The sequence below is a fragment of the Aptenodytes patagonicus genome, chromosome 13 (assembly GCF_965638725.1).
Source record: "Aptenodytes patagonicus chromosome 13, bAptPat1.pri.cur, whole genome shotgun sequence".
In the NCBI taxonomy this organism is placed as follows: domain Eukaryota; kingdom Metazoa; phylum Chordata; class Aves; order Sphenisciformes; family Spheniscidae; genus Aptenodytes; species Aptenodytes patagonicus.
The window spans coordinates 1-205,163 of NC_134961.1; the positions used below are offsets into that span (position 1 = coordinate 1).

General features: G+C 43.9%; 6 protein-coding genes across 11 annotated transcripts; 3 read left to right on the forward strand and 3 right to left on the reverse strand.

Moving 5' to 3' along the window:
• The first annotated feature begins 3,536 nt into the window (after nucleotides 1–3,536).
• Nucleotides 3,537–13,990, forward strand: LOC143166480 (uncharacterized). The gene is made up of 3 exons (XM_076350854.1): nucleotides 3,537–3,600; nucleotides 12,042–12,647; nucleotides 13,162–13,990. Exons 2-3 carry the CDS (start codon nucleotides 12,196–12,198, stop codon nucleotides 13,586–13,588), a joined length of 879 nt encoding a protein of 292 aa, XP_076206969.1. The 5' UTR covers nucleotides 3,537–3,600; nucleotides 12,042–12,195; the 3' UTR covers nucleotides 13,589–13,990.
• Nucleotides 13,991–25,062: 11,072 nt separating this feature from the next.
• On the reverse strand, nucleotides 25,063–92,794 carry KATNIP (katanin interacting protein). 2 transcript variants are annotated; one of them, XM_076350955.1, is made up of 26 exons: nucleotides 92,726–92,794; nucleotides 92,032–92,108; nucleotides 89,923–90,092; nucleotides 85,394–85,476; nucleotides 81,419–81,553; nucleotides 78,960–79,218; nucleotides 77,420–77,569; nucleotides 75,152–75,315; nucleotides 72,933–73,045; nucleotides 72,359–72,473; nucleotides 71,663–71,869; nucleotides 67,417–67,557; nucleotides 61,708–62,605; nucleotides 56,618–57,352; nucleotides 55,835–56,043; nucleotides 51,929–51,992; nucleotides 47,414–47,591; nucleotides 45,112–45,277; nucleotides 37,538–37,695; nucleotides 37,152–37,216; nucleotides 35,864–35,974; nucleotides 33,908–34,047; nucleotides 31,202–31,303; nucleotides 30,388–30,548; nucleotides 27,954–28,051; nucleotides 25,063–26,580 (listed from the first exon to the last, which is right to left on the reverse strand). In XM_076350955.1, exons 2-26 carry the CDS (start codon nucleotides 92,091–92,093, stop codon nucleotides 26,525–26,527), a joined length of 4,740 nt encoding a protein of 1,579 aa, XP_076207070.1. In that variant the 5' UTR covers nucleotides 92,094–92,108; nucleotides 92,726–92,794; the 3' UTR covers nucleotides 25,063–26,524. The 2 variants fall into 2 exon arrangements, with proteins under 2 accessions (XP_076207070.1, XP_076207069.1); XM_076350954.1 differs by having other exon boundaries at nucleotides 27,954–28,042; nucleotides 92,726–92,787.
• Nucleotides 92,795–93,079: 285 nt separating this feature from the next.
• On the forward strand, nucleotides 93,080–136,350 carry GTF3C1 (general transcription factor IIIC subunit 1). Of its 2 annotated transcripts, none has more exons than XM_076350626.1 (37): nucleotides 93,080–93,300; nucleotides 93,967–94,176; nucleotides 94,354–94,530; nucleotides 95,672–95,815; nucleotides 96,408–96,504; nucleotides 96,992–97,115; nucleotides 101,113–101,271; nucleotides 101,927–102,042; nucleotides 103,588–103,912; nucleotides 105,690–105,901; nucleotides 106,652–106,791; nucleotides 108,513–108,666; nucleotides 109,634–109,737; nucleotides 109,957–110,141; nucleotides 110,513–110,788; nucleotides 111,034–111,179; nucleotides 111,595–111,692; nucleotides 113,299–113,395; nucleotides 114,159–114,336; nucleotides 115,766–115,901; nucleotides 117,502–117,637; nucleotides 119,483–119,564; nucleotides 120,254–120,439; nucleotides 121,020–121,177; nucleotides 121,318–121,460; nucleotides 121,659–121,740; nucleotides 122,974–123,086; nucleotides 124,044–124,106; nucleotides 124,630–124,723; nucleotides 125,592–125,764; nucleotides 126,426–126,710; nucleotides 128,666–128,919; nucleotides 130,371–130,657; nucleotides 131,175–131,832; nucleotides 133,371–133,410; nucleotides 134,205–134,397; nucleotides 135,953–136,350. In XM_076350626.1, exons 1-37 carry the CDS (start codon nucleotides 93,080–93,082, stop codon nucleotides 136,172–136,174), a joined length of 6,468 nt encoding a protein of 2,155 aa, XP_076206741.1. In that variant the 3' UTR covers nucleotides 136,175–136,350. The 2 variants fall into 2 exon arrangements, with proteins under 2 accessions (XP_076206741.1, XP_076206742.1); XM_076350627.1 differs by having other exon boundaries at nucleotides 106,655–106,791.
• A 933-nt stretch (nucleotides 136,351–137,283) lies between these two features.
• On the reverse strand, nucleotides 137,284–137,938 carry POLR3K (RNA polymerase III subunit K). The gene is made up of 3 exons (XM_076350634.1): nucleotides 137,828–137,938; nucleotides 137,654–137,741; nucleotides 137,284–137,571 (listed from the first exon to the last, which is right to left on the reverse strand). Exons 1-3 carry the CDS (start codon nucleotides 137,936–137,938, stop codon nucleotides 137,444–137,446), a joined length of 327 nt encoding a protein of 108 aa, XP_076206749.1. The 3' UTR covers nucleotides 137,284–137,443.
• A 37-nt stretch (nucleotides 137,939–137,975) lies between these two features.
• On the forward strand, nucleotides 137,976–141,813 carry SNRNP25 (small nuclear ribonucleoprotein U11/U12 subunit 25). The gene is made up of 6 exons (XM_076350633.1): nucleotides 137,976–138,086; nucleotides 138,198–138,288; nucleotides 138,436–138,541; nucleotides 138,651–138,725; nucleotides 140,172–140,238; nucleotides 141,632–141,813. The coding sequence occupies exons 1-5, from the start codon at nucleotides 137,979–137,981 to the stop codon at nucleotides 140,224–140,226; spliced, it is 435 nt and encodes a 144-aa protein (XP_076206748.1). The 5' UTR covers nucleotides 137,976–137,978; the 3' UTR covers nucleotides 140,227–140,238; nucleotides 141,632–141,813.
• Nucleotides 141,814–141,950: 137 nt separating this feature from the next.
• RHBDF1 (rhomboid 5 homolog 1) lies at nucleotides 141,951–182,119 on the reverse strand. 4 transcript variants are annotated; one of them, XM_076350628.1, is made up of 18 exons: nucleotides 181,981–182,119; nucleotides 164,696–164,837; nucleotides 162,387–162,517; nucleotides 156,422–156,635; nucleotides 153,362–153,568; nucleotides 152,537–152,659; nucleotides 152,214–152,374; nucleotides 149,695–149,946; nucleotides 148,953–149,064; nucleotides 147,963–148,037; nucleotides 147,195–147,356; nucleotides 146,987–147,087; nucleotides 146,174–146,237; nucleotides 145,596–145,690; nucleotides 144,582–144,657; nucleotides 143,967–144,067; nucleotides 143,532–143,685; nucleotides 141,951–142,709 (listed from the first exon to the last, which is right to left on the reverse strand). In XM_076350628.1, the coding sequence occupies exons 1-18, from the start codon at nucleotides 182,064–182,066 to the stop codon at nucleotides 142,290–142,292; spliced, it is 2,676 nt and encodes an 891-aa protein (XP_076206743.1). In that variant the 5' UTR covers nucleotides 182,067–182,119; the 3' UTR covers nucleotides 141,951–142,289. The 4 variants fall into 4 exon arrangements, with proteins under 4 accessions (XP_076206743.1, XP_076206745.1, XP_076206746.1 ...); XM_076350630.1 differs by lacking the exon at nucleotides 181,981–182,119 and adding an exon at nucleotides 181,022–181,129; XM_076350631.1 differs by lacking the exon at nucleotides 181,981–182,119 and adding an exon at nucleotides 180,445–180,659.
• Between the last annotated feature and the right edge of the window lie 23,044 nt (nucleotides 182,120–205,163).

Consider the following 205,163-nt stretch of genomic DNA (forward strand, 5'->3'; position numbering starts at 1 on the left):
AACAACAGAAGATTTACTAGAGACCTATCAGATGAAAGAGCTGAAATGTTCCCTTGAGAGCTCCCAATTCAAAAAGTGTGCACCACGTTCACCACCCAGTGCAGGAGATACAGGGGATGAGCCAAATCAGTGCATGGCTTGTTGCCCTGACCCTCTCCCTCCCCATCAGTTCACCCCATCCCCTCCCCTAGCATGTCAGCTTCGCACAGTCTGCATTACTGATGCTTGTTAACTTCAGTCTCCGCATCCTAAGAACTGCCTCAGCTGTGAAGAACATAGGAGAGACCTTTAAAAATCGCATGAATATGTGTGTACACCCCAAATGCTGCTCCACAGCCTGTTTGCACTCTACCTTAGCGCATATAGTTATCCAACCCTAAGTCCACACGTAAGCACAACCAAGTTGCAAACCGCATGCTTACACAGAGACAGCCAAATCCTCTGGCTCCCTGCAACCACGAAGACACAGACTTTGTCTCTCAACAGCTAACCATCTCACTGTTTCTATCACTGGGAAAACATTTAAACAGCTGCTGAAAAATCAAAGATTCAACAATTATTTCCTTCCCAGGCCTGGGGTACTTCGAAAATTCCAGACAAAAAAGACTCTGTAGTTCACACTATAGAATCAAAAGATATTATAGCTCTTCAGATATAAAAGATATGATAGTCCTCAGAGTAATGCTAAGCAGAACAAGTAAATGATACAGGCTTGGAGGTATTATTCATGTATTGTGTTCTATAAAATTATCAGTAGAATTATCTGCAACATGTCAGCTTTCAGTCTTTGTCCTATTATTGTTTGTCCTCCCTTTTTCTCTGGTTTTCCTTTTAACTGAATATTTGTCTATAACTTTCGCTCATCTTTTTCAATTTTTTAGTTTATTAGGTGTCAGTTCATAATAGGTATCTCTCTTCCTTCACTCTCAATTTCTCTTTCTGCTCTGTTTCATATGAATACTCTTGCCCCATGTTATCTTGAGCATGGCCTGTTGTCTGCAGTTCACCCCAGCTAGCAGAGGAGGTATCCCTCCACATGCCTTCCTGCTTCCTTTGCTCTGAGGATCCTTCCAGACAAGTCAAAGCGACGGGGATTCTTTGTTCTCTCCTATGTAGTCTGATGAGCCGTATGTGACAGTCAGCTGAAGGAATGTCAACGTGCCAGGTCCTTCTCCTCTTCCTCTGCCCAGCTGCTTGGCTTCTGTAATGCCCTGCAGCACACAGTGGTTCCAGGACTGCTGTCCCTTTGCCGCTGCCCGCTGCCACAGAGATGTAGCTGCTCCGCAGTGGGGTCATGCCGTGACAGCCCACACTTTCCTCCCTGCCCTGCACAAGTGTACCTGTGAGGCCATGAGAAAATAACGCCCACAAGCAGGGGACTGGGGTAACCCTTCCAGTGCAGCACTAACTTCAGTGCACCCAGACTGTTAAATCTTCAGCTTTCTTAGTATAACATCTAATAAATGTGCAGCTGTCTAGTTTGGGGGTGCTAAAAAGGCAGTGAGAGGAAGGCAAGATGGAAACCAGTAGATGTAGCAGCTTTAGCAGCTTTGCCCGTATGGCTGTGTAATAATTAGGACACATTCACAAGAATTGCACTCATTTAGACCGACTGGCTACAGCGACACTATCATCACATCCAGTCAGGCAAGGGACAGTGCAGCTGGGTTATTCACATTGAATGTCTTTCCCATGTTTGTCCCCAGTTTCTTGCCTTCCTTTTTTTTCTGTATTAAAAAAAAAATCCCCTTTCAGCCACGCCCCACCACCTTCCCCTGCTCCCAGAACTCTGGTGGACTTTGCTTTCAGATGAAGAACGAAAACCTTCCCCTCTGCTTCTTCGGTATGCTGGGGGAAAGGCAGAAGGTGTTAGTGGGGCAGATGGAGACCCTGGGGCAATAGTCACAGCTGCTGGAACAAGGAGGATTGTAGCCATGGGGAGGAAGATCTGGGGCAAGGGAACGTAGAGGTTTGGGCTGAGATTACGTGAGGATTGAAGCCTGGAGTCAGGGATAGGGGGCCTGAAAGGGTGGAAATCAAATATCAGGTGAGCTCTTCATGGAGAGGTAGTCACTGCCTTGAACAAGGAATAAAAAGTTATTAAAGTGGTATGAGAAAATTTGAATTAGCCACTGCCCTCTTTTACCGTTGACACCAGGAGAAAGATTAGCAGCTTTTGGAAATGCATCCATGCCTGGTCAGGCTGTGTGAGGCCAGGGGTGTTGAGTCCCATGGGAACTGAAGCCACTGCAGGCAGGGGTAAGGAGGTCAGCCCACCCTGGCACCGGTGAGAGAGGGGACCCTAGAGATCAGCACAGCCCTGTCTTCAGTCTGACAGCCAGCCTTTTGCTCCCTGTGAAGCAAATCTCACTTACTAGGCGCTGTTAAACCAACATACAAATTTAGCAAGTAAATCTGGAAGATTCAGCCTTCCACAGTTCACTCATCCATAGCACAGCGTTTGCCAACTTGCAGCTGTCCATCAACACCCATTGTGGTATTGCAGCTGATTTCACAACATTTTTCTTGCTGACTGAGCCCTTACTCTGATCTGCAAAACCAGCCCAACATCAGGCAGACGCTGCAGGTGAAATTCTAGGGTGAACTGAGTTCAAACTGGCATCGATATCAGCGCAGACAAAATACCTCCTCAGGGATAGAAAATGTAGTTTTGAAGTGCTAGGAGAAGTTTGAAACAGACGGCAGGACCAAAGCTATTGCAGAGATAATAAATCAGGACTATTCCTGACACTATGAGAATCAGACCTTTCAAATCATCATTCACATATGCTATTTTTTTCCTTTTTTGTACATTTCTGTAATGTATCTTAATCACAGTTTTCTTTCTTTAACTCCATTGTACTCATACAAGATGTTGTGCAGATCATATCAATGCTTTCCAAAGACATGCCGACCTTTTGCTCTGATTTCCTCCTTGGTCACCTAGATATCTGAACAGGTTTTAAGCTGTTGACCTACAGTACCTCCCATTTACAGAGTCAGTATCTTTTCATACGGACATCGGTAAGAATTTCAAACCTGACTACTCAGCTTTCATCAGCACACAAGGATGAGTGTAATGTTCTGCCTTGGATTTATTCTGTACTTTATTCTGCAACACAGGAAGTTTTATCCACAGAGCTGTTCCTTCTGGAAAATTACACGGACTGGCACTTAAATGGTGTAGCCCTAGCAACATACCCGCTTCCAACACACACGTACTGTACAATGCTGTTAGCCCCCGATGCTTAGATTCATCCTGAAGAGTGAAAGAGTGGGAGAGACGCAGCCCTGAGCCCCTCATTTCTATTCCCCATGGCCTCTTTACATGAGCTTTCCCCCGAGAGGGGCAAAGCCAATGGAATCGAGTCCTTCCTGAGACCATTACGATCTCCATAATGGGCCTGGCTGGCTATAGATGGAGGAGCCCAGGTACGTTGTACTCTTACTGATTTTGACCCTTCCATTTCTGTACATTTGGGAGCAGCCTTTGTTTCTGTTAAAGGTGCTACTTCTATATTCTCTTTTCCAGGACTGAGGAGGAGAGGGCTGAGGCTGGGGACCTGAGGTTACAGTGCCTCCATAGCTGCTCCCCAAATAGTAAGTGACCATGGCTCGAATATGTCCAATACACAATGCCTTGTATCGTCCCCACGCTGGCTCCTTGGGGTTAAGAATAAGGTTTGGAGTAGGAAGCTATGGAAATAGAGGTTTGTAACTTCCTCAGACAGCGTTACCCAAACGATAATCAAGTAGCATACGAACAGTACAAGACTCCCCAGGATTCAATTTAGGATGTGCACATATCCTATAATTTTATGTTATCTCAAGAAGCTGTGACTTCATAGTAGTTTAAAAATATGCTCTAATTTACACCCGTATAACTTTTATTATCGCTACCTTTTTTCGGCTATATTTATCCCTAATGCATGATGATGCATGCTATTGAATATAAAAATGATTGAAAGCAGGTTCGGTAGACTGTAACATTAGTATAATTAATGCCATTTCTTGCACGTCTATTAATCCTTACTCAGAAAATTGCTATGCTTTTATTCAGCGTTTGCAAAAATTTTTACTTTAAGCAACGGGAATCAGTGGTTCAATGTTCAGAACAATATTGGAGCATGGCTCCTGCCCTGCTCTGAATACTATACTTTTCCTTCACTCTCCAGGAAAGATTCGTGCAGTTTCATGCAACTATTTTCTTGCAAAGAAAGCAAGTGATTCTTCATTCAGCAGGAGGGAGACTTAGGGAAGTGACTTGCTGACTCTCTGCTATTAAAATTTTGAAAACTCATAGCATTTTGCTGCCTCTGTCTTGCTGAGATGCACATCTCAGCCACATACTCATGGAAGCTTGGTGTCCATAACCCTAATAACTGAGGATCCTGATCCCTCATCAGACCTGCTGGAACAGCTCTCCAGTCCCATGTCACTGCAGGTGGTCTCCCCACAGGCATGATAGCGCTAGCACTGCTCTCAAGCTTGGTTTGTCATCAGCTCACTTGGTAGCTCCTGCTCCTTGAAAATGTCACGTCAGTTATGGACCTTTCCACAGGCATATGCACATCCTTCATTTTCACAGGCCTGAAAATGTCTATTAGTACAAAATTGATCTGGGTCATCTTTCCCAAGAAAATTCCCTACCTGCCAAGCTACTGGCTAGTGCTCAAATGTGCTTATTTCATTATGAAGACTGTCCAAAGGTCTTTGTTTCAAAGAACAAATAACAATTCTTGGCATTAGGTGTTGCAAGGAATAGAAACAAGGCTCTATGGGTCCTACGCCCAGCCCTACCCCAGTACTTCAATGTAAGGGACGCATAGCTTACCTCCATAGGTGTGCTGACAGCGCTGTAAAAGCAAACGGCAAATGAGAAGTCAGGTATCAGGTTAAAGAACAGTGGCCATTCTTCAATAGTACATCAGCTGCAGCTTCACATCAGTTACCTACTGTAACGAAATCGGATCAATTATAGTAAGTGATATGAGTGAAGTTCTGCTCTCAGTTCACAGTCTACTTATGCATGCAACTTAAGCTTCAGAATCTTCATTATTCATGCTTATTAGGGAGAAAAAAACACTAGTTACTGCTGCTCAGGATGGCACAAACCCTCACAACCTTCAGAGGAAAGTCTCCTTCCTGGAACAAGCCCTGTACCACATCAAGTCATAACTGGCCTGTACCTGATCAGAGGATTCTCCTTAACGTTGTTTCTAGCTTCACACACTCCTGCTGTTCTTTGTCACATTGCCCATTTCTAGACATAGTTATTTCTTCGTTTGCACTGGACAATGAACACCATACTTTGGAGCTGTATTATGAGGCCCTGTTAGGGATAGGGCACAACAGAAACATTAGAAAGTCACAAAACAGCCTGGACTCAGCCTTGTTATCACTGCAACTCTGTGCAGTGCCACTAAGCAAGAGAGGACTGCGCAGAACAGTTATCCCGATCTTCTTTCAAAACTGCCTGATGACCATCGCTTTCTGTATCACTATAAATTGTCTGCAGTGGGGCCAAAGCCTCAAAAGATATTCACAGGGGCTGATGCCGTAAGACCGATGAATAGATTCAAGCTTTTCAGCCACCACCACCATTCAAAGCCAGTTCTCACCAGGACACATAGAGGAACCACAACCCCAAAAGAGTTAGGGAAGTCTCAGATGCAATTCCAGAGCTGCAGACTCACCTCAGCATTCGCGGGCAGGCAGACTTAGCAAAAAAGCCAGGATCTGCCCATTGCAGGCAGATTGAACAACGGCACTGGGACCACTGGAATGTGCCTCCTTGCCTGGTCCAGGTACCTAGCTGATGGCATCGTACTGGGGATAGGTGCCAGCCTTCTACCAAACCAAACCTGCTTTTCTGTCCCCAGCACCAGGTCTGCTTTTTTTTCCTAAGTGCATCTTTGTGGTTGCCAGTTAGTTGCAGATATCCAAACAAGCCCATTATGTTATCTGCATAAGAAGTACCATGCAGTGTTGCAGCAAAAGCCTCAGTGATGAGGCTTGCAACCCCCCGTGAGATAGGTAAGCATCGTAATTTGTACTGATAGAGAGACAAGCAGGCAGCAATAAGAAATGACATATCCAAGGTCACAAACGGTAGGTGCCCTAGTATTACCTTTCTACACGCTTTTCTTGAGGCTTGGGAAGTGGAGTGTCATGGAGTTTGGGTCTCTGAACCACAGTTTTCGGTCAGGTTCTGCACTTGAAAAAAAAAATCTACCTCTATATGTGGTATGTAAACAAGGAGATACTAAATCCAAAAGCAGACATTCAAGCCACAAAATATGTAGAGAAAACAGTAGTATGAACGTTTATTACTAACTTTACTTATTAATATTAGTACTAATTATTATGCATTTGTCTTGTGGCAGTGGCAAGTGCTTCAGGGACAGGGGCTGAGGCCTCTTGGTTTGGAGAGAGGACAGTGTCGCAGTGGGCTCACGGCCAGCAGAGAATTGTTAATGGCAAGAGAACGACACAAGAAGTGCTTTGCTAAAGTCAGATCAGCCACAAAGGTTACACTGGCCCTTTGGTTATCCAGGGGCCTGCCTGTATGAAAGAAGAGGGCACATCACCTAGAGCAGACCAAGTCCTTGCCATTGCTTGGTAAACTCACCACCTGCATTCCGCTAGCAGAGTAAATGCCGGCAGAGCATTCTGAACTCTTTCTGAACTCTTCACACAGAGGTGGTCCTGTACCAGTAGGACACAAGGAGGTATCATCAGAAGCTATTCCTGCTGCTCACTTCAACCAGCATTTCATTCCCTGGAGCACTTGTCAGCTGCCCTCACTTAGAAATGCTCCGAGGCTGTTCTAATTTGAACCAAACAGCATATAAAAAAATATTGATTCATCCTCAGACATCATGCTTTTTTCTGTCCTTCCACAAAGACAAAACAGGGCATCTGGTCCTTGTTGAGAGGCAAGGATTTTTAGGGAGTGCTGCTGTATAGTGAAACGGTAAAAACCTTTAAATAAAAGAACAAGGCTGAGCAATCGTAGAAGACAAACACCAACCGGCCAGGTGGCTTTAGAAGAGAGGAATTAAAGGTTTGAGAACAGCCCAGGAGCAGTGTGAGAGCGCAGGTAGCACAAAGGGCCTTATGCCAGGCCAGGACCAGGGCAGGATCTCAGGTTCCTCTGTCAGCGAGACTAAGCTATCCGTTCTGAAAACTGATAAATTATAAATTCATACATTTCATCAGAAGCTTGATTCCAGAGGAGTCTTGATCGGGGCAATGCAATATTGAGTCTTGATAATTCTACATTAAACCATTTAATGTCCATCACTAAATGGTAATTTTCCTTTAACAGGGTTTAAACCTGCCTAAGCTGGGCTGAGAACAGCACCAGGGAGCTCTAGCTGTAAATTGGCATCCTCTGCTCTCACTGAGCTGCCTTCCTGCGCAAACATATGGCACCGGCCCCTGTACACCTACTGTCCCCAATCATATTTTGTTCATACCAAACTTAGCATTTCCATTGCAAAGCTCTAAACACTCTCAATAGTCTATTTGCTGTCTTTTTTGACCTTGCAGATCTCAATTTTTTTTTTCAGGTGTGCAGGGCTGGGAGATCTCAATGCACCGGTTGTGCAGAGTCGCTACGTAAAAACGATAGAAGGAGAAGTTTCACGTCAGGATTTTTTTCTGTAGTTGTGCAGTTCTTTATTACCAAGAAATGCTCACTGTTATTAGGCTCCAGACAGCAATTGTACCTGATTTCAGACATCTGTATGTCCGTGCCACTTCCACCTTCTCCTCCGGTCTTCTCCCACCGCTAGGCATTAATATGATGAGCCCGCTGCTTAGATCAATGTGCCTGGGACCCACAGGGCGGGTGGGAGAGGTACGGATGATAGATGTAGAACAAGGGGTAAGAGAGAGGCGGGAGAAATGTCACAAAGGACAAGGAGGGACAGGTATGGTGGCAAAGACAAAGAGGAGACGGGTAGCTCACAAGAGCCAAGAGCTGAGCAGGAAACAGCATATTCTTACTGTCTGTGGCTAAAAGCCTTGGTTGTTATTTGAGGCAGATAAACCCAGGGTCCAGGATACCAGCTTTTCTCACAAAAAGACTATTCAAAATGAATTCAGCATTAAAAAAATAATATAGTCACTGTTTTGGCAGCGTGGACATTTTAGGAGGGTCACCTGACAAAGAGGAGGCCTTGAAAAAAATAATTTTATTCTCATATCATCACCCTGCAGGCATTTCCCCTGGGTCCATCCCACAGCTCCTCTACCATCCTCCCACCCCTGGCTGTCTATAGTAAGATTTATGCAACCAGCCCCTCAGTGCTTCACTGCAAAGCATATTGTCATTTTTTTCTATTCAAATAAGATTATCAGCAGAACTCTAGATTTAACACATGGTGGAAATGATTCATAAAAAAAAGAATATCCACTGTGTTTTCTTGGTTGCAAGTGCCACAGAAGGAAAGTGGTGCTGGATTTGCAGGCAACTTTCAAATGTCTCCAAATTGAGTGCTACAAAAAGTCTATTGCACAAGCTCAGCTGGAGAGGGCAAGGCACAGACGGCAGACAAGGTCACTCTGACAACGGGGAACATGCTTTATATGCTGAGCAGCACAGGGCTGGAAGAAGGCAGACAACAAGGGCTTGACGCATTTGAAGTGTCGCTCAAAGTTGAGTCAAGGTTTCTCCTTGTGGAGATACCTGACAGCTGCAATCACCTTCCTATTTCATGTCAGCACTGATTTCAACTCCAGGTCTTGCAATTCTTCCTGTAATTTATTCAGTTCATAGTGATTCACTACATAAAAACAGTGGAAAAAAATCCCCTCAGATAAAGCACCATGGCTACAGATCTAAGATCCAGCCTCGCTATATTGAAAGCAATGGGAATTTCATTCCTTTCTTTAGGCAAACCCTTGCCCACTAGGAAACTCCAGAGTTACAGGTCTCAGTTCTGTCCTCATTTACCTCTGCTAAAATCCAGACTGACAGTTTGCTTTAACAAGCTTCAGACTGCTTCTTAAGCAACCAGCTCCTCTGCTTCTGAGATAAGCATGATGATAAAAGTAAATTCAGTCCCATGTTTAGCACTGCAGCCAGTGAAAATTAAAGGGTGGGGAAAAAAAGCAAAAGAAAGTGATAGTTTATAATACTTTTTTGTTTCCTCCAGTGCACAGGTGAATTGGAAACGTTCCTTGTATAAATTTCGGTGAGATTAGATATGAAACGTGTTTTCTGTCACTCTTTTAAATAGCATCTTTCAATAAACCATCTCCTACAGCTAATCCTGGATTTATGCAAAAAAAAACCCCAACACCACAGAAACCCCAACCCCGTCCAACACTGCTAAAGATGTGAAATGAAGTATTTCAGATTGTATATGCACCCAAATAGGCTTTCAGGTACTGTGCATATTATATTTCCCCCAGAATGTAGGTAGGGATTCTTGCTTACTTAATGTTCAGATAGTTTTACACTGTAAGATATTTGAGGACAAATAGTATAGTTTTAACAAAACAGTTACAACATGCATTTTTATTTTAGTTGCCTTAAAATGGGGTTTGCTCTTGTCAGAATAAGGGGGTTTTTTATTTGCTACAGCAAAACGTATTCACTGAATGTGGGGTTTTGTAGTGAAGATTAAGGAAAGCCTGAGATTCGTCTCTGATTTAAATAACCAGTAATTTTGATTTGTGTTCCTTGTACCAGAAGATCACCCTTTTCCACTCCTCCTCTCGGTCCCAGAGCAGCCCATGAACCAACAGACAGCTCTCTCCCCATCTGCTTCGTCCCTGGGGCGGGGGGATGCACTCCTTCGGCCAGAAGCTCTGGCTCTAGATCCTCACAGGTTTACCAGCTTTCTGAGTCTCTCTGGCGAGAAATGAACAATCAGCTTCACCCGTGCCAAACCCCAACTTTCTGAACACCTCCACAGCATGACCAAACACGCTACAAACCATCATTCCTTGCTTTCAGGAGAGACTGAGAAACAGCAACTCAATTTACAAAGGCAACACAACAACGATGCCCAGCTCCAGACTACCTTCGCTCCCACAGCCCACTTTCCAAAGACTCTGACTTATGCAAAGAAAGAGAAGCCATCCATCTGAGCCAGAGGGCTGCAAGTAACACTGTTTTTCCTTTGAAAAGCTTTTTATTTATGAGGGACTCTCCTGCAGCAGGCACTATAAAGTCAGTATGGAAGGGGACAGCCCAGAGCCTCCAATGGAAGAGCAGGATGGTGAGATGGGACACAGAGGGGGGAAAAGTGAAAGGAGAAGGGGAAACTGTGGGGGAAGTAAGTTATTTTCATAGTTAGGCAGAATCACTGAATCACAAAATAACACAGGGTGGACAGGGCCTCTGGAGGTCTCTAGTCCAGTCCCTTGCTCACAGCACGTCCATTAGACCAGGCTGGATCAGGCTGCTTAGTTCCTTGTCCAGTTGCGTTCTGAATACCTCCAAGGATGGAGATCCCAATACCTCCCTTGGCTTCTGTCCCAGTGCTTGAACACCCTCAGGGTGAAAAAGCTTTTCCTTATATCTAGTTGGCAATTCTTGTGTTCCAGCCCTGTTCAGCCAGCTTATGAAAGCAAGGCACTTCTGGGGAAGGGTGCTCCCTCTGACATGTGTGTTCTTGTTTTCTCTCCTGCCTTTTATATAACTCACTTTGTGCTTCTTTTTTGGCTCTGTTTTCATGCAGTAGCTCTGTTATTGTCTGCTTTTCCAATTATAAAAACTCTAAATTTGATTTAAACCTGATAATTATGCTGTGATCTAGCAAAGGCCTTAATTAACCCTATTGAAGCCAATGGGTGTGAGGCATGCTCTTTAGGACCTTAAAAATTTGGCGTTTAATTGCCTCCAACACTGAGAAAGGTGCAGGGAGGTGGAGAAGTGAATATGTAGCTGATTCAAGCCACTGGTACTAACAGGACAGGACTTCGTGCACTAGATCTCGTATAACCCATCCAGACCAGGATTTCCTTCTGTCTTCCACCACAAGAGGAATATGAATATACCAGATGCACAAGAAGACTCAGCTGGTCACTGGTATTGCTACAAAAGTTTGTCATGTCCTTTGGCTGTTAGAAATCCTGAATCATGATCTGCACAGTGGGTGCGTTTGTGTTCCCCTGCAAGGTCAAGGCATTTCTAGCTGCATTCGCTACCCATCAGGACAATTCCAGTCTACAGGGGGTACATCTTCCTCTCTTGCCATCAGTCCTGCCAAACTAAGTAAGATTTAGCCATAGAAAAAAAAGCATTGGGATCTCTCCTGCCTGGCAGCAGCCAGGAGAAAAGTACAGGAAAGAATATTTGGGAGGGGTAGTCTGGCATCCCATGCAGTTGGCACTTCCAGCCACCTAAAAGAGCTGGTCAGCCCTGTACACAGTCTACAGCTTGGGGGGGGGGGGGGGGGGGGGGGAGAAAAGTCCTTAACACACCGCGCTGTATAAAAGAAATGTCCTATAATGTCACCACAGGAACAATGATGTCATTCTGTGCTGCCCTTCTGTTTTTATCTTGCCTGTTTATTCATCCCCTACTTCACTGAGTAACCGCGCAGAGCTACCAGGAGACTAAAGCGTGTGGGTCCAAGGTGAAGGCAGGTCTTCACACTTTGCAGGGATGGTCAAGGGCAGGTGCTGCGGCAACCTGCAAGCCAGGTTTTATCCTTTTGCGTTCTTACTGGAATTTGCCACAGTCAATATGCCAGTAGCTTTCTTCCCTTCCCGTCCTTCCCCAGTACCAAATCCTTGGTTCTCGCAGAACGGTATGACTCTTGGAAAGGAGAACACTGATGTGCCAGTGATTATCACACTGATGATAGCTGACGAATGCTTAGTTGGCACCAGGGAGGAACCGGTCCTGAATTTATGTGCCTTATTCTCAAACACTTTGTTCTTGGTCATGAGAAGCAAATCAGACTATGGGGAAATGCAATTATGGGAAACAGGCTTAAAATTGTCCCAAAATAGGCCTAAAATTGTCTTATAAGCTTTTAGCCCAGTCCAGAGGAAAAAGTGTGTTTGTCTTTCTTTAGGGCTTCACAACACCCAGCTCTAAATGTCACTAGCACGCAGAGGAACAGGAGTGACCATAATGCTCAGAAAATACCCCCATTCGCTACGTCAAGCTCTTCCAGTGACACATCAAGCAGCTCTTCACTTTCATCAGAACCGACCAGCCAGATCTCCATGGTTCAGGATCAAACCCTGCTGGACATTGCTTCCATCACTAGATTGGCCCCAGGAGAATCACCGAGCCCTCAGCCATTTGAGCAAAGAGATAAAAATTTAGCAATATCATGTTCCAGCCCATTCGGAGCAAGGACTATTCCAGCATCTTGCCCAGCCAGCCCCAGGCTCAGTCTAACACCCAGCTCAGCCAAGCCACAGCAATACTCTGACTCCTCTCCAGTCAGTCCAGGGATCAATGCAACTTCCTTCTATACCTTTCGTCCTCACACAGCACAAAACATACGAGCTTCAGCATCAGATCACACACTGACCCCAACCAGGAAAAGCACAAGGCCTCCAGCAACAATGACTCCTGAAGATAGTTCCCAGTCTCCTGGCTATTCTAAAACTGGATTAAAGAATGCAGGAAAGGGTTTTGAATCAGATCTGGAAGATCCTGATCATGAAAGGTATGTATCCAGACCACACACGTTTAAATACCCGAATGACTCAGCTTGGTATAGGGTCATTAAAAGCCCCTCATAAAAAAAATTTAAACATATTTTATGATTTAGATGTTCCCAGTATTTGTTTTCCGGTAACTACCTTATGCTCCCACTAAACTCTGTTATCCAAGAAGGAAAATACTATGTTTTCCATACATTCATTTAGCTCTCCAGACCTCATTATAGGACCATCCCTGGGCCAGGTTGTCAACCTCAGCTCCTCCAACAGGGCACAGTTTCAAGGTGCCTCATTTCCTTTCTAATGAGAAAGCACATCTCTCCCTTTACTAGCAGAGGGAAACTCTGCTGTTACTACGAAGCCTGACAGATAAGAGCTGGGGATGATATTCAGTGACATGGCCGGTATCTCCCTTCCCAAACCTCAGGCTCCGTGGTCCGACCCCACGCAAGCTGGGCTGATTTCACCCCTCTGAGCCTCTGAACTCCACGCTGTGTCTGCCACTTCTTTCCTTGGCAGGAGATTTGTAACCGCGAAGGAATTCCAAGCCATGGAGAAAGAACTAGAGGATGTAAAAGAAGAACTGAAATGCCTGAAGTGGAAAGTGAGACACATTGGTGAGACTGTGCAGCCCCTGGCCGAAGACAGCAAGCGTTACAACGGCTATACCCTGACGGAGCTCAAGGCAATGGTGCAGTTCGAAGATGACCCTTACAAGGCTGCACACAAGATCCTAACTGCGCTCTTCAGCGATGTCTACTTGCTACAGCACTCAGTCACTGAACAGGCCTGCAACTCCCGATCTCTGCCCAAGCCCAAAATAGATCCAGAGCTGTACACAGTGTACTGTGACATTCTGAAAAGCATATTCCCTGGAATTAGCAGCCAGACCTTGAGGGAAGAGACACAACACGTGCAGAAAAGCACCCAGAAAGAAGTGCAATAACACCAGAGCCCACAAGATGTTCTGCGAAGTCAGAAGTCTCCGGTGATTTTAGAGGACTGAACTGTGGGTACGTACCGTTGGTTGAGTCTATCCCTTTTAGGTATCAATCATCTGTAAAGATACTGGTGAGCTCTGAGCCCTTCATGCCACTTGCCCAATGAGACAGGCTGGGAAGGCGTTCTGCATACTTCCCACATTTTAGAAAAAAATTGCCCTCTTCGTGTCTCTTTCAATATATGGATGTTTCCTTGTTTCCAGCAACTACAAATGCTGAGAAAAGAATCCAGAGAAGGCATTGTGTGTCCAAGCAAGGGCCTTCCCCCGCCCCAAACAGACCAACCAACCAACCAGCATCTGGGTAGTTTCTATTTTCTAGAGTATATCATTCATTAAATGACATTACTTGTTAGAAAATTGTGCCTGTTCTTTTTTTTTATTTTATTTTTTGTCTAAAAATGCTTTGCACATCAAATCAATCAACGATCATAACTTGACTACACACTGGAATGAGACCTGGGCATGCAGCAAACCACCCTCCCCTCCCTGCCCATCTGCATCCTGGGTTACATGGGAAGAAAACCAGGGCACAGAGGTCAGCAGCTGCAGTGCACCCAAGCAGGTCTCCACTGTAGATAACTGGGGGCCAGGGCATAAAAGTGTGCAATATGCCCCTAAATCATCAACCCAACAGTGAAACAGGTAAAGGTCTGTGACCTCCATCTCTCCTAACTTGTGATAACTGAGCGGACAGAACAGCTCACATGTCAACAGCTGTGCTTTGCCTTCCCATGACAAAGATGCTGGCTTTAAACTAAAGGGGGGTAGATTTAGACTAGATCTAAGGAAGAAATGTTTTACGCTGAGGGTGGTGAAGCACTGGCACAGGTTGCCCAGAGAGGTGGTGGATGCCCCATCCCTGGAAACATTCAAGGTCAGGTGGGATGGGGCTCTGAGCAACCTGATCTAGTGGAAGATGTCCCTGCCCACGGCGGGGGGGTTGGACGAGATGACCTTTAGAGGTCCCTTCCAACCCAAACTATTCTATGATTGTATGATTCTATGCAAGACTGGCCCCTTGCAAAGGCCCTACAAGGAGATCGCTGCTAGGAAGCCTGCCCCGAGGAAAGGAGGCTGCTGTCATGGAGGACACAGAGGAAAATGGCCCTGGAGCTCCTTCCTCCCCGTCTGGGACCCAGCAAAGTGCAATGGATGAACAGCAGTTTGTCCATCAGGTTCTGCTCACAGGGCTGGCCTTGTAGCCAGTTTTGTAAAGATCTGGTGAGGGTGGCGGGATGTCCTTGTGCCATTTTGCTCAGGACCGATGGGCAATACTGTTTCCCTACCCTACTGGTTCACCCACCCACCCCCTTGCAAAGAGTCATTGACACGTCCCTGGTCTCAATGTGACAAATACATCAAAAACCCAGAACACGTCTGTCCTGCACACTGCTGCTGCTCCCTGCCAGGCCACTGAGGATGGCAAGATGAGCAAAAGGTAACCTGTGAGTTCAGCCTACCTTTCCCTGTGCTGGGATATTATTCACTTCTTAAGGTTATTTCAAAAACAACAGGGAGGAAGAGGGGGGGGGGAGGAAATTAAAAAAGAATAAATAAAAGCAGACCATTCCTCGTGTCACCACAGTTCCAGACATCTTTGAAGGATGGGAGGGGGCAGTACACTCCAAGGACACGCTCTGTACCTTCTGGGATCTTCTGCATAAGGATTTTGGGGATGTTCTGACATTTGTATGAGAGATCCTACTTGTCTTTCAGCATGATGTATCTATACTGTTCTCTGCCGGGCTTACGAATACATTTTTTAAAGCTCCTTGTTATTAGCAATTTATTTTATTTACAAGCTGATGTGCAGACACAGGCACAGCACTTTGCCCATGTAGCCGCCTCTCTGTACCACACTACAGCCAAGATCTACAGCCACACCTGACAAGTTGCCAGGTAGCTACTGAGGGCTGTGCACAGTGCATGGCCTCGGGGCAGTCACAGCACCGAAGCAAGGGACCGGGAAAAGGATGCCTCCCCAGACACAGCCAACTCCCTTCGCAGGTGGGCACGGAGGTGAGTGTAGGATGGATGGAGCCGCTGGAGATGCAGTGTTCCCTCAGAGCAAATCACACCCCCCGGTGAGCACCGCGGCGGATTATGACAAATCATCTGGACGGCTCTGTGCACCGTGAGGAGGATGTTTGTGTCACGCACAAGCATGCTCTCCTGCAAGCATTTATGTTCTGCTTTCATGGCTCTTTTTTGTCAGAAAATGTGTCCCTTTGGTTCAGATGGGTGGGAATAGGCTGGCCCTCCTCTCACAGAACTCATGCACTGCTCCAGACTTGCTTTTCTATGACAGCCCAGACCCCCGACTCTCTCAGAGGTCTCTCTTCAGAGCTTTCCATAATCTCCAGTGGACACAGAACTGAGGAAAATGTAATGTAGACATCAGCCATATCAGTCTTCATACGCTGTATTGCCTGCCCTCTCTGCCGGTAAAATCTTAACACAGTCGATCCTGTAAGAACAGGCTCTGCGGCCTCTCATGTTCATGGGGCCAGACAATATGCTCAGATTATATTTTAGCCTTGTTCTCCACATGCCTACTAGTAACAAGGTCCAGCACAGACCTATGAATTATTTTTATTAGCTTTGCATCATCAAGGCCGGTTCTGCCAGATTTTGTCAGTTCTAGGTCCCTTTCAGGTTTCAGTGTCCTCCTTCTTCTGGATCTGCTGTGGTATAGAATCACTACTGCCCATTTTAGATACGTGCAATAGGTCTTTTACCCTGATATTCAATGGCTTTTAGCTATTCCAGTGGAGCTATGAGGTTAATTGCATCCAACTAGAGTTGGCCACTCTTGCCACATCTCCCATACATTATTATTAGGTATCTGCAACTTCTGAGTCCTAGAGTCTGTCCCCAGTGCCTTACCTGCCGTACCTGCCCAAGTGATCAGCTGCAGGGAACCTGTGAAAAGAGCAACAGGGCAAGCCCACTACATTTGTCCTTCACAGGCTCCTTGCTTCCTTCTTTTCCTCTGTTGCATTTGTGCCTTGAAGGCAGCTCTGCCTCTGTGAGGATGGTTTGTTCTCCAGTTGCTACGTTATCTGCACCTTTGTGACCATCTCCGGTACTTGAGCCACCTTCCCTGATTTTTCTACAGGGAGAAAAATCTACTCATTTTCCTGAGCGCTTCCTGTTGTTTGTATTCCCGTGCATTACCAAGTCCTTTCGTCCTTTATAAGCCTTAGCTTTCCTTACCTAGGTTTGCTGGGGAGAGAAACACAGCTGTCTTCTCACAATTCTGAAGAGCTTTTCTGTGTCCAGTCTGTTTTTTTCTATAATCACCCACTCTTAACACAACAGGAGGGTGAGGGCTGAACGTCTACACCTGCAGAAAGAGCCCTTCTCCTTGGAGGGTAACAAAACGGAGTCAGTACAGTGGAAGTAAGACAGCAGGATCTTAAATACCTGGGCTTGAAAGCAATTTTTTGCTTTCACTTCTAGCATCCTGCGCTTGCCAAAAATGTGTCCTGTGACAAGCATGCTCTGTCTTAAGACTTGAGGTCTTGCTGCCTGGTATTCAGACAGAAAGGCAATTACACAGTCCCACTATTCTGACAGTTAAAAAGATTCAGCCGTTGTTCTTCTTGGACAATTCATACTGATTTGCACTGTGCCGACATTGCTCCTTAGCCTAAATAAGCCTTCTCTCCAAAATGTTATCACCTTCACTTGTATAGAGACAGACAGAGAAGGCAATCAGACACATAGTGAAAAATTAGTCTATAAATCCATGTTGCATTCCATCTATTCTCCATTAAACTATATAACTCTCTTTCTTTCCTTGAACATGTACTTTCAAGTCTGAAGACCCAATACGGGACCAAATTATTTTGTCTTTCCTTTCTTAACTATAGGCATTACATTTGCTATTCTCCAGTCACACCCAGATCCGGAGATTCATTAGTATTACACTTATTCAAGTAACACGCACTGTCTGTTATGTATTCATCCCTGCATGTAACCTGAGGACCTAAGAGCCGCGGCACAGGTTGTCTTCCCCTGTGTCATCTCTAGGAGCAGATGTCTAGTCAGAAGTGTGAGGACATGAATACTTTTTCCAGCCTCAGGCAATCTGTAGTTCGTACTGATTGATTGCATTAAATAAGCAACCTATTAATATTCACCATGCTGTGGCTCGGTAGGCTTCAGTTGGCAGAACAGATTCTACAGCAGATTAAGTTATGTTAAACAGAGGGTCCTGATCCATACTGGTCAATCTAGGCTGGAAAGAGGCTCTGGAGGTCACTGTCCAACCCCTCTGCGCAGACACTATTCTAGTAAAAGAAACCAAATAATAAAATCTGTGCTGCAAAAACTAAACCATTGCAATACAAAAAACATCTGACAACAACCAAAAAAAAAGAAAAAAAAAAAAAAAAGAGAGAAGCCGTACAGCCAACCTGTATTGGAATCACTTGCACATCAGACCCACCACAGGAAAACCTGAGGAGTTTTCTTCTCCCAGAAGCACTGTGCTGGGAGATCATCTGGACAGGAGCTCTCCACAGGCTAATCAGCCTGTAGAAACTTTATTTACATCTGCATCAGTGGATAAAGACGATAAATGGCAAAGTTTCTGTGGCACTGTTTTGGAGGGCCCTTTACTATAGTTAGATCTACATACGTTACCAATTCATTTTTCAGACTTCTCATTAATATCTTTAATGCACAATTGCAGTCAAAATCAGTCACTGAATCACACATTTTATGACCTCATGCTTACCCCTTCGTACTGTTAATAATAATATCCCTGCATAATGTGAACACTTTCTGCAAAACAAGACCACCAGCCCTTCTGGTTTATGACTAAAAGTACAGCAGAACTAGTTTGAGGCAACTGCCAACATCTTTATATTAATTATCGGCATCATCTGTACTGAAATCTGAGTCACAAGGGTTTGGGCGGTACCATTAATTACCATTAATTCCTTCTCCATTCTTCCTGCATGAATGCCTGCTTCTCATGATGTGTTCTCTATACATTTATATACCTAGTCCCTCTCGCACGCTCCAATGCAACTTGACTTCAGCAATTTTCACATTAAATCTACAGTCTTTGTTTCACAAGGTGAAACTGCCTCCGGAGACCCTTTTCCATTTCTTATATCCATATGCTTCTACAGGTGGTTACTTTTTCACTATGAGCTGGGGCCCTCCCCCATGGTCCTCTCCTCCCCTTGGAGTGTAAGAGGCAAACAAGCGTCCAACAGGTCGTCCCCCGACCCTTATTCTCAAACCACGAGCAGATGACCAAGGTGCAGATCTCCCTAGGGCCTTAATGCTACTCAGGAAAAAGAGTGACGCTGGGGGATCCCAAAGGACTTCAGACAGAAGGAGAGAACATGCACTGATCTACCCAAGTGCCGCACTGAGAAGTGCAGATCTTAGCTTCTTGCAAATTTATTGTGGAGAGTACATTTTCTCAATGCCCCAAAGAGAGTGATTAAAATACATATCAATGTCTTGCTGGGTCAGTAGGTTTTGATCAGATCTTCCATTTTGTGTTAATATTCAGATACGTTACCATCCCAGAGAGATGAATAATAGGAGCTATTTCATTTCTCTGACAATATTAAACATAATGAAAAGTCTTAATACGATCCCACATCCTTCTCCATGAATTCTGGCCACAGACAGATCTCCTGTTGGTAATGGAAATGTCACTTTGATTCATCTGTTCACCAACTAATCCTCACCAAACAATTTCCAGTTTATATCAAGCCATCCAAAAACATTCCTTTGGAAACAAGCCAGAACCGACATTCATTGTAGATTAGTTTTTACCACTGTTTAGGCTTATACCATTTCAGGTAGCTTTGCTGCTTACTCTATTTATAGCAGTGCCTCCAGCAGACCAGGAAAGAGGCAGATCATAAGACTTCTGCTAATCTGCAAATCTGAAATTATAGTTGGGAGACCGCATTTATTATTATACAGCTAGATGACGACAGCAGAGATGACCTTTCTGCAATGCCAGAAGTCTTATCCACACTGATCTAGGCCTTTAATCAGTGGGGGAAAGCATAGATTATTATGTGTCAAAGGAAAAACTTCTTCCCTAGTAGGACAGTCAAGTATTAAAACAGATTGCCCAGAGAGGTTGTGCAGCCACCGTCCCCAGAAGTTTTCCAGGCCAAACTGGATGAAGGCCTCTGTAACCTGGTCTGACTTTTTTGTAGCATTAAAAAAAAAAAAAGGCGTGTAATTGCAGAAAGCAGCCAGGAAAATCTTCGATGAATGGGAGCACAGAGCCATGAATAACAGGCAGGAACAGCACCATCAGTGTTTTACACTTGCTAAGCCACACTTGCAAGCAAAGCGGAGCTGACAGTCGTCCGTGCCTCAGCTCAGTTCGCTGTGCTGGCTGACTCATTTTCCTGCCAACCACTCTGTACACTCGGTAAAGCTGCTGTGCCGGTGCTGCCTCAGTCCTCGACCTTTTTGGTGGAAGATGAAAGCTCTGTCTTGCTCAAGATGAAAGTTCTTTCCCCAGCTTGTTACAGACAGGAATGTTTATTCTGGCAGCCACCTTATGCTGCCATCGGGCAGAAGAGAAATCTTGGTGAAAAAGACAAAAGGGCTGAACTGCTCCCAGTTCATTACCTTTACCGCAGGGACCATCTCTTCTCCCAAGTACAAGGCTCCCCTTGGGTGAAGAGTCATTTCCCTGAGAAAACTTCACAGCCATAGCAGCTGCTTCTGTATGCCCCTACCCTTATGCCTACCACACTTGCTTTCCACCTGAGTCTTTGACCAACATTGTTTCAGCTCCACCTGTACTGACTGGGATGCAGTTTGGAGATCAATTCAGTCCATGATACTCAGCTGGGCTCACACTCTTAGGAGGCAGCAGGCTCCTCCTGGCCCTTACAATGGCTCTGAAATGCCGTGTCCAGATCTAGAAGTTCTCTTTAGCACGGCACCCACCCCCTGCCTCCTCTAGGGCCAGAAGACTTTCAGGTAGCAACCGGCTTCTTTCCTGAGAAGATGGAGATGTGGCTATTTCTGAGTTCCTTTCGCATTCTCTGATATTCACCTCCACATGCTTAGTCCAGCACGCTGAACTTTCAAAACCCACCGTGAAACTCCTTTTCCAGTTAGATCTGGATAAGCTAAGGAACACAAGCAACATAACATAGGAACATAAGCTAAGGAACTGAGCTTTGAAACAACAGATCACATATGAGTAAGAGGAAGAAGTTGAGCACAAGTTAACTGTATCTGTCTGAGATCTCTCCTTAGGTTTATGGTTCCCCAGAATGCCCTCCTCTTGGGAAAACTGCACAAAATCTCTGCATGCTGACATTTTTGGAAGTCCCATGAGCAATAGAGCAGAGACGCACACTAAGAATTTGTGAATCAAGTTGATTTTAGTCACACCAAAGAGATCTTGAGTGAGTTGAAAGCTAAGGGCAGGATTTCACTGTGGTCTCAACTGTATAATTGGGACCTTCCAGAAACAAACAGCATACCTGGGGAAGGCTTCTAGCAGATCATGAGGTGGTGGTTTTCCTCTCCTAATTAGAGCCAAAGCAGAGAGCTGTGGGTGGAGGACTGTGCAGTGTTGGAAGCAATAGTCCAGGCTGGGAGACTCCTACCCTGCTGATCATTAGGGTGGTCAGTCCTCTCCTTCAATCAGAGGCTAATAAAGGGAACACTAGAGAGCCATCAGGCAGAAGGTCTGTAGCCTTGTTTTCACCTTTTCCAGTAATTTCGAGGTCAGTAAGAAAGAAGTCACAAATTGCAAATGTTTCCTTTTATGCCTAGATCTCAGCACTGCAGCACTTCACAGGGTCCTGAGCCAGGGGGACTGGAGCTGATGCTATTAGACAAGGGTGGAAAATTGATCTCTTCCCAGCAAGATTTAGAGGCCAGTCGGACAGGAAATTACTCCAGCTGGGCACTCTGTCCCCATGTCCCAGCTCTTCCTGCAGCTAGGAGATTCACTCTATAATTGCTTTCTTAGTCCACATTTTATCCTCAGCTGACAGAATTCCATTAGGGTGATACAAGCTGCGTGATAAAGGGATGTTTGTGTCTCACATGGGCTGTAAGTCATTTCTCAGCAAACAAGCAAATAGTCACAGAAATGGGCAAAGAGACCACTGAGCCAGGAACCCTCCTTCTTGTGCTCTGAATACCAGGACCTCAGCTCTCAAACGGAAGCAAACATTCTTCCGGTATGTTATACTCCTCTCTGCTTCCCTCTCTGCTCTTTAGAGGAGACACGTCAGTGCACATCTCCAAAATGAACATTTATCTCTGCGGCATTTTTGAATGGACAATAAGCAGGCAGACGTGCGGCACCGGCACCCCTAGAAATGAGGGCCCCATGCAAAGAGGAGCCACTGTGCTGTGGTCATAGGGGATGGTGACACCACAGATCACAGACAGCAATATGGGAGACGAGATGAAATGAAACTAATGTTGTAATACATCTGAGCACATACTTGCACCTGAAGAGCAAAACAGGTTGGTCACATCTGCAAGACAATGATTCTGAACACGACCTTGTTTTGGAAGACAAAAGGAGTGACCTTCTAAGCATAATGATGCAGCTAAAAGATAGACATGTTGAAAAAAGCTAGAAGGGAATAGAGGAAGGTGCATCAAATGCTGTAGTGAGCATAGTTACAGTATCTATAGTACTGGTGAAGCCATTACTAGGCAGTGTGTTCTGGAGTCCACATTTTTCAAAGAATATTGGAAGAGATTTGGCTACTTCAGTGACTCTTACCAGCACAGCGGCTCCTGTTAGAGCTCAGCCTCCTGGATCAGCAGCCCCAGAACATAGAGGCCAGCCTAAGGCATCCCTATACAACGTGTCTGCTCACACCAGTGCTGGTTTGGACTCTAATATATAGAGAGAGACTCTAATATATATACAGTGATTCCCCAGGCCGGTATAGAGGTGCACCCGACAGTGAGGATTACTCAAGCAGACAGCAGGAGGGAATGGGAAATGCTTCTGTCTCACAGAGTAAAAGCCATTGACTGAATCAAAAGGAAAGCAGACTTCATCTCCTGCACGAGCCAGAATTCAGATGTCAATACAGCGCTTTACGTTTCCTCTCACCTGACTTAGGCTGAGCAGTGAGCTTTCCCTGGTAACATAGAGGGGTTAAAGACTCAACATTCAACCTCCCTCACCCATTGCTCTCATTCTCACATCATCACTGTCAGTGAGTCCTACCTCTGGTCATTCCGGTGTGTTACCTGGCATACAAGATCTCTGTCCAATCTCACCACACCCAGTCACTCATTGGCACTGTCAGGCTCCTGCAGATGTTACCAGCCTGGCGTACATCCCTGAACTGACAGGACTGAACATCACCACGGGGAATGACCTACACACCAGGAACATGGTAAAAGGCCAGGAGGACCAAGAAACCTTACAGAAAACAGCATCACCTAAGCAGGATGCTTTGGTGAAATGTTATGTCCAGGTCCAGCCTAAGCCATCAGAAGGGCTCAGTTTAATTTAGCTGCCGTATGTAGCTCCTCATGTAGCTCTTATGGGTTCATCCTCCAAAATGAGGATGACTCTCCTGACTCAGTAATACATGAGCTTCGATGTCTTCTATGCTGCCTTTTACACTGTCTGCATTACTGCTTGCTCCCTTGTCCACGTATGGGTACTTCTCACTGCTGTTTACATTCTACTGGATTAAACCACAAAAAGGCAAAAATTGAAAACAGAAGTTGCAGGCCTTCCTGCCTTCCTAGGCATCCCGGTTTTCACATTACACTGTGAAGACTGACAAAAATATCTTTTTAAAGATCGAAAAGTAGGCAGTATGACATGTACTTCCTCACAGATTATTTCTTTATCCTCTGCCCTTCTCAGTGTCATTGTTGGACAAACTCATTTCTGTTATCTTGATCCAACCCCTTTAAAGCAAGTCATTACAGGTATAGGTGAGCAACTATGACGCTAAGGTGAAATTGGAACTGGGCTAAAGTGTAATAATTTACATCAAAGGCTTCAGCAAGAATTCATATTAATCCTTCCTTTTCCTTTGTCATGCTTTTGACAATGTCAAATGATGTGTTACTGTGCACATTCTTGCTGGATTACTCTTGCTAAAACTGTGCCTGACATTGACTGAAGTGGTCCATGGAGATTTTCTTGATTACATATTTACTCTTCCTCTTTTCCCTCCTGTAAATGCTAGTCTGACAGGAATGTACTTGTGACTAGTTAAGTTAAGAAAAGGTGAAAAATTGAGTGAAACTTTTTTTTCCTCCCTGATTCATTGTGGAAATGAGGCAAGTATCTATGTTAGAGTATATAGGGCTGACTAGGACACTTAATTATCTTTGGTTATATAAAGAGTCATTACATCTCAGCTCCAATTAGGAGGGCAGATGCTGACATCTCCTCTCCCACAGACATTAATGAAGTATTTTCTAAACATTATGCTACTTTCTATATATGACTGACTAGAATCAAGGACTTCCTTAGGCCTTGCCTTGGTGGCGTATGTCATCCCAGAGCAGACAGCAGGCTGGCAAACCCTTCTTTCCCACAGAGACACTGCAGGGGAGGATGTTCTACAACTTAACAATTTTTTTGAAATACTTTAAAGACTTTCATGGTCTTTCCACAGTGTGGCAATTGTGGGGAATCTCTTGAATGGGTAAAAGGAGTTGCTAGGAGAGGTTGGCAGAAGGTGCAAGCCAATACTCTCTGTGCCAGACCAGCTGCACTGCATACAGGTTTCCAGAGGCAAAAGGTGTGACAACTGGCTGCAGTTACCAACTGACCGGTGAGGAAGAGTTGGTGGCAGAGAAACAGACGATGGAGAGAATTGCGACCCATTTGAGCTTGACCAAGAATTTTGCAATAATTTCCAAAACCTGGAGTTACCTCAAAGGATTAGGGTTGAAAAATCATTAGTCCATCACATAGGACTTGAGATGCTCCAGACAGATGTAGAGAAGACAGATGAGCATAGAAAGCCCTCTCCCCCTCATACCTTTTCTGATCAATAAGAAGGATGGTATTCTGTGCCAGGAAACATGATGGGTTTCATTTCTCTTCACATTCAATGCAATTTTCTCAGAAGAACAGACAATGTGACAAGCCTCATCTCATCTAGAGATTGCCTATATGACCAATCTGTGATTGTGCCTTAAGTCTTAAAAACCTTGCTATGTCCTCTCCTCTTCCAAACGCATAGATTTATATCTGTTCTTAGCCCTACCAATAATCCTCCTTTCAGCTCCTCCTCTTTTTCATTTTGAGTTGCATGTAATGGTTATCTGATTTGGAGCAAAAATTAAAACTTGGTTCTTGGTAGAGCTACACTGGTAAACACATGAGGAGGGACAGTTCTCAGAACAACAGAAGGGTTCTTTTGTCAGTGTAGTTTGGGAAAAGCCTTTAAACAAAGTACAAGATACATACACTATTTTACATTTAGAAGTGTTTTGTATTTAGTACAAAATACATTTTGTTGCTCCATCAATACACAGAAATCTGGGAAATGCATTGCTACCTTGAGTCTTTTCAGTTTAGCCAACAACAGCTAAGAAGTATGCTTTTTATAAGCAAATATACAAGATTTTGCACTCCTGACAGTACAGAAAGGGAAGCAGCACATTTTGATTCTGTATCAGGAGCTGCAATAGTATATCTCTGTTTCTTGTCTAAAAGCATATACTGACTTCAGAGCGTTCAGTTCGCTCTGGAAACAATGAGCGAGTTCTAAATGAGAAAGGAAGAATCTTCTATGGAAGAGATTTACCAGTTGTCACCACTGACAATTTTTCAGTGAAAAGTACATTTGCATAGCTACAAATCCTGCAGCATAATTATTTGGGTAGAGTTTTTGTTTCAACGACTACATATGCAGGGTATTTTGTGTTTAAAAATGCAGTTCACTCCTTGCCTTCTTCTAGTTAAAATGCATTTACCATTTCTCAACAGTGATGGTATGTTGCTGGCAACAGATCTGGTTGGTGCAGCGCAGAGGCATGGCCTCCTTGTTCACATAACCAAATGCAGGCAAAACAGGAGAAAAGAGCATTGCTCTGTAGCAGGGGGACTCTGAAGAATGTGTAGAGCACCTGCCAATGGCGCTTCAGACAAAACACCTATTTTGCTTTTTTCATGGTAGTGAAATAATGAAAGAAATCATTATTTCACTGCAAAAGATGAGAGAAGTGACAGCTGAAACTTACTTATTAAACCTTCATAAACCCACCTCCTGATCTCCATTTTCTAAAAGCATTCATCACACTTCTCCATACCCAGTGGAACTTCTCCGGATGTCAGAAACAGTGTCAGCCCCTAGAGAGAGCCATGGCATCAAAACATACAGTGGCAGCCCAGAAACAGAGAGGTAAAGAATATTTCCTCTAATAAGTTGCATTTCCCAAAGAACTATTTACAGGCATCAGAAACAAAGCAGACACTTCCATCTAGTGAGGAGCTTCGTGATCATCCAGCTAGGATTTAGGAATTAAAGCTGGAGAAATATTCTGGAAGCCTCTTGTTATGACCATCCTGCTTCACCCAAGTTCTTGGTACTTGGCAGGAACAGTTGTCAGTTAGCAATAAGATTCTCACTCACTCCTTTATGTTCCTTCCTCCCTGGATTTTCAATTAAGGGGGGGGGGGGGGGGATCAGACAGATAATGACAATTAAAAAAACCCAGAAAACTGAATTTGTGCTTTAAATTTCATTACTGAAGAAAATTTCCTGTAGTGAATAAAACTTCCTCTCATAAGACAGGAGGTGGTTCAGCAGCAGCAGACACGGAAAATCTTCCATTTGGATGATACATATCTTGAAGAGCTAGATTGCAGGTATTTTGGGCTGGGTATATTCAGGACTTTCCAATCACAATCCCTTATCTTTTCCTCCTCTGCAGTCCTTTTTCACATATGCAGGTTTTTGGACGCAAAGCTGTTAAGGAAAATTGAGTGCTGTTTTAAGACTGTATCTGTATTAACAGTGAAGCCACAGACTAAAATGAGGAAGAAACATGCCCATTTCTCTTTCCATCCCAGAATGAAAGCTAAGCTACTCTTCTCAGTAATGTTTCTTACATTGACAATTTTTTTCACAGTCCCATGGAATTGCTTTCCTGTGGAATCTGGTCTGAATTCAACATTGACCCTGTTCCGAGTAGGAGGTTGGACCCTCCCTCAGGAGGGGACCCCTTGAAGTCTCCTCCAAGCCAAATCATTCTACGAATCTATGTTATCAACCACTATGGCTGATACCAGTAAGTACTACAGAGGAGACGAGACATGGGGTAGATGGCAACAGGCACTCCTCAACTGATGACTTCAGAGGCATTCTGTGTCCTTAATGCTTGGACAATAGATGTGATGGCCATGGCAATGACAGCTGTTCTGTACTGGACACAGGGTATGTCTGCACTGGAAAGCAGGCTGTCACTACAACAGGCACAGAGACGTTCAAAACACTTGACACAGCTGGTGCTAATATACTAATAACTTTGAAGCTGTATTTGTGCAGGCAATGGCATTTCAAATCCTTCTACAGAACTGTTATCAAAAGCCATCAAATAATTTCTGTAACACTTTCTAGAGAAACTAATTGGAGAAAGCATCATGCTCAGGAGAAAAAAACAATCATGAATATACCAGCTTGGCTGAGAATTTGTAATGTATTTAGGGAGCTATTCTGAGTAATTTACAATGAATGACTGGGACTCTTCAGACTATAAATACAATCTACTCTTTCTCCTTGGGAAAAAAAGAGGTTGTCTTTTTAATTATCACTTTGTAAGAGAAAAGACCAACCAGAAAGACAGTGGGAGGAATAACGTCAACATGTTTTCCCCCTTGTTACACTTACCATGATTTTGGATTTGCCTGAGGAGCAACAAGCAGCTAATTCTGAGACACATATGCATCATCTCTAAAGCTGCTTAAAAGGCCAGTGGGGATGCAATGAGCCTATTATTCCAAAAGCTATCTATGAACCTGTACAATTAACACCAGTGTTCAGTTTATCTTCAGTCAGTTTCTTTCCTGAGGACTTCTGTGTATGTGTTGGTATAAGCTATCACTACATGCCACATATGTCTTTGATTTACAGCATCCACTTTCAGATTTAGATACAGAATAAAAATCCACCGGAGTATGATATTCCTGTTTTGCCTTCCTATGGTGGAAAAAGTAGAACTAAATATATAAAAGAGGTGTGAGTCTCCCCACTTTTCCCATTTTAGGTCTATAACAATGTTCATTATCCATACTGTCTCTGTAGAAAGTGAGCAGAAGAAAACTGTAGAAGAGAGAACTAACCTGGATCAGCCACAGCCTGCTTCTTTTTGCTGTTTGTGACAATCTCATTTTCATTCATCATTCGTACATCCTGATCTCCCACATGATTGCTGAAAAGACTAAAATCAGTACAATAGCCAAAATAATCAATGTTGTAAAAAGCTATGAGAGTCATGGAGAAGGATACCAAGTAAGTTATTTAGGTCCTGGAGGCTAAACAAAGCTATGAAGCACAGCCACTTTATATGAGACTATCTAGAAAGGAAAGGCATTCTGTCTGCATCTACCTGAAGGACTGCTTGACAGTTTTAATTAGTGGCATTCATTCAGGCACACATTCAAATATAAATATCATATTCACTCTACAATTTTCTTGCCTGCCTACACAGCTTGAACCACATTAACCAAAGTGAGACTTTAAATCAGTGCTGTACAAAGAGGGTATAAAAATCCTTACATGGAACTTAACACTGTTTTGTAATGTTGATATAGCATGATTTGAAAATTTTCTGAACTAAACAAAATTCATTTACTGTGATAAGTTTTGTTTGCAGGCTGCTGCAAAATTTTAACAATTTCTTTTTGGGAAAGAAGTAGTAACTTCAAAGTTAAATTAAATTAAACAAATTGCCGAAAAAAATATGAGCTGAATTGAACGTGAAAGAAAACATCACTAATAACATCTCCCTTTCATCCGTGCCTTTGGAAAAAAAGAAGTGTATTTTTCTTTTCTCTACAAATACTGCGCAAAATAGGTTTCTATTTTGGGAGAAAAATGTCACGTCTCTCAAACTGTCAGAGTGAAACAGGGGAACCGATACTGAGGTAAATCAGAACTTAAGGTATTGATGATAATATCAGACTCAAGTTCAGGGTTCATAAAATACTGAACAGTGACATGTGAAAGAGAATAGGCCAAAATCAGAAGTAACAATATATAAAAGCTCAAGAGCATATTTTTTAAATGGAGGGATATTATCCAGCATGTAGTAAGGGATTTATCTTCTATTGCTGAAGTACCCTATATTTCGGTTGGGTAGTAGGTAGAGAAAGGGAATAGAAGATTGCAAATCAGGCTAAGAAGAAAGCTCCTGCACAGGAAGTCTAGAAGAGAAGAAACTCAGCACGTTCTTGACTGGAAAATAGATCATGCAGTTTGCATGGCCCAAAAAGTATACCCCTCTTAAAACTAAATCAAAGGGTATATGTCTTATAAATATGTGCAAAGGAAGTTGTATGAAAAAGATCTATGATTACAGCTGGTGCTTCTCTGCTTCCCGTAAAACAGAAATAAAATCTCATAGAAAGATGTTAAGCTGAAGAAAGTAAAGGTTCGTTTCCCCTCCTCCTTTCTACATCCCACTGAAAATTTTCTCAATACTTTTATTTCCTCCAGACATTTTCATTTCAGTAACTTTTGCACTTGAAAAATTGTTTACCTCCAAATTTTACCATGACAACACAGCCACTTGTACAAGAGCATGAGTCTAACACAATACATCCAAACGATAATAATTTATTTCAACATCTGACAGTACCACTGGCCAACAGCAAATGCTTTAGAGAACCACAGGAAAACAAACACCGTAGGCAAACGTGAACTTCTGTTCTTAATCAGGAGAGCTTACGTTCCTTCCACTTGTTTCTAAATATTTGAATATTCTTCTGAACGAATCATGTGCCATTTTTGAATGCAAAACTGTCGCCTTTTTTTCCAAGTGATGTATGTGCAAGACATTCTATTTGTTAGCTGTGCAATGTATAAGAAAGTGTTTATTTCTGTAAGCTTTCGATTTTTCACTTCTCAATCTCATTTAAAATAAATTATTCTTTCAATCTTTATTTTCCTTGCTAGAGACTGCTTTTTAGACCCTATCAATCCTGACCTTCTAAATATAAGTGCATTTTTCACTGCATTTCATCGTATTTTCTGTGAGATTGCCAACTTCGTGGTTTCAAAGTGTCATTCCTCTGAATGCAAGTCATTTCTCATTTAAGAAGTTCATTATTTTAGAACGTTTATAAAATAGTAGAATTCTGGTTTCTTAATTAGCAATTGTGCCAAATAAGAGGACTTTCTTTTCTTTACTTTTGATGTTTGGTTCTTTTTCATTAACTTTCTGGGTTTTTTCCCTCCATGTAATATCATTGCATTCTATTATTTCTTCTCTAAGGAAGCCTAGCTTCTTTCTTTTGTGTTTATTACTGTAGGCTTCCATGAAGACATATGTAAATATGAATCATGAACCCCAGTAAGCGCTAAAAAATGCTAAGAAATAAAGCTGGTAATTTGGTCCTAGTATCTAAAAAACTATTGGTTATTTCCCATTAAGTGAGGCTGAGCATGCTTTGGAAGGGAATTTTCTATAGCAATATACATATTGCTGACACTAGTCACATAAAAACATTTTTTGAAAACGAGATTCTTTCTTCCAATCAAGATCCACTCACATACCTAATAACGGTTCTCTTCTCCTGATGGCAAATCTTCTCATCATCTGTAAAGAGAATGGTATGATACGGGACCACTGGATCACAGGTTGGCAGGATGCCTGATACTACATGGGTCACCATATCCAGAATCCCATTGTACACAAGCAAGTCATCCACCAGAAGCTAAAGATATTTAAGAAACAAACAAACAAAACATCTAGAAATCAGGCATTGCTTTCAGCAGTCGGCTCTATCAATTAACTAGAAATCATTTTGCCCTATTTGTTTCACAAGTCTGGTCATTAGTTTAACTTTTGTTCCTTAAAACTTCCATTTCTCTCTAGTCACTGCTGGATTTGGATTTTTTTTTCAAGTTTTTATCTTCTCACTGATATTTCTAATGCAGCTTTCATGTAGGTAATTAAAAATGTATTTCATGTTTTACGTAATTGCCATTCTATTAACTGGAGTGAATCACTCTTAAATCTAGGAATTAACGAATCTCACCTCACTTCAGCTGTCTAAAACTTGGGTTTGTAGTTTAAACTAGTCTTCCAGGCCTGCTCTATAGTCAGTGGAAAAAGGAAAGCATTATCCTATCTTAAGACAATTATCGAAGAAAAAAATCAGATAAAGTGTTCTTTCCCTGGACAAGAAAGGGAGGACAGATGACTGGCATAGATTAGTCATTTTAATACTAAATGCAGAGTTAAATAAGATTAATCCCATCCTTTGAGATTCTATGGAATCACACTTCAGTAAACTGTGAAAATAAGTACAGAAATCAAGCAAGCTGACTCACCAGAACATACAAAATGCATACAAAAATTACTTACACCGAATTCTTTCACACCTCTCTGAGGTGTTTTGGCATAATTCCATAACTTGATCATTGACACAGTAGTAGGTACATCAAAAATGACATATACCCTATTCACCTGTAAAAGAGAATTAATTTATATTCAACAGCACAAATTCCCCAAAGAAATGAAATTCTCATGCATGTTCCATCAAAAGAGGTCCGTATTTAAAGAGATATAGCTAGAGGACAGATAACGGATGCTAAGGATTGATTTAAGTTCAGTTATCATCTCTGTTGATAATTCACAGACGTTGTCTCTACCCCAGAGCTGCCCTCTCAAATGTACCTGTAACTCATCAGAAGATAACATCTACACCTGAGCTTGTCATCCTGGAGTGCTAGTCAACTGGAGGAGGGGTAGAGAGACACTTTTAATGAGTATTTAATCAACCAAATACAGACACGTGCTTCAGGATAAGACAAGCTGGTGTCTATTCTGTTCTGTTCTGTTCTATTCTATTCTATTCTATTCCATTCCATTCCATTCCATTTCTTTCTACCAAATATGAATGGAATCCACCTTTCTCTTTGCAAGACTAAAATTTCTCCTATATCCCCTGACTTTGAAAGCTCTTGCAGAAATTTTGCAATTTTTGTGTGAGGGACACTAATAAGAATGTAGAGACAATTCTCCAGATGCTTGCTAAACAATTATTGCTTGAGGTATTGTTCATTTTACTTTCAGTGACATTAATGTCAAGATGTTAAGACCAAAGATTAGGCTGTAGGAAACCAATCTTGCCTGTTACAGTTAATTCTATGCTATTCCTTTTATGAGCTACTATACCAACTTTGGGCCAACGTATCTTAAGCTTCATCTCTCCCATCCTCTGAAGTTTTAATCCTTTGATGCACTGGAGAAGATAGTTAGTTGTATTAAACCATTATGCATTTTTTTTACTGAAGAAAGAAAGGTAGAGGTGATCAATAGAAATTTTTGTATCTGTGATTTTCCAGAAGACAATTTGGGCGTAGCCTCCAATAGCAATTGTTAGTCTCACAGCAAATGAGAAATTTGATGGAAAATACATTCAAACAAATAAACAAAATGACAATCAGTAACAGGGGAACAAAGAATTCAAATTGTACTTACATTAGTAATAAATTTGCAAAAGATAAAAACACTTTTAGAACTAGAAAGGAGAAGATATTTAGAAAGGAAAAGAAAGGCTATAATATAAAATTTCCTTAAAGCTTTTGAACCTTCCAATATAGCAAAGAGTTAATTCAGCTTTCTAGGCAACCGGCACGTTTCAAAGCAGCCTAGCAATGAGGATGTAAGTATATACAGGCTTTGGTTCAGCATCCCAGCTACAGAGGAGGATCATGAATAGCCTGATTGCTTAATCCATTTGCACTTCCTGGCTGTACAACCACACCGTGGAAGATGGAAGAGAAAAAAGTACTATGTGGGTCTGAAAATGTATAATTTGCTACAGTTTAAGGACAGAAAGCGCCATTAAATTGCTTACTCTTCCCTCCTGTATATCACACTTTATCAACTTACCCTTTTAATACTGATATCTTATGTTCTTCTACAGTACTTTGGTGTCAGACATAACAACGCAAAACAGTGTATGCATCTGTGCTAGAACTCCAGGTACTGTTATCTTCCTTTTGCCAAAACGAAATAGTCTCTGCAAGCATGTCTTTTATAGGACATGAGCAAACTCAGATGGTGTCAAATCAATCATTCATGATGTTATAATGGATATCTGAGCATCCCATCAAATTAATTACCAGGATTCAAGATGTGGGATCTACCCAGTAGGAGCCTTAAGCATTACACAGACCTTCCATTTTCCTAAGAAATGCAAGTGGTCAGTATTCCCAAGTATACTTAAAAGCTTTATCTTAATTATACCCACTGCATTACAACATATAATGATATATGAAGTATTTTCAAAATTGACTTAATTCTTTGCTTTTAATTATCTAATTAATAACTGTAACATATGGAGTAAGGATTTTTCCAACACAGTAAGCTACAACATATCACATCGGGTTTACATTTTGTTACTTTTGAAATCCATCCTCTTCTAAGAAATAAGTACATCTTAACAATGTCCGTAACAGGCCCATAAAAAATGTCCTCTCTCAAAACAAAGTCAGAACTCATCTAAGTTTATCTACTTTTCCTGTTTAGATATTTGATACCCCATATTTTAAACACGGGGCTTCTAAAAGGGCTGAATCACTTGCGGCCTTAGGACATGAAATACGAAGTCTGTCATCTCTGATTTCTGAATTTGAATTCAACACAGATAATGAGATTAAAAAAATTCTCACTGCTGGAACAACATTCATTGCTTTTTGTAAAAATGAATTTAGGATCCCAGTCCGCTCCCATTTGAAAGGTGTTTATTACACAAAACACACATATTAAACTCCTTTGTCAGTATCTTTCTCAAAATAAGTGAAAAAACCATCTACGCTAGCCTTGGAAATTCTTCTGCTATTGCACCATGGAGACAGAAGGAGATTACAAACCTGAAATCTATACTGCTGCTATCTCTGCAGTGAAGGGAAACTGGAAAAAGAACTTCTTCTAAAAGGCAGTGATTTAGCATCATTTACTAATATCAAATTTACCTAAAAATTATGTCTGCTTCCCCTTTCCTTTATGCTTCTAGCTATATCTATGCCCATCACTAAAATGGAATGAAAAGGGAAAATGTACCAAACCAGGAAGAACTGGTGCAAGCCACATATGTCTGCCATCAGTTGTGTCATTTACTCTGTCAACTAGTTTGTCTGGAGTTCGGATGTCTCCAGATACATCTTCTAAAATGTTGACACTATCTGGAAAAGCAGCAATATCTGAAAAAAAAACTTTAAGCGGAAATAACTGAAAAGTACATTTCAGAAACACCATATTTAAAAGTTCACACTTGCTCTTCCAGATTCCATGAGCGAGTATTCGCCACTACAGCAGCAAAACTTAAAAATACCCCGAGCACTTCACATAGGTAGATGAGGAACTTGGGGGCACATTTTTAAAAGCAGGACAACCCTTACAGATTCTGGCATTCAACATTATTTTTAAAATAGCAATAAATGAACTAGCTGCATTTAATTTGTTTTCAAGTATGTATTTATGACTTCATCAATAAAGTTCCCTTATCAGGAATAGGCACTTCCCAGCTTTTTTTGTGACAAAGCCCCATTTTTTAGCATGAACTTGTGAAAACTCCTCATATGAAACATATCTCAAGAAAAGTATCCTTGCAGGAGGTAGTCACCAGTCAGACTAGGTTTTGCGGGAGTTCCTCAAGCTTTGCGATAAAAATCAGTAACTGTCTAATAAGGCCTTCTTTCAGTTCTTTAAATGTAACCAGATTTTCTCTGTAAGAGAACATTTATGTTAAAAACATATGTATGTTAAAGACATGCAAAGAAATGTGGATGGATGGCACTGTCTTCAGAATTATAAATCCCTAGCAATCCGGTTTGAGGGATATTAATTTCCCCTTGTCCTGCTTTATAAAAGGCCTGAGTCTGTAAGTATTTATAAAGAATTTAAGGAATAACACAGCAACGCCTCAACTGTTTAAGAAGAGCTTGCTCTGGACTCAGTACTGAATTATCGCATTTAGACACTGCACTAAGACAAATACGGTCTTTTGGGGATCCTAATATATCCAAGCAACACTACTGTACAGGCAGAAACAGGCGATCATTCAAAATGAGCTGAGGTATCTTTACCTGGCATTGTATTGTACTGTAAAGACATACCGTTTAAAAGCTAAGTTAAAGATCCCCTGTTCTTAAAAACAATTTGTTACCACTTTTCAATTTCAAAATGCTTCTTCTCCATTACAGATGTTTCAAGTTCATCATGTATCATACAAGATACAAATAAAAACAGCACTCAGGAAAAAGCCTTTATTACCTTTTTCATTGTATCCTCTATTTATTAGGCAATGAGGATCCTTAGAGACATACAATTCATGCAGCATCCACGCTTTTTATCCATTCTAGTTGGCTATGAAACTGTTTTTTCCATGTAACTGAACTACATGAATTATATGTTGGGGTATGAAGCTTTCAGCTCTTAAGAGACTTTAGCTGATACAGAGCACTGAAGTGTAACCTTGATGACTATGAATCTTTCAAACATGTCCTTCATTCCCTCTGTTGGTTACCCAGGGAACACTGAATCAAACTGAAAGTCTCAGCCCTTATCTTCACGACTGGATCGGGCGTCTAGAATAGCCTAAGGCTCCAGAACAAGAGTTATGAAAAATTTCTTTCTTGTGGCACAATGAAAGATTCCATAACAAAGAACTGAGCTCAACCTTTTCTTATGAATTTATAGCTCATCAAACTTTCTGGTCCTTCCACACCATAGAAGAAATAAATGTTGATAGCAAAAACCACCATATCCTTCTTAAGCCTTCCCTCCTGCTTTGTTGGTGTATCCCATTCAGAGAAGAAATGTTCTGAAAGTATATAAAATACATTAAAACATATGGAAACAAGATCATCACGCAAATATAGAGAAATACAAGGAGAGCAATCACATGGGATAAACTGACAATTTGGAAGAAGTAGCAAGTGATGCCATATGATAATTTGCCAGAGAGCAAACTATGTATCTGAAAGGGATAGAGGCGCTTGGTCTGTAGAAGGATACTGTTTTCAGTTAGCAAGATTTGGTCTCCATGTTCATTGAACAACTCAAGTCCATTCAAACCAATGTAGTAGGGATCACCCCAACTTGTCAGAAGCTGAAACTGGAAAACAACTAAAAAGCAAAAAGCTATTAAGGAAAATTTTGATACTGATACTTTGTCCTAACAGACTATTTAATTTGCAGTTTCAAAAACTATTGTGCAGCCCACATCTCGATATCAGACACTTTTATTTGCACTTTAGGAAAGTGAAAAAAAAATCTGTTTTTCACTTCTGACTTCCCTATGTCTTAAACCTCTCTGTCTTTTATTAAGACAAGAAGTCTGCCTTTTCTGTCACTGATAATACACACACAAATTAACTTCTGCAGGTGGCACAACTAGGCAAAAGTCTATCTATATATATTTACATGTATACATTTTCACATATATATATGTTCATATATGTTCTTTGATCACATGAAGAACTACTGAATGTTTTTAGTGTGTGTCTTACCTTCTCGTACACTGCGACTTATTAACACCACAGCTCCTGTTTGGAGCCTTTACTGCCTTCCTATGTTTTCTGAATATGCCTTTGCCTGGTTTTGAATTACACGGGTGATAACTGGCCAGCAAATATGCCCCTAAACTGAATGGCAGAAAAATGTAATGATGGAGTCTGTGCTGTCCATTTCTCTAATGGAGCACTCATTTGTATCTCTTTGCTCTACCCAGACACTGATTTTCATGAAACCGGAAGGAACTTAGTATTGCTGAGACCTCATTGTCCCCAAACTTGGTTAGAATAGCCTAATGGATTTAAAAGGCCCATCAAATAGATGGATGGCATGACGGTAAAGGCTGCGCTAATCTAGGAAAACTTAAGCTTTAAAAGCCACAAACATTAAGAAAAATGGCAAGGATATTACACAGTTCTGGTCAACCTTAATAAAGATATAAAATGAGACAAACATTCAAAGATATGCAAAAATGCGAAGACTACTTCTAGCTTTGATAGGCTGGCTGGATACTGTGCTAATGGACCTCTAGCTCCAGCTTGGGTAGATTATAAAATGCAGGAGAAAAAGCTACCAGAGTATCTGAAAACAGGTCATACATTCACATATTACATTCCATTTATTTATTCTTAATTCATACTTAATGGAAGCCTTTCTCATATTCTTGGTATCTTGTTAATTTCTTAAAGCACCAGAAATTGTTGGATTCAAAAAGGTCAGGACTCATAACCATAGTATATAACTCTAGAATATTCTATATGACAAGTAAGAAAATGACAGAGAAGGATACAACCACATGGCATTAATGGTGCTTCGTAGTCCATACTAGCTTGTTCCATTCTCTTTGAACCAGTCCTGCCAAAAAAATCAAGACAAAATAGTTTCTTTATGTATCCTTGGCTCATTCAGAAAAGAAGAGAACAAAACCAAAGAACTAAGCCTCCACAAACACCACCCCCTGACCCCTCTGCCTGCAATTATGGACTAGATGGTCCTCTGATCTCAATAAAATCTGGTTAACAGTATATAGTTAAAACCCAATGAAACATTTTGCTCTAAATACTTCATATTTTCACCCAGGTGCCTAATATAATTGGCTTCAACAGAGAATATGAAAAAATACTGAACAGTTAAGAGAAGTTGCGTGGTTCAGATAGCAAAAACATCCTACTTTACCTCCTTTGTACTTTATTAATCAGCTGGGGCTGCAGATAGTCAAGAAAGAGAATTTCTTGGGCAAAGTCAAAATGGCAGTTGCCTGGTCCCTTGCGGATAAGAAAGCCCTCTGGAGGGGAGATGCTGTGACCATCCAGCAACACATGGACTATCTTAGCCTTGATTAAAATAACATAACATAACATCACATGACATGACATGACATAAAATAAAATAGATCCAAAACAATTGCATTCACTTCAGAGGCTGAAACAATTTCAATAATTTTGTTATATTTATTTCATTCCTCTATAGCATGACATCCTTTGGCGAAAGAAAGCCTAAACCAGCAGATACCAGTTGCAACCCATAGTGTGCAATTCAGAGCATCGTAGCTGACATTGATGGGGATGGGAGAGGTGAGGATTTGAGGGAAAAAAAGAAAGAAGAAATGTATTGAAGAGATCCTTCAATTACTGCATCTCACTATATCTCAGCAAACTGAAGCTTCCTTTCTTCACTGAAAGGGTAGTCAAGCACTGGAACAGGCTGCCCAGGAAAGTGGCTGAGTCACCATCCCTGGAGGTAGCAGTGGACTTGGCAGTGTTAGGTTTACGGTTGGACTCAATGATCTTAAAGGTCTTTTCCAACCTAAATGATTCTATGATTCCTGAGCCTGCAGCAATACATACACACGTCAACAGACTGGAGAGACTCGGCTTTCAAGTCAGCCAGGGGTTCGGCTACTTAGACCATGGGACTCGCTTTGAGAAACCTGGTCTACTGGGGGCTGACAGGGTCCATCTGTCAGAGAAGGGGAAGAGCATCTTTGGTCATAGGCTTGCCAAGCTGGTGAAGAGGGCTTTAAACTAGAGATGCTGGGGGAGGGGAACCTCAATCCATCCCACTCCTACCGGTTTGATGCCAGGGCCAGCAATAGATGCCCAGAGCCTGGAGAAGGATCACAGGTCAGCAGGAGAGCGCCTCAAGAGCAGCACAAAGGAACTCCAGCCACTCCAGCCAGTAAGTCAGCTTCATCGGGGGCCCAACTTAAATGCCTCTCTGCAAACGCACGTAGCATGGGGAATAAACAAGAGGAGTTAGAGACGTGCACACGCCTGCAAGGGCTACGACCTTATTGGCATCACGGAGACGTGGTGGGATGGCTCCTATGACTGGAGTGTTGGGATGGAGGGATACAGGCTCTTTAGGAGGGACAGGCAGGAGAGACGAGGAGGGGGTGTCACCCTCCATGTCAATGACCAGCTGGAATGCATGGAGCTCTGCCTGGGGATGGATGAGGAGCTGACCGAGAGCTTGTGGGTCAGGATTAAAGGGAAGGCAGGGACAGGTGACATTATGGTGGGGGTCTGCTACAGGCCACCTGATCAGGAAGACAGAGCGGATGAGGCCCTCTATAAACAGATAGGAGCAGCCTCACGCTCACAAGCCCTGGTCCTCATGGGGAATTTCAACCACCCCGATATCTGTTGGAGGGACAACACAGCAGGGCATAAGCAATCTGGGAGGTTCCTGGAATGTGTTGATGATAGCTTCCTTCTCCAAGTGGTAGAGGAGCCAACAAGGAGAGGTACTACGCTGGACCTTGTTCTCACCAACAAGGAGGGGCTGGTGGGGAATGTGAAGCTTGAGGGCAACCTTAGCTGCAGTGACCATGAAATGGTGGAGTTCAAGATCCTTAGGGCACCAAGAAGGGCGCACAGCTAGCTCAGTACCCTGGACTTCAGGAGAGCAGACTTTGGCCTCTTCAGGGATCTGCTTGGCAGAGTGCCATGGGACAAAGCCCTGGAGGGAAGAGGACCCCAAGAAAGCTGGGTAATATTCAAGGATCACCTCCTCCAAGCTCAGGAGCGATGCATCCCAACAAAGAGGAAGTCAGGCAAAAAGGCCAGTAGGCCTGCATGGATGAACAAGGAGCTCCCGGACAAACTCAGACACAAAAAGGAAGCCTAGAGAGGGTGGAAGCAGGGACAGGTAGCCTGGGAGGAATACAGAGAAATTGTCCGAGCAGCCAGGGATCAGGTTAGGAAAGCTAAAGCCCCGATAGAATTAAATCTGGCCAGGGACATCAAGGCAACAAGAAAAGCTTCTATAGGTATGTTGGGGATAAAAGGAAAACTAGGGAAAATGTGGGCCCTCTCTGGAAGGAAACGGAAGATCTGGTTACCCGGGATATGGAGAAGGCGGAGGTACTCAATGACTTTTTTGCCTTGGTCTTCACCGGCAAGTGCTCGAGCCTCACCGCCCAAGTCACAGAAGGCAAAGGCAGGGACTGGGAGAATGAAGAACTGCCCACTGTAGAAGAAGATCAGGTTCGAAACCATCTAAGGAACCTGAAGGTGCACAAGTCCATGGGAACTGATGAGATGCATCCATGGGTCCTAAGAGAACCGGCAGAGGAAGTTGCTAAACCACTATCTATCATATTTGAGAAGTCGTGGCAGTCCGGTAAAGTTCCCACTGACTGGAAAAGGGGAAACATAACCCCCATTTTTAAAAAGGGAAAAAAGGAAGACCCGGGGAACTACAGGCCAGTCAGTCTCACCTCGGTGCATGGCAAGATCACGGAGCAGATCCTCCTGGAAACTATGCTAAAGCACATGGAAAATAAGGAGGTGATAGGGTGACAGCCAACATGGCTTCACTAAGGGCAAATCGTGCCTGACAAATTTGGTGGCCTTCTACAACAGGGTTACAGCATTGGTGGATAAGGGAAGAGCAACTGACATCATCTACCTGGACTTGTGCAAAGCATTTGACATCGTCCCATGCGACATCCTTGTCTCTAAATTGGAGAGACAGGGATTTGATAGATGGACCACTCGGTGGATAAGGACTTGGCTGGATGGTCACACTCAAAGAGTTGTAGTCAACGGCTTGATGTCCAAGTGGAGACCAGTGATGAGTGGCGTTCCTCAGGGGTCAGTATTGGGACTGGCGCTGTTTAACACCTTTGTTGGCAACATGGACAGTGGGATTGAGTGCACCCTCAGCAAGTTTGCCAATGACACCAAGCTGTGTGGTGTGGCCGACATGCTGGAGGGAAGGGATGCCATCCAGAGGGACCTTGACAGGCTTGAGAGGTGGTCCTGTGCAAACCTCATGAAGTTCAACAAGGCCAAGTGCAAGGTCCTGCACCTGGGTCGGGGCAATCCCAAGCACAAATACAGTCTGGGCGGAGAATGGATTGAGAGCAGCCCTGAGGAGAAGGACTTGGGGGTGTTGATTGATGAGAAGCTCAACATGACCCAGCAATGTGCGCTTGCAGCCTAGAAGGCCAACCGTATCCTGGGCTGCATCAAAAGAAGTGTGACCAGCAGGTTGAGGGAGGTGATTCTCCCCCTCTACTCCACTCTCATGAGACCTCACCTGGAGTACTGCATCCAGCTCTGGGGCCCCCAACATAAGAAGGACATGGACCTGTTGGAGCAAGTCCAGAGGAGGGCCACGAAGATTATCAGAGGGCTGGACAGACTGAGAGATTTGGCATTGTCTTTATCTGAGCATAACGTCATGCTCAGTTGAGAAGAGAAGGCTTTGGGGAGACCTTATAGCAGCCTTCCAGCACCTGAAGGGGCCCTAAAGGAAAGCTAGAGAGGGACTTTTTACAAGGACGTGTAGTGATAACAGCTTTAAACTGAAAGAGGGTAGATTTACATTAGATATAAGGAAGAAATTCTTCACTATGAGGGTGGTGAGGCACTGGAACAGGTTGCCCAGAGAAATTGTGGATGCCCCATCCCTGGAAGTGTTCAAGCCAGGCTTTGAGCAACCTGGTCTAGTGGAAGGTGTCCCTGCCCATGGCAGGGGGGTTGGAACTGAACTAGATGATCTTTAAGGTCCCTTCCAACCCAAACCATTCTATGATTCTATGATACGTCACAAAGGTGATTTGAGGAGACAGAGCTATCATGCACCTGAATGCACTGCTAGATCAGGCCTGATTGCTCAGCAATGGCTGAAGCTAGCCTTTAAGAAATCACATAACCTGGTGCTCTCTCAAGAGCGGACTCTTTTGTGTCTCTTGCATTTATAGAAAGCCCGTATTTTACCAATTCTATTTATCTTTGTGGCAGCTGGCACTTGGACTTTTCCAGGATCATGCAAACTCATCTACCAAGCAGTGCTGTATGTAACCTAAGGGCATATGAATAAAGAAGAGGTATCCCACCACGCAGAAAGAATTGAGCCTTGTACACATCATAGATGCATGCACGCCTTATACAATCTCTGGAGATTAAACTAAAAATTCAGGCAAACTTCTTCAGATGATGCAGGAGTCCTGGCCCCTTCACCCTCCCCATTAGCACTATCTGGTATCATATGCATGATCCCAGTCACACAACAATTCAATCATGCAGCAACAATTATCACTGCATCTTGCCCTGAAATATGTTAAATGTCACTTAACGTTAATCACAAGCAGCATTTATTGCACTGAGTCTTTCACTAACTACTGGTTAAGGAAGGAGTAATACCTGTAAAATGTAACAAGATGGCTTGTAACTGGCACTATGATTAAAGCTTGCTGATTAATGGACTGAACCAAAATAGATTCATTTAGTTAATAAAAGAATTTAGTCTAAAGGTAATGTGAGTCAGTTTTCTAATCTTTGGATTTTATACTGACTGATGTATATATGATAATTTGAGATTAACTTAGTTTTGTATGCAAATATTTAATTTTCATTCTTAGGATTTCTTTTAAAAATATATATGCAATATTTATAGTTAAAATTCCCATTTCAGGTGTCTATCTGAGAAGAACTTAAAACATTCAGAGTTTTCTGCAAAGCCCACATATTATCAATGACCTGATATTCATAACAGTTTTCATATTTTCCCATTTGTAAATGATTTTTTATTCAATTACAATATCAGTAAGTTACATATGCAACACCCCAAAAGCAAGTAATTTTCACGAAGATTTTTTTTTTTTTACACAAACATTTCTTGATTTGAAAACCTTGGGTATTGTACTAGACTACAGGAGGTGCTCAGTTCATTTCCAAACAGCATGAAGATTAATTAGGAGGGAATGTTTGTGTGAGTACCAAGTATGGAGAAATAACTATTTCCGGTTTCATCTTTAATAAGCTTGGGAGCAAAGAAAGGAAACATCCTTTTCATATCAGAAACTCTTCTGCATACTACTTTCCAGTTGAATCAGTCTGCCAGGATAAGGAGAGGAAGTGAAAAATCCACTGAAATACACTTTAGTTTAGGAAACACGTATTGAATGGGCAGTCTAGAGACTTAGAGATGAAATCTTACCTATTATACCACAGCTGCTTATATTTATGTGCCCTTTATGTGCCTCATTTCTAAGTAATTTTCATCATCTGAGAAGGCATTCAACCATCACACATAACATTTTACAAATCACATAACAAAGCTTTCACAAGGTAATTTTTCAGAGAGCTGGAAATAGCACACAAGCCTTCATTTTGACAGTTCACTGCCATTACCCTCTCGTACTAAAGCTGTGAATAGAATCCACCACTCTCCAGCTGCCTAGCAAATCATTGTATCTCATATCCGGGGACTGTTTCTTAGAAGGAACAGCAATACTTCAAGAGACAGATGTCACGATGCCCTAGGTTTACAGTCTAAAGCCTCTTTACTGTGGCCCAGCAGATACCTTGCATCTTCAGTTTTCCAAATCATTTATTTCATCCTTTTAGAGGACTGCAGGTATGAACTCGTTTTAATTGTACCCACTAACTGTTACGGGACTTAGAGGTGTGCCACCTGCATGCATACTTTATCAGACTCACCTCTGTTTTTCTACCTAGCACAGTAAACTGTGAAAATAGCCCTTTCTTTCTTTCTTTCTTTCCTGGTTTGGCCTCCAAAGACCAAATTCCATGTTAGATTTTAGGGATTTGGCTATTTCTTTCCCTCCTTTAATAACTGAGACACACATACAGGGAGTTGATTTGGTATGAAAATTCACGTTCAAACTTTTCTCTCCTGCTCTGCCTTGGAGAAGCTTGGGCTTACAATGGTAGTGAAAAACATTCCACGTCACCGCTTAAAGACAGTTCTTCATATTGCATTTTGAACACAGAATCACAGAAAGATTTAGGCTGGAAGGGACTTCTGCATGTCTCCAGTCACAGCTCCTGCTCTGAGCGGAGAAGCCTGCAAAGCTAAATCAGGTTGCTCTGGGCCTTGACAAATACAGTTTTGAAAGTCTCCCATCACTGCATACTGTCCCAGAGCTGTACCACTCTCATAGGGAAGAGTCCTTTCTATATGCCGAATCCTATCAATTAAGTAACAGATTTTACTAAAAAACCCTGGTTGTTATAGAGGGGATATGTTTAGAAGGTAAGCTCAACATGCTCCTGAACCCTCCCATGTGTCAAACATGTTGGGTTAATGCAATGTATTACAAAATCATGTGCCATATGTTAAAATCTCTAGATAACTGTGGCTTAAATGAAAGATCTTACTCTCTGGCCCTCTGGGAGTCTTTGGCCAGTCTTTGGCACTCAACAACACCCCATGCTGATATTAAAAGATGCCAGGGCTCTGTTGTGGAGCGGGAACATCTCCTATTTATGTAGTGTTCATATTGAAGCAATTCCTGGAAGGTAAATTTACACAAAGAAGCAGTTCTGCAACTTCTGCCACTATCTTGCCCAATCCTATGAAGGATCCATGCCTCCAACTTCAATGCTAGAATTTTTTCCAGAACTTTGCTGATTCTTTTTGTCCTGCCTCTCTCTAGTTTAATACATACCAACATTCTTCTTCTTACCTATTGACTGAGTTTGGACATCAAGAATGCAACAGTTGTACGTGAAGGGGAAACAAATGGATTCATAAACTTTCTGTGCAGTGAACAGCAACTACTTCTTCATTATCACTACAAGTGGATGTATAGCTTCTGAGAAAAACCAGGGAAATGAGGGACAGCCAAAGTCAGAGTGCCAGCAAGATGCAACATGATCTCCAACAGGTGTCAATTGCCAGTCAATTCCAAGAATTCAATATGAAAAAGAATATAAAACAACCAATTTGGAAAAAGAAGAGAGGAGGTATGTTATACAATTTTAGCTAAACTACTTTAGCCAAACCGTTTGAAGATGTCAACCTTCCCTAATAAACGTTAGAGTTCTAGAGACTCTTCTGGCTTCTTGGAAAAGGTAGTATTGATTGACTGGCTTTCTGTAACTTACCTAAACAGAATATCTGTTGGAGAAGTGTCCCCTGCTCTACCATTCCCTGTGTTCCAGGAAATAAAGAACCATATGGTAGGCCTAAATACTAGATACTGAGAGAATACCACTTCAGAATCATATATCTTGAAAATAATATGTGCTATTGTATGTGTCTCTCCGAAAAATCAGCTGTGAAGTTTTCTTTAAACTCTCTCTGGCTTTTTTTCAATATTTGCTGTTTGTGGAGACAGAAATGCATTATACCTGCCACAAAATCCAGACTCAGACAATCTAGAAAGATTTATGGTGTTCCATTTAAGGCAGCTATATTCATTTATCACAGTACCAATTTTCCAATGCACTGCTGTATATTTCTGCTGGCAGTGCTCCTTTTCTTTTACTTACCCCTCTAAAGGTATCCTCTGGAGATTTATTATAGTTCCAAAAGCGAAGCCCTGCAATACTTTCAATTTTATCAAAATAGATTGTGAGCAGATGATCTTCTCCAAAAGAGAAGGGAATGAGCCACATATGGTCATCCTCTACTGTGATATTAGTCCCATCTATTAACCTACAAAGAGAAAAATCCATTAGCTGCAAAAAAGGAAAAGCTTGCTTTTCTCATGAAAATCAAGTACTTTACCAGGTGTTAATTTTTTTCTAGATGCCACTTCCAGGTTCCAGGGCTTATTGTGCCCTTGTGCATGCAATTAAAAAGCACAGTAAACATCAAAAATAATATGCAATTGTTGAATTAAAGACAGTGGGGGGAGAAAAAAAACTGTATTTCCTTTAGTTGGGTCCGTTTGAGGAAAAACAGAAAAATCCTTAGTTTTTCTCTGTGTGAACAGGGGCAGGCAGAGGAAAGCTCAACTGCCTTTGTGCCAAAATGGCCAAGGCAAAACTCTAAGGCCCAGATACAATATAACTTATTAATATAGTTCCATGCCTAAACTAGTGTATCTGGCACTCTGAAGTGTGTTACTATGCCAATGAGACTATACTGAATCTGACAAGGAGCTGGATAACCCAGAGAAGAGGCAGAGTTTGTTCACAACCTTCTTCATGTGCACAGTTGGGCACATTCCTACTTTTTTAAAAAGCTTTCTACCTGCATGACAATGTCTTTTCATAAGAGCACAGACTTCAGGCTGACTAGATAAAGTTAATTCCATTATTAAGCAAAAAAAAAAGCCCAAATTTATTGTGGCCAAAAAGGTTCTTAAGCAAAAATGAAGTACGTTAAAAAAAAAAAAAAGGAGCAACAAAACAAAATAAAATCATTACACAGAGCAGAGAGAATATTAAGGGATATCATACTGGAAGCACAGAACAAATGTATCCCACTTACTAAGAAAGACATTAGAAAGAGGGAGGACTTGAAAAATCAAAGCCAGCCTGGCTCAGTGGCAGGATAAAGAAAGTTATCACAAGCCATCTTTCAACAAAAGTCATGATCAAAAAACCCTAAATTGATAGGATCATAAACCCTGGAAGGCTAAAGGTGTTTGCACAGGCCAAAAAAGGATATGAAGGCTAGCAAGCAAAAGGTACCATAAATAAAGTTCCTCAAATACATCAGGAGCAGAAAGCCTGCCAGAAATTCTGTAGGATCAACAGATGACTAAGCTGTAAAAGGAGCATTCAGAGAAGATAAGACACCAACAGAAAAGCTAAATGACTTCTCTGCATCTGGGTCCATCACGGTGGAGTCTGGAGAGACTCCACCACTAGAACCTCTTCATCACAGGGGATCTCATGGGAAGATTTCTTAGCTCTTGATGCCTACAGAAGAGATTTTCATACAAATAGGCAGAAGAACTGAGGAACTATATACAAATAAGCTTGACATCCATATTAGTCAGATTAGCAGAAATTACAAAGAACAGAGTTAGTGTACATGTAGATAAATACAAGATTCTAAGGAAGACTCAACAAAGACTTTGAAAAGAGAAGTCCTAATTCATAAACTTATTCACAAGACCATAAACATGCCAGAGGACAGGATTACAACTGAAAATACCCTTTAAAATTGAGATATGACTCGGAAACTACAGGATGCAGTTTCAATAACAACAAATGGCAAATCCTCTCCAGACCTATAGCCTATGATTTCTGTACTGCTACCATTTAGGAAGGACAAGTTAATTTGAGGAAGTATTCTTGTCAATAAATAAAACTTCATTGGAATAACAAAAAAAAATAAGCTGCAGAATTGCCAAAAGAATGGCACCCATTTGTGCAATACCCTAATACATCCTCACTCTTTGCTAACTTGAAAATTTTCCTTGAAATTATCCAGAAATCCTGCACAAATATCACTGCATATGGATAGACAGATGCTACAGAACACCCACATTTCTGCCTGGGAAGTCCTTAGCAGAGATACCAACCAGGCATGTTATCATCTCCTAACTCAAATACCATCTTTTGGAAACATCTCATTCATGTTTCTACAACAAGCTGTTCCTGGGTAGCTTGTGAAATCCAAGAATGACCTGTGATGGTATGAAAATCGTGTTCGCGTTAACATGTGTTAACATAATAAAAGTTTATATAATTCTGTCACTTCATAAAGCTTGATGTAAAATGCACCTAAAATTGATAAACTCCAAAATTGTTGGTGGAAACAACAGGTGTGAAGAAAAAAAAAAAAAAAAGAGCCCTGCAGAAAATACTTGCACAAGCCAACTCTTTTGCTACTTACTTTTCTAATGTTCTGGAATCTCCTGTATACTCTGGAAGATCATTTAAGTCTTGGGGTGAAGCAGAAATCTGTTCTGTACTTATTTTTAATGCGTGACCATTCTTCCCTATCACTTCAAGTCCTGTCAGTCCAAGGTAATGAGAGTCTCCCCAGGTCATGGTAAAATTCAGTTGCAGGCCTATATAAAAGAATATACTTATAATATACCTATATACATACTTACTAGTTTGAAGTAAGGAGCCAATATAAGCATGCATGCAAGCCCCAACGATTAGCACTATGTGAATTTTGTTTAGATTAAATAACTTTATACGCTGTATTTGGATACTTCCTAGTCTGCATGCCTACCTCCATGGAATAGCATAGTATCTTCTGTAAATCTGTGTTAGACCCCTTTAGTGGGCTACCAACATCTTGTTCACTTGTAACTATACAACCCCTGATCAAGCATGTTATCAAGTGTCTCATTACATAGATTGTAGACTGACAGTAATTCAACAATACATTTAAGCAGTTACTTGACAGATTTTGTGATTATGCAGGGACAGAGAAGACCTATTAGTCTGAAGTCTATAATCTTTTGCCAGCTAAATGACTATATAGACTTGTATAAATCCAGTCTCTCATAAATCCATAAATTGTTAGAGAACACCACCTCATAGTTAAACCAAAAAACAAATTTGGTTTACTAATGTGTTGTGCTGGTTTTGGCTGGGGTAGAGTTAATTTTCTTCCTAGTAGCTAGTATGGGGCTGTGTTTTGGATTTAGCATGAGAATAATGTGATAACACACTGACGTTTTAGTTGTTGCCCAAAAAGGACTGTCGTGGTTTAACCCCAGCCGGCAACTAAGCCCCACACAGCCACTCACTCATTCTCCCCCAGTGGGATGGGGGAGAGAATCGGTAGAGAAAAAGTGAGAAAACTCGTGGGTTGAGATAAAGACAGTTTAATAGGGAAAGCAAAAGCCGCGCAGGCAAGCAAAGCAAACCAAGGCATTCATTCACTCCTTCCCATCGGCAGGCAGGTGTTTTGCCATCCCCAGGAAAGCAGGGCTCCATCACGCGTAACGGTGACTTGGGAAGACAAACGCCATCACTCCAAACGTCCCCCCCTTCCTTCTTCTTCCCCCAGCTTTATATGCTGAGCACGACGCCATACGGTGTGGGATATCCCTGTGGTCAGTTGGGGTCAGCTGTCCCGGCTGTGTCCCCTCCCAGCTTCTTGTGCCCCGCCAGCCTGCTGGCTGGTGGGGTGGGGTGAGGAGCAGAAAAGGCCTTGACTGTGTGTCAGCACTGCTCAGCAGTAATGAAAACATCCCTGTGTTATCAACACTGTTTCCAGCACAAATCCAAAACATAGCCCCGTACTAGCTACTGTGAAGAAAATTAACTCTATCCCAGCCAAAACCAGAAGACATGTTTAAGTTACTATCTTCACATCAGAACTGGACACATGGAAGTATTTTAATGGGACAGCATTAGTGAAAAGCAGCAATGTTGATTAGCTTGCATGTCCAGAAAATAAATAGGAAAGAAAAATTGGGCAGACAAAAGATTGTACATGTATCTTCAGATGCACCTGTTTCATGCCTTACTGAAAAAATATAAATAGCATATACAGATATAACAAGTAATATTCCAATCTGATCAGGTTCCATAAAAATCCATCACTGTAAATTAAAAATATCTTTCATTTCACACATTACAGAAGCCCAGAAATAATCAGGTTGGATACTGTCTAAAAAGCACCAGTAGTCATGATGCCCTGTAAAACAAACAAGCATTAAAGCTATTAAGCCATCCAGCCCAATTACCTATAAATAGCCATAGCAATTTACACGAGACTAAGTCTTGATATACACATAAATTCACTTGGGCGTAAGATCACTTTAGCATTTGCAAGGACACTAAGAAATAAATAGTTCTATTAGCTGACAAGTTTGGAGCTATGGCTACATTGATATTAGATGCTATTCCCAAGGCCATTGCTAAGACTAAACTTGCTTGGTGTACAACCATGCAAGAGTTCTCAGGCAAAACCAGAGTATATTTTCAAACAAAAGGGAAAAGATAGGGTGAAGCAGCTATCCACACAAGGTTTAATATTCACATCACCATGCCAATGTCTTCATAGAATTCCAGAGTGATGCAGCGTGGAAAGGACCTCGGGAGGTCTCTAGTCTGACTCCAAGCTGAGAGCATGTCCGTTAGATCAGGTCTATCAGGAGCTTATCCTGTGGAATTGCAAATGTCCCCAAGGCTGGCAGATTTCAAAACCTCTCTCAACCTCTGTTCCAGTGTTTGACTGCTCTCAGGGTGAAAAAGATTTCCTAATATCCAGTTGGAAATTCTTGTCTTCTACCTTGCTGTTTCTGCTGCCTCTCAACCCAGGCCTATGTGAATCCCTGAGAACGGCCTGGATCTGTCCTCTCTATGCCCTCCCAACAGCTATAGACAGCAAGAAGATCTCCCCTTCACCTTCTCTTCTCCAGGATGAACTAACCAACCCAGCTCTCTCATGCTTTTCTCACATGTCAGGTACTCCAGCTGCCTAACCATCTTGGTCACCCTCCTCCACTGGACTCGCACTGGGATGTCAATTTTCTTCTTGTCCTAGAGAGCTCCTTACTTAACACCATACTCCAAATACAGTCTCACAAGTGTCGACTACAGGGAAAGAATCCCCTTCCTTGCCTTGCTGGCTGCACTCTTATTTTTATATCCCAGGAGGCAGTGGGCCACCTTTACCGCAAGGCTGCACTGCTGACTCTTGTTCAACTTGTGGTCTTACAAGGACTTCAGGCCCTTCAGTGCAAAGCAGCTTTCTTAGCCAGCTGGCCCCCAGCCTGTCCTGTGGCATGGGTTATTACATCCCATACGCAGGCCTTTGCATTTGCCCTGAACTTCATGAGGTTACATTAGGTAACCTCATGAAGTTATAATTTCTTCAGCCTGTTGAGGTCCCTCTGAAGAACAGCCTTGCCCTCCAGCATACCCGCAACTCCCCTCTGTTTGGTATCATCCACAACGTTGCTGAGATTGCATTTTAACCCATCATCCAAGTTCTTTAAAAAAAAAACATTAAACAGTGTAGACTATAGTATTGATCCCTGAGGATCCCTCTAGTAACTAGCCGCTAGCTGGACTTTGTACCAGTGATAATCACACTTTGAGGCACTATTTCTCCTTGACATCATGACTGGCAGCAGGATGAAAGAGATGAAAACTATCTACAACAGGTCAAGGATACAAATCCTCAGTGACTCCATGCACAATTTATTACCAGGAGTCCCAGATGAAAAAAGCAGTACTGATCCTAAGTTTTGCACAAATCCCAGTAATTTCCCAAAACAAGAAGAAGCAAGAGGACTCTCACTCCACCCCACAGGGACCACCCCACAGCATGAGGAGAACAAGGAACAATATACACAGGCAGGACAGGGTACGTAGAAATCATTGGCAAAAGTCAGGTTGTAGCTTCTAGCTGGTTTTTTGCTTTTGTGCAAGGTCATTTACAAAGATAGTTCCTTGTAGCAATTAATGGCAATTTTTTCCTGTGTAAGACACTAAATTGGAGTTTCTTTTGCGTTTCATAAGACATGGAAAGCCTCCCTTAAATGCAACTAGCTTTCTCCAGTGCTTTCACTGCAAGAACTCATGGGAATCAGGACCTCTTTGTCTGGTAGAGAAAAGTTAGCCCATCAGCTGATTAACAATATCTTGTCAGTATGACAGACTGCATCGGCTGAGCTCTGAACCACACCCTCAGTATCTTTTTCACCCACTTTGAGAAATGGGAGGAGGGAAAGGCATCTTAAGTTCACAGATATGAATTGATTGTAGACACGCTCATAGATAAATTTCACAGATCTAGATATAGTTCATAGGTCATAGATCACAGATCATAGGTATAGTTCACAGATATGTGGCTGAATAAGCCACAGCATTGTGTGTATTTTCAGAGAGCACATCACAGGTTGCTAAAGACTTTATGCCAAAGAACCCAATTTCTCTTGTGCTGGTCAAAGGACCAGGAACTGATACTGAAACTTCTGGGCCATCCAGAAGCTCTCTGGAAAATAATTTAAAGGCCCACAGAAAGATGTTTTGGTACAGGATAAAGAAATCAGGTACTTTAAGTATGGTTGTAACATTCTGGTCTAGCTTTACTGTAGGGTTTTATTTGTCAATCTGATCTGAGAAATGCAGTCAGTCTACATAAATTCATGGGATTGGTAGAGAATTACTGGATAATGGACACAGGTATTACAAATCCCATTCAGGGACTAGGCAAATGGCTAGTGTTATTTTTCTGAGATTGAAAGCCAACTGTTACAATACAATGTTCTAAATGCCATAGTAAACAAAGCTTCTGCCTTAAATATTCAATTACTCTTCTTTATTCCAGACCTGACATCCGTCACAAAGTTCTGTACAGCTCCGACAAATCACATCCTCCTTGATAACATTAGGGGGGAGGGTGGTTATGCAAGAAGTAAATGTAAGAACTTACATTTTCCAGTAAATACTCCTGATTCCTTGGGTATACATTCAGAGAGAGGGTCTGGCTCTTGAACCTAAAAAGTAAACCAACAGGTGCAATGAACATGCATATGATATATACATTACCGACATACTGTTTATAAAGCGGGGGTTTTTTGGTGGTTTTTTTTGTCTATTTCCTTTTTTTTTCTTTTTTTTTTTTTTATGTCCAGCCTTTTGTATATCAACCTCCCCTTTGCCTCACCACCCAGGCTGTCCTGCAAATAATGGCAAACATAAACATGCCCCAAACTGTAGATCATATGGGTCCTTAGAAAGTCAAGACTATTAGGTTGGGGTTTTTTTGTTAGTGCACGTAGGAGTATTAAATGGGAGACTCCCTAGTGTGGGCTACCTTTCTTGAAGAGGCTGAAATTCTTAAGTCACTCTTATTTACCTGCAGACTGCTATTAGCTAATGATAATATGCTGTATTTGCAACACGTTGCAAATATGTTGCAGAGACAAGAAGTCTGGAAGGAAGTTAAGACCACAGAGAGTGCCACCACAATTTCTTCTCAAGAATCAAGGGGCAGAACAAACAAGCAAACTTATCCAAAAGCTTGCATTTGTTCTTTGACAATACTAATAAATAATAGCCTATGCTGTTCAACATAGCAAACTAGAAAGTGAATGAACAGATGATAAAATTACTAGGGTAGTAAAGACAAAGGACAACTGCAAAGGGTTGAAGATAAACTTCATTTCATTGAGTGAGTGTGATAAAATGGCTAATTACGTTCACTGTAGGTAAATGTAAAAATGCTTCACGTGAGGAGAACAATCCTAACTTTACACATACAGTATTGGGCTCCAAATAAAATAACAGCAGATTGGAATGACATCGTGGCATTATTATAAGTAGTTCTACAAAAACATCAGCTCAATCCTCATTAGTAGTCAAAAAGCTAAATAGGAAATTAGAAGTCCAGACTCATTCTCTATAGTTTCATTCATCATTAGAAGTAGACTTCCTGTCATCCAGAATATATCAAATGGACCTATATTGTGCCTAAAAAAATAAAAGGCTTGTCAACACTTTTCTCCTACTGTTATATTAGATCTCTGCAGTATAACCACTGACATCCTGGATCTTATATGTGTATGCTCCCAGACTGCAACAGTAGTAGCAAATGCCCTTGTGGTAATTAAGTAGGTGAAACTGAACAAGAGCTGTGCACTGAAATAAACACACACAGACAACCTACAGAAGGTGGGAAAAACCCTCCTACTGGGGGTACCTTTCTCGCAAAAGAGTGACTCTATCTTTGATGTCTGATGCCTTTTTCTCAGAACAACTTTAAAAGACCAGCCTGGGAATTAGAATTTACAACTCTACTGAGTATGAAAACCCATGGACGCAATACTGGTTTTATAGAATACTGAATAATACCCTCCTTTGCAGGCCATAAACCATCTGTGCCAAGCCACCTTATCACCTCTTTTCTCCCTCTTCCTCCTTTCTTGGTTACTCAGATCTCTTCATTCCACTGGTGCCCACGATCTTTTCTTTCAGTTATGGTCTGATTTTCTACTATTTCAACTACTTCTGCTTGTGAACATTGTCCTACCTGTGTTCTTAGATCCTTATGGCTAGAACAAAATACCACCATAGTACAGAAGTTATTGGAAAAGCAATAAAAAGTAGAGAGTATTACCATACTCCTACTCCTGACCATACTGTATAGCACCTTCCATATGAGGAATAACTAAAGTAGGACTAACCATTCTGGAAAAGAGAGATTTAGAAGAGATTGTAACAGAGTGGCATAAATCTTTTGAGTGGCTTGAAGAAGGGAATAGGGAATAATTGTTTAGTTTCTTCCAACACAAAAACTAGGGGACAGTAAATGAACCTAGAGACAAACAGAAATAGGTTCTTCGTGCTATGCAAGTTAAGCTGGGAAACTTACCACTGAGCATTGTAAGTTGTAAAAGTGCACATGGGTTCAAAAAGCTAGTGGATCAATTAACACAACAAAAATCCATGGCACGATACTAAACACGAAGGTTAAGTCAAAAAGTCCTTGTAAGACAAATTTCTAAGGGCTGGATGAGTGTTTCAGAGAAACACCACTGCATGTTTGCTCTATTCTTACATTCTCCCTAGGCATCCACTATTGGCCACGGTCAGAGTTGGGTCAAGTGCACTAGTTACAGGTCTGACCTGCTATAAAAGTTGACATGTTAAGGATTACTGAATTCATGGGAAAGACAGATGACCATGGATAATATTGACAAGAAAGTAAGACGCTTCCGTAAGAGCTTTTGAAAAGTTCTGTCGTCAGTGCAGTAAAACACTGTTTCATCCACTGAACATGCTAACAGGAAAAAAGGGTGAATGATCAACAGGTAGGGACTGTTCAAACCCAATACTAGTCTGAATGACAACGTTATGCTGGGGAAGACAAATCATCTAGTAGAACTGTATCATTCTGAAAGCATAAGCATCCATCTACAAAATCTTGATGGTACCAGCAAATACAGAATGACAGGGAGATCAATGGCTCAGTCACAATAGCTTTTGTTGTTCCATTGCTGATACAGCATGTTTCAGAGTTAGAGAAGAAGTATGAAGAGCATCACAGATGAAAATAAAAGGCAGAGACTCTGAGTAAGGACTAGACAGCCTAGGTCTAGGCTTCTGTAATGGAAGAGGTCCTGGTGAACACTCACAATAAACAAGTGATCAAGAAAAGAAGGGTGAACTTCAATTTGTGTTCATGAAATCCTGCACTGCATAAGGTGTCTGAACAGTTTAAGACACCGCAAGCAAAGATGGGACCAAAATTACTGTTGCCAGTGTTAACTAGCACTGGAGAAGTCAAAGAGTTAGAGTCACTGACTCATGATCTTAATAGCGAGATCAAATTCCAATGTCATGACGTTTCCCTTTGTCTTATAAGCCACCAGGAGAAGAGGACAAGACAGAATAGGAAGGCTTGACAACAGCACAAGGCTCATTAGGAACCATATACCACTGGGAGCACTTTAGCTGAACCAGCTGGAATTTGGACCGATTCAGCTTTGGATCTCCTCACAGACTTACAACTAAGAGTGTGTCCCTTAGAAAAAGATATCCTCATTGAAGCAACAGTAGGTGCTCATGAAAATTCTAAGAAGGTAGAAGATTTAATGGAAATCAGGTCAAAGACTGCCCCACACCATCTTGAGCAGAAAATCTTGCAGGATTTTTGCTCAGACACTGGACTGTTGGGCTGGAGTGGTATGAGGCAAGACTCCAGTGCTTGAAAATATGGCCTTCCTCCAAGTAGTAAAATACCTACTGTATGGAATAGTAAAGGGGGATTTTTACGCTGCAAAATGCACACAGACCTGTGGAGATGCTAGTCAAAAAAGGAAAGAGGAAAAAACAAGGGGACAGTTGAGAGGGGGAGATTCTTCTCACATAAGATACTTAATTTGTGGAGGAAGAAACAAGCAAAAGTAGACTCTGTGTGGAAAATATGGAAATATCTTTGGTTTGGAGTGACAGGGAGCACAGCTACTCATTACAAGAATAACCGTATGGTAAAAATCATTCACAGTGGCATAAACCTTCAGGAGTATCTAAATCAAAAAGAACTCCCTCTAATCTCCGTCCAAGTAAGTAAAGAAAAATAAATATATACAATCCAGTATAGCCTTCCTTGTAGTCTTATTAATTAATCAGGGAAACCAAAATTTGGAGGACCTTTTGGGCTTAAAAAAAATCACATAAATTATTGAGCTGGTGAAAAAAAAATCTTCAAAATAGACAGATAGCTGTATTAATTCTTCTGCAGAGCTTTACTCCATCATGGAAATCAGTGTGTCCTACTTCCATGTCATGTTTCAGAAAGACATTTATAGAGAGTTCTGAACATAGAGGCCCCTACCTGTTGATCCTCTGTTCTTAATCCCGCTTGTGTAAAAGGTCTTTCATCTCCCTCCCTATCAGCAGTTGTTGGCCTCTTCAGCTCTTCCTCGTATCTCAAAGAGCTGGCATTTTCCATTTCTCCATCATATGTCTCATCATAGCAGTATATAGCTTCAAGAATATCATCATCGGTAGTGAACAATATAGTATCCCCAAAGTGCTCTGGAGCTGAAGGCAACATACAGAATTAAATGGAGAAACCATACAAAAGAATATATAGAGTGATAAAAACTATTTTCGGTCCTTCTTTACATTTAATTTGCAGTAGTGTTAAAAGATAATATATGGTAAATTGATACTGAATACTAATATAATTAGTATGTTCATTCTCACACTTACACTGCACAGCAGAAAAACCTAGAGAACTCAGTCAAATTTCAAATACATACAAAAGAAAATGGAAAAAAAGCTTCTCCATCACTTTTTCCAAAAGACCGTATCTGTGAAAACAAGTAAAAATCTGCAACTTTTAAATGTCTAGTGACTATCTGATGTTATTGAAATATGGTCTTGTTGCTAAGACATCATTAAGAATAGAGATTAGCTCTATATGCTACTAAAATTCACAATATCATTGAAGAATGCATTAGTGGGTTTTGCATTACGTTTTGAAATTAAAAGAACTAAATACTATACAAAGTGCCAGCTTGCTTTGAAGTGGAATGTGATAACAAACAAGCTAAATGTATTTGTTTGTATTGTACTGCTGTTTCCACAAAGAAAATAAGAAATGATAGCATACCTCCAGTCAAGGTTCCTGAAGCTTTCGCAATTTCTCCTTTAAAGATGCATTGTTCATCTAACACCATTATAATGTCTTTCACACCTCTGAAAGAGTGTATGCGAGATTTATTGTAATTCCAAATCCTAATCATAGCTACTTGACAGGAATTCACAAAGTCAATAAAGATAAAGTGAGGTTTTCCAGGGGTAAAGGGTGCTAGCCAGAGATGCATATCATCCTGGGTCCGATTTACCCCATCAATTAGGTTGGTTATTATTCTGGGATCGTTGCCATAAGCTGGTAGAATATTTATATCAGGTGGTTCAGCTGTTATTTTTGAAATCTGAACAGGCTCTCCTTTAGAACTGAAAACTTCAATTCCATTAAGACCAACATAATGTCTGTCTCCCCATGTTGTTTGAATGTCTATCACTAAGTGCTGCCCATAAGGTAAAACAGGAATTTTAAAATCATTTCCATCATGTGCCTCCACAGAATTTTCTTTTTCTTGCTTTTTTGGTAGTGTTTGTAGTCCCTCTTTTCTCATTTGCTGATACTCTCCAGGACGGTTGATTTTCTGTTGATGGAGAAACTCATCAAAGATGTCCCCTTGAAAATCCATGTTAGAGATTCGGCCACGATGGGAATAATTAAACTTAACCAAAGAGTTCCACGACTCCTGCAGAGTGTGTTCTTGTTCATTGTGCCACTTTGCTCTAGAGGTTGTTATGTCCTTGCTAGAGAAGTCTTCATCTGAAAACAACATTACACAGGCATTTAATGCATAAACAGGACTGGAAGCAAACCACTACAACACGGACTTTCCAGAATTATGCTGGTCATATCCGTGTGCCCTTACTGTGAAATTCTGTTATACTAGCACTTTTACATTGCCTGTCTATTATGAAGGCTACATGTCCCAATTTCCCTTCCCCGTTCAGACATAACAAAAACAATCACTTTTAAATATTGAAGAGCAGAGCACATGCCAAGATACAAAAATGCAACTAAGTTTGAGACCGTGAATTCTTGCCTCAATACTTACAGAAATTGGGATTTGGCCCAGCGATACTTATCGTGTGGCTGTCACAATAGTTGAAATAATCTGTCTGCATTTCTGCAGATCTTTCATACAGTTGGAAATGGCTGAACTGGCTAAGTTTCTAGACCATTATAGAGAAAAGCTGGTGCTTCCTGTCAAAATCAGCCACGTGTATGTAAAGAAAAGCGGTGAGAAAAGAAGTAGGTTCAGCATACAAGGAGCGTTGCATTCTATGCAGGTAATGTACAAACATTTTTCTCACTTTTCAGCAAGTGTGAGATGTAGAAGGGGATGACATGAGAAAGTATCTAATGGGAACGCAGCGGGGGCGACAAATTAGAGGGGCACAGTGGGAGCAAAGCATGCTCTCCTTGTGACTGCACTGAGGAGCTGCTTAATTTCCATCTCTAAACAATTAAGAGCAGAAAATAACAAAGATTTTCAATAAAGCTGTCACATATGTATTTTCTTCAAATAAATGAAGAAAAGCAAGTGGAGTACTAAAAAATTACAGGCCCATGGGCTAGATTTTACTTCTGTACAATGTCCTTGAGTGTATACTAAAACAAATGGTTATCAAGAATAAATGCCAATTGCGACAAAATGCAAAGTAATGTTTTCCCAAAAGACTGCTCAAGACTAACTTTGAACTTTGTTTTTGGAAACACTGGGAAAGAAGCAATGTTCCTAATCTATCTATGGCCAATAACCATTTACTCTGGGGACAAGCGAGATAAAAATAAGAATTTTAAAGCAGATGGGAAACTACCTGAAAGAGGGTTGTCTTCCAGAATGAAAGGCTGGAGACCAACCTGGCCACTCCTCCCCACTCCACAAGGGAAATACAGATAGGAAGCAAAAGGTACGTATTTCAGAGAACATCAGTCATTTGTAAGTCACTTTCTTGTTCAAACCATTGTCCATATGGATACACATGGGGTGGGTGATCCCAAACAGTACTTCCCAGAGCCTCACAATTTACGTGAAGAAGATACTGTATATATATTTACCACTTTAAAATGTCAAAGCTTGAAAATTTCAGGATGAGCATGTACAGAAGAGTATTTGACATCCATTGGCTTTCCTTGTTTTGGAGGTTTTTTCCCTTTTTTTCTTTTAACTTTTTTTTTAATGTGAAGTACTTCAAGCAGTACAGAGATTACAACTCTGAAGCACTTCTACAGCAGTTCAACAGGAGTGATTTTCAATGGGAGGTTAAAAGGTTTGTTAGCTACATTAAGGAATGACAACAGGAGAAGCAGAGCTCTGAAAGGAAAGCCGAGAATAGCCCGAAAGCAGAGGTCAATGGCTGAAAGCTTACAGGGTTTGGCATTTTTTTTAGAATCTATAATTTATTATTTTTATTAGAGCCATGTGAACAATAAACTCTGCATGTAGATAAGAGTATCCCACTTGCAGATGTTACAGATGCTTTCCCAGCCTTCTGCATGCCTGAGAAGATTGTATGATGGATGCTGTCCTAGAGTCCACGAATAATGACACTTCAAACGTGCATCTCCCCTGTGGGTTTTGGAGGGGTGTCTTGAATCACCAAGTCCCTTGTCCTGCTTCTGCTGGCAACGCACACCACACAATTCCTCTCAAAACTTTAGTAAACTATATTTTGGGGCAACACTAGCTTGAAAAAAACCACCTTTCTTCTCCCTCTGTTGTGCTATCTCATTTTTACTCCCTGCAGTTATAAATAGCAATCATATTTCCATGCTGCAATCACACGCTTCATTTCCCAAATCATTCTAAAAGCTCTCTTCTGTATCTGTTCCACTTCATAATCAGCTTTCCTGAAAATGGATGATCAGAACTGCAGTTTTCCAACTGATGTCTCACGAGTGCCTGTGTTGAGATATTAACATCTCCCTAACTAACAGAAATGCCTCTGCTGATACATCCTCAGAGTGCACTGCTATAATCACGCCTGCGTCACACAAGCATTTCATAGTCAATCTGTTATCAACTACTCAACCAAGATCCTTCTCTTCCTCGGTCATTTGCAATTGGTGATTACTCGGCTTACAACTTAATTTTTTGTTATTAGTCCCCAAATGACCTTGCAAGCAGTACTATTGAATTGCATTCCATTGCTATTACTCCAGTCCTCAAGTTCATCTTTCTGCGCAGTTCTTCAATCTTCTTAACTCATAATACCCCAAATTATATGTTACTTGCAAATTTTACCAGCATACTTCCAACATTTCCTTTGCACGTTAAACCAGTTATCAAAGACAAATTCTATGTTTTTAAAGCAACATTAACTCGAGCCAAGTATGCATGTACGTGCTATTTCTAATTTCTGCTGTTCTCGTTATTCTTCATTTAATGACCGAAGACGTGCTGTGACATTGCATATGAGCTTGGGCAGCCTCCCCTTTGTCACATACTGCTATTGGGAAACTGCAGTTCCCCTAGCCCCGTACCAATTAAAATTCACCACTCTTAGGGAAACACTTAAAACTGTTTCCCTGTTGTTAATGCTCACTCAGCTCCACTTTGAAGATGGCTTTACCCTGCACAGTGCAGTACAGAGAGAACAAAAGCTGGTAGACGGCATACAATTTTCCCAGGGACAAACACATATTGGGAGTTTTAAGCACCAGATGACAAAACCTGCTCTGAGCAAAATTAGAGGACATTATAATTATCATATCATGATAACCCTCATCTTATAGTTTACATTAAAACTCCTAAATTGTTACAATTTTTACAACTGAACATAAATTACTAAGGTGGGATTTATTTACAGTTTCCATAACGTTGACAAGTTTTTAATCTAACAGAGACACTGTAAAATGTGTGAAACAGCAAACAGGCTGTGGTGAGTGGGTGAGTGAAGGGATGATGGCAGTTATTCCAACTACTTCCGTACTTTTTTCTTCTTTGAGGTATAATTTCAGAGATACTTACAAAATTGCTGTTTTCTCCACAGAGGGGCAGAGAAGGAAAAAGTCAGACATTCTAAGTTTAGAAAGAACCACTTTCTTCAGCTTTGTCTGAAAACTTCATGCAATACCTGCTGTAGATTTGAACTGGCATTCCTGCATTTAGGCATGCTTCCTGTCCCTCATGACCATAACTTTAATGTAAACACCCAAATACAATTCACAGCAAGCTACACTTTCATGCAAATTGTTCTGATGGTTAATTTTACTAAATCACACCCAAAATTTCAATTCGTATTTTTGTAACCTCTTCTTCCCATTCTCTGGGCCTTGTTGTCCTTGTTCTGCCAGACTCTGTTTATTTGAGACAAGTTACTGAATGCTGAAGAATTACAGAATGCCAAAGAAGAACTTCAGAACTTGCCCCATTCTCACATTCTTCCCTGGGGACTGTTGGTTACTGCCAGAGGCAGAACACAACTACACAAATCTGGATCCCCCACCTCCAACAGGATCCAGGCGAACTAAAAAACATTTGGAGAAAGATGACAAGGATAATCAAAAGCATGGACCAGGTAACAGCTAAATTTACTAGAAAACTCTTCATAAATGAGCAGAGATGTCTGAGGGAGAGGTTTGAAAGAGGTATGTAATGTCATGAGCAGAGAAGGGAAAATAAGGGCAGTTTTCCATTCACTCTGAATAAATGTATTCAGCATATATTCTCATTGAGAAAGACACAAACCTGCTACACAAATAAACTCTGCAAATTTACTCACTACCTTAAGGTCACACACGCCTTAATCTTTTTGCAGATTTTCACTGATATTAGCAAGCATTTGCTGTCTGCAGAACTGTCAATTTTTAGAGTACAATTTACCGAAATTTAGTCTTCAGTCTCCTCCAAATAAATTTAAAAACACCAACTCAGAAGGTAAATTTTTCAGAAAAAGAGCATTTCACGTCAGGTGTAGGACAAGGAGAGAGACTCTGAGCATTGTCATAATATGAATGAGAAAAACTGAATACTGCAAGCACCACAAACAAAACCCCACTGTCTATACCTCTGTGAAGCTCAAGAAGTCCCTTCCAACCTAAATGATTCTGTGCTTCTGCAAAATGGAGAACATGCAAGCGCTTGCACTAAGGTTGCTGTTGTGAGCTCTTACCTTTGAGTGCGGAATCATCTTCTCTGAGATTTATAGTGTTTAAACCCTCCTTTTTTACATATCTGACACTCCTCCTTCCACTTGTAGGGTACTGTAAGCTGCAGCAATTTTTGTTAGAAAGTTGGTCCGAAATGTCCAAGCCCACACCACCATCCTTTCTGGTTAGCATTTGTGGTCTCTCATCTCCATTTGCATTTCTACTACTGGATCTTCCCAGCTCATTTCTCTGACATTTGACATCCTCATTAGTCAGATCTGAAAAGATTTTCATGATTCCATCTGACTGTGTTTGAAATTTCAAGCCTACACAATGTTCCGTAGCAAGCCAGGAAGGCTTCTGCTTACTGGAAGTAACTTGATTATTCTCTGTTTCTTGGAAAGATGACTGTAACCAAGAAGGAATTGCACCTGTAGAATCAGACAATTTTCTTCCTGTTAGCTTTTCCATTTGCTCACTCAAAGTAAGTTCATCATCAGATTGAACATGCTCTGTAACTGCTTGTACTGTTGCATTCTCTTTGGCATCTTTTAAACAAACTTGAGATGGTAACAATTTTAGATCATCCTCTAACTCAGGCAAATTTTTCTTTGTAAAGCTGACTGAGTTCATCTTATGCTCAAGAAGATTTTCTTCTGGCAGAGAGTTCCAGTTTAGTGAAGTACTGTTTGACTGTAAGCATTTAAAATGTAGGTCTGCTTTCTTCTCTGTGACTGCAGGTGCATTTACTTCTTTCCTTTCATTTGAAAAATATGCAGAGATACCTTGCTTGTGATCTGTAAGGTCAATTGTAGTGCTATGGTCAGCAAGGAGATCTCCAGAGGCTCTCTCTAATTCACCATCAAATACAAGGTTCTCATCAACATATAACTTCACCTTCTTTGCTCCAACACCAAGGTCCTACAAAAATAAAAGTAGGAAGATTTCAATTAAGCTGTTTAAGCATTAGATATCACTGTTCTGGAACTCTGACATTTGAACACTTAATCAATAAACAGATGAAAACAATTAAAACCCTGTATCAGTAACATGCTTTTGACTACTTTTTAAGCAAAAGCTCAAACAACTGAAAAATACTGTGGAATATTTAAGATTTTATTTAAAAGGACTAAAAACACTGCTAGACACTACTATGAACCATTTTGGCTGACAAGGCTTTAGAAAAGCTTGAGCGAAGAAGCCTAGATTAAGTATAATTGTATTTGATCAGAACATAAATTCCAGAGGCACATTTTGCTTCAGCACCCTTAAGATTCACCACTTTCATGACATGTTCCACAGCGAACAACCACCCAGATCAAAGCCACTAGAGTTAAAAAGAGTTATAAAGAGTTATAGAAATACAGGGCTGGAAAGGACATTAAAAAAAATCATCCAGTCCATCTCCTTCCACTGAAGAACGTAAAATAACCTATACCGTTGTGAAGAAAACTGTTTTTAACAATTTTCAAATAATCTGCCTTGATGGCTTATTCCAACACTTAACTAGCCTTTTAAATAGAAGGCCTTTATCTCAGACACAACTCTGCCACTCACAACTTTATCTCTATGTTCTCCTTTTCTGTGGCACCCACTAAAACATGATTTTTTTCATTCCATTGAAGTTGGAACTAATGTTCTTTCCATTCTCTCTATCATTTCCATCTAACCGTTTCTCCCTCTTAACAAAAATACTGATATCTTCAAAGAAAATACAGAAGATGAGACAAAATCCATCTCCTTTCTGCCCTCTAAATTTCAGTCACATGTCCATCACGTGGAGTCTTTAAAGACTCTCTGTTCTTTCCTTATTTTCACAGAAACTGAGAAGATTTTCATGAAAGTAAGAAGCTTCAGTTTCACCCCTCTTGCTCATCTCCTGGATGTCATTTTTCTTTGAATACGGATTTAAATTTTCCTGCTCCCAGCCTAAACCAGTTACTTGTACCAGGAGTACAAGTGTCTCCAGTTCTTCACTCCTGCATGCACTCTTTACAGCTTACAAGTCTTTATAGCTTCCATTCTACTGCTTTCCAAATAATTATACGTATGAGGCGAAAAATGTAACATGGACCTACATAGGGGGAAAAACAGAAGATGCAGCCATAGCAGGAAAGCTACGGTTGAGGGAGGGGAGTAGCTGTAGGAATGCGAGACACAGACCTGATACATTCCTGATAGAAAAAGATAACCTTCACTAGCTTCTCAGAGAACAGCTGTAAACCCAGTTTAATTGGCCATTATGTCATGGCTGCCTGTGTTACTCCTAGAGTATCATAAAGCGCTGTATGTCTGTACTGATGCATTTGGCCATAAAAGGTGATATTTTTTCCCCTTGAACAAGGATACTGCTAGATTAATCTAACTGGGGATCAAAACACTTTAATAATTATATATGTTAAAAACTTTAAAATATATATATTAAAAACATGGCTTTGCCTGAAATTATGATGGGGAAGAGCAAGACTATCAGGATGCCCCCATAATGTTATTTTTTTAATCTTTGTATGTCTGGACTGCTAATGTCTCCCTTAAATGCTACAGATACTGAATATTCACAGTTGAATTTGGGATAACTGCAACATTTCTACATAATATCCTAGCCTTTACTGCTGTTACGAATACTCAAACCTTAGTTCTGTGTTTTTACCTGGGAACAGATACAAACTGCATGAAACCACAGAAATATACACATGTGTATTTTGAAAAGTATTTGTCAATTTCATCTTTCTAAATTAAAATCACCAACCTCTTAAGAACAAAATGTTTTTAAATGAATCCCACTCCACCCACCAGTACTGGAGGAGGACAGGTAGACAGAGAAGACATTACAAAATGAGATGGTGGAGCTTATTCTCCCTGAAAGAGGGACAGTCAAACACAGAAAAGGGACAGTCAGTTCAAAATTACTATTCCAGTCAGTGAGAAATGACTTCCTTTCTCTGAAGTTTTGGAGTGTCTGGGATAGATATCATAGGAAGCCTCCCCAAAAGTGGTGTCTGGAATGTATCAAGATGAACCAACCAAAGGTACAGATATTTCTAAGACAACAGACTGAACTGGGGCAGGCTTAATAACAGCTGATAGCTCAAAAAAATCATCTATTCATGAAGAACCAGTAAAAGAGCTAATGAAAATCTCTTGCATCAAAATTCTAAGCAGACTGAGGCTCAGGCAGGAAAAATATGAACAGATCTGAGGGACTCCAAGAACAAACGTGCAGGCACAAGACTAAGAACTGCTCTTTTTCATTCCCTCCCACCCCCCTTCTAAGCTTCCAGTTGCTTAGTGATCAGATGTGGTGGGAAAGGTTGACAGAATGGTTAGCTTCTCCTAGTACCACTGCTTAACCCTCCTCGAGCACGAGGAGGTTGGAGAAACGCCTTCCTCATGAGTAATTCCATCAAGAAGCCATCCTGTAAACAAACACTCAGTACTTCATCCAAGGCAAGTTTTTTTCCTCCAAGAAGAGTAATTAGAATAGCACAATGTCTCAGAACAAGCAAGTAGGTATGATCAGCGTCAGAGAGAAAAAAATGAAAGATTCTGGGAAAATAGTTCTATGGTTTCTCTTGATGTTCCTTCCCAGCTTGCCCCTTCAGCCCTCATAGAGCGCCTGCTGGGATAGTGCTTTTCAGTGAAGCAACAGGGATGGTATTTCTGGCCATTTCAGTGAAATTTGTGCACGAAGGACAAAGCTTAAAACCAGAGGCATTTTTCTGCGAATTACACCTGGACAGAGGACTTGGAGTTGTATCTGCCCGTCTTCTCACAGAAGAGTGAAAAAGAAGGAGCAACAGAAAAGAAGAACTAAAAGAACGAAGTTTTTCTACAAACCTAACTCTGCTGGAACAAAGCTGCTGCATCCTTACAGACAATGCACCCCAGTGGGAGTCCCAACACTGAAAAAAATCTCCAACTCAAGAGAACAGACATGAACATACACACAGGAGGAACACGCATATGGGCAATCGCTTGAAGGAGAAAATGATCCAATTGGAGAGCAACTAAGACATTCATGCTTTTAAGTATTAATTCCATTCACAGATTTGTGAAGACATACAACAGACATCATATTGGATCTTATGAAAAGTGTTTTAATAACATCAAGTAACGATGCAATTTCAAGGCTGTAGCAAGTATTTACAAAATGCCTGAATATTTCTTGAAATAGAACTGCCTGTTCTTGAAAAGAACTGCCTGCCCTCACTTACACTTTATCTGTTCTTGCAGACTAAAAATGACCTCCTTTTTTGCAGACCTCATCTGAAGTAAATAAAGGCAAGATGAAGTATTCTCTGAGACCTTCCTTGTAATACAATGAATCAAGGAATCTATGACAATGATGTAATCTGACTTTTACAGCTTCCTTCAGACATATTTTTTCTAGTTCCAGACTCAAGTTCTAAAACTCAAACATTTTCAACAATCCAAAAGTACTGGCCTGAATTAATTTTTTGTCTGTTTTTTGAAGAAGTACTTGGGTACCTCCCACTTACGTGGTTTTTGAGGGAAAGAAGGAGGTTAGAATGATTACCAAAAAAATGACACGGAAATCTGGCTCTAGATTTACATTACCACGAAGAAAATGGTTAGCTAATTGTATTTTGGGGTTTTATACTTCTCAGACAAAACTTCCTCATGACAAATTACAGAATTAGGCAGAACTACTTTGTATTATTCTTTTATCTTAAGGATAATGAGACATTTCTTTAGACAGCGTAGACGGCTGCACTGCCACCAAAATCCATGGGATTATACTCCTAATGGATTTTACAGCTTGCCTCATAGCAGTTTATTAAAAAAACAGTGCCTTGAAACACAGAAATATATTTATGTGTATTTCCTGCATTATATTCAATAGGTTTGGTAACAAATTACCTCCAAAACCAGCAGTCCCTTTCACACTCTCTAATGATGATGGAACATTCTGTAGCCCACATTTTAATAGAAAAAGCTATTAAAATTCCAGAAAATAAATATAAATCCTGTGATAGTAAATTCGTTTAAGCTGTCCCTTCCATGGCCATTTCCACAGTATAAATTACCATATGTGCTTATATAAGAACATGGATGAGAGCAAAACCAGAGGGATAAAGCCTCTTATTTATAATCCAGGACAGCAAATCCTCTGATCCAGTACCTGGGATTTTTTTCTTAACATTGCAGCGTACAAACAAGAATAATTTCCATGGTGACATTCAAACACACAAACAAGAGACCATCTGCCATGAGATGTCTCTCTTGTAACACTAGATTACTTGTTTTATTATGAACACACAGTTACTATACTTCTTAATTAAAGTGAAAAAAACAAAATCGAGCAACAGTCAGCCTATTTATACCTATATAAATGAGAAAACACATATTTAAACACATATTTATTTATATTGTGATAAAACAACTAAAAGTCCGGAATATTAAGATGCACTTACCTTTGTATAGGATTAACTGACAGAATATGCAAGCCTTTTATTAGGTCTTTAGAGATCTTTAATAGCTTTGAAAGAAAATGCTAATTGTGCCTATGAAAATGTTAACACTTACATTGCTACCACTTACAATTAAGACAAAAGCAAATTTCACAGTAGACACGGACCCCTCCTAGCTCCCTATTTTATTAGAGAAAATGGCATCTACTTTTATTTCATACTTTTGGAAAGAAGATCAAACTGAGTTTCCCTAGGCAAGGTAGAGCATGCATACAGAGGAGTTGAGAAAAGACTACTTACACAGGGAGTTGTTGTGTTGTAATTCCAAATCTTGATCTTGGATATACCAAAGTCATGTGACCGGGTGGGATTGCGGATAACAAAGTAAAGTTGGATGGGCGGATGGAAAGGGCACATCCAAAGGAAGCTTTCCTTCGCGGTCTAAAAACATGTACAAGCAGACTGTCACTAATACTCTTTCTCCTAAAGCAGCGTATTTTAATTAACTCACCACCCCACAGAGAAATATACATTGGTTAGAAAAGTAACCATTTAATAAAATCTACGATGTTAAGAGCAAAACCTTAACCTCATTTCCAAACAGTAAATCTGACTCTCCTGCCTCTAAGACAGCTCACAACAACCTGACAATTAGATAAAGGTCAGCTGCTTGCTGTCCCGGTAAGACATCTGCGTGCTCACAAATGACAGGCAGTCTGCCATACTTTGTAACTGCAGGGTCAAAGCAAGCCCAGTTTATTTTAATCAAATTAATCAGCTTTGCAGGCACTAGAGGGGATCACTGAGCACAATAGACACCATATAATCATTTTACAATTTCTTAAAGTGCTTACACTTCTGGTTTGCCCTCTAAAGAGGGCAATCTTACAGAATTTTATTTCACTGCCTCTATTTTAATCAGGCTTTGCAGACAACTAATTTCACTTACAGATCTATTCCTTAGAGCTATATATAGGACTCTACACTTGAAATTTTATAAGAAACTCCCAACATGAAATCTACAGACAACTGACAATCAAGACATTTTAAAATACCAAAGAACGCCTAATTCTGGACATTGTTCAGAACTGCTACCTCTACATGTTCAGAAATGGAGGAAAAGGATGTGTGGCAGCTCAGGAAGAAGCCAGGAGCAAAGAGTTTCAAAATCAAAATGTTGAATATTAATATACTTAATGTCAAATGTTACCCCAAAACAGAGATGAATGAGGGCACAAAGTAAATATACATGCAGACAACATTTCACTGATCTGAGATTAGCAGATAAATTAGCTCCCTTTCTATTTTCAAGGATACACAGTATATGTAGTCACACAGCAGGTACACAAAGTCAGTATTTTTCCACATCCTTTCACTTTGAACTGAGTCTTTCAGTTTTTTCTGAAGACAGTAACTACAAAACTTTCCTATCAAGTACTTTAAATGTGTGCCTAACGATGATAGATCATTAATAGATCCATTTCTCAGGGTGGTCATCTACATATACCAAGCTCTGATGGTTCACGATGTCTCTGCCCCAACGGCCTCTCAAAAAGCTTTGAGAGACTGTTGTTGCTTTGAGTGTCAGTTTTGGGCATAAACAGCCATAAGAGTGCCAGACAGGTTTAATCCTTTCTATATAAAAAAAGAAAGAAGCCTTTTAACATCAAAGAAATGAAGGATAGTCCTCAAACCAGTGTGAACCCAATTCCAGGATCAACTTCAAAGCTAGATCATGTTACTCAAGTCATACTATGAACGAGAATGATTAAAAAATCATTTCCTAACAGCAGACAACATCTGATGAGCGATCCACCTCCAGACCTCTCAAGTCAGGACCTGATGCCCTAGAAATCAATAGGTTCTGGTGTGTACTGAGATAGCACCAGAGGTGCCTTCACAGGACAGCACAGATTCAGCACCAGAATGGACTCTGGAGAGACCTGTTCATGCTTCTCACTAGTTTCTCTGTAAAGTTGCACATGACCTTCCAAACAATAGAAGGCATATCAGGGCCAGGCTGAGTATTGTGTCTTGAGTGAGAGGCAGCTGTAAAGATCATTTTATCAGTGGAAGTAACTGTTTAGGACTGAGGATACACAAACTCACAGGTGTTACAGTCTCTGTCAGCGTGTCAGAGATCTGACACCAGAAATTGAAGGCACCTTGATGAATCCATGCCAAAACTCACAAGACTGTGGAGGACTCTCATGTTTTATCACTAAGAGTGATGGTGATGCCTTTGCCTTCACATGAGGTACTTGAGTCTGGAGTACAGTCTTTGCAACTAGCACTGAAAAATCTAGCCCAGAAGTTCTTTGCACCACCAGGGTGAACCTGATATGTCAGGAGTAGGAATTACATTTGAACTGGATCAAGGAAAAAAAGTGAGAGTGGGAACCTTTGGTCTTAGATTTTGTGGGAGACTGGCCCAAGACACTGCTTTGTGTGGGCACTGAAGGAATACCTGATGGAGAGTAAAGGAAGGCTTGAGCACTGTGGAGAGGAATGACATGGGTCTGAGGGTTCACCATTGTGAAGAAATACCTTTGTTAGATATTTCTAGAATTACAGTTACCTGTCCTTGTTATTCTGAGGTTTAAAAGACCTATATATGCACATAAGAATCAAAAAGGTTTACAAAAAACAACTTCAATGAAATGCCTAATCTATGTCTTATTAAGCATTATATCCCATCAGGCACTACTTCCTTAGTTAAGAGCACCTGATGTTCTGCCAGGCATTTTTTTCTTTTACAGCATATCGTGAAGTACAAGGGAGGAAGCAATTTAAGTGTTCTTCTTAAAAGTCTGCAAGGGTAATAAATAAACTAATAAATAAATAAAATCCCTGATCTTCAATAACAGTATGTCTATTCTCAAAGGCAAATGTACACCTAAGTGGCCAAAGATGGAAGTGTTTTAACTGTGGCTAAGTGAGTTTTCCATGAAGTAAGTTTTTAAGTTAATTTTCATTCTGTTGAAAATATTAGTTGCTTGGAGATTCATTAATTTGTTGTTTTTTCTAATGCACCTGAAAGCTCTCCTGTATGATCTGAAATGTACACAAACTGGAAATGCTGCTTTGACTTCTGAAGGAATCTGCAGTTCAGTTATCACATATCCACATTCTAAGACCATATTCCCTGTCCAGATTGCATCTTCTCTGATGCAATACCTTTCCAGCTTCAAGAGAGGAGATTACAGTGTCACAAATCAAAGGAATATATTAATCAATGAAATAGAAAACCTCATTACTTCAGAATGATGGGATATATAAATATATGAGAAATGCTGAGAGTAACAGGTTTATAATGGATTAATGAATATATTACTACATAATTTATAATTATCTAGAAAGTCTGAGAGTCGCTACTACTACTACTGAGTGTCATCTGCCAGAGAGCACGGCCTGTAAAGGAGAATGGGTATTTATGACACCCAAACTACAATTTTCAGGAGACAGTAAGAAAGATGTTTCAAGTAAAAATATTTGTCTGGAAATAATACTCCATACTGAGTTTCAACTAAATTTCAAAGTACTGCATATTTGCCCTCTTTTTATTCTCATTCATCCTGCAAGCAGAAAAGTATCATTAGCATTAAATGAGTTAGAATTTATATTTTTTAATAGACTAAGTCATTTAGTATCCTTATCCACTAAAATCATACTAATTTTGACTAGACTCCTAGCTCTGAAGGCCCATGGAGACAAAGGACACACAGTGAATGTGCAGCACAAATGAAATTATGGCTGTATGAAGGGCTATGGACATTTGCTAATCTCTTCAGTAGCATCAGAATTTCACACCAGTTATTGTTTTTTGTCCATTATCTTTAGTATGTAAGCACTTCATGTCTCCTCATCTTACTATCTCACAGAAGTGCCATGAAATACTTTTACCATGCCACACATTTTTCTTCATCTCTTGTTCAAAGCTACCTACCTACGCATTCTTATTCTTCTGTGATTCTTCCCTCAGTAAAAGGATAACAAGGGGACAGGAGAAAATAAGCATGTTTCCTTCTTAAGTTTACTTAAATTCATATTAAACATCTGGAAGAAGTTAGCAGTGAAGCTCCTATACCTTCAGATCACAAGAATTACTTAAGTTTATCAGCAGACATACTGTAAAAATGTGAAATTCCCTGTCCTTAAAAGTTCTGTGATCTCGTTCTACAGATACTATGATTACATTACAATACTTCAAAAACTGAATGTGTTCTTTCATCCAAGACAATACCACAGAGTTAATGTATAAGAAGGCAGAGTTAAAGCTGTCTCCTTCCAGTTGCTCAGTTAAGTAAGTCACGCAAATTAATCAAATTCTGTTCTAAAACAAAATTATAACTGAATACCAACATCTTGGACAGGAAAGCTGATTTGTTAATAATAAGCAATATTTGTATTTTTTTAAATTATCAGATAGTTGTTATGCAAGTCAGGTTCAAAATGCAATCATGTTTCTAAACAGAAAGCCTAGTGATAGATTATTAAAGAAATATTATAACGAGAAATTTTCACATCCAGGACGAAGCTGTCTTACATTTAAGTTCTTATTGACCAAGCAGCACAAATCCCCTGGGTTGTCAGCATTTCGAATGTCCACATCATGAGGAGACACAAATATCTTTTCATTGTATAAATCAAAGAATTCCACCTCACTCAGGCCCACGTTTACTGGATTTCCCCAGTTAGAAAGAAGTTCCATAGTCACATAAATGGCATCACGTACTTCCATACTGGTTGTCATCTGGACCAAAATGAAATACGGTATAAATGTAAGTGACAAAACAATAAAACGTGGAACAAAATAAAGACTGTTAAGACTACAATACTGACAAGTCAGAAGCAAAAAGCTTGCAAACTCAAGGCTATCTGGATGACATTTAATCATTCTGGGTTCCACCAATTCTGCTCCACATCAACTAATAAATCTATGGCAGGGTAAGAGAATAGAACTTACCACCCTCTTACAAAGCCTAAGGAGAAAACAGCTCTCTGTTCTTTGTCTGATTCCTTTGTCATTCTGATGAACAAAGGAACAGTGATAAATGCTCTTCTCTTACCCTGCCATAGGTTTATTAGTTGATGTGGGGCAGAATCGGTGGAATACAGACCATTCAATGTACTTTTATTTCTATATAATATAGAATATACAGAATATAGAAATATATAGAATAATATAATATACAGTATTTTATACTGGGAAGCATCAGTTATGGTGCATATATACACAAACCTTCTCTCTCAACATGGAATCTACTTCAGATTTGTCTTCAGATAGGAATATGTCATTATCACAGGCAGAGTGGCTCTCAGGCTCTGGAAGGACTTTCAGAAGTTTCTTCTGTTGTCTGAAACATACATATTCTTTTATGTGTTACTTCTTCATAATTCTTGTATTTTTAAGAAATAGTTTTGTTGGTGCGAAGGTGAAGAGATGATAGGACGAACCCATACACCCCACGGAAGAATCCCATGTACCCCCACGTGGAATGACAACTGTTGCAGTATCCCACCTTAGATACACAGAGTTTGGTTAAAAGACTGGGCTCCAGTTCTCAGCTGCTTCTGAGGCAGTCTGAGAAAGTAATACATAGGTAATATAAAGACAAACAGAGGGAGATGTTGGCAGTTCCCTGATCCACAGAGACTGGCCCAAGGCTGGAACCTTCTCCCTGATTTGCTACTACTTGCATGATGTCTCAGGTATCTAAAGGTAATTAGGTGTAGTGGTACTACACTACACCTGGTGGTATACTGAAAAATCTCTCTTCAAAAAAGGAAGCTAGCCTTAAAGGAAATCTATATACCTGCTTCCAAAAGGACAAATTCTCTCAACAGCTTTTGTGATTGCAGTCCTTGTTTGGCTTTTTTCTGGAGGTTCAGCCATTGCAGAAACAACAGATGAAACAGAAAATGTCTTCTAAGTAAGAAAAAGATGAACATGTTTCATTCACATTGTTCTCTACGTACCAGTGAGTATCAGTCTGCATCTCTGGAACAAATAAGAGTTTGGGCCCAGCTCTGGTCTCAGCTGACCTTAGCTAATCTGTAACTCTATACTGAGTTAAAGCACATTTAACAGAATTGGTCTTGATTTGCAATGAAAGAGCTGAGCTTGGAGCTTGATCTTCTATGTGGAAGAAAAGTAACGTAAAAGCATTCTCTGATGACTATTAAAAAAAAAAAATATATATATATGTCTGAAATCTCCTAGTATACATTTGGTAGGACTCAGAGTTGGCCAAAGCTAGTAGGCACAGGTCTGCCTAGACTTTCTCCTTCTCCAAAAAAGGATCATAAAGACTTTTAAACCCAAAAAAGCTCATTTTTATTAGAATAAAATCTTGATTTATTTTTTTAACTATAGAACTATCAGTAGTGACTATCTAAGAGAAAACAGAGGAAACATCCTGCAGTTCTTGCAACGCTATGGGCTCTTTCTCTGCCTGTAACCCACTTTGTAAATATACCCTGCTCCCTTTCTTATTTTTCCTAAAAATTTGTTGGTAGGTTCTGTCAGAGACAGAATACTCAGCACAGTGAGCAACTAGCCAGATGAGGAATGGCAGTCCTTCTCTTCTTAGGTCACTTCCATTTCTATAATTTTTGAAGAGTAAGAGAACTTTAAAATGCTTAGAAGTTAATTACTTTTTTAGTATTAAAAATTCTGCATTATTATACATTTAAATATCAAAGGCCAAGTTCCACAATCCCTTAATTGTGTAAGCCAAATTGAATTACTTCTGGAAGATCATTTAGGTCAGCTTTAAGACTGAGAACTCACAATGGGTTTTTGAAACTCCATCTCAAGTGTCAGGGTAAAATTACGTCTATTTTAAGTATTATTTGATTATTTTTCATTTAAGCATAACAATATTAAAATTAGTTCTAATGTTAGCAGGAAGATACATTATGTGAGAATATTCAATGGAATTTGTTCTCTCAATCACAAAGCTATAAATATCTCAAAAACAAGAGGAATAAGATTGAAAAGTTGACCTAGATGGAGAAATCGTACGTAAAGTACTTACCTATAGTAAAAGAACATTTTAACCTTTACTCCTAACCAAAACTCCCCAGAAACCTAACGTCGGCTCAGTGATGACAGTGGATACATATTCATCATAGCATCATCTCACAACTTCAGGGAGCATCAGCTTAAGCTAAAGTAGTCAGCTGTCTTGGAAACTCTCAGAATTCAAATGAGTAACTCCAAGAGTGTCTAGGCATATCGCCCTTCCTTCCTATAAAAATGAGTCTCCTAAACCCCAGCCTGGAAGCAGACTTTGAATCCATGAACGCTGTCCATAAGAGATAGTTTTGTAAATTGCAGTTTATGCTCAAATTTCTTCAGGTACTTACTTTCTGTTAGGAGAACTGAATTACTGGTTATGCTCAAAGTTTAGCTAGGATTGTCAACACAAACTTCCTTATTCTTTAACTCAGTGAGGAATAATGGTCTGACCTGAATCAGAAGGAAATGGATTTTTGTTGATTTCCTTGTTTATGAGTTTTTAATTGCTTTTAAACGTGGTTGTTGGAGATAAGAGATGTACACACATTGATGCAGAAAACCCATACTAGCTCCTCCTCACTAAGAGCCAGCAGTGTACATGACAGCTCTGCTCCAAAAGCAGAGCATGTATTAACAGGGAACAGAGCCCATATTAATGAGTCCAGGAGAAAGGTAGGATTTATTGGTATGGAAATCACACATTATCTTGTTTAAGAAGCTTCCAGAATGAAAATGGCTCAACCAGGCCTGCAGCTGTGCATTTGACTGTATAGACATATCATGTGACTGATCTATCAGTTGTTCAGTGATCCCTGAAATCAAGAGAGAACTGTGGGATGCCATCCTGACGAAGCAGATTAAAGAAAACCACCCTATGGAAGAATAATACAAATTCAATTACACTTAAGAGGCATCACCATTCATTCATACATAATCTTAATGTGTAACAGATTGTAATTCATGGGGGTTTTGCTACTTGATCAAACAGCCCTTTTCTGTATTTTGCCATACCTTTTGAGGGCTTGTGGAAACTGTCTGCCTTTGCAGATCTCTCTGCAAGACTTCATTTTCAATTTGCATTGCTTTAACCACAGCTGAAACCGAGAGATCAGGATCCTTCTCACACACATTCTTTCGAGTTGCTGAAAGCGGTCTTTCTGGTCGACTTAATGGTCCTGTCACCAAAAGAAGGAAGGAATATTCATTTGTCCGGACATATAAGTATGGAACATTACAACAGTGTACGTTTGAAACACACGATTCAGTTACTGACACAGGGCTTTGCTAGCAGTCTGTAACCATCCCAAGCGAGGCTGAATTGCTCCAATTTGTTTTTACATTAAGATTCCAGGTCACATCTACTTTAGACAACAGCTGAAACAGTATCATAAGAGGAGGAAAACTGACAAATGAGAAACACAATTTTTATGCTTTAAGATTTTTTGTACTTGCTTTGTTCAGGTATTTAATGGAAATGCCTTGTAAACAGTTCATTGAAAAAAGAATTATATATAATTTCAGCACACCAGAATTTTTCAGTGTAACTGGGGTGTTCAGCTATTTTGGAGGAATCCCCAGAGTCTTCTAGCAAAACAAGGGGAGTCAGGAGTTGCTATTTGCAAGGCAAAATAAATGACCTTATCACTTCAGTAGTCATCAAAATGCCCATACGCATCCCAATCTTCCCAAACATCACAGAGAAATAGAAACGTCACAGCCTATAAACAGGTTTAAAAGAAAGGAAATAAAATTTAACAATAGAGGATCTGAGATTAGCCTAAAAGAGAAGCACAGTGGTTATATTCAAAAGAAAGCACAGTGGTTATATTCAAGGACTTCAAAAGTCAAAGGAAGAAAAGAGACTGAAGTTGTACAGACATTAAGATCAAGTGAAAACATTGAAGAACAGGCTGATATACAAGCATGTTCATAATGCTGCAGTGAGGTTTACTAAGCAGGGGAGTAAAATGGCAGTGGATGCTAGTAACGTGAAGTCTCCCTTGAAAAGACAGGAAGTTAAAACTGCATTGAGATTTGCATGCATTCACACTCTAAGCCCTATGCCGTCTTCACTCACAAAAACTTTCAACAAGCATTAGTCATCTCTGCAAATACAGGGACAGAATACAGTCCTTTTTATTTTTCTATACTATACCATCCCTGTGAAATGAAATTAATTGAAGGATTTAAAGTGATAGTTGGACAGAAACAGTTCTAACAAGCGCTATTATAACCTGAGAAAATGCTACACACACCTTTGGAAAATGGTCAAAGCAAGCATCTGCTCAGACAGATGGTGGGTGAGGGTCTCGGAAGCTACAAAGAGGATTTATTCTGAAGCCAAAAAGAATTAGCTTCTTTTCCTCAATTTGGTTTTCTGCCAATTAAGAAACTAATATTTTGACTTTTCAAAACTATTAGCTTTATTGCTTTCTTGGGACACATCTAGATTTTGCTTTTTTGAAAAGAGTGTCTTAACCATAGAGTATGGTAAGTCTGAAAACTTTATCTCAGACCTTTCAAAACTCAAGTTCATCAGACTTGTTCAATTAAGGACTGTGCTGAAATAACAACTGCAGCTATGATTTCAACCCCTAGATTTGGGGTTTGGTTTGTTTTTTTTTTTAGCCCAGGTAAAGACCACGCGTTAGCAGCAGATTTCTAGAATAAGCAGCAGTGCCTTCAAAATGGTGTTCTCCAGTCCAGGAAAAACATTTTCCACTACGGTACTAGATACTGACGTATCTACCCAGCACTGGAGACTGATCTGCAGTATTCAAGGTGTAATTCAAGTACAGTCCCAAGCAGCAACAGAGCTAGTTTTGCTGTGCTGTGGAAAACTATGCCTTTATTGCTATAAACGCATTGTGTTAAAATCTTCCACCAAAGCGTCAATTGCTGATTTTGAGAAGACACGCTTCCGTTAATACCATGGGGAACAGATCTCCATGAGGCAAGTGGGAAACACAGAGCAAGCACAAGGTCTGAAAGGGAGAGGAAAGAGTTTTATGCTGTGAAGAAAAAGAGAAGGAAGGTAGTAAAGATGTAGCAGAAGACTAAAGTATACAAAGTATACAGGCTCTGGACTTTCTCACAATTTTACTTAAGTCAAAACAATCGAGGTGGTAAAAACAACCACAAAAAAATCCTCCAAAAAAAAAAAGGACAACAGCTAAGAAAAATCACATAATGACAGATGTGTGCTGAAATTACATCTGAGCCAGAGGGGAAAAAGCATGAAAACTCTCCTTATTGACATTATATATTCTTATTTCTTACTAGAGCAAATTCTTTCATGTCTTTCCTGCTGCAAGAACTCAGCAGAGAGTGGCCGAGTGATTTTATTTTTTACCACGATTGGTCTCACAGGAATGTACATTTCAGCATTATCTTTTCTTTTTGCCGAGAGAACTCGCAGTGGCTTCACTTCTGCAAGATAATAAGGGAACAGAAATAATCAACTTCAGAGATATTTAGGAGCAGCCAGCCAGGCAAAACTTATTGGATCTTAACTGCTAAAATTTTGCCACTTTAATTATGCTGGCATAGTTAAAGTGATAACCTCCATCCTCCCTCCCTTTCACTGATACTGTTCTACTGATGTAGAAGTACATATGCATGGCTTGCACTGACTTTGTGAAACAAAATAAATATATCATTATAAGGTACCAATATATCTCATCTGTACCAGATATTTACCTGCTTTACTGTCAAGAAAAGCAAAAATACAAAAGAGTTCCTGAGTCACTTATTAACATAGTTATACCAAAATAAATTCTTAAAATACAGACTAAAATGTTGTCTTATTTAGAAGTTTCAGAGGGGGAGAGGGTTGCCTAGTGTAGTTCGTAAGAGTACTTCTTCACTTTTTTATTTGAGAATTATTAGTGCCTCCATTGTTTGCATCACAGCTTTGAAACTTCTCTCTGGAACAAAAAATTATGTACTCTCCCAAAGATCTTTTTCTCACTGCTGCTCTATCCCTTGTTCCTATCTCTTCTTCTGCCACCTCTCCCCATTCACACTTCACTCGCCTCTATGATAATGAGAGGAACACTCCTTTACTTAATCCGTTCAAAGATTGTTCCTCTTAAGTTAAGGAATTAACTATGGATAAGGAAAAGAAAAAAAAAAAGAAAAAAACAAAACAAAAACCCAAACCCAATGAATGTACCTGAAATTAGTGGGGAGGGAATTTTGAGAAATACTGAATGTAGGTCAAGGTCTGGTTTCTGCCTGAACTCTCTACCTTTAACAAGCTAAACATCTTTGAGACCTAGTGACTGGTTTTGGGTTTGGACATTGAGGTCTCCAAAGGAGGAGACCTGACAAAAAGAAGTGGCTCATGGCCAAACAGATTTGTTTTCTCAAATTAATACATCTTTCATCAGGGATGAAGAGCACATGCTATGACAACAGGTATCCAGCACCCAGGATGTGACATGGAGGAAGTTGAGACGGGGAAGATTTGGCTGCCTGGATTACTGCAAAAACAGTCCAGAAATATATTAAAGAAATAATAATGTTATGAGAAATCTCACAGTCTGAGATAATCTTAATTCAAGTGTCTAGGCCTGGTGATGCAAGTGGGTTAAACAGGGCTGTATCTTTGTTTTTGCAAAAAATTTCTTAATGTAGTAGTAAGACGATGCAAGTCTCCCAAATCAGGAGATTAAAACAACAGGTTTGCTGCAGAGCATGAAAACTCATGAGAGTATGGAGTAACCACTAACGATTAATCAGCAGCGATTCCCTTAAAAGTAATGCTCTCACAGAATTATTACAGTACTGTAGTAGTGCATAATACACAGAGACTTACTACTTTGATCCTGGTTGAACTCTAACACAGTAAGGGCACCAGAATCAAGGCCAGAGCATCTCCCAGCATCCTGATGTTCAGAATCTTCTTTCTGTGATCTACTGCTATGCAACTGAAGGCCTCCAAAGCTTGTAATTGTTTCCTCAGTGGGAGATGGTTCTGAAAACACATCCTCTTCAACAGAGTCGTAATCATTGCTAAGAGAGTCTTCTTCCATCCTTTTCTCTTCTATATTGAGTTGCAAGCTTCTTCTCAATTTCTGGTACAATCCAAACAGATTTGTCAGAAAAACTTAAACATGTATTTTAAAATAAACCGATGTGGCTGCCTCTTCCTCCCCTAGGAGAAAGAAAAATCTTCTCATGAACTCAGAGCCATGATGCAGCTAAAAATATTCACATTCTTATGACATGTCTTTACTCCTCTGATGAGGACTCGTAAAGAAAAATCATCCTAAAACTCCTTTGTTCCTTCTCATCAGAATCCTTGCAGGAAAACTCTGTAGGCCAAGCAATTTTTATGTGCAAAACCAATTTTTAGGAATAAGTTACAAACAGGAGGTAAGTAATGGAGAGGGCAAGGGCACATATTTTTCCAGTCTCACACAGTTAGATCACCCTATCTTTTGGCTTGCTATTTGATGACTAGCTGCAATCCAGATTTTCCAAATGCCTTCACAAGACTACAAAGCTAATGCAACAGCAACTTCTTTATGAGCAATTAGATAGATGATGATAGTCCCGTCTTGTACACATCTATACTTCAAAAAACAGTAGAAAAGACTTGTGGTCTAATGGACTAAGCTTCCAGTTTGCACAGATTTTTTTAACTGGACACTCTGTAACAGGATTTTACGCAAAAAAATAATCTACTTTGACATTTACTGTTGAAAAAACTGCCCTGCCTCTCTCAGCATATGCCACAAACAGCATAGATGATGCTGGAGAGCCTTTTGTTTTTATGAATGTAAAAGGAAAAGACCTTGCATATCTTAAATGCGTTTTTTTCCTACTTTGTTGGTATCAGAGTTTTGAGATAAGTATAGGTAAGCAAACTGTATGAGTAAAATGAAAACCTGAAGCTATCTTAGGTACAAATGAACTGTGACAGTGTATGTTCAGTTTGCAATGACAGCTTCAAGCTGCTCCTCTGCTACAGATTACACTTGTTAGGAAATCCATGTTGACAGAAACATATTACAAAGAGCAGGCAAACTTAGGTTCAAAAGAGGGTCTATGAGCAACCTGAAGCTTGATATTGAGCATGTCTTTATGACAGTCAAGACTAATATTTCTAGCTATTTGACAGGGAATTGTACAGGCTTTCTTTTAGTTAGAAACCTCATGACATCTGCATTGTAACAAGACATTCACAAAAACACATTATAGCTTCAGGAAAACCAAAAGTATTTCCATCTGGAATACAAAGAAAAGTGGGGTTTTGGTCTAAAATTATTAGCTTACTACTTACACATAAATGATTATAAATATCCGTCACTGCAAACAAGTTACTGGTTTGTAGAGCAAAAAACCTCATAAGCTCAAAAGCAATATAGGAAAGGTAGAAAGATGCTTTCTATGATTCTTTGATTCTATGATTCTATACGGTTGGACTCGATGATCTTAGAGGTCTTTTCCAACCTCAATGACTCTATGATTCTATACGGTTGGACTCGATGATCTTAGAGGTCTTTTCCAACCTCAATGATTCTATGCAAGCTAGAAAAATATGCTTGGGAAGTTTGTCTGATGTCAGTGGTAAGATCTGTAGACAGTTTCACATATAGACGCTACTCCACTACCCAGAAAAGCATTAATTGGTTATGCAGAAAAACATTCATAAATTTTTTTTCGTTTACTCTTTTTTTTTTTAAGGACAGGACATTTGTGAAGTGTGCTAGAACAAACCGCAATTAGTAACCAAATGGAAGGCTGAACTGTCAAACAATGGAGTCAATACAATAACAACCCTTGATGGAAAGCAACTGTATTGATGATAATATTTTAAAAACTTTACTCTGACTTCTGTTAGGTAAAACAATGACATGCAACAATTTTATCATGATTATTCAAAAACTAACCTAAACCCAGAAAAAGTTGTTATTTAAGCTTTCTCTAACCTGATAGCCAAGAGTGACGTCCATGTGGACAACCATTAAGTGAACTGAAAGTCTCCTCGCATGAAATACCTTAGTTCTATCCAACAGAGACAATATTCTACCTCTTTAAATTAGGACTTAACATGTTATACCGTTGTTGACTGAGATTAGATTTTCAAAGTAGATTTACTTTTTCTTTTCATTTTTTCCTTCTTTGTGTCACATCTCATCAATGTGACATCATCTACTGAAAGAAACACTATATACTGGGTTTGCATGCTCTAGTCAAGACTAATACCTGGGCCCGTTCACATTTCAATTGACGCTACCATGAACAATAGAAGGCAACTGCCAATTGTACCTGGGAGTAATGGAGAGGATCATGACCATTTGTCTCCACGCTCAAGCTTTCATAAGGTTCAAAATCCTCAGAGTACTCAAGAGGAGGTTTAATGCAGAGTTTAGCCCCCCTTTCTGTTTTAATCTCCACAGTTTTCTGTTAAAAGAAGCATTCAAAAAAATTAGACATCTTTTGTGCTCTCAGCAGTACAAAAAGAATAATCATGACATTTTACATAACAATATCTAGATCAAGCAACCGTTTTCCCCTCTGTTCCATAGAAGGTTTCTGTCCTCCCTGAGCTCACCTTTGGGCCCCTGCATTATGGTTTAACTGCCCTAGTCGAACTCCCTGCCGCTGCTGCTATCCCCAGAGTGGGTCAGGCCCAGCACACATCATGCGCTTGGCACCAAAGTGAGTGGCCATTGGGGTTCACCCCCTCACCTCACCAGCTGAGTGAAAAAGCTATAAGAGTAGGGACATCCCAATCAACAAAATAGCTGCAGTGCAATCACTTAAAGTGCAGGCATGTAAAGAAGTGCTGGTGGAACAACCCTATGGCGAAAGCTCTCGAGCCTCTTCTGGGGAATCGGCGTGCTTGGGTGCCTCTCTGAAATGCATCTACACTAATGGAGAAAAAACACATGGGGAACAAACAGGAGGAGTTAGAAGCTTGTATCCGGTTACAGGTCTATGACCTCATTGGGATCACAGAGATATGGTGGGATAGCTCACAAGATTGGAGTGCTGCGATGGATGGATACAGGCACAGGCTCTTTAAGAAAGACAGGCTGAGAAGGTGAGAAGGAATTGTCATCTGATTGGAGCTCTGCAAGGAACAGGTCAGGAGCCAGTCAAGAGCTTCTGAGTCAAGACTAGCAGGCAGACCAGCATGGGTGCTGTTATAGTGGGTATCTGCTATAGACCTCCTGTTCAGGAAGAAGTAGATAAGGCCTTCCTCAAAAAAATGGAAGAATCCACAAGTTCAAAGACCCTTGTCCTCACGGGGTACCTCAACAAACCTGATATCTGCTGGAAAGACAACACAGCAGGGCTCAAGCAACCTAGGAGATTTCTAGAGTGCACACAGGATTGAAGAGCCAACAAGCAAAGGACCTCTGCTGGAGATGCTGAGAGAGCTGGGACTCTTCAGCCTGGGGAAGAGAAGGCTCTGAGGGATCTCATCAATGTGTATAAATACCTGACAGGTATCTGCTCACTGACAGGACAAAAGGCAAGGAACACAAATTAAAAAAAAAAACCATGAAATTCCATCTGAACAGAAGAAAAAAAATTACCGTGGGGGTGATCAAACACTGGAACAGGTTTCCTGGAGAGGTTGTGGAGTCTCCATCTGTAGAGTATTCAGAACCTGACTGGACACGGTCCTGGGCAACCTGCTCTAGCTGACCCTGCTTGAGCACAGGGACTGGACTAGATGATCTCAAGAGTTCCCTTTCAGCCACAATAATTCTGTGATTCTGTAATGTCTATGTATGAAAATGACTACTTGAAGTAATAGCAATTTTTTGAAGATATATTACTCTTGTGTATAATATAATGAGGGGGAAATGTTATGCCGTAAGCATTCAAGCCCAAAGATTTCTTTGCCTTTGTAAATGTCAGACATGGCTGCGAAAGTGGTTCAAATTAACTTGTTTTACTTCATAATTAGGATGCAATCAAAGTATGCACACTGTCAGTTACTCAAGCATGGCTAAAGAGGGGTAGGAGATTTGAGAAACTTATCTTTCCATACCACAGAATTTCAGTACTCCAAAACATGACAAAAGAGAAAGCAGGAAGTGCATATACCTCTCTCGAGGAACAAAGTTTTCTGTAAGTAACTTTTTTCCTCTACTTTTGAACTCTTTTGCAGACATACTCCATAGGGAGAAGTCTCATAAGTGAACGATGGGAAGAGGACTGTTTCATTAAAGGTAACGTGATCCAGAAGTCTGTGCAATGATATTAAACTTAGTTATCTGGTGTTAATACACTCCTCTACCATTTTGCCAGTGCCAGGAGCAGAGATGTCCCAGAGAGAGGATCCTAAGGCAACCTGGCTTTTGATAGAATGTGTTCTTTCAATAAGTCTATCTTCCTGCCTCATAGCATACCTTTGCACAACCTAAGTTTGAGAGTTTTGAACATGAATTGCTAGGTCCTCTAGCTATCCAAAAAACCCACAGGGAAAATTACTGGGAAAGTAAACTGCTGTCTGGCACAACCTGCATCTTACTCAGTGGTTGCACATTTCCTTAGCTAAATAATTCCAGTTGTTCATTAAGATACTATAACCATGCTATCTTCCCATCCAATTGGATAAAAGACTTAAGGTATCATTCTAAGCTAGTCTCAAGTAGTAGCTAGTTTTTAGTACAGCTATCTACATTTGGCTAACTTTCCAATCCAGTCAGAGGAGATACATCCTTCTTCATTTGGCTCTTGTGATTAGAATGACGTAGGTTCTGACTAGCCAAGCATTTGGCAAATTTAGCAAACAAGTTCTTACAGGCCAGTATGTAAGCAGTGATCTACTGAGAGAAATAGCAGCTGAGAAAATGAATTCAACTAAGTAGTAAGGGTGATAAATAAAGTAATGCAGCCTTAAAACTTGAATGTGCAATATTTGCTGAAAGAAAAGAAAACGTGCATGACACGATCACTTGATCCGCAGTGACACAGACCCCTGATCCCCAGTCACTCAAGCACAGACTGGACATCCAGCCAGGGCAATTGCTAATCAAGTAGGGTAATTATTTGGGTGACATGTCTCAGTTGCTCAGAATTCACATTTGTTCTGTTAATTAAGTCATACTCCTTGACAGGTTAAGTCAGATCCTTCTTTAAGCCAAAAGAAAAAAAGACCATTGAGGTTTCTCCAGTGAACCAACAACTATGTAGCTTTTGGCTTCAAATTTCTTATAGGCAGGGTATTTTTGTTATCTATATGCATTTTCCTCTCTTCTGATCTACAAGAATCTGTCACAAATTACAACTCAAGCTATGCAAATTGCACCTCTCTGTCCCTTGATACTATTGCAGGGTGGAGAACAGCAGTGACAGGCAGGGTGTCCTGGTTTCGGCAGGGATAGAGTTAATTTCCTTCCTAGTAGCTGGTACAATGCTGTGTTTTGGATTTAGGATGAGAACAAAGTTGATAATGCACCGATGTTTTAGTTGTTGCTAGGTAATGCTTACACTAACCAAGGACTTTTTAGTTTCCCATGCTCTACCGACTGAGAAGGCTGGAGGTGCACAAGAAGCTGGGAGGGGGCACAGCCAAACTGGCCAAAGGGACTTTCCACACCATGGGACGTCATGCTCAGTACATAAACTGGGGAAAGCTGGCCGGGGGGGCCGCTGCTCGGGGACTGGCTGGGCATCGGTCAGCGGGCGGTGAACAATTGTACTGTGCATCACTTGCTTTGTGTATTATTATTATTATTATTATATTATTATTATTATTATTTTATTTCAATTATTAAACTGTTTTTATCTTAACCCACGAGTTTTTCTTACTTGTGCTCTTCCAATTCTCTCCCCCATCCCACCGGGGGGGAGGGGAGTGAGCGAGCGGCTGTGTGGTGCTCAGTTGCCAACTGAGGTTAAACCACGACTTATCTCCAAAATGAGGTTCTCCACCCTTGGCACTAGATAAGCTCTCTAGGCTTGCCATCAGAGATGTCAAGCAACAGCTCTTCTGCTGGAGGACAGATTGAGCCAATCATGTCAAGGCTACAAAAGCTTCTGTGGTGGATGTCACTGAAACCAGAACCTTTCAATGAGATTCGCCTCTTCAGGATTCAAAGTAGAGACAAAACTGGTCAGGGTATCATTTCACATTGTCACTCAGTATCCAGACCAAACCAAGACTCAGATTCTACAAGAGTCCCAACTGCCCACTATCTACTAGTTGCAACCAATTTCCCCTAAAATTATTTACAATCTAAGAATTAGTTTAAATATGCATTCTTTCAAACTGTTTCTTACCTGAAGCCAACTTCTGCGTTGTATTTTGCTTGGTGCAGTGTGTGTGCTGCGTTCTCGCAACTCACTCTCTTCTAGCTGGGCTGCTTTTTCAGAATGTAGAGACAAGAATTAGAAGACAGAAAATAGAAATACGGTATTTGACAATACACACCTTAGTTTGCGTTTGGTTTTTTTTTTTTCCCAGATGAGGACAGAAGAGTAAATCTTTGACATGTGAATGGTATCAACAACTGAAAAGGTTGTTTTCAGATACTGGATAGTTGTGCATTAGTAGCAGGAGTTTTGAACCTCTCCGGGGACAGTCATCATCATGTGTATTCAAGAGAATAAATTGTTTACAAATACATTAGCTTAACAGCAAGTGAAGCCCCACATTCATTGATATGAAAGTATAGAAATATGTTCTAGAATAGGGGTGCACATCATTCTAACTCCTAGCTGAGTAGACAGTAAGCTGTCTTAGGAAGCCAACTGAGCCCAGAACCCATACTACTGAAGGCAGACTCTGATAGACAGGGTTCCCGTGAACAACAGGTGAAATGCTGGGTTTACAAAGGAATTGTGTGTATTTACTCTCAAACTAAGGAAACATACAGTATTGGCAGATTAAACAGAATGTATTAGGAATTTAACATACTGTGCAGAGAAGGATTCTTCATGTGCAAGTCATAAATGAAGGACAAACAATCACTTTCCTTCATTTCTAAGGCAAGGAAGAGTTGTTCCAGAACTTCTGCAAAAATTCTGTGTATGGTCAAGCAGAACTAAGGGTTCCTGTGCTGGAAATGGTCTCAACTTACAGTGGAACAACAGATTTTTGAGAAGATGCTTTGATTGAGACAAAGAGACAAACGTCTTGCAGGTCACATGAGCATCCTCAATGAAGCAAGGACATCACCAACACTCTCAACAGCATTCTAAATAAAGGCTTCTCATTTCCTATGTCCAAGACAGATTTACAGCTTCCATTTCTTCTCAGTGGAGAAAAATAGCTGACGCAAAACCTTTTTTCTTTAAGCCATAATTTAATGGTCACCCTAAGCCAGCAGAAACTGGCACTACCAATAAAAGAAGCAGTCGTCCTACAAAGGTCATAGAATCACAGAAAGATTTAGTTTGGAAGGAACCTCTGGAGGTCACCTAGTCCAACTTTCCATTCAAAGCAGGGCTTACTTCAAAGTTAGATCAGGTTGCTCATTACAACTCTCAATACCACATTTTCTTTTTTGGGTTGGACAATGCTACATGCACCTGTGCAGTGAACTGTTCAGAGAATTGATATGGGCAAGTTTTAACTGAGGAAAAACTTAAAAGAAAGATTACTTTTAACTGTAGTCACTTGTGCAGTCTGGTTCACCATGAGATTGCACAAATGCTGGTACAAGCAGGTAGGAGAGAACAGGCACAGGGTAGGACTGTTCTTGGGGGAACAGTGTATGCTTATGTCAATTTAGAGTGATCATAAAATTACAGAACAAGAACAAGATGTTGTTCTATTGCTTCAGCACAAAGTATCTGTCTCCTAGGCCTGAAACAGGACTAAGAACAGAGGGGAAAAGGAATGGACTGCTCCAAGGAAGAAACAAGATATATAACATCTTGTTTGGCAAAATAGCCTTTCCAACTAGAGCTCCTGCTACTCCATTAGGCTATTCCTAAGTAACTCCAGAAATACTTTGCTGTCATTAGCATTGCTGCTGACTGACTACTGTGGGGCTCTTCTGGCACTGAGGGTGAACTGTCCTGAGATTACAATGCCAGAAGCATGGTCTGATTCAGTCACTGCTTTGGGACAGAATTGGAAGCATCTTTCACTTCCTAAGCAATTCATCTCTTCTAAGCAACTGCCCAGAAGGCCACTCACATAGGCTATAAATGTACGTAGGAAAAGGGGACAGGGTAGGACTCATGCTACCACTGCTGAGTATTTGGTTCTCAGAGTTGAGTATTTTGTGATGGATTCACGTGACCATGTCTCTCTAAACCAGGAAAAACAGTAGTTCAAATCCCAGGCAGAAGTTGATGCAGCTGAGCTACTCATCTGTGCTATAAACATTACTTTAGAACAAAAACATCCTTCTCATGGGATGGATGGGATGTGAATACCAACGACTACCTGTTTTGACACACAAAATAGGTCCACTGGTGTCATTCCCTTGGAGACTTGAGCTGGCAGGGCCCAGTCTAGGAGCCAAGGACTGAGTAGTACATCATCAAAATATTAGTCATAATCAAAGGAGACCCCATGCTACTCTTAAGCCATGTCTTTGTGACCACACGGACATTCACTGGAAGTACATACATGGTTGTGAAACTATGTCTGGGTTATACACCCAAAGAAATGACAGTATACCTAGAGACCTGCTTCACTACTTTACAAGCCCATCATTTACTTTAATTCATTTACCAAGCCTAAGCGTAAAAAGTTTATCAATCATTGTTATCATGAATTACTCCTAGGGAACACAGACAAAGAAAATAGTCCAGACAAATAGATTTGTGATGACACTTTTAGGAACCACAAAGACAGATTTGTGCCCATTCTGTATTATTAAGTATCACACATTCCTAATTTTTCAGTGAAGACTAATCCTATAGATGGATGCTTTAGAAGTAATAAATGATGCAATAACTCTCATGGGAGATGGATAGGGAAGAAAATTCAGTGCTGTATCTCAGCTAGAAATCATTTCTGTAAGTAAAATCATGTTCAATAATTGAGAAGAAATGCCTAGAAATTAAACAGACCACAAAATTGCTAAGGTACTACCCCCAAGCAAGAAGTTTAGACAGATCACCAATGACTCCCACTCTGGACTCTAGTGGTAAAATCAAATGGAAGAAGAAAAATGACAGGATGATAATTTAGTTTATATCTTTCACTGCAGCTACACGTGTTTAAAATAACAACGTTGGATAGCTAAGAAACAGCAAAACACTGAGTTCTCTTCTGCAGAGATAATGCTACTGTCTCTAAGTTGATGGAGTTGAGGAAAGGAACAGAGACTGCCACTGAAGTCTTTAAAGGTCCCTAAGACAAGCTTAAATATTCTACCTTAACTGAATCAAATGGCATTAAGCGACCATAAAAATAAACAAGTTTGGTTAAGCTTCGAGATAACAGCTGCACAGCAGAACTTGAAGAGGAAATTTCTCTTGACAGAGTTCTATTACAGCTGCTGCCACAATATCCCTGCACAATTTTTGGACCGAAAAGTCAAAGATGTTGTTTTACACCCTCTTTAGCTACCCAGTGTGACATCATCCCATCATCCCAGTGTGACAGAGCACACCATTTCCTTCTTTTTCCAATTTCCAGAACATGAACTTTTTTGCATCATTACACACAAGTTTTTACTTTCATACAGAACAGTGAAACCAGGTGACTAGCTGATTCCCTATCACCATCCCGTATAACCTGCAAGAAATTATAAGCCTGAACACACTTCAACTTGAAAACAAATAGTATGCACCCAGTGTAGCAGGAAAACAAAGAAAAAAACAGATTGAGCTTAGAGTCATGGTTAGAACAGTTACTGAAAGAAAAGTTACTTTCTGGTATTGTTGAGATTAATAAACTTTCAGTCATACTAAATTATCATATTAAGTAACTTTTTAAACTCTTTGTCTTCATTTTTAAGTGAAAGTAAAGCTTAAGCAGACACGATCTACACAGCAACAGATTAAAGGAATACATTCTAAGATAGACAGGTTGTAGCAAGCGTGAGAATAACAGACTAAGGTTGGTAAACTGCTTTACACGGGGATTTAGTGAAATCAACTTTATTTTCATGATGTTAAATAGATTAGAAGGCCAGTAAGCTCACACTTTATACCTTCACACATGCAAAATTATTCTTGTCACTACATTGCTCTCTATGACAGACTTAAATTAGAAATAAAATACACATTTTTAAATAAAGCCAACTAATCATTGGCAGAAAATGGTAGATTTTCATCACTTCAAATATTTAAATAAAGATTAGCTGTCCTTTTAAGACAACTATTATAGCTTAAACATAATTTATGAGCTTAATGCAGCTATTACTGGATATAATTTGATTATAGTCCATGTCATCAAATGTCATTTGTCTACAGGACACCAGACTTAGATAACCAGACCAGATCTGAAAGTCCATCAGTCCATCAGATCTTAAAGTCTATGAACGGTGTTATGTATCGGACAAAGGCATACAACTATTTTACACTGGCAATTTATATACATTTATAATCTTTTAGTTTTAGTTATAACTGTTTAACAACTGGAGAGGCGAGGAAATTAAACTTTGGAATTAGTTAGGGATCAACTAAGAAATTGATAGGGTGATGCAGAGACCGTTCCTTACATGCAACCAGCAGAAGTACTCTGATGAAAGAGTCCCATGGAATTTCATTCCACCAAGCTCAAATGCTGCTGTCTCTTTATCACAGCCTGACCAGTAACCTCACTGACTGAATTACAGCTCTGATGAGTAAATGTTTAAAATAGTTCTAGACTGCAATCTCTGTAAAACTCTCATGTAACTCACCATTTGTCCTGGTGGTCTTTGTCTCATTTTTAAGGTAGCCATGCGAGTTGATTTTTCTGCGGTAATTTCTCAGCTCTGAATTAGCTCCATTCAGGTACAGAGAAAACCCTTGTTCTAACTGCTCCAGTTTGATTTGTATAGGATCCTTTCTTTTCAAACGTCCCAGTAGCCTGAAGTAAAAAGGATAATAATTCATCCTTACGCAGTGCATATATAGATGGTCAGATTAGCAATAAATACAAAAACACACGAAGTCACAAAGCTGGAAAATATGTTCATAGTTCAAATAACAATTTCAGAATATAGCTTCCGGGACCTGTTCCTGTTCTGTAATGCTTGTATGAGTACCCACATGCTGTGACATAAAGTTTGACCAAACCTCTCCCTTCTGAGATTTTTTCCATGTTGTTTCTCATTTCATGTTATTTTTTCCATTTGGTATTTAGTATATTTAACCTTTCTTCTTGAGAATTTTAAAGAGTTTTACTTAGAATTTCAAAAAGCTTAAAAATGGTTGAGCTTTTTTTCCAAGGAAAAAAAAAAAGAAAAATATTATTTGTGTTTTGAAACTTGAGGGGGAAAGCCCCCAGTCAATAGCACAGTTAGAGATACCTGAAAATTAAAGTCTGGATAAAATAATATTAAAAAAACGCCCTTCCCCAGGCTCAATTTCAGTGAAACACCTACCCTCCCTCTTCCAAGTCTAATCTTCCCTCCTTTCGCTGTGAGTTATACTCAGTCCATCCTAATTCCTTCGGTGAGGTGACATGCAGGCCAGGAGGTTGGGGCCACGTGGGTGACAATTTCCGCCTGCCCCTGCACGGTGCTTCCTGGTTTCCCTCTGACTCCAGGGTGGGTCAATCCACAGGCCAAAGTCCCCCAGGGGCGTCACCTTTTCCCAAGAGCGTGTCCCCGGCCGTGTCCCCAGCACTCCTCTAGGCAGCATGCCTCCGCAGGAGCACCCCACTCCCTGCAGCCAGCACTCTCTCAAATCCACCCAGGCTGCTCCGACTGGCTGATGGTTTGGTACATGATGGGCTGTTTCTGTTAGTTTTGGATGCAGCAGGAGCTGGCTGTGACTGGCCCGGGGCAGTACCTGACCTGCTCCCACACAGGCTGCTCTGCAGCCCCCGCTATCCAAAACTGCCAGTTATGTCCAACACGTGAATGTATCCAGCATGCCTCTTCTGAAAGGTACAGTTGCCACCTGCTTGTCGTGTCATAATCCAGTGGCATTTGTCTCCACCAAAATTCGGAATTAGAGGTGTGGTAATAGGGATGCAAGTTGTTTCAATCATTAAATAATTTGTTTTTATCCTTTCCTAAAACCACTTTAGGAGACTATATATGAAAGAAACCCGCGTTCACAAAAATTGGCTGTTCTTCTAACACAGCTGTGGCTTTTGTAGGTTTTTTTGGTCTTTTCACCAAACAATTCAGTTTGTTACAGGATTTGAGTAAAAATCTTATGGCTTGTGGTAAAGGAGGGAATCCAGCAAGAAAGTTCTGTAGACCCTTCTGAATTAACCTATGAAATTCATCTGTCTAGGGTACAATGACAGGAAGGTTCATATGAACAAAGATTAAAATAAATGTTTTAAACTTGTCTGAAAGATACTGAAGTTTGCAAAAGCAACCTAGATGTCCTTATCTCCCACCTGAGCAGAACCTGACTTTGCACATTTAACTTTAGCAACGTTTGCATGCAATTTTCTGTATTTGACAACATAAAAACCTTGCCTCATAACAACATCCTCACACAATGTGAGCTGCCAATTACTTCTGAATCTAGAATCTCTAAACAAAAAATCTTCCCTGTAAGCCATGGAAACAATAGCTATTTTATTAATAAATTTATCTATAGTTTAAAGTATGCTGAAGAAAGAGTGTGATCTCCTCTAGAAATAAGAACTTTGATGTACCTAGCAAACAAAGGGAAGAAAAGAGAATCACCTGAATATTTTAAGACACAGCAAGTCAGACTTTGCATCACAAGTTTAAAACTCAAGTTTTTAAACTAATATTCACAACTGCTGATATTAGATACTATATTAGATAGTACACAACGGATATTACATACTCAATGTTGGTAACAATTCTGTATCTTACCGGTTTCTCTGCTGAAGGGATATTAAGTATTCATCATGTTTTTCATCAAAGTCAGTCACCATGTCCTTAATATAAAGCTGAAATGAGAATATAATTGTCACACTGAGGTATCGAAATGATTTATTATAGAGCACTACTGGCTTTGCACCCTCAATAGACAAGAATGCTATAAACTGAAAAAAGTTCCTTCTTCAACAAAGCGTAAGACTGTCAGTGTAGTAAATAAAGTTCCTGAAGAACAGAGGAAACGTTACTTGTTTTACTTATTTTTCAGAACCTTCACAATCTAATGAAGAGCCTAAAAATACTAAAAATGGAAGGCATATGCCTTCCTTGAGTTTACAATCCAAGAACTGAGAAGCAAGTCAATTCTGGGGCACAAGCTGAAAGGGCCATGCCCAAAGCCCAACTGTAGGATGATTTTCCCGAATTGCTACTGCTCATGAGGTCAGTTAATTCTCAAAGTTATTCACTGCGGAGGCTGTATACATTTAAAGTGTTTAATTAAAGATTTTTACCTTGCTTGCCTTTCGGGAAATATGAACCTTTCCAGCTATTCCCACCAAGTATCCCAGAGTTGCTGCTGCAAGTTGTGGTTGGGTGCCCTCTTACACGCTCAGAAGTTTAAACTTGCCACCAAAACTTTTAATTTAGTTCTGTAGCGAAAAAAGAAACCCCAGGTTTTGTCTCTTACCGACTGCAGAGTATCTCTGCTAAAACACTGCCCCTGCTCGCGCCCTCGCCGAGGCAACGCAGCGTCGGGGCTGAACTGACAGCTCTCCCGAACGGCAGAGCGGGGCCTCGGGCTCGGGCCCGACCCCCCTGCGCTTTGCCTCGGCGGCGCCGGCAGGCACCGGGCTCAGGAGAAAACCCGGGGGCCGAGCCCCCGCCGGACGGAGGCCCCACAACAGCTCGGCGGGCACCGCGGCGAGAAGAGGCCGGGCCAGGCCGCGCCGCCGCTGCCCTGTTTGTGCGTTTCCTTGGCTACCGTCGCGGTGGCGACCTCACTTCCGGCGCGCGGGCCCATACCCGGAAGCGGCGGCGGGGGATGGAGGCGCTATGGGCGCTGCTGGACGAGGTGGCCCTGGAGGGGCTAGACGGCATCACGCCGGGCGCCCTGTGGCACCGCCTGGGCGCCCGCACGCCGCCCTTCCCGCTGCCGCTGGAGCCCGCCACGCAGCAGCTCCTCTGGGCCGCGCTCAGCGCCCAGCCCGACGTTAGCTTCTACCTGCTGCCGCGGGCGCGCCCGCCGCTCCGCCTGCACGACCGGTGAGGGCACCTCCGGCGGGGACGGCGCTCCGCGCCCCGCCGAGCCGCCGCCTTCCCGCCGGGCGGACGTCCCCCTCCCGCAGGGCGCTCGGGGAGGGCTTGCTCCTCTGCCGGGGATAACTCGGGCCTGGTTCTCCAGCCGCCCCGGCGGCTGCCCCCGCCGCTCGTTCCGCGGAGCCACGCGGGTCTTGCTGGAAGAACGCCCAGGTAGCTGGTTGACGGCAGGCGAGGCGGAGGGCGGCTTTGAAGCCTGCTATTTAGGAGACCTGTACAGGAGTCCTGGCTAGATTTCCGTTCTAGTGACTGTACCGCTTGGGTACAAGCAGAGTTTATATGTCCCGGTCCACCAGGGTGGATGTACCTGTTGTTTTCCTTTTCTGTAAACTAGTATTTATACATGTTTCTCTTATTCCCACCGCTTCAATATCCTTGAATTTTTGAAGGTCAAGTAACGTGTTCCCCTCTTCCTGCCTCATACACTCTGCATGCTGACAAGGGTTGGTTGTGCTCGAGGAGTGCAACTCTGCCTTTTGTGTTTTTCCAGTTTTGAGGTTTCATTTTTCCAAGATATTTCAGAGAGGTATCAGCGTTGTTTGTGACAATCTTGTATTTCAGTTCCAAATTCCCCTTGCTTGGTTAAATGCTGGCTCTCTGCTTTTATTTCAGATATGAAGAAATAGACCTTGAGACAGGAATACTGGAAACCAAAAGAGATCCTCTTCCTTCAGATGATATTTATCCTGTCCACATGATTTTAGATAATAAAGATGGCATACAAGGTTCCTGCCAGTATTTTAAGGAGAGAGTAGATATCACTGATCAAATAAGGCGGAAGGATTTGCAGCCTTGTTATACTTACATAGAAGCTGTTGAAAAGTGAGTGAAATCCTTATATCTGACATTAAAAGATGTTTAACTTAAGTTTTAAAGTTTAGTCCTCACTCAGTTCGTGCAGATTATATCAAGAATGGTGGTTGTGGGTGGAAAGTGATTGATCTCTCTGTTTTTATGTGGAACTAATAATAATTTATTACTTTCCCTTCTGTTTCTTAGATGGGGAGAGAAGCTAGTCATTGTCGCTTCCCAAGACCAGCGTTACAGAGCTTTAATAGGCTGGGAGGGGGACCCTGACTTAAAACTCCCTGACTTCTCCTACTGTATATTGGAGCGTTTAGGTCGTGCTAGGTGGCAAGGAGAGCTTCAGAGGGACCTTCACAGTGGGGCTTTCAAGTAAGTTTATATCTTGCTATATGAATTAAATCAAAGTTAATAAGTTTCCACTGGTTATTTACAAAGGTCTGTCCACTTAAGGATTCCTGTGTACTGATTTAAACTCATGTCTGTATTGGTAGTGTCTCATCCCTACTACCAGGAGCACTTGGTTCTTGGAGCCTGTATTGCTAGAATTGTACTGGTCTCTTCCTTGAGATCGTGATACTTCCCGATATTTTCTCATGGAACCAGAGATTGTCTGTTGGGTCAATACACAAGTTTCTAATTTGTGGAAGTTCTTGCTTTCTCTAAATCACTTTTTCTTCAAATTTGGGATGGAGCAATGATTTTCATTTCCTTTTCTAAACTGCTGAGTAAGCATCTTATCCTGCCCAAGTTCTGAAGAGACTCTTGGATGCCCACCTTTTGTCGCCAGCATTTGCCCTGTGTGACATCTTCCTCTATATGACCTGAACGGGAGCCCGTTACCAGCTCCCCAACTAGACTGTGTATTTTGTTGATGGAGGAGCATTACGCAGCCTCTTAGGGAACTTCTGGTTTTGTATTGCAGTGCTGGAGAATACTAGCATTGCTGTTAAGGGTTCACTGCTTTTAGGAGATGAAGCATATGTGGATTGCAAACCACACTGGCATTGTTTTTTGCCACTTAGGAAGCTCTTTAGGTAACTAAGATGATGGGGGTGAAGGGGAAATCTTTTGTGGTTACTTTTCTGTCAGTTCAGTGGCCTGAGTCAGCTCACCGAGGAGTGAGATGAATACCAGAGCTTTTACAAGGGGGGCAGTGATTGTGGTGTAGCCAGGAGTTAGAAAGAGAGGATGGAGAAAGAGGAGCATGGGATACAATATTGGTTCAGCTGTCTCATCAAACCATGTCATAACACTGTGATTGTGCGTAGAGACTGTAGGTTAAATCAGAGGTATTTCTCTCTGGTTAGTTGGATTAACTATGAAAATCAATTTCACAGGTTATCTCAATTTTGGCACTTCCTAATTTTGAGATTGTCACTTTGAAAATTAACATAACGTGTGTCGCTAAGACCACAGGTAATTTAGGTAAAGTGTTTTTGGGATACTGGATAATTAGAATTTATTTGCAGAAGTTCCTATGCCTATAGATATCTTGCCATCTTTTCTTTAGAGTGGATGCTGGAAAAATTCATTATCACCGAAGAGTATTGGACAGAAATGGTCTCATAACAATGCAGTCCCATGTCATAAGACTACCAAGTGGAGCACAGCAACACTCAATTCTTCTACTTCTGACTCGCTTTCATGTCGACAGGTATGTGCCACTCGGATCTTTTAAAGATCTCCTGGGTAGACTGTGACCTTTTACTATGATGAAAGTTTGCTCTGTTGTCACAGAACCATTGAAGTTTCCTGGAATTGACCCTTCTCGATTTCTTTATTAATTCCTCTTCCAGATGCTGGACAGTTAAAGCTTACTTGTCTTGGAGCTGTAAACAATAGGGTATTCTAGTGCCTGTCACCTGCCTACATAAGCCTAACTCTTCTTATTGTAGCACTAGTCATTCTGTTGATTTTGAGTGTTCTCACTTCAAACACGTTTCTAATAGATTTTTGTTTGTTTGTTTGTTTTCCTATCTTGTTTATGATTAGAATTTGTGCTTCTGTGGATTGCCAATGAAGTAACAGCCTGAGCTTAGTCACTGTTCCCTCAGTCAGGGCCTCTTCTTAGCACGTGAGAGAATTTGTCACTATTTACAGAAGGAAAAGAAAATTATAATTCCTAAAACAATCTGAGAACACTTCAGCATACTTTCTCTAGTGACTGACATTTTGTAAAGGTACAACTCATGTTTACAAAGTTATATGCATGCTTACGTGTAAAGTAATTTTCTTTTCTTGGTTAGGAGGAGCAAATATGATATTCTGATGGAGAAGCTCTCAAGTATGCTAAGTGCTCGTTCAAACCAGATGGAAACATTAGGAAACTTGAGGGAAGAATTGGTGAGATTCATTACTCTTTCAAATTCTCACTCACACATAGAATCTAGATGATTAGTATCAAAGGTAGTCATTCATACTGCCTCTGTTTTAAAGTTGCACAAGATTTTGGGGTAGGGTGTCAAAAGAAGGATCTTAACCTACTAGATCAAGTTACTGCTGCTGTTTGTGATAAGGAGGGAGTTTTATTCGATCCACAGTTTCAGAAAAGTTTTGTTAATGGATATCATCATGCAGTTCTTACTTGCACAATGCTGCTGCTGGTTGCTGCTGCTTATTTGGACGGCAGAGTTGGAGGGATAGAACACAATCCAGAAGCATCTCACACTCTCCCTGGTGTCTGCACCAGCAGGCTTTTAAGATCCTTCTTTGATATCCTACTCCAAAATACTGTGTTTTAAGAACAGGCAGTGAGAATGTCTTTGATGCTGACCACCTAGAGGTGAGACTTTTGGGCTGCAATGACTTTTGCCATTTCTCTTTGCATTAGGGTCTTTGTGAGAGAACTTTCAAACGTCTCTATCAATATATGATGAATGCTGGCCTAGCCAAGGTAATATCTGTCCCATTACAAGATATACACCCCAACGGAGGACCCTACAAGACAAAGAAAGGTAACTAGAACCATATTTATGCTTTCTTTTTATGTAATTACATTGACGCCATTCTATCTATAAGCTTCAAATCTTAAATTAAAAGACGCGTAAGTGAAAATCTGTCTAAGCGATTATGTGGAGAAGTGTGTTGTTAAAGCTAGAACACTGCAGCCCACTTGAATTAAGCATTTGTTCCAGGTCTTTAAGAAATGGATGCAGGCGAGTTTGTTGTATATCAATGTATTCTGTTTCAGTGGATTGTGACTCCTAGCAAGACTGTTCAAGCCAATACAGAGAGTAGGGACAAAGAGCAGTCTGCTCACCTTTCAGGTTGAAGTTGAATGACAAGTCAATAAACTTGAAAAAAATACATAAAAAGTTATATAAAACAAAGACCATTAGGAAATAAGAAGCTAAAGAAACAGACTATCTTAGTTATGGCTTTTGCTGAAATTATGACTTTTGCTGAATGTCATCAGAATGCAAAGTTTCTCTGGAAAGTTTCATACCAAATTTTGAAAGTAAGCTTCTACAGCCCTACCGTGGAATTCTTTAAGTAAGCAAGATAGCCGACAACTACTATTGAAAAAAGCCATAGTCTACTGAGGGATAATTTAATGCATAACCACCTTTGAATTCCAAGTTAATAGGTTTGCAAGAACTGCTCGTAACTTCCAAATACGTAGTGGAAAGACAAAGAACAACAGAACTGCATGAAGAAAGGGAACAAAAGAAAGCAGCTGCTCTCAGAAAAAGATGCAGATAAAACTTGTGTGGGGGAAAAAAACTACAAGAAGTAATAATAGAAAGTATGAGGAAGGATAGTATCACCAATGGAATTAATGCAATTGCTTAAGTAAATCTAAACCAAGCCTTTAATCACAGAAAATCCTAAGAAGCAGATTTGCCAGGGTTAAAAAGAAAATAGTTCTAAAAGATGAACAGTGTGTTTTTCAGAGATGTAGTGAACTGTTTGGGGGGCGGGGGGGGAATCTAATATAAACTAAACATTGCAAATTATATAGTCTTTGTGAATAGGAGTGATCGTAAAGGAAGAAGTGAAAGAGCCAATAAAAATGTGACAACTTCAAGAAGACAAAAGTGGATGCCAGTTAGATGAAGTTGGATTAAGGCTCTTGATAAGACAACAAATTCCTTCAAATCTTTTTAAGTCTGGGGGAAGGAAATCTCTCTGTCGGGAAATTGTGTTATGAACAAAGACAAGCAGTGGCCGAAAGTAGGTACGGCATCTAGCACGGTTCAGAGAGAAATCTCCCATGTTGTACTGAATAAATAAGGGAGTGATTGAATGAGTTCATTTGTAATGAAATACACAGGTCCACCTCCTTCCCATAAGAATATCAGATGAGTTTATCAGGAGAATTCATTTAAGTTCAGAGTTTCAAGAAGGCAATGGAGATCCTCAAAAATATTCCAGAATGGATCAGTATACAATAAAATATATGGGAAAAATTATCATCAAACTCTTACAAAATATGTATTGTACATAGTTAATGTGTTTCTGGTTTGAGCAAGTGTCTCAATGTACGGTGGCTTGTATGACAGCGATACCTTTAGTCACACTGTTTAGCATTGTCATTGACAAAAACCTAGATTCTCTTACGCTGTCTTTGAGTAGTATTGCACCAGGATATATTTGTTTATACTTCCTCACACTGAATTAAGTTTCAGAGATGTTCTAATGAGCTGAAGACATTTGCAAATGAAACCCAAAAGACTAGATAGTATTCCTGAAAGGTAGAGTTAATAAGAGTTAATTAGAGATAATCAGTAGTAAAAACATCTAACTTCCAATTAAAGTATTTACTTAGACAAGAAAATACAAGTCCATTTATAAACTTGGTGGCAATCCACAAGGCAGCAGATGTTTCATGTTTTGTCACAGATTGGCACAATGGCAGCTGCATCTACTACTTAAGTTTGTCATGAAAAATGCCACCTGATGAATCTTTCACCTGAATGATAATTCCATCTTACAGACGTAAAAGCTGAAAATCTACATAAAAGCCTTCAAAAACACTAGGTATTAAACTAGGATGAATTAATAATGGCTGATTTTCATTGGAGATCAAGATAGTTTAATCTCTGGAGTTATACAGGAAAGCAGATAGAAATATGTGTGACACACTGAGGATGAAGGCAGAGCATCTGCTGTGGGAAGCACATTACTGGGCAGCAGGAGCCACAGTAAAAAGAATTGGTTGGGTTTTGGTTTTGTTTGTTGGGTTGGTTTTTTTTTTTTTTTCCAAACACTGCTTCAAGTGAAAATTACTGGGCTGTAGAAATACAGAGGATGTGATAACAGTGCCTGCAGCCCTACCAAAATGTAAGCACTTAATTACTATCCTAAGCAGTATCTTAGGATACTGGCAGGGAAAGGATTCAGACAAAATAACGGAATCATCTGGCCTGGAGCTCAGTCACATGATTAAGTTACTGTGGATTAACTTCATGTCAGCTAGGCTTCAGTAACTGCTCATATATATACATAAGATAAAATTCATGAACTGAAACCTTAATGATTTCAGCTGAAGGTTTCACGTGGCATTTTTCACAGCAGGGCTGTACCAGAGGAGTAGAGGTGGCTGTAGATGTTCCTACGCACTGCTGCAGGATGAATTGGCTACTTCTGCAGTAGCTGCTGAATCACTGCAACTTTATAAGCTGGGAATGTACAGCAACCTAGTTCCAGCTTGCCACTGGTCTTTTAAATTGTTCAGCAGGAGCTGAATGACACTGATGATAATTGGTCATCCTTATGTCAGGGAGCAGGATCGCTACAGCTCTCCTGAAGTCATCTGTCCCCGCTCTTCTGTGAGATCCCAGAAGGGTAAAGTAAGTGGAGAGCTACTACAGCACAGCCAGCGCACAGTAGCATGTTAAGATGTGGAATTGAATCACGTAGGAGATTCTTGTGGCTGGTGGGCAGCAGTGTGTTCTGTCCTTGTATATAACCACCTTGGACTTTGTGTCTCCTTTTTCGTTGCATATAATTATAGTACACCATACATGTTAACAAACCTAGCCGTTCCTAGGTACAGAGAGTAGGTTAGGACTTTGGACAAGAAATCTGGAAGCTTGGCTGCTCGTATGTGGTTGCACATAGAGCTTCCATAATATAACTGATAGCATGTGTTGTGGAATCGGCAGACAAAGGCTGAGAAGAACCTCTTCTCATAGTGATGTTGGAACTGTGCAACATAACTACATTTTAGTTATGCTGTAAGAGCTTACTGGATGGGGTAGGACTCTTCTATTTGATCCTTTTCTTCAGGATGCTAGTTGCTTGGTGTATGCTTCCTCCAACATGCACGCGTACAAATACAGAAGGAGGTGCTAGGACATATGATAAACTGACAGTTCTTTTAGGTCCTGGGATTTTTAAATACTGGAAACTGGCAGCAGCACCTGATAGGGCCCATCAACTGGTATCCACTTTGATCACTTGCTGAGGAAAGGCAATCCTATTTTAAGGAATAGTTTTGCGACCAGGCAGCTTATTGTATCTTCAAATACACGGTTCTCTTTGATTATGTGATTTGCATTTATAGAAAGTAAAAAATGCTTTGAGTCCGTAGAAAGAAAGGAGGGGGTTTATACCCAGTGAGCGATCTCACAGTCAGATATGTGTTCTGAATATGTAGTACTGTGGATCAGCACTTACTCCTTTCATTGATTTATTTGTGCTATTGAAATTTCTCCTGTTATTGCAGTGTTTTCCGCTCCACTCACAAATCGCTGTAATGGGCAGTCCTAATGTGGACACAGACATGAAGGCTGGGAGCATCTCAAATTCAGCTAGGCAGTACTTTGGCAGACTCGTATATAGGGGAAAGCTGTTGCAAACCTTTCCTAGAAATAAGCAGTTGTCTTTGGTCGTTTGCTCCCCATTGCGCTACTACTACTTTATGCTGCTGAAAGAAATAAAATGGTTTAAACATGCGCACGCGCCCTGCATTTTGTTAAGAGTTGTTGCTAACATTCATGTTCACAGGGACTGATGTCATGGTCCGTTGCCTTAAATTACTAAAGGAATTTCGGAAGAAAATGGAAGATTATCATGATGATGATGAAGAAGAGATCATCACAAAAGCTGTTCAGCCCGTGGATATTGTTTGTGAAAGGGATATGCTCACCCAGGCTTATGAGCTAAGTAGGTGATGTAATAAGACATGTTAAAGATTTTTCCCATTGCCTTCTTACTCCTTGTATGTATAAAAGAAAGGTATATGTTGTGGTGGGGTTTTTTAAGTTCCGATTGCTTTTTATGTATCGGGAAGTGTTAATTTTTCATGGAAAAGATGAGCTTTATGTTCAGATTAGACTGGAGCTATAGGTGCTGCCACCTGTTACCCTGTCCCTGGAAGTTTATCAACTATTCGATACCACCAAAATAAGACAGAATGGTAGAAACGGGACGTTGTGGTGGGATGAGAAAAGGTGATGAAGAAAACGGTGTTCCTTCTTCTTCTACCTCTTTTCCTTTCATAATGGAGAAATTAATATCTGACTGCAGAAAGCTCTCGGAGGGGAAAAAATTCGCCCCTGCTTTTAACCTGAAGCTATGACCTTCGAACCCCATTCTGCTGGGGCACTGCTTCGCGGAAAATTGTGGTTTATGACAGGACTTGACTGTATGTTGGGTATGTCTGTGAAAACGTCTTCAGTTGTTAGTGGTGAATGTTAAATTTTATATTCTGGCACATACAGTTGTTCAGAGCAAATATGAGTGTATATACAAATGTATGTATATATAATTCAGTGAGATTACTTCCCTGAGATATTTTCTGGTTTTCATTTCTGAACAGTTGAAAGTAGGGGAACCAAAGGTATTTCTCAGGCAGAAATTCGCTTGGCTATGAATGTGGGGAAGCTAGAAGCAAGGATGCTCTGTCGTCTTCTGGAGAGGTACAAAGTTGTCAAGGTAAGGTTAAAATAAAATAATTTAGATACTTATTCAAACTGGAGATACAGTTGTGGTTACTGTGGTAATATATTATAACATTGTTAACCTCAGACAATAGAAATGGCAGGGATTTGAGAACTGACAGTAAAAGAGTCCTGGTAAGATTGAAAAGAGTATGACTTCAGTTGAGGAATAGGTATATAAGAGAAGTGTGCAAAAAGTATTAAAATTTGTAATCTGAGGACTAGGCCTAGTTGTTGGAAAGTAACATATCTGCTCTTCTAGCATCTCTTTTCTTTATTGTTTCCTGGTTAGCTGCCTTGACACTTAATGGTTTGCTGGATCAGATGTACAAGTATTTTACATTGGTTTGTGATTGGGTGCTTAAGTAATAAAGATCGTGGGGAAAAATGCACGTGGCCCTATATTTACTGTCTGTATTGAGTGCACGTTCTGGTGATTCACAGCAGCGGGTGGGATTCTGCCGGACACCGCTTCACAGCATTCAGGAGAAACACTGTTCCCCTCACCATGAAGCAGGTCTGCCCTCCAAAAAGAGACGGGGCAGAGAAACGAGCCTCAACCCTGCTTCGCCTGGCCTCCACCACTTACCAAAGTCATTCACTGTAATCAGTGGTAACCCAGGTGACCTGGGGGCTGGTACTTCATGGAGATGAGTGTAAATGTCTCTCAACTCAAAATAGCCTCTTTGCTTAATTTTTTTACTGTAAGACAACTTCTATTTTGCAAGATCCTCTACTGAAGGATCTTGTCAGAGACCCTCTGTACGTTTAAAATCATCAATCTACTTTTGAAAATACCAGTAAATTCTGCAAAATAACAGTTACTTTTGTAGAGGTTATGGTGATTAAACTCCTTATTTCCAGATATTTCAATATTTTTTTTCATTTCAACAAGCTGAACAAATTCAGCTGTCACTTCTCGCATGCACCCACCTGCCCCTTTCCACAAAGGCAGGATAATTGCCATCTTCCCTCAACAGAGAATTTTTTTACTAAGATCTTGTCATTTGGTAAAAAGTTCTGTAGAATTAAAAACAAACTAACTATATAAATGATTGGAATACCTAAACATACTTTTTCCTAAGTCAACTGTGAAGATGAAATCTTCCCTTATTGATAGGCTAAGTGTTTGAGTTTCTAGATACTTGAAAGCACCTTTTGTAGTAGACAGGGCATCAGCAGTTCCATTTAAGTCTGATTCACTCTGGTAACTTCTACATTGCAGTTATTTTTCTTGAAAAAATTCTTTCCAGTCTGAATACTTATAGTTTGTTCTTCCTTAGACTTTTCTACATCCCACATACTGTAGGCGTTTCATTCTAGTATGCAGGTAATGCAGATTGATTTATTTTTCAAGCATGGTATTTCTTTTGATTTCTATATGTTAAGGTTAATCAACATTGTTGTTGTTTAGAAAAAAAAGGATAACAACATGATACCTTTTGATGTGAGGGGAGGACAGTTCACTGTTGATGCTGGAGAACAGACTGCAAGAATGGAGAAGTAAGGTGCTAAAATAACATTCCAACTGTTTCCTTAGGGTTTTATGGAGGATGAAGGTCGTCAAAGGACAACAAAGTATATTTCATACATTTTTGCAGAGGAGAGTGATTTAAACCGCCAGTTTGAGAGAGAGAAGGCTAGGAGCGAGCAGTTAGCTACAGTTACTTTGGCTCTAGTGCCAGAAGATTCTCCACCTGTGGAAGATGTGTCTCCTGGAGATGATGATACTTTGGTTTCAGAGTCTGACAATGAAGAAGAAGGGAAAGATGGGAAGAAGAGAGGAAAAGGTCAGAAGGCCAACTCTGGTTCTCTGTTGAAATTAAGTTTCCAAGATGATACCCAGCAGTCAACACCAGCTAAAGGTAGATCATGATTCTGAAATTTGGAAAGAACCTGGCATTTTTCTTACAGATCCTTTTATTAAAGAAAAAAATCATATGCTATTAGCTTCCATTAAAGTTTTTGATCATATATCTATTTTTACACTTCTTTGATTATTCTATGCTCTTTTGATGTTCTCTTTCCATCAAAAGTGTTATGTTTTGGAATACCGTAGGTGCGGTAATCTCTGGAGATTCTTGGGGCTGAAGTGCACTCTGGTGTTTGTGTGCACCAAAGAATGTTTCTGACTATCACCAATCACTGGGAAAGCCTGCTTCTCCTTACCCCTATGTCATTTCTCCCCTTTTCCCCATGCAAATGAAATGGGCTCACACACCTTGCTCCTTGGATATTCAGTTATTTTTCTGGTGGCTTGAAGAGCTGAAATGATTCTGCAGAGGGTCAGACAAATTCCCAAACTGTTGCAAGAAAGGAGGCAGGACTGTGTGGCTAAAAATTAGCATGGTGGGGAGACCGTGGTGGCTAGCAGTCAGGTTGGCTTAAGCTGCTGAGAGAAACAGCATCTTTGGGTAAATTTTATATCTGCCTTGGATGTTCTGTGATGAACTGACAAGGTATCTGTCATGGACTCTGTTTTTCAAAATATCTTACGGCTCAGGCTGTGCCCGTTGGAGAGTACCATCTTGGTAGAGCTTTAGCTTTTAAAGTCTTTGAAGGCTTCAGAAGGGATTTGAACACACTTTGTATTTCTTGAAATATTTTATTTCTTCCTCACTAAGGAAAAAGGCGGGCTGTGCCTCTCATTAAAACACATCATTTCATTCCATTGGATATGTAAATGTCATCTTAGGTGTGGGAAATAGCACTGGAGCTGACAGACCAGTCAGTTAATGCTTTTTTTTTTTAATTGTAACATATAAAAATTCTTCCCCTTTTAGCAGTGGTTTTTTCAGTTGGAAATGTCTGGTAGTGAGCCTTAGAGTCTGTGCAAAATGTATTTGTTCATGTACTGATGCAAACCTTCAAGTGGGATGTTTAAATAGAGTAATACTGACTTCTCGTCTGAGACCAGATAAGATGGTAACTAACTGCCTTCCAGCAGCAATAGGGTTGGGATGACTTGACCCACAGCCTTACTCACCTAAGCATATTGTAACAAAAATGTCGTGTCTCCTGAAGCTAATTGCTTCATCTTTTTCTTTAGTTATTTGGAACATCTTAATGTGAAAGCTACCAGCCTTTTGGGGACATATTTTAAAGAGGATATGGTGGTTTATTTTTTTATTTATTTTAACTATTTGAATGTTCCTACAACCTCTCTGATAAACTCCAAGGGGAGAGAGGAGAACAGGTCACCATTTCTTAATGTAGATTATCTTTGGAGAAATGCTAAATTCTTGTTCTGCTTTGAGTCAGAAAAGTCAGGTTTCTGGCAGGACTTGAGAATCTTTGTGACAGAAACTCTCCTTTCTTCAGACAGCAGTTTCTGGTTAAGCTAATCTGGCCCATCATGGTCTTCTAAGTCTGCCTATGAAATGGCTTCTGCATGGAGAGAATTATTTGATGACAGGGAGTTCACTTTTGTTTAAACTTTACTTTTGGAGGCTGAATGCAGTCATTCATGATCAAACCACTGCTTCCAGCAGGGTAGAAGAATATGTGAAAAATGTAGCAGAATGCTTTTAAGTACAGTTACCTGGGTGGATGGGGGGAAGGCATTTTATGGAGAGAGAAGCTGAACATTTACAGGAAACTGTGAGAGCAGAACAATTACAAGGCTCTTTGCTCTTAAACCAGGCTCAAAGCCAACAGCTGTGAAGTCTCAGGGGAAGAAGCTGCCTTCCCCTCAAATTCTTGAAGAGCCCGAAGAGCTCCCAGACAACGTTTCAGGGGAGAGTTCTGCTTTGGAAACTCTAAAGCAGGAGTCCAGTCTTTCCACCTGTGCTCACTCCACTGATGAAGACGGGGATGTGGCTGTGGTTGAGGAGGTCAGACTTGAAGACCCTAAGGTAAGATCACATGTCTTAATATTTTCTTGTTGGTACGGCTGTCTGAGCTAAGTTATGTACTTTTACAGCAAGACTTCAAGCTATAGTTTTTGTATTCATTTATGGGATTATTTTGTTTTTTTAAATTTAATTTCAAAGTACATTCATATTTTGGCTGCATTGTAATTATAAGTGAAAATTATTCCAGGAGATAGGAAGGTAGATGTCCAAAACGCAGTTCTGGATTAGTTCCCTGGTGCTGTCCAAATTCCCTGTGTTGACTTAATGCGTGTCATCACTTAATGTCTGTCTGTGCACACAAGTGCTGCATATCATCTGGTCTGTCTGCTCTAAACCAGGAGGAACAAATGAGTTTTGATATGAAAGTTGTGTAGCCTCACTGCTGCAGGACTGAGCCTGGGACAAGAAGCCTTTCTGAGAGACAGGATATGTTGGCTTGGACTCAGCATGATGTTAAGGCAGTTACCAGCTTTCTAGGCCAAAACTCTCAAGTCCAAATGGCTCAGAATGTGGGATGGGCAGAGAAAGTGCATAAACCTCTGCATCTAACTGCATGGAAATCTTAGTTTCTGCCTTGGTTCCCTGCCTGTGAAGAGGATATAAAAGATAATCCCCATCTGACTAGTTTGTTACAAATAAATACATCAAAACTCTGAATTCCTCAGCTGCTACTGTCTGAGGAACCAGCGTTAGGCTGAAGACATTGAATAGTTCGTGTAAAATTTTTACTTTGTCCATACTGTGCACTAGAAGACTTGTGGCCAAAAGAAGGAAAAGCGTTCGAAAGCTACAGCAGTGGAGAGATCTCACGAAACATACAGGCTGCTGAAGCGCCGAAATCTCATTGTGGAAGCTGTTCGAAACCTCCGGCTAATTGAAAGCTTGTTCACGTGAGTCTGTCTGAAAACAGCGTACTTGGGGGCCTGATGCATTTTGGTAGCATAAGCACTGCTTTAGCAACGCTGTGTGCTTATTCCATTGGTGGCTTTTCTTGTTCCCGATGGCACTATATGCTGTAATGTTGGCACATGGAACAGGGAGGGGTTGCAGTTATATTGGATCTTAAAAATTAATCAGCTGTTTGGAAGCAATAATAGTTCTGTACAGATAATTATACAAGTGAATTTTTATATGGTATATGTCCCATAAATAGAGATCAGAGAACTTTTTTTTCTTCCTTTCACAGCGTGCCAGTAAGATATAGCACTTCCCTGCTTGACGATTCTTTCATCTGCATAAGTTTTATTTCTGTATGGTTTCAAAAATAGTTCCTGTGTTATTCTCTCATTCATTATAGAGACTCTTATCTTCGTCAGTCATCATTGGTCGCTAGGATTCTAGTGGGCTCCTGAAAGTTTACTTTTTTTTGCAACTTTGTGGGATGGTTTTATGTCATCTCATGACTTGCCTTGTCTGTACTAAAGATACTTCCCTGAATGTTATAATGTCTTTCAGCCTTTTCAGATTCACCTTCATAGAGAAATGGAAATTCTGGTGCTGTCTTGGAGTCCCGGCTTCCAAACTAGCAAGGCTCTGTTGTGGCAAACATGATTGCACCATCCATCTTCTGTGTTAGCACATAAGATTCTGGCATGTTAATACACACAGGGCTGCTTGATATAGGAATTTAGTAAGAAATCATGGCCTTATTCTCCTCTGGTTTGAGAATTTTGAAACCTTCTGTCACCTAGTTCAATTGCAGAGTGTTGTGAAACTAGAGCCCTGTCTTCTGGCACCAGCTTCATCACTGATTGGTCTAGTCACATCCAAGTGCAGGCTCAGGAGATATTTCAAGTCTCAGCTGTCCCCTTCAGTAGCTTACAGGTTCCCCCAGCACCGGTAAAAGTTCTGCCCCTCCCCGATCTCTGCCAAGGAAATTTGCTGGTGTTGTCACTCCAATTACGTTAGTCACCAGGATGTGGTATTCTTTTGAAAAAGTTGAAGTCCACGTGTGCGTTCACTTATTGCCTCATTCCCCTAATATCCTTCCATATCTCTTTCAGAGTGAAAGAGTCAGTCCTTCTCCAGGATTGAAAGAGTTGGAAATAGGGCCTGGGGCATTTGTGGAAAAAATGCATGAAAATGGGCATTAGGAGAGTAGGGTGTGAGTGCGCTCCTGCAGACTGCTACAAGGGAAGAAGTGAGCTGGCTTCGAGTGATGGGATATGTGTATCTATATTGTGAATGCATGTGTAGTTTCTCAGCTCTGGACGCCATTAAATAAACTCTTTCTGCCCCAAGCTGAACTGAGCTCACAAGTGGAAATATAAACTGTGTATGTTTAATCTCCACTTAAAAAAGCTGTAGGCTTTCCTGACCTTAGGGAGGCTGGATTCATAATTGCACTATAGCCATACACAGAGAAATCTGGCATTGAGAATTTGCTGTTATCAGAACAGCAGTCCTCACGTAAAAAGGATAAGCTTGATTACAAAGAAAATAAAGCTGAAATTTAAAGCTAAGTTACCAGTTATCTACAGCAAAAGGGAAAAGTGAGCAGTAATTGCTAGAAGTAGGGAAATATCCATTCACTCCGCATCCTCTAACAAACTGCTTAGCCAGTTTGGAGCATTGCTGGGCTTAAAATGCAAGGTATTTTTGGATCTTTTAGGCTTCAGAAAATGGTCATGGATCAAGAGAAGCAAGAAGGTGTCTCCACTAAATGCTGCAAAAAGTCTATCGTACGACTGGTACAGAAGCTTGCGCGAGAAGGACTCCTCAGACTCTATCGTACTACAGTCATTCAGGATGGCATTAGTAAAAAGGTGACTGCACAAACCCTGGCAGCAGAAAAAGCTTTTCTCACAACCTTCTGATTTGTCAAAATGTTTTGGGCCTTTTTACTGAAATATATGGATGACTTTACTTTTTGTAGTGGAACCCACAGTCGAGCTGCCCAGAAGCTACATGTCCCAAACTAAGCTGCTGTGAAAACCAGATTAGTGCTTTCAGTTACTGTGCTGCAGATAATTGTGAGACCAAGCAATTGGTCCAGAGATCAAAGTCTCTGAATCTCCCTTCTGAGAGGTTCTGCTGCTTACCAGTTATGCAATTCATGCTTCTCTCCCTGCACACAATTCTATTTAATCCCCTTTTGAAAGCCAAGAGTATATGAGAAATCCTAAGTTAGCTTCTGAGTTGAAATTTATAGAACATGATCTATTTGTTTAAAAAGAAAAATCCACTGTTATTGAGGTTTATGGAAGTAAAATGTCTGTAGTTGTAAAGCTGAGACTTGTCGTTGGAACTCTAGTGTGAATTGTTCGTAAGCAGGGAGAGAATCTGTTGAAAATTACCTGCTGCACAATTACTGTAGAGCACATATGAAATCTTACTAATCTGAATTGTGTGTGTACTTCCAGCAACAATATGTATTAGTTTGGTCTTATGAGGTATGGCTTTTCACTTCTCCCTTTCAGCCTAATATTTGCAAGTTGAAGTGTTTGTTCCCCAAATATTTCAGATTTTGAAACCCAAAAAACTGAGGTTTGTAGAAATGACATTAACTGTTTATTGGTACGGAGACCATACGGTCTGGCCTCTTGCTTAATACAAACTAGCAAGGGAGTTTTGATCCAAAAGCGTTCATATGCTGTGAATTATTAAACCTTCATAGGATTCATCCATTGTGGCTACTGCTAATTAACTGTTAATCTCTGATAATTTATGCAGCTGATTAAGAGCCAATATCTCCATAAATACCTTTTGTTTGTTTTCTGGTGCTCTGAACAGGTAGAGTTCGTTGTGCATCCTTCAGTGAGTCCTAATGATCCCCTTGTAAAAAGTGCCATTGAGCAGGTGCGTTTCCGAATCTCCAATTCAAGCACAGCAAACAGGCAAGTTGCAGTGATGGTTTGGATGGCTTGTGGGGAACTTGGCTTATCTAGTACATGCACAAATATGCAGAGGAAATAGACACAAAGTAAGCAAAAGAAAAGAAAAATCTTTTCTTTAGCAATAGAGAAATGGAAGCACAAAGATGAAGCAAGATGCTGAATAGCTCCTGAAGTCGGGAAAGAAGAGGAATTGAACTCTGCTGTGTGGTTTTAATACAGGATTAAAGTTCCCCAGACACCGACATCCCAGGACCATGCTGAGGAAGACAACCTGGGGCAAGAGGCAGCTCCTGATTCAGGAGAAACGCAAGAAGGCTCATGTAAAGCCGATAATAATAGTCGGGCAAGAAAAACTGATGAAAAAATGGGCATAACGCAGCTAAAAAACTATCACCCTGTTACAGGTACAGCTAACTTTGTTTTTTCTGTCACCTTTCCCTTTCCTATTTTTTATTAATAATCACTTTCAGATGTTGGGCTCTCCTAAAATACAAGGGGGGGGGGGGTGTTCCCTCTTTTATAGGAGAAAAATGGGGTTTACGTTAAAGCAATCTCACTATCCAATGTTTTCTTAGCTGCTTTTTTTACAATTGTGAACTGGAATATTTATATTCACTACTACTTCTTTACTACTTGTAACTTAATATTTGTGACTTATATTTACTTTCAACTGCCCATCTTTCCTTCCAGTTTTCTTCATATCAGTTTTGCAGAGCTATTTCTCCTGTTCTAATCCTCTTTTTATTTCTGTTTGTTACTTAATCTTCCCTCCCAGTTCCAGGACTTGGGCGTTCTCTTGGCTTTCTTCCCAAAATGCCCCGTTTAAGAATGGTCCACATGTTCCTCTGGTACTTAATTTATGGACACCCTTTAAATGGAACACGGCAAAAAGGAGGTAGTGATGGTGAGAAAAAAGGCAGCAAACGAGGGCTGGATGTGAATGCAGCTGTACTTGAAGCGCAGCCAGATGGGACCTTAGAAATTATGACAACTGTGGTGAATCCTGAAATCTCGGCACAGGAGACTGAAGTAGAGTTGTCTAATCAAACAGGTAAGAAGTGGCACATCCTGACTTCATCCAGGCTTTGCTGTGGTTCAACACTGAAAAAAGGTAAAAGTCTACTTCAAAAAAGATTGAAAATCAATGGTTTAGATAATTTTCAGGTCACTTTGGATTTTCAGATTTCCAGACTATGACCTGCCAAATGTGTTCTGCTTTGAACACTCACAGTAAAACTATTAGTATAACTATTAGGTTTGTCCTGTCTGAATCTAAGCCAGTCTTCTTGTTCCTAGTGTATGTGGATGATGTGTCATGGATGCGCTATGTCCCTCCTCTCCCGCTTCACAGAGAGTTTGGATTTGGATGGGCTCTTGTTAGTGACATTCTTCTCTGCTTGCCTCTCTCACTCTTTGTTCAGATAGTACAAGTCAGCTACAAGGTATAGTGCTTTTTTGTTTCACATTTGTTTTACTTGGAAGTCTGATAGTATCAACTGTACCTATAAGCAGTAACAAATATCCTCTTAGTCTATTTTAATAAAACTAGCCATTGGAGAGTAGACACTTTAGTTCTTGATAGTCTTTTCCAGAAAAGTTAGTTGCTTTTACAGCCACACTGAAAAAATGTATAGCCCTGTAATACTGCAAATTCTTAAGCTAATATTTTGCAAAGAGCTTTTTATAATCTCGCTGAATCTTCTGCCTCGCTAATGAACAAGAATAGTGTTTAAACATTTTACAAAAGCAGTAGCATTTGCTTAGAAAATATTTCAGCAGACAGTTTTGGTAGAAAAGCTTGATACTTTAAAGGATAGTTATATTTTGCATTTTGATTAACTTCTAAAATAATTCTAGGTGGATGGTTTGGAAGATTTTTTAAATGATCCGCTAAAAAAACACACTCTGATCAGATTTCTTCCAAGGTCAGTCCGACAGCAGCTTCTCTACAAAAGGTAAGCAGATGAGTCAACGTAAGTGGCTCTAGGGAGGAAACAGCAGTGGTTGACTCTTTTCTCAGTTATTTCCTGTTTGTGTCAGAGAACTTTGTTACTGAAGACAAGGATCATCAATCTTCTAAGGATAGTGTGCCAATTTGTATTTTTCTCTCCCAAGTGGAAGGTAATAAGAAACTAATAAACAATATTCATGCATGCTGTCAGGCAGTGTTTGAGAACTGGGAGGTTTTGTCCTTCATAACTCATCAGCAGGATGCTACTTCTGTGTAAAACACGCTCCTGACTGCTGCTAAATTCAGAATTTAATAGAGTCTAAATGTTGCTGTCCTTCATACATCTTTCAGAAGATGCCACGTTTCCCAGTTCCTGCCTCTCATACCTACCATTCAGTTTCTACTCATGCTCTCAGTGGCATATCTGCCATTGCTTGCCATTCCTCATCTAGGAGATTTAAAAATTGAGAATGGACTGAAGGTAGGAAGGGAAAGCAATGTTAAAGGAAAGTGATTTGAATATGTGGAATCAACAGCACCATGTTAGTTTCCCCAGAAAGTCATTGCTAATGGCATGGACTTGGATGGTTGGAGGCTTATACAACATTTTGCAAACCTGCGAACATGCCATTGGTGAGTGAATAGTGCTAGACAGTATCAGCTGTCAAGACTCGTGATCAGCTCAGGCTTGCAACTCCTAACCTATTACTTGCTAAATCTTAGTAACCAGGATACTGGATATTTATGGTATTTTCTGAAATTTGCAGGCTCTATCTGATAGGTTTATGCAAAACGGTATGATGTATAACCATGTTGTCTCTCTGCCCCCCATTCACTAAAACATCTAACTCAGCCAAATTTGCTTCAGTATTTCTGGGCTTGTCAAGTGATCTTTCAGAGCCCTAGAGAAAACTCCTGCCAAAATACAATTCCCACTTCACTGCACAGAAAAACTTAGATCTTGGTGAAGTTAAATGTGGACAAAGCTAATCATTGCCAAACTCTCTCTCAGAAACTAGATCTTGCAGAAGTTTCCTGCAACTTCCAGAGTTTTCCCATATAAGTAGATATACAGCACGGGAAATGTTGCACTTTTTGCTCTGCCAAAGCTATAAGCAACTGAAAGCAGTTTCTTGGAGCAGTAATTCTAAACAACCTTAACTACAAGGATCGTTGCCCAGTTCTTTATATGTACACATGTGAAGGCTTATCAGCCTATATTTAGCAGTCATGTTTTCTTACTTACGTCTTCTTTTCGTAACATGAAATTGTCTGCAGATCTGCTGGTGTTCTCACCTTGTTTAATTCATTTTTACATACGGTATTTCTGGCTAATTTTGTTCTTTAGCCAAATGCTAACTAAAATTTTGGTAGCAAAATACTGTGTTTGTGATTTGAGGAAAGGAAATTTGGAGCTTTGGGATATTATACGTTTTCCATAGGCTGTCAATTCAAACAAAAATACCACTTCAGAAATTCTAAAACTTAGTATTTCAAAAAAGCAGTGGTTTCCCGAAACTTCAGTTTGCTGCATGAAAATGGCATGTTTTCTGGTATCAGTTTTATTGTTTTCATGAGTGCTAATTGTAATACTCCTAATACTGCTGCAGGAGGTACATCTTTTCAGTGGTAGAAAACCTTCAAAGATTATGTTATATGGGACTGATACAGTTTGGCCCAACAGAGAAGTTTCAAGACAAAGACCAGGTAATTTTTTTAACTTAGCCATTATTCTTTTTTGTTCAGTGAAATAAATGCAAGATTTGGGGTTTGTAATTACCTTAAATAGTTCAGTAAAATACTGGTATTTTACTGAACCTCCAGATCCAAGTGACATACTGCAAGTTGTGCAGATAATTTTTACCTCTTCCTCTGGAAAGAGACTACTCAAATGTGTAATGCTGAACATTACACGCAATAATGATCTGGGAGGTTCCAGACTGGCAACACTTTATGAAAAATGAGCATGCCACATTCTTTTCCATCAAGGCATCCATTGGATGTCTGACACAGAATAAAGTCACTGATCAGAGTAAAATAATGACATATGTATGCATCTTTTTATAAATAGAGAGCACATGCAAAGGAGAAAGCAGTCCCAACGTATACTTTATGAGGATAAGAAAGATAATTAGGCCCCAAAACACATCTATTCAAATCCTGAATGAGAGCTTGTAGGAAATAGTCACTCTCTGTTGAAACTTGGAATATCCTGTGCACAAGGCGGAAAAGAAACTGTTCTAAATCTAGAAACGAAATTTCTGGATCGCTGGCAAGGGAGGTTTGGGAATACAATGCAATAGGGTGGGGATGGGTGGATCTTCTGTCAGAGTACTGGCTCAAAACAGCAAAGACTGAGAAAATGCTAAGCAGTCCTAAACTAGATGGAGTTGTGTGTCCTGTAAATTAGGCAATTTCAATGATTTTTTTTTTTTCTACCTACCAGCCTGAAATACACTGTATTTGACAGGTCTTTGTGTATATGAAGAGAAATGCTGTGATTGTTGATACCACTATCTGTGACCCCCACTATAACCTGGCTCAAAGTAGCCGGCCGTTTGAGAGACGCTTATATGTTCTGAATACCATGCAGGATGTGGAAAACTTCTGGTTTGATTTGCAGTGTGTCTGCCTTAACACACCATTGGGTATGGTATAATTATATATTCTTATACTGCAATTCCTCCTCCTTTCCTAAAACTTGAGGCAGGCTCTGTTTTGTCACTTCCAATGATTTGTTCTCTTGTCTGGTCGCCCTGTGCATGAAAAAAAGCTAGAATTTCTGTCTATATAATTCTATGAAGTTGAGATCCACTTGACATTTTCAGAGCAGTGTTAAAGGAAAAACTTCACTGTCCTGTTAGAAGTATCAAGTTTGATAATAGCCCTGTAAGATTTTAATCCAGGTACGAAAAAGCCTTTTTGAAAACAGTTACTAGAATATTTTTGCCATAGGTCTCTACCAGTTTAAACAGAGATCCCTTTTCCATAGGAAAATGTTGCTAAACTTTCTGATAGATAGCTTCAGTTAGGTGAGAAGTGGAAGTTAAGGGAGTTTATGCACCCCATTTTTTTTTTTTTTAGTTTATTTTTGTGTTTGGTCCTTTTACATTTTTAAATAGGATATACAGCTACACCAAGTATACATTATCAAAAAAGGGAAAAAAGAAACTGGAGGTAAGAGATTTCTCCTGAAACCTTAGACAACTCTATTCTGTATTTCTGTAATTTAGTCAGCCAGGTAAAAGGATCTATTTGTAATTTTGTCTTACTTTTGCATTGAAGCAGTTATGTGCAAAAGGCTCCTTACACATTTGTCAAATGGTGGCATGTTTGTGATTGTTGCAGCTTTTGCAGGCTAGTCAAACCATGATTACTCTTAGCCCCCAAAATATGGGAATGATATTGTTTCACCAGTTTGCATATTTATGGAAGGTTTGTTGTATTCCAGTTCAGTATTTTCCATGTTGAGCCTTGGGGGGGAAAATTGCTCTGTGCTGGATTTAAATTTATATTGAGCCTCCAGATCAGATACCTGCCTGAGATCTAGTCCTGCCCTATTGTCTTTGTAGCACGGGCAGCCAAAAAGCAGTAGTAAGCCAGACATCAGGTTTTTTCCCTACCTTTGAGTTCTGTTACGATAAAACCATCATGTGACTCCTCTGCTGTATCCTAAATATATCCAACATGAAGGTGTCGGACATGCAAAACGTTCACACTGTTTTTCAGCAGTCACAACCTGCCGCATTGTTTCTTGAGGACTGTTGCCACATTGGAGTATCTGAAAGGCTGGGATCCACACCTAGAATATCGGTCGAACTGCTCAATTTTTGTACTTATAAAGGGTACCAGCCTCCCATTACTTCTGCCCTGAATACAATTTTGGGCAAGTTAGTGCCTTCTACTGGTAGTTAACTAGAACACCATTAGCCTCTGTGAGAAGGTAGCATGTTTTATCGAGAAGTGGCAAAAATGTTAGTACTGTTTGGGAGCAGTAGTTTGCCATAGCAGGGTGGATTGAAAATAGGTTGAAGTCTTACTTCTCATGCTGATAGTCAAACCCATTTGTATGTCTAGGAGTTGTCCGCTGTCCTCGTTCAAAGAAAAGTAATCTTCAAGGGGAGGAGACTGCACTAGATGTAGAAATGGAACAAGAGTCAGCAGTGGACAAACACAATCTGGAACGAAAGTGTGCGATGTTGGAATATACCACGTATGTCATCTTCATCCTTGCTTTGTTGCTTGAATAGAGCGGGCAAAAAGAACGGTTCTGGCTTTGAGGTTGTTACTCAATAGCAAAAGCAGTTAAGACTCTAGCATTTCAGTTGGGTGTTGTGGGGTTTTTCTGTGTAATTCAGAGGCTATCTGATTAAAAAGACGTGTAGTTATGTATCATGTTTACACGTAACTTGTCCAGCAAGCAGGTTTCTATTAGAGGAATGGGAAAAACAGATGCAGATTTCCTTCCAAAGTAGTACAGATGCGTGTTGCAAGAGTCTTGGGGAAAGCAACGTTGAGAGGGAAGGAGCACTTCCTAAGTACAGTTAATGCAAGGGAAAAATTTAAAGATTCTCTGTTCCTGTGCTTTATATCGTGGTATCTCAAGTACCCTGTAGCTTCAGTAGCTCCCCAGTGTCGCATTCTGAATTCTGTCCTTTTGTGTTGCACTTTGCTGCACATCGTTTATAGATTAATTTCTAATATGGTATTGGTGTACACTGGTAAAATCTGGAAGTGATCTCTGGAGCACTTCATCTTCTGCCTAATCACAACCAGAATACTTGAGAGGATTGTATACTGACGACCTGTGACAGCCATGCAGAATGCCAGTTATAATTTTTATATTGTGTTGTGCACTGTGGTTTAGTTTTGTCAATATTCTATTATGTTTTAATAAACAGTCTGTTTAAAAGTATTTTCAGTTAGTTCAGTGTTACAGGTAGATACATCAAGTTATCTTAAAAAAATTAATGGAGTTGAGGGAACCTAATTCCATCAATCCTTGCTGATAGAAAAAAAATTCTGTTCAGTCCACTTGTCAGCTTTCACATGTGGTCTCCGCTGTATGGTAAGAAATCTTTTAAATTGGATATCTGGTGTTTACTTGCAGCTAGGCTGGAGATGACTGCAACGTCTTTAAGGTCAAGAAACAGTTTTTGGATTTAATTGGTGGTGTAATGTTATAATGAAAGAGTTGTCTATTGAAAGCTTGACTGAAATAATTGTTTCGTGGTAGCTTTCAAAAAATCTTTTATAAGGCAAAACAGGGTTTCAAAATTCCAGGGAGAGAATTGCAGTGCGTTGTTTTTCTGGCTTGTATGTGTATTTAAACAGGCTTTAATGTATTTGTTAGAAAACTGGAGAGACCAGTGCTTGACAGTCAGTGTGAAAAAGGGTTATGATTGCCTTTAGTTCCTGTGGAAGATTTTCCCCACACTTGTCCTGAGAAAGTTTTTTCATCTGAGCAGGTATTTTTCTCTAGTTCTGTGGCAGGAACAGTGCCGAGAACAGAGTTTAACATGCCTGTCGGAGCTTAGTTAACAATAATGAAGTTGCTCTGGGTGTAATCTTTAAACCGAAAGCTCAGTCATTAAATATCAGGGATTAAAACTTAATGGAAAAGTATTGTTGTCATGCTACTTCTGGAACAGGGTTAAGGGAAGGAGCATCTCTCTTTTTCCTCTTCTTTCCCAGCCCTGTCTAAATTGGGAGGGCAAGGGGAGAGTTCTGCACATTGCACACACGTCACTTAAGAGCAGCTGAGAAGGCACTCCCTGCAAAATAACTGTATGTTTTGTTACTCTTTCTCCTAGAGGCAGCCGAGAGGTGGTTGATGATGGAACTATCCCCGGAGACGGGTTAGGAGCTGCAGGTCTGGATTCCAGCTTTTATGGGCATCTAAAACGTAATTGGATCTGGACAAGCTACATCATCAATAAGACTAGGAAGGTATTTTAAAATTTATGTACTGTAATAACTTTTCCAAACTTTAATATTCTTAAGGTTGAGATACTGATAGCAACACCTTACTGCTTGCATGCTTTCTCAGTCACGTGTCTCAGTGAGGCTTTGCATCACTGGAAAGAAATTAATGCCAAATGTGGTAAATCTTGGTGCTGAAGTGAATGAAAGAATTGGACGTAAATTTTATCTGAGCTGAATTCGATAACACATTCAACCAAAGGAGAAATACTTTATTAAGCAAGCAATTTAGATGACTTAGTGGTGCCTCTTGCCCTTCTGAAATGTAGAAGTTGTCAGGTGAAAACTAAAACATCCAGAACGAGGAAATACACACAGAAAAGAAAAAAAAAAAAATCCTAGGAAGCCCAACATAGGCAAATAAGAACGGCCATCCCAGTTCTGCCTAATGTCCTGTCTCTGCTGGCTGCCAATAAAAGATTTGTAGGGAAGGCTGTAAGAGCAAGGTAGATGTATAGTGATATTTCTTCAGAATATTCTCCCAGATGTCTGCAAGTTTTGGCTCAAGGCCATTCTAAACCTGGGGGTGATGTTTCAAAGCTGTTAATAGCTTTTTCTTTTAGCATTAATTTGTCTCATTGTTTTTTGGACACGTGTAAATCCTTTAGTATCTACAACTTCATGTAGCAAAGTAAACACTACTATAGTAGTGTTTACACTATAGTAAACACTATCAAAGTCCTATTATGTGTCACCACTTCCTTCTGATGGTTTAAGCTCCCTAATAATTGTAGTACTAAGGGAAGCTGTGAAAAATACCATTCCCCATTACCCTTTCTGTTTCGCTTGATTTTGTAAACATCTCTCACATTCCCCATTATCATCTCTTTTTAAAGACTGGCATCTACTAGATTACTTAACTGTTCCCAGCATGGAACCTGTTCTGCCTTTAATCATTCTTGTTGCCTTTCTTTTAACCTGTTCTAGTTCTACTATATCCTTTTTAAGGTTAAAATAGAATCACATAGTGCATTCAGGCTGTGGCCAACATAGCTGCATAGTGTTGCTCTCCTTTCCTAAGAATTCCTTACACTTGCTTTGCTTTCTGACCATTACCAAGCATTGAACAGGTACTTTCACAGAACTGAAAATTACCGTACCCAGGTAGTGCTGAAATTAGAGCCTATGTGTAAAATTAGAGTTGCTTAGTTTTGACCTCAGGCAGGATCATTTCACTCCGAATTTCATCTGCTGTTCTGTCACCTAGTTGTTCAGCATTAACAGGACCTCCTGCAATTCTTCAGTCTTGGCTTTCCTCTCCACGTCTGTGACCGGCTTCTGTCACCAATGAATTCCACACAAGAGAAATGGGTTTTGCTGAGAATGGCAAAACTAATACATTGCAATCGGTTTGGGCTCACATTTAAGATGGATAGAATATGGTGTAGGAGGCACTTATTCAATGTTTGTGTTTGCATTTTGGGTTTGTGCTTTTTAGAAGTTCCTTTGGAATGTAAAATGCTTTGAAAAAATACTGTTTCACAGAAAATTCTGCTCAGCCTCTGTAGCAGTGGAGGAATCAAGCATTTCTTTTCCAGTGGTGACTTCTTTTAAACTTGAGATTTGCTGAAGTTCTAACCTTCATAATCTAGTGGTCTGTACAGTATGATTTAAGAAAAAGCTCTAGAGCTATTCAAATAATGTGGTAGTAATGACAAATGAATTCCTTATTGTAGCCAGGGATCTTTTCCTTTATACTGAAAATGTATTTCTGTATCTATACATGGTATCTCAAAGGATATCATGTATAGTGATGTTAAAACCAGCGCACTCCTTTTGCATATCACCTTTTTGAAAGCTGTGTTGTCTTAGGAAAGTACAGTTTCTGAAAACGGACTGACAGTGAGACTCCAAACCTTCTTAACAAAACACCCCCTTCCACTCAGTACTGGAGGTAAGGTGGTGATGCTGGTGGTGGGGTCTGTAACTGTATTATAGCTGTTACTGTCTTTGTTAAACCCTGTATGGATGATGTGGGTTACTCCTGTCTCCTTATGGTAATCTAGGATGCTTCTGGGGCAGTAAAATAGATAAATAATTTCCTTCCCTATTTCTGCATATATGGAACAATAATTCTTTATCCAGTATTGGTGACATGGGTTGTTCCAGTCTCCTTACAATGATCTGGGATGCTTCTGGGGCAGTAAAATAGATATGTAAATAATTTCTGTTCCTATAGAACACTATTTTTTTATCCTTTGTAATTTCTGATGTGCAGTTTGCAGAAAGTCTAGAGGGACCGATGTTTTGTATGACTAGGCACTGTTGAAATCGCATAGCCTAACATTTAAGCTAAGGAGGAGGAAATGCTTCAGGCTGAATATAAAACCTCAACTCAGTTCCTTTGTGTTTGTGCACCGTATGCTAGACTTAGTAATTACTTGATGATTCCTCATTTATGTGGGATTTTATTCTGTGTGAGCTGCTGAGAAGTGGCATGAAATGACTTGACCAACAAAAGGCAAGTCTGAGAGGGCATCTGTCTTTTAATATACTGAAACGTTGGCATTTGCTCTTTATACCTTAATATTGGAGAATGTAATTGCTATAAAGCTCCACTACTGTAAATATGTGTCATTTTAGGTAACAAAATTAATATTTTGGGAGAAGGAAAGGTAGGATCTGAGTCACCTGTCCAGAAAGAGGAATGTTTTGAAATAAGTAAAGAACCAAGCCAGGATCGAACCAAACGAGTGAGAGGTGGAAAAAGCCAAAAGAGGAAGAGGCTTAGGAAAGACATTGGAAAGAAGACGAAGAAGAAAAAGAAAGGTAACTAACCAGCACATCAGGAAAAGAAGCATTCTTTTTAATGCATATGCCTGCTGTAAGTTGCTTTAGAAAAGCTGATGTGACTGTCACATAGTGTGGGAAACGGAAACTTACTGGCCATCTCTTTGGGATGCCTCTTTCAGTGAAGAGGTTCAGATGTCCTGGGGCTGTATACTAGCTCTGGAGAAAAACAGCAGCGTGCTGTAACTCTTACCTGTGTGTGAATCGTGATTGCACTACTGTACTGTACAAACTGAAGAAATTCTTATCGTGTCTGCACCAGATTAACTCCTTGCAATTCACCATCAACTTTTGATAGCTGGCTTAAAGATTCTTCATGGTATGATGCTCTAGGTAGTCAGTTTGCTGACTAAAGTGCTTGTTTTCTCATTCCTGGGAGAGGCATTAATGCATCTTACTTTCTCAACTGCTACTTTCTTCTCTGCTTTTGTCTTTTATTCTTACAAACTCCAATTAGTGCTGATACTGCCTGTGATAGGAGTTTGAATTAATCAGAATATGTAGTGCTGAGATAACTAACTGGTTTGGTTTTGGTTTGGTTTTTTTCTGGATTTGTTAGAAGAAGATTCTGTAGAAAAAAGCAAAAGACTCCGCTACCATGATGAAGCTGACCAGAGTGCCCTGCAGAGAATGACACGTCTGCGTGTCACCTGGACAGTGCAAGAAGACAGTCTGCTCATGCTGTGCCGAATTGCTAGTCATGTGCTAAATGCAAAGGTATTTAGTAGGACCCCTATTTAAGGGGTCTATGTGCTGAACACACATTCATCAGTCCTAGGAATTCATCCTGGTTCTAACCATCGTTTGTATATGTAAAAGCTGAAGTTTAACTCTGAACACTTTTGTTCTTCACACAGGTAAAAGGGCCCTTTGTTCCATGGCAAGTAGTTCGGGATATCATGCATGCCAGCTTTGAGGAGTCCCTCGATAAAACTTCTCATTCCGTTGGACGAAGAGCTCGTTATATTGTCAGAAATCCACAGACCTATCTTAATTATAAGTAAGAAGGTTTCTGTCTATGTTCTAGGCATAGGCTAAATTCTCCTGAAATCAAGTGAAGGGATATGCTCCTCCTATGTTTTTGTCTTATTTCGTGTGAACACAAATTTCAACTTTTTTGTACCCTAGTGCTATCAAATCTGTATTGAATTGGGAAAATGTCAGCTATGTACAACACCTTCAATTGTATCTGTTGCAGAGTTTGCCTTGCTGAGGTTTACCAAGATAAAGCCCTCATTGAAGATTTCATGAATAGAGACAATAATTATGAAGATCCACAGGTAGGAGGGAAGTATTCTAAAGGTCATAGAGTACTTTACGCTGTTTGGATTACTGAGTACTTGCACTGTTTTGATTACTGTGATTTCATATCTTCTCCTCCCTTGTACCCTTAGCAATGTTAAAAATAGCATCGTTGTAAAAATGCAGCGTCATTGCTATTTTGAGAGTAAAGTGGACACAGGCGGCAGCCTTCCAAAGGCACGTAAACAGCACTGCTGTGCAACAAAAATTTTGGTTTTTCAGTGTGCTTGTTTATAAACATCCATGACTGAGCATCCGTATGCGCTGATTGATTGATTTATTTATTTATAATCCTCTCAGCCTCCTCGTTATCTGAGCAAGAAAACATTTTTGCTCTGCAATTTCTTATTTTTTATTCTGGTTGCATGTCGAAATAATGCCTTCGCTTCTGTGGATGAGTGGAGGAATGTAAGCAAATTTCATGAGAGAACCCTTGGTTTGATCAGTCAAAAGACTTTATTTAATTCTTGAGCTTTTTGTGGCTTAAATCAACCACAACTTCAAATTGAAAAGTTGTTTACACTTTCAGTGAAAACAATTCCATATTGAATTTCAAAACTTTTTCACAACTGGGACAATGTCACAGCAAGATTTTCTTTGGTTTTATCCAGAAGTGACAATTCGTATTATTGTCAGAAAATCCCAACCAGTTCTGTTGTTAGATTCATTTTTGTTTAAATGAAGAGTAGTTGTTCACTGGTGAGACATTGCTGAAATAAATGCACGTGTCCCCACCCCTAAAGTCGGTCTTTGGAAGCAAATAAAATCTTGTTTCCAGAGAGATACAGGACTGTTCCTCTTGTCTAACAGGTGTCCTCCAAGCCATGGTTGTACAAACAGACTTAATGGAGAACATGATAAAGCCTGAAGGGTATGAAGAGAAAAAAAGACTTAAGCAGAAGCTTAAAGAAAGCTCTAGCAAGAGATCTTAGGCTGCTATCCAGTGTAACTGTTTTTAATGTGTTCAGGGTGGGTTGCTTGTAGCTGTGAGCTTGATTACAGACAGAACCTGCAACTGTTAAGTAGATCAGCAAACACATCCTCCACAGAGCTTTTTTGATGCATTCTCTTGTCTGTTGTACTGTTTCTGACCTGATAATTCAAAACCAGCTATTTCTACTAGAATTTTCCATGAATGCTTTAAAAGTAGAGGGTCTTTTCCCACTCTGAGAAATTGAGGTTGATAACATTTCTGTCTCTTGTTTTCAAAGGTTTGTGCAAAGGAGTTTAAAGAGTTTGTGGAAAGACTGAAAGAGAAATTCAGTTCAACCCTGGGGAATCCCGAACTTGAGATTCCTGATACTTTGCAAGAACTCTTTTCCAGGTATTTTAGTTCTGGTGCTTTTGGCTCTGCACGTGGGCTGAGACAGAGAGAGGAGGGCAATTCAGAGTAGACCTCTTCTCTGCTATGCGTGCTTTACACCCTCTTTTACTTGTACTCTTAGTATCAAAAGAAGTTTCAGTAAATACAAAAAGCAATGTTTCTCTCAAATCCATACTTCCTAAATACATATAACTAATTTTCAGTTATTTGCACAAGCTTGCTTATTTTAAACCATTCCCATTTTGCTAAATAAGACTTTTTGTAAACCAGAAATTCACAATGTCAGATTTTCAAAAATTGTCAAATCCTCAACTTTGCTATTAGAGATGTTGGTACTCAGGTGTAACATTTTAATGGAATGGAATACTTCCCTTTACCATTTTCCAGATTAACTGGCCGCATTTTATATCACAATTTGTAGCTGGTTGCTCAGCTAAATCATCTCAGTGCTGCTAAAACTGTTGATACAGAAGAGGACTCAGCCTCGTGTAGCATTCTCCAGCCTCAGATCGTTAAGCTTTTTCATGATGAATAACGCTTGGAGAGGAGTGTGAAAATTTGCGTCTCAAACCATTTCACGATAACAAATTTAGCACCTTTGTAAATTTTCTTACTTTGGGAAGAGCTGTACATTACAGCAAAAGTGCTGCCAACAGTAACTGGAAGTCCAAAACCTCAATAGAATAGCAAATCCATACAGTTCTGTACTGTCTCCTGTCAATGTGTTTTACCTCCTTGTCAGCAGACAGCTTAGTGGAGCGAGGGGGATTGATCTGGACAGTTCTTTTAATTTTTGACGCTAGCACTGAGGGCTGCTGGAGCAGATCGTTCCCCTGCGCTGTTTCAACACTTGCCTTGCTAGCAGTTGCACTTGTCAGCCTCTGGGTTTCACGGTTGATATAAAATCACAGAATGTTACTTTTGTTTCAGTGTTTTCCTTTCCCTTCCCTTAACTAGATTTCGAGTTTTGGCAATCGGAGAAGACACAAATCAAAACACAAAAGAGGATAGTCTAAGCAGGTGAGTAGCAGTAGCACCATTTTTTCCCATTAGGACTCCAAGGTCATGCCAGCCCTCACATCTGTGAAAGTCATATTCTTCTAATTCATCTGTTTGTTGCAGTGTATAAATTTATTAATGAAAAAATACTTTACAAGGGTGTAGGGACCTCTGACGTAGGTTATAGATTTGATGAATAAAATGACAGCAGCAATGCCCTTCTCCATGTGGTGGTCTGTTATCATTAGGACAACAGTGTATGTTTTCTGTGTGGGTGCTGTACCTTAAGAGGAGGAGATGTTAACAAAGAGAACTTTGTTTTGTGTTGGATTATCTGGACTGATCCAAAAATTCAGGGTGGAAGGTCAGGGAAAATGTAACGGGCTCTTTTACATAAGTGATCCTCAGCTGTAGTGATCTCATGCCTTTATACATCTATTTCAGAAGCAGGTGACTGAGTTTGTATATTTTTGTGCTAGTTTAATAGTTAGGTACCTCATGCTCAAAAATCATCATGAATAAACTTTTTTTTTTTTTCTTTCAGTGTCTATGATATTCATTTTCTAGTGCTACAGAATCTGATTCAGAGCACTTTGGCACTCTCAGATAACCAGATGAAATCTTGCCAGTCATTTCAGGTACAGTATCTGGACCAAACTTTACTGGTCATACAACTCTAAAGAGTTTCTCCTTCCTACTTTGATATATGCCTTTTTCAAATGGGAGAAAAGAAACCCAGAAACTTAGATTTGTATCCATTCTGTGGGGATTATTCTCTTCTGCTTTTAGTCTAGGCAGATTTTCAATATGTTGCTTTCCTCTCTGAGGATGAGATTGCAAGATGTGAGGTTGAAGCAATCCCAAAAAACCCATACGAAATAAACTCCACATCCCTTCCATTGGGTCAAACTGTATCATGATTTAGTGCCTACTTGAGCAGTTGGAATTATGCTCTGGAGGAGATATCACAAAGACAGTCATAGTGTCCAGCTGACACTGGTGTTGGGAAGCCTCTCCTTCAGCATTGGGGACCACAATAATATATCATTTATCAGTCAGGCACTTAAAAAAAAAAATAAAGTTAGAAGTTCAAAGGGAGTTTAATATCTCATCAGCAGGAAAGAGTGGAGCCTAGAAAGCCGAGCTCGTGGAAGCAAATGTTCCTGGTAAAATGATAGGAAGAATCTACCAAACTGTGTTGTAGATGAGTGTATATTTACATATATAACTCTAGTGGGAGCCTGATCTTTGAATCTGAGCCTGATCTGACACTTTGAATATCAAGTGTTCGGTAGTATTTAGTTAATTTAATTGTCATTTACTGTGGAAAGCCTGGAATCCCATAAAAGGAATAGAATAGTGTAGTTAAGTGAATTTATATGTATCACTTACATTCTGGCTTGTAGCTCCATATTCATTTAGTTAATGTAAACCTCAAGTAGGTGAGTCGAACAGTGGATTCGGAGCCAACACTGCCTTTTACATTGAACGGGGGTTTTTTTGCAGACGTTCCGTTTGTACCGGGAGTACCGGGATGACATTCTTGTGAAGGCTTTCCTAGAGTGTCAGAAGAGAAGCTTGGTCAATCGCCGTCGAGTAACTCACACGCTGGGACCAAAGAAAAGCCGAGCTTTGCCTTTTGTACCCATGTCATATCAGCTGTCTCAGAGTTACTACAGGTGAGTGTCAGAAAGGTCAATGTTTGAGCAAATAAAAGAACCTACCCAGGCATGCTTGGCATGGAGGAGAGAATACATATGCAGTACCTAGAGCAAAGAACCTGACCATCACAGCTGAAGCCGAAGAGATGAAGGGAGAGAGAGAGAGAGTGAGTGTGTGTGTGTGCACGCGCGTGTGTGCCTGCCTTTTATTCAGTTAGCAATTAGGGCCGTACAGGGAATAGAGCCAAGGTTGCTGGGCAAGCCTTTACAAAGACACGTGCAGAGGAGAGGTAGCACCAAAGTTCTAGATGTGGTGGAAAGATTTCTTTAGTACTCTTGTCATTTTGAAGGTTGCTTGCTTTTCCTGTCCAGTTACTTTGTGCTGTACCTGGATGTCAGGGCTGGGGGAGAAGAGTTTAACTGTAAATGTATTCAGTGCTCAAGCAGAAGATGAGATTTGTGCTTTGTGCTTGCTATATAGTACCTGACCTTTACATGGTGCATAAATACTATAAGTTCTGGAACTAGTAAAAGGACTGTGAAAGCAGATGTAGAAGGTACCAGTTCACCAGCTCTAGCATGGAACTTCAACTATTTGGCTGCTCTGTGCTGCCATTCATATACAGTAAGAACAGGTTATGAAAGTTTTGTGCTGCTTTGAATTTGTCTTTTTGTCCAGAGTTTTTACATGGCGGTTTCCCAGTACAATTTGTACAGAGTCCTTTCAGTTCCTCGAGAAGCTCAAGGATGCTGAAAAGTCAGACCAGCCAGATAACTTCTCATTTAAAGATCAGGAAAACAAAGCATCTGAAGGAATGACTGCATTTCCTATGGATGGACCTGGCGGCCAGTGTGTGGCGATGCTTTCCCTATTCTCCCTGGGACTTGTATCTGTGAATGTGAGAATCCCGGAGCAGATAGTTGTGGTGGACAGCACTATGGTGGAAAATGAAGTGATAAAAAGGTAAAGACTGTTACTTCTATTAGTAAATACAGTTTGGGGATAACTGGAATGAAATTGGACAGGCATTAGCATTTTCTTCACTGTATTGTGGCATGTTTTACTGTGATATTGTTTAGATTTTTATTTCTGAGGGAGCATTCTGAAGACTTAATGGCACTTTAGTTAATGCCTGTCATTATAGCCTTGGACTGCATTTGTCTTCACATATGTGACATTTAAATTGCTAGGCACTTCACTGCCATCAGAGCTAATGTGGAAAGGAGAGCAGTGTGTGGTAGATGAGCATTTTCATCAACATTGTACCTTCCTGTTTCAAGGACTAAGAAGGATTAGTAATGAGGCTTCAGCTTTATCAGTGAAACCTGTCTCCACAATATTGGTGCTATGTATTGTCTCCTCTTTGATATTTTTATTTTTTTAAAGCCTCCAGTAATTGCATACCACTGAAATGGAAACTCTGTCCCTAGGCAGTCTAATCCTATGAATAGTTATCCTTACAATCATTACGTGTTTTCTTAGAATGCGACTAAAATCTCTTGCTGTAGTTTAACCTGTTGCTTCCTGTTGTATACATACATGGAAAATACTTTGTTCTCTTTCTCTTTAGAGCAGCTTATTACATATTTGAAGATTGTTATCATAGTCCTTCTCCCATAATATGCTATTCTTTAAAATGAGCAGCCTCAATTCCTTTAATTGTGTTTTTGGTATGTTATTAATGTTATCCAGACCTCTGTTTTTCTCATTATTTTCCTCTACACTGAACTGTGATGTCAAAAAACAAATGCCATGCTCTTGCTGGCAGGTCTGTGCCAATTACATCATGTTATATAGGTGATATGCCTGCTAATACATGCCAAGATGATGAATGGCCATGGTCTTGCCAAAAAAAAAAAAAAAAAATTGTTTCCTCTTAGTGTGGAGGACAGGTGCATAGTCCTTTTATATAAATAACACGCATTTGTCCATATGAAATTGCTTCCTGCCCTTTTCCAGACTATTTCTCCAGTTTGCTGGAAATGTTCTGAATGCAAATCCTGTCTTCTCATAAACTTGCAGCCTTTCCAGTTTGGTGATCCCATGCAAACTTAATAAGCTATTTTATCACCCAGGTCACTAGCAAAAATACACTGAACCCTGGCCTAGTCTCCTTTCTGAGTGCAAGCATGTGAGTCCAGTTTTCCAACTGGTTATGTACTCGCACTATTTTTTCTAAATGATGTGTTCCCTTTTGGTTTTAAATATGTTTTAAGAGAAGGTACTTAAGGTCTAACTCATCTTAGAAAAGGTTGGAAGGAACCTTTGGTTGTCTCTGGAATAACCTGCTTAAAACAGAGGCAACTTCAGAGTTAGATCAGGTTGTTCAGAGCCTTCACCTTTATCCACAACGGCTCTTGTCGAGTCCTGGAAAGAAATAGTGTTGGTTTGACTAAGTTTGTTTCTGGGAAATCTATTCTGGCTGCTACTACTATTCTTTCTTTACTTTGAGGCTGTCTGCAGTTTGTTTTATGTTGGTTTTGGTGGGTTTTTTTTCTTTTTTAAAGTAACTATTTGGTCTGTAATTCTTTCTTCTCCTTTTCTCCCTCAAAAATAAACAGTCTGCCTTATACTGCAGTACCCCTTATGGTCTCAGCCTTTGTGCTCTGACAGATGTTCCCTCATGATGAACCAAAGAGGTTCAGCACTGTAAGCCGAGATATTTTGGGTTCATTTCAACATGTTTGCAAAAAAGAGAGAGTTTCCTTTTCCAGGGACCTTTAGCGTATTTTCTTTTCTGTAGTGGCTTGTTCTCAGCACTTTAAATCAGCCTGCTGTGGTCGTACCCACAGCTGTTCGTGACTAAAGACCAGAATGCAGAATAGCATGTGTTCTTGCTCTGCTCAGTGTAATGAGTCACTTTCTTATTTTGGAAAGAAAAACTCAACAAACAAACAAAACACCTCTGTTTGCTGTAGTTTGGGAAAAGAAGGTCTTGAGGATGATGATGACGATGATGATGACTTAGATGACAGCTCTGGAGGCAAACGGAGAATAGAAGTAAAAGCTCGTCAAGCATCTCATACCAATTACTTACTGATGAGAGGCTACTATGCCCCTGGAATTGTCAGCACGCGGAATCTGAGTCCCAGTGACAATATTGTGGTCAATTCCTGCCAGGTGAAGGTTAAGCTGCGATGTACACCAGTTCCAGGAAGACTCAGCTCTCCAGGTTAGTTTCTGTTTGGCCTAACTTGCACAGAAGTGGGTTGGAGCAGGAAAGATAGCGAACTCATTTGAACAAAGCCTTTTAACAGGAACATTCTTTTTCCATTACACATGCAGTTTGCCTTGTAATGCTTTCTTTCCTGACTTAAAGCAAACAGGTGGTTGACTTAGAGAGGCACCTTTTGTTGGTAACAAGTCCTTGTCTGTATTTCATGTTGTGTGAAATTATTAATCCAAAGAGGAAGTCTGTCCTCTGCTCTGTTATCCCTTCTGCAGGAGGTTTTTCAGTCCCTTCTGCAACTCAAAATACCATATTATGTCACACCCAGGCTTTCTCTTCTGTAAAGAGAAAGAAAATCTTTCACAGCTCCTTGAATGGAAATTCACGTTTACTTGTCTCATGCAAGTGCCTGAAATAGTGGTGTTCAATCTCTGGCCTTTTACCTACAGTAATTTAAACATTTTGATAATATTTAGAGCTTGAATATCTGCAATTTATCAGCACTCCTCCTTCTCAAGAGCATCTTCCTTTCAGCTGTAAAGCAAATGTATCCAGGAAAGCCTTTAGTTGTTTAGCTCTTTAGTTGGAAGGTCTAGTGCTGTCCCTGCCCATTCCTATTGCTGTTGTGGTAGAGGTAAAATAAAAATTCTTTCTCATCTCTCTGCTGCCACACATGCCCTCCAGGTCTACTGAGCTGACGGCTCATTACAGTTGTTCTCATTTTTCCTTGGCTGTCGAAGAAGCGCAGCTGTCATATGAGTGTCCCACAAGGCGTGATGTAAAGGCAGCCTGCAGATAAAAGGGTGGGGAGCAGGTCAGAACAGTGCCAAAGCTACCCTCTAATCATCCAGGACTGGAAAAAGATGTTACACTGCTTCAACTTGTGATACTCTGTACAGTGGGGGTCAGTTTTGTGCAGTGATGGACCTGCCTCCAAACACAGAGATGCTTTGTTATACTCATTGTACTAAGACATTGTCAGCTTGTAGTTTATACCATATTTGGCCAATAGCTTTCTGCCATGGATCAGCTGCTTCCAATTTTTCGATTATTAAGGTCCTCCATAGCATTTCCTTGCCCTAGACTTTTCACTTGACCTTCTTCAAGAAAAAAGGAGACGATTCCCTCATTAACTTAGAGTTAAGCTGACCCAGTGTTAGAGAGAATACCAGTAAGTTTACACTGTCTTTCAGCGATACTTCACTTTGATATGAGGGTAAGCCCTGGTAAACCAGCTTGCTCTTCTTCTACAGGTCTTTTCAGAGACAAATATGTAAGGCAGAAAGAAAAAAGGAAACTGCATCAATGAAGATGGAAAACTGAGCTCTGTTTTTAACTGGAATTGTCTAGAACACCTCTAATCTGTCTGACTCAGAATATTTATCTTTCTGTAGCGTATTGAATAGTAACAACTGCTTCACAGCTTATACACTTGTTTTTTATTTGCTTTGCAGTTTCTTCTCTGCTTGATAACATGGTTGTGGGAGTCTCCTGCCTCCCTGAAACTTTTACCAGGCTGATTAAAGTCCGAGAAGAAAATTATGAGGTTGATCAGTTTCTTCATGAGTGTACAGAATGTTATGGCTATAATCCCAGAGATGTAGCTGCTGTTTTGGAGATCCGTAATGCAATAGAGGCAACTTCCCACTTTGGAATTTGCAAAGCTGAGCTGAGCAAACGTTTCTGCAGCTATGAAGAGGTGGAACCTGAACGCACCAGGAGCTTGGAGCAGTACATTCAGGTGGTTTTACAGCCAGCTGCTTTCCATACATTAATGTTTGCATGCTTAGTATTCCCCTTGAACAGGACAATCTTCCAGGCTGTAGGAAGCAAATATAAATTGAACAAAGCTATTTATATTAGGCAAGAGATCACATACCAATACCTGATAGCAATCTCGCCTCAAAGTTAGGAAGGCCAAAAATTAAAGCAGCACTTACTCAAAGACAGGAATGAACTGTTTTAGAAACCTAGAGGTAGCAACATTCACCTTTGGAAGCAAAATACTCTTTCCCAGTTACATTTTAATTTAAGCTGAACAGAAATGTCTTGTGCTGTAATTTCAGAAAAGTTTAAGGGGTAAAACATCTTTTCAACTTCAGTGCAGCAGGATAGAAAATGGAATATTCTACTAAGCTCTTCCTCTTTCTTTGCTGCCAGTTAAAGATGGCAATTCCATGATATTTGGTTAAGCTGATATTTTCAAGTGAAAGCTCCTGAGACAATTTTTGTGGGTTTTGTTTTTTTTTTTTTAATAGGACCTTATTGAAATGCAGCAGGTTTTAGAAGTAGGAGGCCATACTGTAAGACTGGTTGCAATAGTATTTGCCAAGCCATGGCTATTACATTCAGTATGTCTGAAGAATAAACCAGAGGATTCTGATCAGCAAGGTGCAGAAACCACTCTCCCAGATGTACAACAGGATTGCCTGCCACCAGAACCAAAGAAGGGAGAGGCACATTCGAGAGAGGAGGAGCAGCTGGGAAAAGACACACAATCTGTCAGTGATGAAGAACCCCCAAGGAAGAGATGTAAGACTCAACATGATGTCCTTCAAGATGGCAATCGACCCTGCCAGGGTTCACAGACTGGTTTGAAAAGCGCAAATGAAAATAACTTTGATGCAGGTGTTACTGATCCTGTTACAATGAAGGAAGCTTTAATCATGGATGAAGAAACAGGCTCCCTGGGAGGGCAGACAGAACACCTAGCTGAACACCTGGTGTGTGCTCCAGATGCTGTGAATGTGGACACTTACAGGCAACAAGATAAATCTTGTTCTGAGGACAAAGAGCTTGAAGAGAATGATGAGCTCAGCACTGAGCACAACAAGCAGATCCCTATCCTTGAACAATCAGCCAGTGAGCAGTATGATGATCTTTCCTACTTACAGGAGAACCCAGGAGTCTCTAAAGGTATGTAGGAGCACTCTACATCCAAGAAATAGAGACTAGCTCATCATCAGTTGATCCCAAATGGGTAGTTCCATTTTATAAGCAAATACTAGACTCTTTATGAAGCTGTACCAGTGATAGAGGTTTTCATTTCTTGAAGTGGCATGACACTACTTGATCTGGAAGGTCTTGGAGGTTTCAAATTCATCAAAGATTCCTTCCTATGCCTATTGCTGGAATGTTCATGACTAGTCCAAAAATGCGTTTTCCTTAGAAACTCGTTTCCATGTCTTATTCTTCTCCAAAAACATACTTGGATCTCAAGTTTCTCATCTCTGGCTTCAGTCCAAAGGCTAGACATCTCTAAACGTAGAAAACACAGCGCTACTGGTGTACATTTAACTAGAATGCCTGTGACTGAAAGTTGTAAAGTCATTAAACCATTCGCCAGAAAGCAGCACGTGCCAGAGAAGATTAATAGCTTCATTTGTAACCCAATTTGACTTCATTTTCATTTCCTTTTTACTACCAGTTTTCTTCTTTAATAGCTAGTAGTTCTTGCCAAGGTTTACATTAGGTAGGTTGTTTGGGGATTTTATTTTGGTTTTGTTTTTATCAGCTCTGATTTCAGATTGAATCACAAGCTAACTGCTTGTGTGGTATTTTGCCAAGATCTGCCATTACCCACGTTTACAGCTGCAGACTGCCGTGTAAATCAGCGTAGCATCTTCAAGCTTGGTATTGTTTAATTGGAGCCTTCCTGCAGGAAATAGTCAGGGCTGCCCAAACAGCAAAGACTTCAGCAGTTTTTAACATGAAACTACTAAAATACTGTTTTGGATTTAACTTGCTCTACTTGTTTGTAACACAGGAGGGAAAAAATAGTAGTTATATTATCAAGCATAGAGTTCTTGCTGGTCTTCCTGATGAAAGGCCAGCTGAAGGGTTTACCTGTGCTTAAGCTAAAGCTGTTAGCCTCTGGGTGTGGTAGAAGTACGTACATTAAGTAATTGGGTAATTAAAACCCATGACATAAGGCATAATGGAAGCTGCAGAGGCAACCTTCACTTTGAAACCAAACTCTGCTGAAATCTTGAGTTTGCGTTCTCAAGTCTGCAGCTGCTCGGACTTTTGCTCAACTTCCATATGATTACCAGGAGCATTAAGTTAAAGCCCCATGAGTGCCTGCACAGCTCTCTGTGTGAAACTCGGTTCTTTCAGTCCATAGAATTACTTGTTGTTCAGCCATGTCATCAGACTTCTAGGAATAAACCTTCTCGCTGTCATTTGGGAATGGAACCACAAAAAGCGTGGTTGGAGTAGACAGACATGGTTGTGAGAAGAGGTGTGGGAAAGAGAGAGTATGCTGCAGACAGGTAACGGCAGTCGGAGAGGAACCTTAGAGCTCCCCATGCAACTGAGAACAAGACACGGCGTAGTTTGCTTGTGTTATTTTCTAGCATAAGCTGTTGCATCTTACAGCTTAGCCACCTTTTACTTTCCTTCCACTAGATAAAGAGTTTGGGTTAATTAAAAACTATGTGTTCTTTTCTTTCCAGGAAATTCTATGCCAGATGTATCCCAGGCAGCCAGGGACCGGTGAGTAACAGAGATGTCTGCAGAATAACTAAACACTTAGCACTACCAAAATAATACCTGGAAGCAAATGACTTGGAAACCTTAGTTTTATGCTCTGATGAGCAGTGAGCATTGATGATGGAGAAACCCCATGTTTTCCTCCGTTGTTCTTGTTAACGTTACTCGTGCTCATATGCATGCTGAAAAAAATGTCTCTGATACATGGGGTTTTTTCCAAACAACTAGCTCCAAATATCAGAGGAACAAAACTGATTTTTCTTTCTCAAATAAGTCCAATGCCAGAAAGTCTCAGCTTCCATGTGCCCAGGAAAGGCCTGGAGAAACTGCAATATGGGAAATGTGAATTTCCATGCAAGGTCTGTCTTTTGACTCCAAAATGCTAAAAATGAGGAATTTGGTTTCCTATCTGAGCCCTGTTGCTGCACGCTGCAGATTGAAGCAGGCCTTGGATAACTTTTGGAGGCTATTAGAGCTAGTAACAACCAACCAAGCGAAACAAAGCTTTCCTGGTCATCCAAGACTCAAGGTAATTGTTGGGTGGTATAAATGGTGCTAGAAGTGCTTCTCGGGTGGTGAACACATAGTGTGAAATACTTCAGGTCTGTGGAACTGTCTAGTAGATTAGCACCAGTCTCTGCCTGTTCTCAGAGCAGCTGCAGAATTTACACCTGGGATGTGAGCAAACACTGGCAATGGATGCGGTAAGAATCTCTATTATGCAGAAATTATGATGATGGGAAATCTAGCTAGAAGAATAATTCCTGACAGAGCTGAACTTAAATTGTCTTTTGCAGGGCCTGCGAGAACGTCTGCTTCATTGGGAGGCCGTGGAGGATCGTGGATGGGAATCTGAATAAACCTGTGTGTAAGGGGATGATGGAAGCTGTGCTCTACCACATCATGACAAAACCAGGCATAACGGAAGGCATGCTGTTGCAGCATTACATGGGGGTACTGCAGCCTGTTGCTGTCTTAGAGATACTGCAGGTACGTGAATCATCGGCTGTGTGAACCTTAACCTGGTTCTTCTTCCAGCAGCTATTTCACTGGAAGCCCTGGGAAAACGGGACTGTGAATGAACCGTGAAAAACAATCTTCTCCCTTTAGGGCAAATTAACCAAAGCCAGAGCAAGTTACTGTTCACAACGAGGGTGGAAGGAAGCCTGCTTTACCTCTCCTTGGAATTACTGTATTACTGATTTTAAATTTTGAGCTTGCGTCTGAAATGGATGTACATGCAGTTGAACTTCTAGTTGGTTACTGAAGAAATGGTGGCTTGCACTGGGAAATACTAAGTTGGGCTGTTAAATTCTACGGTGATTAACACTGCATTAATCTTGGTTTTTTTCCTTATATACATTTCGGATGGGTAGTCTTTGACATTAGCACAGACACATTTCAGTCTGATTCTTGACAGTACTGTAAATAAGACCTTCTGTCCTGACAGACCTGCTTAAAGGCATACATCCTTAATTGTAAAACAATGCATGATGAGAAAAATTGAGTTTCTCACATTTTTTTCCCCACATCTTGAAGTTTGATTGCCACCACTGCTACTTTGCAAATGAAACCTTGGGTAGTTTGGGTTTTTTCCCCCCATAAGGATTCAAAATCCTAAGTATAGCAGTAATATTGCAGTCCTTCCCGTAAGCATGACATCCCCTACTAATGCTGGAAATTAACATTCCAGTGTATGTATGCCACACTTCTGTCCAAAGGCTCATGCATTTCGGTAACAATGCAAGCCGCGTACGCTACCGCTCACGCACTGAGCCACCATCCTGTTTCCTGGGTGTTCCATCACAGCTTGCCCATATGTCCTGTGCCACAGCAACACTGCCAAGAGGGTAGCTGGGATCAGGGCAGCAGCAGACAGGTTTAAGACTGCAGAACAGAGTTTATAGTGATGAGGCACGCGCATGTGGGAGAGCAATACAGATGATTCCTAGCCAACTTTTATTCAAATCCACAAAGTCAAGGAATTACCTGTACTTTTTACAGATCGGAGAACTTGAATCTAACTTCTCTAGCAATAAATTTGACAAGAACTGGTTTTGAAACCATGGACAGAGCTTGTATCTGTAATATACCAAGTATGAGTAAATCTAGACGCGTACCTGTGTGAGACTACTGAATGCACACCAGTTGTTTTCAGCACACGCAGCACGTAGATTGCCTTGCTGGGGGAATGAATGCTAACCCGTTAGCAAGAACTGACCCAGAAGGCTTACACCTATACCACCACTAAATGATTTGTACCTGGTCCCAAACGTTGAGATCTGTTGCTGAACGCGTGTTCTGTGTCACTATCCAGGTGTCAGCCACTGTGCCGAGAGTGACAAATGAGCATGTATCCAGCTATGTGAACTTGCTCTGTTGTGCTGTAGCCTTTGCCATCCCCATGGTCTCCTGAGGGGGTGGAGTGAAGCTGCTTTTAGTACACATTGTCTAACATTTCTGAGAACACTGTAGGTAGAATAGCGTTAAGTGCATTTTTCTTCACTGCGACGGCTCGAGCTAAAATATGTGAATTTTTCTGCAGGGTCTGGAAACTCTTGGTTGCATCAGACGATTCTACATGAAAAAGCCATCCCTGGTGTCGCTCTTTTCTCAGCCAGTTGTGGAAGAAAAACTAAACAATCCCAAACTGAGCGAAACCCCAACAATATACTATGAGCCTACGATAGACTGTACTCTCAGGCTGGGAAGAGTGTTCCCCTGTGAAGTGAATTGGAATAAATGGGTGCAGATTATCCCTGTATAAAAGAGGTAAAGCTGAGTCACATTCAATTGGTTTAGCCTGTAGGAGTGAGCGCTAATGCAGATAAAAAGTTACAATTTCTGCCCCATCATGTTTTTGTTAAGTTATTTATCCTTTTTACTTCTGAATGTATTTAAACTGAGAATAAAGCTTCATGTTAAGACACAGGTAATATTTGATCCCACTTTAAGTATATTGTCTTTTTACCAGTAATTGCTTGTAGAGCATATAGTTCATAGATTCTGCTTTATCTTACGTGGTTTTCACAAGGCACAGCAACGGCCCCTTTTTCATTTTTTCTCCCCCTAAGGCCACTGCGGTAACATTTTACCTTCGCTTTGCCTTCCGCTCCCTTGCACAGCAGCTGGCTCTGCGCTAAGGTTTGCTTAACTGTTCTTTAGCTTGGTTATCTTAAGGCCTGCCTATATTTTAAACACACACTTGGTGTGCACGGCAATTAGTTTCTTGCATGTGCTTTTTAGCAGACCTGCTGCACTGTGTGAAATAAGGGCCCCGTGTCTTCCCTAATCATAGAATCATAGAATCATAGAATCATTGAGGTTGGAAAAGATCAAGTCCAACCATCGACCCAACACCACCACCCACTAAACCATGTCCCTAAGTGCCTCATCTACTCGTCTTTTAAATACCTCCCCTCAGGTCTCCCGAGCCTCCTTTTCTCCAGGCTAAACAACCCCAGTTCCCTCAGCCGCTCCTCAGCAGACTTGTTCTCCAGACCCCTCACCAGCCTCGTTGCCCTTCTCTGGACACGCTCCAGCACCTCGACGTCCTTCTTGTAGTGAGGGGCCCAAAACTGAACACAGTATTCGAGGTGCGGCCTCACCAGGGCCGAGTACAGGGGCACGATCACTTCCCTACTCCTGCTGGCCACACTATTGCTGATACAGGCCAGGATGCCCTTGGCCTTCTTGGCTGCCTGGGCACACTGCCGGCTCATGTTCAGCCGGCTGTCGACCAACACCCCCAGGTCCTTTTCCGACAGGCCACAACGCAGGGAGGAACACCCTCTTAGAAGCTCTGACGGTCGTTTTCAGCGTACGGCAGCCTCGCCCCGGGTCAGGTTTTAAAGCAACCACGCAGCAGGCGGCTACTTCGGCCCAGTGAAGTGTTTATTGCAGGAGAAGACGCCCCTACCCCATCCCCGCGGGACTCCTGCTGCCGGGGCCGGGCCCAGGCCGAGCCCCTTACCTCAGCTCCGCGGAGGGGAGAGCAGGCTGGGCCCGCGCCGCGGCCCCCCGGGCCCCGGGGGCCTCAGTCCCGCCAGCGGTGCCCGCACTGCGCGTTGCAGCACTTGTAGAAGGTGGTCATGGGCTCGTCGGCCGAGCGCGTCTGGATCTGCATGAAGTAGGCGCGGGGGTGCTCGCACTTGGGGCAGGGCTCTGCGGGGCGAGGCGCGGCGTCGTGAGGAGAGGCGAGGCGAGGCCCGACCCCCCGGCCCGGCCCGGCCCGCCCCGGCCCTACCTGCCGTGGAGTCCACGTTCTCCCAGGCCGCGGCGCCGCCCAGCACGTCGTCCACCTCCTTCAGCCGCGGGTACTTCCTGCTCGTCACCTGCGGGACGCCGCCGGTCAGGGGGCCCCGGGCCGCCCGCCGCCTCCCCCCCGGCCCCGCGCCCGCCCCCCGCGCCGCCCCGGCACCTTCCGCGTGACGTTGCGCACGTAGGGGCAGGTGGTGCAGGCGAAGCGGTGGCAGCGCGGCCCCTCCTCGGCCACCAGCACGTTGCCGCAGGCCGGGCAGAAGAGCAGCATCCCCGGTTCCGCGGCGCCGGCCGCCCCTTCCGGCGCGGCGATGGCGGAGGCGGAGGAGGAGCTGGCGCACGCCGAGGTGCTGGAGCTCTTCCAGGCGGCGCTGGCGCGGCTGGTGCAGGACCCGCTGCTCTGCGACCTCCCGCCGCAGGTGGGGCCGGGGGCGGCGGGGGCCGGGCCGGGGCCGGGGCCGGGGCCGGGGGGGGGCGGTGGCGGGGCTCAGGCCCGCCTCGCTCGCGTGTCGCGGCCGTGCCGCCCGCAGGTGACGGCGGAGGAGATCGGCTCGCAGGTGGCGCTGGAGTACGGGCAGGCCATGACGGTGCGCGTCTGCAAGGCGGACGGCGAGACCATGCGTGCGTCCCGGGGCCGGGGGGGCGGGCGGAGCCGGCCTGGGGGAGGAACGGGCCGGGGGGGGACCAGGCCAGGCCCGGCTGGGCGGCGGGGGGGTGGTAGGCCGGGGGCCGGGGCGCTGACGGGACTCTCTCCCCCCCTCGCTCCAGCCGTGGTGGTGGTGCAGAACGCCTCGGTGCTGGAGCTGAAGAAGGCGCTGCGGCGGCACGTCCAGCTGCGGCAGGCACGGCAGGGCGGCGTCCAGCACCTCAGCTGGTGAGCGGGACCGGGGGGCTGGCGGGCTCGCCCTGCTCACCCCCACTTTCATCACTTTCCCGGGGCCAGTGGTTCTTCCTGCGGCTCCCCCTAAGTGCTTTTCCCCTAGGAAGTACATATGGAGGACATACCACTTAACCTACGCCGGAGAGAAACTGGCAGATGACAGAAAGAAACTGAGAGAGTAAGTAATCAAATCTCTTCTGCATCTGTGGGGCTGGAGAGGCCAAGCTGGAGTCCACACAGCATCTGCACAGGCAGGGCTAACGTGGGACTTTGTGCCCTGGCTCAGGTAGGTCCTCCTAGCATTGGAAGAGGCTGCCCAGGGAAGTGGTGGAGTCACCATCCCTGGAGGTATTGAAAAGACGTGTAGATGTGGCACTTAGGGACATGGTTTAGTGGTGGACTTGGCAGCGCTACGTTAGCGGTTGGACTCGATCTTAAAGGTCTTTTCCAACTTAAATGGTTCTATGATTCCACTTAAAATTGACTGCACGATGGGACCAGCACTGCACACAGAGGTGGGACAGGCCCTGCCCTGACAGACTGAGAGGCCGTCTGCAGGACAGGAAGGCCTCAAGTAGTTCCTCCGCCACAACCATCCTGTGCTGAGTGTGTTCGTCCAATTCAGACCACACCAGGGCACTCGGACGCATTGCCCCTTGGCCGTCTATGCCAAACTCCTGCAGAATAGGCTATGCTTACTAAGGTTACACCTGAGGTATCCTGCAGAGACAAGATCAGTGAGGAAAAGCATGAGTATGAGGGGAGTAGAATACAGAGAAGGCCGGGAATGGTGTCACGCACGTGAAGCACATCATTAGGTCATTTCCACGGAAACTGGGAGCTGCTCAGCAGAGGATGGGGTCAGGACACATTATGTGGTGGAGGGGATCCAGGGTGGGAGGGACCTCTGAAAGTCATCTAGTCCAGTCCTCCGCACAAGCAGGGTCTGCTAGAGCTGGTTGCTCAGGGCTGCGTCCAGTTGGGTTTTGAGTATCTCCAAGAATGCAGACTCCACAACCTCTCTGGACAACCTGTTCCAGTGCTCAGTCACCCTCACAGAGGGCTTGGCAGAGCTGCTGAGGTAGAAAGGTAGGAAGGAGGGTGGAAGAATGACAAGCAAAGAGCAAACCAAGGATAAGAGTGTTGGGCTCCGGACCTGCTCAGCCACGTGTCGGAGACCATCTAGTAACGACACTGACAAACCACTCCCACGTTTCCATGCCCGTTCTCAAGGCGAGGAGGCAGGAGGTGCTTCTGAGCACTCTAGCTGTTGCATACAGCAGTGCTGGGTATGCCAGCCTGCATGCAGACCAGCAAGAAAAGCTTGTCTGAAGTATTAAAAATTTAGCAAGGCAGCCTTAGTCAAAGCTGTCCTCGAAAGACTGAGCCATGGGTGACAGATGTTGCATTTAAGGGCACGTTGCAGTTAAAAAGGCAGATGATCAGATCCTTCAGTGCTGGCAGCATGTTCTATGTACACAAGTGAGAATTTTAACTTGTCCTGCGTTAGAGCACAGCACGCGACCATAGGAGTCCATCTCCCCCTGGGAAAGAGGAGGCTATAGGATTTCAAAGGTTGTGGTTTCTGGGAACCTGGCATATAACATCATAACTCTCTGCTCAGGTATGGCATCAGAAACCGGGATGAGGTCAGCTTCATAAAGAAACTTCGAAAGTAACCTATCAATCAGGTAAGTCCTAAATATCCATTAAGAGCTACCAACTCTTCATCTTCCTCTTCCCCAAGCCCTAGTGTTCAGGCTCACAGCAGCTGGTGGTGCTGCTCTCCGCTGCGTAGCGGAGCATTTCTGAATGCTCATGTCTGCATTAGGCTTGTGCCCTGGCTCTGGTCTGTTTCCACGTCCTGGTTGTGTTGCTTGTGCTTCTCTCAGGGCGGGGAATGATAATTCAGCTGCTGCAGTTCACACATCAGGAGCAGCACCAGCAATACCTTAGTGCTGGCAGTGGTGTATCTCTAACCCTACTTTAGGTTTAGACTCTGAATCTGCTCCCACAATGTCTAGAGATTCGTTAAATGCAGTGTTCCTTTGCCCTCGTGATTGCTTCTAGGACCTTGCTTTCTTTTAGGCTTCTTGAATCTCTAGAAATCACTGCTAGGAATGTGGCTGGGTGCTAACTAATCCCCAGGAGGACGGAGGACTCTGTGCTACAGGCGATTGCCATCACCCAGGTCATTTGGGTCCTCCTGCGTGCCTCAGACTCTCATATCCGAGTGACTGTTCTCCCACCCTGCTCCTAGTGCTCCTGTACCGTTCAGAGCACCTGCAGCTAACAGAAATGGCCCACGGGGGTGCATAAGCAAATGCAACAAGCAAACACAGCATGTTCTTTGCTGTTCCACAGTGGGTATATTTTGAGCCATCTTTCTCAATTACTGCAAGCTGTAAGGGGTTAGGAAAAGGGACCTCAGCTTCCCTATCCTGTAGTTTCTGTCTCTCTGTTTCTCCATTTTCTGGTTTATAGAAACTCGTGTTCAACTGATTCATTCTTTTCAGAAGACAGGACACAGCACTAGACAACTTTCGGTCATGGTATTTCTGTGCAACCGATGCATTTAAAAACACTTCCAGCACCGGAAGCACGAGTAGCACGTATATTACCTGTTTGTAACCTATGTAGACATAATTCTGGTATTATACTGCTATTTTTAGAAAGTTGTGCATACAAACACAAGATGTGGCCAAGTTTAAAATTACGTTTGCTTCCCCTCAACATCTAAAAACACAACCACAGTGTCTGAGGAGCAGTGGTAATAGCAGCTTTTCCAAACGCTTGGGTTTTTGTTTTGCGGCTCCAGCTGGCTGGGTTAGAAACTGTTGCTTTGTGATCACAGTAACTTTTTCTCTTCTTTCAAGAGAAAAACATCCAGTTTTTCAACATCCAGTGTAATAAAATGGGTGCCATGAGAGAAGCCATCTGCCCCATGGTGCCTATGACCAGCAGTCACCTATGGCACTGGCTGATCCCCCCTCCCCGGGCCTGTCTAGGCGGGGTAGTGTGGTGATAAGAGAGCCCAGCATGCAGTAACTATTGTCACTGACAAATATCTTCTTTCTTTAACAGAGAGAGCAGAGAATCCAGCACTACCAAGACCAGACTGTGGATTCAGCAGGTTCCCGGAGGAAAAAAGGTTGTAACATTTCAAAGAGAAACAAACTCCAGTTTTTTGTAGTTGCTATTTGAAATGTCTGCTTCTCAGCTGTATGTGGAACGTGCTTTCAGTGATTAAAGAGACCCTCTAGTTTTCTGAGGCTTTTAAGGCCCTTATTTCCAGCTGCAAATCTGCCTCTGACTGTTTTGGGTGCTAGAAAAGGATTGCTTCTACTGATACATGAAACAGCATAGGTGAGAGAAAGTAACAAACGTAGCCACAGACTATGCAGAACAATTAACAGTAGCTAAAACGCTACCTTACCATTTAATCACCACCTTAGCAGTAGTAAACAACTCTGGTTAAAAATGTAGTATTGAAACTAGTGTAATAAAAATAATGGCAGCAGAAAAGGTTCAATACAATTGAACAAGGCACAAACGTTCTGTTTTCAGAGTCTTCTGAGATAAGGCAAAACATGCCTGCCAAGTGCTAAGGAGACAGTTTAAATTAACCACGGGCAGGGTTAGAAGTGTCATTGGATTAGAGGCTTTGTCCACATGGAACCGGCACAGCAAACGCAAAGACAGTCCATCTCCAGTGCCTGCTCGAGAAGCCAGTCTTTGCCTTTCAGTGGAGCTGTGCATCCAGGTCGTATTTCTCGCAGAATTTGTCTGTGAATGGTATACAAGTAAGGAACTCGCACCACTCGCACTTGATGGGGTAGAAATAGAACAGAATCACAAGTCCTGAGAAGAGTGCAATGAAGATGAGCTGGAAAACTATAATTTGGCATCGCTTCCTATATAAATCAAACTTCCCAAAGCTAATGTAGGGCAGGAAGGCAAAGGAGAGGAAGAAACCACTGATAAATCCTGAAATGTGAGCAAAATTATCAATCCAAGGCAGGAGGCCAAAGGCAAAAAGAAAGAGCACCACAGCCAGCAGCTTGAAGAAAGCCCTCCATGGGCGTGCCAGGATTTGCCAACTCTGGAAGAGCTCCACAAAGAGACAGGCCAGAATCCCAAACTGGGATCCTGCAGGGCCAACCTGCAGAAGAAGAGCATTACAGGTAACATCAGGCACATCCCATCTGCCTGGCTTCTGCAGCCAGCTCCAGGCATTACAGTTATTTATCATTCAACTCCTCGTTCAGTGTTTCTTGGGAAAGAGATGCCGCGGCCTGCGACTTCATCCTTATAACGGGGTTCAAGGAGTAAAGGGGCTTGGTTTGATTTAGCATCAAGGTAGGTGTGAGGCCAGCAATCACCAGAACAGACTCTATATTTAAGGAGGGCAGATCTGGTTTAAGCCACCAGAGCGGAGAAGCCCTTGAAGGCTCTCTCCTGGCTCCTCCCACCCACCATGCACTTTTCCTTATTGAAGGACCTGGAAGATAGTCCTCCAGGTCCTGCCACGCAGCCTTCTGAAGTGAAGCCGGCTGGTCGCATCAGACTTCTCCAGCTGTGGCATGTGGACAGGGACAGTCCTGTGGGAAAGGTAAGCTCTGCTCTTTGCCCCTCTCCTGCCTGCCACTCATACACAGAGGGTCTCTGGCACCAGCTACAGCTCTCAATTCCCAGCCTGCCAGGGGCCCCTCTTATCCTGTGGCTGGACAAACCCCCCATTCATTACGAGAGGCAGCCAGACCGGGCCAGTCACTCGGAAAGCCCAGGGTGCTCTGGGGGATGTTATTGCTCAGCAGCTAGATGATGGTGTGGTGCCATCTTCTAGCTACAAAACTGCACAAACCACATGCTGCAGAGATGAGCCCAGCTCTGGTGTCTCTGCCTGCACCAGAGAGGCACAGGCATGTAGAGAAGGCTTGTGTTCAGGATGAGTTACCGGGACCCTAGTCTGCAGGAGACCCACCTCTGCTCTGTAGGGTAGAAATATTGCACTGGCAAGATTTCCAGTGATGCCACTGAGCAGGTAGATGATAGAGATGCGATGCCATCCTGCCAACTTCTCTAGGTCCCGCAGGATCGTCATTTGGAAACAGACTGAAACCAGACAGTGCAGGATCCTGCCAAGTTCAGAGTACAGGAGCTGAAGAAGCAGCAGCCACTGAAAGTCACCCCTGTGCTGGTGTTCTTTGCCGAGCCTTGCTGAGAGCTCCTGGTCCAGCCTCACCCACACCTCTAACAGCCCTCCCAGAAAATGTAGCATGGTAAACTTCAGCAGGGACAACAGCTCAGCACCCCCCCCGTGTTCCCCAGGGAAGGATCTGCCAGAACAAGCCTCATAGCAATCCCAGGGTTCAGGGCTCCCCCACCCAGACAGTGGAAGTTTTACACCTATGCTTACCCAGCATGAAGGAAAAGTGAGAGCCAGAGGCGGTAGAACTGGTCAGGAACTTCCGGATTTAGGAAAGGGAGGAGTCCACAAACGTCATCCATGCAGTGCACCTAGGGCAGAAGTAGGGTTGTGAGGTGCGCCAGCCAGCATGGCCCTTTATCAATACCAGGGCAGAGACTGCAGTTAGCTCTGAAAGGGGGGTTCTCCTTCTTCTCCGCTGTATCGCATCCTAACCCTTGTCTCCACCACCAAGTTACACATGACCCTACCCATTCCCTATGGCAGCTTTATGCCCTCATTCTTCACCCCAACACACACACGACAGACATCTGCGTTTGCTCGCCAATGGAGCGGGAAGGTTGCATTCTCCTGCTGCTTCCACAGTGGTCCTGTGTTGGGCTTTCACAGCTGCCAGCCCAAGTCCTAAACCAGTCTCCGAAGAGGGACAGATGCAGTCAGCTCTGCCACTACTGTCTAGATCAGCAGCTTCCCCCAGGCTCAGGGTGGGACAGGACACAGGACTCCCACCTACACTGCAGCACAGTCATCCCCAGATCTTGCCAAGCTGCTAAGGGGAACAGGAGGGAGAAGGGCAGCCATACAAACCCCCAACTCCACACTTACCTGAGAGCAGAGTGTTGCCTCCTCATGGAAATAGCCCCGCATAAATTCACAATACTCCCGGGAGGTTATTTCACACCTGGAGGAGGCACAAGTAATCAAAATGAGGAACAAGTCACACGTGGAAGGCACACACACTCCCCCCTGTCTCATCCCAAGTCTGCCTATGAGAACTGATGCCTCCAGCTGCCCCTGACGAGCTGTAGTGTCCCTGCAACAGATGCACTAAGGCATTCCCATTTGAGCCCAGTGTCACTCTCCATACACCCCTCTTGCTTCTCTCCCACACTCAAGCCTGAGTAACCTCCACAGACTAATGCCCTGCATACAGGGGCTCCAAAACAAGTGCTAAAACGGAACTAGTTACAGCTGAGAAAGAACCACCAGAGCTTGGGGAAGCTGTCTCTGGGGGAGTCTGGTGCTTCCATTGCTGACAGAGTGGAAAGGGGGGGCTAGGCCAAGAACAACCCGTCGTGACTTTCAGGGACAGAGAAACTCCATGGGGCAGCACTGATTTTTCTCCCTAGCAGGGAAAGCCAGGCCCAAGCACTGGGTAATTACTCAAGCTGAGGAGCAACATGAGGAAGAACAGCATCTTCCTCCTTGGCAAACCCAGAGCAGGTTGTTTCCTGACATCTTGAATGCTCAGGGACGCCAGGCTGGGGCCATTGTAGCCTGTCAGGACCAAGCTGGCCATTCCCAAGGAAAAGCGAAGAACTCCCCAGCAGAAGTATTTAATCCCTTGGGATCTGAGTCCCTCCAAACTGCAGGACCAGTTGAGCAAGATACCCTGCCGCACCGAAGACTCAGGCTGGCTGTTATCACCTGCTCATTCCAGAGTCCTGCTCCATCTGGGAGACCTGTCATGGCTCCCTGTCCAACTCCCCTTCCCAGCAGGGCTCTGGGCTGCGTATGGGAAGGACAAGGAGGACAAGTGGCTGTGTCTACAACCTAAGAAGGGCCCCCTATGTCTCGCCCCAAGACCCAGCCCCTTTCCATACAGGTAAAACTCGTTACCTTCCTTTGGTCCCAATGCAGCAGGGCCGGCCTGTAATCACGCAGTCCATGTGAAGGTGGTTGGTGTAATTCCCAGCACTGCTTTTTGTGCAGATCTGGAAAATGACAACAGGCTGCAGTCAGACAGCCATGGCTTTGCTTGCTGCCTGGGTAAGGTCAAAACAGGCCCTTGGGAAGAAGCCAGTCCCAGAAACATGGGCCTCCCAAAGCCTCCCTCTGACACCAAAATGGGGACTGACACCCCATCTGCCTGAGCCATTGGAGCCTCAGTCAACACCTCCTCTCCGCCAAGGGATGAAAACAGCGCCTAGGCTGAGTCAGTCTCCATTGCCCTGTTACCCTGGCAGGGCCCAGGGCTTTAGCAGGGCTTTAGGTGGTGCGGGGGAACTTTAGTTGTTGGAGGGCTTCAAGCCTAGGGCTAGAAAAAGCCATGGTTGCCCTGATCTGGTGTTTGTGACAATGAGCAGGAGACTGCACCAGAGACCCCTTCCACAAACACAGCTGTGGCTCTGCACAACGGGATGCAAATGCCATATTCCAGCTGCCCATACAGGCCCCGTGCCACTGGCGATGCTCACCGGCCATTTGGTGATGTCGTCTGGCCACTCATGCGGCTCCATTGAGGCTGGCTGCTCACACACCCTGCAGCAACAGAAAGCAGAGATCAGCCAGAGAAATTACTTTCCGCTGCACCAGCAGCAGGCAGGATCCCCCAAGGGAGCCACCACACTGTCCCTGTCCCAAGGCTGTGGTCCCACAGCTCCCCTCTGTTCCTGGCAAGGGGCTGGTGACACACTACATCAGATCAGCCAAGGCTGGGCTGATCAAAGCCACAGCCTCCTTCCAGTGAGCAGAGATCATGGCTTCAGCACAGAGGCAGCCATCCCAGAGCACACAGCTGCCCAGCAACTCACTGGCTCCTTTCCCGGTGGACACAACCCCAAAGGTGGGCCTTCAGCTGGTCTCAGCTCTACATCAGCCCATGGTGACCGAGGGCAAAGGTGTGCCATGGCACCCAGCAGCTGGCAGAGCTCCGGGGCAGAGGTGTTCTGGGAGTGTGACTGCTGTACCCCAAGAAGGGAGCCTGTGCGGGGAGCAGGTGAGGAGGGGGAGAGGGATGAGAAAGGCACTCACAGCTCACAAGACACTGTGCAGGTGGGCAGCCAACAGCAACGGAGACTAGGGGGAGCAGAAATACCACCACACTGCCTCTGCCTCCCTTGCAGCCATTGGGGCAGGTAGGGACATTACTGCCCCCATGTCCCTTGGTCTCCAGAGCAGCTGCTGTCCCATCCAGCAATCAGCTGGCCTGGGACCCCATACCTCTCTGACTCTACTGTCATAGCAGCCCCGGTGCCTCCACGATGGCAGCCAGACTAGGTAGGACCTACCTGGGGTCCTGATGACAAACAGACCCAAATTGCCTCTTGCTTCCTGCCAGCATTGGTGTGCTGGGGTGATGGGGCCACTTCACCCACACGGCCAGCGTGGACTGCAGGAGAGAGGAGAGGTGTCACCGTGAAGCCCAGGGTGGGAGAAGCATCAACAGAAGTGGCCTTGAGCTTGCAGGGACAGCACAAAAGGGGCCACTGCACTCACCGAGCACTCCTCCTCCGAGGTCTGCACGCAGCCCGACTTGTCATTCCGTACGCAGCAAGCCGAGTGCTTCTCCTTCTCCCGCTTGGCACTGATGAAGCTGTGCACTTGCTGGTCCTGCCTCATGCATGGTGAGAACTTGGCCCCTAGGTGGATCAGGGCCTCCTGGCAGAGATGGAAACGCTCAGCTCGGCCAAGGGCCAGGCAATGATTGCCCAGGGCAGAGCAGGCTGGGGGAACTGCGAGGGGTATCCCCATCAGGACTCAAGGGACCAGGAACAAGTCCTGCATGATGAAACCCAGCACACATCAGGCATACTCTCAATATTTGATTTGAAGAAGGCAAGCCCAGAACAAAAGTTCAGTGATTTCCTTGCTGCCCATGGCCCCAGAAAGGCCAGCGCTGTGGCCAGGAAAGGAAACTTTGGGACACAACAGCCTTTCCCAGGGGGAATGGCATCAGGAAAGCTGTCACACACCATACAACTCTTGCATTTTCTCTAGCCCTGTGCTTGGCTTTGTAGGAACAGGGTGCAAAGCAGGAGTGCCAAGGTCCATCCCAGCCTCCAGGTAGCCCATTCTGCAGGGTGGTTGGGGCAGAGAGCACCACTGCCCCCTGCCACTGATGGCAGGGCCCCATGGGACGTCCAAACAATGGCAGCTGCTAGCACGAAGCTCCAAGCAGCGGAGGGGCCCTGGTCCCTGGGGTGGCACGGCTGCAGCACGCAGTCCCCCATCAGCCCACCAACAGTCCCAGCCAACGCCACTCACTGAGCTGGGGCCGATCCAGAAGTTTTCCTGCTGAACGTATTTGACATTTTCATAAACCCCTCTGTTTCGCAAGACCTGCAAGGAGAGAAAGCGAGAGCCCCGTGAGCTCCTGCCCACAGGGTCAGCAGAGCAAGCAGCAGGGGCTGGTGAAAACAGCACCCAGGATGAACAGAAATCCCCACAGCCAATGACTGGGCACACGGTTCTCTCAAACTGGTCTTTTGCAGGATCACAGGTAAGCCCCCATCGAGGCATGGGCACCTTCATCTTAAGATTTCATTTAAAATGTCTATCTCCGGCTACTTCAACTTTCAAGAAATCCCAGGGCCTGGAGACCTGGGAGTGGCTTGAGAGCCTGCAAAAAGCTTCACACAGCTCAGAAGCATAAGCAGCACCTGCCGGCACCATAGGCCCGGGTGCTGGTGACAGTGCTCTGAAAGCTGTCAGACACGTAGGTGAGAAGCTCCCCAGGGCATCCCCTGCATGCAGCAGGGATATGGCTGCAGAGATATGTACCCCAGGGACCTTTAACAACACGTGAGAAGGCTACAAACAGCTTCAAGATCAGCTCTCAAAGTCAGACAGGTCAGTTTTGCTCCTGGCAGAAGCAAAATCCTGCAACAGTTGTGAAAACTTAACTCAGGTTTGAAATATTTCCTTGCCATGAACATCCTTCTGGTCTCCACCAGGAGGGGAACAAGTTGTTTGAAAGGGCTCCCAGCACAGACACAAGAAGATCCTGCAAAGAGCCCACCATGCTTTGTGCTGGATATAATTTGATGTCAAGAGCAACATGGCTGCAGGAGGGAGAGAAGGCAGCATGGGGGCTCACAGAGATGCTGCAGGCAGCCCCCCAAGGCTGGACACCCAGCATCCAACCATCAAGGCCCTCAGGGAAGTAGCCAATATGCTGAAGACTACGACACAAGAGCCAGCAGCTGAAGGCTGAGACACAATCACACTCCAGGCAAGTCAGGGGGATTTACTTACTGAATCAACAGTTTCATGTTGTGAGAACCCCACAGGGGCAATGCCGTAGATGCACACAGCGAGGATGGTGATGAGTGAATGCACAAAGGTGACCCAGTAAGTGAAGAAAGGCCTGCATGGAGGGAAAGGAAAAAGATCAGAGGCAGAAACCCAGGCATATTAAATCTATTCACAAAACACAGGAGAAAAGCTGCTGTTTTTCCCCAGGGACCTTGGCAGAATCTGGGGTACAGGGCCAGGATCACCTAGGGATGCACAAGACTGGAGGCAATGACCTAAGGTCTTGCTGGCAGACAGACCCTGTTTACTCTGACTCCCCAATTACACTGGGCAAGCCACCCTTTCCCAAGCAAACATCCATGAGAACACATAAGCCTGATGCCAAAGTGTGCTGTGTGTCTGAACTAATGACTTTAGGGGAATGATCAGAGGCAGGGATACCTCAGCCTTCCTGTTCATCACAGGACAGTGGTGGTGGGGCAGAGATCTGCAGTCCCTCCAGGTAGCAGAGATACAGACACCCAACGCGACGTGAGGAGCAGGGTGAGCTCCCAGTGCACGGTGATGCTAACATGCTGCTGTCTGCTGCAGTTTTCACTGTACTTCAGGGATACAGTCTGGGAGGTCTTAGCAGCAGGTTTCACCCAATCACCCCGAGGCAGTGACCTGAGTCACCAAGGGGCAACAGCAATTACTCACTCGCTAGTTTTGTTGGGACCCCTTCTACAACTGCAGCTCTCACCTGTGATCATCCATGTCCTCAATCTGCCGCTTGACATAGCTGTCGATGCGCTTGCGGTATGTACGGTTTGTCAACTTCCCCACCATACCCAGGCCATACGGCCTCTTCTCCTTGGCGAAGAGCTTCCTGACGGGGACAGCGATGCGCTGGCCACGCTTTTGTGGGCTGACACTCACCACCTCCTGCCGCAAGCGGACCTTGGGCTGTGCCAGGGCCCCATCCTTTTGCTTCCTCCAGCCTCGCTCCAGTGGGCTGAAATAAAAAGCGGGACAGCGATGGTTTCCTTCTCCATGGCACAGCAATGGGGACCAGCCCTTCCCTGGTCTTTGGTGGCAGCAGACCCTCTGTCTGTCCCAGCACGGCCGGGCTGAGCAGCAGCTGATGGCAGACAAGGTGCCCTGAAGTGGAAGTATTTCAAAGGGTTATGCAGCACCAGTTGATGAAAGCGCAGGACTACACGCAGAAGGTGGTACAAGGCAGCTGTGCCAAACTAAGCCCCACCAATGAGGAGCTCTCAAGGCTTTAAAGAAGTGTTTCAGCAACAGGCTAAAATGGGGAGGCTGCAGCCGGGCACATCTGCAGCCTCACGCACGTCTATTTCCTCCTCTACTTCATTCCTCTTACTCTGCTCTCTGCTACGAAATGGAAGTGTAGTTTAGCCCAGCAGCGGAAATCCCCACCCTTGAAGCACTTTACTGTGATTGGACTGGCAAGTCAAACCGCCATTCCCACCAAATCAGAGAAGAGCAGGAATCCAGGCAGCTTCCCAGACCAAGAAAGTGACACTGTCACATGCTGCAAGCTGTGCCAGTTACCTCTCACGATCTGTCTTCCATTCCTCCCTTTATTTGCACCGATGCATGCATTTTTCGGGAGAACAACAAACCAGGCTTCAACAACACAATAAAAATCCCAAGCATCACTGTCTAAAGGAAGGCTTTTTTACCAAAATAGAGTATGTGATGAACGTTGCACAAGCTACTGGTGAATAGTACCTGCTTTGTAAGTCTCCATCATATTCAGATGTTTTTGTATTTCTTTGCTCTTAAAAGCAGTCTGGAGGTCAGGTCTGCAGCATTCAGACCCTGACCGAAAAAAAAAAACCCACAAACCTACCTACCATTTCACCCTTGCTCACTGCCTAGCACTGTAGTAGGCATGTCCCTGACGTACGCTCCGGTCTAGTTTACCTCCTCTGGCTTCCTAAATGACCCCCTCTGCACACAGACAATGGTTGTCAGAAGTGGTCAGAGAAACCAGCTGACAAACTTTTCTCTGAAAGATCACCAGAGCATCTTGGAGATATCATGACGGCTCTGAAGTATGGACAAGCAACAGGATGAGGGAGAATCTGAACGTCTAGCCAAAACCACTGCTGTGAAACTTCAGCTATTTTCAATATTGCACCTTGCAGAAGATGCATTTTTATAAAGCTGAAAGTCCCAACTTCCCCTTGGGAAGTCCTTCTCCAACAGAAAGTGCAGATTCCACTGCAGCCTGCTCTTGCCCCAAGAGTTCAAGTGGTTTCTGTGTTATGCACGTGTCGTTTCCCAATATTTCCGGTGCTGGGCTATCAACCTATGCCAAAATAAACACCTGGCCACCTAAAAGGACACCCGACTATGATTCTGATAACAGTTCTCTGAAGTGTGATAGAAATGTATTTTCTTCAGTAAATAAAATTATTTAAGGAGATCCAAATGGAGCCAAGAAGACTGAGACCGTCTCAGAGGAGTGACAACAAACTCCCACCATTTGCTGCTTCCACTTATGTTAAGACTGAGTCAAGTTCTTGGAAACACTTGAAGGGAAAGCACCAACACAGCAAGATGGGCCGTGAGCAGCAGAACCACAACAAGGACCTCCCTGTCTGCTCCATGTTCACACCCAGCGGAGCTCTCTGCTGGGGTGAGCTGCCAGCTGAGCTAGAGCTGACTCGGAAACGACACAGAGCAATTACTCAGTACCAGTTACTCAGGTGGAAAAAATCTAGGCATACAATACAGTACCACCCACATATTTGTAGGGCTCTCAGCATCAGTGCCACACCTTTCTCTTATTTTGAGTGAGGAATGTAGCCCAGCTCGACACTCAGCAATGCTTCACACCGCTCCTTGGAGCGAGACAACAGTTCCTGGTGACTGTGGCAATGGCAACAGTCTTCTCGTCTTTGCTACGTTCTCCATAGCCAAAGACTGGGCCCTCAGCATCCTCACAGCTCATTTAAAGTGTCTTTTGTTTCCTCAAGGCATGATACAGTCTCCGAAACACATCACGTGAGGCTGGAAATTGCTGGAGAGACTGCAGAGGTGGCCTCAGAGTCACCTTTCACATGCATGGGTAGTGGGGCAGGAGGTCTTAAGCTGGGTTTAAAGAAAACCCATCACTGCACTGCTCTTTGAGCTTTGCACCAAGCACCCACAGCACTCAGATCCTGGCTTCCTCCATGCAGGAGGTCCCACTCTGAATGGGTGGGCCACCCCATGTTAGGCTTTGGCAGCTTCCAGGAAGATACTCACAGTAGCAAGTGGCTTCTTTCAAGCTCATTTTTGTCCAAGGCACCTCCTGTGAGATCTGTCTGATCCGGAGGTTTCACCTCAGCATCTTTGATTGCAGCTTCTGATGGCGACTCAAACACTTCATCTGGATAAGTAGAGAGCTCCTCATGAAGGACTCCTTCCTGGGCAGAGAAACAGAAGTCCCATCAGAAGAAGCCAGCATCACGTTTGAGACACCAGCCCTGGCAGAAAGCAGTGCTGCTCTCTGCAACACACAGTCCTGCCAGACCTAGAGTCTTGCACTGCCTCTGGGGCCAGTACCACGCCAGAGCCCTGCCCCTCACCCGAGCGAAGAAAGACGTGTCGAGCTCATCTGGAAAATCCACCGTGTCCTCCTCCAGGAAACTTGCTGGGGTGAAGCTGCGCCGCTGAGCTCTCCTCAGGGTGCTGTCCTTCACAGAGCGCCCCTATAGCCAGGGAAATTGGCATCGAGTCACTGCGAGAAACCTGAACCCCGGGCACATGCAGGGCCACCCCAGCCAGCGCACAGGGAGCCCAAGTGCTGAGCTGGTTCACGCTTGTGTGTGGAGCACAGCAGACCTGCTGATGTGTGATGCCTTCCTGGTGAGACTCACAAGTGTTACCCCACTTCTCAGTCCACAGTGCCCATCTCCCATGCAGGTGAGGCTTGCAGCATGCTCCTCTACCACATGTTGTACAATGTCTCTGACCAAACCGCAGTGATGGGTGGTACTGGACACAGCAAAAAGGTCACTGGGCCCAGGAAAGCAGACACGTGGCAGGATGAAGAGACTTGCATAGTAAGAGCCTCAGGTACTTCTGCTCTTCCATGACTGCTGACCAGGTGCAGATGGACACCCATCCAGGCAGGCTGAACTGGACCTGCTGGAACGCTCTGAGGCTGCTGGCTGTGGGAATCAAAGCCACCAGGCCAATAAAGGGAAAGCACAACCTGTACCAAAACCTAGCCATCATCCCTGCTTCTTGCAAATCCTGCTTCCTAGACACATGGCTGAAACAGAACAGGAGATGGCTTGGTTTCTTCCCCTCCACAACTGCTCTCCCCATCCTCCTTGCTCAGCAGCTCCTTCCCTCTCACCCTTCTTTCAGGGCAGAGCCCCATCCTGCCGCCCTCCCACAGACAGTACCTTCACCAAAGCTGCAGCTGCTCGGAAACTCATTTTGGCAACAGACTCCCGTTTCCGCCGTCGTGGGAGGCGATTGAACCCTGAGCGCGAGCTGGTGAAGGAGCAGAGCGACGTGGCACCTGGCGTGATCGGTGTGTGTGGGATGCTGCAGCCATCATTGTCATCAGCCATACGGAAAGCTCGGCCACGGGCCAAGGGGTCTATGATCTGCCGAGAGAAGAAGCCCATCAGTCCATTCACCCCCAAACCCTTCCCTACCAAGCCCTCCTCCCTCCAAGCAAACATCTTGAGACCGTGACAGTGGCCTGGCTCCTGGGATTGACCAAGAACCAGGCTGGACGGACCAACAAGCAATCCTACAATAGGGAGATAAGGAATAACCTATTGCAAGCTAAGCCCTAGTTGTAAGCCTCAAACCTAAGCCCTCAAACCTCTCTCCCTGCCCTTTTTTTTTTTTCTCCCCTCTTTTTTTTCCCTTTTTCTTTTGTTGGTATTGACTATTTTCACCCAGAATGTTCCTGATGTTCACAGGAGACTCCAAACCTCCTTCAGCCCTTCCTAAGCTCTTGGTTTCATTCATTTCCTGTGCCAGTGAGGTCTACAGTCAGAGAATGTGCTGTCTGAACAGGAGTTTGAGAAAACCCTGAAAACAGCCATGCTCTTTCTCCAGCTAGTTTCCTTTCCAATACTGGACAGCCCAGGACTTAAACAGTATCCTGTTGAAGCTTAGCTGTATATTTACATCTGCTTCCATTAATTAAGTTATAACAGCTGGAAAAAAGCAGGCAAGCTTCCAGAGGCTGCAAGCCCTTCTTTGGGACTCTTCAGGCCAAAGCTCTCACTTCTTCCAAACATACAAATCAACCTAATGAAAATATTGCCTTCAGCTACAAACCCTGCCTCTGTCCTTACATCATCACAGCTGTTGTTTCCATAAGACTTCTATGCTTTATCCTAACGTTTTACGAGCTTTTTTTAATCCACAGTTGCACACTCAACAGGAAGGTTTATGGGCTTACATCTACTGATACCACATTTGGTATCAGTATGATACCACTACCAGAGGGCAGTGGTCAATGGCTCAATGTCCAGATGGAGATTGGTGACAAGTGGCGTCCCACAGGGGTCCATATTGGGGCCGGTACTGTTTAATGTCTTCATCAATGGCACAGACAGTGGGATCGAGTGCACCCTCAGCAACTCTGCAGATGACACCAAGCTGAGTGGTGTGGTCAACACGCCAGAGGGACGAGATGCCATCCAGAGGGACCTGCACAAGCTCCAGAAGTGGGCCCGTGTGAACCTCATGAGGTTTAACAAGGCCAAGTGCAAGGTCCTGCACCTGGGTCGGGGCAACCCCCAGTATCACTACAGGCTGGGGGATGAAGGGCTTGAGAGCAGCCCTGCCGAGAAGGACTTGGGGGTACTGGTGGATGAAAAGCTGGACATGAGCCAGCAATGTGCGCTCGCAGCCCAGAAGGCCAGTAGTATCCTGGGCTGCATCCAAAGCAGCGTGGCCAGCAGGTCGAGGGAGGGGATTCTGCCCCTCTACTCTGCTCTGGGGAGACCCCACCTGGAGCACTGCGTCCAGTTCTGGAGCCCTCAGCATAAGACACGGACCTGTTGGAACAGGTCCAGAAGAGGGCCACAAAAATGATCAGGGGATGAAACACCTCTGCTATGAAGAAAGGCTGAGAGAGTTGGGGTTGTTCAGCCTGGAGAAGAGAAGGCTTCGGGGAGACCTTATTGCAGCCTATCAGTACTTAAAGGGGGCTTATAAAAAAGATGGTGGCAAACTTTTCAGCAGAGCCTGTTGCGACAGGACAAGGGGGAATGGCTTTAAACTAAAGGGGGGTAGATTCAGACTAGATCTAAGGAAGAAATGTTTTACGCCGAGGGTGGTGAAGCACTGGCACAGGTTGCCCAGAGAGGTGGTGGATGCCCCATCCCTGGAAACATTCCAGGTCAGGTGGGACGGGGCTCTGAGCAACCTGATCTAGTGGAAGATGTCCCTGCCCACGGCAGGGGGGTTGGACTAGATGACCTTTAGAGGTCCCTTCCAACCCAAACTATTCTATGATTCTATGTTCTGATTTAATGTAGCCCACATAGAGCCCAGCAATATTTCTGAGTCTCCTGTGACCAAAGACTAACTGCAAGACACTTCAGCTAGTAAGAAAACAGGAAAGAGCACAAGGTGAAACTTGATTGAAAGATGCACAATATTCTCCTCTGCTTCAGTGATGCAGCCAGGCTTCAGGTCACAGACTAACCTGCTTTGGAAGGAATTTGTTTCCCCACTTGCCCAGGTTGCAGTGGTGCTCGCTAACGCAAAGTAATCAACCACTTTGATTACTATCGCTGAATGGAGCAAAGGGGAGAGCTGGGACATTGTGGGTTAGTTCTGAAGTGCTGGTAACTGGATGTTCTTGGTTGGGTCTTGTCCCCTGGGGTTACACTTGAAGGTAGCGAGTAGGGGGCTACCAGATGCCCTTTTTGCAGGCACTCAAAACCAATTCTGAGGACCTGTGAGCAGAGCTATAGTACCGCTGCTGCAAGAGACACTTTTCAAAGTCCTAAAACATAACCAGGTTCCTATGAGGACAGTAGCTGTGCTACTGCCTGCATTCTGCTTGGGACAAGGATCCACTAGGCAAGTGCCGTGAGTGATACCAGGCCTGTTACTGTATATTTGGTTCCAGGATACTGGCCACTCTGTGTACAACAGAATTTTGTCCTTGCAAAATGGCAGCAAAAAGCCCAAGCTGAGAGCTCTTGGACATGCTGCACACATCTAATCACCACCATAGTCACAACATGACAAACACGGCTCTGAGCCTATCACTGAAACAGCTGAGGGATCTCAGCCGATGAGACTGGAGAGAGGCTGCTGAAGGAGGGAGTCTGCCAAACTGTATCTGAGACTTGAGAAGTGTCTGAGCATGGAGCCCAGACATGTCCAGGCAGAACTAAGCCCACAGATAGGTCACAGCTGCCAAAGTGGTAAAGACACCGTGCAGGAAACTCACGATGGCCTTGACTCTGTCCCAGGTTACTCACCTTTTGCATGCCCAGCTGGCAGGGTCCGACATAGAGCGGAGGAGGAGTCTCTGTGCTTGTTAGAGAAATATTGTCCTGACTGGGCAAGTCCATTTCCCGGATGACCTGAGGTTTCAGCTTCCCATACCGCAGGCTGCAGTGGCGGAGGCTCTTTCTCTGCCATTTCTGAGTAGCGTCGCTGTCTTTGCTCACCCCAAACCAGTCCGCTGTGCCTCTGAAAGATGCCAGCATGCAGGTGCAAAGAAGCATTATGTTTGCTTGGACTATGCACATGAGAAGACAAAACCCCCAGTGGTCACTTCCAGCGCACCCCAATTCAAAGACAGGCAGAACTCTTCCCCACGAGCATCTTGCAGCCTGTCCTCAGCTGGTTTTAGCAACCTGACAGATGCTGGCCAGAAATGTTCAACCATCAACAGCATTCTGTCTCTTAAGACAGAAGAGAAATGACAGGAGAGATTCACTGTGTGTAAAGGACAGTTTTTTCCTGAGTTTTTCCAAAAAGAAAGAAAAAGAGATGGAACAGAAATTCAGAAAAGAATTTGGTGAAAGGTGGTTTTTTTTCTTTAAAAACCATCTATTGAAAACACTTACCGTCTTCAGGCCAGCTCATTGTGGGATTGTACCGTTTCATGGCTCTGTAGCTTCTCCCAAGAGCCACCAGAATTCACTGTTCTCTCCCAGCCTCCCCCCACACTCCCAGGATATCCCTAACTTCTCCATCTCATGCTGCATCAGGAGGATTTCTATCCTCCTCAAAGGTAACATTAATGGCAAATGTTTGCTGTGGTCCTGATCTCTGCTAAGCCAGACGCACACAGTTCTAAGCTGCTGGTTGCAGAAGTAGGAGCAAAAGGTCGCAGCCACGAGGTAGGTTTGCTGCCAAGTGGCTGCTGTCACAGAAGAGCAGTGGATCAGAAGCAAAATCCCAAGGAAGGTGGAGAGGCATCAGGATAAGTCAGACTAACAACCTACTTCAAATACTGCAGGACAGCTGGTACCCTAAACCTACAAAGATCATCACAGCCCTGCCAAGCCTTTCCCACTGTGGTTAATCCTTCCTCAGAAGATGACAAGCTGTGTCAGCCTACAGTTGTCTGGCCCAGGTGTCGAACCCTGAAAGTCCTTCCAAGCCAAACCCAAAACCCTGGTCTCAGAACCCCTGCTCAGGAGCAGGATTTCCAGCTGCTGAGAAGGAAGATCTCACAGATCACAAAGGGAGTATTAAAACAGACACTGGAGTAAAGGCTGGATTAAATCTAGAATTAAGTCACACAGGGGAACTGAGTCAGTGCACTGGAGACAGGAAACTAGACCTATGTTTTGTACCCTACCGAGCAAAAATACCATCAACCAACAGGTGAAGGTGTCCTGCCAACATGTAAAAAGATGTGACTTTGAAACCCACAGCCTTTCCAGCTAAAACCTCCGATGCAAACCACCACGCATTGCCATCAGCCTTCCCTGTCCTCCCAACAATCCAGAACAGACCCTTCAGCAGGCATGAGGTCACGTGGGCCATTGCTAGATCTCACCTGACCTCACTGACCCAAATGTCTCCAGCAGGTCAACAGGGGCCAGACCTCAGAGACAGGGCTACGTGCATGTCTCAGAGCACTGCTCTGCTCCCACAGACCCACATCTCGTCAGAGCAATCTTCGTCTCCGTTCAGAGCAGAAGGGCCTAGAGTCGGCACTTGGCCTGACAGACCCAAACCAAGCCTACAGCACAGAGGTAATGCTCTGGCCAGGCAGATGCACAGGCACAACACACGCCACAAAACAGTCTTACAACTCAGAGGGCTTCTCATAGACTGCCGTAACCAATATTTCAACACCAAGGTGACCTTGAGTGACAAGCCCATACACAGGGCCACTCCTCAAAGGGATAGAACTGAGGGTTGTTTGTGCGCATATGAGACTGCTGATGAATGGCCCATTGCACCAACAGCAGCGCCTCACAGCCCTCTGAAACTGTGCTCCCGCTAGCCTGGAAGGACAAGCACCACCACAGCTGGTCCAGGGCCAGGGTAAAGAGCTGTCCTACTCTCTGATCATAGTCAAGATAGTCCAGGAGAGCTGACTACAGAGTTGGGGTACCTGAAGCACCCTGGGAAGATGCTGAAAGCCCCTGTCCAGCTGGGGAGCCCCACCACATCCTACAGACTCCCTGGAGCACTGTCACAAGCAACGAACCAACATCAGAGGTCAACTCTCGCTCTTCTATCGCGGTGAGTTAACCAGCCCTGAAAGCCCAAGACCAAACGCAAGCAGTCGCCAAAGGCGGACACAGTGCCACAGTGGCATCTGGCCAAGGGCAGCATTGAGGACGGTAGGACAGGAATGGACTCCTGGGCATTAGGTGCAGTCCCTGCCACGCACAAAGTCACGTTGTCTGTCTGATTTAAAAGTTTACTGAGCTCCAGTCTTGGGGTGGTGGTCGATGGGCCATTGTGCCCTGGACTCCTGGAGTGGCTCATCTCCTTGGTGCTAAGTAAACGAAGACCTCCACCTCAAAAAGAAGACAGTCACATTTGGATTAGAAAAAGCCGTAATGTCAACAGGGAAAGAGCGGATGCTCTGTTCCATTCACCAGCTTCTGAGCCCCGTCTGGACCAACATGACTAGCATCTGCTCGGCGCTGCTTCCTCTCCTTCCCCTTCTGCCCCAAGGAGGCTTTGGGGCCAACATATGCATACGCCACATGTTGCATTGATGCTAGCAAAGGCAGGCTGTGCTATGGCTGCCCTGGGGAGATATTCCAGCTACGGTGAACACCAGGAGGTTGACAGCTTGTTAGGAAAGGCAGGAGGGAGTGAGGCTGGCGGGTAGACAGCTTGTTAGTCCATGCTACTTATTGACAGCTGCCTGCATATTTAGTAGGAGTGACAACTGGTTTTTGTTAGAAGCACACATGAACTTTCTCACTCCCGCCTGTTTGTAGGCGTCCTGGCCAGCCCTGGGAAGGCAACGTGGTCCCAGCAACAGCCACAATCTGTGCAGTTCACAACAGTCCTTGCACACACATGCAGGTGTGGGTTTCACACTCAGTGCTACCAGTACCTGAAAAACGATCGGGGCAGGGACTGCCGCTTTCTCAGGGAACTCCTGCCCACCCGGTGCCCATGAACGGGCAGGGTCTGACTTCTTTGAAACCGTACCTGCCTGCTGCAAAGAAAAGAGAGCTGAAGGGAAGGAGCCTGCAGGGCTGTGGAGGGGAGCAGCGACCTGCATCCAACACCTCTCCGTCTCCTTCCATAGCCCCATCGGCAGCAGTTGTGCCACACTGCACATGACAGCGGCCTCCAGCTGAGAGCATGACCTACGAGAAACAACCAAACTCAAGCCACACAACACCATCTTTGAACCCAGGAGGCTGCTGAATCCTTTTGGTGCATCTGCACCTCTGACGTATGTCTCCCGTTGCTCTTGAAGATAGCAGGGATACTGCAATCCCCCTCAACCCCCAGTCCTCTGTGATCTGCCTTCTTCTGCCGAGATGCCCAGCTATGGATCCCACTGGCTGGCTTTGGACACTGGAGTGTGAAACCAGGGAGGTGTCCGCAGGCCAAGATATCATCTGCTTAGATACAGGTGTCTGATGCCACTGGAAGTGCCCCAGGCCCATTCTGGTTGACCCTGGCAGGATCTTGCCTGGTGCACAAGTCTATCTGTGCCACATCTGCTGCCTTGCATGGACATCTCGGACACCCCGCGAGACTGGAATGGGTGTTAGATGCCTATACTCAGGCACATGAATCACTCCCATGCCATGTTCTGGATCACACAGGCTTGACCTTAGGCTCACACTTGATCTGTATCCTCCAAGCCCCAGGGAACAGGACGGTGTGGAGTCCTGTTGCCAGAACAGTTTCACATTCTGTGCATCCTAGGGGCTGTGTTAAGCAGAAAACCTGGCAGTCAGCCTCCCTGGACTTACAAAACAAACCCCCAAGATGCCTTTATGGATGCATGGTCTGCAATTCTCCATTGCATCCCTAGCTTTGCTAAACGGAGCACAGGTTTTTAGGCCTTTCCTTGGTACTTTCCAGTTCCCTGTCCTTGTTTCTGATCCACTTATTTCATGTTTTTATTGCTAGTGTCATGTCCTGTGTGCATCTCCTCCAGTTCTGCCCCTCGGAAAGTCCTTCTCACTGCGGCACCTGCTCTCCTACCCACATCCCACAGCGCACTGTAGAAGTCGCCCACGAGCTGCGAGTCCTCCAGGAGGAAGAGACTTGGCCACCCCCCGTGCTGCACAGCAGCCTGCATGAGACAACTCAGCACTGCAAAATAGCATTGAACCCCCCGCATACATACTCTGAGCAGGAGACTCCCAGGACTTCCAAAACCATTTGTGCACCTCTGGGCCACTCCCTGTGGGACTGCACATACTCCCAGGGTACAAAATGCCTACACAGACCATTAAGCACAGGCAGGGACGAAGCCATCAACCTGAGCCCCAGCACTTCCATTACAGCCTGGGCAGGCCAGAGGAAGACATGTCACAGGGTCTGTTGGTGCAACAGCCACATGTGTCTGCACACTGCCCCAGTGCTAGGCAAGACATTAGCATCTCCCTCAGTGTGTGGGAGCTTCACCACCACTGTCCAGCACTCCTTCCTTGCTCACTGTAGCTCCATATGCCTTGTCTGTCTTATAATGTACTAGCACTGGGGGCAAATTTGTTCCCCCAGCACCAAAGTGCTTTGCATTTCCCCAACCTCTCCGCCCTACACACAAGCTGCATGTTGTGAGGACCTCTGGGGGAGAAGGCTACCCTGGCCCTCCCACACAATGCTTCTTGTCAAGGCCTCTGCAGCACCCTCCCAGGATATCCCCTCATCCTTGACATACTCTTGCCTAATTGTCCTGGCAAGGAGTGGAACAAGGGCAGGCAGGTGAGGGAAGAGGCAGTCTAAGTGTGCAAGGACAGCCTCAGGCAGGCCCAGAAGCTGCCCACAGCCCTGAAAAGAGCAGACACTGCTTCATGGCTCAGCCCTCCCAACCTCGCAAGAAGCAGGATCACAAAGAGCTGCTGTGGGAGAGTTTCACCACCAAGGTAGCTGGGGAACGTCTGAGGCAAAGGAAAACAGTGCATGGGAGGTCAGTCTCTCCCACAGCCGGAAAGTTGCTCCTTTGTGGGTGGGCGAAGCCTGGCTGGCTGAAAGTGCCCCTGACCTGTGGAGCACCAGGGATGCTCCTGGGATCCAGGTAGGCCTGACGCACTGCCAGGGATACAAGTCAGGCATCTCAGGAGAGCAGCTGGGAGAGCCACTCCCTTTGGACAAACTGGAATAAGCCTTTGCCACGGGGAGGGAAGGAGCATTCAGCTGTATGGCCGTGCCTCAGAGACCCCTGGGTCGTGGGGACAAATGCTAACCCTCTGTGCAGGCACGGGGGACAGGACTGGAGCAGCCTCTCCCTACTCTCCAACACCCCCCATAGCCATCTCAAGGACCTGCCAATGAGCTAGTGCCAGGACCCAAGCTGCTGAGAGCCCTGGACTGCTGCCTCCCCCAGCAATCATATGCTCTCAGATACCGCACCAAAGCAAGCCCAGCACACCACATCATACCATCTTAGCTAAACATCAGGGCCTGAGGCATCCTGTTACTCAGAAACAGCCAGCTCCCTGCAGCATGGGGGCAGTCAAAATTTGTCTCTAAGTGGCAAGAACCATTCATTGTCCTGATCACCGCAATCTTCCTCCCAGGACTTGTCTCCTCACTTACTAAAGACAGGTTATATAGCACCACTGGGCTTATATATTGGGGACCTATCTGCACCCACCCTCTTCTGCAACCTCATGATAGATAACAAGGGAGACAACCTAATCCTGCTGTGACAGCATGCCACTTAAGTGCCAGGCAATGGGACAAGCAGAGGACCATAAATCCACAAATAACGGGTGGGAATGGATGGCAGAATCCACTAAAGCAGGCTCCATAAACTCAGTGTCTCACCTCTTGATGGTCTGGGTGATTGAGGTCTGTCGTTGTAGCACCGGTCTCCTCACTTCGTTTGGCAGGGAGGGCACACGGGTGTTGTCGGCGGGCATGCTCACGCTTCGCAGAAAGGCCTGACGTCTCGTTGGCTATGAGGAAAAGCAGGAGGGGAGTGAGTGTTCTCAGAGTGATGCTCTACGAGGCCAGCCAGGTTGTGGAACATTTAGTTAGCAATTCAACAGCCACCCAACACCCCAACCACAAGCTGGGTACACGCAGTTGGGCAGCAAAATCAGGCTAACAAGGACTGTGTTCATGTTAGCCAGGAATGGCTCTGCAGCACAGAACAGTTAGCATCAAGGATGCAGCATCTGCATGTTGCGGTGGGTCTCAGTTCAGACTTGCTCTAGCCTGGCCCATGGACTGATGTCCATTTGTAGATGGGGTGTATTACATGAGCTCCTGCAACATACCCTCTTGGCTTTTTTCTAGCCAGAAGAAACACAGATCACATATTTCTAGACCACTCCACAAGGTGAAGAGAAGCACAGTAAGTGAGATTTGCTTCATAAGTGACTCTGGATCTGCATTAAAAGCCTGCGAGAGCTGTGGGTCAGTCTGTGCTGTAGCTGCTGCCTGGTGCAGGCTAAGCAAGCTGGGAAAGCCACATTGGCTTTGTTCATAACCTAGTTGTCTGGACACACTCAGGTCTGAAAGCTCCTGGCATGCCTTGGCTGAATGTCACCTACCAAATATGACACAACTCACCAGACTGTTCTCAGCTTATACAACTGCCTCCCCGGGGCTGCTCTGGATTAATTTTTCATGAGCTTGGCAGAGACACCATCTCCCATTTATAAAATGCAGGCTGAGCAGACTGTCCCTCCGGCAAGTGAAGCTCTGATCAACTGTTTCTCTGGTCAGACACTGTCTCTGCCTCAAGACTACTTGCTACTCCAGCCCCTCTAGCCCAGAAAGCTAGTAATTTCTACTAATCTTAACATTTTTGTTATGTTTTATGTTAAAACAATGCATAGATACTCAGGTTATAAGCCAAAGGAGCCCATTATGCATTCCTATCCTGACAGACTGTGCTGTGTACACCAGACCTCCAGAGAACATCACCTCCGCCAGCTTCTGTCATAAGTACAGAGTGTCTCTCCAGAAGGCGCCCAGTTGGATTCAGAGATTTCAGGTGAGAGAACATCCATCAAAGCCTCAAATAAGTGATTCGGAAGGTCTCAACCTGCACTGTTAAAACCCTGCTTTTCACTTCTAATCCCTGCAAGCTGAATCCTGATCACTTTCCTTCCAAGGGAAGACCAGGACCAAGATTTATCTACCAGAAGCTGCCACATAACTGAAGTGCATTTTAGTCCCTGGATCAAGGAGTGGCGAAGAGGCCAGACCTTGCTATTCCAAGCACAATGTAAGTTCCCTCTTAAGACAAGCTTGTCGTCAACTCCCCTCCAGGGAAGCTACATAACCCTCCATTTCTCTGATGGCTAAACCATTCTTTCACATAAGCAACTGAAGCCAGGCACTGCACCACGTCCATGGAGCTGGGCAGTAAGAACTCTCCGGCTCTGCCTTTGGTGCAGGTAGACTCTCTTCCTGCAGTAAGGTCACACGAGCAGCCAGCAATCATCCTACCCAGGTCTCACCCATACATGAGAGTTTTTGCCACCTTGTAGCAGAAATTCCTGTTATCCTTCCTATTCCCAGCACAAATATGGCTGTTTTACTCTCATACTTTGCACAGTTCCTATTAACCTATCACCCCATCTCTGCTTCACCACTCTTCAATATTACTTATTTCTCATCCCACATGATTTTCTTATGTTCGTCATGCTGGTAACAGCTTTGTGTTGCCAGCAACTGTTCTTTCTCTGCTGTTACTGACGACAGCTTGTCATTACCTCAGCTATTCATAAGTCAGCTCATTTCTGCACGAGCTCCAGCACTTCCAGGCCCTCACGTTTGTCTAGGAGCCCTTCACCCCCAGTCCCCTTAAGAAATGCTTGTTTGAATACCTCACTCCCATATCCCCCAGCCAGGACACTTTGCACAATCCCCACATCCAAACAGTCACATCCACTGATCTGAGTACATCAGCAACGCACTCTCATCCCTCCCACATCCCCTTCAAGGGGGAGTTAATTACTGATCATAAATTTACCCAATGGTAAACCTGCCATCACACGCTGCCTTTCTCTCAGCCAAGACTGCTGGAGACCACGGGCACAAGCATGCTCTCAGTGCAGTGGGGCTCTGCACACCCCCTCCACAGCTCCGCAGACCCTCCCTCCAGCCCCTGGCCTCTGTACCTGCACAGGCTGGGGCTCTTCTGGCACCGACATGGGCACCGGCACCGGGATGTCCAGTTTTAACCATGGTGGCTTCTTCCGCTGTAAACTGCTTGTGCTGTCATGTCGCGCCTCCGACATCGTCCCACGTTTGTCCTCAGGCCTAGGAGAGGGGAGAAGTCACAGTCAGGAGGGAGCCAGGCTCATCCCTGACACGGTACGTGCCGGCAGGGCCAAGCAGAGCGCCCTCCTCCAGGCTGTGACTGATGGGACCCAAGCCCCATGCTGGACAACTTCCCAAACTCCTCATGAGGGTTCCGGCGTCACAGCTTGTGTCCGTGCTGGTCAGCCAGGACCAGACACTCGGAGGACATGGCACGTTTCTAAGGCCTGCAGGATCTCGAGCCAGGTGCCAGAGACCGCAGTCACAAGTTTGAAAGTCACCTCCCATTGAGATTTTTGCTGAGACTACTGTGAGATTCAGATTCCTTAAGAACCAGTCATGAATTAAATCTTAATGAGATCTGGATCCAGTCCAACCAGCTAAGTAACTGCAGTACCAAAAGCCACTGACCTCCCTCTAAAAACAGCTTGTGACTCACAGAGGCACCCTTGCCCACCCAAAGCCAAGCACCACACTTTCCTACCTAACTACTACTTAGCAATTAGCAAGTGGCCGTTTCTCATTGCTGGTTCTAATCTCTTTTAAATGTAGTCATTTTCTAGAAACATGACATAGTCCACAGAGTAATACAAGTATAGCATGAACATTAGAGAACTGGCACTAATCCTGAACTAAGAGTGGTCTTTATACATAAATAATAATGATACGGTATTTAAATAAAAACCACTGTGCTACCAAAAATGCCAGAGTAACCAGAGTGACGCGCCGTCATCTTGCTCACCCTACTATACTGCAACTTTCTCCTCCTGTTTAGGTTGCATGCAGTGGGACAGGGACCATGCAACTCTTTCAGGCTGGCAGAATGCCTACTTTACTCTGCATGCTCAGAGAAACAATTAAGAAAATAGATTTCATTGGAGGAAGATCAGCTCAGATACCTCCACAGGTAACTTCCAACCTAAGTTATTCTACAAGCCCATATTTCTTCCTCTCCTAGCACACACGCAACTGAAAGCTAGCAGTGGGAAGCACATGTGCTGAATGGGACAACAGATCCAATTCCATCCCAGCTCCCTCCTTGTGTTGTCCTAGGCTACAAAAATCAAGAGTCCCAGCCTCTTCCCCCACCATGGTGGACAGATGAAGTAAACATCCAGTTAACTTAGCAGGCACACAGGATTTGAAAGGGACTAGGAGAAAAGCTATTTGGATTAAAACTCAGTGCTCTTACAATGTCACAGTCAATTTATTTTAAATGCACAATGAGTTTAATATGCCAGGGACCAGAGGCAGAGGGACCTCCATCCTTGGAGACATTTGGCACTTAACTAAACGAGGCCCTGAGCTGCTCAATTATCCCTGCCTTGCACAGCGGCTGAGCCAGACAACCTGCGGAGGTCCCTCCCAACTTAAATTAGGCACTGGTTCTCTGAAACACGCGCTGCCTTTCATGGCATTTCCACCATATTCCCACAGCTCACTGCAGCTGCTCTGGAAAGGGAGCTGCACAAACAGTGAAGCTTACCATTGCAAAAGATACACGGCAGGGAGGGAAATAGGTCAACAAAAGGGAGTGGGGGATGATCTGGATTGGCTTAGAAGAGAATCTCATCTAAAAGGAGCTGAAGACCAGCTGCTAGAGCTCAGTCACACAAGCTGGGCTGGCTGCCAGGAGCACCACACTCAGCTGAGCCAGAACGACAGAAAGGGAGGACTCAGCTGTAGGTGGATGAAGGTTGGGTTTCAGCAAATACCACAGGCCCCCAAAAGTCTGGGAATTCATGATCTAGCCTGTACAGACATGCCCTTCGTACATGCACCACGGTCCTGTGTGCACAGATGCAGTGCCATGCATCAGAGGGACACAATCCTTCTTCCCTCCACCCCTAGCCACAGGGGTGACTAAATGCATCTGTTCTAACTTCTTATAAGATGAGAATAGTGAGAGTATTAGGGGAACTCCCGCCTGCTCTTCGTAAGGGTAAATCCGCTACAAGACAGCTTTCAGTCTTGCATACAAAATGGGCAAACTTGTCTTCATGGTGAGGTCAGAAAGCAAAGCAGATTTCTCATACCTGAAAAACTCTCTTGGTGCAATGCAAAGAGCTCCAGCATTTACCCATGAGGATCACGAACACCAGGTCTTCCTGAGATGCTCTAATCAGAGACCAGCCAAGAGGGACAGAGCCACCACTCTGGCATGACCAAACACAACCTATTTCACACATGCCCCTCATGACACAACTCAAGAGCCTCCTTTCTGCGCCTGCAAGGGCGAATTCAGAGCCTCTGAACTAGAAACTCTTCTTTTTCCAGCATCTCTTCAATGAGCAGACATCACTCAACTTCCTTCCTCTCCACCTACAGAGCTGCCTTTGTGAAGAGGTGCTTTGGGTGTAAAGCATGCAAACGTGTAAGATTTGCAGCTTTACCAAACAGCGAGGCCAAGCCAGGAAGGCAGTGAATGAATCACTCCTGTATTGCCCAAAAGCTGCCACAACAATGCTGCGCTCTGTGAACGACTTTCCAGTGAAATCTGTTTTCAGACCCCCTTCCTAAATTGCCACGGACAGGGATGTCCACGTACCCATCAGGCTGGCCTCACTGCAACCCTTGCAGACTAGTGCATGGGGATCAACAGCAGTGGGCACACACGCCACATGCAAAGAAGAGGACAGAGCATGCACACACATGGGGTCAAGCCTGTGGCTTTATGGTTATCCCCAAAGTTGACTCAACTTTATACTCTAGGCAAGAAGATCTCAAGATGAAATTCACATAGCTGACAGAGCAATGGACTGCTTTCTCCCAACTTCAGCAGTTAAAGAGTTCTTCAAATGGCAAAGCATCAAAATGCATATATAATAATTGTGTAAGCACACTCAGTATTTAAAAACCAGTTGAGTTTCAAGGGTGACTGCCAAAAGAGTACTTAACTCAGGAGCAAATTCTTCTACCAGTTTGACCCTTTTTACTTACTAAAATGTTCATTTCCCAGTAAAAGAGTGCAGTGAAGGCAGAGCTGTTCAGCATTCCCATTCCACGTGTGCGTTTGGAGTGGCCAGGAATAAACCTTACAAACACATACGATGACACTTGCAGCGCTTGCCCTAGCAGGGCCTGATTCTCTGCACACTGTGAATACATGGCCACAGCACAGGTCAGCCAACCACCTCTGACCCAGGGCACAAAAGAGACTGGGGTATGGACACAAGAGGCAGGTCTCCAGGAGGTTAACAGTGAGACTGAATGTGGAACCATCTGTATACATAGACGTACAGGCTAGCTGTACATAGATGTATAGCAGTGTACATAGATGTACAGCTGGATGGTTGAACATAGTCTTTGCAAGGCAGGTAACACCCCTTATTACACCTGGTCCTCGCTCAAAGTGCTGCAGTTGCTAACTTCTGTCTCAGCACTGCACTAAAAGCACATGCTGAGTTTCATGCTAACCCCTTGATTATTTTTAGGGGTTAGTGTTTCAGGATACAGTGTTCCTGTATTTGATCGGGCCAGTGGGCTTTGTTTCAAAGTTGTCTGCATTGACACATATTTCATTTGAATGGTCCCATATCCTCAATCCCAATTTCTCAGTACTGTCCTAACAAGTGTTTTCAAGAGGTCACTGACAGCAGCAGGATAGGAACATACACAGCACAGCCATGCAAGGTCAGGCCAAGTGTCCGTCTAAAGCCAGTATCTCGTTTCCAGCAGAGGATGCCTGGCAATGGGTACAGAGCACAGGATCACTCAACAGTCATATCTCCCAGGACAGGGTCATTGCATGTGCTATGAATAACTCAGAGGTTTCCTGTGCCAGAGATGTCTTTGCATTTAATGGTTCTGTATCCATCTCCGTATCCATCCAGTGATTTTTCTTCCAGAATTTCTCTCTTTTTTAATCCAAGCAAACTTTTAGTATTCATAACTGCACACGACAAAGAGCTCCACAGCTGAAACACGTGCTGTGTGACAAGCCATCTTCTTCAGTTTGTCTTTAAACCTGTCATTTCCCGGGTTCACTTGATGACCCGTAGTTCTTGGGCTAGAAGAATGAACAGCTTTTCCCTATCCTCTTTCTCTGTGCCAATCCTGACTCTACAGATCTCTTCCATGCCCTTCCTACCATCCTCTCTTCCCACAAACACAGCAGGATCCACATCCAGATGCTCAGTCCTTGGACAGGAGCGGTTCCAGAGCTCTCACCTGTGCTTGTGGTTTGCAGCATCTCCCAAAGTCCAGAAAATGCTCCACCAACCTAGACATCAGCTAAATATCTTCATCCTGGGTAGGCAGAGTTGTTCATGCTTTCAAGCTTTTGTGAACTGTCATTGGGGCTTGAAACTCAGCTTTTGTAAACCGTCAGGATAGCAATTCCAACAAGTGGCATCAAGAGAGAAGTCTCCACTATTACCAAAACCACGTAAGAGCCATTGGAGACATGGGTAAGGAGACTGTCTGAAGAGACTGGGAAGAGGTGGAATGGCCCAATACCTGCCTGGACTTCTCCTCCCAGTGCTGGCACAGTCCCAGTCCTGGTGCCACCACTTGCACTGCTCAGTCAGCTCAGAAGCTGTTCCCTCAGCATCACAAAACTGAGGAATCCGGAAACACAAACTCTTCTCCAGCACACAGCTGAATGCACGGCATTTGCAAATCTAGCTTCTTCTAACTGATCAGCTGCACGTACAACTGTGGTAGCAGCACAAAAATGATTAATAAGTCCATTTCAATTAAAACAAACAAACAAAAAGAAAAAAATTGTATATTGTAGATAGTCTGGGAAAGTCATCTTCAAAAGCTCCATGCCAAAGCAAAGTCAAAGTACCAGAACAAAAGCCAAATCCACTATGCTGTGGGTCAGGCTAAGAAAGAGGGAGAGCGCATTAAATTCCAAAGTTGGCACATGATCAAGAAAAGCTGCGTAGTGAAATCACCAACCCAAACAGAGAAGGAAAAGCCCTGTACAGAAGCCTGAGCATGCTCCTAAAACTGACAGGCATTTCAAATACATTCAGAGATTTGCACAGTCATTTCAAAGACAGACCATCCTTCCATTTAAACAGACAACTGAAGCTATTCCCACGTTGATCTTTTTCTTCCAAAATTCCCATTTTACCAGCAATCCCATTTAAAATAAAGCTGCTTTTTTCCCCAAAAAACATTCCAAATGAAACAAAACAAAACACCAACTTCATTCAACCCTACCACACAAACACATATCATCTGCTTTTTCCAACAACACTGCTTCTCTCCAGCACAGCATGTGCATGTTCTTACAGACACCCCCGGGGGGTAACAGACACCGGGGCTATTCCACTGCAATCCGATCACCACGTCCCATCGTCAGCCTCCAGCTGATTTCCTCCATTTTTCAAACCCCCATCACTGCAACAGCTGTATCTGCAGTGCCTGCTACGCAGAGCCCCAGGCAAGTCCTGTGTACCTGAAGGGGTCTGCCCGTGCAGCTATTCTGGTTGAGGCACACCAGCAGGCATCTGGGTGGAGAGACAGGAAAGACACAGGGATCCTAAATGTGTTCTCCAGACAGAGCGAGCCAGGGGAGACAGCGGGCTGCTGGCTGTGTCTCTCTCTCTAGGAGGATTTCTGCTGGCACAGCGGGGAAAAGGCAGGAAGTCCAAGGAGAAGAGGAGCAGTGGGGTTTCAGTCTTGCGGCTGCCAATAAAACCATCTAGCGTGGATCAGACCCAACAAGTTACAAATAATATCTCAAACACCAGGCACAAGCCAGACCTTTAAAACAAGCCAGATGGAGGGGCTGAGGGCAGGCAGGGACGGGGAAGGTGGAACGGGCCTGTGACCCTGCACTCTTGAGGAAAGCTGTCAAGGGCACAGCAACACCCAGGCTTCGGCTGAGACCACCACCATGTCCCACCCTAAGAAACTCTCTTGGAAATGAAACAAGGCCATCAGCACTGCCCTGGCAGTGGCCCTGCAAAGGGCTCTCTCCTGCTCTCCCAACGCTCACTGCCGAGCTCGGAGGACATGCTGTAAGGCTTTGCAGACCCACAGGCTGCCAAGCAGAAGCTGGGGTCTGAGCAATCCAGGTACCTCTGAGCACAAGCCTGGCAGCGAGCTAGGCAGACACACTGCCCTTTTAGCCCTGCACAGCAGGGCGCTGGCAGGACTACCATTCCCACACACTACCCACTGTCCCTCTCACTGCCCTCTGCCATGCACAAGCTCTGCTTGAGTGCTGGTAGAGACTGATGCTGCCTACCACAGCCTGCACCAAATCATGCAGGCAACAGTTCCCCAAGGCCCTGCATTCCACTTGCAAGCAAACCAATCTGACAGCTAGCTGCTGCCCAAAGAGCAGTCTTGCCTTACTCCAATGAGCCACTGGTGTTTTACCAGCACGAAACTAACCCTAGTAAATTATTTCCTCTTGATCTGGCATCCTGAAGAGGCTCAGACAATTTCAGATAAGCTCTGTGCAACCTGAGAGAGGAAGGGTAGGACCAGCCTTTTCAGTGATAGCTCAGCATGATAGCAGCTTAGCTGAAACATCAAACTGCAGCCCGAGCTTTGTCCCCTTGCCTGTGTGAAACAGCGCTCCTCCATCCCCAGCCTAGCAGATCAGTGCTCAGGGAACTGCATCTGCCCCCGCCAACAGGCATGCAGCACACTGAGCCCCTGCACTCCTCCGGAGAGGGACCAGACAGGAGGACTTGGGGGATAGCCAAGCTCTTATTAAAAGACATAGCTTTCATGCAGGCCAGCGTGGCACATTGGAAAGGCCTGACCCTACCCAAACTGTCTTTTAAACTTTATGTTGAAGTAGAACATGGAAGAAATGGATCTGGGGTAGCAAAAGCCTTTGCACGGGCTCCGATGGAACAGAGGCCTTCGCCTTGTAGAGAGTGAATTAAAAGGCACGCAATCTTTCTCCTGAGAGTTTTGTTTTCAACCAGTGCTCTAGAAAGAGCTAGAACAGGAGCTACATGCTTGAGCAGGTGGCCATAAAACCAACATGCAAGTAGATAATGGAAAAGCAGCACGCAAGCACTACCACAGAGCTGCACCAGCAGGAACCCACCAAGGTGGGGTGAATGCTATGGAGGTCTTTCTTCTGCGGCTACCCAAGCAACCAAGGCAGCGCTGAGGGATCTCACCGTGAACCACTTCATTTAATTAGCTGAGAAATACCAGTGGAAAATCCCTGGCTTGGAAGAGGCCAGGCAGACCCCTAGACAGGAAATGGGAAGCTACATTAGAAAAAACCCAAGGGTTTGGATTTCATGCAAAGCCTTGTAGAATGACACTGGTATGCAAGAGGCACACCGAGAGTGCAAAGCTTCAGCTGGGACCCACTGAACTTGGAGAAGGCTCAGCTATATATAGAGCCAGAAGGTTTTAAATATAGGTAATAAAAACATCTGCCAGTGCAGTCTGAATGTATGTGAGCCAATCCCCAGATCTGATGTCCCTTTGAGCAACTGATTTTCTTGATTTTCAGAAAAAGATGCGGGTCATGACAGAAAGCAACCATAAATGAGCTCCTACTGGAATGCCAGCATTAAAAGCTTTCAAAGCAGCTTCACATGGGACCTGAAGAGTATCCAGGTCTGGTGCCCTCATATAGAAGAGAGAGGAAAAACAGCGAGCCCAGAAAACTCTTCTGATTCCTGTTAGTCCCCAGATCTGTAGTTGAACTTCTCCAAATACAGGTTAAAAGATGACCCACAGCTGCAACCTGCAAACACTCACACAGGCAACAGACTCTGATGTTCGAGGTCCTTTCGTTGCAGCAGACAAAAGGCAGAATAGTAACAAGAACATAGAAGCCAACGCTCAAAATTCAAGCTATAAAGACATCATGGCCACTTGAAGGAGATGCAAGTCAACAGAAGAAGCAGTGCCCCCAGCCTTCTGTGTTGCCCCCCTCCTTGTGCTGGCACGAGCATCCCCGCAGCTGTTGGGTGATCCACACTGGGAACTGACCCACGTTAGCTCAGCAAAGAAAACGGTTTGTTCCAGCCCAAGCTCCTTCCCTGATCCAAGTCACTACATGGCTCCACAAACACTTGTGCCAGGAGAAGGAAAGGGGAAGAAGCAGGAACAAAAAGAGCAGCTGGAGCCAGATGACTGGACTGCTTCTCAAGGCAGCACAGTTTAAAGTGATCGTGAAAACACGGCCAAAAACTCACACTTGTATGGGAAGCTAACAATTATCACAAGGGAGGTGGTGCGTTCTGCATTTCTTGAGGCTTAAATAATCTTCTGAGGAGTGCCCTCAGTGCAGGTGTTGAGTGCAGCAGGAATAAAATACTACTGTATCACCAGAGGCAGAGTGAATTTTTGGTGGGGTCATTAAATGGGAAAACATCCAAACCATCCACAGATTTCTCTAGAGCTGACGGCCAAGCCTCACGCATGGGCAGCTTCCATAGAAGGGTTCCCAAGGGATGCGTTTCCCCTGCTCACCTATGGCCTGTGGCACCCACAAAGCAACTAGGTGGCAGGGAGCCGAGTACAGCAGACTGGGCAGAGGGGCTGCCTTTTCCACCTCCCAAGCACATGTGACCCAGATGACAGAAGCAGGTTCACAGCACTAGCCAGCATGCCTGCACCCCAGAGCCCGTGCAGGGCCCAGGCGATGAGCATTCAGCATCCAACTCTGCCTTCTAGAGTAAACCCAATACAGAGCCATCTACAACCTCCCTGGATACCAGCAAGGGGAACAGTCTGAGCCTAAAACATAACCAACATAACCAACAAAGAGGGGGGAGCTGTGGGAAACCTTCTGGAGTACTTTGGCATCTTCATCCTGTTTGTGTTTCTCCATGAACACACCCTGCAGCTTTGCACAGAGAACACCGGCCTGCCACCACATACAATAGCCACATTTCCAGCAGCCACATCCTAATACTCCGGTCATAGCACGTCACTTACAGACTCCATCTGGGCAGGGACTGATGATGATACCTGCTAATAGCTCCAGCGACAGAACGTCAAGCACAGGGGGTGAGAAGCCAGCACTGACCAGCACTCCCATTCCTTAGGGAAGCCAATAGAGTCAGTAGTGCCTGGTCCTCAAAAGGAACTGGTTTCCACCTAGATCCGTTATCAGCTACCAGATGGCTGATGCATCTCAGCATGCCTATCCAGGAAGCCAGGATACTAGCCGGTCCGGTGCCACAGCGAACATAGCCAGAATGGATAATAAGTATAATCACATTAACAACTCAAATATTAACAATTCCAACTATAAACAACGGATTGCCAGCAGTGGAAGTGTATCCAGAGGAAGAATCATCTACACAAGCCTTGTTCTTGCACCCTTTTCAAAGGTAACCACAGCTGCCCGTTGGGTTAGCAGTGCCTGCGCTGAGCCGGCAGCGCCCTTCGCTCTGGGGTCCCCAGCAGCCTCAAAGCACAGTTGTCTCAGTACTCTGCCTCGGCCTACACGTTATTCAGCATCACTAGAGCTCCTCGTTAACAAAGAAGCAGGAAAGAGTGATCACAGAAACTATTTTAGTCCACATTTAACTCATTGCAACAATTCAGTGGGGCTCCAGAAGTCCCTGTTCCAAATTTATTTTCATTACTAGTAAAATAGATGCACTGTAAAGTACTGGCTGATCCACAAGTACCATGGACACAGTCATTGCCTCAATTATACAGCAAGGTAAGATTCTCAAAAATGCTTTTGTCAGCGCAGCCATGACCCCACATTAGAAAACAAAAGACGAAACCAACAAAATCCTACCACTGTATTTTAACAAAGGTATCACTTTTCATTGAAATTCTGCATTTGTCAGGTTTTTTCTACCAGCTGTCATATTCATCGCAAGTACCATAAAGGTTCAGGACACAAGGAAAACTAGGAACACAGCACTGGTATGACTCTCAGGACAGCAGTAAACACTGGCTGTGGTTGCTTTTGGAATAGCTGCTGCCTGTGCACTCACCTCAAGAGCAATTTTCTTGGTAATGCCTCTTAGTGATTACAACATTGTTCATTTAGAAAATATGACATCAATAAACAATTGATGGAAAAGCAAACGCCAAAACTAGCAACGTCCCCTACAAAGATTACAATACCCCAAACCAAAAATAATGTTAGACCAAAAGCCACCCAACCTCTATGTCAAAGACTCTCAGTACTAAAAGCAGCTAAGAATCACTGTTTGTTGTGCTAAATAAAAATGCCTCACTGGCAAATGAGATCAAAACTGCTGCAAATGACAACATTTCCTATGGAAAGTTACATAAAACCAGGCTGAATAGCAATCTAAAAAAATCTTAGAGGAAATAACAATAACAAACGCTGGAGCCACCAGAAGACAGACTTTATATTCAGGAAGGATGGAAGCTGCAGCATCTGAGCCATTCAGGCCAGCTTTCTTTGCATGTTCCTTTGAAATTCAGAGCATCCTCACTCACCATCACACACCTGCTTTCTCCAACACGACCATAGTTCTGTTCACCTCAATACAAGCGAGAGAACAAGCCTGCATCCACCAGCAGTGCCCACAGCAATGAGGCCCAGCGGAGATCCTTCAAAAGAACAGTTACAAAGCCAAGGACTTGGAGCAGAGCTGGTCCGGCTGGAGCTGCTCTTCCTAAGCATTAGCTGATTTAGCCAGGGACACAGGAGAGCTAGCCTGCCACTCTGATGCTCTGATTTCTACTCTTGCTAGTGCTCAACAGCCAGCCACACACCATCCCCTACTTTGTCTAACTGGAAAGGAGTTACAGGAAGAGCTTGTCTTGCTCTGCAGGTGCGTGTACACATGTGTACGTTCATGTGTGCCCAATGCACCAACTCATAACGCAAATAGAAATAATCATAATTCTAACTTTGTTTTAGGAAAAAAAAAAAATCTAAGTGAACCATACTTCTTCGCTCTGAGTGAATGGCGCATTCTCTCTCACTATTCTACCAGAGCAGTCAGAGAAAACGAAGGTACACTCACACTTTTTGGCAAAACATCTCACAGCCTGCTGTCTTCTACAGTTCACTTTAAAGCACTGGGCTTTGAATTCAAGCGACAGAGAAACATACCTCCCATGTGCTGATCACTACAGGGCAATAACTCCTGAAATACGGAAGCTGTATTCGTCAACCCAGCTGTCTGAGCCCTCAAGATTTTAAAATTCAAGCTGTTATAACTTTCACTGAGTCAAAGCCATGTAAGTGCCGGACCTGTGAAACAGTAAAAGCTGCGTCCTGCACAGCTTCAGGATGACCTCATACAGATTGTTCCTTCTTAAAGAAAAAAAAAAAACCTTCAAAGCAGGGATTGCTGCTGACCAGCAGAGCAAGGGGCTGTCTCTCAGTGAAGTGGAAACAGGAAGGGGAGGAGGCGGCAAAGGTAGGCTTTCCAGAAAAGGCAAGATCAGGCATGTCTTGATATCTCTTCTCCCCCTGGGAAGGCTGTACTGTGCCAGGGAAGTATTTTGCAATGATACTTCTTAGTTCACTGAGAAGAAATTACATTTCCTTTAATAATCACTGTGTTTTAGAGACGCTCTGATTACTAAGGCAAGGTCTGTTTGTTGTTAAAGGCGCCAGAATTTAAGAACATATCCGCTGCTCAGGTCTGTATTGCGATAGTTCTAACATTTCTATAGTACGCAAAAAGTAGCTTTAATTATATTTGAAACAAATGGTGTATCTACATCTAGTTGTATCCAGTATCTAGTTGAAGTATCTAGTTGAAGACTGCACCCAAAGGAAGTTTCAGCAAGAACAAGCCTTCTGTCAATCTGACATTTGCTGCCTCTGCAGCAAACAGAGCACGCAACCAATGAAACTTGCACTCTGTAGCTTTAGGAGATTTAACAGTTAAGGTTAACATGAAGAATAAGCTCTCCGCCTTCACCAAGTAGCAAACAGCCACTGTTTGTCATTCAAAAGGATTTGACCATAAGTTTAGATGATTTGTTCAAAAACTCAGCTACTAATTTGCTTGTTGTGGCGTCATCCCAACACACATTAAAAAAAAAAACCACTTCCTCATTCCTACAGCAGCATGGACTGAAACAAGTATGAGAGATGTGATCTTAAGTGGGCTTCAACCAGTCCTGGACAACAGCTAGATGAGCAGGACCAAAAAAAGGAGCAAGCAATCAGAAACCCCTGAAGTTCAATTAACAAGGACATGACAATAGGCGGTCTCAGCACAGACAAAACTGCCGCTGCTCCCTGTGGAAACCTCACTCCCTCAGGGCTGCCCCTACACCTTCCCAATGGCACAGTCAAGCCTGCCTGTGAAAACAGAGAGCTTGGCAGGCAAGCCTTGCCCTCCCCACACTGTGCTGGAGTGAGGGTCTTTACGACGCCGTGCAGCAGGCCTGGATGGCAAGAGCACACACCACACACCAAATAGGTTTGGGGTCCTTCAAGGACACAGAAATAGGGCTGCCAGCATGACCATGGGAAATGCTGTCTAATAGATCCATTTCCTTCCAAGGTTAAATCTTGCCTGTTGTCTCCCTAGGCTCTTGGGACTAATAGCTGCAGGGCTGGGATTGTCCTTTCCTAAATATTTTTCTGTTACTTGCATGGTGGGTGCTGACCTCAGAGGGGAGTCACTGGACACTAACGGAGTAAGCAACAGGTCCTGATGTCCCATTCAGTTCAACTGGTTCGTCTGCTAGTTCTGAACAAGGCAAAAAGTAAACAAGCAAAAAGACAAAAAAAACCCCACCAAACCAACCAACCACAAAGCTAAAAAAAACCCCGCCACTGGGGAGACGACTACCTGCACGGACACCAGGGCTTCTCCTCCTCTGAGGAAAGAGACCATCTTCCCTCTACTTTCCAGCAGCACTGGGACATTCTACCCATGACCCAGACACAAGTCCCACTAAATTCAGGATGCAACTCCCACAGCGCAAGTTGAGACGCTGTCATGCTCTCAGCAGAGAGGATGCAACACAGCTCTCTGAGCAGGCAGGCAACACATACGTTCTGCGAGTTACTTAAAACTACAGCAGGGAGGCAGTAACAGTGCCAGATCTGCACATTTCTTGTCTGTTTCCTTCCAACTAGGTGATAATAAAGTTAGATTTGGAGCCCAGCACTTCTTCAGCCAAAAAGAAAGGAAACTAATCCATGTCTAAGCTCAGGGAAAATGTGAAGGAAGGAAGGAACCCATACTCAAGTTTTAAGTATTTCTACTGAAATGGGTCGTATACTGGCAACAGGCAGGTGGCTGCAGGAACAGCTATTAATAGAAGTGTCATGTTGGGTCACAGTTAATGCTGGAACCTCTGAGAAGGGCGCGTGGTCTCCACGGGATGCCAAAGCCTCCAGAGATAACTAAGGAAGAAAGGCAGCAACCACAAGGGAAGAATCTTATCAAAGACTGTTCTGCTGGATAAAAGCTCTAGAGATACAGATAGAGAAACGTCAGGATCTTCAGCTCACAGCCAGTCCTACTCAGCAGGCAGCATCCCCAGCAGCACACGGGGTGCTCTGCCAACCTTTTTGCTGGATGCACTGAATGGAAGAGGAGAGCAACCCAGGACTCCTGGTCATGTTGCCCATCTCAGGCCTTCAGCACTAACCAGGCTGTGCTTGCACTGCAGAGAGATCCAACACACTGAACGGAATCAAATCTTTACTAATTATATCTGAGCATGTGGGCTCTGTGCCCAGAATAAACTGTCCTATCATGCCACACTCAGCAGACCCTGCCTCTTTCAGGGGAACGTGCTGGGACTTGCTGGCTACTCTCCGGGGCTGGATTCCAGAGGAACAGGACTGATGACCCCAAAAGGAATTCCTATTCCTGCCTCGCGACCTCACTCAGCTGCAGCCTCATTGCAGTCCCCCGCCACGAAAGTGAAACGAGCCATCTACCAAGTCCAGTGATGAGGCGCTGTCCCTCTCCGAGGGACGTAACTCCTGACTGAGGCGACACGACAGGGCCACACGCTCTCAGCACCAAGCCACAGGAAGGACAAGCTTGCTGGAGAAGAGGTGCCTGCTCTGCTCTGCAGGCGAGCAGCGCTCTCTGCATCCAAAGCTCATCACCCTGGCTGAAGCCTACCCAGCACAGAGCAAGACATTCCTGAGACCGAGGCCAGCCCATGGCTTTCCCCAGAACCTGAAAAGCCAGTTTGTAGGCAGATCTCTTGCAAGTGTATTGCTTAAAAAAAAAAAAAAAAAAAAAAAAGGCCTGTCATGGGAAGTCCCAGAGCAGAACGAGTTTTGTGGGAGTTGCTTTTACGCTGCGCAGCATTAACCTCCTTTCATGGGAACGCACAGGAGCAGGCACACCGCTGACACACGACCACACGTGAGAACCGCTGCCTTCCGGGGGGCCCACGACCGATGACTGCAGAGACCATAACGAAGCTCATTCCCCTGTTCCAAATCCACAGGACATCTTGGGAGGCTGGCAGGGTCCCAGCTCAGGAATGGCGTGGGCTCCCCACAAGCCCGCACACAGACAGCGGAGACCTGGGCTGCCCAGCGGTAGCCACGAGGATCTAAGGACACAAGAGGGATGCAGCAGGAAGGAGGGAGGATAGCTGTTATTAGAGCAACAGAGGGTTAAAAAAAAGCAGACAAGCTTTCAGGCACACAAAGGCCTTTCGTAAAGTCCTTTTAACAATCAAAACTTGAAGGAGGTAAGTATCTGAAAGTTCATCTGTTTCTTCCAACTGTATCAACCGATCTAACACGAGTTATCACCTCCTCTTGCAAACGCTGCACCACTGAGAGAGAAGAGCTGGAGAGCAACATATATCCACGCACTGGAGTGGAGATCCAATTCTCCTTCCAAGGGTCCGCTCCCCAGCTTGTTCCAAGTGGGCCCTTTTTACACCTGTGTTCACAGCACAAGGGCAGCTACTTGTCTTTGCTGCTCTATCAGCGTTACTGCTGTTAACGCCCTGTGCTCCTTCCTCATCCCATGCTTCATTCAGAAGCGCCTTCGGCTTTGCTGCCTTGTCCCTTCCCGTTACGTGTGACTATTTTTTCCTTTACTGCAGAATGCACAGCTTTCTTCCCAGAGGAAATTAGCAGCCATGGGGACAAAAACAGGAAGAAAGGAAACAACTTCCCGCTCACTCCGAGACCCAGCCTGGAGACATCCCTGACCAACACTGCACACCCCGACGCGAAGCCAACCTGCAAGAGAATCAGCAGCCAGAACCAAGTCGTGCACAAGGAATGCTCCAGCACCTGACAAAACTCATCTGTGCTGCCGCTCCCCTCTCCTGAGTTACATGAGAGAAAAAGCACAAGTCAAAATACGCACAAGGGGCACTTTGGCACAGCAGGGCTAGTTAAGTGTGCATGTGCTACGACTGGGGGGAAGGACAGGTCGCGCTCTGAGGAGCCCGAAAGGACTCAGCACTGGGGGTGCAATCCTGCAAAAGCTTTAACCAGGCTTGCGTTGCAAGCTGCTGTGATCCCCTGCTTCATGACAGCAGCGCACAGTGTGAAAAGACTTCAGGGACTCGATCCAGAGGAAAACTAACCATTACATGTAAAAAGCGATAAGTTTTCCACCAGATCAGCTCACAAGGTGGCTGCCAAAAGACCGATGCCAGCATCAGGGGAGGGGTGGGTGGGAACGCGTGGCAAGCGATGGGGGTGGAGGGGCCTTTCAGCTCCAGCATGGACTTGGATCAGCTGAAACGAGCCATGAATGCGCACCTTCACCTACGGCCGAAAGCACCAGGGTCACCAAGCTCCCGACGTCCGAAGAACCGCGGACAAGCCGGACCCCGGCCCTCTGGGGACGCGAGGTCCAACGCTGCTAATTCTGCCTGTCACTGACAGGGCCGGGCTCCCACCTGAGGCACCGAAGGCCGCCCCCGCTGCGCCTCGCCTCACGGGGCAGGCGAAGGTGCCTGGTGAGGGACCATTTTCAGAGGGTTTCTCCCGGCTGACAGGGGTCGGGCCCGGCACCTGCCTCCGGCTCCTCGGCCGCCACCTCAGGGCGCCGGCCTTGCACCGCGGTCCGCCGAGGGCCGTTCCCCGCCCGGCTGAGGCGGCGCGGCCCGCGCCGCCTCAGCCGGGCGGGGAGCGGCCCACGGCGGACCGCGGGGCTGCCCCTCCCGGTCTGGCCGCCAGCAGGGGGCTGCCGAGCCGCGGCTGAGGCGGCCGGGCCGCGGGACGGGACGGGACGGGACGGAGCCCGCAACTCACGTGCGCGCCGTGCCCCGGGGCAGCCCCCTCCCGGCCCCGCGTACCGCCCCCCCCCCGCCCCGGCCCCGCGGTCCGCACTCACCGTGAAGGCGGGTGAAGCGCAGCGGCGAGCCGCCGCTCGGGTCGGGCCGCCCCCCAGTGCGGCTTAAGGGACCGGCGCCGCCGAGCTCGGCCCGCGTAGGGCGCGGAGACTCCTCCCCCGTGCCAGGGGCCGGCCGGCCGGGCACGCCATTCACAGCCGCGGCATGCAAATGGGAGACGGGAACGGAGCCGGGTTCGGCGGCGTGAGTCCCGCCGGGGAGCTGCCAGCGCCCGGGGCCGCGGGACGACGCATCCCGCCGCGCCGCCGCCCTGACTCACGGTGTAGGAATGCGCCGCGCCGGGCGGAAGCCACCGGCCCGCCCGCGGCCCCCGCAGCGCGGCCCCGGCCCGGAGCCCCCGCCTCCCCCCCGTGGTTTTGGGGTCCGCCTCGGGGGTGGGCACTGCCCTTCAGGCATGCAGCCGCCGACCCCCAGCCGAGCTGCGGTGACACCGTTTAACTCCAAGTTCCGTTAACCCCGGGCCCGCGGGGCGCTCCCGCCGCTGCTGGAAGCTCTGCTTCCCCGGAGCGCCCGGCGCCGGCTATGCCCCGGGGGAGCTGGGGTGATCCCCGTGTGGGGAGCCCCGGGGCCGGGAGTCACTCTCGGCGCTGCTGGCAGGCACGCTCAACGGAGAGGACAGCACGGCTGAGCCGCCAGGCCCTGGCCAGGCCTTCCCCGGCCCCGTTGCCACCCATGGGGAGCCCTCACCTCTGAGTGAGGTGGCGTGCACTGCCCTTGCACAGAACAGCTTGGTTGCTCCTAGTCACCTCACTCTTCCTTGCTGTTTCACTGTCCTTTACCTGCTCCTTGCCTCATTCCCCTCCCCTTAGTCCTGTGTTTCCCATCAAGTTCTTCACACCTCCTCCTCCTCCAGCCGTATGGTTAGTGTATCATCCCTTCCTTAAGCTGTTTCTTTCCTCCCAGCTTTAACATTTCCCCCTTCTGGATGGCATCCTCCCACCTCGATTGCTCAGCTGTCCTCGCCTTTGTCCTGGGATTGTTGCCGAAGATTTCTCCATCTGTCTTCTCTGGAGCATCGGTCAGCATGTATTGCTCACGCAGAGGTTTGCTAGAGCTCCAGCAAGGCCTGCAGCATGCACATCCCTCTTCAGCGGGTCCCCAACCCACAGCTGCAGATGCTTTTTATATTAGTAAGAAATGGGGGGGGGGGGGGGGGGGGCGCATATTCCTTGCCATCTTACTGCATCTTCCCTGCTGACCTGCGCACGAGAGCGGTTGAGACAAGCGGGAGAGCCGCTGTCATGGGGGCCGGCGCTCCCTGTGAAGGGTGAGCTCATCGGCACCGCACCCACCCCTGCGCGTGCCCACGCACGGCAACGGCAGTCACGCGTCGAAGGCAGCCCCCCAGAGAGCCCTGCTAACTACAGTGCGTCTCGTTAGCTAATGAACAAACGCAGATCAGCCCCAGCTAGTCCTGGCTGAGGTGGAAACCAAATTGCATGCAGAACCCTGACTGACCGCAAAGCTCCATGAAGCTTAACAGGCACAAATTATTTTCAGATGTTTCTACCACATAAACAAGGAAAAGAAGTGTCCAGTAATGTAACAGAGCAGAGATGAACTCGCAGGCCCTTCAGCATCTCCCAGGAGGAACGCTCTGGAGCCGGAGTGTGACTCTGACCCACCCCTGCTCTTTCTTAGCCTCCTGCCAACAGTACGTGCATTTTGCAAGAAAAACAAAGCTCTTTCACCGTAACATGATTTCTCACTCCTGTATAACACTCTTGCGGACAGCACCGCTAACCCCATCCCACAAGCTCTCGTTCCCCCAGTGCTTCCCTGCCCAGACCCCCCAGGTCTGTGGGGTGGGTTTTTTTTACACAACTGCAGGCATCTGTACTTAGTCAGATAAACTCTACTCTCTTGGTCAAGAATACACTCTCCTTGCTCCCATCGCCACCCAGGGTGTTTCTCCTTCAAGTGCACTGAGTCCTATCAGCCTAAAATACATGGGATAGGGTGACTTAAGGCCAGCTTCTGACTGCTGCTCTCTGGAGCACGAGCTGGTGCGCAGCAGCAGTTTGGTGTTGAGGGGACATTTGTATGCTGTGAAAGGGGGAAGTAGAGCCAAGTGTCATCCACAAGCCCTGGTCCAGAGCAGGTCATCCAGCCCGACAGCCTTGTTTGTTTTCTCCCTCAGGAATGCTTGCAGGAAGTACTTCTGTTTGAAACATGCCCTCCGAGGACCAGCTGAAGGACAGCTCTCTTCTGGTGCTTGTTATGTTTAACATGAACATGTGATTACGTGAATTTGCTTCGTTCTTCTCTGCTGGAAACTGGAATTTCCTCCCTTCTGCTTGAAAGCCATGAGAAACCGTGATCTTGCCACAAGACATGGTTAAGACCTGGCAAAATAGAAAGCCATCAGCATGTGAAGTGCAGCACTTTTACTGCCGCAGCTTGCTTAAACTGCTCCTTCAAAGCCAGGCGAGCCACATGCCTGCCTGCTTACAGCCAGGCACTGGAGGTTCTGCACCGGCCAGGAGTGGTGCAGAACGGCCCGTGGGTACTTCACACATTTGTTCAATACCTCATCTTCATCAGCACCCCACAGTTCTCCCTCCTGCATGCACATTTGCATGCAATGCTCCTTGGAGCACCGATCCTGTGTCATCAAGTCGGGCTGCACTGGGTATTGATTATACATCCAAGTAGGAAACGGTGGCACTGGCATGTGCTTATGGCCACCGCTGGACATGTGGCACCAGGGAGCCGTGCAATGCTCCGAGCCAGTGCAGCCCCTTTTCCCTTTCTTTCTTGCAGCCTGCGTGCATTGCCTAACAGTTATGTGAGGACAGCTGGGACACACCAGGAGCACAGAGGTCTATTTTTATCTGGATCACCAGTTATCTAGACAGATGATTTGATTTTGACCTGCTTTGTTCAGGGTTTAGGCCAAGAAAGCATCCCAGTATCCGGCAAGCACAGCGGAGAGCATCATATTGCAGCCTTCGCAGGGAAAGCAGAGCTCCCCTTGCCTTCTGGAAATAAACTGGCTTTGCACTGCCTCCTGTGCTGACATGAAGCAGCGGCGCAGCCCTGGCAGCTGTCCTAGCAAACAGGGAAGAGGTCCAGAAAGGCCTGGGATTTCTTCTGGGGAGGATTAATAACACAGAAACCCAAGTGAAGTCCCACAGAGTTTCAAATGCAGGTGGCCTGGCCAGGAGCCAGAGAGGGAACTGCCAGGAGCGAGAGGATGGGGATTCCCCTTGGGGAATCCATTTCCAGGGCAGATCAGAGATCACCTGCGTCCTCTCATCAGGGAACAAACCAGGTTCCTGGGTACCAATGGCAGGTCAGGTTTTCATCCCCAGCCCCATGTGCGGGGGGGATCCCATGGACAGGAGAAGTGGGGTTGGTACTGTGGGATCTGTTCACCAGAGCTGCTACAGAAATAGTCTCCTCTTCTTCCTTGCTACCCTGCAGCTCCTGCGTGTGCAGCTGGCATTGCTGCTTTCTGCCCCAGCCTCATGCCAGGAAGAGCAGCGCTGGCTGCTTTGAGCACCCAGCCCCAGCAGTGCCCTTCCTCCCGTGCCGTGGGTGCTAACGGCCTATCGATCTGGCAAGTCGGCGCAAAATGCTTCGAGTACAGATGCCTCCTCTCCAGATCAGATGCCAAGCTGAGAATGGTGCTGCTGACCTGCAAAAAAGATATTGACACTTTTTAGAGTGCAAATGAAATACCTTTTGCTTTCAAAAAAAACCCCAAAAAACTTTAACAAGCAGCTATGTTGCAACTTGAATTTCTTATAATCTACTCAATTTACATTAAGATCAAAAACCTAACACTGGGCAGAAAGTCTTTTGAAGCCTCTGTCACCCTCAGGCACCAGCAGACATTGCAGACATTATTATGTGGGAGCACACAGTGGCAAGGAGGGACACAGAGGGGACTCTAGCCTGGCAATTTTGTGCACCTGGCAAGGAGCTGGATGTGCTGCGGGCTGAGCCGGCAGCAGGCCTGCAGGGCTGCGCACAGAGCAGGGACAGGGTGTTAAGCCAGGACTTAAAGTCCAGGGAAGAGGCCCAAAAATAAAACCAAGCCCCACCATCCTAGTCCGTAGCTTATTCAGCCCAAACCAGGATAGATAATTCACTTCACAGGCGTGTTCAGCGTGTCCATGTGGGGCTGGGGACCAAAACCAGGAGACGAGGCAGGAGAGGAGCCAAAATGCTGGGGATCTGGGAGGGTGGTGGTGCCCCAGACCGCTCACAGCCACAGGAGCTGCTGCCCAGCAGAGCACGAGGAAATCACATCAAAACTCAACCCCTTCATTTTCTGCCCAGATTAATTGCAATTGATCATTCCTAGCTCTGGCTGCAGGGAATGTGTGTGTTTGCAGTGGCAGGAGGAGGTGGAAGAGTGGAAATAACATAAAACTAGGATTTCATGGCCAGCCCTTACAGAAATATTTATTTTAAACTGTATTTCACCCAGAACATCCATTTGGATCAAAATGGCAATTTTCATTTTGGTCAACCCGTTGGAGAAATTGGAAAAAAAAAAAAGGGAAAAAAAGCATGTGTAAAGAAGGCTGTTATTTCCAAAATACTTAGGAAATATCACTTAGCAAAATAGCTGCCTTCTCCCCAGTTTACTCCAACAAAAAAAGGAGCTTTTAACATATATATAAAACATACATATATATGTATGTTTCACATGGAAGGAATAAAAATGTCATGGGAGAAGTAAGATGAAACCCCCAAAATATCTGGTATGTAGCCTGAAAGACTCTTAGCATCTTCCAATCCACCGCTGGCAAAAGATGAAATAATACCGCTTCAGAATTTCAAAACTAGACAGATTTATTTCTAAGAGGCACACGAGGACTCTTACAAAGCAGTCAAACATGGAGCGTAGTCGCCAAGCGTGTGATCGAACCTTGCTATCAGAATGCAGGCATGGAAGAGGCTGAATTCAAATCACACAAATTACCTTTTAGTTGGTGAACTGTAATTCTGGGGTTCCTGAGTTTTGAACGGTGATTTTCATTTAAATGTCCAACTTCTGCTAATGGGGAATGGATGCCAGAAGGGAAAGAGGAGCCACAAGGAGTGTGAGCTCTGTGGCCAGTAGTTGAATGTCATGGTGGTGGTTGGGGTCCTTGCTTGCCCCCCCGCCAGGGCTCATTAGCAGCCACTGGTGTCACACTTGCTTCCAGTACTAAGAGTTTCTCATGTTGATGAAGAAGAGGTGCACAAGAGGTAGGAACACAGCACATCAGCTTGACAGATGCCAAAGAAGCCCATCCCCAAAGCACTGCGAGAAACGAGATCAGGTGGACAAGCAAGGTTTGGTAGCCTGCAGCCAGTAACCGCATCCCTCCAGGCTAGCCCAGGTGGCTTCTAACCTGCTGCTGGGGACAAGCCTCGAAGGGGAACGTTCAAAATTGGCAATAATGAGTGATCTTGTTCAGTTCGGAAAGCTCAGCTCTCGCGTCATGGAAAGGGACTCAAACCAGCATTAGCCACAATGAAGTTCAGCATCTCATAAGTTCCCATATTAACTAAGAGAGAATTGAATTTAAAAAAAAAAAGATTTCCAGTTCACTTACTCATAAATGAACTGAAAGAATTTTGGTTGGTCTGTCGGAAATGAACTACATTTTTGAAGAAAGAGCAGAGATATGCTATCTTGCTATCTTGATGTAGAAATATGAACTCAGTAATTGGAGAAAAAATTAATTCAGCTACTTATAACAACCTTGTAAAGAACTTGCTCAGCTAAAATAACAGGGCTTTGTGTAAATCCAGTAAATCTTTAAACAAATCTTTAAGAATAGTTTTGGCATAGGCAAGTAAGAGACAAAGTAAGAGGCTGAAATTTCAGAGTAAAATCCACCCTCCCTGTTTCAGTAACATGGATCCGTTCTCCAACAATAATTTAACCATGTCAATGTTTAGCAAGAAATACTGTAGTTAGTTAGACTTAAGGAACTATAATATTTAATGTAAAAACCATTCCAAACAATCTGATTTCATGGGTTCTGGTCTAAACGTTATTGGTCCCCCTGTGCTGCCCAGTCAATGGGAAAAGGTACAGCTGGAAAAATGGCTCTTCCCAGTCTGTCACTGCTTTGCTGGCTTGGTCCTTCTGCGCTATTCCTGATTTTTCAGGCTGAAACAAGAGCTGAGGAAGAGGAGGGGGTTACCAGCTTCCAAAGGTTTTATGAGCTCTGTTTCTGGCATGTCTAGAGTGTGGCACTGCCGTTGAGTTTTGAAGACCTCTGAGGATGGAGGTCCCTCCACCTCTCCGGGTCCTGTCCCAGGGCTGCGCCGCTCTCACAGGGAAGAGCCCCGTCTTTTTGTGCAGCCAGTTTCCCTTGTCACTGCCGCAGCCTCCTGCCCTTGCAGGGTCCCTGTAACCCCCGTGGGTTCCACAAGGTGCATATCGATCCCCTCCACCTCCTCCTCCAGGGTGAGCAAAGCCACTCTCTCAGCCTCTCCTCCCCAGCCCCAGCCATCCCAGTGGCCCTTCAGCAGCCTCTCCAGTTTCCCTGCCTCTCCCTTCTACTGAGGACCCAAAACCAGACACCACGATGCATGTACACTGAAATACTGGTGCTATGCAAACAGGAACAGAAGGATTATTTGTAATTAAACCCCATCAACAGTGAGCCTACAAACAGCTGTCAAAACTCCTTATGCTGTAAAGACTCTCCATTTTCCAGCAGATTTTTTGGTGCAGGAACTAAAGAAGCCACTGCTGACCTTGGAGAAGCACTGGCGGAGCTGTCTCTGTCTTTCCAGACCTTCTGCAGGACATGGTTAAAAGAGGAAGCTGCCAGCAAAGTTTTTAACCAATTTTCTGTTTATGTTTGTCATTAGATGCCAAACCAGGGGAAGGCAAGAAAGGAATGATAATTCTTAAACCCAAGAAGAAAGCAACTGTTAGTCTTGACTCCCACCCAAGACCCCTGCACGTATTACATTTTATTACAAGCATTTATTACAAAAAGTCTACACTTGGAGCAAATGATCCCAGTGGAGCAATACAGTTTAGCACTAGCCAACCTACAAATATCTGCCTTGCTTGTTTTTCCTTTTTCCTGGCACATGAAGCATTTTGAAATCATCTGGAGCTTCCTACTGCTTCAGGACTTGTGAGGTCCCAAAGACAGTCATTCAAATAACTCCTAAGTCACTCTTTGGAGAACTTTTGGGTATACGCATGACCAAGTTGTCCTCTCAGAGCCTCAGCTAAGGCAGACTGTCTGCCCCAGAGACCTGTTCCCTCCTTTACTGGACGTGACGATTGCGCTAGTGAATGTGGTCAAAGCTTCAGACTGGACAGAAAGCAGAAGGCCAGCCTCCCGAAGGATTTGATAAAACAGAGCGTGTCTTCATTCCATATTGCTACAAAGCCCCTGCCCCTGGATTTCAAGTTGTTCACAAAGGAAAGATCTGTACAAAATATCTAAGCCTTTCCAAAAAAAAAAACCCGCAAATGTTTGGACACAGTCCATTTTTAATGTAACGTACAGAAACTTCTCAAAAACTGAGTGGGGAATTGTTTCAGAAAAGGGCAAAACCTTCCAAACTGCTCGCTTCCAATACCTCCGAGGCCGGTGGAGGAGATGGACAGATGTTTTACTGGAGTCCCAGCGAAATCGCTGCTGGGTGTGTGTGATCATCCAGGAAAGGGCAGCTCTGGAGCTTCGCTGTCCCGGTCCCATTCCTCCTGGAGCAGATGGGCTGCAGCAAGAGGGACCAGCCAGATGGGCTCATCGCTGGGCTGTGCAGCTTCCCTGGATTGGGGTGTTTCCTGCGCTCCAACATCCACGGTTTGGATGGCAGCCCTCAGTGCCAGCAAGAGAAAGAAGCTGCTCACTGTCTCGTTCCTATTCTCCCCTGAATAAAGCCTCGCAGGAAAGGGAAGGGATCATTTCATTTCTTAAAGGGCAGCTGTCTCCCCTCTAAATGGCCACATTCTTGTCCCGCTCGCAGAGTGCGGCTGGTGCCAAACTTGGTCACAAAGGCGTATTCACGGCTTTTTCCTTCCTACACATTCAGGAGTTGAAAGCCAGTTTGGTACAAACTCCCCAAAATGACTTATTCAGCAGCTGCTCGCCAGCTTCCTGTTTGCAGAGCGGCAGGGCTGGAGCCGGGGCACGAGCCCCCACACCGTGCACGCTGCCGTGGGGTGACCCTGCTCCTCCAGTGGTGCCCGAGCCTGGCAGCGTATCAACCATTACTGATGGGGCTCAGCTTGGGCAAAGACCCCATCACCAGGCTGGCCTTTTGACTTCTGCTTTTGGTTTCATCACCAAATTTGCTTTTTCTCGAGGTTGCTGGTCCCTGGGACATGTTCCAGCTGTAATGAGGATCTTTTCCCCAGTAAATAATTCCTGCTCTCTCCAAGGCAATGGAGCAAATACTCAGCCTGAAGCTACTGAGCACTGAGGGCAGCCAGCTCCTACCCTTGCCAACAGCCATGGAAGCAATTATCCTCCCTGGGATCAAGAGACTCAATGTCTTGCCTAAAAACCTACAGGAAGACATTGAGGGAACAGGGACAAAGCTGCCCTTCAGCTCTTAGGTTCATTTATAGCAGGGAAATCAAGCAAAATGGATAAACTTTGCACAAAGTCTCTGCTTAATACAATGGCACCTTCATACTGACACCCGCAGATCCTTCCTGGTACACTCTCAGCTCCATCATGCTTTGGGGGAGTGTAGGAAAGACCAGGGCATAGGATTGTCCAGGTGCTTTTCAGCTGGGAGCTGAGCTCCCAGGAGCAGTTTGGGGTGGCAGGGTGACCCTGCTGGGGATATCATGGGTTTACCAAGGAGAAGAAACCCCTGGGTCTGTGCAAGCTCACGGAAAAAAGCAATGTCTGCTGTGAGCAGGTCAGTGGTGGCTCCTGGTTGCAGGGGAAGGTGATCAGGATGTTTTCTCAAGGCCAGCCTTTGGTTATGTGGTTTCTTCACCATCTGTGGCTTCAGTGTGACTGCCAGCAGTATGGTTTCTCCTCTCAGCCTTCTACATGGCAGAAGGTTTTGCCGGAAAACGCCCATGTAGTGTCTGCAATCCCTGCAGCCACGCTTGCTGCTCAGCTCACAGGGGAGAACCGAGAACATCTTCATGTCCATGATGTCTCCAGTAAAACAACTTGCCTTGTACAAGAGACAGCCTTCCCAAGAGCGTGCCACAACCTATGGGGAAGGATCCCTGTGTTAATGGATATAGGCATATTTCTTCCACAGTGCCACCATCATTTCAACTCGTGTTATAATTGAGCAAGCTGGGTCCTCATGGCCTTTCCCACCAGGCTGGTGGTACAAGACAGCAGGATTTCGCTGCAGTGTCCCCATGCTCTGTCATGGTTACACATACCACATTGGTAGGCTCAGACTGTCCTCAGCTGGAATTATTTAATCAGCAACGTGCTGATATGCTGACAACCAAAGCTGCCTAATGACTGCACAGATGATCATTTGTGGCAGGTCAGTGGTAAATGAGCTCAGATGTAGTTTCCTGGCAGCAAGGGGACCCTTTCTGTTCACTTGAGTATTTGCTCTTTCAACTGTGGCTATTTGTACATGAACAAAGGTGCTCACGCCTGACCCTGGCTGCAGGTCATAAACATTGCCTTACTGCAGCAGCGACGGTGGTGGAGGAGCCTGGGGCTGCAGCCACCTGCGCTGAGCTCCCCGCACCGGCCATGGGAGCAGGACAGCCGCCTGACCGCACGGCTGCATGTCACAGTGCACTCCTGAGACGGGGGTCAGAAATGCCTCTGGCAGGAGCAGCAAGCACTGCCAAGGGTGGATTAGGGCAGGAATGTGGAAGGATTTGACGGCTCAGTCACCAGAGATGAAGGACACGGGCACTACAGGCAGGGAGCCTAGGCATATCGGTGCTCACATCTCCCGGACCAGGCCTGCTGCCCTGGGAGAGGGGAGCCATCTCAGCCTTGTTAGGTTGGAAAGTGTGGATCCCTTCTTTCTGGAAATGGGCCTATCCCCATCATCATCCTTTCATTCCATGTGGTTGCTGTGGAGAACACAAATATTTTTGTGCCATCACTGAGTTGAAGTTTGGATCTAGTTGCAGCTGGAGTTGACTAGCAAAGGTGACTCGATATCTTGCTCGGCAGATCCACAGGGCAATGCTCCGAGTCCCAGGTCTGCACACACCCTTTGGGTTCATTGCATCAGTCCCACTGGCATCCAAACAGTGGCATGGCTGGGACACGTGGGAGGGATCCCAGGCAGAGCTCCTTGACCAGACACATCTCCAGCATAAGTCAGCTCTTCAGCCTGGGTGCTGAGCTGACATTCACCTTCAGCATCTTACGCACTGATCATATATAACCCACTGGCTCATATACAGGCTGTGCTATGTGCAGGGGCTGCTGGTACCAATTCTAAATGGATATTTCCAAGGAAAAAATGCCTTTGGCAATATAAATTCTCAGCAATCCCCAGAAGGATCAAAACCAAACATTTAAATCTCTCCAGAAGAAGCATTTGAAGGACAGGAGGGTGCCAGCACAGCGCTGGGCATACCGGGAACCAGGGAAGACAGATAGACCGCGGCATCCAGTGCTGCTGACTCAGACTCAGCAATCACAAAGTCAATTTTGTTGCACATCATCACACCAAAGGAGCCAGCATGGTAGGTGAGTGGTGTTGCAAGTGAGGCCAGTTTTCCACGGTATGTACTGTATTCTTACAGCCACTGATTCAGCTAAAAGGATGTTCCGCCCTGGGGCTGGGCAATTACAAATTTAGCAGCTAGAGTTATATGTCCATAAATATCTTTGTGGTAACCTTTCTCATTGCATCTGGGAAGAGCCCAAACAGGAAATCTCAGGTAGAAATGGGAAACAAAACCTCATAATTTGAGTCATCAATCATAAGGTAAAGTTAGGAGAGGGGTTAGCCTGAGTACAAAGGAACTTGTCTCTGGCAGGGCTTCTAGAAATAGAAGCAGCAATTTCTTCTGGTTTCCTGGAAATCTTGTATTTGAGGTTGCTCTTAATTTTTCTGCTGGAAAAGGAATAAAATCTGACCTACTTTTGAGCAAAAGAGTCATTGGGATCAGACTCCCAAAATAGGCCCGGGCATAGATGCTTCCTTGGTGCCCACTGAAGCTGGTTGTTTGATGCAATGAGATAATGCTTCTCTGGAAGAATTTCAAACGATGAGTTTCTGTAACCAGAGCTTCAAATAAAATTATCTGCCTTGTTGTTTAGGGCTAAAGAGTCCATCTTAATATTGAAAGGAGGTTGTGTTTTCTGTCTAGAGCTTGAGTTTTGCCATACATTTTAAAAAAGCATGACCCTGGTAACCAAACCGATGAGGAGCCACTGCTCAAAGTGAAGTCAGACTCTGAAATCAGCCCTCACAAACAGTTGTTTTTCTGGCCTTTTGAAAATAACTCTTTTCAGATGTGCGATTGGGAATTTGCCAGGTTGCTCCAGATATTTCCCCAGAGGTCCAGATGGTACCAGAAGACATGGAAAATAAGATTATTGACACTCTGCCTTGCTGTAAAGTACTCTCATTGTATTAGTGTAGTTTGGGTGCGTGACCCATAGGTCTATAGCCCTTTGCAGAGGGTGTTGTGCTAAGCAGGAGGGACTCGTGCGGGGTTGCATGTGTCCACGGGGTTGAACACAGCCAGGTCCCCAAGCAGTCCAGTCTCACTGGAGGAGATGAGAAGCATCTTCTAAACCAGCACCCTGATTTTCTTTAGCTGTAACAGCTAAAGCACTGTTAGATTGAAAATCCAATCAGCCACATAGCAAACAGCGAGCCCCTGCCTCAGCCTCTCAGCAGGGTAATCCTGAGAGCTGCCCTGTGAAGAGAAATGCTTGAAATCTGCCGTCTGCTTTGGGTGAGGAATTCCAGAGAACGGGGTTTGGAAAAAGTTGGCATTTGGTTTCACAATGAGGACCAGATTTTCAAGAATTCTCACTGAAAGGAAATTCCGACACATTTGGAAACTAATTTTGGAAAACAGAAATATTTCCATCCGTTTGGGGGAGGGAGGCAATACATGTCCCACACAGAGTACTATCCCCAGCACGGCTCTGAGCACAGAGGGTTCACGATGTGCCTGGAGGACAGGGGGTCCTGGCCAGCCGAGGACACCTCCCAGTGCCCTGGAGAGCACATGGAGGACATGTCCTATCAGCACCGGGACAACTTCTCGGTGACTTAGTAGCATCCACCTCACATTTTTGTTTGTATATCTCATTTCAGTCTTGACAAAAAAATGAAATAAGACCAAGCCCTGGAGAGCACTTGCTCAGTGTGTCTGGGCAAAGCCATGGTAAGCACAGCTTGGCAGGCTTTGAGAGGAAAAGCTAAACCACTTCCCAGCCTCTCTATCTTCTCCCACAAAATGTTCCCGGAGCCCCTCAGGACACAGACACGGAGTTTAGCAGGACTTCGGGAGCCACACACGGAGCAGAGGGCTGCCCAGCAGTGCCAGCAGCCCATCCAGACCTCTTAGACTTCATCACCTTTACCGGAGCTCCCCGGAGCACAGCCCCCAGCTGCTGTTTGGGAAGCGTGGGAAGGCCTGAACCACTCTCTAGCTGCCGGAAAGGTGGAGCCGAGGGCCTGACTCATCTCCCTCTGCGGGATGGAACAGGGATGGTGGGTAGCCTAAAGGCCACTGCCAGCCCTCACCACCCATGCCCCGCTGCAGACCAGAGGAATGCTCCATGGGATAATGATAGTCCCGTGGAATCTGACTGCCTGGACTGCTGCACGCTGCTGCTTGCAAAATACTATTTCTGGCACCATTGCCAGCCTAAACCCCAAACCATAGCACTGCAGCCGGAGTCTGCCTGATTCCCAGAAATTCCAGCGATGGATGAGGCAGGGGATTTTTCTCACACACCCACACAGGAACTTAGAAAAGTAAAAGCTAAATACAAATGCAGAAGCTATTGGTGGTGGTCACCTAAGCCCTACCTAAGCATCCAGCCTGGAGAAGCTGCTGTCTCCTGAGATGTGAAATGCTCTCAGGGCTTTTCTCAGGAGCTTTCTCTTGGCCTCTCTGATCGCAGCCTCTCCCCAGCTGATGGAGGTCTAGGTTGACGCACGTTGGTGGAGAAGGATCTGTCACTGAGCTGAAATGTGCCTGCCATGTTACGAGGAGAACAACTCATTGTGAAATTGAGGAATCTGAGTTTCTCCAGGGATTATTCTAATTAGACACTGGCTATTTTTACCCCATATCGTATGTTGGAAATACAACTTTAAAACCACACTGGAGCAGCCAAGTTAAATACTCTAATAACCTTGAAAATAGGGTTAGTGAATTTAATGGCTAACAACAACATTTCCAGCAATAACGCTAAACCAGAGGGACTAACGGCCATGCTTCTTGGCACAAGCTGAACACCAGGAGAGTCAGGGATGAATCTGCAACCCTTGACAGAAGCTCATGGCTATCTGAGTCCATCAGCAGAAGCACTGTCGTAGTCACTGTGAATGATGGGTGACTGAAGTTGCTCAGATAAACACTGTCAAATCCTAGAAACAAATTACATTTACAACAGCTTCTATATTCATGAATATCACTACAGCAGGTCTCATAAATTTTCCAGCAAACCAGTGATTATGGCTAACGGGAAGGAGGCCAGTGGCTTAGTGCCCAGAGTAGCTTGGGAATCCTGGGCTCTTTCACAACTTGCGCTGGGACCAGGAAGGAGCAGCGCCAGGTCCTGCCTGGCTACGGTCCCGCAGTGCCACGATGCTGAGCCGCTCGGCAAGCCCAGGAGACCCGTGGGTCTGCAAGCATCCAACATCGGTGGGCTTGATCCAGGTTTATTTTTCCTGGGCCATGTAGTGGGACCCTGTACCAGGGCCCCGCTGCCTCAGCTACGTCCTCACACTCAGAAGCTGAGATGTGGCAAAAGCTCTGGGGAAAAAAATCCCTTCTTGTTCCCAAAATATCACATCTTCTACAGCGGGCTAGTCTGGCAGACCTCCAATTATGTAAGCACAGGTTTGGAAGGATCGGGGCTAAACTTAGCTCCAACCGTACGCAGAGTTTAAAGTTTATTTTACAGCTGTAGAATTCCTGCTCAGTTTAAAACCTGAGTGCCGTCTCCCAAGGTCCTTACGATGCCCTCCACCCTGCCCCTTTTCACGTGGGGGCCTGGTCGTCCTGAGGGGGCACAAAGATGCTCTCTCCCTGCAGCCAGCTGAGCAATAATACCACGCCACCTGAAGACCTGCATCCAGTTTGTGATGTTAGACCAATTTTCTGGGCAGAGCAGCAGGTATGTGCCCGTTCTGCTCCCCTAGATCTCCCCAAGACAGCTCCCTGGCACCGGGGAGCCTTCGCACTCAGGTTTCCAGTGCTGCTTGGGCAGAGAGGCTCCTTGAGAAAGCCCCTGGGGATGCCCAGCTGCAAAAGCCCACAGCAGTCAGCTTCCAGGGTCCCATGCATTTCACCAGGGTGAAACTTGTTTCACCTTGAGCACAGCTCTCTGCAGAAAACTGGAAATTTAAAAAATATTTTGTCCAGACAAGTTACCCTCCCTTGTGCAGGGTAAGACTCTCTTTCAAGGCGAGTGACAGGTTTGATCTCAGGGCTGTGCAAGAGGTGACTGTGCAGCTGTTTGGCCCGCAGTGCACATTTTCCATACACCTTTTAGAAAATATCTGCTAGCTAATCCAAGAGCACACCTGGAAAGTCCCCAGCCTTGGCCTGCTGTGTGCATAGCTCGTAGGGGGTCTCTGACATGAGGGATTTTCCCACATACATCACAGTGAGGACCAAGCAATTTCAGCAGCGCTGGGATGGTTAAAGACAAAGTTTGGAGCTTTTGTTTTTTTTTGTTTTGCTTAGTTTCCTGTGGTCTGCAAATGCAGTGCCACTTTGGTATCTGTCCTGAGCTTTGGAAACACCAGTCCCACAGGCACCAGTTGGGTAAAATGCTGCTCAGCAGACAGTTTCTTTAATATTCCAGGTTTTTGGCTACTGTAGCCCATGATGCCAGTGCCAGTGGCTCATTTCTTTCTCAGTGTGGAACTTCTCCATATCCCAGGTCTGTGGCTGCAATCCCATGTCACTGGTCCCACACCCCGCTCTGCTGGTGTCCTCCCCTTTCCCCATAGCTCTGAAACCCCTTTGAACTTCCTCCCAGCAGTCCCAAAAATAGTTTAACTCCTTCCATTTTTAGAGGCCAGCCAGGCTCAAAACCCATTGCGGGGACAGTTTCTCCTGGCAGCAGAGACCCAGGTGCCGAAGTCAGAGGATGAAGCTAGACCCTGGGAGTACCTCGCCGTGCCATGGGAAACAATTCTTCTCAAACGAGACCATGGGAGCATGCTGGCATGGGAGCTCAGCTTCCCTTGCTCCTGATCACACTGAATCCCGGGTATATACATTATCCCAAAATAGTGAGATCAGCTGCATGCATGGGCTTCTCCTGGGAAAGGGCAGACAGACAGTACACTGCAGGATGACAGGGCAGGACAGAGGAGTTACTCACAGAAGCATTTCCTTTCTCATGATCACTCAGTTTATCTTTGATTAGAACAGGGTTTTTTTTTAACTTTAATCAGTCAGCCTGGGAAAATAGTATGGCAGTTCTTCTAACTGTCCAGCTAACTGCTTGTTGAAAGCATTCGCGAGGGCTCATCTAACCCACAGAAATTGCTCCAGACAGACAGCACTGACTCCAAAAATGTATTATACAACATTTAATTTCTAACCTTCTTGGCTGAAAAAAAAATAAACTCAATTCCAATAGGAACTGGCTTGTAATGAATTTAGTGATGCCTGTGTGAGGTGTGTAAATAGCATGTGTAAATAACACCTTAGCTATTTGGCTGTAGGTCACTGTAGCAAACTCATCAAGCTATTGTGCTCCCCCTACAAACCTGTCATCACACACACCACCCCAGCTGGCAAATCCTCTTCTTTTTTTTTCCTCCCCAGATGTTTCAATCTCCAGTTTGAAGCTGACATCTGGAGAAGTGATGTTGCAGAAATGCTACACATCAGCAGGCCAAATATGGGATATGCTATGGGAATTAAAATGTAGTGACAGAACAAAATTAATGGACTTTCAGATGCAAGTCAATAAGTGATATAGTGCCTGTCAATAGCTTCCTAATGCAAAAACAGGCGAGAAACCTTGTTATATTGAGGGGGCCCCCAGGACAGACATGACATCTGGCCAGACAGAGTTTCTGAAAAAAGGCACTCTCTGAAATCTGACTCCCCCCAGTTAGTCAACATCTCTCCAGTGCCCCTCTCTGCTCATCACTCCCACATCCTTGTCAAGCCGCCCCAGTCCTCTCCCATCTTTTCATCCTTTGTAGCCATTTCTGCCAAGACAAAAGGACATCTGAAATACCTCCTCCATGGTATTTTGGGGTTTTAGCCATCTCAAGAGATGAGACTGCAGGCAAAGTGGCTTATAGAGGGGCATGGCAGATGGAGGTTTTACCTGTGGGTCTCTCAGCGTCTGTCTCAGAAGCCGGACAAAAAGCAGAAAGGCAAAGAGGGTAGGAAGACCTCCTTTAAGGAACAGGTTCACAAAGAAAGGCTTAGAGTAGTCCCTCAGGGAACAGGCAACTGCTCTTTGAGCAGTGGGCAGAATGAGCAGATTTTCTCTGCATTCTTTGTATGAAATCTGTACTCATCAGGCTTGTGAGAGTTGAACATTTCTGCTAGAGCAGCAGTTATCTTTTTGATGAAACCATGAAGGCAGCCATTGTTGTTGGCATTTTTGCAGCAAAAGGCCTGCAAATTCGTGTGCTTTGAGTTGGGAAAAGTGGAGATTGTGTCTGACAGCAGCAATGGACTGCTTGCTCCTTAAGTCATAGAAAAAAAATTACTGAAGGATTTTGGTGGAACAGGACCTCTGGAGGTCTCCAGTCCAACCTCCTGCTCCAAGCAGGTCTGGCTGCAAAGCTAGAGAAAGTTGATCAGCACCTTGCCCAGCTGAGTTTTGAATATCTCCAAGGGTGGAGGTTCCACTACCTTTCTGGGTACTGTCCCAGGGCTGCACCACTGTTGTGGTGCATGGGAACCAGAGCTTCCCTTGTCACTACCTGTGGCTTCCTGCCCTTACAGGGTCCGTGTAACCCCCATGAGCAGCACAAGGTGCGATTTGATCCCCCTCCGTCATCTCCTCCAGGGTGACCAAAGCCACTCTCTCAGCCACCACAGCAGCCCTTCACGGGGCTCTCCATTCTGTCCTTGTCTCTCTTGTACTGGCTGGCATACTGTCCAGAAAGGTGGACAGAAAAGTTAACCAAATATGTTGGCTGTATTAAGGCAGTTTTCAACATTACTTTTTCCCTGTAGACATGCAGAAGTATTCTCCAGCAGCTCAGACCAAAAAAGAAAACCCCAAACCCCAACTCTGGTCATTTTATTTACACAAGGAGGAACGCAGGAATTCTAACTTACTTGCTCCAAAGTATCTTTGGTTACCCTGTATCACTACAAATTTGTTAAGAGTAGAACTGGCTAACCCACAATCCCACTGAAGACACAAGTGCAAGTTTTAATTGAAGTAACTACCACAGCCCACAAAATGTAGCAAGACACAGCTCCTGCTGCACTGTCAGAAATACGTCAGCAGAGAGAAAACAGAGATAAGTAGGAAAAAGCCATCAGCTAAGCAAATGTGATAAATTTTCAGGAAGTAGGAAGAAATAAATTGGGAGCTTAGCTATTTTGAAAGTAATTCCTATTTTGTCGGTGAATATTTGTATTGGCTCTGTGTTCCTATCTTTCCAGTCAAAATTCTGTTTCTCACCATGTGACGACACATTTTAACGTGAGGCCAAAAGGGATCCATATTCCAACTAAAGCAACATTGGTGTGCACATTGTGCACACATAACTTGCCTTCAGTGAGGCTGCCTGGAGAAGGGCAAGAAAGTTTCAGATCATTGCAACCAGATGTGGTGTCTATCTCAACCAGCTCCTAGACTAGAAAGTGAAACAAGCCTCTGGCAGGCAGCAACCCGCAGTAGGAGAAAAGGGTTACCTGCTTGGAAAGAGAGCACAGTTTACAGTCCACTATGGGAATACAATCTGCTCCTGATTTCAGTTCTTGCATGTCCTCTTTGGCCACCCATGACAGCAGAAGAGCGAGCAGATAGGGCAGAACCAGATTCAGCAGCGCTAGTTAAATCTGCTGCTTCGTGAACGTCAAGATCTTTGGTTTGGGTAGACATGCTCTCGAGGACCGTTGATGTCAGTATAATCACCCCCAAACTGTACTGGAATGACAGGAGGGGTTGTCTTAGCAATAGCATTGCTTGGCAGAGAAGGTGTCTTGGATTTAATCTTGGTTATCTAGCCAAGGTCATTTGAAAGTTGGTTGCAGAGAGGCTTGGAGGTCCTGGAAGAGCTGGAGCCCAATCACCATCTTTGCCCAATTTCAGGAGCCATTGCTCAGCAGAGATGATTCCTTAAGCACTTGATTTACCTTCAAAACCTGTTAAAACACACTTACATAGAGATCCAGCTTATACTGCCAAAAAGTGTTCCTAGTTAGTTTGGAGGAATTACTAGCTCAAACAGATCCCTTAGCAAAGGGACTCATTTTTCATTATTAATTAAATCTGTACTGGGGTTTTCCCAACACAATTTTATTGGTCAAGGTATGATCTCTTTTTTTTTGGTTTCTTTCTCTTCTTTCTTTTTTTCTTTTTACATTCCTAAAGTAAAAGCCACAGCAAAGCTGCAACACAAACCTGTCTTGACTGAAGCAGTGGGTAAGGACAGAGATGTTAAAAATGAGTGAGCACTGCAGAAAGCATTAGTGATTTACATGCAAAAGCAAACTTTACCTGTATTGTATTTATGCCCCCAGACCGTTTTTTCCCTGGGAATATCTGAGTTCCCATCTCTTCAAAAGGAGGAGTTTGTTTTCAGTGGCAGTTCTTGGAACTGGAACACTAAGTCCGATGCCAACTGAAAAATTGATATGCAGAGGGTGCACCCCGCTGCTTTCCAGTTACTTGAATTCTCACCCCGGAGCTCAGGTTTCCTGTGTTTTTCTGGGAAATCCTGCAGCAGCAAATAATCACATCAAACCTAAGGGATTTGTTTGAAAGACAGATTTGAGGGTTCAAGAACCCTTTTTTTTAAATGGGACCTCAGACAGAAACTGGAGATCTGTCATGTCTAAGTTGCTCTTTGAGCAGTGGAACAAAGCACAGTTTCCTAGGCTCCTGTGTCCCATTTCCTTTCCTTTCCACAATAACCTCTGTCTCCTCTTGTCCTCCTGAGGACCTCGTAATGCTGCCAGCTCCCATATTCCCCCCACCACCATACACCATCTACCTCCTGTGTCCCATAAGCAGCCTGCACTGGCTGGCCAGTACATCTGTGCTGATCACCTAGAACACTTCAAACGGTGTAGGGAATTGCTGAGCACATTCTTGTTTCTTTTTGTAAGAAGGGACGCGATTCCAGATCTTTCTCCTCTACCTAGAAACTGGGTTTTATAAAATCTACAGGAACTCAGCCTGCAGATTCAAAAGGGAAGGAGATAGATATATCGACAACGTGAGTGCGTAAATTTTCTTACCCCGGGAAAGAAGGTTAAAAGGGAAACCTAACAGCTATTTTAGTTACAATGACTAAACTTGAAACGCAAGCCCCGAGAGAGGGGGTCTCTGTCTCTTGTTCTGGCTTGTGAGCCCTAAGAGGAGCCTCTCTCTTGCAGCATTTATAATAATTCTTTTCATCTATGAGGACAAGCAAGATGGAGTTACAAATGACTAGGAATATAATTAACTTGCAGTGAATGAAGAACTAATCTTTTTGTTGCCAGCACTGTTACACAGGCAGTAAAGCCTTTCTCAGATTGGGTCCTACATGCCAACAGTTCTGGTCAATGATTATCCCTTGCAAAAATCTTGTGACATGCTCCCTCCAGTCACCTGTTTACATCCCAAATGTTCTCAAGTTCTGCTATTTCAAGCTTAACTCTTGTGACCTTAGTCAATGATATTCAATCCAAGCCTCCTTACCATATCCTGCAAGGCAAACAACTTCAGGTCAGTTTTAGTAACCAGTGCTATGTCATGCCTGTGGTCAATGACTCTAAATATGCCCACGCCCATATGTTTCCTAAATTTGGATGTCTGTGATAGCAAACAACACAGTCTGGGTGGGCAGTCCTGTTTCACCGAAGATTTGGGGCATTTTTGCTCTTTGAACATTTTCTTTCACCTTCTGAGCAATGCCTGGATGAATTTAGATTTATTAGAAGAGATCAGCTAAGCAGGATAAGCAAAACAATTGTGACTCCTGCAGAATGTCTCTAAGAGCTGGATGAGTCAGATAACAGATCCACCGAGCAGAAGATACCCTACCTACCTCCAACAGCGGCCAATTGCAAAAGCTTACAGACCGTATAAAAACAGGTCAAGTATACAGTCATATTTCTCCTAAATACTCCACCAGACCCAGCGGTTTGTGGCTCAGGGACTTCCCGAGTTAGAGATGGTGTGTCTGTGTTTAATAGCTTGGACAGACTTTTCTTCCTGGTATTTGTTCAAAACGTTCTTGAACGCTTACAATGCTTTAGTACCACAGTGTCCTATGGAAATAAGCTCCTCAGTCTATGTGTGAATTGTCTCCTTCTTTTTGATCCTGCCACTTTCTGGGCCACTTTCTTTCCTTTTCAGTCTTTGTTCACCCTCTCCATGCCAAGTTTTGTAATGAGTCCCTAGGACAGAGCGTGACTGGGTCCCGTTCAGGACATAAGCTTCTGGTCTCGTTTGGAAAATGCTCTGTTGTTTTCCCAGGGGAGCTAGTAAGTAGGTGACCAGTCTTTATCCCAGTACACTCATACGATACAAGCGTCACCTTTGCAAAGTTCCCTGTGGTGGTTACCAGTGTATAATGAAATGACTCCCAGCAGCTCTTCTGTATTTACAAAGGGTACAGGATTACTCCTGTAAAAACAAATGATCATTATCAGCTCAACTGCATCCTAACTAGAACATTTTTCATCTGTTACGAGACATTGGTGGAGCTTATCTGAACCACTGCTAGCAGCTGGTGTGTTGACATTGCACAGGACACAGAAAAACTATTATTCCTCATTGTGTTACCCTGACCTCAGCTTTGCTGATGCACCTCATTTGTGCCTGCTTCTCCTCTTACTGCTCTAGGCTATACATGTCAAAGGTGATCTGCTGTTTTGTCCAGAGAGTATGGACATGGTAGCAGCAGCACATGGAAGAGATGTTAACCTCAACCAGTCCAGGGAGCTGGTTTAAGCACAGCTCTGCAAGTTATTGCACTGGTACAGTGAAGGGGAAACTGCTCTGAAGGAGAGAGTCAAGAATAAGTGGCTGGAGGCAAAGAGCCAGTGGAATTTCTTAAATTGGCTTTTTCCCTGCACCCAGCACATTCTGAGCACTCTCAGCAGACGGGCAGTGCTGGAGGTGGCTAATAGCTCTTAGGCTTGCAATGCTCTGACTCTACATACGTGCACACATACATACATATATATACACACAAATCCCCCCAGACTCTCATGTATACTCTTTTTCTGTTCTGATCGATTTATCAGGCATGCTTGCAGTACGACTCCTCTTGATTTAGGAAATGCTGAATAAACTGTCTTTAACACCTTCAAAAAAGAAACTACTGTTGATAAAAGCTTGGCTGATGGCTTGGGGCAGCTCCATCTCATGCCTCCCACCTCCTACTAGTTCAGCCGAGCCTTTGGTCTCCAGCTTCTCACTGTTCCTGTCCCGTGCAGCTGGGAGAGACCCCAGGCATGGCTGTCCTTATGGCACCACCAAAACCAGTTTCACTGGGGATACCACGTAAGCTATCAATCCTGCAGACACAGTGGGCAGAGCCCATCAGCCCAGCAGTCTGCCCCGCTCCCTTGGTTTTTGTATTTGTTTCTCTGCACTGAGCAATCTGTAAAGCCAAGCATTTCTGTCTTGTCAGAGAACAAAAATGTCTTGCATACAAAACAAGAGACCCGGTACAATCCATTAATGTTACTAAATAGGACTTGCCTGCCCCCTCCGGTCCAGAGCTGAGGCTCCCGGGAGGTCTGTTAATTTACTGTTTTCCCATTACATGCAGTGCACTTGCTAGGATTCTTTGCACCCTGAGTGCAAAGTGGGTGGAATGGTATCCACCATGGATGTCACCAAATTCAGAATAAAACATACACATCTGCTTACATAACGAGTTGAATGGGCTTGGTTCGCAGAACTAGACATTTGATCTGTGGCTCAGCTTGGGTGTAGGAGATACCAAAGTAGCTACGAGCACCTCTCCCTTCTAGTAGCTGGTTAGTTCTGGTACTAATTTGAGGGCTGTGTGTACCTCGAACAGACACTGGTTGGAAATAGCTCTGAATAAGACACACTGGCAGTTGAGGATAAGTAGGAAGCAGCAGCCAAGACTGGATGTCAGGAGAGGCCAGGAGTGGATGTCATAAAAACCCAGTGCTGTTTGGAGCGTTTTCATCCACGGGAATTCTTCAACAGTTGGCTCATGAAATGCTGCAGCTGTCTTGCAAATGCTGGCGAGAGTAGCGTGGCCATGTGAAGTGGCCAGTCAATGGCCATTGGTGGGGAACTGACCCCATGTCTCTCTCTAACTGGACAGGGGAGGCTTTCAGCAGATACCGCTGAAGCTTGATTTGGTATCTTACGCAGAGAAAACTTGAATATCTGTCCCTTCTGCTTTCTTCTGCTTCCATGCTGATCTGCTGTCCTCACTGTAAAAGGATGGTAAGTCAGCAGTCTGCATATCCTGGAAGCTGTAGGGAACCACTCTGCAAACACAGTTTTTGCTCCAAGAAAAGCCCAGCGCACTGTATGCATGCAGTGTGCCACAGACCCCAGGGTCTCCGAAAGCCAGACTTTCTAACCACGGCTTCCAAGTCATTCCTCTCACATAAAAAATGTTTTTGCCCAGTAGGGAGGGAAACTTTACTCTTCCCAAACAGATCAGCTTTTACAGGAGGCTATTTTAAGTGTTGATTCTGTAACACTGAAGTTATTGGACAAATGAAGAACATGGCATATGCTGTAGCTTGGAGCAATTTGTATTCCTCAGGTGCTAAAAGCTTTAAATACTTCCTTTGGGCATGAAATAGATCGGCCGTCAAAGAAGCCAGCATTCCTGACAGTGCCTGTCCCACAGACTCCCACAGGAGAAAGTCTGCAGAGCTGAACTCGTCTGACCCCAGGAAATCCTTCCCACATCTCTCATTCTTGCTTAGTTTCTCCTTTAATTTTCAGAATTTGCTGAAAGGCCAGTTTGATGTTTGGTTATCTTCCTTTTCATGCACTTTCTTGGTCTTCCTTTCGTATATTAATACCACATTAAAGCTGGGATGTGAACCATGCAAGTCAGGAAGTCCAAGATGCTCTTTCGGAGACACTCACTCAGTCAACTTTGTTAATGATTTTTAAAAACTTCTCTTGTTGTCTTTGCTACTAACACAAACGGCTGATTTCAGACTGGAGCTAAACGCATTCATGCAGCCAGCAGGTAATATCTCTCCAGGGAATCCTAACTCTTGTGAGCTTATCTTTGTCCATATTGACTAAAAAATCATACAGACATCTCTAATTAAAGTATCAATAACTTTAAGATGTACGCATGTTTCCTTCCCTTTCTTTTTTACACCACTACAGTAACGGTGCTGTCATGCTTCACAACAATGATTTAAGGGCTTTTCAGTGCATTCTTGGTGTTGCTCTGGGTTCCAAAGTACATTAGCTGTTTCTTCATAGTCAGAAAGAATGAATATTGTGTAACAGACTCTGAATTTGCTCCATTCATGGTTGGTTTGGGTTTTTTTTGCATCTTCTTATTAAACAGGAATAGTAAAATTTGGAAATTCTGGGTTCAATTCAGGGTTTACAGGAATGTCAAAGCTTTTTATCTGGCTTCCTCACTTTTGAGCTCACCACTGGACTGTTAGTCCCCATTTCTGCCTCCATAAGGCCACCCTTAGCCACTCGTACACCTGGCTGCACCTCCAAAGCTGTTGATGTCTCCTAAAATTTTAGTCAGTAATTTATCCTTCTTCCTTGCAGATTTATGAATGGGGTAGACACTAAGCGTTCCTTCTCTGCATGGCTGGCTCCTAGCTGGTGCTGTCCGAGCTAGTGCTAGCTTGGAATC

What these genes read in the sequence shown, in the direction of transcription:
- GTF3C1 (XM_076350626.1), top strand. Translation starts at nt 93,080, where the DNA reads ATGGAGGCGCTATGGGCGCTGCTGGACGAGGTGGCCCTGGAGGGGCTA. An exon ending in GAAACTTGAGGGAAGAATTG is followed by an intron (nt 96,505 to 96,991) that starts GTGAGATTCATT and finishes TCTTTGCATTAG; the next exon opens with GGTCTTTGTGAGAGAACTTT. An exon ending in AATTCAAGCACAGCAAACAG is followed by an intron (nt 109,738 to 109,956) that starts GCAAGTTGCAGT and finishes GTTTTAATACAG; the next exon opens with GATTAAAGTTCCCCAGACAC.
- SNRNP25 (XM_076350633.1), top strand. Translation starts at nt 137,979, where the DNA reads ATGGCGGAGGCGGAGGAGGAGCTGGCGCACGCCGAGGTGCTGGAGCTC. An exon ending in TCTGCGACCTCCCGCCGCAG is followed by an intron (nt 138,087 to 138,197) that starts GTGGGGCCGGGG and finishes TGCCGCCCGCAG; the next exon opens with GTGACGGCGGAGGAGATCGG. An exon ending in GGCGTCCAGCACCTCAGCTG is followed by an intron (nt 138,542 to 138,650) that starts GTGAGCGGGACC and finishes CTTTTCCCCTAG; the next exon opens with GAAGTACATATGGAGGACAT.
- KATNIP (XM_076350955.1), bottom strand. Translation starts at nt 92,093, where the DNA reads ATGGTGACTGACTTTGATGAAAAACATGATGAATACTTAATATCCCTT. An exon ending in TCCCTTCAGCAGAGAAACCG is followed by an intron (nt 90,093 to 92,031) that starts GTAAGATACAGA and finishes TTTTTACTTCAG; the next exon opens with GCTACTGGGACGTTTGAAAA. An exon ending in GCAGGCTGTGGCTGATCCAG is followed by an intron (nt 26,581 to 27,953) that starts GTTAGTTCTCTC and finishes TTTCCTTAACAG; the next exon opens with CTTTGCGTCCAAAAACCTGC.
- LOC143166480 (XM_076350854.1), top strand. Translation starts at nt 12,196, where the DNA reads ATGGTTCAGGATCAAACCCTGCTGGACATTGCTTCCATCACTAGATTG. An exon ending in GAAGATCCTGATCATGAAAG is followed by an intron (nt 12,648 to 13,161) that starts GTATGTATCCAG and finishes TTTCCTTGGCAG; the next exon opens with GAGATTTGTAACCGCGAAGG.
- POLR3K (XM_076350634.1), bottom strand. Translation starts at nt 137,938, where the DNA reads ATGCTGCTCTTCTGCCCGGCCTGCGGCAACGTGCTGGTGGCCGAGGAG. An exon ending in TGCGCAACGTCACGCGGAAG is followed by an intron (nt 137,742 to 137,827) that starts GTGCCGGGGCGG and finishes GGCGTCCCGCAG; the next exon opens with GTGACGAGCAGGAAGTACCC. An exon ending in GAACGTGGACTCCACGGCAG is followed by an intron (nt 137,572 to 137,653) that starts GTAGGGCCGGGG and finishes CTCGCCCCGCAG; the next exon opens with AGCCCTGCCCCAAGTGCGAG.
- RHBDF1 (XM_076350628.1), bottom strand. Translation starts at nt 182,066, where the DNA reads ATGCTGACCGATGCTCCAGAGAAGACAGATGGAGAAATCTTCGGCAAC. An exon ending in AAGAGCCCCAGCCTGTGCAG is followed by an intron (nt 162,518 to 164,695) that starts GTACAGAGGCCA and finishes TTTTCCTCATAG; the next exon opens with CCAACGAGACGTCAGGCCTT. An exon ending in GAAAGAAGCCACTTGCTACT is followed by an intron (nt 149,947 to 152,213) that starts GTGAGTATCTTC and finishes TTTTTATTTCAG; the next exon opens with CCCACTGGAGCGAGGCTGGA.